The sequence below is a fragment of the Podarcis raffonei genome, chromosome W (assembly GCF_027172205.1).
Source record: "Podarcis raffonei isolate rPodRaf1 chromosome W, rPodRaf1.pri, whole genome shotgun sequence".
NCBI lineage: Eukaryota > Metazoa > Chordata > Lepidosauria > Squamata > Lacertidae > Podarcis > Podarcis raffonei.
In genome coordinates this window covers 29,684,808-29,973,165 of record NC_070620.1, presented here as the reverse complement: position 1 = coordinate 29,973,165, position 288,358 = coordinate 29,684,808, and the positions used below count along the sequence as shown (strand labels likewise).

At 45.3% G+C, this 288,358-nt stretch overlaps 2 protein-coding genes across 2 annotated transcripts in view; one reads left to right on the top strand and one right to left on the bottom strand.

The window, feature by feature from the left end:
* Nucleotides 1-34,948, bottom strand: part of LOC128406061 (tigger transposable element-derived protein 1-like) — a 63,538-nt gene extending 28,590 nt beyond the window's left edge. The window contains exon 1 of the mRNA XM_053373101.1: nucleotides 33,194-34,948. Within this exon, the coding sequence (XP_053229076.1) occupies nucleotides 33,194-34,874 (1,681 nt within the window). The 5' untranslated portion in view covers nucleotides 34,875-34,948. The remainder of the gene's footprint in view (nucleotides 1-33,193) is intronic.
* A 33,944-nt stretch (nucleotides 34,949-68,892) lies between these two features.
* On the top strand, nucleotides 68,893-251,982 carry LOC128406010 (probable helicase senataxin). Its single transcript, XM_053373059.1, is given in 25 exon segments — nucleotides 68,893-68,898; nucleotides 70,251-70,455; nucleotides 72,853-72,962; nucleotides 80,059-80,278; nucleotides 81,129-81,248; nucleotides 93,727-93,898; nucleotides 146,991-147,081; nucleotides 147,583-150,465; nucleotides 154,250-154,352; nucleotides 155,079-155,237; nucleotides 155,720-155,943; nucleotides 169,353-169,520; nucleotides 190,221-190,368; nucleotides 191,288-191,389; nucleotides 193,403-193,518; nucleotides 194,162-194,233; nucleotides 195,251-195,403; nucleotides 198,337-198,444; nucleotides 199,588-199,775; nucleotides 225,772-225,864; nucleotides 228,097-228,261; nucleotides 243,011-243,109; nucleotides 248,175-248,262; nucleotides 250,881-251,020; nucleotides 251,022-251,982. Coding segments are annotated over 25 exon segments (6,165 nt in total). The 3' UTR covers nucleotides 251,254-251,982.
* The last annotated feature ends 36,376 nt before the right edge of the window (nucleotides 251,983-288,358 follow it).

Genomic DNA, 288,358 nt, shown 5'->3' with positions numbered 1-288,358 from the left:
CCTCTCCTTTGCCCTCTACCATGACTCTCCACTCACGGCAACCTATGGTGCCTCCTCTCCCTTCACCCAGCTTCTTGGTCCCCCTCCTCTCCATCCTCTTCCTCCCCTCTCTCAGCGAACAGCCTGCCCGCTGCTCCAAACCTTGAGGGGAAAGGGCAGGCTGCTGGCAGAGCAGCACCCCCCACCCCCATTCAGCAGCCCAGGAGCTTGGGGCATGGGCGCACAGCCCTCCTGCTGCTCCAAAGCTTCCCGGGGCTGCAGGGGGAAGCCGAGGCTGCCGGCAGAGGAGCGCGGCTCCCCCCCCCCCCACCAAAGAGCAGCCCAAGAGAGTGCCGCACTCTGGCAATTTGGCTCCAGGGACCACACATTCGCTCCATAGGACGCACAGACATTTCCCCTTACTTTTTAAGAGTAAAAAAGTGTGTCTTATGGAGCGAAAAATACGGTACCTCCGCTCATGGTGACTGCATTGGGGATTTTCCAATATGTGCAGTGCTATGCACTCTGCGTCCCTGCCCCCCCCATTCCATCGGAGCGAGAGGCAGTTATTGGACGATCCGCGAGTGAAAGCTCTCCCCTCTCCAACGCGGGGGGGGGGGGCGGGGCGGGCTTGCAAGGATAATTACTCCCAGATTATCCTTAATTAACTGCGCTGCTGGCATCTGCTATCATGGGATCCACAGTTTGCCATGGCGGCAGCACCAGAAGTCCCACCAGTAAATGTGTAAATGGTGGGGGAACTGTAGCCAAGCTCCCTGGCTTCCTTCCTAGAGGAGGAAGAGGCGAGCAGCAATCCTCCAGCGCGATCGACCAAAATGCATCCCACGATCCATGAGTCGATCACGATTGATGTGTTGGGCATGCCTGATATATGGCATAGACGTTGTATATGTTGGGATACTGCCAGGGAGATAAAGTCCATCTGAGCCCCAAGCTCGGCGCCGGACGATCCATCGACCTCCCGTAGTCAGGCAATATCAGCAATTTAGCGGCACGAAGCCTCAAGAAAAGATAGTCACATTCTTGAACTTGTGCACACTCTTTCAGCAGAATTCACACAGCAAAAGTTGCACAGCAGGACAGCATATTTACAGTTTATTTTGCGTAGGTCAGAACAAAAGAAGACATGACCGTCTGCTCCGACTGCTCAGGCAAACAGCCGAAAACGAAAGGAACAGACAACATAAACATCCTGTGAGACAGGAAAATGCGCAGGCTGTGACACAAACATCCTGCTCCCTTTTAAGGTGGAACGGAAATATCCTAACATCCTCCCCCTTTCCGTGTAACCTGTAGTACCTGTGGTTCAACCCAATTGCAACCTTTGTGCGTAAACCTTAAGTTGTTCTCTGTTAACAACCTTAGACAACAGATCAGCAGGAATTTCATTTCCTGGCATGTAGGACACCTGAATGAGTCCTTTCTGAATACACTCTCTTGCACGATGTAGCTTAATCTGCAAGTACTTGGTTCTTTGCTTGCAACTCTCCGAGTTCAGCAAAGCCAAACAAGATCTATTGTCTTGATACACTTGTATAGGACATTTCACAGAAACCCCAATGTCCTTAAACAGTTGCATCAACCATTCACAATCCATGAGTGAAAATGACAGAGCATTGAGTTCTGCTTCACAGGAACTTAGGCTAACTGTCGTCTGCTTTTTGCACAACCAGTCAAACAGGCAGTGGTTGTACATGTAGCATACTCCAGAAGTGCTTGTACCATCCATGGTGTCACTTCCAAAACTCGCATCTGCAAAGATTTCAAGACCTCCAATCTTCTGACTGGTAAACCTCAGCCTGTAGTGCATAGTCCCTTTCAAATACCGGGCTATGCGCTTCAGAGCTTTCCAATCCTGAACAGTAGGATTGTTAGCATGTCTGCTAAGCAGGTTAGTGCTTACAGCTATGTCAGGTCTTGAACATCTAGCAATGAAATTCAACTTGCCTAGAATGCATCTGTACAGCGTCGTGTCAGAAAACGCTTCAGCAGTACTATCTACCTGGTAACCTGTCACCATCGGTGTGTCTGCTGGGTTTGCATCAACCAAATTCAACCTGGTTAATACATCAGCAATTTTCTGTGTTTGGTGTACCAGAAAATTACCTGCTTGGTCCCTCTCCACCTGCAGAGAAAGATAGTTGGATACCTCACCAAGATCCTTCATGTCAAAGTGCTCCTTCAGCTGAGCTAGGGTGCTTTGGTAAAAAGCCTGATTCTTCCAAAACATCAGAAGATCATCAACAAAACATAAACAATACAGTTTGTTTTGCCCCTCCTCCTTGACAAACACACACGGATCAGCTTTGCCCTGGTGAAAACCTAGAGAAAGCAACGTCTCAGTGAGTTTTGTGTTCCAACACCTGGCACTCTGCTTGAGATCATATAAGGATTTCCACAGTTTACAGACCATTCCCTTCTGTATCTGCATACCGTCAGGTGGAAGCATGTACAGCTGCTCATTCAAAATCCCGTACAAAAAAGCTGTATTAATGTCATGATGGGAAACATGCAGTTTCTCCTCCGCAGCGATCTTGAGCATCAGCTGAATGCTCTCATATTTGACCGTGGGTGAGTAGGTCTCGTGGTAATCCTGCCCCAGTACCTGTGAAAAACCTCTGGCAACCAATCTGGCTTTGTGTCTGACAACCTTGCCATTCTGGTCTGTCTTGGCCTTGAAGACCCATTTGCTGCCAACCAGTCTCATCCCTGGGACTACCGGTACCAGCTCCCAAGTTCGGTTCCTGTTCAAGGAATCAACTTCAGCCTTCATGGCATTAAGCCAAGGCTCAGCATCTTTAGAGGTTAACTCCTGAACCTCTTTGAAGCTTGAAGGTTCCCACACCTTCTCTGAGCTACTAAGAACAGCAGTTGCCGTCTTAGCAAACTCATCAGCAAATCTCTTCGGAGGTTTGCCTTTGGTCGCCCTTTCAGACCTGCGAACCAGACGCAAGTCTTCTGGACTCATCTCCTCTTTCTTAGGAGAAAAGTGACCAATGGTGAACAGTGGTTCTTCCAGTTCATTGTCAGACTCATCAGATGGTCTGACTGAGGCTTTTGCGCTCTTGTAGTCTGCTGTGTCATCACTGTCACTGACAGCAGCAGCAGCGCCGTCCACTGAACTGGAATCCGAACTCTGATCATCATCATCATCATCATCATCATCATCATCATCCTCAGTTTCCTCAGCTTTCTCAGCATGATCTGCTTTCTTCACATCACCTTCATCCTCCTCTGGGTAACTCTGGAAAATTCCCACATTTCCCCCCCCACTTAGGATTGTACTCAACACTCCTTGTGAACTTTATGGATTTAGAGTTAGTCATCCATACCCTGTATGCACCTTTTTCGTACCCCATGAACAAACCATGTGCCCCACGCTTCCCAAGCTTGTTGCTTTGTGGGGTGTGTACCCACATGTCAGAACCAAAGATTCTCATGTGCTTGGTGTTAGGTTTCTTACCAAACATTTTCTCATAGGGAGTGCAACCAATAGGTGATGACAGTCTCCTGTTAAAAGAATAAACAAAATTCGCCAAAGCCTCCCCCCAAAACTTCTCAGGGAGATTGGCATCATGCAACAAGGTTTTTATTCCTTGAAGCAACGTTTGATTTGCTCGCTCCGCAAGCCCATTCATCCATGGCGATCTAGGCGTTGACAAGTCATGCTGGATTCCCTTCTCAGTCAGGAAAGCTTCAAACTGCTGAGAAGTGAATTCCCCGCCTCGATCAGTAAACAGACAACCGATACGTTTACCGTGAGCATTTTCCAACCAAGCACAGAATGCCTTGAACCTAGGAAATGCTTGCGATTTCTGCTCGAGCATAAACACATGAATGTACCTGGAAAAAGAATCAATTAGAACCATGAAGTACCTTGCTCCTCCCAAAGAGGGCGCAAGAGGCCCTACCAGCTCTGCGTGCACTAGCTGGTAGGGTTTGGAAGCCTGCCTGCTAGACTCCTTGCCTTTTGGAGCAACCTTCACCTTGTTCTCTGCACAAGATACACATTTCATGTGAAACTTACAGGGTTTGATGTTCAAACCTTCAACCAACCCAGGCATCTTGGCTAGCGCTTGCCAAGAGAGGTGACAAAATCTGTGATGTGCATCATGAATGCATCCTGCATGAAGAACCTTGTTAGTTTGTGCAACACAACAAGAATCAGCATTAGACATAACAGCATTGTCATCATAAGTTAGACAGAACAAACCATCCATCAACTTTGCATGCAAAAAGTCCTCTTTGCCTTTTCTGATGACACAGACAGTCCTCTTGAAGGAAACCTCAAAACCACGCCCAGTCAGCTGTGGGACACTAATCAAATTGTCCGCAGCTCCTGGAACAAAAAGTACATCTCTGATGGTAGTATGCAGACTTGCAAGTTTCACAGTCCCAACTCCTGCAGCTTGCAAAGTCCTTCCATCAGCCAGGTGGATCTCTCCATCTTGAGGTGTGAAGGAGATAAACAGATGGCGGTCCTTTGAAAGATGGCGGGTGCACCCTGAATCCACAACAAACCTGGCCTTTTCCTTCGACGCAGATTTGCTGGCAAACAAAACCTTGTTTTCCACCAGCGTGGGCTTTTGCGGCTTGCCCCCCTGCTCCTGGCCATCAGACGTACCTTTAGCCTTTGGTGAAGCTGTGCCAGCGAACAAAGCCTTGTTTTTCCCTGGCTTTCCACTCCCCTTCTGCTTCGGGCCATCTGCAGGCTCTTTCCTTTGTTTACATCTGGCCTTCCGGCCTCTGCAAAGGCTCTGACCTTGGTTCTCACAAGAAACAGAGCTCTCAGCTGCCGACTCCTTGGCTCCCCCTGGAGGCTGGAATGCTGCCTGGGATGACGTGGCAGTCTGCTCCCCCTGCAGCTTGCAATCGGTGCCCTCAGCATCCCTGCATTCACTTGCATTCTGGGAAACAGCCAGGACCTCCGATGCATTCAAACCCTGGGCTGGGGTGATTGGCAGGTGGGCTTTTTTCAAAGCATCCCACATGTCACGTGCCGTGAGATTTCCAGCAAGCGTCTTTATTTCCTCCAGAGAGACGGATAAGACTATTACGTCAATGGCCTTCGAATTCTGGCCCTCCCATTTCTCTGTCCGAGGAACTGGAGTGGCTTCAGACACAGTATGCCAGACTCCAAACTGACGCAGCAAACTCTCACACCATTTTGCCCAGGTCTGATAATTGTGCCGATTTAACTTTGGGCACTCAGTGGCCTCCGAAGCTTGGAAAATCTCCATTCCAGCTTTTTACGTGAGCCTTGCGTCTTTTTGCCTTCAAAGACGTCTTATCTCGGCAGCCCATAAATCACGATGCCTCTGGCTCGGCTTCCAGGCCAATTAGTCTTGCCGGACATCAAAGACGTATTCCGCAGCAAACAGAAAAGCCTCTGCTTTCGCTTTTCCAACATACCTTTCAGCAGTCTGTTGCTGTCTTACTCTCCTGCAAGTGCCGTGAACCTGGGCCCAAAACCTGTTGTTGGGATACTGCCAGGGAGATAAAGTCCATCTGAGCCCCAAGCTCGGCGCCGGACGATCCATCGACCTCCCGTAGTCAGGCAATATCAGCAATTTAGCGGCACGAAGCCTCAAGAAAAGATAGCCACATTCTTGAACTTGTGCACACTCTTTCAGCAGAATTCACACAGCAAAAGTTGCACAGCAGGACAGCATATTTACAGTTTATTTTGCGTAGGTCAGAACATGGAAGACATGACCGTCTGCTCCGACTGCTCAGGCAAACAGCCGAAAACGAAAGGAACAGACAACATAAACATCCTGTGAGACAGGAAAATGCGCAGGCTGTGACACAAACATCCTGCTCCCTTTTAAGGTGGAACGGAAATATCCTAACAGTATAAGCCTCATTCTTCTGAGTCTTTGGTAAAGTAAATCATGTTTTCCTAGACTAGGGGTCAGCAACCTTATTCAGCTGTGGGCCGGTCTACCGTCCCTCAGACCATGTGGTGGGCCGGACATGGTCCCTCAGACCATGTGGTGGGCCGGAGGATGGCAGGGCGTTGCACCCAGCTTCGCCACTGCCTTGGGGTACCTTCCTACTATGATTCTATGACTACCTAGATTTATTCAAACTACAATGAAAGCTAGTTTTCATACTTGAGATTTTATAATTAAATATGAAAATGGGAATTATCTCAAATACTTGAAAGCCTTTCCTGCAATATAATAATAATAATAATAATAATAATAATAATAATAATAATAATAATAATAATAATTTATACCCCACCCATCTGGCTGGCTTTCCCCAGCCATTCTGGGTGGCTTCCAACAAAAGGGGAGGATTGCGGACCACCCTGGGTGTCATCCTGAAGCGGGGTGACATTTGGCGCCCCCCGCGCCAAGATCGGCCCCTGGGGAGGATTGTGCAGCCGCGCCGAGATTTCTTGGAAATTTATGATAACCATGATACAACAAATGGAATTTGGAGAACTTTTTTGTAATGGAATCCAGGCAATCTATACTAAACAAAAGGCAAGAATAATTATTAATGGTAACATAACTGAAGAGTGTGAGATAAATAAAGGGACCAGACAGGGATGTCCTCTCTTGCTGTTAATTTTCATCTTAGTGATGGAAGTGCTAAATAAGAAAATTAGAGAGGGGGAAAAAACATTAAGGGAATAACACTCAGAAATAAAACATACAAACTACGGGCATTTGCGGACAATCTCGTTATAACAATGGAAAATCCTAAAGAAAGCATCAACAAAATTTTAGAAATAATTAGCAACTATGGGTGGGTGGCAGGGTTTAAACTAAATAGTAAAAAGACCAAACTTATTGCTAAGAACCTCACGGTTCAAGAGAAAGAAGGAATTGAGAGGATAACACAATTGAGGTTCTGCCAAAAAATGAAATATCTCGGAATATGGCTAACATCAAAAAACATTAATCTTTATCAAGACAATTATATTAATACATGGTCCGAAGTAAAAAGGAATATGGAGATTTGGAGTAGACGAAATTTGTCTTTTTGGGGACGCGTATCGGCTATAAAAATGAATATCTTGCCAAAGCTACTCTTTCTGTTTCAAACCATTGCAATTATCGGGGGCAGAGGCTGTATAACAAAATGGCAGAAGGAAATCTCTTAAATTTATTTGGCAGGGGTGCAGACCGAGGATAAAACATACTCTACTTATTGATATCAAGGAGGGGGGATTCGGCCTTCCTGATTTAAAATTATATTATGAAGCCGCCTGTCTCTCTTGGATAAAAGATTGGTGTCAACTTAAGAATACAGATGTACTGGATCTCGAAGGGCATGATCTCCGTTTCTGTTGGCATGCCTATTTAAATTGCGACACGTCAAAAGTACATACATAAGAGCTTTACCAACCACATAATAAGAAATTTGTTGTTTAAAGTATGGGCAAAATATAAAGTCCTGTTGGAACCAGAACCCCACGTTGGATTTCCCCTAGCATGGAAGACGAAGAGCAGACTCCATTTGAGGATCTCTCCCTCATTACAGTCGATCAGGTATATGAAGACGAGCAGCAAAGGCAGTCTTCAGGGAATGTGCAGGCGACCTTGGAACGGACAGCTCACGGAAGAACCCCGACCAGACCTAAGAGGAGGCGTGTAGTGGTGATAGGGGATTCCCTACTGAGGGGAACAGAAGCAGTGATCTGTGGGCCTGACAAGATGTCTCGGGAAGTGTGCTGTCTCCCCGGGGCTAAGATCCAAGATGTAACTGAACGACTGCAAGGAATCATAAAACCCACTGACAAATACCCCTTCCTCTTGGTTCATGTGGGAACCAATGACACTGCAAGCAATAGCCTCCAGAAGATCAAAAGAGATTACGAGGCTCTGGGCAGGAAATTGAAGCAATTAAATGCACAAATTGTCATCTCATCTGTCCTCCCAGTTGAACGACGTGGCCCAGGGAGAGAGGGAAAAATAGTGGAAGTGAACAACTGGCTTCGCAAATGGTGTAAACAGGAACGGTTTGGATTCTTAGATCACGGAATGCAGTTTCTTGAAGATGGACTTCTGGCAAGCGATGGGCTGCACCTCACAACGGTTGGTAGGAATGTTTTTGCAAAAAATCTCAGAAACCTCATCAGGAGGGCTTTAAACTGACTAATGTGGGGGAGGGAGACAGTGCTCCTGAAGGTAGGAGTCTATCAATTGATGAAGATGATCATCCAAATGTCATAGACCGAATGGAGCAAACAGCACGCAAACCTAGTGGTGGGAGGAAAAAATCCTTAAATAAGAGACACGGGGGAATGATTAATGGACTTCAATGTCTGTACACTAATGCGCAAAGTATGGGAAATAAACAAGATGAGCTTGAGCTCTTGGTACAGCAAACTAAATACGACATAATAGGCATCACTGAAACCTGGTGGGATAAGTCCCACGATTGGAATGTAATAATGGAGGGATACAATCTATTTCAGAGAAACAGACCAGACAAGAAAGGAGGAGGAGTGGCGTTATATGTCAGGGATGTGTATACCTGTGAAGAGATCCAAGATTTAGAACCTCAAAGCCAAAGTGAGAGCATTTGGGTCAAAATTAAGGGAGAGAAGAATAACAGTGACCTCATTGTGGGAGTTTACTATAGATCCCCAAGCCAAACGGAGGACATAGATGATGCCTTCCTGGAACAGATGGCCAAGCATGCAAAAGGAAGGGAGATAGTAGTAATGGGGGACTTCAATTACCCGGATATTTGTTGGATGTCAAACTCAGCCAAGAGCATAAGGTCAAACAGATTCCTCACTGGCCTTGCAGACAACTTCATTGTCCAGAAAGTGGGAGAAGCTACAAGAGGAACAGCCATTTTAGATCTGGTCCTAACCAATGTTGATGACCTGGTTAGTGGGGTAGAAGTGGAAGGATCATTAGGCGCGAGTGATCATGCTCTTCTGAAGTTTACTATACAGCGGAAAGGAGCAGCCAAGCATACTAGGACTCAATTTCTCGACTTTAAGAAAGCCGACTTCATAAAACTTAGGGAAGTGCTGGGTGAGATCCCATGGACAGTAATACTAAAAGGAAAGGGAGTTCATGATGGCTGGGAGTTTGTTAAGAGGGAGATAGTAAAAGCACAACTTCAGGCAATACCAATGAGACGGAAACATGGAAGGTGCCTAAAGAAGCCAGGGTGGCTATCTAAAGAACTTTTAACTGAGTTAAGATTAAAAAAGGATGTGTACAAAAAATGGAAAAGGGGGGAAACCACCAAAGAGGAATTCAAACAAATAGCCAGCACGTGTAGACACAAAGTCAGAAAAGCTAAAGCACAGAATGAACTCAGGCTTGCTAGAGAGGTTAAAAGCAACAAAAAAGGCTTTTATGGGTATGTTCGTAGCAAAAGGAAGAACAAAGAAACAGTGGGGGCACTCAGAGGAGAAGATGGTGAAATGCAAACAGGGGACACAGAAAGGGCTGAACTCCTCAATGCCTTCTTTGCCTCAGTCTTCTCCGATAAAGAAAACAATGCCCGACCTGAAGAATTTGGAGCAAATGATTCAGCAGAGGAAACACAGCCCAGAATAACTAAGGAGATAGTACAAGAATACTTGGCTAGTCTAGATGTATTCAAGTCTCCAGGGCCAGATGAACTGCATCCAAGAGTATTAAAAGAACTGGCAGATGTGATTTCAGAACCACTGGCAGTCATCTTTGAGAATTCCTGGAGAACAGGCGAAGTCCCGGCAGACTGGAGGAGGGCAAATGTTGTCCCTATTTTCAAAAAGGGGAAAAGAGAGGACCCAAATAATTACCGCCCAGTCAGTCTGACATCAATACCAGGGAAGATTCTGGAGCAGATCATTAAGCAAACAGTCTGTGAGCACCTGGAAAGGAATGCTGTGATCACCAATAGTCAGCATGGATTTCTGAAAAATAAGTCATGTCAGACTAACCTGATCTCGTTTTTTGACAGAATTACAAGCCTGGTAGATGAAGGGAACGCAGTGGATGTAGCCTACCTTGATTTCAGCAAGGCATTTGACAAGGTGCCCCATGATATTCTTGTAAAGAAGCTGGTGAAATGCGGTCTTGACTATGCTACCACTCAGTGGATTTGTAACTGGCTGACTGACCGAACCCAAAGGGTGCTCATCAATGGTTCCTCTTCATCCTGGAGAAGAGTGACTAGTGGGGTGCCACAGGGTTCTGTCTTGGGCCCGGTCTTATTCAACATCTTTATCAACGACTTGGATGATGGACTCAAGGGCATCCTGATCAAATTTGCAGATGACACCAAACTGGGAGGGGTGGCTAACACCCCAGAGGACAGGAACACACTTCAAAACGACCTTGACAGATTAGAGAACTGGGCCAAAACAAACAAGATGAATTTTAACAGGGAGAAATGTAAAGTATTGCACTTGGGCAAAAAAAATGAGAGGCACAAATACAAGATGGGTGACACCTGGCTTGAGAGCACTACATGTGAAAAGGATCTAGGAGTCTTGGTTGACCACAAACTTGACATGAGCCAACAGTGTGACGCGGCAGCTAAAAAAGCCAATGCAATTCTGGGCTGCATCAATAGGAGTATAGCATCTAGATCAAGGGAAGTAATAGTGCCACTGTATTCTGCTCTAGTCAGACCTCACCTGGAGTACTGTGTCCAGTTCTGGGCACCACAGTTCAAGAAGGACATTGACAAACTGGAACGTGTCCAGAGGAGGGCAACCAAAATGGTCAAAGGCCTGGAAACGATGCCTTATGAGGAACGGCTAAGGGAGCTGGGCATGTTTAGCCTGGAGAAGAGGAGGTTAAGGGGTGATATGATAGCCATGTTCAAATATATAAAAGGATGTCATATAGAGGAGGGAGAAAGGTTGTTTTCTGCTGCTCCAGAGAAGCGGACACGGAGCAATGGATCCAAACTACAAGAAAGAAGATTCCACCTAAACATTAGGAAGAACTTCCTGACAGTAAGAGCTGTTCGACAGTGGAATTTGCTGCCAAGGAGTGTGGTGGAGTCTCCTTCTTTGGAGGTCTTTAAGCAGAGGCTTGACAACCATATGTCAGGAGTGCTCTGATGGTGTTTCCTGCTTGGCAGGGGGTTGGACTCGATGGCCCTTGTGGTCTCTTCCAACTCTATGATTCTATGATTCTATGATTCTATGATTCTCCCTTAGAGGCTAAGGCAGTTAAAAAGAAAAATATGAAAGGAAATTGGCTGACTTACAATTCGTTATTAATACAAGATGGTAATCAAATAAAATTAAAGAGATATGAAGAAATAAAAGATCAATTATCAGGATGGCTAGAATACCACCAGCTCTTTGAGACATTGAAGCAAGATAAAAAAAATGCATTTAACAACGAGCCCTCAAAATTAGAAAAAGAATTGTTAAAGAACAATGCCAAAATTATTTCCAGAATGTACCGACTCCTCCTTGACCGGGAAGTCAAGGAGGAGGAGGTGAAGGCGGTAATGATTAAATGGGCACAAGACATCGGATGCACCATTATGATGAGTGAATGGGAAACTCTTTGGAAAACTAACATGAATGACAATGCAGTTCAGGTGGTACCTTACACCATCCAAACTCTCCAAGATGTATAAAAATATTTCAGACAAATTTTGGCAGTGTGGAGAAACAAAAGGAGATATGTACCATATGTGGTGGACATGCCGAAAAATTAAAGAGTTCTGGAACCTCATCTATGATGAGATGAAAAAGATCTTTAAATTAATATTTGCAAAGAAACCAGAAGCATTTCTACTTGGAATTTTAGGCAATGATATCCCCAAAAATATAAGAAGCTTTCTTTAATATGCAATAGCCGCTGCCTGGTTATTAATTGCATCGAACTGGAAAGGGGGAAAATTACCAACAGTAAGGGAATGGGATGCGGGTGGCGCTGTGGGTTAAACCACAGAGCCTAGGACTTGCTGATAAGAAGGTCGGCGATTTGAATCCCCGCGACGGGGTGAGCTCCCGTTGCTCGGTCCCTGCTCCTGCCAACCTAGCAGTTCAAAAGCATGTCAAAGTGCAAGTAGATAAATAGGTACCGCTCCGGCGGGAAGGTAAACGGCGTTTCCGTGCGCTGCGCTGGTTCGCCAGAAGCGGCTTAGTCATGCTGGCCACATGACCCGGAAGCTGTACGCCGGCTCCCTCGGCCAGTAGAGCGACATGAGCGCCGCAACCCCAGAGTCGGTCACGACTGGACCTAATGGTCAGGGGTCCCTTTACCTTTACCTAAGGGAATGGCAGAATAAGTTATTAGACTATGCAGAATTGGCTCAGTTGACAGAGAGATTAAGGGGAAATACAAAACAATCATTCACTCAAAAATGGGATATGTTCAAGAAATACCTGCAAAAATATATAACAGCAACATAACATCTATGGCAGCGTTTGTGTAAATTAAATATTACTAAGCAAGGAAAAACGGTACTACCGTAGTTTTCGCTCCATAACCCGCATTTTTTTCCTCCTAGAAAGTAAGGGGAAATGTCTGTGCGTGTTACGGAGCGAATGCTTCCCTCCTCCGTGGCTCGCTTTGAAACAGCAAAGTGGGAGAAGAGCCGCTGAATGGGGAGGAGAGAGGGACAGAGAGCCTGCTTCTTTAAAGGAGCAAAGCGGGAGAGGAGAGGAGCCGCTTACACGAGTGTAAGCGGCTCCTGTCCGGTTGGCTCCTTTAAAGCAAGCAGGCTCTCTGTCCCTCCTCCCCACGCAGCTCGTTAAATAGCAGCAAAGTTTTTCAGCTCGCTAAGCCGGGGGGGGGGATGAGCCGGGGAGGAGGGAGAGAAGCAGAGCGTGCTTGCTTTAAAGGAGCAAAGCGGGAGAGGGGAGGAGCCTTCTCCCCTTATACCCCTCTTCTGCATTATTAGCAGCATCCTTCGCCACACACCCCATGCATGCTCCTTGTCCCTTGAGTGCTTTTCCTTCCCTCCCCACTTAAAACGTGGTTACAAAGCACAGATCCACATGGATCCTCAGGATTTTTGCACTGGGTCACCCCAAATTCACCATCAGATCACATAGCATGTCCATGGCTACAGTTTGCACCAAAAAAAATCACACACCCACTGTTGCCTGGGGCCGCAGTGGTGCAAAAACGTGGTTACAAACATGGATCCACATGGATCCTCAGGATTTTTGCATTGGGCTACCCCAAACTCACCGTCAGATCACATGTCTGTGGCCACAGCATGAACCACAAAAATCATACACCCACTGTTTCGTTTAGAATATTTTTTTTCTTGTTTTCCTACTCTAAAAACTACGTGCGTGTTATGGTCGGGTGCGTGTTATCGAGCGAAAAATACGGTATATGTTATAAGAAAGTACTAGAAACTATAGTAAGAGTAAGGTAAGAAGTATAAGTACATTCAGTGTCGTAAATGTAACTTACATCGGGAAATGACAGGAAGTCTGGGTTTTTTTTAATAACTTTTATTCAAAATTAAAACAAAACCTATTATCCAGAAACACATTGTCAGGGAACTGCCATCGGAAGAACAGGAGGTGAAAGGGCTCACAGAGGTTGAGAGAGACTTATCAGCTGAGGAGGGAACCAGCAGGGGGAGAGGAGGAGCTCCAAGGGAAAGTGAGTCGGAGGGATGGCTCAGAGACACTTCCAGCGAAAACAGTGGGGAGGTTTCAGGACCTCCTATAGGGACACCCACTCCTCGCCGGAAACTGTCGCGCCGAGAGTCCAGAAGACGCGTTTCCGTTAAGGAGCTTTTATGCTGGAAGAAGTTCCGTAAACGCCCACTGTCGGATTCTACCAGCGACTGACGGAGCCATGCTTAAGGAGCTCCGTTACAGACAGAGGTTTGTGGACTTAGCCAAACTCTGAGGGACTTGGAATTTCACGCACAAGCAGCTCATCATCCCATCACAGCAATCCGACAGTCCCTGAAGGCAGCTTGTGCAAAGAGGCATCATGAGCAACCCAGCCGGAACCGGAGAAGCAGGAGGAGCTGGAGCGGGTCCAAGCCTGGAAGAAAGGTACCGGGTGTTGGAGGTCCAGCTAGCGCTGCAAACGGCGAGGCTCGAGGAGAGGAGGGCGCAGGATGCAGAAAAGGCAAAAGGCTCCCCACTGGCAAGAAAGATGCCAGGATTGGTGCAGAAGTTTGGGGGTGATCCCAGGAACTATCAAGCCTTTAGGACAGAGATGCAGTATGCTCTCAATCTGCAGTTTGACGACTTTCCCGACGAGGAATCGCGAGTGGCGTTTGTGGTTGGCCATCTCGAAGGGGGGGCGAGAGACTGGGTTAGACCCCTGATGGCAGGGAATAATGACGTCCTGAAGGACACGAGGAAGTTTTTTCGCGCCATGGACCTGATGTTTTCCAGCGACATTGAGCAGGGAGTGGTGCGCAGACAGTTGATGGCTTGTAAACAGGGGAGCCGATCTGTCCGTGAGTACTGGACTGAGTTTACCATGTTGATACATAAATTGGGGTGGGATCTATCGGCGGAACCCATTCAAATGCTTTTCGAAGAGGGGCTTTCTTCGGCGGTGAAAGACGAACTTTCCCGGGCGCCCAGGGCGGAGTCTATGGACCAGCTGACCAAATCAGCGCTGACCATTGGAGCGCGCCAGGAGGCGAGAGCCTTGGAGAAGCGGGAAGGGAAAGGAGAGCGTTGGAGGGATTTCCGCATTCCAGAGATTCCAGAGCCAACTTTCCCGCCAGGAGAGCCGATGGAAATTGGAACAGCGCGCGCGCAGTTTCAAATCCCAGTGAAAGGCGGAAGAAGGAGGGGAAGAGCGCCAAGAAATGTTATCTCTGCCAGCAGCCAGGTCACTTTGCCAGAGTCTGCCCGCAAAGAAAGGAATGGCAAGGGATGGCGGGAGCTGTTGGGGGAAAGGAGGAGGAAGTCCAGGAGCAAGTAAAAGCCAACGCCTGGCTGACACCATCAGGGCACAGCAGCCAGGCCAAGGAGCAGTAAAAGTGCCCACGCTGGAACCTCCAAGACCAGCCCTAGTGATAGAGGTGTTGCTAGAGCTGGCAAACGGACACCCACTAAAGATAAAGGCGCTATTGGACTCAGGCAGCTCCTGTAATTTTATGAGTAAGGAGTTTGCAGCTGAACACCAGATACAGACAATCCCTTTAAGTAAACCCCTGCAGGTGACCACGATCGATGGGAGGGAGCTGTTGGGAGGAGAAGTTAGCCTACAGACCGTCCCAATGGTTATGAGGGTTGCCAGGCACACCGAAAGAATAGCGTTCAATGTGGCCACCTTGGGAGGGGCTCCCATTATTTTGGGAATGAGCTGGCTAGCGTTGCATGATCCGCTAGTGGGCTGGCATCAGAGAGTGGTCTCCTTTGGGTCAGCACATTGCCTGGAACACTGCAAAGAGGGGAAGGCTCCGGAAGGGGCAAAAGCCTTTCTAGCAGGGACGGAAGTAACGGACAAAGGGAAGGTGCCCAAACAATACACTGACCTGAGCAATGTCTTCAGCGAAAGGGAAGCAGACAAACTACCACCGCATAGAGCCTTTGACTGCCAAATCAATCTAGTCCCTGGGGCCCAGCTCCCAGTGGGCAAGCTGTACGCCATGTCAGACAGGGAAATGCAGGAGTTAAGGGAGTTTATTGATAAAAACCTGAAGAGAGGTTTCATCAGAGAGTCCAGAGCGGTGGGGGGCAGCCCAGTGTTTTTTGTGGACAAAAAAAACACGGATAAACCGAGACTTGTAGTGGACTACCGGGCCCTAAATGCAGTGTCGGAACCAGTGGCTTTCCCCATGCCCAGAATTGATGACATTTTGACCAGGGTGAGGAAGGGAAAGATTTTTACTAAACTGGACCTGAGGGGGGCATACAACCTGATACGGATAAGGAAGGGGGATGAATGGAAAACCACCATGTTCACCCCTTTGGGGGCTTTTGAATATCTCGTTATGCCCTTCGGATTACAAGGAGGCTCAGCATGTTTTCAATCGTTCATGAACCACGTCCTGGGACCTCTGCTCTACAAGAATTGCGTGGCCTTCCTAGATGATGTGTTTGTTAGGATATTTCCGTTCCACCTTAAAAGGGAGCAGGATGTTTGTATAACAGCCTGCGTAAGTTCCTGTCTCACAGGATGTTTATGTTGTATGTTTCCTTTCGTTTTCTGCTGTTTTGCCTGAGCAGTCGGAGCAGACGGTCATGTCTCCTTTGTTCTGACCAACGCCTAATAAACTGTAAATATGCATGTTCTGCTCTCATGCTTGTGCAACTTTTTGCTGTGTGAATTCTGCTGTCAGAGTGTGCACTAAGCCTGAGGCTTAGTGTCGCTGAATTGCTGATATTGCCTGACTACGGGAGGTCGATGGATCGTCCGGCACCGAGCTTGGGGGCTCAGATGGACTTTATCTCCCTGGCAGTATCCCAACAGTGTTAGTATATTCAGAGAATGAGGAGCAGCATGTAAAGGATGTCAGGGAAGTGTTGAGCCAACTGCAAGCAAACCAGCTGTGGGTGAAATTGGAGAAGTGTCAGTTTCACACCAAGGAGGTGGAATTCCTGGGGTACCGCTTGTCAGACAAGGGATTAGCCATGGATCCAGGCAAGGTCCAGGCGGTGCTGGAATGGAAGACACCGAAAACGAAAAAGGATGTGCAAAGATTCTTAGGGTTTGGGAACTTTTATCGTAAGTTCATCAAGAACTTTGCCCACTTAACGGCTCCCATTACGGACTGTCTCAGCAGCAAGAAGAAATTTGTTTGGACGGCGGAGGCGGAGCAAGCATTTGAGGAATTGAAAAAGGCATTCGCTTCGGAAGAACAGCTCCTGCATGTGGATTTACAAAAACCAATGAGAGTGGAAACTGATGCATCAGACCGGGCGGTGGGGGCAGTGCTTCTTCAGCCGGGGAAGAGTAAGTCGGAGTGGAGACCGTGTGCCTTCTTCTCGCGTAAGCTAAACAAATCCGAGAGGAACTACACGGTATATGACCGAGAACTACTCGCCATTCACGAAGCGTTCAGGAGATGGAGAAACTTACTAATTGGTGCACAACATAAGGTGCAAGTGTGCACGGACCACAAGAATTTAGAGTATTGGAGAACGGCACGAGTGCTCAACCAACGACAAGTGAGGTGGGCCCAGGAGTTCTCCAAATTCCATTTTGAAATTTGCTATGTGCCAGGTCCAGAAAACGTCAGGGCGGACGCTCTCTCACGCAAACCTGAATATTTGGAGGGGGAGGGAGCACCCGAAGAGAGACATATCATCCCAGAGGACCGCTGGGTGTGTGGGGCGGCATTGGTGGGGCAAAGGGAACTGGTAGAGGGAACGGAGAATGATGAATACGCCCAGAATAAGCTCAGATGTTTAAGGAGAGAGGGAGAAAACCCCGGAGGTTTTGAAGAAAGAAACGGGGCATTGTATTACAAAGGGGCACTATATATACCCGAAGGGGAATTGAGAGGGAGAGTACTCAAACAGCTGCACGACAGCCCCACAGCGGGGCATTTTGGGCAACACAAGACCATGTGGTTGGTTACCAGGGAATTTTGGTGGCCCAAGGTGAGGGAAGATGTACGGGAGTATGTAAGAGGGTGTGACCAATGCCAGAGAGCCAAAGGAGAAAGGCGGGCGCCGGCGGGGTTATTAGAACCGTTACCCACACCAGAACGACCGTGGGAGGCGGTATCGATAGATTTTATGACTGATCTGCCGAAATCCAAGGGGAAAACCGCCATCCTGGTCGTAGTAGACCTGTTAACTAAGATGTGCCACTTTGTAGCTTGCTCACATGTAGTCACGGCGGAAGAGACAGCGAAATTGTTTGTAGAACATATTTTTAGGCTGCATGGCGCCCCCTTGAGGGTGGTCTCAGACAGAGGCAAACAGTTCACGTCCAGGTTCTGGAGGAAGCTCATGAGCTTACTGCACGTAGAGGTCAATTTTTCGACTGCCAGGCACCCTGAAACCAACGGGCAGGCGGAGAGAGCAAACGGTATCCTCCAACAATACCTGAGGTGTTATGTCAATGACAGAGAGAACGATTGGGTCGAAAAGTTGGCGCTAGCGGAATTTGCCTACAATAATGCGGAGAATGTGTCCACCGGGATGAGCCCCTTTTTGGCTAATTATGGGTGCCACCCCAGGGCATTTCCAGGGGGAGGAGGGGAGAGATGGAGCGTCCCGGCCGCCGAACATTTTGTAGAAGAAATGGAAGCGATCCATCGTCAACTCCAACTCAACTTAGAAAGGGCCAAAGAAGAATATAAGAGGCAGGCAGACAAGAGCAGAAGGGTGTTGGGATACTGCCAGGGAGATAAAGTCCATCTGAGCCCCCAAGCTCCTTGCCGGACGATCCATCGACCTCCCTTAGTCACGCAGTATCTAGCAATTATAGCGACACGAAGCCTCAAGAAAAGATAGCCACATTCTTGGACTTGTGCACACTCTATCAGCAGAATTCACACAGCAAAAGTTGCACAAGCATGAGAGCATATTTACAGTTTATTTGGCGTTGGTCAGAACATGGAAGACATGACCGTCTGCTCCGACTGCTCAGGCAAAACAGCAGAAAACGAAAGGAACAGACAACATAAACATCCTGTGAGACAGGAAACGCGCAGGCTGTTATACAAACATCCTGCTCCCTTTTAAGGTGGAACGGAAATATCCTAACAAAGGGAAGGTGAAACCATAAGGGTGGGGAGTCAGGTGTGGCTGTCAACCCAAGGGTTGCCGTTCAAGGGGGGTTGCAAGAAATTGAGACCCAAAAGATTGGGACCATTTGAGGTCATTGAACAGGTCAACCCAGTGGCTTTCAGACTCCGGTTACCGAACCACATGAAACTGCACCCAGTATTCCACAGGTCATTACTGTCACCGTATAGGGGGGAAGGTGAAGGGGTTTCCACGCGGGGACCAGTCTTAGAAGAGAGGGAAAGCAGCAACCATGTGGCGGAAATCATCGACTCCAGGTGGAAGGGTAATCAGGTGGAGTATTTGGTAGCGTGGGAAGGGGAACCGGAGTCGGAAAACGCCTGGGTGACGGCAGAGGAGGTCAATGACGAGATCTTGATCGAAACGTTCCATCACAGGTTCCCCAGGAAACCTCAGTCAGTAGCGAGGTTCCGGAGGGAGTACTTTGGCACCACCGACGAGGAGGAGGAACTGGAAGGATTCAGGGAATCGGAGTTGGAAGAAGGAATAGACCCCGATGAGGAGGAGTACTTAGAAACCAGGAACAGCAACCGGTGGAGGGAAATGTTCGAGACTTCGGAAGATGAGGGAGGTTCTTTCAGGGGTTTTGCTTCCTCGCCGCCCGCAGAGGAGGGGAGGGGAGGGGGTGAAGGGGGCCCTGGAGGGGAGGTGGATGTCAGGGAACTGCCATCGGAAGAACAGGAGGTGAAAGGGCTCACAGAGGTTGAGAGAGACTTATCAGCTGAGGAGGGAACCAGCAGGGGGAGAGGAGGAGCTCCAAGGGAAAGTGAGTCGGAGGGATGGCTCAGAGACACTTCCAGCGAAAATAGTGGGGAGGTTTCAGGACCTCCTATAGGGACACCCACTCCTCGCCGGAAACTGTCGCGCCGAGAGTCCAGAAGACGCGTTTCCGTTAAGGAGCTTTTATGCTGGAAGAAGTTCCGTAAACGCCCACTGTCGGATTCTACCAGGGACTGACGGAGCCATGCTTAAGGAGCTCCGTTACAGACAGAGGTTTGTGGACTTAGCCAAACTCTGAGGGACTTGGAATTTCACGCACAAGCAGCTCATCATCCCATCATACACATCATCCTTATTCCCCCCATTTTTCTCCCTCCCCTACCTCCCCCCACAGAACTCACCCGCCCCCACCCCCCGACTTCCCTCAGTTCCAGTCTTTGATTTCTCTAAAAATGCTGCTTTCTGCATGTTACGCAGTTGTATAAATCCTCAAACTATTTAGCTGATTATTATCAATAAAAAGTTTGTGAATGTTTATTCAAAACCAGCCAAGGAGTCCAGTTTGCTTTGTTGTGTCTTCACATACTTTGTAGAGGGTTCCCATTCATCTTTAAAGTCACAGTTATCCTTGTCCCGTAGCTTGTATGTCAGTTTGGCCAGTTCTGCCTAGTCCGTCCATTTTTCTGGCCATGATTCTTTAGTTGGGGTTTCTTCAGTCTTCCATCCTTGTGCTATTAGAACTCTTCCTGCCGTTGTCGCATACATGAAGATGTTTTTCAACTTTTTTGGCAGGTCTTTCCCTACAATCCTCAACAAAAATGCCTCGGTTTTTTTAACAAATGTTAAATGGAACATTTTCTTCAATTCGTTGTATATCATTTCCCAAATTTTTTTAATTACCTTACAGTCCCACCACATATGATAAAATGTCCCCTCCTTTTCCTTACACTTCCAACATCTATTTGAACTAGTTTTGTACATTTCCCCTAACTGCACTGGTGTTGGGTACCATCTGTACATCATCTTCATGTAATTCTCCTTCAATAGGCAACAGACTGTAAATTTTAAGTCAGTTTTCCATAATTTTTCCCAATCTTCCATCATAATGTTGTGACCTACATCTTGTGCCCATTTTATCATAACTGGTTTTACCTCTTCATCTTTCGTCTCCCATTCTAATAATATGCTGTATGCGGCCTTCAGTAGTTTCATTTTCCTTCAATCACTTCTGTTTGAAACCTAGATCTAGTATAACTAAATCCTTTCTTGCTGTCTTCTTTATGTGTTTCATATAGTTGTCAATAATGCAACCAACTCTGAAAGTGGTCTTTGATCTCATCATAATCTCTTAATTTCCATTTTCCATCATGTTCCTTTAATAAATCAGCATATGTGACCCTTTTCCCTTTCTTTCCAAGTGGTTTGAGCAGTAATGCTTCATGTGGTGAAAGCCACCATGGGGTCTTTTGTTCCGATAAGTCTTTGTATCTCTCCCATACTCTCATTAGTGATTTCCTGATTATATGGTTGTAAAAACTTCTATGAACCTTCCCTTTCCCGTACCATAAGTATGCATGCCAGCCAAATCTGTTGTCATGTCCTTCTAGTTCTAATGCCTCTTGCTTATCCAATCTCATCCAGTCCCTGATCCATACCAAACAAGCAGATTCATAATACAATTTAAGGTCTGGGAGGGCAAACCCGCCTCTATCTTTTACATCTGTAAGTATTTTCTCTTGAAATCTCTTTCTGCCATTTTTTAAAACATTGATCTTTCAGGATGACTGGTATTGATTGAAAAGGAAATAGCATTTTTGGCAACACATTCATTTTAATCGCCAATATTTTTCCTAACATTGAGAGATTCATTCTGCTCCATATTTCTAAATTTCTTTTTACCTCAAGCCAAATTTTTTCATAGTTATTTTTAGACAGGTTTATATTTCTTGATGTTAACCAAATCCCTAAACATTTAACCTTTTTATGGACTTCAATCTCAATGTTTTGTTCTAATTCAGTTCTTTCTTCTTCTTTCATGTTTTTAACTAATACTTTAGTTTTATTCCTATTTAGCTTAAATTCTGCCACTTCCCCAAAATTCTGAATTTTTTCTATTACTTTAGGGAGTAAAGTTTTAGGTTCTTCCACTGTTATCACTAGGTCATCTGCATACGTGTGATGGGATGGTGAGCTGCTTGTGCGTAAAATCCTAGTCCCTCAGAGTTTGGCTAAGTCCACAAACCTCTGTCTGTGACAGAGCTGCTTAAGCATGGCTCCATCAGTCACTCGTTGAATCGGACAGTGGGCGTTTACGGAACTTCTTCCAGCATAAAAGCTCCTTAACGGAAACGCGTCTTCTGGACTCTCGGCGTGACAGTTTCCGGCGAGGAGTGGGTGTCCCTACAGGAGGTCCTGAAACCTTCCCACTGTTCTCGCTTGAAGTGTCTCTGAGCCCTCCCTCCGACTCACTTTCCCTTGGAACTCCACTTCTCCCCCTGCTGGTTCCCTCCCCAGCTGAATGGTCTCTCTCACCCTCCGTGAGCCCTTTCACCTCCTGCGTCTCAGATGGCAGTTCCCTGACATCCACCTCCCCTCCAGGGCCCCCTTCACCCCCTTCCCTCCCCTCCTCTGCGGGAGGCGAGGGAGCAAAACCCCTGAAGGAACCTCCCTCATCTTCCGAAGTTTCGAACACTTCCCTCCACCTGTTGCTGTTTCCGGTTTTCAAGTACTCCTCCTCATCGGAGTCTGTTCCTTCTTCCAACTCCGATTCCCTGAATCCTTCCAGTTCCTCCTCATCGTCGGTGGTGCCAAAGTACTCCCTCCGGAACCTCGCTACTGGCTGAGGTTTCCTGGGGAACCTTTGGTGGAACGTTTCGATCAAGATCTCGTCACGGACCTCCTCTGCCGTCACCCAGGTGTTTTCCGACTCCGGTTCCCCTTCCCACGCGACCAAATACTCCACCTGATTACCCTTCCACCTGGAGTTGATGATTTCCGCCACATGGTTGCTGCTTTCCCTTTCTTCTATGGCTGGCCCCCGTGTGGATACCCCTTCACCTTCCCCCCTATATGGTGACAGTAATGACCTGTGGAATACTGGGTGCAGTTTCATGTGGTTCGGTAACCGGAGTCTGAAAGCCACTGGGTTGACCTGTTGGATGACCTCAAATGGTCCCAATCTTTTGGGTCTCAATTTCTTGCAACCCCCCTTGAACGGCAACCCTTGGGTTGATAGCCAGACCTGACTCCCCACCCTAATGGTTTCACCTTCCCTTCTGCTCTTGTCTGCCTGCCTCTTATATTCTTCTTTGGCCCTTTCTAAGTTGAGTTGGAGTTGACGATGGATCGCTTCCATTTCTTCTACAAAATGTTCAGCGGCCGGGACACTCCATCTCTCCCCTCCTCCCCCTGGAAACGCCCTGGGGTGGCACCCATAATTAGCCAAAAAGCGGCTCATCCCGGTGGACACATTCTCTGCATTATTGTAAGCAAATTCCGCTAGCGCCAACTTTTCGACCCAATCTTTCTCTCTGTCATTGACATAACACCTCAGGTATTGTTGGAGGATACCGTTTGCCCTCTCCGCCTGCCCATTGGTTTCAGGGTGCCTGGCAGTCGAAAAGTTGACCTCTACGTGCAACAAGCTCATAGGTTTCCTCCAGAACCTGGACGTGAACTGTTTCCCTCTGTCGGAGACCACCCTCAAGGGGGCGCCATGCAGCCTAAAAATATGTTCTACAAACAATTTCGCTGTCTCTTCCGCCGTGACTGCATGTGAGCAAGCTACAAAGTGACCCATCTTAGTTAACAGGTCTACTACGACTAGTATGGCGGTTTTCCCCTGGGATTTAGGCAGATCAGTCATAAAATCTATCGATACCGCCTCCCACGGTCGTTCTGGTGTGGGTAACGGTTCTAATAACCCCGCTGGCGCCCGCCTTTCTCCTTTGGCTCTCTGGCATTGGTCACACCTTCTCACATACTCCCGTACATCCTCCCTCACCTTGGGCCACCAAAACTCCCTGGTCACCAACCACATAGTCTTGTGTTGCCCAAAATGCCCCGCTGTGGGGTTGTCGTGCAGCTGTTTGAGTACTCTCCCCCTCAATTCCCCTTCGGGTATATATAGTGCCCCTTTGTAATACAATGCCCCGTTTCTTTCTTCAAAACCTCCGGGGTCTTCTCCCTCTCTCCTTAAACCTCTGAGCTTATCCTGGGCGTATTCATCATTTACCGTTCCCTCTACCAGTTCTCTTTGCCCCACCCAGGCCGCCCCACACACCCAGTGGTCCTCTGGGATAATATGTCTCTCTTCAGGCGCTCCCTCCCCCTCCAAATATTCAGGTTTGCGTGAGAGAGCGTCCGCTCTGATGTTTTCTGGACCTGGCACATAGCAGATTTCAAAATGGAATTTGGAGAACTCCTGGGCCCACCTCACTTGTCGTTGGTTGAGCACTCGTGCCGTTCTCCAATACTCCAAATTCTTGTGGTCCGTACACACTTGCACCTTATGCTGTGCGCCAATTAGTAAATGTCTCCATCTCCGGAACGCTTCGTGAATGGCGAGTAGTTCTCGGTCATATACGGTGTAGTTCCTCTCGGATTTGTTCAGCTTACGCGAAAAGAAGGCACACGGTCTCCATTCCGACTTATTGCTCCCTGGCTGAAGCAGCACCGCCCCCACCGCCCGGTCTGAGGCATCAGTTTCCACTCTCATGGGTTTTTGTAAATCCACATGCAGGAGCTGTTCTTCCGAAGCGAATGCCCTTTTCAATTCCTCAAATGCTTGCTCCGCCTCCGCCGTCCAAACGAATTTCTTCTTGCTGCTTAGACAGTCCGTGATGGGAGCCGTTAAGTGGGCAAAGTTCTTGATGAATTTACGGTAAAAGTTCCCGAACCCTAAGAACCTTTGCACATCCTTTTTCGTTTTCGGTGTCTTCCATTCCAGCACCGCCTGGACCTTGCCTGGATCCATGGCTAATCCCTTGTCTGATAAGCGGTGCCCCAGGAATTCCACCTCCTTGGTGTGAAACTGACACTTCTCCAATTTCACCCACAGCTGGTTTGCTTGCAGCTGGCTCAGCACTTCCCTGACATCCTTTACATGCTGCTCCTCATTCTCTGAATATATCAGCACGTCATCGAGGAAGGCCACGCAATTCTTGTAGAGCAAAGGTCCCAGGACATGGTTCATGAGCGATTGAAAACAGGCGGAGCCTGATTGCAATCCGAATGGCATAACTAAATATTCAAAAGCCCCCAAAGGGGTGAACATGGTGGTTTTCCATTCATCCCCTTTCCTTATTCGTATCAGGTTGTATGCCCCTCTCAGGTCCAGCTTCGTGAATATCTTTCCTTTCCTCACCCTGGTCAAAATGTCATCAATCCTGGGCATGGGGAAAGTCACTGGTTCTGACACGGCATTTAGCCGCCGGTAGTCCACTACAAGCCTGGGTTTATCCGTGTTTTTTTTGTCCACAAAAAACACTGGGCTCCCCCCCACCGCTCTGGACTCTCTGATGAAGCCTCTCTTCAGGTTTTTATCAATAAACTCCCTTAACTCCTGCATTTCCCTGTCTGACATGGCGTACAGCTTGCCCACGGGGAGCTGGGCCCCAGGGACCAGGTTAATTTGGCAGTCAAAGTCTCTATGCGGTGGTAGTTTATCTGCTTCCCTTTCGCTGAAGACCTTGCTCAGGTCAGCGTATTGTTTGGGCACCTTCCCTTTGTCCGCCACTTCCGTCCCTGCTAGAAAGGCCTTTGCCCCTTCTGGCACCTTTCCTTCTCTGCAGTGTTCCAGGCAATGTGCTGACCCAAAGGAGACCACTCTCTGATGCCAGCCCACTAGCGGGTCATGCAACGCTAGCCAGCTCATTCCCAAAATGACGGGAGCCCCTCCCAGGGTGGCCACATTGAACGCTATCCTTTCAGTGTGCCTGGCCACCCTCATAACCATTGGGACGGTCTGTAGGCTAACTTCTCCTCCCAACAGCTCCCTCCCATCGATCGTGGTCACCTGCAGGGGGTTGCTTAAAGGGAGTATCTGTATCTGGTGTTCAGCTGCAAACTCCTTACTCATAAAATTACAGGAGCTGCCTGAGTCCAACAGCGCCTTTGTCTTTAGTGGGTATCCGTTTGCCAGCTCTAGCAACACCTCTATTACTAGGGCTGGTCTTGGAGGTTCCGGAGTGGGCACTTTTACTGCTCCTTGGCCTGGCTGCAGTGCCCTGACGGTGGCAGCCAGGCGTTGGCTTTTACTGGCTCCTGGACTCCCTCCTCCTTCCCCCCAACAGCTCCCGCCATCCCTTGCCATTCCTTTCTTTGCGGGCAGACTCTGGCAAAGTGACCTGGCTGCTGGCAGAGATAACATTTCTTGGCGCTCTTTCCCTCCTTCTTCCTCCCTTCACTGGGATTTGAAACTGCGCGCGCGCTGTTCCAACTTCCATCGGCTCTCCTGGCGGGAAACTTGGCTCTGGAATCTCTGGAATGCGGAAATCCCTCCAACGCTCTCCTTTCCCCTCCCGCTTCTCCAAGGCTCTTGCCTCCTGGCGCGCTCCAATGGTCAGCGCTGATTTGGTCAGCTGGTCCATAGACTCCGCCCTGGGCGCCCGGGAAAGTTCGTCTTTCACCTCCGAAGAAAGCCCCTCTTCAAAGAGCATGTGAATGGGTTCCGCCGATAGGTCCCACCCCAATTTATGTATCAACATTGTAAACTCAGTCCAGTACTCACGAACCGATCGGCTACCCTGTTTGCAAGCCATCAATTGTCTGCGCACCAGTCCCTTTTCAATCTCGCTGGAAAACATCAAATCCATGGCGCGAAAAAACTTCCTCGTGTCCTTCAGCATTTCACTATTCCCTGCCATCAGGGGTCTAACCCAGTCTCTCGCCCCCCCTTCGAGATGGCCAATCACAAACGCCACTCGCGATGCCTCGTCGGGAAAGTCGTTAAACTGCAGTTCGAGAGCATACTGCATCTCTGTCCTAAAGGCTTGGTAGTTCCTGGGGTCCCCCCCAAACTTCTGCACCAATCCTGGCATCTTTCTTGCTAGTGTAGCTCCTTTTGCCTTTTCTGCATCCTGCGCCCTCCTTTCCTCTAGCCTCGCCGTTTGCAGTGCTAGCTGGACTTCCAACACCCTGTACCTTTCTTCCAGGCTTGGACCCTCTCCAGCTCCTCCTGCTCCCACGGCTCCGGCTGGGTTGCTCATGATGCCTCTCTGCACAAGCTGCTTTCAGGGACTGTCCGATTGCTGTGATGGGATGGTGAGCTGCTTGTGCGTAAAATCCTAGTCCCTCAGAGTTTGGCTAAGTCCACAAACCTCTGTCTGTGACGGAGCTGCTTAAGCATGGCTCCATCAGTCACTCGTTGAATCGGACAGTGGGCGTTTACGGAACTTCTTCCAGCATAAAAGCTCCTTAACGGAAACGCGTCTTCTGGACTCTCGGCGTGACAGTTTCCGGCGAGGAGTGGGTGTCCCTACAGGAGGTCCTGAAACCTTCCCACTGTTCTCGCTTGAAGTGTCTCTGAGCCCTCCCTCCGACTCACTTTCCCTTGGAACTCCACTTCTCCCCCTGCTGGTTCCCTCCCCACCTGAATGGTCTCTCTCACCCTCCGTGAGCCCTTTCACCTCCTGCGTCTCAGATGGCAGTTCCCTGACAATACGCTTTTAACTTGAATTCACTTTTCCCAGTTTTTACACCTGTAATCTCTTCATTTGCTCTTACGTTTTTTGCAAGATCTTCCAAAACCAGAATAAACAATAATAGTGACAATGGGCATCCTTGTCTTGTTCCTTTTTGGATCTTACAATCATCCGTTATCACCTGATTTATAATTAGTTTGGCTTTTTGTTCTGAATAGATTGCTGCTATTGCTTTTAAAAACTTAGGACCGCTTCTGATTTCTTCTAACAGCTTTATCATGAACTTCCAAGAAACATTATCGAAGGCTTTTTCAGCGTCTATATACATCATTGCCACTTTCTTTTCATTTTTAGCCTCCAAATATTCTATTATATTCAAAATATTCCTTATATTCTCCTTCATTTGTTTTCCTGCTAAGAAAACAAATAAAGCAATTGGAGCAATGGATCCAAACTACAAGAAAGAAGATTCCACCTAAACATTAGGAAGAACTTCCTGACAGTAAGAGCTGTTCGACAGTGGAATTTGCTGCCAAGGAGTGTGGTGGAGTCTCCTTCTTTGGAGGTCTTTAAGCAGAGGCTTGACAACCATATGTCAGGAGTGCTCTGATGGTGTTTCCTGCTTGGCAAGGGGTTGGACTCGATGGCCCTTGTGGTCTATTCCAACTCTATGATTCTATGTTAATTTTATTTATGGAGTTCCTTTGTTCATTTTTATTCACTTCCAGGCTAACAACTTCCCCGGTTTATTTGCACGCTCAAAATATTTTTGTTCTACTTTTTTTATTTTCCAGCTGATTTCCTCGTTTATAATCATTGAATATTGGGTTTGTAATGTTTGGATTGCCTGTTTTACTGCCTCTTTATTTGCTTTCTTTGGCAGCTGTTTCTCCTTTTTCATAATTTCCTCTAATATTTCTTTTTTCTTTTTCTCTCTCAATTTCCTTTTAAATGAGTTTTGTTGTATAAAGAGTCTTCTCATTACAGCCTTGCTTGCATCCCAGACCGTCTGTAACTTTGTTTGCCCTTGACTATTTATTTCAAAATAATCCATCAAGGTCTTTTTTGCTTTTTCAACAAATTTGTGATCATCTAATAAATCATCATTTAATCTCCATCTAAAAGAGATTTGGCTTTCTTTTTGTAATTCCATAGTCAGGGAATTATGGTCTGTAAAGGTTCTGGTATTGATTTCAATTTTTTTGACTCTTGTTTCCAATTCTTTGGAAATCCATACAGAGTCTATTCTGCTGTCATGTACATGGCTGTAAAAAGTATACTCTCTATCAAACATGTGTCTCATTCTCCAGATATCTATCAGCTTTAGATTTTGAGTCATGTCAAAAAAAGGTTTTGGCAGTTTACCATCTTTGGTCTCTTTTTTCCTGGCTGATCTGTCTTTGTCTAAAGTTGGAACTCCATTTAAGTCTCCCATTAATATAATCTTTTGATCTGCAAATTCAAGTAGTTCTGTTTCTAGTTTTCTGAAAAAATTTGCTTTTTTATCATTAGGGGCGTAAATACCAACCAATATCACTTTCTCTCCCTGGATTTTAATTTGTATTATTAAAATTCTGCCTTTTTCGTCCTGAATCAATTTGGGTTCAAGTGCAGGATTAATATAAAAAACAACTCCTCTCTTTTTTGTTTTATCTGATGAGATGAAATCCATACCTAATTTTATGTTAATTAAGACCCTTTTATGCTTTTTTGCAATATGTGTCATAGAATCATAGAATCATAGAGTTGGAAGAGACCACAAGGGCCATCGAGTCCAACCCCCTGCCAAGCAGGAAACACCATCAGAGCACTCCTGACATATGGTTGTCAAGCCTCTGCTTAAAGACCTCCAAAGAAGGAGACTCCACCACACTCCTTGGCAGCAAATTCCACTGTCGAACAGCTCTTACTGTCAGGAAGTTCTTCCTAATGTTTAGGTGGAATCTTCTTTCTTGTAGTTTGGATCCATTGCTCCGTGTCCACTTCTCTGGAGCAGCAGAAAACAACCTTTCTCCCTCCTCTATGTGACATCCTTTTATATATTTGAACATGGCTATCATATCACCCCTTAACCTCCTCTTCTCCAGGCTAAACATGCCCAGCTCCCTTAGCCATTCCTCATAAGGCATCGTTTCCAGGCCTTTGACCATTTTGGTTGCCCTCCTCTGGACACGTTCCAGTTTGTCAGTGTCCTTCCTGAACTGTGGTGCCCAGAACTGGACACAGTACTCCAGGTGAGGTCTGACCAGAGCAGAATACAGTGGCACTATTACTTCCCTTGATCTAGATGCTATACTCCTATTGATGCAGCCCAGAATTGTATTGGCTTTCTTAGCTGCCGCGTCACACTGTTGGCTCATGTCAAGTTTGTGGTCAACCAAGACTCCTAGATCCTTTTCACATGTACTGCTCTCAAGCCAGGTGTCACCCATCTTGTATTTGTGCCTCTCATTTTTTTTGCCCAAGTGCAATACTTTACATTTCTCCCTGTTAAAATTCATCTTGTTTGTTTTGGCCCAGTTCTCTAATCTGTCAAGGTCGTTTTGAAGTGTGATCCTGTCCTCTGGGGTGTTAGCCACCCCTCCCAGTTTGGTGTCATCTGCAAATTTGATCAGGATGCCCTTGAGTCCATCATCCAAGTCGTTGATAAAGATGTTGAATAAGACCGGGCCCAAGACAGAACCCTGTGGCACCCCACTAGTCACTCTTCTCCAGGATGAAGAGGAACCATTGATGAGCACCCTTTGGGTCCGGTCAGTCAGCCAGTTACAAATCCACTGAGTGGTAGCATAGTCAAGACCGCATTTTACCAGCTTCTTTACAAGAATATCATGGGGCACCTTGCCAAATGCCTTGCTGAAATCAAGGTAGGCTACATCCACTGTGTTCCCTTCATCTACCAGGCTTGTAATTCTGTCAAAAAACGAGATCAGGTTAGTCTGACATGACTTATTTTTCAGAAATCCATGCTGACTATTGGTGATCACAGCATTCCTTTCTAGGTGCTCACAGACTGTTTGCTTAATGATCTGCTCCAGAATCTTCCCTGGTATTGATGTCAGACTGACTGGGTGGTAATTATTTGGGTCCTCTCTTTTCCCCTTTTTGAAAATAGGGACGACATTTGCCCTCCTCCAGTCTGCCGGGACTTCGCCTGTTCTCCAGGAATTCTCAAAGATGATTGCCAGTGGTTCTGAGATCACATCTGCCAGTTCTTTTAATACTCTTGGATGCAGTTCATCTGGCCCTGGAGACTTGAATGCATCTAGACTAGCCAAGTATTCTTGTACTATCTCCTTAGTTATTCTGGGCTGTGTTTCCTCTGCTGAATCATTTGCTCCAAATTCTTCAGGTCGGGCATTGTTTTCTTTATCGGAGAAGACTGAGGCAAAGAAGGCATTGAGGAGTTCAGCCCTTTCTGTGTCCCCTGTTTGCATTTCACCATCTTCTCCTCTGAGTGACCCTACTGTTTCTTTGTTCTTCCTTTTGCTACGAACATACCCATAAAAGCCTTTTTTGTTGCTTTTAACCTCTCTAGGAAGCCTGAGTTCATTCTGTGCTTTAGCTTTTCTGACTTTGCGTCTACACGTGCTGGCTATTTGTTTGAATTCCTCTTTGGTGGTTTCCCCCCTTTTTCATTTTTTGTACACATCCTTTTTTAATCTTAACTCAGTTAAAAGTTCTTTAGATAGCCACCCTGGCTTCTTTAGGCACCTTCCATGTTTCCGTCTCATTGGTATTGCCTGAAGTTGTGCTTTTACTATCTCCTTCTTAACAAACTCCCAGCCATCATGAACTCCCTTTCCTTTTAGTATTACTGTCCATGGGATCTCACCCAGCACTTCCCTAAGTTTTATGAAGTCAGCTTTCTTAAAGTCAAGAAATTGAGTCCTAGTATGCTTGGCTGCTCCTTTCTGCTGTATAGTAAACTTCAGAAGAGCATAATCACTCACGCCTAATGATCCTTCCACTTCTACCCCACTAACCAGGTCATCAGCATTGGTTAGGACCAGATCTAAAATGGCTGTTCCTCTTGTTGCTTCTCCCACTTTCTGGACAATGAAGTTGTCTGCAAGGCCAGTGAGGAATCTGTTTGACCTTATGCTCTTGGCTGAGTTTGACATCCAACAAATATCCGGGTAATTGAAGTCCCCCATTACTACTATCTCCCTTCCTTTTGCATGCTTGGCCATCTGTTCCAGGAAGGCATCATCTATGTCCTCCGTTTGACTTGGGGATCTATAGTAAACTCCCACAATGAGGTCACTGTTATTCTTCTCTCCCTTAATTTTGACCCAAATGCTCTCACTTTGGCTTTGAGGTTCTAAATCTTGGATCTCTTCACAGGTATACACATCCCTGACATATAACGCCACTCCTCCTCCTTTCTTGTCTGGTCTGTTTCTCTGAAATAGATTGTATCCTTCCATTATTACATTCCAATCATGGGACTTATCCCACCAGGTTTCAGTGATGCCTATTATGTCATATTTAGTTTGCTGTACCAAGAGCTCAAGCTCATCTTGTTTATTTCCCATGCTTTGCGCATTAGTGTACAGACATTGAAATCCATTAATCATTCCCCCGTGTCTCTTATTTAAGGATTTTTTCCTCCCACCACTAGGTCTGCGTGCTGTTTGCTCCATTTGGTCTATGACATTTGGATGATCATCTTCATCAATTGATAGACTCCTACCTTCAGGAGCACTGTCTCCCTCCCCCACATTAGTCAGTTTAAAGCCCTCCTGATGAGGTTTCTGAGATTTTTGGCAAAAACATTCCTCCCAACCGTTGTGAGGTGCAGCCCATCGCTTGCCAGAAGTCCATCTTCAAGAAACTGCAGTCCGTGATCTAAGAATCCAAACCGTTCCTGTTTACACCATTTGCGAAGCCAGCTGTTCACTTCCACTATTTTTTGCTCTCTCCCTGGGCCACGTCGTTCAACTGGGAGGACAGATGAGATGACAATTTGTGCATTTAATTGCTTCAATTTCCTGCCCAGAGCCTCGTAGTGTCTTTTGATCTTCTGGAGGCTATTGCTTGTAGTGTCATTGGTTCCCACATGAACCAAGAGGAAGGGGTATTTGTCAGTGGGTTTTATGATTCCTTGCAGTCGTTCAGTTGCATCTTGGATCTTAGCCCCGGGGAGACAGCACACTTCCCGAGACATCTTGTCAGGCCCACAGATCACTGCTTCTGTTCCCCTCAGCAGGGAAATCTCTTGGGAACACATTATATCCAATTTCTGTTTTGCTATTACATGTTCAATCCAATGTCATTTGGCTTCATAATTTAAACCGTTAACATTTCAACTCAGTAATTTAAGATTGGGCATTTCCAGAGTCAGTTACAATATCTGTTTTCCCTGAAAGCCTGTTCCAAGGCTTTCTTTTGCTCAGATTGGGAGTCTCCCCTGTCTTGTTTGGGGTCTAAGTCTCTCCTATTTTTATCCAGGAATTCTCTCGCCTGAAATTCTGATGTCAGTTTATTTCTCCTCTTCATGTATGTAAAGGAGATACCCTCAGGAAATTCCCATTTGTATCTGATGTCAGCTCGCCTAAGAGCCGTTGTCCAAAACCGGTATGTGCTGGTCCCGGGGGGAAGGTTACCGTTGACGTAGTCCAAGTCCGGTCCTGGGTCACTAGCCTGGAAACAGTTCGCAAGGAGCGGGGCGAGGTCCGAAGCAGGAAGCTGATCTTCTAAATCACTCTGTTTCTCTTGAACCCCTTGTACCAATCCTGACATCCCTTTTTGTTCCTCCCTTACTTCTGTGACTTCCTCTCTTAATTTTTCTACTTTTGTCTCCAAATTGCTAACCTTATCTCCCAATATCCCAAACTGTTCTTTTAGAACTTTGTTTGAGTTCTCAATATCTCTATGTACAGTGGTGCCTCGCAAGACGAAATTAATTCGTTCCGCGAGTTTTTTCGTCTAGCGCATTTTTCGTCTTGCGAAGCACGGTTTCCCATAGGAATGCATTGAAAATCAATTAATGCGTTCCTATGGTCAAAAAAAGTCAAAACAAAGCCAAATTTGGTACAACAAGAGTTTATTAACTGCTCTTTAAAGTCACACATACTGTAAAGAGCATTTCAAAAATTGAAGGAACAATAAATTAAGTTTCTAAACATGACAGAAAAACATTTAAAAATCAACAAAGTGTACTGTACATACATTTTCTAAGACTCTGGGGGACCACTCGAAGAAGGTTCCTCTTCCACTCTTTGCTTCTTGCTGAGGAACCTGTCCATGGTCTGCTGCTTCATCCGCCTTTTCAGCAGCTCCCTGAAAGGCGATATGACCGTCGTATCAAAAGTGTTCGCCTGGTCATGTGCCACGTGCTTGTTAGGGTGGTGCCGCTGTGCAAAAGCCTGCACCTCCTTCCACTTCTGGCAAATGTCCCTCAGTTCTTTGGAGGACAGCCATTCCTCAGTTGCTTCCTCCTCTTCCAGCGAGGCCTGCTCCTGCGCAACCTCTGCCTGCAGTTCGACCAGCTCCTGGGTGGTCAGCTCGTGGTCGTGCTCCTCCACCAGCTCGCTGACGTCCTCCTCTGTGACCTCCAGGCCCATGGTCCTCCCCAAGGCAACAATGTCCTGCACCACTGTTGACTCTGGTGCATCAGAGTCACTTGGTGCCACACAGTCCGGCCACAGGCTGCGCCAAGCACAATTCAAATTTCTCTGGCTGATCCCGTTCCAGGCCGTGGTGATCATCTTCAAGCAGGTGACGATGTCGAAGTGGTCCTTCCAGAATTCCCGCAGGGTGATGGTGGTGCAATCAGTCACCTCGAAGCATCGCCTGAAAAGCTCCTTGGTGTAGAGTTTTTTGAAATTGGCGATGACCTGCTGATCCATCGGCTGGAGCAGTGACGTGGTGTTAGGCGGCAGGAACATGATTCTGATGAAGCTGAACTCCTCCAACAAGTCCACCTCAAGGCCTTTAGGATGAGCAGGAGCATTGTCCATCAGAAGCAAAGCCTTCAGCAGCAGGTCGTTGTCCAGCAGGTACTGTTTGACAGCAGGGCCAAAAGCAAGATTGACCCAGTCCACAAACAGCACACGTGTGACCCAAGCCTTACTGTTGGATCGCCACATGACACTCGGCTGCTCCTTGTCGACCTTGTGTTTCTTGAAGGCCCGTGGGTTCTCCGAGTGGTACACCAGCAGGGGCTTGATCTTCAGGTCGCCGCTTGCGTTGGCACAGAAGAGCAGGGTCAGACGGTCCTTCATGGGCTTGTGGCCAGGCAACTTGGCCTCCTCCTGTGTGATGAAAGTCCTTTTGGGCATCCTCTTCCAAAACAGCCCGGTCTCGTCGCAGTTGAAGACCTGCTGTGGAACGTAGCCCTCCGCCTTCACAGCCTCCAGGAACTCCGCTGCAAAGTCTTCAGCCGCAGGAACATCAGAACTGGCAGCCTCTCCATGCCTGACCACGCTGTGGATTCCAGATCTTGCCTTGAACCGGTCAAACCAGCCTCTGCTTGCCTTGAAGACTTCTGGCTCGCCTGAGGTTCCTGGATGTTGCTGGACGAGGTCTGCGTGCAAGGCCTTGGCCTTCTCACAAATGACGGCCTCAGTCACTGTGTCCCCTGCACGCTGCTTCTCTTCTAACCAGATGAGCAGCAACTTCTCGACCTCCTCCAGAACAGCTGGGCGGTTCTTCACGATCCTGGTGACTCCCTTGGCTGCATCAGTCGCAACGATCTTCTCCCTCATCTTCAGGATGGTGCCGATGGTCGATGGGTTCCTGCCGTACTCCCTGGCGAGGTCTGTCACACGCATTCCACCGTCGTGCTTCCAGATGATCTCCTTCTTCATTTCCAGCGTCACCTTCTCCTTCCTCTCGCCGGCCTCCGCAGCAGCAGTCTTCTTGGGTCCCATGGCAGCACAGCTCTTACCTTCATAAACTCAGAAAAAAAAAAAAAATCAGCAATTCAAACCCAGAACCAAGTCCTTGAATTCCAAACACCCAACCCAAAATCCAACCCCCCCAAAAAAGTTTTAAAAGTTTAACTTACGAAATGGCTGCAAATCACCAAAGTCTTCAAAATCCTCAAATGGCTGCAAAAGAAGTTTTGGAAAAGCTTTAAAAATCACCAAAGTCTTCAAAAACATCAACTGTTCCCCCAGCCACCCACCCACCACACAGAAATTGCAAATCCCTCCCCAACTGTTCCCCCAGCCCCTCCCCAACTGTTGCAAACCCCTCCCCAACTGTTGCAAACCCCTCCCCAACTGTTCCCCCAGCCACCCAGCACACAGAAATTCAAACCCAGATTTTTTTTAAAAAAAAAACAACATGGCCCAATGGTCACAGAAAACCATAAAAATGCAGAAAAAAACCACACAAGCTCCCAGATTCTTGCAAACCCCTCCTCAACTGTTCCCCCAGCCACCCAGCACACAGAAATTCAAAACCAGAATTTTTTTTTAAAAAAACAACATGGCCCAATGGTCACAGAAAACCATAAAAATTCAAAAAAAAAAAACCACACAAGCTTCCAGATTCTTGCAAACCCCTCCCCAACTGTTCCCCCAGCCACCCACCACACAGAAATTCAAATCCAGATTTTTTTTTAAAAAAAAAACAGCAGAGTTGCCCAATGGTCACAGAAAACCATAAAAATTCAAAAAAACCCACACAAGCTCCCAGATTCTTGCAAACCCCTCCCCAACTGTTCCCCCAGCCACCCAGCACACAGAAATTCAAAACCCAGAATTTTTTTTTAAAAAACCCATGGCCCAATGGTCACAGAAAACCATAAAAATTCAAAAAAAACCCACACAAGCTTCCAGATTCTTGCAAACCCCTCCCCAACTGTTCCCCCAGCCACCCACCACACAGAAATTCAAATCCAGATTTTTTTTAAAAAAACAGCAGTGGCCCAATGGTCACAGAAAACCATACAAATTCAAAAAAAAAACCACACAAGCTTCCAGATTCTTGCAAACCCCTCCTCAACTGTTCCCCCAGCCACCCAGCACACAGAAATTCAAACCCAGAATTTTTTAAAAAAAAAACAGCAGAGTGCCCCAATGGTCACAAAAAATCATAAAAATGCAGAAAAAAACCACACAAGCTCCCAGATTCTTGCAAACCTCTCCCCAACACCAAGTCCTTGAATTCTAAACACCCCAACCCAAAATCCAAAACCCCCCAAAAAAGTTTTAAAAGTTTAACTTACCAAATGGCTGCAAAAGAAGTTTTGGAAAAGCTTCAAAAATTCAGCAAAGTCTTTAAAAAGCTCAAAAAGGCTACCACACCGCGTGCTATGTGTTGCTCCTCAAAGTCAAGTCGCAACTTCACCTCTTCAAGCAGTGCACCCTGGGTATTAACGGTTTTACGAAAAAGGAAACAAACTTGCAAGACGTTTTCGTCTTGCGAAGCAAGCCCATAGGGAAATTCGTCTTGCGCAGCAACTCAAAAACGGAAAACTCTTTCGTTTAGCGAGTTTTTCATCTTGCGAGGCGTTCGTCTTGCGGGGCACCACTGTACTTGTTCCTTCAATGATAAATTAGATTTTTCCATGTCACTACGGACTTGTTGTGTAAATTCTTGCATTGATTTCATCATCTCTTTCCTAAATTCTAAAAGCTGCAGTGCAAAAGGGTCTGTCTGTTCTTTGTCGCCTTTTTCCCCATTATCGCCCTGTGCACTGGCCCATCTTGCAGCTGCAGCAGCAACCGAAGCTGCTGTTCTACGTGTTGTTATTCTGCCTGGCCCCGACATTTCTTATCTGTTGGTTCCAAGTATTGTATGAGTTGTTCAAGGTCACACCTGCCAGCTCTGAATCTGTTCGGCTGTACAGCTATCACCCCCTCCCAGCTTTCTCCCGGTTTCCCTTTCCCTTTTGTCAGCTATCTCTCTCCCCGTCACACTTTCACATTCACTTTTATCCCCTAAGCAAAGGAAGATATAAAAAGAAGAAAAAAAAGGGGGAAACTGTCAATAAAACATGTAACATAGAATATGTAAATACAATATTTAACAATAAGGGGGGGGACCAGTTAATATTCCAAGAACAAGGGAGGTAAATTAAAAAATATATTAGGCCAGTCCAATTTCCAATATTGTCTTGGAACAAAAGGCATGCACAAAACAAATAAAAAACCAGCAGAGAAGAAATTATTCTTTAAATTATACTTATCTACTTATAGTCTCTCAAATGGTGGTGGTTTGCAATATTTCCATAACTTGTAGGTCCTTTTAGTTAGTTCTTATTTTTAATCCCGTGGCCGTAGTCTTGTTTTCCAAATCGCAAATTCACCTGCAACTAAAGTTCCAATTATCAAGCAGCTGAGGCTTTGATTAACAAATCTTATTTGGAGAACTCTCCCATTTCTTTTTTCTTTTTAAAGGGACGCGGGTGGTGCTGTGGGTAAAATCTCAGTGCCTAGGACTTGCCGATCGCATGGTCGGCGGTTCGAATTGTGGAGTTTGGAACTGACAGGGTTAAAACTCCGTGGTGTCCTGTATCTGGGAGGAGCTTGACGCAGAGAAGTGCGTCACAGTGTGTGTCTGCATTCAGTCTTGCTTTCGATTCTGACTGAGACACAGCTCAAGCCTGAGAGGCTGCGTGTGTGCTTTTGGAAAAAGCACGGAGAGATGTTGGAAGTTTCTGACGGATTTATTGCTTTGTAAATAAACGCTTCTAGAGATAAGAACCGAACTGTCTCTGGACTTGATTTATCCCTCATCTCACACGGACGCAGGACCGCTGCTACTCTGCTCTCCTGCCAGGTCAGCTCCCAAGCAGAGCCCACGCAGGGAAGCCTGACTGGACGCAGGTTTTATTTCCGCAAAGGTTATGGAAGTTATGTGTTTCCTGACAAGTGTGAGAAGGGAGGAAGGCTGCCAGCGTTGAGTTGCTGTGATCTCCTGCCAGGAAGGGCAGTGGGAGATGCTGGAGAGAGGAGCCAAAAGCCAAGAGGCACGGCTGCTGCGAAGGTCCAGCTTGCTGGCAAACTTGTAAGTACACTGAAGCCCCAGGGGGGAGGAGAATGGCTGCTGCACAGGCACAGCAGAGCCAAGAGAGCTACCCCGGTGAGAGGCTGAATGGGGCCAACTGGGAGGCCTGGTCAAGAAGAGCAAGGGGGTGGTTTGTGGCCACAGGGCTCTGGAGTCCAGTCCAGAAGGAGCCGGCCCCACCCATGCATGCTACTGCTCTGCTGAGTGAGAGAGAGCAGAGAGAGCTCAGCATGTTGCAAGCAAGTGTGGACGCTTTGCTGTTGCCCCACCTGGAGGGCGTTAAATCGGCTCAGGCCGCCTGGCAGGTGCTGAGGAGTCTGTGCGAAAGCTCAGCAGGAGCCAAGGGCCGGGAGGAAGCCGAGGGCCAAGGGAGCAAGCCTCAGGCCGAAGTGAGAGCCAGACCAGAGGGGGCTGGAAGCCCAGAAGGGGCTGAGGGACGCCCAGAAAGCCCAGAAGGGGCTGGGACTGTGTTGGGAAGCTTTTGCAATGCTTCAACACGCCTGTGTGCTGGAGAGCGGCTGAGAGCTGTGAAAGAGGGCACAGGCTGCACCCCTAGAAGGAGTGGGGGTGCAGGCCAGGTAGGCCATTCCAAGAGCTCTGAGAAAGCCAAAGGCTTCGAAAGTTGTTTGTGCTTTGAGACGCCGTCCAACAGCGCTGGGAAGCATCCGCTAGAGGCCCAGGCTGCCAAGGACACCGGCTGGCGTGGAATGTCAACAAAGCAGGTTCCCGAGGCCAGTTCCCAGCAAAGACGTGGGAAAGCAGCAGGCCAGGAGAAAAACAAGGCGTCTTATCACCTCACAGCTGCGATGGTGTCTCTGAGAAAAGGCAAAAGCCTCAGTCGGGGGGAGGCTGTGGCCATGGCAACCGATGGGAGTGTGAGCAACGCCATGGCATCTTTGGAAAACAGCCAGAGACACTCTTTATCTCTTATTATTGATTCGGGAGCGTCGCATTGCCTAGTGACCTCTAGAGGGCTCCTGAGGAACTGCAAGACAGTTAAAACTGAACGTGATGTCACCTTAGCAGATGGGTCTCAAAGACCACTGACTGAATCTGGGTTTCTATATTGTTCTTTTATAGATCATTGGGTGCAAGCTTATGTGGTTCCAGAGCTTGCCCACTCTCTTTTAAGTGTGCCAGCTCTCATGGCTGCTGGGTTCGATGTTCTGTTCTCTAACAATGTGTGTTCCTTCTACAGGGATGGGAAGAAGATCTACAGTGTTGAGAGAAAAGACAGGCTCTTTCTGGTGGAGATGCCCATTGAAAATGGGACTGGTGGGAAAATGGGGCTGGTGGAAAATGGGGCTAGTGGAGAGTCCATTGAAGACGCCCAAGTGCAGTGTGCTAATGTCCCACCACACCATGATTGTATACACTTATGGCACAGGAGATTTGGGCACGTAGGGTGGTCATATGTGAGGAAAGCCACAGGCAACACAATTGGATGTAGGTTCAAGGCATGTGACAAATACCTAGATTGTCAAGCCTGTAAGCAATCGAAGGTCACAACATGCACATACCCCAGGTCACAGAGGAGAACCAGCAAACCCTTTGAACTTGTGCATGTAGATTTGTCAGGCCCCATGCTGACACCTTCTTTAGCTGGATCTAAATGGGTTCTGGTTCTGGTTGACGATTTTTCGAAACATGCTTGGATCTTTTCGCTTAGACAGAAATCAGAGGCAGCTGCACTGATCAGGGATTGGATCACAGCGATAGAGCTTCGGTTCTCTACCAGGGTGATTTCCTTTCAATCTGATCGGGGGGCGGAGTTCACAGGTTCTGCGCTGCAATCGTTTTTCAGGCAGAAGGGTATCAGTCATCGACTGACGGCCCCCCACTCTCCGCAACAGAATGGGGTTGCAGAGAGAAAATTTCGCACACTACAGGAATCAGCGAATGCTATGTTGGCAGACTCGGGTTTGCCACAGCGCTTTTGGGCTGAGAGTTATAAGACAGCATGTTTTCTGCAGAACAGGGTGTTCAATTCAAGTGTAGGAGACACACCGTACTTTCTGCTTCATGGGAAGCAACCGAAAGTGGGTTTTCTGCGCACTTTTGGGTCTACGGCTTGGGTTCTCATTCCCAAGGCCATGCGCAGAAAGGGTGAGCCAAGGTCTAGGAAGATGATCTTTGTAGGCTATGAGCCGGGTTCAAAGGCGTGGCGTTTCGCATACCCTACTGGCAACCAGTCCAAGCTGCTTATTAGCGGCAGTGCTGAGTTTTGCGAGCAGAGTGGGTGGAAGCGTCTTCACGGGAATCCGGATGTTCTGTTAGACTCAGATGAGGAAGAGGAGGAGGACGAGGCTGAACCTGTTGCTGAGGTGCACAGTCCACAGCCACAGAGTCCAGAGCCGGGATCTCCAAGGGAGAGGCTCTGTATCTCTCCAAAAGGGAGTCCCAGGACCCCTCCACAGGTCTCTGTCAAGTCTGAGCTAAGGAGTGAACCATCCTCGCCAGCAGAACCAGCTGTTCGCCCTAAACGGCGCAGCAGGTCAGAGGGGGATGTTTCTGACACAGGGGATAGTAGGGTTGATCCAGGTGAATCAGGCGCAGTTCCAGAATTCACGCTGAGGAGGTCAGCAAGATCAACCAAAGGGAAGCCACCTGAAAGGTATGAAGCCACGAGTGTCTGGGTTGGTGTGGCTAGATGTGAACCTGAATCCTTTGAGGATGTTCAGAAGTTGCCTCGGGAAGAAGCCAGCAAATGGCATGAGGCGATGCAGAAGGAGATGAACTCAATGGAGTCTCTTGGAGTGTTTTCACTCACACAGCTGCCGGCCAATAAGCAAGCTGTTAGTTGCAGGTGGGTTTACCGACTTAAACCCACAGAAGCAGGAGAACCACAGTATAAAGCGAGGTTAGTGGCCCGAGGATTCACACAGAGGAAGGGTGTCCACTTCACAGAGGTCTATGCGCCGACCTCGAGAGCGGAGACTTTGAGAACGCTTTTGGCGATAGCAGCACAGAGAGGTTGGAAGGTGAACCATTTTGATGTAGATGTCGCCTACCTGAACTCAGATCTCCAGGAGGAGTTGTACATGCTTCCTCCTCCAGGGTTTGAAGTCAGTGAGCCAGGCGTCGTGTGGCGATTGCACAAATCCATCTATGGATTACGCCAATCTGCCAGGAATTGGAATATGTGCCTACATGAAGCCTTAGAAGAGCTAGGTTTTAAGAGATCTCTTGCAGACAGTTGTCTTTACATTAGAGATTCAGGCTTGCAACAGCAAGTGGTTCAGGTGTTTGTTGATGATATCTTGATCATGGCACAGACAGGTGAACAGGTGGAGAAGTTTGCTAAGGAGCTTGGAAAGCGGTTCAAGCTGAAGCAGCTTGGAGATGTCAAATCCTATCTAGGCGTAGAGATCTCAAGAGCAAGTGATGGAAGCTTTTTGCTTCGCCAGAAAGGTAAGATTGAACAGTTGCTTGAGAAGTTCAGGATGTCTGATTGTGCAGGTGCCAGATCACCCATGGAGGCTGGATACGTGAAGGAGTGTCAGCAAGTAGAACGTGTGGTGTTCGAAAATACTGAACTCTTTCAGTCAGCTCTGGGTAGTCTGTTGTATCTGTCACAGTGGAGCAGACCAGACATAGCGTTTGCTGTCAATCTGCTCAGTAGAGAGGCTTCAAGTCCTAGTGTGCAGGCCTGGAATGGTATTAAGCGGGTGCTACGTTACCTGCAAGATACCAAAGACTTTTGCCTCAAGATGTCAGCTGAGGGCGATGTCAAGCTGACCGCCTGGGTGGATTCGGATTGGGCTAACCTTGAGGACCACAAATCAGTGTCAGGCCTAGTGGTGAAGTTTGGGGACTCAGTGATTGGGTGGAGGTCCCGGAAGCAAAGTCTCATAGCGCTTTCATCTACTGAAGCTGAGTTCAGTGCGCTATCAGAGGTTTGCAGAGAGCTGGAGTTCTACGTGTGTTTGGTCGAGGAAATCTGTGGAGAGAATTGTCTGCCCGTTGTGGTGCATGAAGACAATCAACCATGCCTCAAATTGGCTGAGACGGGGCAATTCAAGGCGAGGACCAAACATTTGGACATACGGTTCCGGAATGTATGTCAGAGCGTTCATGAGGGGCTAGTTGCTCTGAAATACTGTCCCTCAACCAAGAACCTCGCTGATGGTTTCACAAAACCATTAACCTTCCAGAAGCACGAGGAGTTCTGTGAGGGTTTGTGTATGGGGAAAGCATTGTTGGCTATTGTCCCCAGATGCAGGACAAGAGGGGGTGTGGAGTTTGGAACTGACAGGGTTAAAACTCCGTGGTGTCCTGTATCTGGGAGGAGCTTGACGCAGAGAAGTGCGTCACAGTGTGTGTCTGCATTCAGTCTTGCTTTCGATTCTGACTGAGACACAGCTCAAGCCTGAGAGGCTGCGTGTGTGCTTTTGGAAAAAGCACGGAGAGATGTTGGAAGTTTCTGACGGATTTATTGCTTTGTAAATAAACGCTTCTAGAGATAAGAACCGAACTGTCTCTGGACTTGATTTATCCCTCATCTCACACGGACGCAGGACCGCTGCTACTCTGCTCTCCTGCCAGGTCAGCTCCCAAGCAGAGCCCACACAGGGAAGCCTGACTGGACGCGGCGGGGTGAGCTCCCGTCTTTCGGTCCCAGCTCCTGCCCACCTAGCAGTTCGAAAGCACCCCTAAAAAGTGCAAGTAGATAAATAGGTACCGCTATATAGCGGGAAGGTAAACGGCGTTTCCGTGTGCTGTGCTGGTGCTGGCTCGCCAGCTGCAGCTTCGTCACGCTGGCCACGTGACCCGGAAGTGTCTCCGGACAGTGCTGGCCCCTGGCATCTTAAGTGAGATGGGCGCACAACCCTAGATTCGGACACGAATGGCCCGTACGGGCAGGGGTACCTTTACCCATTTCTTTTTGGGGTACTTTAGAGTACTTGGGAAGCTGTTCCAGGCTCTTTTCTACTTTTATTTTGGAGGTTGCCCTCCAAATGTGCAAGAGTTCCCTGCAGGCTTCCTGTCTTTACTTCCCCCTTTCTTCTTTAGCTCTTCCAAATTTTTTTATAAAGTTGCTTAAACCTCCAGCTGTGTAGATTTTCACTTATATCTCACTGGGTAACTGGATACAGTTAAAGTTGCAAGCCATTAGAATGTAACCATCCTTCCAGTCAAAGTTAGCTGTAGCAATTCTCCATAGCAATAAACAAGGTCTGAGTCCCATTCACAAAAAAGTTCCCTTGCAGAGCCTGTCCGCAAAGATCGGAAACGCTTCCTATTTTGTTTCCGTTTCGCCAAATTGAAGTTTTATGGTCTAACTGTGCCTTTAAATTGTTTTATTGGCTTTTACCTCTAATTAGGAAGGTCTGCTGCTTCTGGTGACGGATCGTAGCTTCAGCAGGAGGTTGCGTTGTTGCCTGGAGCGTTCTCAAGCCTCTTCCCCTTTCCTCCCATGTGCTAAACAGCAGCCGGGGGGTGCTCGGGGGGGGAGAATTCTTGCTCTGCAGGAACCCTTGGGTCCCCACACTCCTGTGGGGTTTTTTGGGGGGTGCGCTGAGCTCTGGCGCTGCCCTCAAAGCCTCTCCGCCGGTTCCGTGTCACAGACGACACTCAGCACACCAACATTTTTCTCTGCAGCAGCCGGAACTGAAGTCTGTTTTCATATAATTTAGTTTATTGGATTTTTTACTTTGGCTTATTTTTGTTTAGTTAGAAATTATAAGAAAAGAGTATGTACAAATACAAGTTTAAATCAATATTTAATGGTATAACTATTTCAGGCTGTACATGTACCTAAGATCGTGTATGGATGTAAATTAATTAAAAAAAGAGAGAGATCGGCCCTTGGGGAGGATTGCGGCACCAGCAAACTATTAAAATACAATAGTCTTTCAGATATTAAAAGCTTCCCTAAACAGGGCTGCCTTCAGATGTCTTCTAAAAGTCTGGTAGTTGTTTTTCTCTTTGACATCTGCTGGGAGGGCATTCCACAGGGCGGGCGCCACTACCGAGAAGGCCCTCTGCCTGGTTCCCTGTAACTTGGCTTCTTGCAGTGAGGGAACCACCAGAAGGCCCTCTGGGCTGGACCTCAGTGTCTGGGCTGAACAATGGCTTTGACAGGGGCGCCAGTCATATCAGCTGAAAAATTGTTAGGATATTTCCGTTCCACCTTAAAAGGGAGCAGGCTTTGTGAGTCACAGAGCCTGCGTATTTATTTCCTGTCTCACAGGATGTTTATGTTGTGTCGTTGCTTTCGTTTTCTTCTGTTTGCCTGAGCAGCCGGAGCAGGAGGTCATGTCTTCCTTTGTTCTGACCAATGCTGAATAAACTGTAAATATGCACTCCTGCTGTGCATCTTTTGCTGTGTGAATTCTGCTGATAGAGTGTGCACAAGCTCAAGAATGTGGCTATCTATTCTTGAGGCTTCGTGTCGCTATTGCTGATACTGCGTGACTACGGGAGATCGATGGAACGTCCGGCAGCCGCCTTGGGGGCTCAGATGGACTTTGTCTCCCTGGCAGTATCCCAACAACAGGTTTCGGGCCCAGATTCACGGCACTTACAGGAGAGTAAGACTGTGACAGACTGCTGAAAGGTATGTGTTGGAAAAGCGAAAGCAGAGGCTTTTCTGAATGCCGCGGAAGAGCACTTTGATGTCCGGCAAGACTAATTGGCCTGGGAGCCGAGCCAGAGGCATCGTGATTAATGGGCTGCGAAGATAAGACGTCTTTGAAGGCATAAAGGCTTACGGCTCAAGTAAAAAGCTGGAATGGAGTATTTCCAAGCTTCTGAGGCCACTGAGTGCCCAAAGTTAAATCGGCACAATTATCAGACCTGGGCGAAATGGTGTGAGAGTTTGCTGCGTCAGTTTGGAGTGTGGCACACTGTGTCTCAAACCCCTCCAGTTCCTCTGACAGAGAAATGGGAGGCCCAGAATTCGAGGGCCATAGACGTAATAGTCTTGTCCGTCTCTCTGGAGGAATTAAAAATGCTAGCTCGAAATACGACTGCACGTGAGATGTGGAATGCTTTGAAAGCTGCCCATCTGCCAATCATCCCAGCCCAGAGTTTGACTGCATCGGAGGTCCTGGCTGTTTCCCAGAATGCGAGTGAATGCAGGGATGCTGGGGGCACCGGTTGCAAGCTGCAGGGGGAGCAGACTGTCACGTCATCCCAGGCAGCATTCCAGCCTCCAGGGGGAGCCAAGGAGTCGGCAGCTGAGAGCTCTGTTTCTCGTGAGAACCAAGGTCAAAGCCTTTGCAGAGGCCGGAAGGCCAGATGTAAACCGAGCAAGATGCTTGCAGATGGCCAGAGGCAGAGGGAGGGTGAAAAGCCCACGCCAGTGGAAAACAAGGTTTTGTTTGCTGGCACAGCTTCACCAAAGGCTAAAGGCAAGTCAGATGGCCAGGAGCAGGGGGGCAAGCTCCAAAAGCCCACGCCAGTGGAAAACAAGGTTTTGTTTGCTGGCACAGCTTCACCAAAGGCTAAAGGCACGTCTGATGGCCAGGAGCAGGGGGGCAAGCTGCAAAAGCCCACACCAGTGGAAAACAAGGTTTTGTTTGCCAGCAAACCTGCTCTAAAAGCTAAGGCCAGGTTTGTTGTGCACCCGCCATCTTGCGAAGGACCCCGATCTGTTTATCTCCTTCACACCTCAAGATGGTGAGATCCACCTGGCTGATGGAAGGACTTTGCAAGCTGCAGGAGTTGGGACTGTGAAACTTGCAAGTCTGCATACTACCATCAGAGATGTACTTTTTGTTCCAGGAGCTGCAGACAATTTGCTTAGTGTCCCACAGCTGACTGGGCGTGGTTTTGAGGTTTCCTTCAAGAGGACCGTCTGTGTCATCAGAAAAGGCAAAGAGGACATTTTGCATGCAAAATTTATGGATGGCTTATTCTGTATAACTCATGATGACAGTGCTGTTGCTGTTATATCTGATGTTGATTCTTGTTGTGTTGCACAAACTAACAAGGTTCTTCATGCAGGATGTATTCACGATGCACATCGAAGATTTTGTCACATGTCTTGGCAAGCGCTGGCCAAGATGCCTGGGTTGGTTGAAGGTTTGAACATCAAACCCTGTAAATTTCACATGAAATGTGTATCTTGTGCAGAGAACGAGGTGAAGGTTGCTCCAAAAGGCAAGGAGTCTAGCAGGCAGGCTTCCAAACCCTACCAGCTAGTGTACGCAGACCTGGTTGGTCCTCTTGCGCCCTCTTTGGGAGGAGCAAGATACTTCATGGTTCTAATTGATTCTTTTTCAAGGTACATCCATGTGTTTATGCTCCAGCAGAAATCGCAAGCATTTCCTAGGTTCAAGGCATTCTGTGCTTGGTTGGAGAATGCTCACGGTAAACGTATCGGCTGTCTGTTTACTGATCGAGGCGGAGAGTTCACTTCTCAGCAGTTTGAAGCTTTCCTGACTGAGAAGGGAATCCAGCATGACTTGTCAACGCCTAGATCGCCATGGATGAATGGGCTTGCGGAGCGAGCAAATCAAACGTTGCTGCAAGGACTAAAAACCTTGTTGCATGATGCCAACCTCCCTGAGAAGTTCTGGGGGGAGGCTCTCTCGAATTTTGTTTATTCTTTTAACAGGAGACTGTCATCACCTATTGGTTGTACTCCCTATGAGAAGATGTTTGGGAGGAAACCTAACGTCAAGCACATGAGAACCTTTGGTTCTGACATGTGGGTACACACCCCACAAAGCAACAAGCTTGGGAAGCATGGGGCACATGGTTTGTTCATGGGGTACGAAAAAGGTGCATACAGGGTATGGATGACTAACTCTAAGTCCATTAAGTTCACAAGGAGTGTTGAGTACAATCCTAAGTGGGGGGGAAATGTGGGAATTTTCCAGAGTTACCCAGAGGAAGATGTAGGTGATGTGAAGAAAGCAGATCATGCTGAGAAAGCTGAGGAAACTGAGGATGATGATGATAATGATGATCAGAGTTCGGATTCCAGTTCAGTGGGCGGCGCTGCTGCTGGTGTCAATGACAGTGATGACACAGCAGACTACAAGAGCGCAAAGGCCTCAGTCAGACCATCTGATGCGTCTGACGATGAACTGGAAGAACCACTGTTCACCATTGGTCACTTTTCTCCTAAGAAAGAGGAGATGACTCAAGAAGACTTGCGTCTGGTTCGCAGGTCTGAAAGGGCGACCAAAGGCAAACCTCCGAAGAGATTTGCTGATGAGTTTGCTAAGACGGCAACTGCTGTTCTTAGTAGCTCAGAAAAGGCGTGGGAACCTTCAAGCTTCAAAGAGGTTCAGGAGTTAACCTCTAAAGATGCTGAGCCTTGGCTAAATGCCATGAAGGCTGAAGTTGATTCCTTGAACAGGAACCAAACTTGGGAACTGGTACCGGCAGTCCCAGGGATGAGACTGGTTGGCAGCAAATGGGTCTTCAAGGCCAAGACAGACCAGAATGGCAAGGTTGTCAGACACAAAGCCAGATTGGTTGCCAGAGGTTTTTCACAGGTACCAGGGCAGGATTACCACGAGACCTACTCGCCCACCGTCAAATATGAGAGCGTTCGGCTGATGCTCAAGATCGCTGCGGAGGAGAAACTGCATGTTTCCCATCATGACATTAATACAGCTTTTTTGTACGGGATTTTGGGGGAGGAGCTGTACATGCTTCCACCTGATGGAATGCAGATACAGAAGGGAAAGGTCTGTAAACTGCGGAAATCCTTATATGATCTCAAGCAGAGTGCCAGGTGTTGGAACACAAAACTCACTGAGACGTTGCTTTCTCTAGGTTTTCACCAGGGCAAAGCTGATCCGTGTGTGTTTGTCAAGGAGGAGGGGCAAAACAAACTGTATTGTTTATGTTTTGTTGATGATCTTCTGATGTTTTGGAAGAGTCAGGCTTTTTACCAAAGCACCCTAGCTCAGCTGAAGGAGCACTTTGACATGAAGGATCTTGGTGAGGTATCCAACTATCTTTCTCTGCAGGTGGAGAGGGACCAAGCAGGTAATTTTCTGGTACACCAAACACAGAAAATTGCTGATGTATTAACCAGGTTGAATTTGGTTGATGCAAACCCAGCAGACACACCGACGGTGACAGGTTACCAGGTAGATAGTACTGCTGTTTTCTGACATTACGCTGTACAGATGCATTCTAGGCAAGTTGAATTTCATTGCTAGATGCTCAAGACCTGATATAGCTGTAAGCACTAACCTGCTTAGCAGACATGCTAACAATCCTACTGTTCAGGATTGGAAAGCTCTGAAGCGCATAGCCCGGTATTTGAAAGGGACTATGAACTACAGGCTGAGGTTTACCAGTCAGAAGACTGGAGGTCTTGAAATCTTTGCAGGTGCTAGTTTTGGAAGTGACACCACGGATGGTACAAGCACTTCTGGAGTATGCTACATGTACAACCACTGCCTGTTTGACTGGTTGTGCAAAAAGCAGACGACAGTGAGCCTAAGTTCCTGTGAAGCAGAACTCAATGCTCTGTCATTTTCACTCATGGATTGTGAATGGTTGATGCAACTGTTTAAGGACATTGGGGTTTCTGTGAAATGTCCTATACAAGTGTATCAAGACAATAGATCTTGTTTGGCTTTGCTGAACTCGGAGAGTTGCAAGCAAAGAACCAAGTACTTGCAGATTAAGCTACATCGTGCAAGAGAGTGTATTCAGAAAGGACTCATTCAGGTGTCCTACATGCCAGGAAATGAAATTCCTGCTGATCTGTTGTCTAAGGTTGTTAACAGAGAACAACTTAAGGTTTACGTACAAAGGTTGCAATTGGGTTGAACCACAGGTACTACAGGTTACACGGAAAGGGGGAGGATGTTAGGATATTTCCGTTCCACCTTAAAAGGGAGCAGGCTTTGTGAGTCACAGAGCCTGCGTATTTCCTGTCTCACAGGATGTTTATGTTGTGTCGTTGCTTTCGTTTTCTTCTGTTTGCCTGAGCAGCCGGAGCAGGCGGTCATGTCTTCCTTTGTTCTGACCAACGCTGAATAAACTGTAAATATGCACTCCTGCTGTGCATCTTTTGCTGTGTGAATTCTGCTGATAGAGTGTGCACATGCTCAAGAATGTGGCTATCTATTCTTGAGGCTTCGTGTCGCTATTGCTGATACTGCATGACTACGGGAGATCGATGGAACGTCCGGCAGCCGCCTTGGGGGCTCAGATGGACTTTGTCTCCCTGGCAGTATCCCAACAAAAATCCCCCAGACCTGTTTGGAATCCCACTGGATCCATCATCCTCCGAGGGCGGACCTTCCTAATAGATCCCCCTCTGTGGAGGGGGAAAGGTGCTGACATCCTAAATCTCAACAGGAAGTGATCTGACCACGACAAGGGACTGATGTCCATGTCCCCCACCTTCACCCTCTTCCTGTCCAGTCCAGAAAACAAGGTCCAGAGTGTGGCCTGCCTTGTGTGTTGGGCCGGTGACATGTTGGAACAGCCCCATGGTTGTCATGGCAGCCATGAAGTCCTGAGACGCCCCAGAGCCAGCTGTCTCAACATGGATGTTGAAGTCTCCCAGAACCAGTAGTCTGGGAGTCCCCAACACTGCCTCCAAGACCAACTCTGTCATCTCAGGCAGGGAGCCTGCTGGGCAGTGAGGCGGGTGGTAAACTAGCAGAATCCCTAATCTGTCCTGATTGCCCAACACCAGGAACAAACACTCTAGGTCCCCCCCAAAAAAACTGGACACAGAGCCTGGAGATAGAGAATCTCTATGTTGTTGTTGCTTAGTCGTTTAGTCGTGTCCGACTCTTCGTGACCCCATGGACCAGAGCACGCCAGGCACTCCTGTCTTCCACTGCCTCCCACAGTTTGGTCAGACTCATGTTTGTAGCTTCGAGAACACTGTCCAACCATCTCGTCCTCTGTCGTCCCCTTCTCCTTGTGCCCTCCATCTTTCCCAACATCAGGGTCTTTTCCAGGGAGTCTTCTCTTCTCATGAGGTGGCCAAAGTCTTGGAGCCTCAGCTTCACGATCTGTCCTTCCAGTGAGCACTCAGGGCTGATTTCCTTCAGAATGAAGAATAGGTTTGATCTTCTTGCAGTCCATGGGACTCTCAAGAGTCTCCTCCAGCACCATAATTCAAAAGCATCAATTCTTCGGCAATCAGCCTTCTTTATGGTCCAGCTCTCACTTCCATACATCACTAGTGGGAAAACCATGGCTTTAACTATACGGACCTTTGTTGGCAAGGTGATGTCTCTGCTTTTTAAGATGCTGTCTAGGTTTGCCATCGCCTTTCTCCCAAGGAGCAGGCGTCTTTTAATTTCGTGACTGCTGTCACCATCTGCAGTGATCATGGAGCCCAAGAAAGTGAAATCTCTCACTGCCTCCATTTCTTCCCCTTCTATTTGCCAGGAGGTGATGGGCCCAGTGGCCATGATCTTCGTTTTTTGATGTTGAGCTTCAGACCATATTTTGCGCTCTCCTCTTTCACCCTCATTAAAAGGTTCTTTAATTCCTCCTCACTTTCTGCCATCAAGGTTGTGTCATCTGCATATCTGAGGTTGTTGAAAAAAAAACAATTTAAAAGGCTATCGAAACAGTTTAAAAACAGTTTTTTTAAAAAAAGTGGTCCTCTCTGCTGAGCAGCAGTCCTCATGGGCCTGTCAGGCCCCGCTCTAGGCCAGGTGGAGAGAGGCAGGAATGGGGCCCTCAGGCACTCAGCAGAGGAGTCCTCTGGTTGAAACCCACATATCGCCCAGCCCTACTATTGCATACCTCTGTCCAGGTGCTAAGTACTTTTATGCTGCTTTACAAATGTGTCCACCACCTAGTTGATTTGTGCAGTATATTTGCCTGTAAAATAAATATAAAGAAAGTAGTGGGGGTTATTGGGAATGTTTGATGTTTTATTGTGTTCTTTATCTGCAGGAAGCTGCCTAGAGTGGCTGGGGAAACCGAGTCAGATGGGCAGAGTACAAATAATAAAATTATGATTACTATTATTTGGTTACAAAGAACAGGAAGCAAGTGACACAGGGTGGTGTCACTAGAAAGTTATCTGTGATTAAGCCAAGAGTAAATGCAAACATGGGAAAAGTGAAAGTGAAAATTGCACTAGCCTTTATCTGCTTTAATGTGTATTTGAGGTAAATATTTATATTTTATTAGAGAGAAATTTTGAATGGTCTTAAAACAAGCCTATCCAAGAAGCAGAGAACAGTTTGCGTATTAAGGATCCATAGCTAAAGCTGAAGTTTGCGCATCCCATTTCTTGTGATCTTGTGGAATTTATTTATCACTTCAAATTTCTAAACTGCTTCTCCTCTCCAAAAGGAAACTGGGGAGCTAACAACCATCAAACTGCTACATGTAAAAACCTGGAAGACATCAACTGAACCACAGGAAGCTATAGCTGTTAATGCATTCACTCTAAAACTTCCCTAAACTGCATTTCAAAGGCCTTGAGAAATAATAATAAAAAGTGTTAACAATCTTCCTGGGTGCAACTATAGTATGAGACTGCCCAATTTCCCCTGGGAACATAGGAGGGTTGTGCGTATATTATCTTCAAGCATTGGCAGATTCCTTGTTCACTTTCTCGGTAGTGGTACCCGCCCTGTGGAACGCCCTCCCACAAGATGTTAACGAAAAAAACAACTACCAGACTTTTAGAAGACATCTGAAGGCAGCCCTCTTTAGGGAAGCTTTTGATGTTTAACAGACCACTGTATTTTAATACTTTGTTGGAAGCCGCCCAGAGTGGCTGGGGAAACCCAGCCAGATGGGCGGGGTATAAATAATAAATTATTATTATTATTATTATTATTATTATTATTATTATTATTATTATTATTGCAACCGCTTTGGATTACAACCATTTTGGATTACAACCACGTCAAACCCGGAACCTGTTTTGGTTTACAACCAGACCTCCAGAACGGATTATGGTTGTAAACCAAGGTACCACTGTATTGGTAGTTCTTGTATGTACAAGTATGGGTTTGTGTGTGGGAGCTTCTCCCTGAGATAACTTGGGAAGGGCTGTAGCTCAGTGGTGGACCATCTGCTTTGAATTTAAACAGTCCCAGAGTCAGTTCTCAGTATCTCCAGGTAGGGCTGGGTGTTGTCCTCTGTAGGAAACGCTGGAGAGCTGGTGCCAGTCAGTGCAGACAATATTGTCTTAGATGGAACACAACGATCCAACAGGAGGCAATGATGGCCACCAAATCAGATGGCTTTAAAAGAGGTTTGGGCAAATTCAAGGAGCATAATGCGGTCAATGACTACTAGCTATGACAGCTATGCTCTGCCTCCATGGTTGGAGGCAATAATACTTCTGAATGCCAGTTTCGGGAAACAGCAGGAGGGGAGAGTGCAGTTGTGCTTGGGTGTTGCTTGCCAGTCTCCCACAGGCATCTGGTTGGCAACTGAAAACAGGGTGCTGGACTAGATGGGTGATTGGCCTGATATGTCAGGCTCATCTGTGTTCTTTTGTGTGGCTCGATATAAAGCAGCTTTCTATGTTGTTGAACTTTACTCAGAACATTTCTGTGTTCGTGTTTTCAAATAATTACAAATAATTATTTCTCTTTCTCTTTTTTATTTTTGTGTTTATCTGCAGAATGGGTGCATGTCGTTGGTGCACCTCTGATGATTCAGTCGTCAACCTGCTAAAAAGTTATGCTTCCTCTACATTGCCTGCAAATGAATTTGCTTCAGCCAATAATGACCTCTGTTACTGCATAGAGTGTGTGGATGAGTACCACAAAGCAAAGGATGAGTTGCCATCCTTCCATGAGGTAATTTGCTTTGATTGATAGCCCACTATATCCTGGCTGTGTTGGGGCTGGCTGATGACAGAGACAGTCATAGCAGATTTGGGCAGGCAGAAGGCCAGTAGTTATTTGATAGCTTCAGGGGTGGGTAGCTTGATTCAGCTGGTGGTAGAGGTTGGTGGGGTTGCTCACCTGAAGTCGCAGTGATGTCATCAGGTGACTCATTCCCCCCTCCCCTATGTGATGTGCAGCACTTTGAAGCCGCAACAACCACAAAATATTGGGGGTGCCAAACAAATCTCTTCCTTACCTTCCTCCCGCCTGCTGAAATCTGCTTTGGGCTGTAAAGTGGGTGGTAGCCACCCACCCTGGTGTATGATCCTAAGAACTGGCTTAAAATAAGATCTCCAATTAAAAAAAGACAGCCCACATGACTGCCCCCTGGAGAGCTGATGGTCAAGCAGAGCAGGCAATACTTGGATAAATGGGCCAGTGATACAAAGCTGGTTTATATGTAAGAAATAGGATCTGTAAAGGTGCCCTTAGGAATGTAAGCACTGCGCAGTTCCAGCTCACTTAGAATAATAATAATAATAATTTATTATTTATACCCCGCCCATCTGGCTGGGTTTCCCCAGCCACTCGGGGCAGCTCCCAATCGGATATTAAAAACACAATACAGCATTAAACATTAAAAACTTCCCTAAACAGGGCTGCCTTCAGATGTCTTTTCCTTGACCTCTGATGGGAGGGCGTTCCACAGGGCAGGCACCTCTACTGAGAAGGCCCTCTGCCTGGTTCCCTGTAACCTCACTTCTTGCAGTGAGGGAACTGCCAGAAGGCCCTTGGTGTTGGATCTCAGTGTCCGGGCTGAACGATGGGGGTGGAGACGCTCCTTCTGGACACAGAATTGACCTGCGCCTCCATGGACAGCTGTGAGTCCAAAATGACTCCCAGGCTGCACACCTGGAGCTTCAGGGGCACAGTTAACCCATTCAGGACCAGGGAGTCCCCCACACCTGCCCACCCCCTGTCCCCCCAAAACAGTATTTCTGTCTTGTCAGGATTCAACCTTAATCTGTTAGACGCCATCCATCCTCCAACCGCCTCCAGGCACTCTCACAGGACCTTCACCGCCTTCACTGGTTCTGATTTAAGAGAGAGGTAGAGCTGGGTATCATCTGCATACTGCATACGCCCAGCCCAAACCCCCTGATGATATCCCAGCCGCTTCATATAGATATAAAAAAGCATGGGGGAGAGGACGTATGGAGCCCAATGGCGTCCGGCACCCTTCTTAGCTGCGTCACTGCTGTCCGTGCCGGTAATAATCTCTTCCCAGCCTCTTTGGCCTTTGTAGCAGAGTTTACACAACGGGAGAAACTGCTGCTTGTGTGGGCAATAAATCAGACTGCGCACAGGCTTTCCTCTTATCTCCAACAGTCTTTAATGAGTAGAATAACATCGTATGTCATCCCGGAGAAAAATCAGACATCCTCTCCGCTTCTCGGTCAAAACCGAAAGAGGAAAACACACAGAGAAACACTCCCCTCTGTAAACATAGCCACGCCTCAGAATGTGAGACGTCACTCAGAACCTCTTAACCCTGTAAGTTCTGGTTCTCCTAACACCCCCTCTCGTCTCGCATCCTGAGGGACAGTGTGAGGACACATCTACAGACCTCTTTGAGTTCAACTCCTTTCCCATTGCCTCTTGCCCCTTCCTGGCTTCTGTCTCAGGCAACTGCTGAACCTCCTCAAAACTCCCAGGTTCACACTGTGCGAAACCAACCCACGCATTGGTGACCTGAAACCTCTCAGGTGGAATTCCCTTTGTTGCCCGAGATGATCGCCTGGGCACAAACTGGGGTGCTCCTTCTGACCCACTGGGGCCAGCAAGTGCGTCTTCTTCATCAGACGACTCCCCCTCTGACTTGACTCGTCTGTGAGCTTTCTCCATTATGCGAACAGGAGATGAGGGCTCACTCTTGGACACTCTTTTAACAACCTGTGGAGACGCCCTACTCTGTTCAGGGACCTGGTCTCCACCAGCAGGTTCAGGCTCTGGCTCTCCCTCCTCCTCAGAGTCAGACAGACAATCTGAGTGAGCGTCAGGGCTCGCTTTGCGCCTTGCCCAACCATCCTGCTCATAGAACTCAGCCTGTTTACTGACCAGAAGCTTGGTCTGATCACCTTCTGGATATGCAAACCTCCATCCCTTTGTCGCAGGTTCATACCCACAGAAGATCATTTCCTGGTACCTTGGGCCACCCTCCTGCTGCTGAAACTTTGGTACAGGCACCATGGCTCTGCAACCGAATGTACGAAAGAAATGCAGCTGCGGCTTCCTTCGGTGAAGCAAGAAATACGGGGTGTCACCAACCACTGAATTGTAGCACCTGTTCATCGTGAAATTGGCCGTCTTTACCGCCTCCCCCAAAAAACTTTGAGGCAAACCAGAGTCACACAGTAGAATCTCTGATGCTTGAACCAGAGCTTTACTCCTAAGCTCTGCCACGCCACTCTCCTGAGGAGAAGTCACCTTGTGACGTATCCCTCTCTGGCGAAAGAAACTCTTTAGAGCAGACCCAGTGACCTCTGAACCTCGGTCACACTTAAACCCCTGCACCTTGGTGGAGAACCGTAGTTCCACCTCTGCAACCGAATCTTTGATCAGTTGCGTTGCGTCCTCCTTCGTTCTCAGCGTGAACGCCCATGAGTTCTGCGTAAAATCATCTGTCAGCGTCAGCAGAAACCTGCCCTTGCCCAGACTTGGCTTTGGCATACCCAAAAGGTCTGCATGTACAAGCTCAAAAAGCTTTGTGGTTACTCTCTCCACCCTGGGATAATTATATCCCTTGTTCTTGGCTTTTCTGCAAGCCCTGCAATTCAAAGGTTCACCACATTCTCGTACCTTGCACCCTTTGGTGCACTCTGATAACATCTGAATGTCTTCACAGGAACCATGTGACATTCTCTTGTGCCACACGCAAGCACACGAAACATGAGTGTGATCAGTGGCTTTCCCAGCATTCCCCTCACCCTCCAGAGGTGTTTCCAGAACAAAGAGGTTGTTCTGATTTCTCTCAACACGTGCTAGCTGCTTCCCCCCTCTGGAAATTGTACAGACATTCTTCTCAAAACAAACCATATATCCCTCCTGTAAGAGGCACGGTACAGATAAAAGACAATGTTTTATCCCCGGCGACACGTAGACTTCCAGCTGCGCCTGCAAGAAAGAAACAAACACGTTTCCCACATTAGTTACACGTCTCTGTGATCCATCAGCAAAACACGCTGTTTTCCCAGCTGAAACAGCTCTGCAGTTCCTTATCTTGACACCAGGTGTCTCTGCAACCAAATGTGCATTAGTAGCAGAGTCCACAATCCAACGCAGCACTCTCTCCTCACTGGAGTTGTCCTTCTTTGTTGCCTTAGCAACAGACTTCCCGCTGCCCCCGACCTTGGGGCCTTTGCTGCAGGTGTTTTCCAAGACTGCCATCGAAGCAGTCAGCTGATAAGCGTCTCCTTCCCCCTCTGAAGCACGCTGCGTTCTTTGCGCTTTCCCACGCCTGCCTCCTCTGCTGGACTGGTTGCCATAGAAACCCGGCTGGTTCCCATGGGAAGCGACCTTGGACACATCCTGCCCTGTCTCCCTTGCTCTCTGTGGGCAGTTGCGACGCAGATGTTCAGGGGAATTGCAAACAAAGCAACGCCGAGTGGAAAACTTTGCAAACTTGCCTTTGGTCTTCTCTGCCCCCCCAACCTTGCCAGCAGCGCTCCTTGAGGCTTTGCTGCTTCTGGGGACGTGGCTTTTGGCTTCTGCTGTGGTTACTCTGCAAACCCTCTCCAGCTTCTCCTCAGCTGGCTTCTCCCACAGACACGTTGCAGCATCCAAACAGCCCCCAGGCTCAGCATTGCCAGCAACAGCAACAGCAACAGCTTCCAAAGCTTGGCTGACTTCCATAACCTATGGAGCCCAATGGCGTCCGGCACCCTTCTTAGCTGCGTCACTGCTGTCCGTGCCGGTAATAATCTCTTCCCAGCCTCTTTGGCCTTTGTAGCAGAGTTTACACAGCGGGGGAAACTGCTGCTTGTGTGGGCAATAAATCAGACTGCACGCAGGCTCTCCTCTTATCTCCAACAGTCTTTAATGAGTAGAATAACATCGTACATCAGCCCGGAGAAAAACCAGACATCATCTCCGCTTCTCGGTCAAAACCGAAAGAGGAAAACACACAGAGAAACACTCCCCTCTGTGTACATAGCCACACCTCAGAATGTGAGACGTCACTCAGAACCTCTTAACCCTGTAAGTTCTGGTTCTCCTAACAGGACGGAACCCTGAGGCACCCCACAAGTGACAGCCCAAGGGTCTGAACATTCATGTTCATCACCACTTTCTGGACACAGCCCAGGAGAAAGGAGCAGAACCACTGTATGACAGTGCCCCCAGCCCCTCTAGACGGTCCAGAAGGATGTTATGGTCGATGGTAACAAAGGCGGCTGAGAGATCCAGCAGAACTAGGAAACAGCTCTCACCTTTGTCCCTAGCCTGCCGGAGATCATCAACCAGCGCAACCAAGGCAGTTTCAGTCCCATGATGAGGCCTGAATCCCAATTGGAAGGGATCCAAATGGTTCGCATCCTCCAGGCGTGCTTGGAGTTGTTCAGCAACCACTCGCTCAATCACCTTGCCCAAGGATGGAAGATTTGAGACTGAGCGATAGTTGGCCATCGTGGCCGCATCTAAAGATGGTTTTTTAAGAAGCGATTCAATAACTGCCTCTTTCAGCGGGTCTGGGAAGGCTCCCTCACGGAGGAAAGCATTCACCACCCCATGAAGCCCATCGCCCAGTCCTTCCCGGCTAGCTTTTATAAGCCAGGATGGGCAAGGATCCAGGAGACAGGTGGTTGGTTTCACTTGTCCAAGCAGCCTGTCCACATTCTCGGAGGTAACAGATTGGAATTGATCCCATATAACATGACTGGACAGGACTCCAGCACTCTCCCGCCCTGGCCCTGCTCCCACGGTGGAGTCTACCTCCTTCCGAATCTGAGCGACTTCATCTGCAAAAAACTTAGCAAAAGCATTGCAGGAGACCTTGGGGTCCCTACCACGCCCCGGTGACGAAGGTGGTTTCAATAGATTGCCAACCACCTGAAAGAGTCTCCTGCTGCTGTTTTCTGCAGATGCAGTAGAGGTAGTGAAGAAGGTCCTTTTCGCCGCCGCCACTTGGTAGGCTTGACGTTGAGCTCTAACCTGTGTCCGATCCGATTCAGAATGAGTTTTCCGCCACCGGCGCTCTAGCCATCTCAACGATTGTTTCACTGCCCTCAGATCCGGGGAAAACCACAGGGCTGTCTGGGCTCCATGCAATCGGAGAGGGCGCTTTGGAGCCAGGCAGTCAATAGCCCTGGTTAACTCTGCATTCCAACGGGCCACCAGGGAATCAGCTGAAAGGCCATCAACATGGGATAAAGCATCCCCTACCACTCACTGGAAGCCATTTGGATCCATTAAGTGGTGGGGGCGGACCATCCAAATTGGTCCCAGCTCCCTGCAGAGGGGAAGGGTCGCAGAGAAGTCCAGTTGCACCAGGAAGTGATCTGACCATTGGCACAGAATAAAAGTGTGGTGTAGCTTTTTCTGGGGGTGATGCACTTGCTCACTTAAACTTAATGGAGGGGAAAACACAGGGATTTGGACCAGGGAACAGCAATGTGAAAGGAGGGCAGGGATCTGTGAGTGGACAGAAATCTGTTAATGTTAATACATAACATAGCATACATTTAATATTGTTTCAGTTGTGTGTCAGAAGCACATTAGCTATATAGCTTGCTGGGTTCTAGCCAACAATGTTTTCCAGGTAGACCCATTGAAATATATATCTGCCTAAATTAGTCATGCCCATTAATCTAAATTGGACTTCAGTTCAGAGAACACTAGATACAATCAACTGCATTTTTTAAAAGTTGCACTCATAAGCTGACTGCAGCAATTATGCAAGTAAATTTTCTGCATTTAACTCACTTTGTAAATAAGTCTTTCCTTGTGTGAAAAATAAAATTGCCTGCAAGTCCTTTTCTTCCCCTTGCAACCCTAATGTTTCTCTGTCTCTGTTTGTTTGTCTGTCTCTCTTCCTCTCTCCCTCTCCTTAAAAAGAAACACCTGAGTTCCTCTTTGCTTTGAAAACAGAGCTCAAATTAACTGTTGCTGTTTAGACTTTCAAGTGGGAGCAGCTGCTTAGTTTTGTTTTGTCCCAGTCACCCTTGGTGTAACTCAAAATCTGAATTGCACGAAGCATGATCTAACTAATTAAGTCTGCTTAAGTGTACTATACAAAAAGCTATTACCAGCTGCAAACTTTGGAGGAGTTTTTTCACCATGCCCAGCTTTTTCCTCTCCTCTGTCTCATTCTTCTGGCATACACATTTTAATACTTATCTAACTCTGAAAAAGAGTTCCGGGGAGTGCCAAGACTTGCTGCCTACATTCTGACATTTCAGCTTCTTCTAACAACAAGAAAAAAACTAATTAAAGTTGTAATTAATATAAGAAGAGCCTGATGAATCAAGCCAAAGGGGGCCCACCTAGTCCAACATCCTGTTCTCACAGTTAGTTGTGTGAAAGCCATCAGCAGGGCCCGAGCACAAGAACCCCCTACCAGTGGCGGAGCGGAGAGCAGGCGGGGGTGGGGCTGGCATGCGCCACTCGCAGTGGTGTGGTATGCCCAGTGCAGGCGGGGGGGCAGGTGCGATGGCACCCTGCCGGGATCGCGCTGCCGGGGGCGGTGCGCTCCCCCCCCACTCCTCTTCCTCCACCAGTGCCCCCTACCCTCCTGTAGTTTCCAGCAACTGGTATTCAGAAGCATTACTTCCTCCCAACTGTGGAGACAGATCATAGTCATCATGGCTAGGAGCCATTGATATCCTTCTCCATGAATTTATCTAATCCTTCTTTTAAAGTCATCCAGGTTGGTGGCAACCACTGCCTCCTGTGAGAGCAAGTTCAATAGTTTAACTATGTGCTGCATGAAGAAGACCTTTCTTTTATTTGTCCTAAATCTTCAAGCGTTCAGCTTCATTGGAAGTCCATGAATTCTAGTGTTATCAGAGAGGTAGGAAAACCTTTTTCCATGTCATGCAAACATTTATAAACTCCTACCATGTCACCCCTTACTCACCTTTTCTTTAAACCAAGAAGTCCCAAACATTGCAGCCTTTCTTCATAGGGGAGTCACTCTATTCTTTTCATCATTTTGGTGGCCCTTTTCTGAAGGTTTCCAAACTTTACAATATCCTTTTTGAGGTGAAGCAACCAGAGCTGTGCACAGTACAGTGGTACCTTGGTTTAAGAACAGCTTAATTGGACTTCCGGGGTGGCGCCATCGGCAATGGCGGACTCCCTCTGAACTGGAGGGACAAGCTCCACGCGAAACAGGTCCTTTCCGCTACGACGACGCGGGGACCCCTTAAAAAATCACAGGCGGATGAAGCCTGTGACCATGAGACTCGGCGGGCACCCTTAGCGCCCCCCCCAACCCGCAAAGGAACCCACTAACGGGCTCTGATGCGGAGGGGGAAGCGGCGCGGTGCTGTGAGTCAACTGCCCTTTCCGTGGAGCGAAGCCGCATAGCCGTTGCCAGAGAGCGCTGCCTTCTTTTTGGGACAATTTGGATTCTAAAAATAATCACCGTGAGTACCTAAACCTTGAAAAATTGGACTATAGATAAGGAATTGGGAACAGAAAGGAATCGGACTTAAAAATTTACTACAATTTGGTACTGAAACGGGAAGGTCTAAACAGGAAGTCAGCCTTCCGTTTCCCTGTAGACTGAACAAAGCAAAGAAAAAGTAAACTAGAGCTTTGAAAATCACCATTAAAGGAGTGGATTTCATCATCTAAAATAGTTGAACCCCCCCTTCGGCAGCAGGAGGAGAAGGGGGAGCTTTCTTTGGACTGTTTTAACCTGCAGAAGTAAGTTTAAAGTAAAGTAATTTTCCACCGTCCTGACCCGGGAGCGGGGTGTCAGGACTGACGTTTGAAGCTCATTGACCAGAGACAGAAGTCTTTTGACAGATAGTTAAAAGAAGAGAAACATTGTGATTCCACTGTTTCCTTTCGCATTTTAAAATAACAACGATTGACAAAGTATCTAAAAGAAAAAAAGGGGGGGGGAAAGAAACTTTGGGATTGGATTTGCAACAGAAGTTTTCCCCCTAGAGGGAGACTGTGAAATTGTAACTAATTCTAGGGAGTTTCCAGCCGCTACAGTATAACCCATGGGAATTGACTGGTGACCTTGAAGGACAATACATTCAGAAATGTTGTTGTGCGTTTTTTACAAAACAAATGCTCTATTGGAAGAATTACATGAGGGAATGAATTTGATGACTGACTTGGTTGGAAATCTTAAGCAGACAGCGGGAAATTTTGGACAGGCAGTAGGAAAAGGTATGGAGCCTACCCAGGAATCAAACCAGGAGTGTGCCTTGACAGAACAGATGAAAGAAGAGGATTCTGCTGAATTTTGGGAGTCAGAAATGGAGCCAGAGATGGAGGTTGCGGCCCTGCAGGAACACGAGCCTTTGGATCTGGCAACTGATCTTCGAAAAAATCAGACTCGGAAAGATAAAGTTTGGACTGGATTGGAAATGGGGGGTTGGATTGACCCCCCTGAGCAGGGATATATGGACTTTCCGAGTCTGGCAATGGGCCGTGAGAGGTTTGGAGATATGGGGGCTCTAAAGTTTGGAGGGATTTTGAAATATGCTTTTAAGTACTACATGGAGCTCAGTCTGGACTGTGGAAAAGGGACTGATTGGTTGAAAAGGGGCAAAAGCATTATTAAATTGGAGTTCACACGAGTGGAAGGAGAATATGAAGAAAAATCGTTGAAGGGACATGGAAGAGACTTAAGAGCCTCGGATATAAGATTACCAGGTTAATGTGCTAGTTTAATGGGATAAATGGACTGACAAACCCGGGACCAGGAGGAAGGGACGCTGGATGAAGACTGGATTGCTTTATTTTTTCTTCTTTATTTTGTTACTAGGACTGTCTTACATAACTGATGAATGTTAGAAGGATGTTTGAAGCGAAATTGCCTGGCTTTAGTATAAATGTTTAAAGGATTAGGAAAGAACATAATGGTTATGAGAAGTTATTAAAAATAAGATTTAGGTTCTGAATTATAAGGTTTTTTATAAGATAATGAGGAAAATAGAGTAAGGTAATGTAATGAAAGATTAGAATAAATAAAGTGGGGAAGGATTTGCTGAATTAACAAATTGAATTGGAATACAGGAAAGGGAGGGGTGAGGAAGTCCGGGAAATAAGCAAATGAAAGTTAAGTAAAGGAAGATGGAATTGTTTTTAACTATTTTTAATTTGTATTTTTCTTTTTTTTCTTTTTTGCATTTTGTAATATTTTGAAAATTTCAATAAATATCTATTAAAAAAAAATAAGAACAGCTTAATTTATGAACAGCTTGATTAAGAACGCTGCAAACCCAGAAGTAGGTGTTTTGGTTTGTGAACTTTGCTTTGGAAGCAGAACATGTTCCGCTTCCTGTTGAGTGTAAATTGAGTCCCCTGCTGCTATGGGAAAGCACGCCTTGGTTTAAGAACGGACTTCCAGAACGGATTAAGTTCGTAAACCAGGGTAACACTGTATTCGGAATGTGGTTGCTCCATAGATTTGTGTTGGTGTGCTTGGAATTTTTTTTCTCTTAATGGACTAACACTATGCCCTCGTTATTTTAACAATTTTCAAAGAGGTAGCCATGTTACTCTGTTGCAGCCTAAGCAACTAATTTCTTGGTCTTTAGGTGCCACTGGGCTTTCTGGGTTACTGCAGTTTTCTGTTTTTCTTTTGTCTGCCACCTCTTTGCCTTTCTGTTGTATTGCTTCCTTTCCTGTTTGGTTTAATGCTTAAGCGTCTTTTCAGTATTTTGTCTGGCCAGTTAGCCTGACTCATAAAACAGTTTGTTCTTCCTTGCCTGGATCTTCCAGGATCTTGGCTATATATCTTTTCTAAAACCTTGCACAGTTATTGAGAGTCCAAACGTGTGTTTGAAGACTGTGATTGAATTACAAGATGGCCAGGGATATGTTTGTGTGGCTGCTGAATAGACTCCATGTAAATAAAGTACACAGCACCATTTGCCAGTGCTGAGCTCCATTCTGTCTTGACCCTTCCATTTGCAGCATTTTTGTTTTTTTTCCCCAAGTGAATTTTTATTGTTTTCCTTACATATTTTTTTCCAACAAGTTGTAATAGCACCATACATTCCCTTTGACTCTGCCGAGTCGCGACCCCCCTCCCTCCCCACAACTGGTATATTTATCCTCTTTCCATCACGCACATCATTCTCATATTAGTACTATTATTCATTGGAGGTATTATGTCAATCCTGCTAGTGTCTTGACCTCTTTACAATTCTTCTTTAAATATTCAATAAATTTACTCCAGTTATTTTGGTATCTTTGATCTCCCTGGTCCCGGATCCTCCCTGACAGTTTGGCAAGTTCTGCATATTCTGTCAACTTCGCCTGCCACTCCTGAATCGTTGGTATATCTTGTACTTTCCATCTTTGGGCCAGAAGGGTCCTCGCGGCAGCTGTAGCATACATGAACAAATTTTGATCTTCTATTTTAATTTCTGTTCCTATTAAGCCTAATAGACATGCTTCCGGTCTTTTGGGGAAAGTATATCTAAATATTTTTTTGAGTTCATTATAAATTGATTCCCAAAATTTTTTTACCTTATCGCAGGTCCACCACATATGGAAATAGTCCCCATCTGCCTTTTTACATTTCCAACATTTTCTTTCTTTTTTCCTATACATTTTAGCTAATTTTACTGGCGTCAAATGCCACCTATACATCATTTTTAGCAAGTTTTCCTTTAAAGCCATGCATCCTGTAAATCTCAAACCCTCCTTCCATAACCTTTTCCACGCATCCAATTCAATGTTATGCCCAATATCAATTGCCCATTTTATCATTGATTCCTTTACTTCTTCGTCTTTTGTATACCATTCTAGCAATAAACTATACATTCTTGATAAAATTTTATCTTTACAGTCTATTAACTCGATTTGGAATTTCGATTTTTTATCTTCGAACCCATTTCTCTTTTTGTCTTCCTTTAATAAGTCACTGATCTGGTGGTATTGCAGCCACCCTGTTAACATCTTTTCAATTTGGTCATATGGTTTGAGCTTTATCCCTTGGTCTGTTTTCCTAGTAATATCCTCATATGTTACTCTTTCCCCTTCCATGTTTACTTTTTTTGTTGTCAACACCTCGATTGGTGATATCCACCACGGTGTCTTTCTTTCCAGGAGGTTTTTATTCCGATCCCATACTTCATATAAAGATTTCCTAATCACATGGTTTAGAAAACCTTTATGTACCTTTACTTTGTTGTACCATAGGTACGAATGCCAACCGTATCTATTGTCGTGGCCCTCTAGATCTAATAGGTCAGTGTTTTCTAAAGTCAGCCAATCTTTTAACCATACCAAGCATGAAGCTTCATAATATAAAGTCAGGTCTGGTAAATCAAAACCTCTCTTTCTTATCTACTAGTATCTTCATTTTTATCCTTGGCCTTTTCCCCTGCCAGACAAATTTTGCTAAATTTTTTTGCCAATCCTTAAATTGTCTTATCCCTTTTACCACTGGTATTGCTTGAAATAGAAATAACAGTCTAGGTAGTATATTCATTTTTATCATAGAGATTCTGCCTAATAATGACCATTTTAGTCTGCTCCATATATCCATATCTTTCTTAATTTCTTTCCATACCACCTCATAGTTGTCCTTGTACAGGTTTATATTTTTTGTTGTCATCCAAATTCCTAAATATTTTATTTTTTTAGCTATTGCAATTCCTGAGTCTACTTGTAATTCTTCCATCTCTTCTTTCTTCAGATTTTTTGCTAGCATTTTCGTCTTGTTTTTGTTGAGTTTAAACCCTGATACCTTCCCAAACTCTTCCATTCTTTTTATTGCCTCTTTCACACTTTGTCTTGGTTCTTCCAATGTTAAGACTAGATCATCTGCGAAGGCTCTTAATTTAAATTCTTAATTTAAATTTAAATAATTTGCAGCATTTTTGTGTTGGCACAGCTTTTAAATTTCATTTCTTATTTAAAAATGTCTTCTCTGCCTTTGAAATTGTTACAAAGGAAGCTGTCTTGTAGATAATTAGACCACTGGTCAATATAGCTCAGTATTGAGAGTCTCTCCCAGCCCTGCCTGGAGATGCCTGGGATTGAACCTGGGACCTTGTGCATGCAAATCAGGTGCTCTGAGCTGCAGCCCTTCCCCTTACAGCCCCTGCTGGGAATCTGAGGTGAGAGACCCACATAGCCCATAGTTGCCCCCAGTTCCAGTCACCACCACACAGAGGCAGCTGAAGGTCCAAAAAGTTTACTGATGCAGACGATATTACAGTTCTGGACAGTGCTATATACATACAGCTTGTAGGCTTTCCAGATACTATTGATGTCTGGCAACTTTAACCTGTTGCAGGATCTTAGCCAGACCCAGTTGAATATAGCAGAGCATATGCAGACTTCCAGAAGCAATCAGTTGCAGGCAGGTAGGATCCTCTTCATGGATCACTGCCTTGCCGTGGCGAAGGGGCTTGAATAACTCAGAGAAGCTATGAGCTATGCCGTGTAAGGCCACCCAAGATGGACAGGTCATAGTGGAGAGGTTTGACCAAACGTGATCCACCTGGAGCAGGAACCGGCAAGCCACTCCAGTATCCCTGCCAAGAAAACTTCATGGACAAAGACAACAGGCATATAAAAGCTATGATGCTGGAAGATGAGCCCCTCAGGTCGGAAGGCGTCCAACATGCTACTGAGGAAGAGCGGAGGGCAAGTACAAGTAGATCCAGAGCTGATGAAGCGGCTGGGCCAAAGCCGAAAGGACGCTCAGTTGCGGATATGCCTGGAAGCGAAAGGAAAGTCCAATGCTGTAAAGAAAATATTGCATAGGAACCTGGAAGGTAAGAACCATGAACCTGGGTAAGTTGGAGGTGGTCAAAAATGAGATGGCAAGAATAAATATTGACATCCTGGGCATCAGTGAACTAAAATGGACGGGAATGGGCGAATTCAGTTCGGATGACCATCATATCTACTACTGTGGGCAAGAATCCCGTAAAAGAAATGGAGTGGCCCTCATAGTCAACAAAAGAGTGGCAAAAGCTGTACTGGGATGCAATCTCAAAAATGATAGAATGATCTCGATACGAATCCAAGGCAGACCTTTTAACATCACAGTAATCCAAGTTTATGCACCAACTACTGGTGCTGAAGAAACTGAAATTGAGCAATTCCATGAAGACTTACAACACCTTATAGAAGTGACACCAAAGAAGGATGTTCTTCTCATTATAGGGGATTGGAATGCTAAAGTAGGGAATCAAGAGATAAAAGGAACAACTGGCAAGTTTGGCCTTGGAGATCAAAACGAAGCAGGGCAAAGGCTAATAGAGTTCTGTCAAGAGAACAAGCTGGTCATCACAAACACGCTTTTCCAACAACACAAGAGACGACTCTACACATGGACATCACCAGATGGGCAGCATCGAAATCAGATTGATTATATTCTCTGCAGCCAAAGATGGAGAAGCTCTATACAGTCAGCAAAAACAACAACAAAAAGACTCACTCATTCCTGTGATTCAATGCAAGACTGTTAAGTAAGTAAACACTATATTTTAAGTTTACTTTATAAGATTATAAGTTGTTCCCCTATTCTTTTTTTAAGAGGGAAACCAAAGGGAAGACAGATTTGGTGGACAGAGTGCCTGAAGAACTATGGATGGAGGCTCGTAACATTATACAGGAGGCAGCAACGAAAACCATCCCAATGAAAAGGAAATGCAAGAAAGCAAAGTGGCTGTCCAACGAGGCCTTACAAATAGCGGGGGAGAGAAGGCAATCAAAATGCGAGGGAGATAGTGAAAGATACAGGAAATTGAATGCAGATTTCCAAAAAATAGCAAGGAGAGACAAGAACGCCTTCTTAAACGAGCAATGCAAAGAAATAGAGGAAAGCAATAGAATGGGAAAAACCAGAGATCTGTTCAAGAAAATTGGAGATATGAAAGGAACATTTCGTACAAAGATTACCATAATAAAGGACAAAAATGGAAAGGACCTAACAGAAGCAGAAGACATCAAGAAGAGGTGGCAAGAATACACAGAGGAATTATACCAGAAAGATATGGATGTATCGTACACCCCAGGTAGTGTGGTTGCTGACCTTGAGCCAGACAGCCTATGGCAAGTTCTTAAAGAACTGGGAGTGCCTCATCTGTCTCCTGTGAAATCTCTATGTGGGACAAGCAGCTACAGTTAGAACTGGATATGGAACAACTGATTGGTTCAAAATTGGGAAAGGAGTACGACAAGGCTGTATATTGTCTCCCTGCTTATTTAACTTATATGCAGAATTCCTCATGCGAAAGGCTGGGCTGGATGAGATTGCCGGAAGAAATATCAACAACCTCAGATATGCAGATGACACAAGCTTGATGGCAGAAAGTGAGGAGGAATTAAAGAACCTTTTACTGAGGGTAAAAGAGGAGAGCGCAAAATATGGTCTGAAACTCAACATCAAAAAAACGAAGATCATGGCCACTGGTCCCATCACCTCCTGGCAAATAGAAGGGGAAGAAATGGAGGTAGTGAGAGATTTTACTTTCTTGGGCTCCATCACTGCAGATGGTGACAGCAGCCACAAAATTAAAAGACGCCTGGATACAACCTAATTATGCATAATGTACTTTTGCTTTCTTTTATCCTATATAATTCCTTGTGAGTTATACTTCTATAGCCAAGAAGGTTGAATGCAGTCATTTTTTGACTTCCGGGTCAGCGCCATCGACTAATGGCGGATTCCCTCCGAGTTCCGAAGGGATCGGCTCCGCGGGATCGGGTCTTGCCGATGCGGCAAAGCGGGGACCCTTAAAAATCACAGGCGGTGAAGCCTGTGAACGTGGGGACTCGGCGGGCACCTTTTGCGCCCCCCCGAGCTGCGAAGGAGCCTTTTTAAAGGCTCCGGAACGGTACGGGGTGAGCGGCGTGGTGCTGAGAGTCGACTGCTTCTTCCGTGGAGTGAAGCCGCACAGCCGTTGTCGGAGAGCGCTGACTTCTTCTTGTGAACAATTGGACTCTAAAGTAACAACCCGTGAGTAGTACGGAAATTGGGACTTAAAGAATTTTTTTTAATGAATTGGGCACAATCGGGGAAGGCGTAAACAGGAAGTCCGTCTTCCCTCTATGTAAACATCTTAAAGCAAAGGACCTGTTAACTAAGGTCGAGAGAATCTTTCTTTCTTTCTTTCTTTTTTTTTTGCAAAAGATCTTAATTTCACGGTTTGGCATTATATGAAATTTTACTGGAAGCAGGGGAGCCTGCGGACAAAGAATTACATTTGGGAGCTGAAGCGCCACCCCCCCGGACCCGGGAGTGCTCCGCGAGAGAGCCTGTCGAGGTATTGAAGAATCTGACAGCTGTCAAGTTAGCTGTCAAGACGGGAAAAGAAAATTTTGTTTCTGTTGCTTTTGCTGGTTACATTTGTTGCAATTTGCTGAAAATAAGGAAAGGCTGATACAAACTAATCAGATTTTTTGTTTTGAGCTGAAAGGAACATTAAGGAACTAAAATCCCTCTAGAGGGGGTTTTGGGACATTACAAGAATGGCTGGAGGAGGGAAAATTCAGGCTAGGCTGAACTGAACAGAACATTTGTTCTCTTGGGAAAGTTACAAGGCCAAATTGATGTTTTGGCTACAAGTGTTTCAACTCTGGACTTAACAGTAAATACCATCATTGAATTTGATAAGGATTTGGAACAGGAAGCCTATCCAACTGGACAAACAGAGAAGCTTGAGAGCTTTGAGAATTTGGAGAAGGAGATATATGGTGCCCCTAAAGAAAAGGAAGGAGGAACTGTAATTCTGCAGAAGCCAAAGGAGAGCTGTATTTTGAGGCCTGACATGATGGCAACAAAGGAAAATAAAAATTGGATGTGGAAAGTCTGGCCTGAATTGGAGAGTGAAAAACGGAGAGATCTCCTCGTGTGGAGATCTGAAGACCTAAGGATTACAAATTTGATTAAGGTGGAGGTTGGAGCTGTGGGGATAAACGGACTTGAACATGAAACAAGATTTGGAACACGCCATAGGCTTCACCTTTAAGTATGGAGGTTTGGACGGAAGAAATATGGATCGTGTTGGGCCGGAGCTTCTCCGAGATTTGGTGTTTAACATTAAGGACTATCAAAAAAACCGGCAGAGAGGAAGTGAGAGAGAATTAAGAGCCTCGGATGTTAGATCTCCAGGCTGACTGTATATTGAGATTGATAGACATTTGTTGGGGACTGAAACCGGGAAGGGGGTATGGGTGGAATAGAAATTGGGAATTTAAAGGGTATATAATTATAATTTGTTTTCTTTTTTTTGCATTATTATTTGTATGAAAATTGGGAAATTCGTGGAAGGGAATTATGGTCGATCTTAGAAAATGTTTTAAGAATAAGTATCGATGAACAAGTTTGGATGAGAGCAAAGATTAGATAAAGTAAAATTGGTTTCTAAGGTGAATTAAATCAGGTGAGGACTTGCTGAGCTAATAATTTGAATTGGAATACAGAGAGGGGAGATGTGAGGAGGTATGAGAAACAAGTTAAAAGAAAAGTAAGTAATGGAAATTCTATGTGTTTTTAATTTTGGGGGGTTTTTTTGGTTTTTTTTGTTTTTGTTTTTGTACTTTGTATTACTTTGGAAATGCTAATAAATATTCATTAAAAAAAATGAATGCAGTCATTTTTTATCTGTTGTGGTGTCTTTTTATATATATATAAAATAAATGATTCTGATTTATTCCTTCTTAAAACTGACGTGTTCTCTCTGGTTGTTGCCACTTGACCATTTAAGGCTTTTAAACAGAGATCTTCCTCAGTCTGCATCTCTATTGGAATAGCTTTTAGATCTTTTAATTATTTTATCACTTGTGTGTTTGGTGCCCTGCGTTCCTTTTGGGAGGAAGAGGGGGATATAAATTTAACAAATAGTAATCTACAGATTGTGGGACGCGGGTGGCGCTGTGGGTAAAAGCCTCAGTGCCTAGGGCTTGCCGATCGAAAGGTCGGCGGTTCAAATCCCCGCGGCGGGGTGCGCTCCCGTTGCTCGGTCCCAGCGCCTGCCAACCTAGCAGTTCGAAAGCACCCCCAGGTGCAAGTAGATAAATAGGGACCGCTTACTGGCGGGAAGGTAAACGGCGTTTCCGTGTGCTGCGCTGGCTCGCCAGATGCAGCTTTGTCACGCTGGCCACGTGACCCGGAAGTGTCTCCGGACAGCACTGGCCCCTGGCCTCTTGAGTGAGATGGGCGCACAACCCCAGAGTCTGTCAAGACTGGCCCGTACGGGCAGGGGTACCTTTACCTTTACCTTTAATCTACAGATTCTGTTGTTTTCAGCTGGTGTCTTCTTAGGACAGCAGAGTCAGTTGCTCTCTCTGTTCTAGAATTTTATACGGTCCCCCCCCCCCCAATTGCAGATCCTGTGCAAGCTTGAAATCACTCGCCTTATTACCCACTTTGAGAAATCAATGCAGGAGGAAGATGACAGTGACCTCTTCATTGTAGACAAAGATGGGGAAACGCAACTGTGCCATTATACGGATTCCAACTTTGAGGAGAACCTCAGAGTGCCATTGTTGGAAATGCTGAAGTACCCCTACCTGTTACTTCATGAACGTCTCAGTGAGTATCTGGTGGCACCTGAACATGATCCAGTTCTCCCCCTGCATTAGTAGTTCAATAAAAGCAGCTATGGAAAGTCTTCTCAGAATACAGCTGGAGGTGATATGTTGACTGGGATTTGTTTTTTTTTTGTTTTACTATCCCCCCCCCAAAAAAACCTATTACAAAAGGAGTATTATTTTTATTTATAGAATATATATTCTGCTGCTCATCTAGGGTTGTCACCTTTGGTTGGGCAAAATATGGGACTGGGGGGGGGGGGGCTAAAATTACTTTACCTGATGCAGAATGAAATGACTTCAAAGCAATCAATCAATGTTATTACGGCAAACAGCCAGCATACTAAACCAGAATTTCTGCATAATTCTCTACATAAGCAATAAAAATGATAAATATGGGGTTTAACAATCAATATACTAATTGAATGTACTTAAAATGTGTGTTTAGAGGAATAAAATACCATAAAAGTTTAAAAGAATAGGAGTTTTAACTAAGAACTGTAGCAGTTTATAACATTTTATGCAGCTGTGTAATCTTTTGCTTTCTTTGACTTATGGCTATTGCATAAAATCTAGCTACATTTCCAATGCTGGTCATACTCATAGGGAAGACCCAATGAAATTTATAGATCTAAGTTAGCAATGCACATTAATTTCAATGACTCATATCCTCCACACATGCTGAATTTCTGCCTGTCAGATGAATGGTAAATGTAGAACCCCAGCCAAAGAAAGAAAGAGAGCAACAAATTCTGTTTCTCTTCCTAACAGAGCTTTGCCTCCAATGTCCCTTTCTATATAGCTGCTAATGTCAATTCATTCACACACACACACACACACACACACACACACACACACACATGCCTCATAGTCAGACAAGTTCATCCAACCACTAGGGTTACATCTTTTCTTGTCACATATTTGTTAAAAAGCCCTCGGCGCTGGACCTCAGTGTCCGGGCTGAACGATGGGGGTGGAGACACTCCTTCAGGTATACTGGACCAAGGCCGTTTAGGGCTTTAAAGGTCAGCAACAACTCTTTGAATTGTGCTCGGAAACGTACTGGGAGCCAATGCAGATCTCTCAGGACCGGTGTTATGTGGTCCCGGCGGCCACTCCCAGTCACCAGTCTAGCTGCTGCATTCTGGATTAATTGCAGTTTCCGGGTCACCTTCAAAGGTAGCCCCACGTAGAGCGCATTGCAGTAGTCCAAGCGGGAGATAACTAGAGTATGCACCACTCTCGCGAGACAGTCTGCGGGCAGGGAGGGTCTCAGCCTGCGTACCAGGTGGAGCTGGTAGACAGCCGCCCTGGACACAGAATTAACCTGCGCCTCCATGGACAGCTGTGAGTCCAAAATGACTCCCAGGCTGCGCCCCTGGTCCTTCAGGGGCACAGTTACCCCATTCAGGACCAGGGAGTCCCCCACACCCACCCGCCCCCCCAAACAGTACTTCTGTCTTGTCAGGATTCAACCTCAATCTGTTAGCCGCCATCCATCCTCCAACCGCCTCCAGGCACTCACACAGGACCTTCACCGCCTTCACTGGTTCTGATTTAAAAGAGAGGTAGAGCTCGGTATCAGTAGAGCTGGGTACTATTTCTGGGTTAGCGGAGTCTGTAACCTGAAGCGTCTGTAACCTGAAGCTTCTGTAACCCGAGGTACCACTGTATTGGGCAAACCAAGTCCTGCCTATTTAAACAGACAGGAATAGCTTCCCTAAGCAGGTCACCATTTGGAGTTTCACCATTTGTCTAGAGGAAAGTAACTCAGTTCTAGCGATTCTGCCAGTCTCTGCTTCCTCTTCCTCCATTTGTAATCTAAGGGGTAGCAAGGTTGGTCTGCAATACAGGGGTATAAGAAGTGCTGAAAAAAATGATGACTTTTTTAAAACCCCACAACCAGTTCTAACAATTGTAGGCGACATGTGCCATCATAAAATATGCATTTAGTTCTGTGTGTGAGAAGGGCGGGGGGAAGCATCTTTCAAAAACAATTAATTGGCAGGATTAATAGAGGACACCAGGATTAACAGAAGACATCAGTGATCACTTGTATTCACACAGACCAGAGCTGCTGCTTTTGGGACAAAACACTAATAATAAAAAGGTAGTGGATCAAAACAAAGAAAGCCCCCTTCCCCAAATGCCTGACCATGTGATTCATTTTGCAAACAAAACAAAGCTAAGCTAAACACACTCCTTTCTGAACTTCATGAAAAGGCGAGTCAGGTATCTCCCTTAAGACGCTTTATAGGATAAAACCATCTGCATAGTGACTGTTCCTGTTCTATGATTCTTTGAGGATGACTTTCATCTTATGCAGGGATCATTTGCCTTCATATTATGGTGGTTCCAACAGCCCTAACATTTGGCGTTCTCTTTTTTAAATTGTTAGGTGAGCTGTGTGTGGAGGCTCTTTGTAAAATGGAGGAAATCAACTGCTCCTACCAGGTGGCTGGGAAACACCCTGGGATCTATCTGCTCATGGTACATCCTAATGAAGTGGTGAGCTGCTTTAATTTCCTTTTTCCGGTTATTCTTTTCTTCCTTTTCAGTTTTGCTACGTAGGATTAAGCTGTCCTAAACAGATGACAGATGAAATAGATCCTCCTTGACACAGTGCACAGTTAAACTATGGAACTTGCTCCCACACAGTGGCATGTGGTCAGTGGACATGGGGGACTAGGCTAGTCCCCTAAATCAGAGGTTTTCAACATGTGTGCCTTCATAGTCTGAAGCAATAATGCTTCTGATTGCCAGTTGCTGGAAACCACAGGAACGTGGATGTTCTTGTGCTTGGGTCCTGCTTGTGGGTTTCCCACTGGGGCATCTGGCTGGACACTCTGAGAAGAGGTTATAACAACAACAACAATTTATTATTATTACTATTATTATTATTATTATTATTATTATTATTATTATTATTATTAATACCCCGCCCATCTGGCTGGGTTTCCCCAGCCACTCGGGACGGGTCCCAACAGAATATTGAAAACACGATTGTCAGCGCTGCCCAAGGTCCCAGCTCACACAAGACCAACGCTGCTTCTTCCTCAAGTAAAAAAGTCTTTATTGAAGTTCAGTTTCATTTCCAGACGCGCAGCGCGCAACGCCACGTCTATGCATCAGACCGTAGAAGTCCCATCTGAATCTCCTCCCCCCTGACACCAGCTTAAGATTCTAGCCTTACTCCACCTCTTCCTCTGTTCCTTCTTTCTCTGGGTCCTCCTGCTAGTCGGAGTCTCAGCCCTCCTCGATTCTTCTGACGCTGAGTCCGCCGACTCTCCTCCCCCCCTCCTTCGGGCCTTAGGACCTGGCTCCCAATCCGGGTTTTCTGCTGTCCCGCGCTCCTCCACATTTGAACTTGGCGCGCGCGCGCAGCCTCCCACTTTCCTTCTGACCGTTACACTTGTGTCACTGCTCCCTCTTTCGGGGAGGCTAGCTGGACCTGGCCTTCCCTCCGTTTCCCCACTCCCCGATGGAGGAGAAGCTGGTCCTGACTCATGTGACTCTTCCCCCCCACTGTGCTCTGGTGGGGGAACTGGTCCTAATCCTCCGCTACTCCTTTGGGACTCCCCTCTGGTTCCTTGTTTATGGATCATCCCCCCTGGGACTCGTCTCGCCCTTACCATAGGTGCCCCCTCCTGGGAATCTTCTGATTCGCTGGAGAAGCTCATGGAATCTCTCGGGCCACTGTCATATTCCCCTACGCTCCCCTCTGATTCCTCTCCTCCGCTCTCTATTTGCTCTCTCCCCTGCTCTTCTGCTCCTGAGCCTCTGACAACGATGAAACATCAAACATTAAAAACTTCCCTAAACAGGGGTGCCTTCAGATGTCTTCTAAAAGTCAGATAGTTGTTTATTTCCTTGACATTTGATGGGAGGGCATTCCACAGGGTGGGCACCACCACTGAGAAGGCCCTCTGCCTGGTTCCCTGTAACCTCACTTCTCGCAAGGAGGGAACCGCCAGAAGGCCCTCGGAGCTGAAAGATGGGGGTGGAGACACTCCTTGAGGTATACTGGGCCAAAGCCGAAAGGACGCTCAGTTGCGGATATGCCTGGAAGCGAAAGGAAAGTCCAATGCTGTAAAGAAAAATATTGCATAGGAACCTGGAAGGTAAGAACCATGAACCTGGGTAAGTTGGAGGTGGTCAAAAATGAGATGGCAAGAATAAATATTGACATCCTGGGCATCAGTGAACTAAAATGGACGGGAATGGGCGAATTCAGTTCGGATGACCATCATATCTACTACTGTGGGCAAGAATCCCGTAAAAGAAATGGAGTGGCCCTCATAGTCAACAAAAGAGTGGCAAAAGCTGTACTGGGATGCAATCTCAAAAATGATAGAATGATCTCGATACGAATCCAAGGCAGACCTTTTAACATCACAGTAATCCAAGTTTATGCACCAACTACTGGTGCTGAAGAAACTGAAATTGAGCAATTCTATGAAGACTTACAACACCTTATAGAAGTGACACCAAAGAAGGATGTTCTTCTCATTATAGGGGATTGGAATGCTAAAGTAGGGAATCAAGATAAAAGGAACAACTGGCAAGTTTGGCCTTGGAGTTCAAAACGAAGCAGGGCAAAGGCTAATAGAGTTCTGTCAAGAGAACAAGCTGGTCATCACAAACACACTTTTCCAATAACACAAGAGACGACTCTACACATGGACATCACCAGATGGGCAGCATCGAAATCAGATTGATTATATTTTCTGCAGCCAAAGATGGAGAAGCTCTATACAGTCAGCAAAAACAAGACCTGGAGCTGACTGTGGCTCAGATCATCAGCTTCTTATAGCAAAATTCAAGCTTAAACTGAAGAAAGTAGGAAAAACCACTGGGCCGGTAAGATACAATCTAAGTCAAATCCCTTATGAATACACAGTGGAAGTGAACAGGTTTAAGGATTTAGATTTGGTGGACAGAGTGCCTGAAGAACTATGGATGGAGGCTCGTAACATTATACAGGAGGCAGCAACGAAAACCATCCCAATGAAAAGGAAATGCAAGAAAGCAAAGTGGCTGTCCAACGAGGCCTTACAAATAGCGGGGGAGAGAAGGCAAGCAAAATGCGAGGGAGATAGTGAAAGATACAGGAAATTGAATGCAGATTTCCAAAAAATAGCAAGGAGAGACAAGAAGGCCTTCTTAAACGAGCGATGCAAAGAAATAGAGGAAAACAACAGAATGGGAAGAACCAGAGATCTGTTCAAGAAAATTGGAGATATGAAAGGAACATTTCGTACAAAGATTACCATAATAAAGGACAAAAATGGAAAGGACCTAACAGAAGCAGAAGACATCAAGAAGAGGTGGCAAGAATACACAGAGGAATTATACCAGAAAGATATGGATGTCTCGTACACCCCAGGTAGTGTGGTTGCTGACCTTGAGCCAGACATCCTGGAGAGTGAAGTCAAATGGGCCTTAGAAAGCACTGCAAATAACAAGGCCAGTGGAAGTGATGGTATTCCAGCTGAACTATTAAAAATTTTAAGAGATGATGCTGTTAAGGTGCTACACCCAATATGCCAGCAAATTTGGAAAACTCAGCAGTGGCCAGAGGATTGGAGAAGATCAGTCTACATCCCAATCCCAAAGAAGGGCAGTGTCAAAGAATGCTCTAACTACCGCACAATTGCACTCATTTCACACGCTAGCAAGGTTATGCTTAAAATTCTACAAGGCAGGCTTAAGCAGTATGTGGACCGAGAACTCCCAGAAGTGCAAGCTGGATTTCGAAGGGGCAGAGGAACCAGAGACCAAATTGCAAACATGCGCTGGATAATGGAGAAAGCTAGAGAGTTCCAGAAAGACATCTACTTCTGCTTCATTGACTATGCAAAAGCCTTTGACTGTGTCGACCACAGCAAACTATGGCAAGTTCTTAAAGAAATGGGAGTGCCTGATCACCTCATCTGTCTCCTGAGAAATCTCTATGTGGGACAAGAAGCTACAGTTAGAACTGGATATGGAACAACTGATTGGTTCAAAATTGGGAAAGGAGTACGACAAGGCTGTATATTGTCTCCCTGGGCCACTGGGCCCATCACCTCCTGGCAAATAGAAGGGGAAGAAATGGAGGCAGTGAGAGATTTTACTTTCTTGGGCTCCATGATCACTGCAGATGGTGACAGCAGTCACGAAATTAAAAGACGCCTGCTCCTTGGGAGAAAGGCGATGGCAAACCTAGACAGCATCTTCAAAAGCAGAGACATCACCTTGCCAACAAAGGTCCATATAGTTAAAGCCATGGTTTTCCCAGTAGTGATGTATGGAAGCGAGAGCTGGACCATAAAGAAGGCTGATCGCCGAAGAATTGATGCTTTTGAATTATGGTGCTGGAGGAGACTCTTGAGAGTCCCATGGACTGCAAGAAGATCAAACGCATCCATTCTTAAGGAAATTAGCTCTGAGTGCTCACTGGAAGGACAGATCGTGAAGCTGAGGCTCCAATACTTTGGCCACCTCATGAGAAGAGAAGACTCAATGGAAAAGACCCTGATGTTGGGAAAGATGGAGGCACAAGGAGAAGGGGACGACAGAGGACGAGATGGTTGGACAGTGTTCTTGAAGCTACTAACATGAGTTTGACCAAACTGCGGGAGGCAGTGGAAGACAGGAGTGCCTGGCGTGCTCTGGTCCATGGGGTCACGAAGAGTCGGACATGACTAAACGACTAAGCAACAACAACATATATTTTTTCAACTGTCTATTTGCTAGCACAGCTTTCCCTGACTCCGTTCCAATCTTCCAATCCGGGCTGTTGTCCAAGCTTTTCGTTTGAGATTTAATAACATAGTAGTTTCCACATTGTTATGTTATTACTGTAAATTGTTAAGCATACTGTTTGCAATAATGCAATGTAAATGAGCTGTATTCCACAGATATAAGTCATTTGGCGATTGATCAGCCTCTCAGAGACCACACAATCCCCCCCTCCGGGCCCTAGAAGGGGGGCTGCTAGACATCCATCAGCCTTCTCTCTCGCTCATAATGAAAAACTTCTGCAAACAGCTGCACTATATGTAGTCCCAAATTGTTATCTCCAGTCATTACAAAGCCAGCCAGCAAGTATCTCCCGCTTCTCTCAAAAAGGGGGGAATTCTCATTTTTCCGTTCTGCGTCATATTAACAAGCGCTGTCTTGTTTCTTCTTTCATCTTTATCAAGTCTTTCAAGTCTAAGTAAAGCTGTGCAATTGAATACTTAATTATAAATAGAAGTCCATCTGTACTTTTTTTTTTTTAAAGTTTCTTAATGAGGCTTGGCATTGAAAACCAACTGTAGATGTTAAGAAGAGAAAAAAGACACACCAAACACCTCCGTAATCCACACGCCATGATGAGAATCTCTTTGAAGAATCTCTTAAACACCAGGAACTGTACAGTTCTGCAGATTTTTCTTTAGTCTTCTTCGGTGCAGGCTATGTCTGTTTATTGTCCAATTCCAATCATTTTATCGAACAGATATTTCCGGCTATGAGAATGACATCGGAGAGTGCCAGCTGTGTCGTGCTCTGGGACCCAGTGTCCTGCCGCTTGCACCTTGATGCAAGCTGACAATCTCAGATGCGGCAGTTTTGGTGGCCGTGGGTGCCTGAGGACGTCAAGGAGTAGGTTCACGCCTGCAAAACCTGTCAGCGTGCCAAGTGGCCACAAGAAGCCCTGATGGGGCTACTGCAACCCCTGCCTACATCGCAGGGGCCCTGGGAGACCATAGCCATGGACTTCATTACTGAACTGCTGTCCTCGTGACAGCAGACTGTGATCTGGGTGGTGGTGGACCTGTTTACCAAGATGGCACATTTTGTATCTTGCAAGGGGCTTCCAACAGCCTAAGAGACAGCCCAGTTCTTCGTAGATCATGTCTTCAAGCTGCACAGTCTGCCACAGCGAATTGTGTCTGAAAGAGGAACCCAGTTCACCTCCCAGTTCTGTAAGAAGGTCATGCAACTTCTGGACATGGAACTGTGCCTCTCTTCAGCTCATCATCCGGAGACCAACAGAGAGGCAGAGAGAACCAACAACACACTGCAGCAGTACCTGTGTTGTTACGGCAGTTACCAGCAGGATGACTGGGTGGCCTTGCTCCTCTTGGCCGAGTTTGCATATAAAGAAGTCTGACCCATCTTCTTTAACTTTCCATATGCTGGTGGAATCCCACCACTCCAAATGGTTGGCTCGCATTGAAAGCAGAATCAGAACCTGTGGCCTATCACTCGAGTCGCTGCTTATGCTCCCATAATTGGAAGCATTCCAGACAATCAAGTGCAGAATCCTAGAGATTGAATTCCAAGCCCTTAGCAGTACAGCCAATAAAACCTGTTCCCCATTGGGGTTGGGAATTCTACCCTCATTTGGCCAGGGCCCTCCATATTTACATTGCCTTTATGCTCCCCACCTAAGCAGAGCTATTTCCCTCTCAAGATTTCACATCTTGCCATCTAGTAAGATGTTAGATTCTTGAAAATCCCTTATTCTGAAAGGTACTGCCCTTGTGGCACAAAACAGGCTGTATCTATCACACACGTTTTATTTCATTGCCCAGTTTATGCAAAAATAAATGATTAGTATTTGGCCCCCTTATTGAAGGAGGGGATCTTCCAGGGTGACCTATCTGTTGAATAACTGTAGGAATGACTTGGAGAATGCGGCAAGATTTTGGAGTGACGCCATGAAATTACGTCACCATAGGTCCTAAGAGCCACCTTTGTATCTCACAACGTCTGGACAGTTTTATCCTAAAGTGCCTCCTACTATGTTTTGTTACCTGTGTTGTTTTCCAATCCATGTATACGACATACTCTTACTATGCCAATAAAGGAGATTGATTGAGAACTAACTTATACTTAAGAGTACACCCATTGAAGTTAACAAACCTAAGTTGATCGTGCCTGTCAGGGGACTGCCATCAAAAGGGGGGAGGGAGGCAGGAACGATAGGGAAACAGACATGCAGCTTCCGTCGCCTAGTTTTCACAAGGGAATCAAACATAAGGACAAGAGGAGGAGATTGGGGGTGTCCAGGTTCTTATGGGGGGGGGGAGAACCCACTCTTGGAATCTGCTACTGACTGAGGCAGACATGAACTTTGGACTTCTGCACTGTACATAGTTTGCACCAAATAAAACCTATAAAAAGGCAGGTCGGAGTCCTGGCTGTTTACTCGTGAGCAACCATACGCATCCTTGACAGCGCCCATCAATTTCAGTGGGCCTGCTCTGCATAGGACTGACACAGGATACAACCCAAAGTAACATCCAAACTGTTCTACATTGTTATTAACACAGTTCTATTTTTAGTAATTCTGCCCAGAATCTTTTTTTTAAAAGGTTGTTGTTAAAAGGTGGTCTCTTGTCCCTCAGTGTCTAGGGTGGTTGGGAAGTGAGGAGGCTAGGAAGTTCACAACCTTCAAATAAGCATTACCAGAAATAGATATCTAGGCTGTCTGGTTTGGAATTTGAACCTTTATCTTATGCTTTATAATAGTTGCTTTTCATGCCAACTTGCTTCCTGCCCCAATTTGTCTTAACAATTACTGTTGTGATTCCTTACTGTAGTAATTCCTAGTGTCCCTCCAAACCCACAGATTCGCCAGTGGGCCATCCTGAAAGCCAGGAGCCTGGGGAAGGTGGACAGGGACGACTATTACAACATCCAGGAAGTGTTGACGTGCTTGTTCAGAGTCATAGAGCTGGACCACTTTGAAAACTCTGATACTTATAACCTTGCAATAGTCGAGAAGGGGAATCTTATCTTGTTGCCTCGCCATCTGTATGATACCACCAGTTACAAAAACTACTGGCTAGGTGAGTAGAAGCAAGCTGAGATGTTAGGCATGAACCATTCTATAGAGAGCGGTAGCATTGTAGTACAGCAGAGATGGCTAAACCTTTTTGTCTTTTGGCGCATGGGCAACGTTGGCTCATAACAAAACCTCTGAGGGCTTCATGCCAGCACTGTGTGTGCCCCCCAAATGGGCATGGGGTGAGCATGGGTACAACCACCCCACACTCAGTCTGTGTGTCTTCCCCTCCAGTGCGTGCACGCACGCACACACACACACACACGGAAAGCTACCTTACACTGAATTTGACCATTGGTCCATATAGCTAAAAGCTTACTAACCTGTGGTCTTAGATGTTGCTGGAATATGTTTCTCATAATCTTGGACTATTAGCTTGCCAGTTGGGGCTGATGGGAATTGTAGTCTAATAGAATTTAGAGGGCTGCAGGCTTGCGCCCTGAGGCTCCTTTTCTCCTGTTCCTTGTAGAATGAAAACTTTCCTTCCTTTACCTGTATCACACATTTTTTGTGTGGCATTTAACTGTTGCATATATCATTTTTAAAAATCACACCATCTCAACTATGTTTCTGCAACCTGTTCAAAGAAATGTGTAATGAAAAACAGGGGAAGCTAACATGATGCCCTCCAGATGTTGTTGGACTCCCAACTCCCATCAGTCAATATGGTCTGCTGCCAGGGATGATGGGAGTTGTATTCCCAAGCTCTAGAGGGCTCCAGAGATTAGAAGTTTGAGTGGCATGCTAGCAGGTGCAATTACAAAAGTAGGTTTTGTTTTGGTTGTGGATTAAGATCGGGAGTTAAGCCAACACCCAGTGATAGCTTCTGAACTTTCTCATTTTCATTGTTGTAGGTATCTGTATGTTGTTGATGGTGCTGGAAGAACAAGCCATGGATTTGTTGTTGTTTGGCCCAGACAAGCAGATTGACTTCATGCCGTGCATAATGAAGGCCATGAAGAAACCAACGGAGGGTAAGTAACTAATAATCATTGGGGGCAAGTGATACAAGCAAATTAAAAACAGTCTGAGTGTCCACTCTCTTAAGGTAAAATCATTCCTTTCACAGAACTTGTACGCCAAGTAACTTACTTAATGTGGAAATGTTATGGTATAGTATATGATGGCTGACAGCTAGTTTCTTTTTTAAAAAAACTTTTTTATTTATTCAAAATGAAAAAGTAAAAGAAAAATCATTATTCCATTTTGCATATCATACTTTGGAAAAAAATAAAACAAAACCCATATACACAAAAATAAAGAAATACTAAAACTTTCACCTGTGTAGCTTCCCTCCACCACAACTTGACATCCTTTATACTATAAATAGTTTAACATTGTGTCTTGTATTGTCCAATATATATCCATTATTAATTTTACCTTAGTTTGATTCATCTTTACATACTTATTCTACGCATAGCAATATATTATTCTTAGAGCAGTGTTTTTTCATATAGTCCTCAAAACATTGCCATTCCTTCCTTAGAATTTGGTTGGACTGATTTCTTATGGCTGCCGTTAATTTGGCCAATCTTATAAATTCACATAATTTAATTATCCAGTCTTCTTTAGTGGGAATGATGTCTCCTTTCCAATTTCTAGCAGGTAGCAATCTGGCTGTGACTGTGGCATATAAAAACATCCTTTTCTTATCCTGTGGGATGTCATTTCCTAAAATACCCAATAGGAACACCTCCAGTTTCTTCTCTCTAGAAATTTCAAACTTTTTTTTCTTTAATTCTTCATGGATACATCCCCAGAAGTTCTTAACTTTCTCATATCCCCACCATACATGGAACATTGTCCCCTCAATTTTATTACATTTCCAACACAGGTTGGATTTTAGTTTATATACCTTGACTAATTTAGAGGGTGTCATATACCACCTATACAACATTTTTACCAGATTTTCCATAATGGTGTAACAGGCGGTAAATCTGATGTCTGGTCTCCAAAGTTTTTCCCACTGCTCCATCTGCATTGTGTGGCTGATGTCCTGAGCCCATTTTACCATAACATCTTTTACTTGCTCATCTTTCAGGTCCCATTCAAGTAATAGATCTTAAATTTTAGATAATAATTTCTTATTGTTCTTTAATAATATAATTTGTAATTTGGATTCTTCTTTTCTGAAACCTATTTTTTAATCTGAATTAAATACATTATTTAACTGGTGGTATTGTAGCCAATCGGTGAGATAATGCCTTATCTCTTCAAATGATTTCAATTTCATTTGCCCTTGATCTTCTTTTAGTAGTTGGCTGTAAGTTCCCCAATTGCTATTCATATTTATATTTTTAACTGCGAAGGCCTCTAATGGGGACAGCCGCCATGGCGTTTGAGGTTCAAGTAATGGTTGGTATCAGTCCACACCTTATAGAGGGCATTCCTAACTATATGATTAGTAAACCCACTGTGGACTTTGACTTTATTGTAGCCAAGGTAGGCATGCACACTGACAACTGGGAAATACTGGCCTGTGAGCGCTCCAGTTGGAGAACAGCCTTTACCAAAGGTGTCCTGGGCTTTGAAGACACTCAAACTCAGGATGCAAGGGAGAAACGTGCTAAGAGGAAGGCACGCTTGGCAAATCCACACCGTGATCAACTCCTGCCCGGAAATCAATGTCCCCACTGTGGAAGGACGTGTGGGTCCAGAATTGGCCTCCACAGTCACTTACGGACTCATTGTTAAAACCGTGTCTATGGAAGACAATCTTACTCTGCTACGAGTGATCGCCAAAGAAGAAAAAGAAGAAGCCACCCATATCTGTTGTTGTAACTCTCCAAGTCCAGTAAATCTGTCTTCTCTAACAAGATCCAATCCTTAATCCACGTCAGGAACGCTGCCTCGTAATACTTTCTTAAATTTAGAAGTGCAAAGCCCCCTCTCTCTTTCTTACCCATCAGTAATTTGTTATTTATACGGGATTTCTTACTCAGCCAGATAAACATTGTCAAATCTTTTCTCCACCTATCTAAACATTCAATTTTCCCTATAATCGGGATCATTTGAAAAAAGGAAGATCATTTTGGGGAGCACATTCATTTTTATTACCAAGATTTTCCCCCAAAATGAAAGTTTTAGTCTGGTCCAAATTTCCAATTTTTTTAAAAATTCTTTCCCAAATTTATTATAATTATCATCAAAAAAGGTTATGTCAGGGAACTGCCATCGGAGAAACAGGAGGTGAAAGGGCTCACAGAGGCTGAGAGAGACTTATCAGCTGAGGAGGGAACCAGCAGGGGGAGAGGAGGAGCTCCAAGGGAAAGTGAGTCGGAGGGAGGGCTCAGAGACACTTCCAGCGAAAATAGTGGGGAGGTTTCAGGACCTCCCATAGGGACACCCACTCCTCGCCGGAAACTGTCACGCCGAGAGTCCAGAAGACGCGTTTCCGTTAAGGAACTTTTATGCTGGAAGAAGTTCCGTAAACGCCCACTGTCCGATTCTACAAGCGACTGACGGAGCCATGCTTAAGGAGCTCCGTCACAGACAGAGGTTTGTGGACTTAGCCAAACTCTGAGGGACTAGGACTTTATGCACAAGCAGCTCATCATCCCATCACAGGTTAATATTTTACATTGTTATTTCAATTCTGAGATATTTTGCTTCTTTCACTATCATCAAACCCGTTTTATCCTGTAGCTCCTTTTTCTCCTAACCCCTTAAATTTTTAATCATTAGTTTTCATAGAATCATAGAATCACAGAATCATAGAGTTGGAAGAGACCACAAGGGCCATCGAGTCCAACCCCCTGCCAAGCAGGAAACACCATCAGAGCACTCCTGACATATGGTTGTCAAGCCTCTGCTTAAAGACCTCCAAAGAAGGAGACTCCACCACACTCCTTGGCAGCAAATTCCACTGTCGAACAGCTCTTACTGTCAGGAAGTTCTTCCTAATGTTTAGGTGGAATCTTCTTTCTTGTAGTTTGGATCCATTGCTCCGTGTCCTCTTCTCTGGAGCAGCAGAAAACAACCTTTCTCCCTCCTCTATGTGACATCCTTTTATATATTTGAACATGGCTATCATATCACCCCTTAACCTCCTCTTCTCCAGGCTAAACATGCCCAGCTCCCTTAGCCGTTCCTCATAAGGCATCGTTTCCAGGCCTTTGACCATTTTGGTTGCCCTCCTCTGGACACGTTCCAGTTTGTCAATGTCCTTCTTGAACTGTGGTGCCCAGAACTGGACACAGTACTCCAGGTGAGGTCTGACCAGAGCAGAATACAGTGGCACTATTACTTCCCTTGATCTAGATGCTATACTCCTATTGATGCAGCCCAGAATTGCATTGGCTTTTTTAGCTGCCGCGTCACACTGTTGGCTCATGTCAAGGTTGTGGTCAACCAAGACTCCTAGATCCTTTTCACATGTAGTGCTCTCAAGCCAGGTGTCACCCATCTTGTATTTGTGCCTCTCATTTTTTTTGCCCAAGTGCAATACTTTACATTTCTCCCTGTTAAAATTCATCTTGTTTGTTTTGGCCCAGTTCTCTAATCTGTCAAGGTCGTTTTGAAGTGTGATCCTGTCCTCTGGGGTGTTAGCCACCCCTCCCAGTTTGGTGTCATCTGCAAATTTGATCAGGATGCCCTTGAGTCCATCATCCAAGTCGTTGATAAAGATGTTGAATAAGACCGGGCCCAAGACAGAACCCTGTGGCACCCCACTAGTCACTCTTCTCCAGGATGAAGAGGAACCATTGATGAGCACCCTTTGGGTTCGGTCAGTCAGCCAGTTACAAATCCACTGAGTGGTAGCATAGTCAAGACCGCATTTTACCAGCTTCTTTACAAGAATATCATGGGGCACCTTGTCAAATGCCTTGCTGAAATCAAGGTAGGCTACATCCACTGCGTTCCCTTCATCTACCAGGCTTGTAATTCTGTCAAAAAACGAGATCAGGTTAGTCTGACATGACTTATTTTTCTGAAATCCATGCTGACTATTGGTGATCACAGCATTCCTTTCTAGGTGCTCACAGACTGTTTGCTTAATGATCTGCTCCAGAATCTTCCCTGGTATTGATGTCAGACTGACTGGGCGGTAATTATTTGGGTCCTCTCTTTTCCCCTTTTTGAAAATAGGGACAACATTTGCCCTCCTCCAGTCTGCCGGGACTTCACCTGTTCTCCAGGAATTCTCAAAGATGACTGCCAGTGGTTCTGAAATCACATCTGCCAGTTCTTTTAATACTCTTGGATGCAGTTCATCTGGCCCTGGAGACTTGAATACATCTAGACTAGCCAAGTATTCTTGTACTATCTCCTTAGTTATTCTGGGCTGTGTTTCCTCTGCTGAATCATTTGCTCCAAATTCTTCAGGTCGGGCATTGTTTTCTTTATCGGAGAAGACTGAGGCAAAGAAGGCATTGAGGAGTTCAGCCCTTTCTGTGTCCCCTGTTTGCATTTCACCATCTTCTCCTCTGAGTGACCCTACTGTTTCTTTGTTCTTCCTTTTGCTACGAACATACCCATAAAAGCCTTTTTTGTTGCTTTTAACCTCTCTAGCAAGCCTGAGTTCATTCTGTGCTTTAGCTTTTCTGACTTTGTGTCTACACGTGCTGGCTATTTGTTTGAATTCCTCTTTGGTGGTTTCCCCCCTTTTCCATTTTTTGTACACATCCTTTTTTAATCTTAACTCAGTTAAAAGTTCTTTAGATAGCCACCCTGGCTTCTTTAGGCACCTTCCATGTTTCCGTCTCATTGGTATTGCCTGAAGTTGTGCTTTTACTATCTCCCTCTTAACAAACTCCCAGCCATCATGAACTCCCTTTCCTTTTAGTATTACTGTCCATGGGATCTCACCAAGCACTTCCCTAAGTTTTATGAAGTCGGCTTTCTTAAAGTCGAGAAATTGAGTCCTAGTATGCTTGGCTGCTCCTTTCCGCTGTATAGTAAACTTCAGAAGAGCATGATCACTCGCGCCTAATGATCCTTCCACTACTACCCCACTAACCAGGTCATCAACATTGGTTAGGACCAGATCTAAAATGGCTGTTCCTCTTGTTGCTTCTCCCACTTTCTGGACAATGAAGTTGTCTGCAAGGCCAGTGAGGAATCTGTTTGACCTTATGCTCTTGGCTGAGTTTGACATCCAACAAATATCCGGGTAATTGAAGTCCCCCATTACTACTATCTCCCTTCCTTTTGCATGCTTGGCCATCTGTTCCAGGAAGGCATCATCTATGTCCTCCGTTTGGCTTGGGGATCTATAGTAAACTCCCACAATGAGGTCACTGTTATTCTTCTCTCCCTTAATTTTGACCCAAATGCTCTCAGTTTGGCTTTGAGGTTCTAAATCTTGGATCTCTTCACAGGTATACACATCCCTGACATATAACGCCACTCCTCCTCCTTTCTTGTCTGGTCTGTTTCTCTGAAATAGATTGTATCCCTCCATTATTACATTCCAATCGTGGGACTTATCCCACCAGGTTTCAGTGATTCCTATTATGTCATATTTAGTTTGCTGTACCAAGAGCTCAAGCTCATCTTGTTTATTTCCCATACTTTGCGCATTAGTGTACAGACATTGAAGTCCATTAATCATTCCCCCGTGTCTCTTATTTAAGGATTTTTTCCTCCCACCACTAGGTCTGCATGCTGTTTGCTCCATTCGGTCTATGACATTTGGATGATCATCTTCATCAATTGATAGACTCCTACCTTCAGGAGCACTGTCTCCCTCCCCCACATTAGTCAGTTTAAAGCCCTCCTGATGAGGTTTCTGAGATTTTTTGCAAAAACATTCCTCCCAACCGTTGTGAGGTGCAGCCCATCGCTTGCCAGAAGTCCATCTTCAAGAAACTGCATTCCGTGATCTAAGAATCCAAACCGTTCCTGTTTACACCATTTGCGAAGCCAGTTGTTCACTTCCACTATTTTTCCCTCTCTCCCTGGGCCACGTCGTTCAACTGGGAGGACAGATGAGATGACAATTTGTGCATTTAATTGCTTCAATTTCCTGCCCAGAGCCTCGTAATCTCTTTTGATCTTCTGGAGGCTATTGCTTGCAGTGTCATTGGTTCCCACGTGAACCAAGAGGAAGGGGTATTTGTCAGTGGGTTTTATGATTCCTTGCAGTCGTTCAGTTACATCTTGGATCTTAGCCCCGGGGAGACAGCACACTTCCCGAGACATCTTGTCAGGCCCACAGATCACTGCTTCTGTTCCCCTCAGTAGGGAATCCCCTATCACCACTACACGCCTCCTCTTAGGTCTGGTCGGGGTTCTTCCGTGAGCTGTCCGTTCCAAGGTCGCCTGCACATTCCCTGAGGACTGCCTTTGCTGCTCGTCTTCATATACCTGATCGACTGTAATGAGGGAGAGGTCCTCAAATGGAGTCTGCTCTTCGTCTTCCATGCTAGGGGAAAGGACCTCAAAGCGATTGCGTATTTCTAAACAATCAGAGCGAACCCTGGGCCTCCTACTTCTTTGAGTCACGTTTCTCCATATATCTGGCTCCTGTGTTGGTGAACTAGCCTCCTCAGGGGAGTCCCCTGTCTCCTCCTTGGTGGAGACGGTGTGCTCTGTTGCTTCCAAGAAGAGCTCCAGCTCTCTAATTCTTTGGAGCGTAGCTACACGTTCCTCCAGTTGCTGGACTTTGTCTTTTAAGAGGGCAATCAACAGGCAATTGCTGCAGGTAAAGCTGCCTGCAACCTTTGGCAAGATGGCAAACATTGCGCAGGAACCACAGGCGACTGCAGCTGTTCCCTCACCCTCCATCTTGAGAAGGTGTCGTTGGGGGTGACTACAGCGGTCCTCCATCATAAAAAGTGTGAAGACAGGACAAATAAATCCCCCCAAATAAACCTATATCTCCCCCAACAAACGTTTGAGACTAGCTCCCCTAAATCTAAAAGATGGATCAAACTGCGCGCGCCGCTAGAGAAAGCAGCTAATCAGCCACAAGAAACTCACTCAAGAAAACCCTTTTTGTTCCTTCTTCAGCTGCTGCCCTACAAGCTCAGTAGGGAATCCCCTATCAAAAAGTTTTGATAAAAGTTTTGTTTTTGATCTGTTGAGTTTAAATCCAGTACAATCCAGAAACCTCACCAAATGCTGATATTTTTTCCAACGCTTTAGGTATACTCGATTCTGGGTCTTCTACTGTAATGATTAAATCATCTGCAAAGGCTTTCACTTTGAAAGCCTTTTGGCCCAGGGTAATTCCTTTAATTTCTTCTTCATTCCTCAATACCGAGTTTAGTATTTCCAAAGTCAATATGAATAATAAAGGAGAGAGTGGCATAGCTGTCAACTTTTCCCTTTTCTTGCAAGGAATCCTATTCGGAATAAGGGAATTTCCCTTAAAAAAAGGGAAATGTTGACAGCTATGGAGAGTGGGCAGCCCGGTCTTGTGCCTTTTTCTATTGATATATATTCTGTTTCTGCATTATTGATTATTAGGTTGGCTTTTTGTTTTTCATAAATAGCTTTTATGCCTTTGGTAAATTGTTCTCCCATTATAGCTAGGTCAATAGCTTTCTTTTAAAATTTCCATGATAAATTATCGAAAGCCTTCTTGGCATCCACTAACATGAAAGCAGCTTTCTTATTCAGCTTTAGGTCTAAATACTCAATTAAATCTATCACTACTCTCACGTTAGTTTTCATGTGATGGTCTGGGAGGAATCCGGCCTGATCTTGATTAATTACATCCTTTAGTACCGATTTCAGTCTGTTGGCCAGAATTCCTGCGTACAGTTTGTAATCGTCATTTAAAAGTGAGATAGGCCGATAATTGGTAACAGATTCACAAGGCGATCCTTGTTTATGGATTAGAATTATGTTCGCTTCTTGCCATGAATCTGGGATTTTACCATCTTAGATTATTTTGTTCATAAGTGATTTCATTGGTATGGCTGATGTCTCTTCCGATTTCTTATAATGGATTGCTGGTAGCCCCTCTGGATCAGGTGATTTGCCCAACTTTGAAAGCGAAATAATCTGGTGTATCTCCATCATGGTAATTGGCGAATTTAGTTGGTCAATCTTCTCTTCTGGTATTTTGGGAATTTCTTTCCCTTGGAAATACTTTATTATGTCCTGTTCTTCCGCTATTCCTGCCTTATATAAATTTCAAAAGTATCCTAAAAAAGAATTGGTTATTCCTTCTTGGTTGTCAAGGTAAGTGTGGATAAGCCCCAAGGAGCAGAAATCAATTTGGTTGCACCTTCTTCAGATTGCTATTCTATGAATTAATTTCTGCAACTCACATTCATTTATCCATAGTACATTTGTTGTAGCTGCTCCATGAGAAAAGCATCTAGTTCAGCAACATTAACCCCCCCCCCCATTATAACATTGCCTCATATATATTTACTTCTGCTTAAAATCTTCTGTCAGCACAGTTAATTCTTAAAATCATTAGGTTTTCAGACTTTCTTCATTTCTTACTGTTTGTTAAGCAGTGCTGTTGTATTGCATTCACCACTTGGGAGCACCATAACCATTCAAATGCAGTCATAACAGTGAAAAATTTCCTATTATCTGTTTACTTTGTCAGTTTGCCAGCTCTGTGGGAGGAGGCCGTTACATATTAAAACACAGAGATAAGGAAGCCAGCCAAGCAAAGGCAAGACATATAGCAACATCCGGTTAAGGAGAGTGTTAAAATTGATTGATTGATTATATTTCTATCCTGCTTTTCACTCAAATGAATCCCAAAGCGGCTTACAAACAATAAATAATAACAACATGATAGAACATAAAAGAACAGGATAAATCATACAGAATAATTAACAAATTGTCAGTGAAACATCACAATTAAAGCAAAAGTCATATTATATGCTTAACAAATCAATGCAGCATTTATAATAAAAAACACTATTAACAATAAAAATATCGCAATCAAAAGATAAACTAAGCACTGTTAAATTCATACAAACACTCTCCCCACCTCCATGACTCATAATCATGACTCGATGCAGCTCACTAAAATACAAGTGCCTTGCACCACCCTCCACCCAAATTCTGACAGTGAAAAGTTAAAGTGTGGCTTATATTCACGACTTTACATCGTCAACAAAGCAGCGTGGCTCCCCCCCCCCCCCAGGAAGCAGCCCGGGTATTGTCTTTTTTTCTCTCCCCCCACCCTTCAATTTTAAAGGTGCAGCTTATTTGCGGGTGCGGCTTATATTCGGGCCAATACGGTACAGCTCTGAATCTCAAGTGAGTTCTTTTCAAGCTTTCTACCTTCAACTTTCCCCATTGACCTGGCGCCAGATTCACCCTTCATGTCCTGTTAAATAGTGTATGGTCCATTATGGAAAATTCTGTGGCATCTTCTAGAATCCATGTGTGTATGTGTACACACACACACACACACACACACACACACACACACACATGGCTACCACCCCTTTGCCTTTCCCATACACCTGACCACCACACCTCCCTTCACCCCTCCCTCCCTTATCCCCCTCACAGAGCAGTTTGCTAAACCGCTGTGTGAAATAAATATGGATACTGTTCGGCAGAAATTTGCTGGTGATTAGAAATCCTATCAAGTCAAAAGTTGGATGTGTTTTGGCAGCCTTCACCTTTTCAAAATTAATTAAACCAAAGTTCAGTTCTCCCCAATTTCCAAAACAAGACGGGCATTGTTCTGGAATGAAAACGGCTAACATGAAAAGTAAAGTTGAAAACCACTTAAGAGTGGCATTGCGGCAAAACAATCACTGTAAAAGCATAAGACAAATGGGAAAAAAGCAGAAAGTTGGCGCTGTAAAACATCATCCGGTAATACATGGTTAATACTCCTGCTCTACACACCCGGACACTTCTCCTCCACAGGCAGCAAATTTTTGCAGTCAGGCAACAGCTTGATCACCTGCAGTAGGCAGCATGGAAGACTTGCAGGGGTTACAAGTTGCCCATGAATTCAGCATCAAGTCAGTTCTCCACCCCATTATATGTATTATATTTATTACAATTTATCCATCCAATCTCCTGTGTGGGGGTTAAGCAGAGTATTAAAACCCCGTATTTGGCAGCAAAATGTAGAAGCTTTGGAACTAGGCTGCAAAACCTTATCTCTTCTGAGCAATTCCAGCTTATAAACTGTCTTCCCTTTGGTTTCCCTCTTAAAAAAAGAATAGGGGAACAACTTATAATCTTATAAAGTAAACTTAAAATATAGTGTTTACTTACTTAACAGTCTTGCATTGAATCACAGGAATGAGTGAGTCTTTTTGTTGTTGTTTTTGCTGACTGTATAGAGCTTCTCCATCTTTGGCTGCAGAGAATATAATCAATCTGATTTCGATGCTGCCCATCTGGTGATGTCCATGTGTAGAGTCGTCTCTTGTGTTGTTGGAAAAGCGTGTTTGTGATGACCAGCTTGTTCTCTTGACAGAACTCTATTAGCCTTTGCCCTGCTTCGTTTTGATCTCCAAGGCCAAACTTGCCAGTTGTTCCTTTTATCTCTTGATTCCCTACTTTAGCATTCCAATCCCCTATAATGAGAAGAACATCCTTCTTTGGTGTCACTTCTATAAGGTGTTGTAAGTCTTCATAGAATTGCTCAATTTCAGTTTCTTCAGCACCAGTAGTTGGTGCATAAACTTGGATTACTGTGATGTTAAAAGGTCTGCCTTGGATTCGTATCGAGATCATTCTATCATTTTTGAGATTGCATCCCAGTACAGCTTTTGCCACTCTTTTGTTGACTATGAGGGCCACTCCATTTCTTTTACGGGATTCTTGCCCACAGTAGTAGATATGATGGTCATCCGAACTGAATTCGCCCATTCCCGTCCATTTTAGTTCACTGATGCCCAGGATGTCAATATTTATTCTTGCCATTTCATTTTTGACCACATCCAACTTACCCAGGTTCATGGTTCTTACCTTCCAGGTTTCTATGCAATATTTTTCTTTACAGCATTGGACTTTCCTTTCGCTTCCAGGCATATCCGCAACTGAGCGTCCTTTCGGCTTTGGCCCAGCCGCTTCATCAGCTCTGGATCTACTTGTACTTGCCCTCCGCTCTTCCTCAGTAGCATGTTGGACACCTTCCGACATGAGGGGCTCATCTTCCAGCATCATAGCTTTTATATGCCTGTTGTCTTTGTCCATGGAGTTTTCTTGGCAGGGATACTGGAGTGGCTTGCCGGTTCCTGCTCCAGGTGGATCACGTTTGGTCAAACCTGTCCACTATGACCTGTTCATCTTGGGTGCCCTGCTCGGCATAGTTCATAGCTTCTCTGAGTTATTGTGTTATTTGGTTGAATATAAAATTGTAAAATCCAATAAAATTTATTTTAAAAAAACAGCATCATTGACCATATTACATGTATGGGAAACAAAACAGCTTTGACCATATCATTGCAAAAGTGTTTTACACAATAAAATGAACAAGGGCTCTGAGACATATTTTGTTTTTATTAAATAATCAATAAAACTTATTTTTTTAAATACATCAGATGACATTGTAACATCAGAGGGTACAATTTTAACTATTCTCACGAATGTGTGAGTTATTTCAGGCTCAAAGAGACCTTAAACCTGTCCAAAAAAGTAATATATTTTTTTGTAAAAAAAAAACCCTTCAAAATCAATTTATTTTATAACCACAAAAAACACCCTCCTTATTTTTACAGCATAATAAGTACATGGTTAGCCCATTCTACAACAAAAGTATGATACACGTGTTAGTTGTGGTTTGTACGCTATGGCTTATTGAACATACCGGGAATAAAATGACAAAAATTCACTTTGAATGGTTGGTGACCTTTTTCTGTGGCACCTAATACCATTTTTATACCTTATTTTGAAAGAGACCACAATTAGCTTTATTTTGATACCAAAATAAGCCCAATCGGTTGAAAAATAAGCGAAACAGGAGGTTTTTTCTAAACTGACACAGAAATTGCATTAGCCTAAATTGCACAAAAATTGAAATTTTCAAAAAATTCTCCTGTGCCCAATTTTGGACCAAAAAATCTTTAAATTTTTTTTTTGAGGTTATCTCATAGTGGTGATGGCTTGTGAATGCTCTTCACAATAAATACCTCTGATCACTCAGAGATCAGATCACTCTGATCACTCAATCGCCACTTCCTGCCCACCTCCCTCTGCCTGTTCCTGCTCCTCCCTGGCATTCTCCGGCAGTACCATGACACATTAAAAAAACTGAAGAAAACTGAAGTTTTGAGTCGTGAGAGCACGGTCAAATATTAAAATCAGGTGATTTGTGATTTGGCGTGGAATGATCCTCGCTTGAAATTCAACCTGATGGAGCCTTCCAAAGAACTTGTTCACTTATTTTTTGGAAGTTTTGGTTGGTCTGGATAAAAGGTGTTGCCTGATACTGGATTTTTACATTTTTTCTCTTGTACCCAACAAGTTTTTCTTTACTGTTTTTAAATTTACATGTTTTTATTGTCCTCAAAGTGCTATTTCCCATCTAAGCATGTTTTGATTTGTTTGTTGCTGTTTTTTTAGATGAAAGCATCAATCCTTTCTGGCCTGCGCTCCACTGTTTCATGGTGATCCTGGATAAGCTTGGGTCTAAAGTATGGGGACAGGTCATTGATCCAATCCAGGCATTTCAAACTATTGTCAACAATGCGAGCTATCAGAAAGCAAGAGAGACTGTTCGCCAAAGTTGCATCAGGTTGGTCCTTTATCCTTTTATTATTATTTTTAAAATACAGCAGTTTGCACATTCTCTTTTCACAGAGGTTAATAACTCAGGTAAAATCCCAGTTAGCTGGAAGTATACAATTGTGGTCCCAGTTTACAAGAAAGGACAACCTATAGATCTTGGCAACTATAGGCCAATTAGTTTGCTTTCCATAATGGGGAAATTATATGCCCATTTCCTTTGCTTTAAATTGGCAACATTTCTTGAGGATAATAACATAACCTCTGAAGCCAAGGCTGCTTTCCGTACGAAGTACTCAACATCTGACCACTGTCTTGTGCTGTCACACCTAGCAGAGAAATATACTAGGACCACTCCAAGGCCATTTATATATGGCCTTTATGGACCTAAAATCTGCCTTTGACTCCATCCCTAGATCCAAATTATGGTCAAAGTTGTATTCAGTGATGGAGGACAAGAGACTCCTATACCTTATAAAAGCCTTATATAGTGATAGGAACATGTAGGTTGCTGGGGCAACTCTCTAACAAAACCACAATGTTAAGAGGGGTCAGATAGGATTGTATTCTGCCCCCCCCCCCGTTGTTTAATCTTTTTAGAAATGACTTAGAGGAAGTCTTAATGGGGCCAGAAGGACACTGTCCAAAGATGGGGGCAAGAAGCACCCAGATTTGTATCTGAATAGAATGTGAAGTCTTTTTCAGTTGGATTTTTCACTCTCCATATGTCTGACAGGTCAAATTTGTCCACCATTTCAACAAAAACCTTTGGTAATCTGCCAGCATTCATTACTTTCTGTGTCTGTGTTTTATCCATAAGCGTTGATGCAACTCCATTCAGGTCCCCCATCAAAATCAATTGATAATCCAAATAGTCCAGAAGTCTTGTTTCCAAGTTCTTAAAAAAATCTGCTTTGCCATCATTTGGTGCATAAATTCCCAACAGCAAATATTTTTTGCCTTGTGCATTGATTTCTACTGCAATATATCTTCCCTCATCTTTGAACATCATTTTGGGATTCCATTTTTCTTTCACGTAAACGACCACTCCTCTTTTCTTCACTTTGTCAGATGAAATGAATTCTTGACCAAGTCTCTTATTCTGAAGGACTTTTCTGTGTAATCTAGTAACATGAGTTTCTTGCAAACAAATTATGTCCAAATTCTGTTTTGCTAACACATGGTATACTTGGTTCCTTTTTGGTCGTGAGTTCAAACCATTAACATTCCATGAATATATTCTCAATACCATCTTAAACTATTCAGGAGCTCCTGCGCCTGCCCCTGGCGTCTGCTCACTTTCCAATCCCAGATCCTTGGCATTTTTTTCCAGGAACCCTGTTTTTTCTTCGACGGTCCTAATTCTTTGTTTCCTTCCTTGAAATTTAAAGGAGAGGCCTTCTGGAAATTCCCACCTAAAAAAGATGTTCTTCCTTCTCAGAGTTCCAGCCAAGTCTGCGTAGTTATTCCTTAGGTTCAAAAAATGCTTTGGAATCTCCTTAAACAAAACAATTGGCTTATCTTTAATCTTCAAGCTTTTTTTGTAATGTAGACCCAATGTCAATCCTTAAGATTATCTTGTTCCAATTGGGGTGCGCCTCTTACTCTCAGTTGATTCTCCCGTTCCTTCATCTGTAAAAAAGCAATTGCATTGAGCGCATCCTGCTGAATCTTCTCCACGTCAAGCACTCTCACTGTTTCCAATTCCCTCAGTCTTGTTTCGTGGGCAGCAACTTCCTCCCTGACCTCTTGAATGCCTTTTTCCACATCTACAAATTCTTGTTTCAACTCCTGTACAGTCTGCTGAGTTCCTCTCACACCTGCTCTTATGTCTGTTAACATTTGCATCACCGACTCTTCAAAAGTTGGTGCTTTAGAAGGTCTTCTATCTTTACTTTTACTTTTCTCAGACTTATCTACCCCATTAGCCATAGCTATTCCAAAGTTCCAAGGTCAGCTCACCCAGTCAGAGTCCACCAGATTTTTAGTGCGCAGGCAGCAGCAGGCAGCCCAACAGCTTCCCTCTTTCAAAGTCTTATTCTCTTTCCATTTTATTTTATTTTATTTTATTTTATTTTATTTTATTTTATTTTATTTTATTTTATTTTATTGGAACCACAAAATTAGTTCAAACACTTATATCCAGTTCAAGGAGGGTAAAAGAAACTCTGTGTGCTATTTTAACAATCTCAGATAGCAGCAGTTACTTTGTAATCCCCAAAGAGGAAAACGAAAGTTGAATGTAACTGCTCCCTTTGTGACATAATAATGGAGTCTAGCCTTCCCCTGCCGGGAGAACTGCTTCTAAAAAGAAAGAGTCTAATCCACTGTCAAGTCTATCTCAAGCAGGGTCTCAAATCAATCAAATTCTCCCCCCTTCCCCCTGCAGAAAGAGGGGTTTGACATATTTCCTTGGAAGTTTTGACAGGTCTTTTAAAGTTACGGCTTTGGTCAGCGGTAACTGCTTTCACTTTTACTTCAGCGGAAAGGGATCGACCTCCGTAATTTAAATCCCTTTCGTTCCAATTAACTGTCCAAATTAAAATCTTTTTTACTCACAATTGTCCAATCCTTGATAATTTGGTCGGAGAAATTGGTCGCTCACAATTGCCGGACTTGGAGCTTTGCGCTATGAAGAAAGTGAGTAAATTCCACAGTACCCGCGTCTCCAACCCCGCTCGCTCTCGGGGCTCTTATTAGAGCTTACCGGGGAGCAGAGGAGTCACTAAGGGTACCTGCCAGAACACCAGGTCCTCAGAAAGCCCGATCTGAGGTTTTTTGGGGGCTCCGCAACACTCTCGCGGTCGCCCCAATCTTCAAAACGCTGGGGCTCTTTCTTCCGAAAGAGCTCCCGTCCGCCATTAATCGCGCGGCCAACCAGAAGCCTTTTCTTTCTTTTTTTCCTTATTATTTACTGAAATTTTATTGATGTTAGCTGCCCTGAGCCCGACTCTGGCCAGGGAGGGCAGGGTATAAATAAAATTTATTACTATTATTATATCATTTGCTATCTGTACTCCTAGCTCTTTACTCCATTTTTGTCTTTCATATTCTAAATCGTATTTCTTCCTGTTAAGTAAAGTTTTATATAGGGCAAGTGTAGGATTTTTTGTTTTTGTTGCAGAGATTAAATCTTGTAACAGCGTGGGTGTTTCCGATGCTGCTATAGCATCAGGGCCAAACTGCTTTTCCAACATATGTTTCAATTGGATATATTGCCAGTGTATTTCACTGGTTAATCCATACTTTACCTGCAAAGTCTTATATTCCACAAATTTGTAGTTCTCATCAATTAATTGATTCAGTGTCAAAATACCTTTTTCATCCAGTTTTGCCAAATTATTACAGTGGTACCTTGGGTTAGGAACTTAATTTGTTCTGGGGGTCCGTTCTTAACCTGAAACTGTTCTTAACCTGTGGTACCACTTTAGCTAATGGGGCCTCTCGCTGCCGCCACATGATTTCTGTTCTCATCCTGAAGCAAAGTTCTTAACCTGAAGTACTATTTCTGGGTTAGCGGAGCCTGTAACCTGAAGCGTCTGTAACCCGAGGTACCACTGTACTTGATTTCCAATTTTTAGTTTTGCGTTGGCCGATATTGTTAATTTCTCATGCTGGTAAGGGTCATCCTTATTATTTTTATATATGTTCATCCAAATTTTTATGGGTGCTTTAATAGTCTCCAGATTAATGGGATATTTCTTATAGTTGTAGCTGAGATTGGTCCACCCCACAAGAGATTCAATGAAACTATATTTGAGAGTAGCCCAACTGGGATTCCTGCTTGCTCTCCAAAATCAAATTTTATTAAACGGTCACAGACCAGATTAACTCGTTGTCAGCGCTGCCCAAGGTCCCAGCTCACACAAGACCAACGCTGCTCCTTGCTCAAGTTTAAAAGTCTTTATTGAAGTTCAGTCTCATTTCTAGACGCGCAGCGCGCAACGCTACATCTATCCGTCAGACCGTAGAAGTCCCATCTGAGTCTCCTCCCCCCTGACACCAGCTTAAGATTCTAGCCTTACTCCACCTCTTCCTCTGTTCCTTCTTTCTCTGGGTCTTTCTGCTAGTCGGAGTCTCAGCCCTCCGAGATTCTTCTGACGCTGATTCTCCCGACTCCTCCCCCCCCCTCTTTCGGGCTTTAGGACCTGGCTCCCAATCCGGGTTTTCTGCTGTCCCGCGCTCCTCCACATTTGAACTTGGCGCGCGCGCGCAGCCTCCCACTTTCCTTCTTACCGTTACACTTGTGTCACTGCTCCCCCTTTCGGGGAGGCTAGCTGGACCTGGCCTTCCCTCCGTCTCCCCACTCCCCGATGGAGGAGAAGCTGGCCCTGACTCACGTGACTCTTCCCCCCCACTGTGCTCTGGTGGGGGAACTGGCCCTACTGCTCCGCTACTCCCTTGGGACTCCCCTCTGGTTCCTTGTTTATGGATCGTCCCCTCTGGGATTCGCCTCGCCCTTACCATAGGCGCCCCCTCCTGGGAATCTTCAGATTCGCTGGAGAAGCTCATGGAATCTCTCGGTCCACTGTCATATTCCCCTACGCTCCCCTCCGATTCCTCTCCTCCGCCCTCTATTTGCTCTCTCCCCTGCTCTTCTGCTCCTGAACCTCTGACACTCGTACAGCTAGTCAGCAAAGCATAACACCGGAAAAAACAAAGGACAATTTCAATACAGATTAGGCCATAACAGCAATTTAAAATTAGACAGCATAAATAAAATTAAGTATTTGCCTTCGCCTGCATATTGGCATTGGAAAGCTCTTGTTTCCTGCGCCTAATAGCGGCTACACAGAATTTGGCAACATTGATCGTAATTTCAGGAACCTTATCTTCTACCAAGGCTCTCATACGTTGGAGTTCTGGTTCATTTTTAAGCTTTTGTAGAACTGGGGCAATAAGGGTCAGGCGTAGATCCTCGTAGTAACTACAGTGCAGCAATACATGCAGACTTGTTTCCACTTCCGATGAGCCACATGGGCAAACACGTGACTCATATGGTTTGCCCTCATATCTGCCTAGCAGCAGGGCAGAGGGCAAAATGTTAAATCTGGCCAGGGTAAAGGAGTGTCTGTACTTAGGTATTTGTAAATCAGCCAGATAATTTGCGGGTGAGAACCCTCTCCCAAAGTCTCTAATTGTGGCATATTTATCCATTTTGCCCATATGACATTGCAGCTCTATGTCCCTAATGCGTTGAAGCACTTGACTTCTGGCTCTCTCATATCCTGCCGCTATCAAGATCTGCGGGGAGAAGCCCAAGCTTCTTATCTTTTCAAACAGGGAAGCTTTCCAGGTAGAATGAAAGGTGTCTAAGAGTGTTAAAGGAGCCAAACCGGCCGGGGAAAAAATAAGTTTTAACCAGTAGTGTATCTTTAGAATCCACAACCGCGCGTTGACGGGTGGTTGTCCAACTTCTAAGCGGACAGCTATATTAGATACACAGGGGGGGATCCCCAATAAACACCGATAGAATTTTGTTTGAAATGCCTCCATAGGCGCAAAATTTTTAAAACTGCAAACCTGGGATCCATAAGTGAGTTGTGGGAGTATTTTTGCAGCAAAAACCTGGGAGGCCACCGGAACGTATTTACCCCCTTTCCCGTGAAAAAATCTTGTAAGGGCTTTATTGGCCCTTCCTGCGTTGGCAATGGCGTTTTTCATCTGTTGGTGCCACGAGACCCTTTCCTGAAAAGTTATTCCAAGATATTTGAAAGATGCTACCTGGTCAATAGGTTGACCATTAATTCTCCATTTGTGTTTCCTTCTTTTTTTTGAAAACACCGTAATTTTAGATTTGCTGTAATTTATTGATAGTTGTTCCGCTTGACAATAGTCAGCAAGTGATCTCAAAAGCTTCCTCAAGCCAACGCAGGAAAAGGAGAGTAGGACTGCGTCGTCCGCATACAGAAGCACCGGGAGGGGCATACCTGCCAGATTGGGAGGGTGGGCATTTTCTTTCGCCATATTTACTGCTAGAGAGTTGATATAAAAATTAAATAGCATTGGTGCGAGGACACATCCTTGTTTAACCCCATAGTGCGTTTGAATTTCTTTAGTCAGATGGCCTCACCGATCGCATCTTACCCTCACCCTGGTGTTTTCGTATAGACCACGGATAAGGCGTAATAAGCGTTTATCTATGTTTGTAGCGTATTTGTCTGCCAGGTGTTGAAGGATAAGGGCCTGGTCTATAGTTGAACGCTTTGCTCTAAAACCAGCTTGAGCTTCTGATAGAATATGCTCTCTTTCCATCCACTCCACTAATTTATCACATAAATGAGCAGCATACAGTTTGCTAATAATACTTAATAGACTGATTGGTCTGTAGTTAGCTGGCTCAGTTCTGCTTCCTTTCTTGAATATTGGAATGATGATGGCTAAACCCCAGTCCTCGGGGATAATAGCCGCTTGATTTATACTAGTGAACAAGGCGGCTAGCACAGGGGCCCACCATTCAACATTTGCCTTAAGAATTTCTGGTGGGATATTGTCAGCACCCGGGGCTTTCCCTGATTTAAGGGATTGGATAAGGCCAGTAATTTCTTCTGTAGTTACAGGGGGCCATTCCTTGCCAAATTCACTTGAAGCAGGAGGCAGAACTGGGACCAGTTGATTTGATGAATATAATGAGAGGAAATAGGCCTCCCATGCTCCAGCGGGTATAGAGTATTCGATTTCGATCGGGGAGTCTCTCCAGCTTTTTGCAATTGTTTTCCAAAACGTGGCAGAATCTTTCCTTCGGGAGGCCTCCACTAGGCACTGCCATTCCTCCCTTTGTGCCTGGAGCTTTTTCTTGTTAATCAGAGCTTTATAACTGCGTTTTAACTCAAACCAGTCTAATGGAAGCGAAGGTAAGTTCGCTAATCTATAGTTCCTGTACTTATCCAGCAGGAGGCGTTTCATAGCCATGCATTCTTGGTCGAACCAAGGTTTGGATTTATTAAAGTGTAGAGATTGCCGTGGCGTTTTTTTGTTGGTCAGATAAGGTTGTAGAGACGAAATCAGTTCCCGGAACATATCTAATCTAGCCTCAGGAGTTGGGGAATTAACGAGGTTCTCCTTTCTAGCAAGAAAAGTATCTGAGTGAAGTCTTTCCGATATTTCATCACTCAATTTGCTGGACCATTTAATACGTGAATATCTTAGCTCCATGTTTTCGAAACATGGGGCTACAAGTTTATCAGAGCAGAATAGATCTTTTCTTACATTCAGTATTAAACAGAGCGGTAGATGGTCGCTGTCAACCCTCTCCACCACTTTACATTCCCGTGCTCTGCTCAAAAGGTTAGATGACACCAGGACGTAATCGATAGTGGAGGCTCCCATGTTGGATATAAATGTAAATTCCCCACTGGGTTCTCTGTCGACACGACCATTTAATACAGTCAGATCCAGATTGTTGGAAAAACGTAGAAGGCATAGGCCTGCGTAGTTGCAGCCCTTGTCTTTTGAGAGCCTTGGGGGAATAGAAAGGGCTTCTTCAGAAATGGGAGGTACATCATGGAAATGAGCATATAACGCTTCATCTGACTGGCCAATTCTGGCATTTAAATCCCCAGCCAGCAGCACTGCCGCTGCAGGAGTTTGATTCATTAGCTCATCGACATATGATTCTAGCCTATGCCAGATATTTTTGATAAGCTGCTTGCCTCTTTGGGGAGGGGCATATATATTAATCAATAGAAGTGTGCAATATCTGCATTTCATTAATAATGCCATGGCCACACTGCTCAGAGGCTCTAGCTCGACGAAAGATGCTCTCAGCCTTGTGGATATTAGAATGCCTAACCCACCCTTAACTCATCCCCCTTTGTTGCTTGGTGAACCTGCGAGCGAAAATGAGGCAAAACCATTTACATCTAAATCCCCTGTTAGCCATGTCTCTTGCAGGAAGACTATATCATGATCTTGAATAAAATTGACAAATGATTGGTCAGTCGCCTTGTTGAGCCAACCAGCAATGTTCCATGATAAAAATTTAAGATTGGCTTTATCACGGTCGAGTCTTTGTCAATTATTAGCTAACGTACTTTTAGGGTTTATCGCTTTATGTATCGGTCGCCTATCGTCTTTGTATGGCGGGCTATCCAGCCGCTCTATGATTTCAATAGGTGAATGCAAAGTGCTCACATTTGTGAACACCGGATCTTTATTATGCATAAATTCCTTCTGTGGATATTCTGTTGCGGCCTGATTTTGGCCCAATTCTGTTTCATCTAGGTATCTCATTTTGTCCCATACGTCTGGTAGGGTCACCTTAGGGATATTTCTCCTTCGAGGGGGTGATGGAGTGCTCTCCTTGAAGGGTGGCACGTTCTCTCTTGATGGAAAGTTGATCTCCGCTTTGATCTGAAGGTTACGTGTTGTGGTCTTTTTTTGGTCCCCCTTAATAACCTCGATGCCTGAAGCTCTCTCGGCCAGCTTATCTCTTAGCTTGTCTAGTCTTCCCAAGATGTCAGTTTGTATTAATGGTGGGAACATCCAGAATTGGTCAATTAGGATATTTTCTTCCATAGTAAAGAAATCCTCACCTTTGCTCACAAGGCATTGCGGATTCTGTTTGTCAGGCCAGAATTTTGAGATTTGTTTCCCCTTTCTAAAATTTGCCTGCTTAGTTTTCAAAAGGGGGCTCAAAGGAGCCTTATTTTCAAAGAGCCTAAGTATTGTTATCCGTGCTTTTAAAAAGGCAGGTCTTGACCTAAAAATAAACTTGGCCAGGTTCTGATCCCTAAAAGTGGTCAGTGCTCTCACTGAGTGACCATCATAATGTAGATATTCCACCGAGATGATATCATTAGAATTAACCATTCCTGGCAATATGTCGTTTAGGCTAGATACAAAGTTCATTATTCGCTGTTTCCCTGTAAGGAAGCCCTTAGGCTTCGGGAAGTTTGTGAATACCAATTTTTGGGGATTTAGGATCAGATTCCAATCTCTTTCCTGGCTGGAGGCTTGCCAGGCCTGAAGGGGGGTATCATCTCTACTGAACGCTTCCTCTTCCCCGCTGTTCGATTTGCTAAGTGTTTTATTGCCTTCATAGGTAGAGGCCTCTACTTCCACAGCATCAGGTTTGTTAAATAGTTGGTTATCCAGGGACTGAACTGTTACTTCTACCTTCTCACTTGCTACTGGAGTCAGCCTTGGCGAGTCCTCCTTAGCCGGTTGCTGTGTAACTATCTTTGTTCCTCTCTTTTTACCCTTCTTTTTGCTGCCGCATGTGGTCGATTTATTTGGGGCCGAGGGAAGAAGTTTAAACAATTTCTGCCAATGTATGCTTCGATTACTACAGGTATACTTGGCTTTCCTTGTTGTTTTGATATTTTTACTTTTCTTCACTTTTACCCTTGAGTTATGTCTTTGCAGATTCTTATTTATTACTGGTTTGTTCGTCCCCACTAGCTCAACTGTTTTATGTTCTTGGGGCATATCATTTAATTTTATCTCTTTTAATTGAGGTATGAAATTTTCTACTAACGTCAGCAGTAGCCCATTTGTTATTGTTAGATAATTTTTTATGTTGGCTAGATCAGTACTTATTGCTAAGGAATAATCCAAAGGGCCGTCGTCACTCAATTCTGTTTGAGAGTATTTTGGAATAGATATCTGGTTTTGATGGGTTGATGTAATTTCTTCCGTGGGCAGCTGTTCCTTAGTAATAGAGGTATTTCCCTCCTGAAGTTCCTCGGCTAAAGCTAGTTCTTGCGCTAGGCTGCATGGGGAGTTAATATTTCCAGTACCTTGATATGTCTCTTTAAAATGAGACGTCCAATCAAGAACAGTAAGAGAGGGGGGTATTACTTCATCAAGAATTAACTCTTTTTGTGGACTCTTACCCTCCTCCATCTTAGGAAAGTAATTTGTAATTTTGCTTTGTCTTTTACCAGGGCCCGGGGGGCTGATTGCCGAGTCAGGCAGTATACCCAACTCCTTATATGTTCTTCTAGTAAAAACCATGGTAAAAGTTGTCTTGATATAGAGAGAGGGCAGTTTACCCCAGGTGCGACTGCCTTAAATTGGGGGGCAAGTGGGGATATCAATCTATATTCCCACCTGCTCTCTGCAGCAGCTTCCTGATGTGCTCATCAACAGCCTCCGTATATTTCTCTATTTTGAGTTCTCTGCTTTTAGATCTTGGCGATTGTCCTAAGCCTGTAGTTTTCACCTCAATCATGCGACCAGCGCTGTTTCACAGATGCTGCAACCTAGTCAGAATATAATAATAAAACAATGCTGCCAAAGGGACAGCAGTAATAAAACGGCTACATTAAAGTTAAAATTGCCTTATTTAGGCAATTTATGTGCAGTTGGAAAAGGATAATAGTGGAGTTTGGCTATAGCGCATGTACAGCTATGATAACCTTGTATTTCGGGCCCTAGCTTAGTCTTTAGAGGCCATCTCCCACCGCCCTATACTGAACGAAGGATATCCAAGAGCCCCAGAAGGGAAACTTTCTGTGGGCTGGTTCACTGATTCCTTCTAAGCAGTCTTTCAGAGGCCTACCACATAAGGCAGGGCACAGAGCGATATCTTGCTGAAGCCGGTTTTCCAAACCTCCAGAGGGACCTATCCGATACATTGTTGTAGAGTTATTGTGTAGATTAAAAACTTCCTGTAAAAAAAAAACTCAGGATGCCTTCACCAGGAGTCTCTGAGAGTATAAATGCTGGTCTCCTCAGAACAGTTTGTTAAAATGAAGAGTCTTTCCAGCTACTGCACTTCCTCTTCCCGGTCCCCAGCTAGTTCACACAGCCCCCCAGCTGGGCGGGGGTCAGTCAGTTCAGTTAACCCCCGAATCTCCAAGCTTTATCTTTCTCTGTGTTCAGCAGAGCTGGGTGTCTATGGGCAGTCTCAAAGCAGGGCTCACAGTCGTGTCTCTCCTTACCCTCCTTCTCCAGACACCGTTCACAGTCCTGTCTTTAGACCTCTTCTCTCTCTGCTCTCAGTTCAGACAGCAGCGTTCTCTCCTCTCTGGCAACCTTGACCGGGCAGCTGATAAGGAGGGAGGGAGCAGGCTGGGACAAGCTGAAGCTCGCAGAGCCAACAGGAGTTATAAAAGTGCTCAGAGTCTTTAAAATGTTTTCCGTTTGTTAGAAATTGGCATCCGGAGGGCAATTAAGATAAGGTTTTAAAAGAATAAAAGTGAGCGCCGGAGAGCGTGACTTACCTCGGCGCCATCTTGCCGGCCTTGCTCTCCAACAATTTGTCTTGCTCAGCAGGTAGGCCTGGTGATATAATTCCAGATTTGGGAGCCCAAAACCACCTTCCTTAGTTGGAAGTTGCATTTTATGTAATGATATTTTGGTGGCTTTGTACCCCACAGGCACAATCTAAATATTTGATTTATTTTTTGAAAATATAAGTTGGGAATATATATTGGTAATCCTCTAAGAATGTATAAAAGCTTTGGAACAATAGTCCTTAAAGGACATTAATTAAAGGACATTAACCTTTCCCCAAAGGGAAAGGTTTGGAGGTCCCCACCTTTCAATATCAAAATAAATTTCTTTTATAATTTGATTCAAATGTAATTTTACGATTTGGTTAACATCTGATGAAATCATTATGCCCAAATATTTAATAAAGTCTTTGCACATCCAAAATTGATGGTTTTTATACAATGTAGCCTATTTGTATACAATGCCCTATTGGCAAAATCTCTGATTTTGTCCAATTTATGGAATAGCCCAATATTCAGCCAAAGGTTTTTATTTTCTCCATAATTATTGGAATTGTATCTTCTGGTTTTGTAATAAATAGAAGGATGTCATCTGCAAATAATACAATTTTGTAATTTTCTTTGTTGTGTTTTACCTCCTTGATATGCTCATCTTGAATTATTACTCTTGTTAGTGGTTCCAGGCATAGATTAAATAGTAACGGAGACAGAGGGCATCCTTGTCTTGTTCCTCGTTTTAGATTAATCACATTAGATATTCTACCATTTGTAACAGTCCGAGATGTTGGATTTTTGTAAATCATTTTAATCCAGTTACAGTATTCTGTAGGGAAGCCAAATTTACATAACACGATCCCTATGAATTCTTTATAGATTCTATCAAAAGCCTTTTCTGCATCTAGTGACATTATCATAAACTCCTCTTGCTCTTTAAATTTATCAAATCTATTGTTAATCTTACATTATCTGTGGCTTGTCTTGTTTTTATAAAACCTGTTTGATTATTAAGTACCAAGTCTTGGATGACTTTTTGTAATTTTTCAGCCAGTATTGCATTCAGAATCTTTGCATCAACATTCATTAATGAAATTGGTCTGTAATTTGCACATTCAGTGGGGTCTTTGTTAGGTTTTGGTATAATTATTATTATAGGTTAGGTTTTGGTAATAATTATTATTAAAGCTTCATTAAATGTTGCAGCATAGACACCTTTATACCTCATAAACTCATATTGTTTCCTCATAAACTTCTAGAAGTCTGGGGACTAATAATTTTTTGAATATTTTATACTATTCTATAGGAAAACCATCTGGTCCAGGTGATTTTCCATTACCCATTGTTTCTATTTCATTCTCAATATCAGGGGGGCTGATAGCATATCTTTGTGATATTCTTCAATGGTTGGTAGTTTAATATCCTGAAAAAAGTTTTCCACCTCATCCTCTGGTATATTTTCTGGCCCTTCATATAGCTTTTTGTAGAATTTAAAAAAATCGTTATTTATATCTGTTGATGAGGTCGCTGTGATCCCCCCCCCTTTCTTATTAAAGGTATTATTTGGTTCGTTTTCTTCTGCTTTAGATGATTAGCTAGAATTTTTGTCGGTCTTTCTCCCTGTTCCCAATATGTTTGTCTTAGACATAATAAGCTGAACTCAATTTTTTGAGCTAGTATATTATCCAGTTCTAGTTGTATTCTTTCATATGTAACCCTAGATGGGTTATTTGCCATATTGCCCCATAATGTTTTAAAAGTTTTTTTTAGGTTATTTTCTTTTAATTTTTGCATCTTGACCTTGTTGGCAGAGAAATATATTTTCTTCCCTCTGATATAAGCTTTGTAGCCTTCCCATTCCTTCAGTCTTGGCGTTATTTTATTTATTTATTTATTTATTTATTTATTTATTTATTTACGGCTATTAGCCCATAAAGTATGTACAAACATAAAAACACAGAGACATAAAGACCGATATATCCGACAACAGAAGGTGAACACCACGATGCAAGGGTGGGTCCTTGAGCAGAGCCAAATGACAGCTTGGGGCCAGGAGAGCTCCAAGGGACGGTTCACAGAAAAAGAAAAACTGAAGACGAGATCTGACATGCACTCTCATCATAACAGTCCGATTAGTTTTGGTGTTTTTGTTGTTTTTTGGTGGTTTTTGTGTGTGAGATAACCACATTCAGGAATCTCGCCACCTGCAGAGTTACAGAAGGATCTGTATCCAGCAAAAGCAGTGCGGCGTGTAACTCAACAGGCCTGCCAACCAAGCGCAGTAAAGCAGGACCCAGGAATTTAGTCCTGGCTATGCTATGTAGGGGACAGTTGAACATTATATCTGGAAGAGATTCAACAGTTTTCCCGTCACACACGCATAGCGGAGACACCAAACCCTTGGAAAATCTGTGGCTCAGCAGGTTCGATGGAAAGACATTGAACCTTGCACGAATAAATGCGAGTCGGTGTGGTGCTGATGAAAGAGATGACATGTATGATGGAAGGCCAAGTGGTGGGGTTATTCCGTGATACCTGGGGGAGCAGACACCCCCACCACTGGCGAGGTTGTGTTGATTTTCAATGTCTGCTAATCTTTGCTCAATAAGGCTTTTGGCTGAGCCTAAGTTCATCTTTAAGGAGTCCGCTGGGGAAATTCCGATGCTCAGAAGTTTGGCTTGGATTTTTCCTACCCACAGATTGACAAACACGTCCTGCCAGAGGCACTGAAAAAGATAATGGTCGGGAAGCCTATGCCAGCTGGACAGCCAATAGCCAAAGACTCGCTTCCAGATGACAGTCTCCAATGATGCAATCCTTAACTCCAGACGTATGGCTGCGTTGCTCACACACATGGGGAGTTTCAGAAGGCGACGGAGAAACTGATTCTGCAATGTCCCCAGCAATGTTAAATTGGACCCTGGGGCCCAAAGCGGGGCAGCATAACAGAGGGTGGAGACCACTTTTGCGTGGTATACCTTCAATGCAGAAGGGATGTGAGAGGCTCCGTCGGCCGCAAAAAATTGGAGTAGAGTATAAAGTATTGTTTTCCCTTTGTTTAGTAAATACTGTATCTGTGGCTTCCAGCTTAAATTGTAGTGAAAAAAGACTCCCAGGTATTTAAATTTGAAAACCTGTTCTAATTGGACTCCATCTAACTTCCAGCTGTAAGTTTTCCGAGACCTGGTGAAGACCAGGACTTTAGATTTCCCATAATTAATTGTCAAATGGTTGAGTTTGCAATAAGCCGCAAAAATCTTTAGAGCTCTGCATAAACCGACTCTAGAGTAGGAAAGGATCGCTGCATCGTCGGCATATAGGAGCAAAGGGCAGCGAAAATCAGCTAGGCGGGGGGCATGAATGTTGGCTTGAGACTCATTCAGAAAGAGCTTCATATCGCTAATAAACAAGTTGAAGAGGAGTGGGGCCAAAATGCAGCCTTGGCGCACACCTCTATTTATTGGGACCTCGTTGGATAGGTTTCCCGCCGGTGTGAGTCTCACTCTAGCCGACGACCCGTGGTGTAATTGGGTTATAAGCCATAACAGCCTTCTATCTATGCCCCATCTCTCTAATTTCTTCCATAGGCAGTTTCTTGGGATACTGTCGAAGGCAGCCTTTAGGTCTATGAAAGCGACACATAGGCCCCCCCGACTCGGGGCAGAATATTTTCTGGCAAGATGATACATGATTACCATATGGTCCGAGGTCGAATAATTGTTCCTAAAGCCCGCTTGCTCATGGCCAATCAAATTTGAGTCGTTTGCCCAATGGGATAGCTTAGACAGCAAAAATTTTGCATAGATTTTCCCGATGATAGACAAAAGGCTAATGTTCCGATAGTTCTCCGGGTCAGCAGGGGGACCCTTTTTATGGACTGGCACGATCACGGCCTCCTTCCATGACCTGGGGATACGCCCCGTAGAATTAATTGCATCAAAGACTTTGACCAGAATTTCAGCCCACCACCTCGGTTGCGCAAAAATAGCCTCAGCAGGGACTAGATCCGGCCCGGGGGCTTTGCCCGTTTTCAGATCAAATATCAAGTCCATTATCAGGTCTGGGTCGGTGGAGGGCCACAAAGGTAAATGGTCGGCTCGGAATTCCGTGGATGAGTTGGATTCCTCTGCCAAGGAGAAATATTTACTCAAGAATTGTTCCCATGTGGGCGCAGGGATAATCGTCAGTGGGTACTTCCTTCCTCTTTTGTTTATCAGAGCCCAAAATTCCTGTGGTCTGCAGGATCTCGAGGCCGCAATCAAGGCTCGCCAACGCTTTTGATACCACTCGCGTTTGGCCAGCTTTAAAGTCTGTTTGTATGCTCTTTTAGCTTGTAAATAAGAGGATGGTAGAGCCTGGGCATTAGAGTTTTTGTATTCATTATAGATGGAACGAAGAAGGGATCTTGCTTGTTTGCAAGAGGTGTTAAACCAAGGGGCCCCAGCACTGCAATGCGCCACTTTCACCTTTTGAGGAGGTGATGTAAAAAAAGTGGTAAGGTTTGTTATAAGAAGGTTAAAAAGTTTCAAAACCGAATTGGAATCTTGTAAATCAGTAGTTATTTGAGGTAAATAGGCAGTAATTTCCCTATGGAAAAAAACCTGGTATTTTTGGGCCACAGCCTCCGACCATTTGATCCCTCTTATTTTGATCGATGGTGAGGTTTCCAGAAGGACTGAGTGTTTATAGTCGTTCTGGCACCGGAACAATGGCAAAGTGGTCACTATTGGGAGGTGATCACTGAAATGTTGGTTTTCAACTTGGAAGGAAAGTACATTAACGGCCAAGTTTGCGGAGATCAAGAAGTAATCGATAACACTGTTAGATGCTAGTCCCAGGTGAGTGAACTCCCCCGGTATATCGGGGGGGAAGGTGCCGTTCAAAAATACTAGATTCAGATGCAACCCAGTGGAAATTAGGAACTGTTTTCAGAGCTACTTTAGACAACTGTATACACAAGGGCCGCAGAAAGAAACAGATATACAACAATTCCTCGAGAAAAATGGGCTGAAAAAGATCTCGCAGGAAAGTAAGACAATTTTGAATCAGGAGATATCAGCACAGGAAATAGAAGATGCCATTCAAAACACGACGTTGGGCAAATCACCTGGACCGGATGGATTGACTTCCAAATATTACAAAGTTTTGAAGGAAGGGCTTATACAACCTTTGAAGGAAGTCTGCAATGAAATCATTGAGGGGAGAAGGGCACCAGACACGTGGAGGGAGGCCTACATTACACTTATACCAAAGACAGAGACTGAAAAGACCCAACTTAAGAACTACCGACCCATCTCGTTACTAAATGTGGATTACAAAATCTTTGCTGATGTTTTAGCAAAGAGACTGAAAAGAGTTTTGATGGAGGAGATTCATGGGGACCAAGCGGGCTTTCTCCCGAAAAGGCATTTGTCGGATAATGTAAGGAATATAATTGACATTTTGGAGAAGCTGGAAGTGAATATAAATACTAAGGCTGTTTTGATATTTGTGGACGCTGAGAAAGCCTTTGACAATATATCTTGGAGTTTCATGTTGAAGAACCTCCGGGGGATGGGGGTAGGCCAAGGGTTTGAAAATGGTATAGGTGCAATATACTCTGAACAGAAAGCAAAATTAATTGTAAATAATGTGGTAACAGAAGAGTTCAAGATTGAAAAAGGGACACGTCAGGGGTGCCCTATCTCCCCATTACTTTTTATATCGGTCCTGGAGGTTTTGCTTAATATGATTAGGAAGGACCAGTTGGTCAAAGGGGTTCAGGTCGGAGCTAAACAATACAAATTGAGAGCATTTGCAGATGACCTAGTACTTACTTTACAAGAGCCAGAAGCTAGTACGAAAAGAGTTTTGGAAATAATTCAAGAGTTTGGTCAAATGGCAGGATTTAAATTGAATAAGTTAAAAACTAAGGTATTGGAGAAAAATTTAACACAGATTGAAAAAGAAAGGTTTCAGAATGAGACGGGGTTGACAGTGGTTAAAAAAGTGAAATACCTGGGTGTGAATATGACAGCTAAGAATGTGAATTTATTTAAAGACAATTATGAAAAAACTTGGACAGAAGTGAAGAAAGATCTGGAGACTTGGTCAAACTTGAAGCTTTCCTTGTTGGGCCGAATCGCAGTTATAAAAATGAATGTATTGCCTAGAATGTTGTTTTTGTTTCAAGCATTACAAATAATGGATAAAATGGACTGTTTCAAGAAGTGGCAGAAAGATATATCTAAATTTGTCTGGCAGGGCAAGAAGCCCAGAATAAAATTTAAGATATTAACGGATTCAAAGGAAAGAGGGGGGTTTGCCCTGCCAGACTTTAAATTGTACTATGAAGCGGCAGCTTTCTGCTGGCTAAAAGATTGGCTGCTTCTTGAAAACACAGACATTTTGGATTTGGAAGGTTTCAACAATATTTTTGGGTGGCATGCATATCTGTGGTATGACAAGGTTAAAGCGCACAAAAGTTTTAAAAACCATATTGTCAGAAAAGCACTATTAAATGTCTGGGTCAGATATAAAGACTTGCTGGAAAATAAAACTCCAAGGTGGTTGTCGCCAATGGAAGCTAAGGCAGTTAAAAAGTTAAATATGGAGTCGAAATGGCCAAGATATTGGGAAATTCTGGAAAAGGAAGGGGACAAATTGAGATTGCAGAGTTTTGAAAAATTAAAAGGGAAGGTGAGAGATTGGTTGCACTATCATCAAATAAATGAAGTGTTTAAATTGGACAGTAAAATTGGCTTCCAGGTGGAAAAATCAAAATTAGAGACTGAACTGTTAGAATCCAGTACTAAGAATTTGTCAAAAATGTATAACTTGCTGCTGAAATGGAATACACAAGATGAAACGGTTAAATCAACTATGATTAAATGGGCTCAGGACATTGGTCATAATATTTTGTTCGCTGACTGGGAAAAGTTGTGGACCACCGGGATGAAATTTACGGCATGTAATGCCTTAAGAGAAAATATAATGAAAATGATTTATAGGTGGTACATAACCCCAGTCAAGCTTGCAAAGATCTACCACCTGCCTGACAATAAATGTTGGAAATGTAAGGAAAAGGAAGGTACATTTTTTCACCTCTGGTGGACGTGCCCGAAGATTAAGGCATTCTGGGAAATGATTTATAATGAACTGAAAAAGGTATTTAAATATACCTTTCCTAAGAAACCAGAGGCCTTTCTCTTGGGCATTGTCGGCCAAGGGGTGTTAAAGACAGATATAACTTTTTTTATGTATGCTACAACAGCAGCTAGAATACTTATTGCAAAGTACTGGAAGACACAGGATCTACCCACACTGGAAGAATGGCAGATGAAGGTGATGGACTACATGGGCTTGGCAGAAATGACGAGCAGAATCCGAAACCAGGGAAAAGAAGCGGCGGAAGAAGAATGGAAAAAGTTTAAGGACTATTTAAAGAAATATTACAAAATTAATGACAGTTAGAATGATGTTGGACTAAAGTAAATGGTTACTATTAGTAATGGTTAAGACAAGGAGAATAAGGATGATTAGCTTAAATTTATAGCAAAATAAGGGAAGATTTGCTGAACAATTGATTAGAATTTGGAATACAGAAACGGGAGGCATGAGGAAGTCGAAGAAGAAAGGTTTAAGAAATTAGGATATGAAATGGTACTTGTTTCTTGTTTTGTTTTTTGTCTTCTGTTTGTTTATGTATGTTTTGTTTGTATGAATATAAAAATTGTTTAATAAAAATATTATAAAAAAAAACAAAAATACTAGATTCAGGCGAATGGCCATTTGGTAAAGGGTCACTCCTGCTTTGTTTACTCTGTTGTCCTTTGAAGTTCTAATTCTGGCATGTTCCAAGTCAAAGTTGTCCAAACATGGGGGAGTCCACCATTTGGACTTGGTTAGTAGGTCCCAATTTGTGGCAATACGAGCATTAAAGTCTCCCCCAATTAAGGAGTACGAGTTAGGGCATTTGGTATGACATGACAGTAGGTGATTTTCAAATGATTCCCATCTCCAATCAAGATCAGGCGCTGAGCCTTCGGGGGGGAGATAAACATTAGTAATTAGTAATGAGGACTTCCCTTCTGCGATCAGTCCAGATAAAGCAAAAGGCGGGGAAGCCCGTACCAGAGTGAATTTGGCGCGAAGTTGGAGTGAGATCCCAATCAAAAGGCCCCCTTTGGGGCACTTCCGTTCGGCGCCAGCGATTAATGGCGGGTTCCCTCTGAGCTCCGGAGGGAACCGGCCCCGTGAAGTGTGGGTCTGGCCGCTGCGGCGAAGCGGAGACCCGAAGAAATCGCAGGTGGTGAAGCCTGCGAACGCGGAGACTCGGCGGGCTCCATTTGCGCCCCCCCCGACTGCAAGGGAGCCTTTTTAAAGGCTTCTGAATGGAGTGGGGGTGAGCGGCGCGGAGCTGAGAGTCGTTTACCATCTTATACCATCTTCGCGGGGCGAAGCCGCAAGCCATTGTCGGAGAGCGTCGATTCCTTTCTGGAAATTTGGATTGAAAATAACTACCCATGAGTAGGGGTAAGAAGAGAAAACCTTTTATAAAAAAAAAAAAATTAAGGCAATTTGGCACCGAAACGGGAGAAGTATAAACAGGAAGTCTGCTTCTCCCGACTTGTAGACAGAACAAAGCAAAGAGAATATAAAGCAGAAACTTTGAAAGACGTTACTTAAAAATTCTGAATCCACCACCAAAAAAGAAGGATCCCCCTCCGCTTAGCAGGGGTGGAGGGGTGAAATTTGAGCGTTATTTTCCCTGCAAAGACAGCGAGAGGCATTTTGATCGGCTGCCTCTAAAACCTGGAATGGACTGCTTTTGACAGCTGTCAAAGCGCTAAGTGTTAAGAACATTGATACTCTGTGAAAGAAATAACTACTTATAAAGGGATTTTGGATAGAAAAGTAACTTTTGATTGAAAGTGTGTACAGTTAAAGAACAAAGGGGAGCTATTAGGACTATATTTGTTGGTATTGAAATTGGAACTGTGTCCCCCTAGAGGAGACTTGATGTAGCAAGTTTTGTGCTACAAAACAACTGAGCCTGGAAAATTCCTTTTCAAAACAAAGTGACTAAGCGTGAGACTGACCTTGGACTGTGTATGGGAGTGATATGGCAGATGAGAAGGGCAAGATAGAACAGACGGAAGAAAAGAAACTCAGGTCTGGGAAACAATATAAAATTGACATTGCTCAGCAGAGAAGGGCCTCAACATCTGGAGTAGCTGGCTCGTCAGGAGTTACAGTTTCACAACAAAGACCAAAAGCTATGTCATCTCAAGACCCACTCGCTCAGGCATTAAGTAAAATCAATACATCATTGGAATATTTAGCTAAACAGGTTGCAGAGACAAATAAGCAAGTAGCGGAGGCCTCAGCAAAAATTGATTTGAACACCACAAGCATAAATTTGAATACTACAAGTATAAATGAATTGGGGAAGAAGGTGAATTCCAACACGCAATCTATTGAGAAGTTATTAGAGGAATCGGCTTCTACCAGGAAATTAGCTGAGGAAGCAAAGGAAATTGCAACTGCTGCTCAGGAGAGGATACCACCGGTATATAAGAAACTTGAGGACCATGACCTGACCTTGTCTATGTTGGAACTCCAAGGGAAAGAGAGGAACTTAAGACTTCGGGCAGTACCAGAAAAGGAACAGGACAATTTGGTGGACTTTCTTACGAAGGAATTTACAGAATATTGGCAAAAGGACTTGGGGAAGGAAGAAATTAAGATAGTGAGTGCTTTCAGGATTGGTAGGAAACAAAGAAAGAACAAAGCAAGGGACTGCCTGATTTCTTTAAGATCAAAAGAAGAAAGAGATAAAATTCTGAATTTACAGTACCAAAGAACTTTGGAAATTGAAGACTCTTTCGTGGAAATTTTCAGGGATATCCCTAAACTTATCTTGGATGTCAGGGCCCACTACAGAGATCTGGTGGACCTATTGAAAAAAAAAAATTCCTTTCAGATGGGAATTCCCTCAAGGTTTATCCTTTAAATTCAAAGGAAGGAAAATAAGAATAAGGACTGTGGAGGATAAAGACAAATTTCTGAATGAACAAGAGGAGAATCTACAGAAGGGAGTGACTGGAGAGGAACCAATCGTCTCAGAAGGAATTGTGGACATAGCTAATTTATCATTTGGACTTGCCGAACCAGGGAAAGACACACCACCGACAGAAGAAGAACAACAACTCGGGGCAGTAGGAGGGAAGAACAAGTAATTTACCATGGCTCTGCAACTTCTAAGTTGGAATTGTAATGGGATCAATTCCCCTCGAAAGAGGAAAAGTGTTTTTCATATATTAAGAAAAGAACAATTGGACTTGATTTGTTTACAGGAAACACATGTAATGAGGGCACACAGGAAGTTGCTTATTAATAAGAGATTGGGACAAGAATTTATTTCATCTGACAAGGTTAAAAAAAGAGGAGTTGTGATATATGCAAAGGAGAAACTTTTACCGAAACAAATTTTTAAAGATGAACAAGGAAGATATTTGGCTATTGAAATTCAACTTCAAGGAGAAAAATTTTTGATTGTAGGGGTGTATGCGCCGAACGAGGGGAAATCTGAATTCTTTAAGAAGTTGCATGAGGTTCTCTTGGACTATATGGATTATAACATAATCTTAATGGGAGATATGAATGGAGTTGTTTCTACAAATATGGACAAGGCACAAAGACAGGTAATCACCAAAGATGGGAGATTACCAAAGACTTTTTTTGAACTGACTGACAATATGGACCTGATTGACATTTGGAGAACTAAGAACCCCCTAGGGAGAGAGGGAACTTTTTTCTCTGAAGCTAAAATGACCTGGACTAGAATCGACCAAATTTGGATTACTAGAGGAATGGCACCAAAGATAAAGAAGGTAGAAATCTGCCCTAAAACTTGCTCCGACCATAATGCTGTAAAGATGGAGATGAAGCAAATAACACCCGGTTCCTTTAGATGGAGGATGAATGACACCCTATTTAGAGATGAAGAAGTATACAAAAAGGCCCAAAAAACTTTGAGAGACTACTTTGAAATAAATTTGACTACTAATGTTGAAAAAAGAGTAATCTGGGATGCCAGTAAAGCCGTGATGAGAGGGTTTCTGATTCAACAGAATGCAATAAAGAAGAGAAGTCGAAATCAGAAAAAGGATAAAATTCTGGAGAAAATAAAAGGAGGAGAGAAAAAACTGAGAGCAAAGCCAAAGTCACAGGAGATTCTGAAAGAAATAAAGCTATTTCAGGTACAATACATGGAATTGATGAACCAGGAAATAGAATGGAAAATTAAACAAATGAGACAGAAGACATTTGAATCAGCAAACAAATGTGGGAAACTATTAGCATGGCAACTGAAAAAAAGACAAAAACTAAATACAATTACAAATCTGGAAGTGGAAGGAAAAGATATACATAACCCAATTGAGATTAGAAACTGCTTCCAGAAGTATTTTAAACAACTATATGCACAAGGGCCACAGAACGAAATGGACATAGACCGATTTTTGAAGACAAATGGATTACAAAAAAATTCACAAGAAAGTAAACTTATGTTGAACTGTAAAATAACTGACCAGGAGATAGAAGGTGCCATTCTAAATATGCAAGTGGGCAAGTCTCCAGGACCGGATGGGTTGTCTTCCTGCTACTACAGACTTTTGAAAGAGTGGCTATTGCAACCGTTGAAGGAAGTTTGTAATGAAATTTTGGAGGGGAAAAGGGCACCAGAATCGTGGAAAGAGGCCTACATTACACTAATACCAAAAACAGAGACTGAAAAGACTCAACTTAGGAACTACCGTCCCATATCCCTATTAAATGTGGATTACAAAATCTTTGCTGACATTTTAGCTAAGAGACTGAAAAAAGTACTGATTGAGGAGATTCATAAGGACCAGGCGGGCTTTCTTCCGGGTAGACATCTTTCGGATAATCTAAGGAATATAATTGACATTTTGGAGAAGCTAGAAGTGAACATAAACACTAAGGCAGTTTTGATATTTGTGGACACGGAGAAAGCCTTTGACAACATTTCTTGGAGCTTTATGAAAAAGAACCTACAGGGTATGGGGGTAGGCCATGGTTTTGAGAATGGTATTGGTGCAATATATTCAGAACAAACGGCTAAACTAATTGTAAATAATGTGGTTACAGAACAGTTCAAGATAGAAAAAGGGACACGACAGGGATGCCCAATTTCCCCCCTGCTTTTTATCTCGGTCCTGGAGGTTTTGCTGAACATGATTAGAAGGGACCGGATGGTTAAAGGTATACAGGTCGGAGCCAAACAATTTAAATTAAGAGCGTTTGCAGATGATCTAGTTTTGACACTACAGGAGCCAGAATCTAGTACTAAAAGAGTTTTAGAATTAATTCAAGAATTTGGTCAGGTTGCAGGATTCAAATTGAATAAGTTAAAAACCAAAGTTCTTGAGAAAAACTTAACACCGATAGAGAGAGAAAAGTTCCAGAATGAAACAGGCTTGACTGTGGTTAAGAAAGTGAAATATTTGGGGATTAATATGACAGCTAAAAATGGGAATTTGTTTAAAGACAATTATGAAAAATGTTGGGCTGAAGTGAAAAAAGATTTAGAAATTTGGTCGAATTTGAAGTTTTCCTTGTTGGGTCGAATTGCAGCTATAAAGATGAATGTATTGCCTAAAATGTTGTTTTTGTTTCAAACTTTGCAAATTTTGGACAAAATGGATTGTTTCAAGAAGTGGCAGAAAGACATTTCTAAATTTGTCTGGCAGGGCAAGAAGCCTAGAATAAAATTTAAGATATTAACTGGTGTAAAGGAAAGAGGTGGATTTGCCCTGCCAGACTTCAAACTTTACTATGAATCAGCAGCATTTTGCTGGTTGAAAGACTGGCTGCTTCTTGAGAACACAGACATTTTGGATCTTGAAGGTTTTAACAATGTTTTTGGGTGGCATGCATATTTGTGGTACGACAAGGTGAAAGCACACAAAGCTTTTAAAAATCATATTGTCAGGGGAGCACTGTTTAATGTTTGGACTAGATATAAAGATCTATTGGAAAATAAAACTCCAAGGTGGTTGTCACCAATGGAGGCTAAGGCTCAGAGAAAACTTAATATGGAGGCCAAATGGCCAAAATACTGGGAAATTTTGGAACAAGAAGGGGACAGACTGAAATTGCAGAGTTTTGAGAAATTGAAAGATAAAGTGCGAGATTGGCTTCATTATTACCAGATAATGGAGGTTTATAATTTGGACAAGAAAGTTGGTTTCCAGGTGGAAAAATCTAAATTGGAAACAGAATTGCTAGAATCCAAAACTAAGACTTTGTCAAAAATGTATAACTTGCTGCTGAAATGGAATACTCAGGATGAGACGGTTAAATCTGTAATGATTAAATGGGCACAAGACGTTGGACATAATTGTCGAATGGTTTATTTAAATGTAAAGGTTCATCATTGTTCCACCCGATGTGTATGTCTTTAAGGGGCCAGAGCAAGGGCCAGAGCAAGATAACGAGACCCAGCTTTACAGCTGTGAAACGTAGCAGGTGCTGCTGAGTTGTATTTGATTAAGGTGTGTCAGCATTTGGGTGTAGTATATAAGGAGCAGCACCTAGCTCTCCCATTACCCTGGGGGATGGGTTGGTGGTTGGGTCTGGTTTGGTTGTTAATGTGTTTAGTGTAAAAGGAGTTTTTGTTTTTCTTATTAAAACCTTGTTTAAGTTATTTTTTGAGTCCTTTCTTTTTAATGCATGGTCTCCCCAGCAAGCTCTCTGCAGCGTTACCATACTGCAAACAGCCAACATCTTTGGTTATGGGCCCAGCTGCTGAGTGGATGACTGCATATTTTTGGACTCTGAGAAAGGTTTGAAAACTCCTTCTCCTGTTAGTGTAGTTCTGTGGGTCTGGAAGAGTTCCAGAATGGTTGACCGGGTTCCTGAAGCTGAGAAGGCTCTGGTCTTCCCACAGCTAACAGATGAGAACTATAGTTTATGGTCTTTTCGGGTGGAGGCGCTTTTGACCTCTAGAGAAGTATGGACCTATGTAACTGATGACCCTCCTGACCCTGTGACTAATGCTTGGTCGAAAGGAGATGCAAAAGCCAGGGCGATAATTAATTTGGCAGTCAGCGACCAGCAAGTAGTCTATATAAGAAATAAGAAAACTGCCAAAGAAATGTGGGACAGTCTTGCAGCAGTGCATGTTAGAAAAGAGTCAGCATCTGCATTGACGTTTTTCAAGCAGTTGTACCAGACGAAGTTGCAGCCTGGTGGTGATTTGGCAGCACACTTGAGACGTCTGGAGGCAATACGTGGCGAATTAATTCGAAGGGACATGGACATACCTGATATTCAGTATGTTTTTATCATTCTTTGTTCCCTTAATGAGGACTTTGATGGCATAGCTAGCCAGATATCTGCTGTTCCACCAGCACAATTAACTGTGGAAGGGGTAACGGCAAGATTAATGGGCGAGTTGGACAGAAGGGAGGCTTGTGCCATAAGCACTCCTATTTCCAGAAGTAATGAGGAACGCCATATGCAAACCTGTGGTGATACAACTGCATTTAAAAATGCAAAGCGTTGTTGGTTCTGCAATAAGCAAGGACATTTTGCAAAGGACTGCAGATCCAAAAGAAAGCAAAGTACTCCCAAGCCTGTTTCTGTTCGTCAGTCACGGTCGTCAGCCCAGCAGCCGACATCGTATAGTAGAGACAGAAACGAGCCGCGAGTTTTCCATGCTAGGACAACAGATCGTAAAAGACTTAAACGTGCCAAGTGGAAGTCTTTTGTTGTGGACTCAGGAGCATCTCAGCATATTTGCAACGATCGAAGCTTGTTTATTTCTTTCGAAGAGGAAATTGGTAATGTACATTTAGCCAATTCACAAGTCTTGCAGTCGCTTGGCAGGGGTACTGTTAAACTTGACTCTTTAAACATTACAATAGCGAACTGCATTTACTGCCCGTCAGTGGACAATTTATTGTCAGTAAGGTGCTTTGCTCGTCAAGGCATAACTGTGCGTTTCTTAAAGTCAATGTGTGAGTTTTTCGATGGGAACAAACGTCTATTATACGCCCGGGAATCTGATGGTTTATATAGACTGTATTTTCGCACCTACTCCCAATCGCCTATAAATTGCAGAGCAGCACAGTCAAGCCAGGGGTTGAGGAATGTAAGGCCACATTCCGGGTGTGTCCATGAGGCGCACAGAATTCTGGGACACCTGAATTTTGCTGATGTAATTAAGACAAAGAATATTGTTAATGGCCTCAACTTAAAACCATGTAAATTCTTTATGCAATGTCTATCCTGTTGCAAGAATAAGATTAAGGTTGCACGCAAGGGTAGGTGCTCAGATAGGAAAGTAACTGAGCCATTTGAGCGTGTACATTGTGATTTAGTTGGGCCACTCCCACCATCATTAGGAGGTTCTAAGTACTGGCTTACTCTGATAGACCAGTATAGTAGATATTGTTGGACTTATGCAATAGCTGAGAAGTCCCAAGCATTTGAGAAGTACAAAGTTTTTTGCAACTGGGTAAAAACGCACTTTAGCAGAGAGCTTGCTGGGGAGACCATGCATTTGAGAAGTACAAAGTTTTTTGCAACTGGGTAAAAACGCACTTTAACAAACCAATTAAGAACCTGTTTTCTGACCGGGGTGGGGAATTTGTTTCTGAGGATTTTGAGAAATTCCTGGAAGCGCAGGGGACTACTCATGAGTTATCTTGCCCCCGAAGTCCCTGGCAAAATGGGCTTGTTGAAGTTGTGCAGCGTGACCTACAGGCAGGGGTTAAAACGTATCTGCACGATGCTAATCTGCCCAAAGACTTTTGGGCTGAAGCGCTTAATGCGTTTTGTTATGTTAGAAATCGCAGTTATCATTCTGGTTTAGATGTCACCCCCTATGAGAAGCTGTTTAAAAAACGCCCTAATCTGAAATACCTACGCATTTGGGGTTCAGATGTAATTATGCATTATCCCGCTAAGCAGAAATTGGGTGAACGTAGTGTCCAGGGAAAATTAATAGGCTACCAGCAGGGGGTGTACAGAATTTACATACCAGCAACTGGCAAATTTCATATTACCAGAAGCATGATACAAACTGTAAATTGGAATGGAGTTGCTGTCTTCCAAGATACTGATGGTATAGATAATACTGAGGAAGAAGAGGAAGAAGCAGCAGCAGCAGGAAATGGTGCTTCTGAATTAATGGAAAAAGACAAAAAGTCTGTTGAATCTGATTTGTTTGATGATTTAAAGTCACAGGCACCCAAGGGGAGGTTAGATTCTCTTGAGTTTTCTGATCGTGAGCTTAGCCTACAGGCATCTCTTCAATCTGACAATGATTTACAACCTGAAACTAGTGGTTCACTTAGTCCCATTAAGTCTGAGGAGTCTGACTCTCCTTCCGGACTGAGACGTTCAGATAGAGACGTTTTGCAGATGAACATTTTAATACTGTGTATGCCAATAAGGCAGTTTTTGAGCCAAAAAGCTACAATGATGTTCAGAAATTACCTAAGCAACAAGCTGCAAATTGGTATAAAGCTATGAACTCTGAGATAGCTTCTTTAAAAGAGCATAACACTTGGTCTCTTGTACCACAAACCCCAGATATGAGACTTATTGATTCAAAATGGGTTTATAGAGTTAAAATGAATGACAAAAATGAAGTTGTAAGGTACAAAGCAAGATTAGTTGCTAGGGGTTTTCAACAAATTCCAGGCGAAGATTATGATTTGTGTTATTCACCAAGTGTAAAATACGAAACAGTTAAGCTTTTGTTAAAAGATGCATCACAATGTGGAAGAGTCCACTATGCAATGTTTCTCTGCTATTATGAGAGTGGTAATGTACCTTAAACACACCAAACATTATAGGTTGCAGTTTACAACATGTATTGACAAAGGTTTTGAAATTTTCTGCGATGCATCTCTTGCAGTGGAACCAAATAATTGCAGGGGTGTGTCTGGTACGGTGTTTTGTTATAACTGTTGTCCATTTGAATGGAAGTCCCAGACACAAACCATTATTTGTCTCTCCACAACAGAGAGTGAATTATGTGCATGCGTTCAGGCCACTCGTGATGTAGAATGGTATCTGCAAGTATTTGCAGACCTACAGATGCAAGTAACACTACCAGTAAAAGTTTACCTTGATTCCCAGAGCGGACTTGCTATCCTGTGTTCAGAGACCAATACGCAGCGCACTAGAGTCTTAAGGTTACGTTTACAGTTTGTAAAGAAACTAATTGCTGACGAAATGATTGTATTTGAATATGTTCCAGGTGACAATCAAATTGCGGACATTTTTACTAAAGCACTTCCAAAGGTTACACATGAAAGACATGTACAAAATATGCTTTATGTTTTTGTTCCACAATGATGAACCGCAGGGGAAATGTTGAATGGTTTATTTAAATGTAAAGGTTCATCATTGTTCCACCCGATGTGTATGTCTTTAAGGGGCCAGAGCAAGGGCCAGAGCAAGATAACGAGACCCAGCTTTACAGCTGTGAAACGTAGCAGGTGCTGCTGAGTTGTATTTGATTAAGGTGTGTCAGCATTTGGGTGTAGTATATAAGGAGCAGCACCTAGCTCTCCCATTACCCTGGGGGATGGGTTGGTGGTTGGGTCTGGTTTGGTTGTTAATGTATTTAGTGTAAAAGGAGTTTTTGTTTTTCTTATTAAAACCTTGTTTAAGTTATTTTTGAGTCCTTTCTTTTTAATGCATGGTCTCCCCAGCAAGCTCTCTGCAGCGTTACCATACTGCAAACAGCCAACAATAATATCATGTTTGCTGACTGGGAACAGTTGTGGACCACCGGGATTAAATTTACGGCATGTAATGCCTTAAGAGAGAATATTATGAAAATGATATACAGGTGGTACATGACCCCAGTCAAGCTTGCAAAAATCTATCATTTGCCCGACAACAAATGTTGGAAATGTAAGGAAAATGAAGGCACATTCTTTCACCTTTGGTGGACGTGTCCCAGGATTAAGGCTTTCTGGGAAATGATATATAATGAATTGAAAAAGGTATTTAAATATACTTTCTTGAAGAAACCAGAGGCCTTTCTCTTGGGTATGTCTGGCCAAGTGGTGCCAAAGAAGGACAGAACTTTTTTTATGTATGCCACAACAGCAGCAAGAATACTTATTGCAAAGTATTGGAAGACGCAAGATCTACCCACTCTGGAAGAATGGCAGATGAAACTAATTGACTGTATGGGACTGGCAGAAATGACGAGCAGAATCCGTGACCAGGGAGAAGAGTCGGCAGAAGAAGATTGGAAAAAATTTAAGGATTATTTACAGAAATATTGCAAAATTAAGGAAAGTTAAATGGTGTTGGATTGAAACTGAGTGGTTTCTAGCTGTAATGATATAAAGGAATATAGATGGGGAAAAAGGGTTTGAAAAATAAGGTAATGTTATAAGCTGTAATGCTTTAAATGAAGGATTTGCTGAACAAATAACCTTAATTGGGATACAAGGAGGAGAAGTATGAGGAGGTCTGAGAAATTTGTTATTTAAAAGTATGATTTATGAACTTTATGTTTTTTTAATGTTTTTGTTTGTTCTGTTTTTTGTTTGTTTGTTTAAAAAATGGGAAAATTTAATAAATATCCTTAAAAAAAAAAGACCCCCTTTGGGGCGTCCACCTTTCAAAGAAGGGGAGGCCGGAAGTGTTAGAAGATCAAAGCCATCTATGGTAATCTCTTCCTCATCCCATGTTTCTTGGAATAGAATGATATTAAATGAATTTATGTACTTCCTGAATTCGGGGTCTGATTTTTTGGTTCTCCAACCAGCAATGTTCCAGCTAAGTATTGATAATGTCGGGTCCTTGTGCTGTCCCGGTAATTGTCACTTTGAGTTGTTTAATGGGTTCTTGGAGGTAGAACGAGGGCCCATAAAGAAATCGGTAATTTTAGTTTGTGCGGATAAGGTCTTCTTCTGTGTTAATTGAATAGATGATTTGGTAACATTAACAGGCAGGAAAGGCTTTGCCGGGGAGGAAGAATTAGGCAAAGTTGGTGAGGACGGATGCTGTTCATTGAGGTGAGTAGTAACAAGTCTTTGATGGGCTATACTAGTAGATCCGTCAGAGTTGTCAGTCTTAACCAGGGTAGCGCTAAGAGGTGATCCGGCCATCACTTGTAGTTGCTGCGCAGATGGAGAAGAATTATCACGCAGATGTATAGAAGGACGTGAACGTGGGGATGGTGCATGCATAGTCATTTCCTGGTGATCTTCAGGCAGGGTAGATTCTAGCTCAGGCATTGAGGCAAAGGAGTCATCAACTTCCATATTTTGATTGGGCATAAGGTCTGAGACAGGAGTATTGAATTTATCGACTTCCTCCACGGTAGAATGGTGCTGTTGGTCAACAGGTGACTGCTGATTCAGATCAGTAGGGGGTAACAAGGTAGCAGGTTGAGAAATTATCAAGGCATTTGATGGAGACGCCATGTGGGACGTGGAGCGCCTGCTCTCCTTTCTCATCGGTATAGAGGGGTCCCCTTGCGATAGGAGTCTTTGTTTGAGTAGATCCAATCTATCGAGAATAGCCTGCTGTTCTTCTGAAGGGAGTTTTCCATAGGAGGAGATAAGATTTCTCTCTTCAGGGATATTCCAATCTCCGCTTGCAATTGGATCATTCCTCAACGTAACTAGATGGACACTTGGGGTCGCAGGTGGAACAGGGGGTACCCGGCTAGGTGTTTTTCCCGTTATTATAGGAACAGAAGAGGGAAACGAGCGTTCATTGCCGGTTAAGATGTTGGCAAAAAGAGGTTTAACGCTCGTGTCTTTAAAGACTCTTGTTGTTACAATCTCCCAGGGTGCCAGCCGGTCTTTTTGTCTTGCAAGAAGATGTGGGATCCTTGCAGACTGGAAGGAGAGCATAAATTTCCTTGGCCAGGGCGTGGCATTTAGGGGTGCTACAGATATAAGATCTATCTGGAAAAATGGAATATTTAACAAATCACGTAGGTACCCTTTAGCCATCCTCAGGTTATTCCACCTAAGACTGGGGGCATCACGGGGAAAAATGGATAAACATATTTTATTAGGTTGAAAAATCAAGGATTGCTTATTCCTTTGGAGCAGTGGCAGCCTGCATCTTGGGCCCTTAAGGAGAGATTTCTGGTCAAGTTGTCTCTTTAAGGCACTTACAAGCTGCACAGGAGATTGATGCAAATTAGATAGCTCAGTTGAGGAAGGTAGATGAGCCAGAAGGGCCCGTGAAAGTTTATTCAATGACAAAGAAATTCCCTCCAATTCCTTGAAAATGAAGCTTAAAGTCCTGATTACCAGTTGTATTTGATCAGATACTAATTCATGGGCAGTTTGCCCTAATGCTTCCCGTTTCAGTGACGGAGGGGTAATTAAGGTGTCAGGGAGGAGGGCTTCCCTATGGCTTCCATCCCCCGCTGGATCAGCTAGCTTTTCCAACTCTCCTTGATCATACAGAGGCCAGAAGCGGTTGTATGTTTCGACCGCAGAAACACTTACTTGCTCCGTTTTGCTGTTATTGTTAGTAGATGGTGGGGGAGATTCAAGCTTTGACTGCTTTACTCTTGGAGGTGAGCAACCTTTCTCAGCAGATCTTGGTTGCTTGCCATGACCCATTTGTCGCTGTCTCACTAACTACGGAGGTTCAAAGTAGAGGTAAACGGAGATAAAAGAGAACTTATCTTTTATGGACGTAACTCCTCTGCTACTCCTCCTCCACAGCTCAACATAACCCAGTCTTCAAGGCGGCGTTACTAATCAGCAGTAGGCTTTCTCAGCAGAAGGTTTGAATATCCTTGTTGATACGTATATTGGCCAACCATAGAAGTAAAACAATTAAAACTTCTAACAGAGGTAAAATAATTTAAAAGTCTAATAAAAACAGCTATAAAGACGGCTGTAAAAAGCTATAAAAGGCTATAAAGGTTTGTAAACCGGAGGGTTCACAAAGGAGAAGTTGTTACAGCCGCCATCTTGGGAAACGATCTCTTGGCGTTAATGTTTTGGAGTTATTTTTAAAATATATTTGCGTATCTTGCGTTATATATTGAATGAAGTTTTTATCATTTAATAATGATATATTAAGATACCATCTCCTCATACCTTCCTGGGTATTGGATAGATTACATTCCAATATTACTGCTGAGTGATCAGCTATAATGGGAATATCAATGTCACATCGGCTAGTAAAGAAGTGTAGTGATGCTGATGTTAAAAAAAAATCAATTCTGTGCTGGGTATTGTGAATTCCTGCAAAATATGTATAGGATTTTTCCTTAGGATGGTGTAGTCTCCATGAATCCACTAAATTCCAGTATATCATATAATAATTAATTGTCTCTCTCTAACCTTCGTCATTTTTTTCCTAGCTGTAGAAGTGGCGTCCATCTGCGGGTCTAAAATTTCATTAAAGTCTCCACCAATTATCAGATACTGATACAATAAAGAGCTTAATCTCTTAAAACAGTTGTGAATAAACTTAATGGACATCAGTATTAGGGGCATAGACATCGACTATTGCTATTTCTATCCCTTCTGTTTTAATTACAGTTATTAAACACTGACCATCTTCCTCTCTTCTTATATCTTGCGTTTCATAAGACCAGCCTTTCCTAAATAGAATCGTGACTCCCTTTGCATTTTCATCTAGATTTGTTGAAAAAACTTCTTTTACCCATTGACTTTTCAAAGTTTGTGCCCCTTGTTCTGTCAAATGTGTTTCTTGTAATAGTCCTATATCAGCCTTTAATGACTGAAAATAGTTAAGTGTTAGGATCTGTTTTTTCCCTTTCCTTTAATCCCTTGGCATCCATACCTATAATTCTCATATTATAAATTGCAGCTTTTATCTATAGGGTCTCTTGTCCTCTATTTTTATCTTTGGCAAAGTCTTGGGAAGGCTTAGTATGAACCAAATATATTGCAAATTATTATCACTCTAATTAGAGACATCTATTAACCGTGCTTGTATTTAACATATGGATTGTGAAACAAAGTTAATTCACCTTCTTACATATCTAAATATATATAGAGCAGATACTACCCAATCAATTTAATACACCTTGTAATTAAATTTTAAGTATTTCCAATCAAATAATTAGTATTTGAAAATATTCAAAGAGGGATAGAGAGAGAAAAGAGAGGAAACTAGGAAATAGCTCTAGCTACAAATAGGAAGAGTTCTGAAAAGGTAGGCACAAATGACCAACAATTTATAATAATAGTAACAGTACTAACGATAAAAAAGGACAAAGAAAACTACTTAGTGTGAAATATTGCTCAGGGTAAAGGTCCTGCAGGCTTCCGTGGTTCATATCTGCTTTCCCTGGACCTCTGAACACAGCAGAGTAAACACAGCATATTTAGCCTTTTAGCCTTCTGCCCTCTGTGCTTGCCTTTAGTGTGCATAAATCAAAAGTCCAGTCAGCTTCTCTAATCTAGAAGCGTTTATTTACAGCAGTATAAATCATCATCCAGTGTCTGGTAAAAAGTACATCTCTGTTCCGTACAAAAACGAAACCAGAATAACAGAACAAAGAAACAGATCCCGGATGTGTGACGTAGGATCTCTCCGCCCCCTCAGAAGGCAGGACATACGAACTGAGCTGTTTAACCCTGTAAGCTCAGGTTCTCCTCACACTTAGTACACTTAACAATAAAACACAACTAGATAACAAAAGAAAAAAAGAAAAAATGCAAACATTCACCCCTTTGAGCTCCTAATTTCACCAATATAATGGTTGGGAGCTTTTGACTTAGCACATAAGGATTTAAAGGAATTGTCGATTTGCTTCATTTCCCCCTTTTGATTATCAACTTATCGTATTTTTCGCTCTATAGGACGCACATTTTCCCCTCCAAAGATGAAGGGGAAATGTGTGTGCGTCCTATGGAGCGAATGCAGGCTCCTTGGCTTCGCGGCCGACGCACCTGACCTGGAAGCCGGAGGAGGAACAGAAGGGCTTCCTTCTGTTCCTTCTCCAGCTTCGCTGAAGGGGCGCTGCGCCTTCTCCCTCTCTGCGCAGCGCCCCTTGAGCGACGCGCCTGTCATGCGAAGCCGGAGGAGGAAGAGAAGGGACTCCTTCTGTTCCTTCTCCAGCTTCGCTGAAGGGGCAGTGCCCCTTCAGTGACACGCCTGTCCTGGCTTCTGTCTTAGCCCTGCACAGCCTCTTCAGGCAGGGGAAGCCTTCATCCCGCTGCCCTGAAGAGGCTTGGCGCGGTTATCCCAGAAGCCAGAACAGCCACACGGTATCCCCGAAGCCGGATCCCTCTTGCTGTTCTGGCTTCTGGGATTCAGAATAATTTTTTCTTGTTTTCCTCCTCCCAAAACTAGGTGCGACCTATGATCCGGTGCACCCTATGGAGCGAAAAATACGGTATATACATAAGTAAACAACATATAATTACACGGTTTGAGACTTATTGAATGACAAATCAATATTTCCACGGCATTTCGACTTTAATAGTGGTATAAAACCAGTTGACTATTAACCCGAGGGTATATAGAATTCCACCATTATTAAATTACTAATATATCTAGAGTTTCATGGCTCTATGCCAAAGATACTTTGTTCAGATGGTGAGTCAACATGAGTTGGAGGTTCTTCAAGCAGAAAGGTCAAAGAAGAGCTTCAAAATGGAGGACATTACCCCACACCATTTTCAATTAGAGTAGGAGAAAAAGGAAAAGCCCCCCTACCCTTCACCATGGCTCTTTATCCACAATTTATTGCTTGGAGGTAGGATATCGCATTATCATGGTTTTTAAAACGGCGCAGTTCATCATTTATCTTTAAGCAGAAAGTAGCTGGGTATATTGTAAAGTGTTGTATTTTTAATTCCCTGGCTAGCTTGTGAGCAGGAGCAAATAATCGTCTCTTTTCTGCCACCATTGGAGCATAGTCCGGGAAAATAGAAATGATATGTCCCCTCCATTCAAGGGGTTTAGCATTCGACTTTTCCCGGAAAGTTTTAAGGATATAATCTCGCACCCTTGTGCACGCAAATTGAATTATTGTTATATATGTTTCCCCTCTTGCTTTCTTGGTTTTCAGTGGAAAACTTTTAACACCATTTTTCTCCACCTTTAAATCCAGCTGTAGCTCCAGCATTTCCATTAAACAGCTCTCTATATATTCAATTACCTGAATTCCTTCAGGAGGAAGGTTTTTAAGACCTAAAATTTTAAGGTTTTTCCTTCGATATCAGATTCCAACTGGAGTAAGCATTTGTCCATCAGGCTTTGTGTTGCAAATGATATTTTCTCCAAGACATTAACACGCTGTTCAAGTGTGTTCATATGAGATGTTAAAACTTGTAGATCTATTCTCATTTGTGATGTATCCTGTTTAATCGCTGACATTTCTGTCTTAAGCTCCCCAATGTCTTCTTTAATAGACCGTAATAAGTGAATCATCTCATGTGACTCTGACATTATTTGGCCTTCCTGCATTTCCGTTGCTCTTTTGTCAAAGCTTTTCTTTCTTTCTGTGGCTTTTGGGGGAGTTAGAGCTGAAGCGTCTCGCTTCGTTTGTTTTGAGACTGTATTATTTTTTTGACATGCTCTTCTAGCCCTCAGCAAGCCCTCCGCGTCTTTTTGACGTTTGATATTGCCCAGCTGCTAAAATGCTGATAAGCTCAGATATAATTGTTCTTAAGTTCCCTCCAAAACCTTCCTCCAGTCCATAAATCCTTAAATAGGTTTTAATCACCTTTAATTTATACTTCTCCTTGCATTCACGCTGCGGAGCTTCTCAGCGTGCCTGCTCACGCCTCCTTCCCAAGACCAGAAGTCCTCAGGACCCCAGCTATGTCACCCCTTGTCTGCAGTGCCGGCAGCCTCTCACCCTTTTTCAAACACCCTCCCTTGTGGAGTGTTCCCTCAGCCTCCTTTCCCCTCTCCTTGGGAGTTCTCCAGGCAGCTGCTGCTGCCGCCCCGGTCTTTGAGCTGCCCCCCTGCCCCAAAGAGAGATGCCTTCTCACACTGCCCCACAGAGGCCTGGGAAGTACCCCCCCGGCTAGCTCCAGAGGCACCATTTGCCTGGGGAGCTTGTAGCCAGGGCTGCTGCAACAAACAGCTCTGCAAGCCTATGGGAGGCAGAGATGCGAGGGAGTGAAGGAAAGAGGGATAGAGGCCCATGTTGCTCTCTGCACCCCTGACCATCATCCAAGGCACCCCAGGGTGTCACAGCACATTGTTTGAAATCACTGCAGTAGACCAACATTGTTGTTGTTGTTTTGTCGTTTAGTCATGTCCGACTCTTCGTGACCCCATGAACCAGAGCACGCCAGGCACTCCTGTCTTCCACTGCCTCCCACAGTTTGGTCAAACTCATGTTAGTAGCTTCGAGAACACTGTCCAACCATCTCGTCCTCTGTCGCCCCCTTCTCCTTGTGCCCTCCATCTTTCCCAACATCAGGGTCTTTTCCAGGGAGTCTTCTCTTCTCATGAGGTGGCCAAAGTATTGGAGTCTCAGCTTCAGAATCTGTCCTTCCAGTGAGCACTCAGGGCTGATTTCCTGAAGAATGGATAGGTTTGATCTTCTTGCAGTCCATGGGACTCTCAAGAGTCTCCTCCAGCACCATAACTCAAAAGCATCAATTCTTTGGCGATCAGCCTTCTTTATGGTCCAGCTCTCACTTCCATACATCACTACTGGGAAAACCATGGCTTTAACTATACAGTGGTACCTCGCAAGACGAATGCCTCGCAAGACAAAAAACTCGCTAGACGAAAGGGTTTTTTGTTTTTTGAGCTGCTTCGCAAGACGATTTTCCCTATGGGCTTGCTTCGCAAGACGGAAACGTCTTGCAAGTTTGTTTCCTTTTTCTTAACACCATTAATACAGTTGCGACTTGACTTCGAGGAGCAACTCATAGAACGCGGTGTGGTAGCCTTTTTTGAGGTTTTTAAAGCTTTTCCCAAACTTTCCCAACACCGTGCTTCGCAAGACGAAAAAAATTGCAAGACGACAAAACTCGCGGAACGAATTTCATCTTGCGAGGCATCACTGTACGGACCTTTGTTGGCAAGGTGATGTCTCTGCTTTTTAAGATGCTGTCTAGGTTTGTCATTGCTTTTCTCCCAAGAAGCAGGCGTCTTTTAATTTCGTGGCTGCTGTCACCATCTGCAGTGATCATGAAGCCCAAGAAAGTAAAATCTCTCACTGCCTCCATTTCTTCCCCTTCTATTTGCCAGGAGGTGATGGGCCCAGTGGCCATGATCTTCGTTTTTTTGATGTTGAGCTTCAAACCATGTTTTGCGCTCTCCTCTTTCACCCTCAATAAAAGGTTCTTTAATTCCTCCTCACTTTCTGCCATCAAGGTTGTGTCATCTGCATATCAGAGGTTGTTGATATTTCTTCCGGCAATCTTAATTCCGGCTAGGGATTCATCCAGCCCAGCCTTTCGCATGATGAATTCTGCATATAAGTTAAATAAGCAGGGAGACAATATACAGCCTTGTCGTACTCCTTTCCCAATTTTGAACCAATCAGTTGTTCCATATCCAGTTCTAACTGTAGCTTCTTGTCCCACATAGAGATTTCTCAGGAGACAGATGAGGTGATCAGGCACTCCCATTTCTTTAAGAACTTGCCATAGTTTGCTGTGGTCGACACAGTCAAAGGCTTTTGCATAGTCAATGAAGCAGAAGTAGATGTCTTTCTGGTACTCTCTAGCTTTCTCCATTATCCAGCGCATGTTTGCAATTTGGTCTCTGGTTCCTCTGCCCCTTCGAAATCCAGCTTGCACTTCTGGGAGTTCTCGGTCCACATACTGCTTAAGCCTGCCTTGTAGAATTTTAAGCATAACCTTGCTAGCGTGTGAAATGAGTGCAATTGTGCGGTAGTTGGAGCATTCTTTGGCACTGCCCTTCTTTGGGATTGGGATGTAGACTGATCTTCTCCAATCCTCTGGCCACTGCTGAGTTTTCCAAACTTGCTGGCATATTGAGTGTAGCATCTTAACACCCCTTCATGGATCACAGACCAACATAGAAGCAGATAAAAACAGTAGATAAAAACACATAAAACATGTAAATCAAGCCCTTTGTTTTAGACCTGTGGGGCACATACCATCCTCTGACGTATGTAAGGAGCAGTAAGGAGATATTGAACTGCCTTGTGTGTCCTGGGAATTTGTGTATGATCGGCAGAATAAAACTAACACGTATGTTTGTGTAATGCTGGCAGTGGAGGAAAACATGGTCAATTGTTTCTCTGTGTCCAGAACTGCAGGGGCATTTTCTCTCCTCATAAGGTGTCAGAGTGAAAGCTCTTCGCTGTTTTGGTATTTCAAGATTGGTTAAATATGCTATTGGATGAGGCGTTCCCAAAGCAAAGGAAGGATTAGACTCTGATAATAAAATACACACAGAGGCTTGAACCAGCAAGACTCTGGGAGGAGTGTGTATCTCACCGTTTTTTATGTATTTAAAATTTATTTATTTTTTAATTTTAATTTTTTTTTGTAAGAAGAGTTTAAGATAGTAGAGGTTAAGGTAGCAGGGGTACTGTGTTCTCTTCATGTTCATGTATGTGTTCTTGTATCACATAACGATGTCTAGCAGATATTCCTAAAGGAGAGCGTAACATCCTCTGCCTATTCTTTTCTAAAATTGAGCAACGAGGCAGGACCCATGTCAGTCTGCTGAGGCAGCACTGAGTATCAGATAAATTTGCAGGAATGTAATTATAACTTCTTTGATTACACGTGAAAAACCAGCTATCTGGTAAGCGCACATGAGCATAATTAAAAGTAATCTGTTGAACACGTGAGCAAGTCCAAGTTGGCCTTCCTGTGTCCAGACAGCGAGTTGCTTTCTCACTGCAATTCACAATCTGAGCACAAGAGGTGTCTGGTGGTGCTGCAACTCTAGGTGTGTATAATGAGATTGCATTGAGGGGTAACTTTTGTGTCACTGTTCCCCAATCATGGAGATTAGTATAACCAATGATACCTTTAGAAAGCCAGCCGGAAAACCACTTTCCCATGTTTGTGGCATGTGCCATATGGAAAGGCGGTGTACAAACAGGGAGTATACAATTTCCTAAGGTAGTGTGCATATCATATGTTTCACTCAGACAAAAATGAGAGACGTTAGCCACTTTAGCTAAACGCATCCACCAGTTATAGCTATGACTAGAAGAAGTTTCAGGGGGAAGATAGATACATTGAGTACTAAGGTATCAAGAAAACAAATAATATAAAATCAGCATAGAGTTCATATTTAGCATATTTAGCATACTCTTCTGAAGTTTACTATACAGCAGAAAGGAGCAGCCAAGCATACTAGGACTCAATTTCTTGACTTTAAGAAAGCCGACTTCATAAAACTTAGGGAAGTGCTGGGTGAGATCCCATGGACAGTAGAACTAAAAGGAAAGGGAGTTCATGATGGCTGGGAGTTTGTTAAGAGGGAGATAGTAAAAGCACAACTTCAGGCAATACCAATGAGACGGAAACATGGAAGGTGCCTAAAGAAGCCAGGGTGGCTATCTAAAGAACTTTTAACTGAGTTAAGATTAAAAAAGGATGTGTACAAAAAATGGAAAAGGGGGGAAACCACCAAAGAGGAATTCAAACAAATAGCCAGCACGTGTAGACACAAAGTCAGAAAAGCTAAAGCACAGAATGAACTCAGGCTTGCTAGAGAGGTTAAAAGCAACAAAAAAGGCTTTTATGGGTATGTTCGTAGCAAAAGGAAGAACAAAGAAACAGTGGGGTCACTCAGAGGAGAAGATGGTGAAATGCAAACAGGGGACACAGAAAGGGCTGAACTCCTCAATGCCTTCTTTGCCTCAGTCTTCTCCGATAAAGAAAACAATGCCCGACCTGAAGAATTTGGAGCAAAGGATTCAGCAGAGGAAACACAGCCCAGAATAACTAAGGAGATAGTACAAGAATACTTGGCTAGTTTAGATGTATTCAAGTCTCCAGGGCCAGACGAACTGCATCCAAGAGTATTAAAAGAACTGGCAGATGTGATCTCAGAACCACTGGCAGTCATCTTTGAGAATTCCTGGAGAACAGGCGAAGTCCCGGCAGACTGGAGGAGGGCAAATGTTGTCCCTATTTTCAAAAAGGGGGAAAGAGAGGACCCAAATAATTATCGCCCAGTCAGTCTGACATCAATACCAGGGAAGATTCTGGAGCAGATCATTAAGCAAACAGTCTGTGAGCACCTAGAAAGGAATGCTGTGATCACCCATAGTCAGCATGGATTTCTGAAAAATAAGTCATGTCAGACTAACCTGATCTCGTTTTTTGACAGCATTACAAGCCTGGTAGATGAAGGGAACGCAGTGGATGTAGCCTACCTTGATTTCAGCAAGGCATTTGACAAGGTGCCCCATGATATTCTTGTAAAGAAGCTGGTAAAATGCGGTCTTGACTATGCTACCACTCAGTGGATTTGTAACTGGCTGGCTGACCGAACCCAAAGGGTGCTCATCAATGGTTCCTCTTCATCCTGGAGAAGAGTGACTAGTGGGGTGCCACAGGGTTCTGTCTTGGGCCCGGTCTTATTCAACATCTTTATCAATGACTTGGATGATGGACTCAAGGGCATTCTGATCAAATTTGCAGATGACACCAAACTGGGAGGGGTGGCTAACACCCCAGAGGACAGGGTCACACTTCAAAACGACCTTGACAGATTAGAGAACTGGGCCAAAACAAACAAGATGAATTTTAACAGGGAGAAATGTAAAGTATTGCACTTGGGCAAAAAAAATGAGAGGCACAAATACAAGATGGGTGACACCTGGCTTGAGAGCAGTACATGTGAAAAGGATCTAGGAGTCTTGGTTGACCACAAACTTGACATGAGCCAACAGTGTGACGCGGCAGCTAAGAAAGCCAATACAATTCTGGGCTGCATCAATAGGAGTATAGCATCTAGATCAAGGGAAGTAATAGTGCCACTGTATTCTGCTCTGGTCAGACCTCACCTGGAGTACTGTGTCCAGTTCTGGGCACCACAGTTCAAGAAGGACACTGACAAACTGGAACGTGTCCAGAGGAGGGCAACCAAAATGGTCAAAGGCCTGGAAACGATGCCTTATGAGGAACGGCTAAGGGAGCTGGGCATGTTTAGCCTGGAGAAGAGGAGGTTAAGGGGTGATATGATAGCCATGTTCAAATATATAAAAGGATGTCATATAGAGGAGGGAGAAAGGTTGTTTTCTGCTGCTCCAGAGAAGGGGACACGGAGCAATGGATCCAAACTACAAGAAAGAAGATTCCACCTAAACATTAGGAAGAACTTCCTGACAGTAAGAGCTGTTCAGCAGTGGAATTTGCTGCCAAGGAGTGTGGTGGAGTCTCCTTCTTTGGAGGTCTTTAAGCAGAGGCTTGACAACCATATGTCAGGAGTGCTCTGATGCTGTTTCCTTCTTGGCAGGGGGTTGGACTCGATGGCCCTTGTGGTCTCTTCCAACTCTATGATTCTATGATCTTAAAAAGCAGAGACATCACCTTGCCGACAAAGGTCCGTGTCAGGGAACTGCCATCAGTACTGGAGGGGGAGCGCAAAAGCCAGAGGCATCCAGGGATCGGGAGGAGGAGCCCATCTTCTGGGGAAGAGAATCAGCGTAGCACCAGTGGAGAAGGGGGGCAGGTGGGGGAAGTGGCGAGGCGGTCCCATGACTCCTTGCCTGGGACCAGCGGGGAGAGTAGGGGTCCTCCGTTGCCCACGCCCTCCCTGCGTAAAAGGCTTTCGCGCAGAGAGGGTAGGCGGAGACTAGGCGTCAAAGAACTTATTTGCTGGAAGAAGTTTAAGAAACACCCACTCACGGATTCTGCCAGCGATTGAGTCAGCCACGGGTGAGTGGCTGCCCGGACAGAAGAGGTTAACTTTGGCAGCCCAGCCAGGTGTTTGCACCCAGCCAGGGAGATAGGCACCTGCTTACGCACGAGCAGCCCCTAGAACCATTACAGCAATCCGTGAGTCCGTGACGTTGCTTGTGCGCAGCCCGGGGGAGGCAGCACAATGAGCCAGACAGGACCAGCTGGAGAGACAGAGCAAGAAGCCATGGTGCGAGGTCTGGCCGAGAGGAATCGAGACCTGGAGGCACATGTCGCTACCCTGTCAGCGCGGCTGGAGGAGAGGCGGGCTCAGGATGCGCAGGTCAGAGCCACCCTGATAGGGAGGAAGGTCCCCGGGCTGGTAAATAAGTTTGGAGGAAAGCCCCAAGACTACAATGCTTTCCAAACAGAAATTCAATACGCTTTGGAATTCCAGAAAAATGACTTTGCTGATGACGGGGAGGGGGTGGCATACATTATTGGACATCTGCAGGATGGGGCGCGCGAATGGATCAGGCCCTTGATGGCAACGGGGAATGATGCATTAAAAGATCTTAAAAAATTCTACCAGGCAATGGACGCAATGTTCTCTAGCGAGGTGGAGCAAAGTGTGACACGGAGGGAGCTGCTGGGGTGCAAGTAGGGGAGCCTGTCCGTCAGAAGCTACTGGTCGCGTTTTGCGATGTTAGTGCACAAGCTAGGGTGGAACCTGGACTTGGAACCAGTACAAACGGTGTTTGAGGCAGGTTTGGATCCCGAAGTGAAAGACGAGTTGTCCAGAGCGCCCCGCCCGCAGTCGATGGATGAGCTCACAAAGACTGTGCTTGCGATTGGTGTACGCCAGGAAGCGCGGGCTCAGGAAAAGCGGGAAATAAGGGGGGATCGTTTCCATGGCAACCACATTCCTGAGATACCGAAGGAGCCTTCCCAGGCGGCAGAGACAATGGAAATTGATGGAGCACGCGAGCGCGAAGTTTCAAACGCTAATGAAGGCCGGAAAAAGGAGGGGAAGGAGTGGAAAACTACCAAGAAGTGTTTCCTCTGTCAGCGGCCAGGACATTTTGCAAAGGTCTGTCCCCAACGAAAGGCCTGGCAAGGCATGATGGGGACAGCAGGCCACGACGAGAAGGGGGAGGAGGGGCCGGTGCAGGGAAATGAGAAAGCCTGGCTGCCGACCAGCAGGGGCAGCAGCCAGGCCAGCGACCAATAGAAGTGCCCCGGCCTGACCCTCCCAAGGCAGCTATAGCCATTGAAGTGGTGCTAGAACTCCCAAATGGGCACCCAGTCAAGGTGAATGGGCTGCTGGATTCTGGCAGCTCGTGTAATTCCTTCAGCAGAGACTTCGCTCTGGAGCACCAACTCCACCTGTTGCCACTAGATTTCCCCTTGCAGGTGAACACCATAGATGGCAGGGAACTACTGGGAGGGGAAGTGACACACCAGACACCGCCAATGCGGATGAGTGTTTCCAGGCACACGGAAACCATGGCCTTTCACGTGGCCACGCTGGCGGGACCCCCAATAATACTAGGAATGAGCTGGTTGGCACTACATGACCCAGTGGTGTCATGGCATCAGCGGTCACTCACCTTTGGGTCAGCTTACTGTTTAGAACACTGCCTGGGAGGAAAGGAATCAAGAATGACTGTGGCCAGGGTGGCTGGGGTGGCCCTGGAGGAAAAGGGACGGGTGCCACCGCAATATGCAGATTTGAAGGAGGTCTTCAGTGAGAGAGAGGCGGATAGACTGCCCCCCCCCAGACCATATGACTGCCAAATCAACCTGCTTCCAGGGGCCCAGTTACCGGTGGGTAAGCTGTACGCCATGTCCGACCGGGAGTTGGAGGAGTTGAGGCAGTTTATTGACAAGAACTTGAAAAGGGGCTTCATAAGGGAATCAAAGGCGGTTTGGGGGGGGGAGTCCAGTGTTCTTTGTGGACAAAAAAATCAACCAATCAGCCCAGACTTGTGGTGGACTACCGCCGTTTGAATTTGGTGTCAGAACCCGTGACTTTCCCAATGCCCAGAATCGACGATATTCTGACACGTGTGAGGCAGCCGCCCTGAGCCCGGCTTCGGCTGGGGAGGGCGGGATATAAATAAAATTTATTATTATTATTATTATTATTATTATTATTTTTACCAAGCTGGACCTAAGGGGGGCATACAATCTGATTAGAATATGGGAGGGGGACGAATGGAAAACGACCATGTTCACCCACCTGGGGGCTTTTGAGTATTTAGTTATGCCTTTTGGATTACAATCGGGATCCGCCTGCTTTCAATCCTTCATGCACCATGTGTTGGGGCCACTGCTGTACAAGAATTGCATGGCCTTTTTGGATGACATCTTAATCTATTTGGAGAATGAAGCGCAACACGTCAAGAATGTCAGGGAGGTGCTACAGAGATTGAAGAAGCATCAGTTGTGGGTCAAGCTGGAAAAATGCCAATTCCACGCCCGGGAGGTCGAGTTCCTAGGATACAGGTTGTCAGACAAGGGACTGGCCATGGACCCAGGCAAGGTGAAGGCAGTGCTGGAATGGAAGGCCCCCAAAAACCGAAAGGATGTGCAGAGGTTCCTAGGTTTCAGCAACTTCTACAGGAAGTTCATAAGGAACTTCGCCCACTTGACAGCACCCATTACGGATTGTCTTGGTAGCAAAAAGAAGTTCGCATGGACAGAGGATGCGCAGCAATCCTTTGAGAAATTGAAGAAGGCGTTCGCCTCAGAAGAGCAGCTCCTGCACGTGGATCCGGAGAAGCCCATGAGACTGGAGACGGACGCGTCCGACCGTGCGATTGGAGCAGTATTGTTGCAACCCGGGTCCAAGGGGAACTGGAGACCGTGTGCCTTTTTCTCCCGGAAGCTGAGCACGTCGGAGCAAAACTACACGGTGTATGACCGGGAACTGCTTGCGATTTACTCGGCATTTCGTCAATGGAGACACCTCTTGATAGGGGCGCGGCACAAGATCCAGGTCCGAACTGACCACAAGAACCTGGAATATTGGCGGACCGCGCGAGTGCTTAACCAGAGACAGATCAGATGGTCCCAGGAGTTCGCCAAGTTTTTCTTAGAGATACAATACGTGCCGGGAGGGGAAAACGTTAGGGCGGATGCACTCTCCAGGAAACCGGAATACATGGAGGGGGAAGGGCCTCAGGAGGCCAGGCACGTGTTCCCCGAGGACCGGTGTGTATGGGGGGGAGCGTTGGTAGGTAAACGAGAGCTAGCAGGGCTCACCCGAGACGATGAGTTTGCTCAGACTAAAATCAGGGAGCTCAGAGGTGGAAAGGAAGACAATGGGGGGGGGTTTGAGGAAAAGGAAGGGCTACTGTACTACAAGGGGGCGCTGTATGTACCAGGTGAGACGTTGAGGGGCAAAATACTGAGGCAGCTCCATGACAATCCAACAGCTGGGCACTTTGGACAGCACAAGACCATGCTACTAGTTACCAGGCAATTCTGGTGGCCAAAGGTGAGGGAGGACGTACGACAATATGTACGAGGGTGCAACCAGTGCCAGAGGGCAAAGGGGGAGAGGACTGCCCCCGCAGGGTTACTGGAACCCTTACCAACACCGGAAAGGCCCTGGGAGGTGGTGTCCATTGATTTTATGACAGATCTGCCCAAGGGGAAAGACAGCGGTTCTGGTAGTGGTCGATCTGATGACTAAAATGTGCCATTTTGTAGCGTGTTCGCATGCAGTGTCGGCAGAGGAGACAGCCAGGCTGTTTGTGGACCACATTTTCAGGCTGCATGGCACCCCATTGAGGGTAATCTCAGATCGCGGAAAACAATTTACTTCCCGGTTCTGGCGGAGGCTCATGAGCTTGCTGCAGGTCGAGGTGAGCTTCTCGACGGCACGGCACCCAGAAACCAACGGGCAGGCCGAAAGAGTGAACGGTATACTCCAGCAGTACCTACGCTGCTATGTCAGCGAGAGGCAGAACGACTGGGTAGAGAAATTGGCATTGGCTGAATTTGCGTACAACAACGCTGAATTGAGCCCTTTCATGGCCAATTACGGGTGTCACCCCAGGGCCTTCCCAGGGAGGGGGGAGGAAGGATGGAGTGTACCTGCGGCCGAGCAATTTGCCGAAGAAATGGAGGCCTTACACCAGCAACTCAGGCTGAACTTGGAGAGGGCCAAGGAAGTTTACAAGAGGCAGGCAGACAGGCACCGTCGGGAGGGGGAGGCCATATGGGTGGGAGACCGGGTGTGGTTGTCGTCCCAAGGGTTGCCCCTAAAGGGAGGGTGTAAGAAGTCGCAGTCTAGGCGACTGGGGCCCTTTGAGGTAATACAGCAGGTCAACCCAGTGGCATTCAAACTCAAGTTGCCCGACAGCATGAAGATACGTCCGGTGTTCCATAGGTCCCTACTTTCACAGTACAGGGAGGGGCGGGAATTCCCAGGAAGGGAGGGAGGGGTTACCACCCACCCGCGGGTAGAGGAGAGGGAACTCTGTAACGAAGCTACGGAAATACTCGATTCGAGGTGGCGAGGTCACCAGGTAGAGTACTTGGTAGCCTGGGAGGGGGAACCCAGGTCGGAAAACACTTGGGTCCCTGCTGAATCAATCACGGATGGGTATCTGGTGGAAGAGTTTCATGGTTTGTTCCCGGATAGACCTAAACCATTAGCTAGATTCTGGGAGGAAGAATTCGGAAGCACAGACGACGAAGGGGACTTTGTGGGGTTTCCTGCCTCCGAGGAGGAGGAAGGGGAGGTGTCCGAGGGAGAAGAATCAAACTGGGAGGTTCGACCAGCTGGAAGAGATACGAGGGGATGGGAGGCCGGTTTTGTATCCTCAGAAGATGATGACAGTTCTTTCAGGGGGTTCCCCGCATCGTCGGTCGAAGAGAGAGAGGAGGAGGTATCGGAAGATCGTGCCGGGGGTGAGGGGGGTCCTGAGCAGGGGGTGGATGTCAGGGAACTGCCATCAGTACTGGAGGGGGAGCGCAAAAGCCAGAGGGATTCCAGAGAGCGTCCAGGGATCGGGAGGAGCAGCCCATCTTCTGGGGAAGAGAATCAGCGTAGCACCAGGGAAGAAGGGGGGCAGCTGGGGGAAGTGGCGAGGCGGTCCCATGACTCCTTGCCTGGGACCAGCGGGGAGAGTAGGGGTCCTCCGTTGCCCACGCCCTCCCTGCGCAGAAGGCTTTCGCGCAGAGAGGGTAGGCGGAGACTAGGCTTCAAAGAACTTATTTGCTGGAAGAAGTTTAAGAAACGCCCACTCACGGATTCTGCCAGCGATTGAGTCAGCCACGGGTGAGTGGCTGTCCGGACAGAAGAGGTTCACTTTGGCAGCCCAGCCAGGTGTTTGCACCCAGCCAGGGAGATAGGCACCTGCTTACGCACGAGCAACCCCTAGAACCATTACAGTCCGTATAGTTAAAGCCATGGTTTTCCCAGTAGTGATGTATGGAAGTGAGAGCTGGACCATAAAGAAGGCTGATCACCGAAGAATTGATGCTTTTGAATTCTGGTGCTGGAGGAGACTCTTGAGAGTCCCATGGACTGCAAGAAGATCAAACCTATCTATTCTGAAGGAAATCAGGCCTGAGTGCTCACTGGAAGGACAGATTCTGAAGCTGAGGCTCCAATACTTTGGCCACCTCATGAGAAGAGAAGACTCCCTGGAAATGACCCCCTTTCTCAGGCTGTGGAAACTTCGAGCAGTGAGAAAGAGTGGGTTGACCGAGCAGTGAGAAAAAGTGGGTTGTTGGAAACAGTTGTCTGGAAACATCAAGTAAGATGGGAGCACCATGGGAAGGAGCTAATGAGAACTTTCAAGAATCTCTGAGAATACATCTCCACCCCAGCTACACTGGGAGACAACAGCAACCGTGGAAGAAATTCAAGGATGGGACAGCAGATAAAGGCCAAGGAATCCATAACTGGACCTAATTAGACTGACACATGTAGTGAAAAAGAAAATAATTAGAGCTTCTCATTTGAAAGCCTATGAAAAGTTAAATAATGACACGCAGAGAAATTACGAAGAATACAGCTGTTATTTAAATCTTTAATATAAGTTATAAGAACACGAATCACAGTAATATAAGAACTGGATAAACACATTGATCACAGAGCACGGGAAAGCACTAATTAAAATTTCTAAATCTGGAAATAATTGGAATTAATTTGATATTAATTGGTATTTGTATAATTGGGGGAAACTAATAAAAAATTGTTGTTGCTTAAAAAAAAAATTAAAACAGAACTCCACTCTGGACTTGTGTAGGCCTTTTCGTCTCCTGAAGATGTTCTGCAAGGCAGCAGAGGTTTAGGATCAGAGTTTTCCTTCTCCTAGATGGGCTACCTTCCCAGGTTGACAAGCCCCATCTGACCCTCACTTCCCTCTACAGCACATGCAGAAATTGCCTTCTTGACCATTGGACCTACTATTTGTCTTGTCCGCGCAATCTGTTGCAGCCTGTCTTTGCATGCAAGGGAAGTCCCTTACTCACTCTGGGTTTGAGACCCATCAGCTACCCTTACCTCATTCAGCTGGCCAGTGAAAGCCAGCTCCGTATTGCTCTCCTTTACTTTGGATCACATCAGCACTTTACATTCTTGGCACAATTTGAATTCCAACAGATATTGGGGAAGTTGAAGTCTCCCATGACTACTATACCTCTCTACCTCTCTTTTAAATTGGAACCAGTGAAGGCAGTGAATGTCCTGTGTGAGTGTCTGGAGGCGGCTGGAGGATGGATGGCGGCTAACAGATTAAGGTTGAATCCTGACAAGACAGAAGTACTGTTTTGGGGAGGCAAGGAGCAGGCGGGTGTGGAGGACTTTCTGGTCTTGAACAGGGTAACCGTGCCCCTGAAGGACTAGGTGCGCAGCCTGGGAGTCTTTTACTTTTTCATCCTTAACCTCCCATGCCAATAATGTTCCATACATTCTTGAGATCACCTTGTTCTTATTTTGTAATAACTCTGTCTACTAATGAGATTTCATTTTTAAAACCGTTTTTCTTGTCTGCCTTAAACACTTCATTAAGTTGGTGATACTGAATCCACCCCTTTAGGTGATGTCTTATTTCCTCGTACTCTTTTAATATCAAATTACTATCTTTTTCTTTTAGTAAATCCTTATATGTAGCCCAATTTAATTCCATGTTTTTCTTTTTTACCGTTATCGCTCCTAAGGGTGAAATCCACCAGGGTGTCTTAATGAAGTTAAAGGGAACCAGTCAGAAGGCCTTCTCAGTAGGTGATGCCTTCCTGTAGAATGTCCTCCCTTCAGATGTCAAGGAGATAAAGATCTACACAACTTCTAGAAGACATCTGAAGGCAGCCCTGTATCAGGAAGCTTTTAGTGTTTTATTATGTTTTTATATATGCTGTAAGCCACCCAGAGTGACTGGGCAGGGTATAAATAATAAAATTATTATTATTATTATTATTATTATTATTATTATTATTATTATTATTTGTTTGGTAATCTGCTCTAGTCATCCAAGTCTTCAGTCTGGCATGGTGGTCTATAGCAGACACCCAAAATAAGGTCACTGTAGTTTCTCTCTCCTACAAGTTTTACCCATATACTCTCCTGATCAGGTTTGTGAGAGTCTTAGCAAACACATTTTTGCAAACCACTGTGAGATGCAGCTCAATCTCTTGCCAGAAGTCCTTGCTTAAGAAAGTGGAGACCATGATCCAAGAAGCCAAACCCTTCCTGATGACACCACCTGTGCAGCCAGTGGTTTACCTCCAGTATTTCCCTCTCTCTTCCTGGGCCACAACCTTCAACAGGAAGGAGTGATGAAAAGACCACCTGTGCCCCAAGGCTCTTCAGCTTCCTGCCCAGAGTCTCATAGTCCTATGCTATACATTGAAGGCTTTGTGTGGCATTATTTATTTGTACCCACATGAACCAGAAGGAAGGGGTAGTGGTCAGTGGGCTGTATAAGACTTGGCAACTTCTCTATCACATCATGAATCACTACACCTGGAAAACAGCACCCCCCCCCAGGACATACCTCCACACACTGCTGACTCTGTCCCCCTCAGTACCACCATCACACATCTCAGTGGCAGGAAGCATTCTGTACACTGTACCATCCACAGCCAACTTGGTGCGTTTTGAATTCTGCAACTGCTGTACTTGATCCACTGGCTCAGAATCAGAAAATAGACTTCTAGCAGGGTAGGAGTTTAATGCCTCTAATCTGGGTTATCAGCATACTCATCCATGATCACCAGCCTTAGATCTGAAGGGGTTAGTTCAAGAATGGAAAAAGACTCCTCCAAGTCACTTTGGTGCTGCTAACACAGTGGTTTGGCTTAATCCCCAGAGGCGCACACCCTTGTCTCTCCAGACCAGGGCTTTTTTTCAGCCAGAACTGAGTTCCACCACCTCTTCATAGCATACTGGCAGCTGTATAGCGTCACGGCACCCAGAGCTGTGTGTCAGAGGCTTTGGGCTGCATCCTGCCACTCGTGGCTTTGTGTCGGAGGCTGTGGGGCAGCACGTCAGAGGCGACTTTGTAATGTGGCAGTGGGGCAGAGAAGTGTGCCCCCCAAAAAGTGTTTTCTCCCTAAAAAAAGGCTTAGCAACTTTGGCTCCCCCCTAAAATAAGCTCAACAATTTAGTATTGTCCATCAAAAAAAGTGGGAGTTCCTGCACCTCTTTTTCTAGAAAAAAAGCACTGTTCAAGACAGACTGATGCCAACAACAACATCATAGGGTCAGTCTCCTAAAAAATTCCTGTGTTTTGGTGCTCTCAAACATAATCTCTTATACACTTCTAAACTAACATGTGATTTCTACTTCACCAATCACAGGATTATAGAAAACTTTCCCACAACTATTGCAACCCACTGACATCAATCTCGACCAGTGGTTTCAAAAACTGTGTGTCGTGACACCCTGGGGTGCCTTGGATGATGGTCAGGGGTGCAGCGAGCAACATGGGCCTCTGTCCCTCTTTCCTTCACTCCCTCGCATCTCTGCCTCCCAATGGCTTGCACAGCTGTTTGTTGCAGCAGCCCTGGCTACAAGCTCCCCAGGCGAGTGGTGCCTTTGGGGCTGGTCAGGGGGTGCTGGTTGCCAGGAGCTGAGGCAGCCTCGGAGTAAGCAAGCAGACTCAAGGGGCCCAGCCAGTCAGTCCACCAGCTCTTGCTGTTGGGAATGGACAGTGTGAGGAGACACTTCTCTTTGGGGCAGGGGGCACAGCTCAGACCAGGGACTGCAGCAGCTACCTGGAGGACTCCCAATGAGAGGGAAGAGGAGAGGAGGCTGAGGGAACACTCCATGAGGGAGGGTGTTTGAAAAAGGGTGAGAGGCTGCCAGTTCTGCAGGTAAGGGGAAATGTAACTGGGCTCCTGAGCCCCACAGGGGTGCCACAGAAAGAATGTAGTTGGTCAAGGGATCCATGGACTCAAAAAGGTTGAAAACCTGTTCTAGACCAGTGAGAGAGCCCACCCCAAACTCCTCCTTTTAACAATGTCTTCATTAATCATTTATCAATGTCTTTTGGTTAATCACTCTGTTTATCATTTGTCTATCAACATCTGCTTTCCATTATCTGTGATTAATACATCAGTCCTATTGACCTAAGGTTAAATGCAAGTTCTGTTATGCCTAGCATTCTTTTATCCATTGTCACAGTGATTATATGCTTACATGTGATGGTTTGTGTATGCTATTCGCAATAAGCACCCTCTGCTCACTCAGAGAGGTATTTACAGTTCTTTATTTTGCATATGTAAAAGCAGCACAGTACAATCATGCATCCGAATCGTCTGGTTCAGATTCGGGGAGTGGTCTTGTCCTGCTTCTCCTCCAACAGAAGAGGCGGCTGTCTCTGATCCCTGAGCTCCCTGTGCGGTGCTGGGGCTCTGCTTCAGCACCGGAGAGCCTTGCCTCCTCCTGGCTCTCCCCCTCTTCCCCTTCACCATTTCCTTCTGACTGTTCCCCCTCTGACTCTTTTCTTCCCCCTGACTCCAAGGCGTCCCTTGGCAGTCCCGTGACATTACATTCCGTCAGAGTTTGTTCTCTCAGTGTACCAGGACACTGGGCACACATAACTTCTTGGTTAAAAATAATGCTTTTTCTCTGTTAGAATAGGTTAGTCAAAGTTCATACACAGATGATAAAACTAATACAGCATATGGAGTCCTAAAGGCTCAAAATGGATCCTGACAAGATGAAGGAAAATGGAAATTTCTCCTTCATGTAAACTATATCTTAGTGTTACATTTGAAGCAGGCATTTGAGCAGAACCTGGGTCTCAATTTAAGTTTGAGAATAATTTAAGTGTTCTTTGTGACAAATTACGTTGTAAGACCATAATCATTCCCATAGCCTTGGGACTCCAAGTCAGTGAGGAAATAACACTGAGCTTAATTACATTTTATTCTGTTCTTTTCTGCCCGCCCCGCCCCCCCCCCCCATCTTGAGCTTTCAGAATAGTGTGTACTACACATTTAAATAAGTAGCTAATGGTTTAAACCTGTCATGGACTGTCTGGATGCGGGGGAGTGGTGGGAGGTGCCAGCTGGAGAACCCCCAAGGGATCCTCCAGGGGAAGAAGGCTCAGAGCCAGGGGACTGATGGTGGGATGCTGAAGAGTGGTCAGAGGAAGAAGAGGGAGCGGACTGGGAGTAGGTGGTGTTGGAAGCTGAAGAGGTAACAGGGTTTAGTGAACAGGAAGAAGCTGGGGCAGAAAGTCATAATTCAGAGGCTGGAGAGGAAGGGGGCCAGTAGACCAAGAAGAGGCAGGCTGCTGAAGGACTAAGGAGTGTCTCCCTTCTATGACCAGCTCCGCTCCCCCCGGCCTCCCAGAACATGCAGAGAAATGAAAAGAGCAGAGGAGAGATTGGTTGCGTGCAGACGTAGTCTCCGACTGCTTGGAAAAACCCCTGGAGAGGAGAGACCATAGGCAGCTGTGGGAGGGCAGGGACCTTCAGTCCTTGCAACTTCTGCATTGGGCCAAGACCTACTGGGAAGAGTTGCTGGGATCACTAGGCCTGCACTGTTTTTGTTTCTTTGAATAAAGAGTTAACTTCACTGACACCAGTGTTTTTTTATTGCTGACCTTCACATGACTGGCTCCTGACAAAACCCTTGGCTTTCTTAATATTTTTGAAGGACTAAATCTGAGCCCATGTCGGACTATGGAGATGAATTTGTCACTTGCAGCCAACTGGCGTATGACTACCACATTGAAAAGCCCCACAAGGTAACTTGCTTGTTGATCTATCTTACTGTCTTCTTCCATGCTTGAAACATGGCTATGTGGACGGTTCTGGATTATAGTTATAGAGAAGTATCAAATCACATCTGTCCTCTAGAACAGAAGCAGTTTTCCTCCTCCATGTTTGTTTGAAGGGTGGTTTTTTATTGGCGACAGAATTCACCCCCTTGAAAACCTTGTCTTTTTTCATTTTTTAAAAAAATGTTTCTAGCCTTGTTGGCTGGCAATACCCCCCCCCCCAAAAGATCACTGTATAGTGACTAGTATAGGGACAGGGGACCTGTGGCTACAACTCCCATATCTCTGATTGTTGGCCATGCTAGCTGGGGCTGGTGGAATTTGAAGTCCAGCAACACTTGAAGGGTGACAAATCCCCCTTTCCCATCCTAGTGAAATCCTTGAAGTGAGGCGGGTTGTTGTTGGATATGCAGAGCAGGAAAGTTGAGAACATGCTGCTAAACATTGACTTCCTGTTTCCTGTTTCAGGATACCATTTGTCCTGATTACTGCCTCTACTTGTACAAAGATATGCAGACTCTGACCGACCTGTTACATTCTGACATCGGCCAAGACATGCAGTTGCACAACAGCACTTTTTTATGGTTCATCCCTTTTATCCACTCCCTTATGGACCTGAAGGACCTGGGGATTGCCTACAGCATAGTGGTCATTCATCACCTGTGTTTGGAAATCCAAAATGTCCTCAGTGGCACTGTTGAGACTTGTGACAAAGTGTCTGAGTTCTTCATCTGGATCTTGGTGACTGTTGTTGAGTGCAGCCTTAAGAAAAATTGCCTTCATTTTCTGTGGATCAGCTCAGAAATGTGGGTGTGGATAGTGGTGAAATGTGTCATGCTTCCAAGTACGGTGTTCATGCCTGGCATTGAGAGAAGAGTAGTCAGGAATAGCTTAAGAAGCACAGTGACATCACCATCTTGGGAACCTGAGCCCATACAGTTTGCCTGCATGAAACTGATCCGTAACATCCTGAAGGAAGGGTATCAGGTTGTGCAGTCACCCACTTGTAAGCAGTTCCTTGATGAACTCAACTTGCTTCGCCGTAGCCACAAGCACTGGGAGCTGAGTTCCCCGCAGGCTCTAGAATTACAGAACACTCTGAAGGAGATCATATGGAGCATCATGAGCAAATCGTTAAATCCTTCCTCCCTTGTGAAGAGCCCTCCTGTTTGTGTAACTTCACCTACTTTCCTGATGAACCACAAAAGGCAGGAAGACAGGTGTCCAATGAATATGGACAATGAGCACCTACCCTGCTTGTCTGTGTTAGCAAACAGACACATGGATGCCCAGAAAAATGTGGTGTCTCATCAATGGCCAGGGGTCCAAAACAAGCAAGATCCCTTCTACAAAAGCGTTGGCCTCGGTTTTCAAGACCTGGAGACCAAAGACTTCAGCACAAAGGAGAAGCCCAGTTCTTCCAGATCTCTTACAGAAAAGAATGGTAACAGCAGCAGTGCTTTGGAGAGAAAGGTTGGTCTAAATGACCTTACAAGCAAAATCAGATCTCTGAAACCAGACAGCACCCTGCAATTAAAACTGTTACCTGAAAGCAGTAGGAGAGGAAATACCAATCTGGAGCCAGGAACAGAAAAGCTGCAGTTGGTCAGAGACAGAACAAAGAGCCAGGAAGGGCAGAGGAGTGAAATCATTGTAGCCAGAGGCAGCACATCAGACACATTGCCTTGCAAATCAGAGGCAAGCTCAGGCAAGGCCTCTGTTGTGTGTGCTAAAGGAACCAGTTTACCCATTGACTCTAGCCAGGAAAGCATCATCCGTCACCAAAAATGCATTAAGAGGAAAGCTAAAGGCGCTGTTCAAACTTTGTCTGCCCGAGAGAGCAACAAGTTGTCTGCTGGTGCAGATGATTCCCCAAACCAAGTCATTATTTCTGACGCTTCTTCAGATGAGGATGAAAACAAAATGAAAGCTGGTAGAGAGAGCAGGAAAGGGCAAGTGGACGTGTGCCTTGAGAAGAAATTCAGTGCCCCAGAGCAAGAGCCATTGACTACTCCAGACCTCATACATCATACAGCAGCTCGTGAAGGCCACATCGGCAAGGGAAATGCAGTGGTATGCTCAAATTTCACAGGGATATGTGCTGGCAATGGAAGCTGTTCCAGGTGCACAGATCCAGTTCTGCCCAGTACATCAGCATCTGCCAGTCCTTCAGGGTCAGCACCTGCTGTCAAAGAATCCACTATTCAGCCAGGGAAGAGCTCTGCAGAATATGGGCAGGTTAAAACAGCTAGAGAAAGTCCCAAGGGAAGCATCAAGCCAAGCATGCACAGTAAAAAACCACTGCTGGCAAAACTGGCAAGATCTACTCCTGCTCTGGTCCCACCCAACGAAATCCAACATATGCCAGCCCCAACCTTAGTGACAGAGAAACATGGCCTATCAGAGAAAGTCCAAAGAGCAGCTGAACTTGCTCAGTGCACACAGGACAGTCTTGCTGAGTCGCGCAGTTACAGGGAAATTGTTGGCGAGGTGGATGTTCCCCAGGAAAGGACATCACAATTAGTAAATGCTCAGCAACTAACTACTAGAAATAAGAACAATTTTGCCTGCCAAAAACGTCAGCTCTATAGGCAGACAAACCCCAAAGAGAGAGAGAATTGTCAGTGTACTCACGGAGAAACTCAGGAGGCTCAGCCAGCCAAAAAACCCAAGGCGGCAGAGCTAAGACCTGTGCAGTCTGCCAGTATGGTGGGGGTGGAAAATCAGAAGGAAAGTTCTGCTGGAGCTAGTAAAACCAGTCATTTGACCTTTCCAGATCCCTCCTCTAGCCCATGTGACGAGGATGTGGCTTTGAAAAAGAGAGAGCCCCAATTGAATGAGAACAAAGATGGTGACGGCTTCTTTCTTACACAGTTGGATCCAGTGGACATGGAACTGTGTTCACAAATAGAAGATGGCAGTTACCTCTCAAACATGGAAGTCAATATATCTGCAAGCCCACTGCAGGGTAGTAATGATGACTTGCAGTTCAAGACCCCGATGCTGAGCAGCATTCTCCAGCCTCGGATTTCAAACAACACCCCTCAGTTGCTGAATGTGCAAAATAACCATATTGTCATGGCGCTGCCCACCCCCAGAGCTGGTTCTTGGAACAAAGTGCACCAACCCTTTGCACAAGCAAACATTGTGAATGCCCAGCAGAGACACCATGGGATTTTCACCAGAGAGGTGCTGAAGTGGAACTATGACATGTTTGCAAACTTTAAACTGTTTGGGCCACCAAGCCATCTCCTTCAGTCTATTGTTGCCCCTGTCACAGCCAAGTTTGAGGATTACAATGACTACTTCAATACTTTCTTCCCCTTAATGATGCTAAATGCATTTGAAACGGTAAGCTGGCAACAGACCATCTCATTTTTCTCTTTCCTCCTCAAAGGAAATCCTCCCACTAGCTGCAATTAAACTCTCTCTCTCTCTCTCTCTTTCAAAAGTTGACACATGTTTCCAAATACACATCCATTTTGTGTTCAACTTCCCCGCCCCCCTCCATGGTTTCCCCCGTAATTTTTAAATTTGCTGCATATTATCAATATTCTATACCTTGTCTTTTCCACACTGTACTCAACAACAAGTATTCAGTTGCTGTTCTTCATTCAAATCCTACCTACGTTTTAACATGTTTACAATAATTCTTTAAATATTCAACCAAAGGTTTCCACTCCTCCTTAAAACCTACCTCTTCTTGATCTCTAATTTCCATAGTTAAGTTTGCCAATTCGGCATATTCTGTCAGTTTAAACTGCCACTCTTCTTTAGTAGGTGTCTCCTGATTTCGCCATTTTTGTGCATAGAGTACTCTTGCTGCTGTTGTAGCATACAATTGGGTCGTCTGTCTTCTTGAAACATCTGACCCAGTTATCCCTAAGAGAAATGCCTTGGAGTTTTTTGGGAGCATCACCTTATGTAATTTTTTAACCTCATTATAAACCAGCTCCCAAAAACTCTTAGCCACTTTACATGTCCACCACATATGGTAAAAAGTGTCTTCTGCTTCTTTACATTTCCAACATAAGCCTGACTCTGATTTGTACATTTTTGCTAGCTTACTCGGTGCCAAGTACCATCTGTGAGTCATTTTCATAAAGTTTTCTTTCAAAACATAACACATTGAGAATTTTATATTCAATTTCTACAGTTTTTCCTATGCCTTCATCTCTATATTGTGCCCACATCGCTAGTGGATCATAGCAGATTTATCTATTTCAATCTTTAGTTTCTCATCCTAAAAGCCTCTTATACATCTTTGAAATTAGTTTTTCTCTGTTCTCTAATAACTCTTTTTCAAACTGAGAGCTTTGATTAATAAACCCATGCTTCTTACCTTGTTTAAATACTTCAATCAGTTGATAGTATTGCAACTAATTGATCAACCAATCCTTTTTATCCTCTAACTTCTTAAGCAGCCATAGGCAAACTCGGCCCTCCAGATGTTTTGGGACTACAATTCCCATCATCCCTAGCTAACAGGACCAGTGGTCAGGGATGATGGGAGTTGTAGTCCCAAAACAGCTGGAGGGCCGAGTTTGCCTATGCCTGTTCTTAAGCATCACACCCTCTTCTGTGAGGTCCAGTAGGTCCCTATAGGTCACCCATTTCTTTTCCATGTTTTGTTTTTTTCTGTGAAATTGCTTTTTTAATTACATTTTTCAAAAATATTTTGACAAAAATACAGATCCAATATTTTCAAACAAATACCGTATTTTTCGCCCCATAGGACGCACCGCCCTATAGGACGCACCGCCCTATAGGACGCACCGCCCTATAGGACGCACCTAGGTTTTTTTTGGGGGGGGGAAATAAAGGGGAAAAAAATTCCCCCCCAGGCACAGGGCTGGCGCGGGGGAAACCCGAGCTTCCCCCGACCCCAGCCCCCAGAACAGCCTGCTATCCGCAAGCCTAGGGAGCCGCGCCAGTCTGTTTGGTTTAAGTTAATCCTGCTAATGAACTTACATGTGTACAATAACATTTCCAGTAAGTCTTTATACTTCTCTCAGACTCTATATAAGTTCTTCCTGAGTACACGATTTGAGAACTTTTTATATATCGTCGCTTTACCATACTGTAAACATACGTCCCAGCTAAATTTATTACCGTATCCTTCTAGATCTAGCAATTGTGTATTATCAATACAATCAAAAGTCTGGCATTGCAAAGCCACCTCTATCTTTAGTATCCATCAAAATGTTATGCTTTATTCTTGGCTTTCTCCCCGCCAGACAAATATTGAAATATCTCTTTGCCATTCCTTAAAGCAGCTTGTGTTATTTATTATTGGTATTGTTTGGAATAAGAATAACATCTTAGGTAAAATATTCATCTTTATGGCTGAATCCTTCCTAAAAATGAAAGTTTCGTCCTCCCCAATTAAACTTAAGCCACACCTGCACATACATTTAAATCAGTATTGTACCACTTTAAACAGTCTTGGCTTCCCCCAAAGCATCTTGGGAACTGTAGTTCATTAACGGTGTCAAGAAGAGGCTCCTATTGCTTGATTGTTAAACCACTCTAGAAATTGTAGCTCTGTGTGAGAGGAAAAGGGCTCTCCTAACAACTCTCAGCATCCTTGACAAACTCCATTTCCCAGGATGCCTATGTCAGGGACATGGCTGAATTGAATGCCGGGGAAGAGTCCGACTCTGGAGACCAAAGATCGCAGACAGAGCAGGAGGAGGTGGGCTTGACCCCCTTTCATCAAGAGTTCCCTGACTCAGCTAGAGAAAGGGGAGGGGGAGAGATAGACGGCAGTGGGAGGGTTGCTAAGCAACCAGCAGAAAGGCAGCGGACAGGGAGTTCTTCTTTTGAGAGCTGAAAAGGTTAGAATGCAACGGAAGTGCAAAAGGGGAAAGGCTGGACTTTGGCATCCTTCTTGGTGTGACAAGGGCGGAGACTTAGAGTGACTAACTTGTTTCAAGAGTGTCAGGCTGGGAGCTGCACTCTGGATGTAATTTATTATAAATGTACCATAAAACTGACAGGGAGTCATTAAATCTTATCAAGGCTTGCTTGCCTGTCTGAGACCATTACAGCCTATGCGGGAAGGAGCCATGGCTGTTTAAAGTGGTATAGCAGTGCTTTAAAATGTAGGGTGTGGATGTTGTCTTAGGACAGGAGGTGGGGGAACATCTGTGACCCTCCAGATGTTACTCAACTACAACTCCCATCAGCCCTAGTATATGGCCAGTGGCACCAGGGATGGATGGATGGATGGGCATTGTAGTCCAGCAATAATTGGAAGGCCAAAAGTTAAATTAATAATAATAATAATAATAATAATAATAATAATAATAATAATAATAATAATAAAAATTACCACCCCACCACTCTGGGCGGCTTCCAACAAAATATTAAAAATACAATACAACATCAGACATTAAAAACTTCCCTAAACAGATTCCCCACACCAGCCTTTGAAAGGCGTGTCTCGTTCATGCAAAAGGGATTTTTGTAAGCCTAACTGTTGCACTAGTGTAGTAGTGGACTCTAGGGTTTTTTGGCAAGGGGGAGCGGGGTTAAAAGTGTCCCATTTGGGTTTTTTTTGGATGGGGCAGGTGTTGAATGTTTTTATTTAGTTTTACAAATGTACGCGTCAAAATTATGCTAATACATCAATAGACATTTTTTTAAGCAATACAGTCCTCCCTCCCAATCCCACTGAGCAAGAGCATGTGTATTTAACAAAATACATTGCATCACAATTGTCCATGAGTAGATGGAGGCTGCTAATTCGATGGATTCCCAAACAGGAAAGTAATAACAGAACATCATATGTCCATAAAATGGTTGGAGTCTTATGTTCAATATAGAGCTTTCATATATTTGGTAAGTTTCTTCATTAATATCACTGTCCATATCTTTTGTCCTCATAAGAAAAGTTGCAAGTTTGCTAAGTTTTGTGCCACCAGTTGTTGGGCTGCTGCAAGCAGGGATTTTATTATTTCCTTAGACTGTAACTCCTTTTGCTCTCTGTGAAAATCAGTCAATAAAGTTAACTGTGGTGAGCCACAGACTCTCTGGGCCCCATTTATGAGCAGGGAATCCTGCCCAATGGTTGTAGCAGCCCACATGTGGTGGAAGAGCAGTCTCTTAAGCCTATGCTTCCATTTCCCTGCAGATGGCACAGGAGTGGCTAGAGAACCAGAAATCAAAAGAGCAAAGGCCTTTTGAGTTGAATTTGCTGAACTTCAATGCAGACACAAATGAAGCAGATTTTACAAGTGAGTGAGTGAGTGAGTGAGTGAGAATTTCACTGCATATAAACAAATGGGAAGTAGAAATGCACTCCTGTTTTTAATGGTGGTTGTAGTAGATAACAGAAGTGCTTGTGTTAACACTAGACTGTTGGGGTGAGCAGTCAAGGGCTATTATACTTTATTCTGCCTGTATCTTTTTTGCTTTTCTGCCCAACACAGAATGTTGATGTGTATTTTAGCCTGTTTTCAGTTTCTCGTTGATTTGATTTTTAAAAAATGTTTTAATCTTTTGGTAAACTGCTTTGAAGTTGTGAAAAACCAAACAAGCGGTGTATAAATTTTATGAAATAAAATAAACCAATATCTGTGACAAACAAACTGATATCCAGGTGCTGCAAATGATTAAATGAATAATGAATAAAAATCAATTTTATTTGATTAAAAAGAAAAAAAACGAGGATTGAGGCAAGGTGAGCCTGCTTTATCTCATTACCCAGAATGCTTTCTCTCTCCAAAATGGACCTCAGCAGGTCTCACCAATGAAAAAGCTCATACAACTAAATTGAGTGAATTATTTATTAGAATGTGTGACTGGGTAACCAAAAACATCTGGAATTCAAAGTTCAGCTGTAGCAACTTGTGCTCGACATGCCTACTGTTTAATTAAGAGCTTTTGGTAACAACCTAGTTGTATCTGTATGTGGCTAAATGCTTGCATATTTTTGTTCTGCGTTCAAATTACTTCTCCAGTTAACATCTCAAGAAGCAATTTAGAGAAACAGCTGCACCCAAAGGAATGTGACTTGGTGTTCTTAATATTGTCTGAAAAGCAAAGCTTCTATAGCAAAGAAGGCAAGGCAGAGAGCTGTCCATTACGCCATGTGGGCTATGTGACTCGGTTTTATACTGGTAGGTGTTTTTTTTTTTTTTTAAACTAATAAGTAAGTGTACAAAACAATTATGTTAGCCAACCCTTGGTGTCAGTAAGTTATTTGATTTGGGATGGGGGACCCATTTCTGCTATTTCAGCATGAAATTCTGGCTCAGTCCAGGTATTGCACCAAGCTTTGTGGTTAAGAAAGCTTAACTATAGTTTGGCATGAAGTTTTGAGTTGACAAACCATGGTTTATCATCCACTGGCAAGCCAAGAAGCCATGGATTGAGATCAGAAGCCATTGTTTGAAGTGGGGTTACAAGCCACGGTTTTGGGAAATGGAAGCAGGCAAAGAACTCTAAACAATGTACAGTCTGTTAATATGTATGCTAGAAAAGCTCTCAAATCATGATTTGAATGCCACACTGTGGTTTCTGAATTGTACCCCTGTGTATCTCTCTCTCTCTCTCTCTCTCTCTCTCTCTCTCTCTCTCTCTCTCTCTCTCTCTCTCTCAGAGATGAAAGAGCAGGATGCCTGTCTCCTGTCTGTCAAGACACAAGGAAATTTGTCCGGTGTTGATAAGAATGTCAGGTGTGTGGTGGTCAGTTCTTTAGTGACAACGGAGCAAATGTTCAAGGCCCTCCTTCTTCTGAACCGAAGCCCTCTAGCCAAAGCCATAATCAGCCCACAAAACTCTGACTTCTGTCTGACAGGCTCAACTGTGGACTTGGAGACTTCTGTAAGTGTTTGTTTTACAAGGCAATATAACCCAGTTCTGACTTGGGGAGGTATAAGATATTTTGCTACCCATTACACAAATCGTATGCCAATGAGCCAGGTGTTAAGCTGAAACTCCCTCAGAGATGGGCAGAGAAGACCAGAGAGAGGCAAGAGAATATTTCTACTCCAGCAGCCAACTTTCCGGAGGTGGAGGCGGGGGATAGGAGGAGAGACAGTTAGCTGTTAAGATTAGCAGCAGATGGAAGCTTTCTCCTGCCATCTCCAGGGAAGCCTTCGGAATTATGGTTCACACACTGCCGCTTTTCAAGTGTTGCCCGTAACATGTGGCCACAAATCTGCATCTCTTGGGAACATGGTCTTTTAGATGTGAGACAAGGGTGGGGACCTCAGTCCCAGGGGCCAATTGCCACCCTCCAGGCCTCTCTGTTGTTGTTTTTTAATAATTTTTATTAATTTTCCAACACAAATAAACAATCATATCAGAATTTCCACAAATTTAACTCTATTTGGACTTCCTTCAGCTTCTCTGACAATCATCCATATTTGCCTCCCAGTTACGCATTTCTTCTGTTTATATTGCCATTAACCTTCCCTCCCACTTCTATTTCTTTCAAACAATATATCTCAACTTTCACAGTGCTTCTTGGAACCCCACTAGCATTGTTTGCACATCACACGTTCTTTTCAGATATTCGACAAATTTCCCCCAGTCCTCGATGAACTTTTGGTCTCGAAGATATCTAATTTTCCCAGTTAATCTGTCCAGTTCTGCATAGTCTGTCAGCTTCAGTCTCCATTCTTCTACCGTCGGTATTTCCTCTTGTTTCCATTTCTGGGCCAGTAGAATTCTTGCTGCTGTAACTGCATATTGGAAAAGTTTACAGTCCTTTCTTCTTATTTCATTTCCTGTAATCCCTAAAAGAAATATCTCTGGTTTCTTTGCAGATGTACATTTTAACATCTTTTTCATTTCATTGTATATCATCTTCCAAAATCCCTTCACTTTCTTACACTCCCACCACATGTGATAAAACGTTCCTTCTGTTTCCTTACATTTCCAACACTTATTACAAATCTTATACATTTTTGCTAATTTTACCGGTGTGATATACCATCTGTAAAACATTTTCATAACATTTTCTTTTAGTGCCATACAAGCAGTGAATCTTAAGTTCTCCTTCCACAGTTTTTCCCAATCCTCAAACTGTATATTGTAACCAAAATCTTTGGCCCATTGTACCATTCCCGATTTAACTTCCTCATCTTTCATATTCCATTCCAACAATATTTTGTACATTTTTGACAGAATTTTAGAATCATTATTTATCACTTCTGTCCGGAACTTTGAGTCTTTTTCTACATAACCCTTTTCTTTGATATCTTTTTTAAACATTTCATTAACCTGAAAATAATGCAACCAGTCATAAACATGTTCTCTAACTTGTTCGTATGGCTTTAGTTTCCATTTTCCTCCTTCTTTGATTATCAATTGACCATATGTAATCCAGTTACCTCTCATATTTATTTTCTTTACACTCATAACCTCTAATGGAGACAACCAGTGTGGAACTCTGGGTTCTAATATGTTTTTGTACCTATCCCATATTTCTATTAGTGAGCTCCGAAATATGTGGTTCCCGAAACCTTTATGAATTTTATTCTTTTCACACCATAAATACGCGTGCCATCCAAATCTGTTGTCAAATCCTTCTAAATCTAATAACTCCCTATTCTCTAATTTTATCCATTCTTTCAACCAGCAAAGACATGCTGCTTCGTAGTATAGTTTCAAGTCCGGCAGGGCGAAGCCTCCTCTTTCCTTTGCATCTGTTAAGAACTTAAATTTAATTCTCGGCTTCTTACCCTGCCAGATATACCTTGAGAGCACTCTTTGCCACTCTTTAAAAATTACTACCCCCTTTATTATGGGGATAGTCTGAAACAAAAATAACATCTTTGGAAGAACACTCATTTTAACCATAGAGGTTCTACCCCAAAAAGATAACTTCAATCTTCCCCACATCTCCAAATCTTTCCTTATTCCATTCCAGACCGGTGTATAATTATTCTGAAACAAATCAATATTTTTAGGAGTTAACCAAATTCCTAAATATTTTACCTTTTTCACCACCTCTATCTCTATTCTTTGTTGCATTATTTCTATCATACTTTGATCCACATTTTTAGCAATTATTTTAGTTCTTGTTTAGTCTGAACCCTGCCACATTTCCAAATTTCTCAATCTCTTCCAATACTTCTTTTACACTTTCTAATGGTTCTTCAATCGTAATTACTAGATCATCTGCAAAGGCTTTCACTTTGTATTCATTCTGACCAACTGTTACCCCTTTTATTAATTCATTTTGTCTCATCGACCTCAAAAAAACCTCTAGGACCATTATAAATAGCAGTGGTGAGAGTGGACATCCCTGTCTAGTTCCTTTTGTTATTTTGATATCTTCTGTAATCACATTATTAACAATTAATTTTGCTTTCTGCTCTGTATAAATTGCTTTTATCCCATTAAAAAACTCTATCCCCACATCCATATATTCCAAGTTCTTCAACATAAAATCCCAAGCAATATTGTCAAAGGCCTTTTCCGCATCTACAAACATTAATATAGCTTGTTTCTCATTCCTGGCAGTTAGATATTCCAAAATATTAATTACATTTCTTATATTATCTTTCATCTGCCTGCCTGGAAGGAAACCCGCTTGATCTTTGTGAATAATTTCTTGCAATATCTTTTTCAATCTGTTCGCTAAAATCCATGCAAATATCTTATAGTCTGTATTAAGCAGTGAAATAGGCCTGTAATTTTTAACTTGTGTTAAATCTGAGTCCTGTTTAGGGATAAGTGTAATAAATGCTTCTTTCCACATTTCAGGGATGTCTCTTTCTTTTAAAATATTGTTCATGACTTCTTTCAATGGTGTCATTAAAGCATCTCTCAGTTCTTTATAGTAGCCTGGTGTGAATCCATCTGGTCCAGGGGCTTTCCCCCTTTTCCTTTATGGCCTCTTTTATCTCCTCGTTTCCTATTGGGGCATTCAGTTGGTCTTTCTTTTCTGCCGGGATCTTCTGCACCTTTTTTTCTTTCAAAAATCGTTCTATTTTCCTCATATTATTTCTTTCTCTGTTTTTATATAGTTGTCTATAAAAGTCCAAAAATCCTTTTCTAATTCCTTTCGGATTGTCAACCTCTTCTCCGTTTACAATAATTTTATTAATTGTATTTTGCTCTTTTCTCTTTTTGGTTTGCCACGCAAGCCATTTACCAGATTTGTTCGCAAATTCAAAGTTTTTTTGTCTTAACCTTTTAATATTCAGTTCTATTTCTTTATTTATGATCATTGCAAATTGTGTTTGTAAAGTCTTAATCTCTTGTTTTATTTTTAAATTATTTGGTTTTTTAATTACCGTATTTTTCGTCCCATAGGATGCATCTAGTTTTTTGGGGGGGAAATAAAGGAAATTTTTTCCCCTTTATTTCCCTCCCCAAAAGCAGGTCGGGGAAACTGAACCAGGTCGAGGAACAGCGGGATGGCGGCGCTGCGCCTCCCTGCTGTCCCCCGAGCTTGTGGGGCTGGCCGATGTCTGCCCGGCGCGAGGGACGCCCTGCTTCAGGGCGCCCCGCCCGCCGGGTGGCAGGCTGCTATCCGCAGCGTGGGGAGCCCTGTGGGGAACTCCTGCAGGGCTCCCCACGCTGCGGATGTCTGCCCGGCGTGAGGGGCGCTCTGCTAGGCTGCGGATGTGTTCCCGAAGTGCCGGGCGCTCTGCTTTCAGGGCGCCCGACGCTCCGGGAAGCAGGCTGCTATCCGCAGCCTAGACAGCCCTGCGGGACCTCCCGCAGGGCTGCCTAGGCTGCGGATGTCTTCCTGAAGCCTGGAGAGCGAGAGGGATCGGTGCGCACCGACCCCTCTCGCTCTCCAAGCTTCAGCGAAAGCCTGCATTCGCCCCATAGGACGCACCCAGATTTCCCCTTCATTTTTGGAGGGGAAAAAGTGCGTCCTATAGGGCGAAAAATACAGTAATTTTTGTTCATTGTCCATAATCTGCTTTAGGATTTCTTTTTCCCCTTTTTCTCTATTCTTATTCTTCAAAGAATTCTGTTGGATAAAGAAACCTCTCATCACTGCCTTGCTTGCATCCCATACTACACTCATCTTCGTTCCTTTATTGCTGTTGTCCACAAAATACTCAGTTAATTTCTTTTGTGCTTTTTCAATGATTTTTTGATCGTCGAAGAGGTAATCATTGATTCTCCATCTAAAGGTTCTTTTTTCGAATCATTTCAATTCCATTTTTATTGGATTATGGTCTGAAATTATTCTTGTTTGGATCTCAATTTGAAGAATTCTTGGAGTTAAATCGTTCGACACCCATATTTGATCTATTCTTGACATTGACTGATTCGGTTCAGAGAAATAAGTGAATTGTTTTTCCAATGGATATCTGAGTCTCCAAATATCGATCAAATTATAATTCTTTACCATTGCGAAAAACGTCTTAGGCAATTTTCCTTCTTTGCTTGATCCATCTCTTATTCTGTCCATTTCCAATGAGACCACTCCATTCATGTCTCCCATTACTATGATTTTCTGGTCCATATATTCAAATAGTTTTTCTTCTAAAGATTTATAAAAATCTGTCTTGTTTCCATTAGGTGCATAGATCCCGACAATTATCAAATTTTCGCCCTGCCATTTGATCCGTACTGCAATCATCCTTCCTTCTTCATCTTTGAAGATTTGTTGTGATTCAATTTTACTTTTGATATATAGAACTACCCCTCTTTTTTCTCTTTATCTGAAGATACAAATTCGTTTCCTAATCTTTTGTTAATCAAAATTTTCCTATGTTTCCTTGCGACGTCCAGATTTTTCTTTTTTAAAAATTTTATCCCGTTTTTTCCCCTCATTCATCCCATTAATATTCCAATTCCATAATTTTAGTGCCATGGTGATTTCCAATTAAATAAATTTAGTTTGCTTTTTACGCTTTTATAATTTATCTGACTCTTCTTCTTCCTCTTCTTTTTCTTCTTCTACCTTTTCCCCATTCTCTTCTTCTTCTTCCCCCAATTCTAATTCATCCTTGGCACCTGCTCCTTTTTCTGCTCCTTTGACTTCTCCAATTTCTCCATCTTCTACTTTTAGTTCCTGTTTCTTCCCTGTTTCTTCTGGACTCGTCAATCTGCGCTTTTTGGTTTTGTAGAAAAATGAAATTCCCTCCGGAACGCTTCTCCCCGCTGCCTGCCCCTCAAGCTCCGGGGACAGCTGGGAGACGCAGCGCGTCTTCCCGCTGTCCCCGGACCTGATCTGAAGGCGGGCGGCGGGGAGAAGAGCGCTTCTCCCCGCTGCCTGCCCCGCAAGCTCCGGGGACAGCTGGGAGACGCAGCGCGTCTTCCTGCTGTCCCCGAACCTGAACTGAAGGCGGGCGGCGGAGAGAAGAGCGCTTCTCCCCGCTGCCTGCCCCGCAAGCTCCGAGGACAGCTGGGAGACGCAGCGCATCTTCCCGCTGTCCCCGGACGTGATCTGAAGGCGGGCGGCGGGGAGAAGAGCGCTTCTCCCCGCTGCCTGCCCTGCAAGCTCCGGGGACAGCAGGGAGACGCAGCGCGTCTTCCCGCTGTCCCCAGACGTGATCTGAAGGCGGGCGGCGGGGAGAAGAGCGCTTCTCCCCACTGCCTGCCCTGCAAGCTCCGGGGACAGCAGGGAGACGCAGCGCGTCTTCCCGCTGTCCCCGGACCTGGTCAGAAGGCGGACTGCGGGGAGAAGAGCGCTTCTCCCCGCTGCCGGCCCCACAAGCGCCTGGGGGGGGAATAATTTTTTTTTCTTTATTTCCCCCCCCCCCAAATAACTTGATGCGTCCTATGGGCCGGTGCGTCCTATGGGGCGAAAAATACGGTATATCCAATTAATCACGTTCGAAAAATTTATATCCAAATGACAAAGGTCCAAAATTATATCTAAGTGACAAAATCTCAGAGGCAAAATTCCCAAAAAGATGAAGAAAAAAACAATAAAAACAAACGCAGAACCCTTCACTGGACTAAAAAGGCACAAGTCACTTCTCAGTATTATATCCCTCAGTATTATATTCCTTCGCCAGGAAAAAAATCAGAGAAAAACAAATTGTAGTATCTCGTTCCTTCCACTAGGGTAACAGACAGTTCCTTTAATATACGCAGTTTTAGACTTAAAAGTTCCCAATACATAAAAAAAGGAAAGGAAAAAAAGGGGTTTCCCAATTGTAATTAATATGCTTAAGTGACAGAGGCAGCTATAATCCTATTTAGCATTAAGGATTCCCATAATAAAGTCTAAAAAGACCTTTATCCGCTGTTTCCACCTAACCGTCGTTCCAATAGAGTTTTAATAATGGAGTCGGAAGCTCCTTTTCCATTTCAATGTTCTTTGTTCTTTTAAAAGTGAAAGTAACAAAGCACTTCTATGTTTCCCTCCGTTGCATCAAAGACCACAAACTTCTTCAATCTTAACTTTCTGCTCTCCCTTTCTAACTTTAGCAGTCTTAAAACTTTGTAGCTTCTTAAAGAGTTACTTTTAAATAAAGTTCTAGGAGAGAAAGAAATCAGTAACCGCCAGTGGCAACTCACTTTCCCTTTCCAGCTCTGCGCGCCGCATTACGTCTATCCTGATTCCAGATGACAGCTGAACTCCAAATTTTTCTCTTTATATTTCGAATCTTTCCTTGATTTGTTACCATGAAATTATAATCCAATTAGGTCCAAATTTCTTCTATTTGAGAATGGAGCGCTTCTCTTGCAAGCTCAGGGCTTCGCTTTTCGGGTGTAGAAAATGGCTTCCTGTAGCCCGCAACCCCGCTCCACCGTTCTCTTCGCTCCTTTTGGAGTTACCTGACGGCCGAACGGGCTGCTCCTGGCTTCGCTGGGAACCTGTCACTCCGGGTGACCCCCCAGAGATTAAATTTGGGGGCTACTGCGCCCTGTAGCACCCCTTTTCGCCCGAAATAGCACAGGATCCCCTGTGAGTGTCTGAGGGTCCTGCTCCTTCCTGCCACTTACCATCTGGCCTGGGGTGGGGCCTGAAGCCTCAAAAGGACTGCTCTGCTGCCCAGGAGGACTCCCCTGTGAGTGTCTGAGGGCCCTGCTCTTGCCACTTACCATCTGGCCTGGGGCGGGGCCTGAAGCCTCAAAGGACTGCTCTGCTGCCCAGGAGGACTCCCCTGTGAGTGTCTGAGGGCCCTGCTCTTGCCACTCACCATCTGGCCTGGTGCAGGGCCTGAAGCCTCAAAAGGACTGCCCTGCTGCCCAGGAGGACTCCCCTGTGAGTGTCTGAGGGTCCTGCTCCTTCCTGCCACTTACCATCTGGCCTGGGGTGGGGCCTGAAGCCTCAAAAGGACTGCTCTGCTGCCCAGGAGGACTCCCCTGTGAGTGTCTGAGGGCCCTGCTCTTGCCACTTACCATCTGGCCTGGGGCGGGGTCTGAAGCCTCAAAAGGACTGCCCTGCTGCCCAGGAGGACTCCCCTGTGAGTGTCTGAGGGTCCTGCTCCTTCCTGCCACTTACCATCTGGCCTGGGGCGGGGCCTGAAGCCTCAAAGGACTGCTCTGCTGCCCAGGAGGACTCCCCTGTGAGTGTCTGAGGGCCCTGCTCTTGCCACTTACCATCTGGCCTGGGGCGGGGTCTGAAGCCTCAAAAGGACTGCCCTGCTGCCCAGGAGGACTCCCCTGTGAGTGTCTGAGGGTCCTGCTCCTTCCTGCCACTTACCATCTGGCCTGGGGTGGGGCCTGAAGCCTCAAAAGGACTGCTCTGCTGCCCAGGAGGACTCCCCTGTGAGTGTCTGAGGGCCCTGCTCTTGCCACTTACCATCTGGCCTGGGGTGGGGCCTGAAGCCTCAAAGGACTGCTCTGCTGCCCAGGAGGACTCCCCTGTGAGTGTCTGAGGGCCCTGCTCTTGCCACTTACCATCTGGCCTGGGGCGGGGCCTGAAGCCTCAAAAGGACTGCTCGGCTGCCCAGGAGGACTCCCCTGTGAGTGTCTGAGGGTCCTGTTCCTTCCTGCCACTTACCATCTGGCCTGGGGCGGGGCCTGAAGCCTCAAAAGGACTGCTCTGCTGCCCAGGAGGACTCCCCTGTGAGTGTCTGAGGGCCCTGCTCTTGCCACTTACCATCTGGCCTGGGGTGGGGCCTGAAGCCTCAAAAGGAATGCTCTGCTGCCCAGGAGGACTCCCCTGTGAATGTCTGAGGGCCCTGCTCTTGCCACTTACCATCTGGCCTGGGGCGGGGCCTGAAGCCTCACAAGGACTGCTCCTGCCACTATCTGGCCCAGGTGGGGCCTCACAGGGACGGTTGTTGCCACTGATGCTGCTACTGCCCAGGAGGACCCAGAGGGGTGCAGAGTTCTTTTTAACATGTTTTAAAATGTTCCTTTCCCTTTAGATTTTATATATGGGGGTGGGATGGATGTTTGGGTGGGCTTGGGAATTCGTTAGATTTTGATGAATTTGTAATTTTTGCAGTTTTTATTTGTATTGTTTTATTGTTTTCTGGGTTGTTTTGTTTTTTGTTTTTATTGTTTTAAGGTTTTATTGTTTTAGGCTGCGAAAGAATAACATTAATTGCCATCAATGGAGGCTACTATGAGGCTTGGGATTGCTACCGTGGAGGGGCGAGGGAGGTATGGCGGTGGGGGCAGATGTTATAGGCGAAGGGGATCGAGATATGGATATGCTCGTACCCCTTCCAATCTGCGCCTCATCCCGAGGTACGAGGGTAGGGCGAGCAAGGATTACTCACCTCCGTCACTGGTGCTGTGCAATGCCAGGTCTATAGGCAACAAAACCGCCACCCTGCGAGATTTCTTTATCTCGCAGGGGGTCGACCTGGCTTGTGTGACGGAGACCTGGGTGCGCGAAGGGGCAACAGTTACCTTACGAGAGATGGCGCCTCCGGGTTTCTCCGTCCTCCACCAGTCACGGACCGTGGGCCGGGGGGGAGGGGTGGCATTATTAATCCGGGAAGATTGTCCTTTCAGGGCTCTACCATCACCATCGATCCCCGGCATTGAATGTGTTGGCCTAGTGTGGGGCACCGAGGAGAGCTTGGCTGTCTGGCTGGTGTACCGGCCACCTAGCGCACCAGCAGCCACCCTGTCAGGCCTATTGGAGGCGGTGGCCGGCTGGGCCTTGGAGTTCCCTAACATATTGGTATTGGGGGACTTCAACATCCATGCTGATGCCACTCCCTCCTCACAGGCTCTGGACCTGGTGTCTTCCATGGCGACACTAGGGCTCTCCCAGTTTGTTTCGGGCCCCACACATCAAGCAGGCCACACGCTGGATTTGATCTTTGGTGTAGGTATAGATGTGATCATGTCTCCTTCGATGAAGGTGCCACGGTCTGATCACTACGCTCTGAAAGCCAGGATTGACTTTCCACCCCCACCCTGCTTAGGTGCCGAGCCGATTTGGGCTCGCCCGCAGAGGCTGATGGACCCTGATAGATTCCGCCAAGCCTTGCGGGACCTTGCTCCCCCTGGCGACTCATTGACTGAGCTTGTTGAGGGCTGGAATATCCAGCTCCTGGCAGCCATCGATGAGATCGCACCGAAGCGCCCTCTGCGACCCCGCAGAAACCGGGCTCCCTGGTTTACCGAGGAGCTCCGGAAAATGAAGCGGGACCTCAGACGGCTAGAGCGAGTATGGCGGGGTGCCCGTGATGGAGCCTCAAGAACAGCTTATAGGGCTTTTATGAAAACCTACGAGATGGCGGTGAAGGCTGCTAAGAAGTCTTACTTCTCGGCCTCCATTGCATCCGCTAGCTCTCGCCCGGCGCAATTATTTAGTATAATCAGGTCTTTAACGTCCCTTGAAGGACAGCCAAATTTAAATAACAATTTGACACACGGCTGTGAGGCATTTGCGAGCTTTTTTGCGGAGAAGGTCTTGTTGCTCCGCCATGACCTCCCTGCCAATTTGGATACAATAAAGGAACTGGAGGCCCCTCGACTGTCCTCGGGTCCAGTATTGGACCACTTTGACTGGATATCCCCAGCCGATGTGGACAGACTCCTCCGAGCTGGAAAGCCCACCACCTGTCCTCTTGACCCGTGCCCGTCTTGGCTGATTAGAGCGTGTCCAGACGAGGTGCGGGCCCTCCTGGGGGATATCATCAATTTGTCCCTTGGCACGGGGACATTCCCAGGGGAACTGAAGGAGGCAGTGGTGCGCCCGCTCTTAAAGAAAACATCATTAGATCCTTTAGATCTATCCAATTACCGCCCGGTTTCAAATCTTCCGTTCCTGGGTAAGGTGATTGAGAGAGGGGTTGCTGAACAGCTTGGTGGGTTTCTGGATGAAACATCGGCTCTGGATCCATTCCAGTCTGGCTTCCGCGCTGGTCATGGGACCGAGACAGCTCTGGTTGCCCTAACAGATGATCTTCGCAGACAGCTGGATCGAGGCGGGTCGGGGCTGCTGATTCTTCTAGATCTGTCAGCAGCTTTTGACATGGTCGATCATGAACTTCTGGACCACCGCCTTGCCGACGTGGGGATCCAGGGCACAGTCCTTCAATGGCTGCGCTCGTTTCTCTCTGGTCGGGGACAGAGGGTGGCGCTTGGGGGGGAATTGTCATCGCGCCACTCCTTGGTGTGTGGAGTACCTCAGGGTGCGATACTCTCCCCAATGCTTTTCAACATCTTTATGCGCCCCCTCGCCCAGCTTGTCCGGAGTTTTGGGCTGGGTTGCCATCAGTATGCCGATGACACCCAACTCTATCTGTTGATGGATGGCCATCCTGACTCGGCCCCAGACACACTGACCAGATGTCTGGAAGCTGTGGCTGGATGGTTACGTGGGAGCCGGTTGAAGCTAAATCCTTCGAAGACAGAGGTCCTGTGGCTGGGACGGGACGATATGGGATTGGGGGGGCAACTCCCATCTCTTGCGGGGGCGCAGTTAGTGCCAGCACCGTCCGTTAAGAGTTTGGGTGTAATCTTCGACACCTCCCTTTCCATGGAGGCGCAGATTGCAGCTATAACAAAGGCGGCATTTTTCCATCTCCGCCAAGCTAAGCAGTTGGCTCCTTACCTCTCTCACCCTGACCTAGCCACTGTGATCCACGCGACGGTCACCTCCAGACTGGATTATTGTAACTCGCTCTACGTGGGGCTGCCCTTAAGACTGACCCAGAAACTCCAGCGGGTGCAGAATGCTGCAGCGAGACTCCTTACGGGGTCTTCGCTGCGAGATCACATTCATCCGGTGCTATATCAACTGCACTGGCTCCCGGTGGAGTACAGGATCAGGTTTAAGGTGCTGGTTTTAACCTTTAAAGCCCTATACGGCCTAGGACCCTCGTACCTACGGGACCGCCTCTCCTGGTATGCCCCACAGAGAAACTTACGGTCTTCAAATAAAAACATCTTGAAGGTCCCAGGCCACAGAGAAGTTAGGCTGGCCTCAACTAGAGCCAGGGCTTTTTCGGCTGTGGCTCCAACCTGGTGGAACACTCTGTCACAAGAGACTAGGGCCCTGCGGGACTTGACATCTTTCCGCAGGGCCTGCAAGACAGAGCTATTCCGCCAGGCCTTTGGCCAGGGCACAGCCTGACTGCCTCCCTCGGCAATCTTCGCGGAGCTCTGGCCCAATGGTGGCCAGTGGCTTGAATTTAATTAATTTATAATGAATGATTTTAGAGTGTTGCTTGTGTTGTACTTTTGTATTGTTTTATTGTTGTTAGCCGCCCTGAGCCCAGCTTCGGCTGGGGAGGGCGGGATATAAATAAAATTTATTATTATTATTATTAGGATTCTCCTCACGGAAAAATCCTTGCTTGCGGCAGGATCGCGCTCCACCGGAAGTCCCTCCAGGCCTCTCTGACTGGCACTTGCAAGTCTGCCTAGGCCACACACACTGTCCCCAGTGTGCGTACATTCCTCTGTACGCAGGAGAACTGCGACATACATCCAGTGGAGCTGTATGCATGCTTAGCAGAGTTCTGCAAGAAGCGAGGCTGTGTAGGCGTGTGGCATCACGAAATTTATTAATTTACAGCAAATCAAAACAACAAAACATGACTGGTGTGAGCAGTGTCTCTCACACACGTCTTCTCTGTCCGAAAGCAGAGAACAAAGAGCAGAAAAATAAAAACACAGAGAACGGAAGTTCTCTTGTCTGAGTTTCTGTTCCCACACTTCCAGCAGTGTGGAATGTAAATAAGGATCACATGATCCAGCAATGCGAGAATGAATTAGAGACACCCAGGCCTTGCCCTTCACTGGCCTTGCTTTGCACCCTCCTTGAGTGGTGGTGGTGTTATCTGCCTGGTTGGGATGTGTCCTTGAGCTCTGATCAAGCCTCTTGCTTGCCTGAATTTGGGAGGAGAGTGGTGTCTTGAATGTGAAGAAAGGTAAAAGCCACCATGTTTGCGTTGCTCACTTTTGTCCCTGCCATGTGGCCCTCAGAATGTTGTTCTGGAAGGAATGTGGCCCTTGGACTGAAAAGGTCCCCCTGCCACTACCCAGTGCATAATTCCATCTACACCTTTTTTGTCTCCTGTTTGGCTGTATCTCACATGGATGTGAAATTTAGCTGCTTGGGAAATTCACTGAGTCCCACCTGTCTTTCCATAGCCAAAATTAAGCTTGAGCGCACATTACCTGTCTTAAGCCAACCTTCCCCCAGCCTGACACTCCCCAGGTGTTTGGGGCTACAACTCCCATCACCTCCAACCATTGGCCGTGCTGGCCAGGGCTGATGGGACTGGTAGTCCAAAACATCTGGTTGGCACAAAGCTGATGAACATCAGCAGCAGTCTTCCACAGTCTCCTCCTTCATCTTCATTTATTTATTCAATTTATATCCCACTCTTCCTCCTGAAAGTTGAACTTGGGCCTTAGGAGAGAATGACATTGTGATAACATTCCTGTGGCAATTTTCTGCAAAATGAGAGGTCCATTGAAGAGAGACTTCCAAATCCTTGGGGCTTTTGTACCTCTGAAGTGAGGACAGATAACGCAGGGTCAGTTTGCACAAAATGCTAAACCAAACCATGGCTTAGTGCAAACTTGCAGGTGCTCAAAGAGGAGATGGTGGCTAGTTTGATTCGCCTTGAGGTCCTGCTACTGTGAGCTAAACCATGGTTTGGCTTGCATGTGTCTTCTGGACTTGGACATGTGGTTCAAACTTTAAGAGAGGCAAACCACAGGCTTAAGTTTGGAAAACTTGCTGTAGCCCAAACCAAGACCTAGCTCACAGCAGTAGAATACTGTAAGCAAAGCCATCACAGTCTCCTGTTCTGCGAACCCACATGCTCACACTAAGCCATGTTTTGGCATTGTATTAGTGTGAACTAGGTCACAGAAATCTTGGAACGGTCCGTTCTGGTGAGAGATGCACCTTTGTCCTCTCCTTTGCCCCACAGTCTTCGTACATGAAGGAGCTTAATGAAGATCAAAGGACAGCTATTGAAACTGCTTACACCTTTGTGATGAAGCTGCCTTCATTGCCCAAAGTTTGCTTGATCCATGGGCCACCTGGGACTGGGAAATCTAAGACTATCCTTGGGCTCCTTTACCGAATCCTCAGCAAGGTAGGTCAGGTTGGTAACACCCTGCATGTGCTGGTCCTTGTAAGATGTGTGAGAATATCGAGAAGGCTGGACAACAAATGGCATTCCAGTAATAATAATAATAATAATAATAATAATAATAATAATAATAATTAATAATAATAATATAATTTATTTGTACCCTGCCTTCCATATGCAGCTTCCAGCGTATATAAAGACGTAGTAAAACATTAAGCCTTAAAAAGCTTCCCTATACAGGGCTGCCTTCAGATATCTACTGAAGGTAATATAGTTACTCATCTCCTTGACATCTGATGGGAGGGCGTTCCACGGGGCGCCACTACTGAGAAGGCTCTCTGTCTGGTTCCCTGTCACTTCACTTCTCGCAGTGGGAACCGCCAGAAGGCCCTCCGTGCTGCTTCTCTGTGTTCATGCTGGATGATGGGGGTGGAGACGCTCCTTCAGGTATACTGGGCCAAGGGTGTTTAGGGATTTAAAGGTCAGCACCAACACTTTGAATTGTATTGGGAAACATACTGAGAGCCAAGGTACATCTTTCAGGACCAGTGTTATATGGTCTCGGCAGCCACTCCCAGTCACCAGTCTAGCTGCTGCATTCTGGATTAGTTGTAGTTTCCAAGTCACCTTCAAAGGTAGTCCTACATAGAGCGCATTGCAGTAGTCCAAGCAGGAGATAACCAGACCATGTATAACTGGTGGGACAGTGCGCAGGCAGGTAGGGTCTCAGCCTGCGTACCAGGTGGAGCTGGTAGACAGCCGCCCTGGACATAGAATTAACCTGGGACTCCATGGACAGCTGTGAGTCCAAAATGACTCCCAGGCTGCGCACCTGGTCCTTCAGGGGCACAGTTGCCCCATTCAGGAACAGGCTGTTGTGTGTCACATGCCTGTTTACTTTTAGCACTCGCTGGGAACTTCCGTTTGCATATAGCTTTTGCTTTGCTGTTTTGCTGGACACGAAGGGATGCAGACATGTTTTCCTTTGTTCCTGAACTATGCTGAATAAATGCTGTACATTATGCTTGCACATCTCTCTGTCTGCCTCTTCTGCTGTGAGGTGATTTACACACTCTGCTGACAGAGCGTGCATGGGTCTCTAAACGTATCTGAGGCTTGTGTCACTGTTTGATGCTGTTCCAAGGGAGACCGGCTGCCAGCTGGTGGCTGGAGTCAGCTGGGGGCCTGTCTGATGCCTGCCTGATGCCCCCGACTCCTGGCAGTATCCCAACAAAAGGGTTTCGGGCCTAGATCCATGGTGCTTACAGGAGAGTAAGACTGCTGATGGCTCCCAGCAGAGACAGAGGTATGTGAAGCTGATTGTCCCGGCCACAGCTAGAAGGCTTTTGAAGTCTGTGCCAAGAACCAATTAGGCCGGAGAGAGAAGCACGCTATGTCTGATTTACGACGTGCTTAAGATAAGGCTGATTGTAAATTGTATCCAGTTCCAAGGCTTGCATGAAGAGCAGGAATGGATCTTTTACAAGCCTCAGATGGGGTTCCGTGCCCAAAGCTTAATGGCCACAGTTATCAGACCTGGGCAAGGTACTGCAAGGGCCAGTTGAGAAGGCTTGGTGTGTGGCACACTGTTTCTGAGGACCCCCAAGCACCTCTGATTGATGTACAAGATTGTACAAGATTCAAGAGCCATGGGGGTAATTCTGCTCTCAGTAGCTCCAGAAGAGTTAAAACAAATTTTTTTTTCCTTCCAGTAGCACCTTAAAGACCAACTAAGTTAGTTCTTGGTATGAGCTTTCGTGTGCATGCACACTTCTTCAGATACACTGAAACAGAAGTTGCCAGAAGTTGCACACGAAAGCTCATACCAAGAACTAACTTAGTTGGTCTTTAAGGTGCTACTGGAAGGGAAAAAAAATTTTGTTTTGACTATGGCAGACCAACACGGCTACCTATCTGTATCCAGAAGAGTTAATTACCCTGGCTGGCAAGACCAGCTCGCGTGAGATGTGGGAGGGGCTTCAGGCCTCACATCTCCAACAAGAAGCTAGGTCTGTGTTGCTTTACTTCAAAAAGCTGCACAAGAAGTGCTTGGAGCCGGGGGGGGGGGGAACCTCAGAAGTCATGTCCTAGAGTTACAGAAACTCAGACAGGAATTGACTCAAAGAGGTTTCAACATGCCAGAATCTCTGTTTGCAATCCTTATCCTGGATTCTTTAGATGTGAGCTGCCGCGCTGTGGCGAGCCAGCTGGCAACTCTTCCTGTGCAGGAGCTCACTGCTTCAAAAGTTTTGGTGACCTTGCAAAACGAATATGATTGGAGGAATGCAGCTGAACCAGCTTGTGTGCTTCAGGGGGAGCAGTGTGGCACAGCATTCCAGCCTCCAGGGGGAGCCAAGGCGTTGGCAGCTGTGAAGTGCTGCAACTGTGGAAATCAAGGTCACATTCAGTGTCATTGCCCAAAGGCTGGAGGGAAACAAAAGAAGAAGCCTGCAGATGGCCAGAAGCAGGGGGGCAAGAAACCCAAGCTGGTGAAAAACAAGGCTTTGTTTGCTGGAACTGCTTCTCCAAAGGCCAAAGGCAGATTGGTTGTGGATTCAGGAGCGTTGACGCACGTAGCGAAGGATCGGCATCTGTTTATTTCCTTCACACCTCAGGATGGGGAAATTCAGCAGGCTGATGGTAAGACTCTGAGAGTTGCAGGAGTCGGGAGAGTGAAACTGGCAAGTCTGCATACAATCATCAGCAAAGTACTTTTTGTTCCAGATTCTGCAGACAATTTGCTCAGCATCCCACAGCTGACTGAGCAAGACTTTGAGATTTCTTTCAAGAAGGGCATCTGTGTCATCAGGAAGGGCAAAGAGGACATTTTGCATGCAAAGTTTGTTGATGGCTTGTTCTTGATAACTTATGATGACAAAGCTGTTGGTGTGTCTAATGTTGAATCTTGTTGTGTTGCACAAACTAACAAAGTTCTTCATGCAGGATGATAACTTATGATGACGAGGCGCACCGAAGATTTGGTCAAATGTCTTGGCAGGCACTGGCCAAAATGCCTGGGTTGGTTCAGGGTGTGAACATCAAGCCCTGTAAGTTTCACATGAAATGTGTATCTTGTGCAGAGAACAAGGTGAAGGTTGCTCCAAAAGGCAAGGTGTCTAGCAGACAGGCTTCCAAACCCTACCAGCTAGTCCACACAGACCCGGTTGGTCCACTTGCTCCCTCTTTGGGTGGAGCAAGGTACTTCATGGTTTTAATTGATTCTTTTTCTAGGTACATTCATGTGTTTATGCTCCAGCAGAAGTCAGAAGTGTTTCCTAGGTTCAAGGCGTTCTGTGCTTGGTTGGAGAATGCTCACAGTAAACGCATTGGCTGTTTGTTTACTGATCGAGGCGGTGAATTCACTTCTCAGCAGTTTGAAGCTTTCCTGACTGAGAAGGGACTCCAGCACGACCTCTCAAGTCCCAGATCTCCATGGGAGAATGGACTTTGCGAGTGGGCAAACCAAACTTTGCTGCAAGGCCTAAAAACCTTGTTGCATGATGCCAATCTCCCTGAGAAATATTGGGCGGAGTCTTTGAATAGTTTTGTTTATACGTATAATAGGAGACTGTCATCGCCTATTGGTTGTGCTCCCTATGAGAAGATGTTTGGTAAGAAACCTTACGTCAAGCACATGAGAATCTTTGGTTCTGACGTGTGGGTCCGCACCCCACAGAGCAGCAAGCTTGGGAAGCGTGGGGCACATAGTTTGTTCATGGGGTACGAAAAAGGTGCATACAGGGTATTCATGACTGACTCCAAGACCATTAGGGTCACAAAGAGTGTTGAGTACAATCCCAAATGGGGGGGAGGAATGTGGGAATTTTTCAGAGTCACTCAGAGGAGGATGAAGATGATGAGGTAGAAGAGGAAGCTGAGGATGATGATCAGAATTCGGATTCCGGCTCAGTGAGCAGCGCTGGTGCTGCTGTCAGCGACAGTGATGACGCAGCAGACTACAAGAGCGCAAAGGCCTCAGTCAGACCATCTGATGCGTCTGACATTGGACTGGAAGAACCACTGTTCACCATTGGCCACTTTTCTCCTAAGAAGGAGGAGATGAGTGCAGAAGACTTGCGTCTAGCACGCAGATCTGAAAGGGCCACAAAAGGCAAACCTCCAAAGAGATTTGCTGATGAGTTTGCTAAGACAGCAACTGCTGTTCTTGGTAGCTCAGAAAAGGTGTGGGAACCTTCAAGCTTCAAAGAGGTCCAGGAGTTAACCTCGAAGGATGCTGAACCATGGCTTAATGCCATGAAGGCTGAAGTTGATTCCTTGAATAGGAACCAAACCTGGGAGCTGGTGCCAACAGTCCCAGGAATGAGGCTGGTTGGCAGCAAATGGGTCTTCAAGGCCAAGACAGACCAGAATGGCAAGGTTGTCAGGCACAAAGCCAGACTGGTCGCCAGAGGTTTTTCACAGATACCAGGACAGGAATACCACGAGACCTACTCACCCACCGTCAAGTATGAGAGCATTAGACTACAGTGGTACCTCGCAAGACGAATGCCTCGCAAGACAGAAAAGTCGCAAGACGAAAGGGTTTTCCGTTTTTGAGTTGCTTCGCAAGACGATTTTCCCTATGGGCTTGCTTCGCAAGACGGAAACGTCTTGCAAGTTTGTTTCCTTTTTCGTAAAACCGTTAATACAGTTGCGACTTGACTTCGAGGAGCAACTCATAGCACGCAGTGTGCATCTCCGTAGGGGCAAGAATGCGTGAAGGCGGGTTCTGAGGAAGAGGGAGCTTTGTTTCGGCGAAAAATAGCAAGGCGCTCACACTTCCCTCCCCACAACTCCCAGTTAGGGAGGCCAGGCTCCGGGGCTCTTCAGACGGGGCTCCTTCCTTCTCCCCCCCCAGCGCCCCGGCAGTGACAAGAGCGCCTGCCCAGGCCCTCCGGCACTCGCCCTGCGAGGGGCGCCCCCTACCTGCATCTCTGCGCTTTCCAACCCCGCGACGTCGACGGCTGTGGCAAGTTTGCCTCTCGGTGTGTGTGCGCGCGAGTGTGTGTTCTCCTCGCCCCGCTCGAGTTAGTCCCGGCGCAGCGCAGGCAGCAGGTGAGTCACCCTTTGGCAGCGCGGAAGGCGCCGGGCCAGGCAAGGTCAGCTTCGGAGCCACCGGGGACGTGCCCCCGCGCTCCTCTCCAACGGGCTGGATGCGCCCCTCTCCGCTCGCGCGCTTTTGGCTGGCTGGCCGGCTGCAGCAGCAACAGGAGCAATAGGCATCCACCATCGCTGACGCTCCCTCCCTCCCTCCTGCCCGCGGCGGGCAGCTGGCTGGCTGGGGCTGGATGCGCCCCTCTCCGCTCGCGCGCTTCTGGCTGGCCGGCTGCAGCAGCAACAGGGGCAATAGGCATCCACCGTCGCTGACGCTCCCTCCCTCCCTCCTTCCCGCGGCGGGCGGCTGGCTGGCTGGGGCTGGATGCGCCCCTCTCCCCTCGCGTGCTTCTGGCTGGCTGGCCGGCTGCAGCAGCAACAGGGGCAATAGGTATCCACCGTCGCTGACGCTCCCTCCCTCCCTCCTGCCCGCAGCGGGCAAACAACTTTTAGACCGGTAGGAGTTTTGACTACCATGGCGACAGCAGCAGCAGCAGCAAGACGGCGCCGACTGTAGTGCAAAGGGTCGGAGCAAGGCGAGCCGAACCGATCCCGGGGGCTCAGGCAGCAACCTCCACCCCACCTCCCCCCACGCCCCACGCCCGCCTCTCTCCCTCCCTCCCAAGCACGCCCCTTTTTTGAGGTTTTTGAAGACTTTGGTGATTTTTGAAGCTTTTCCAAAACTTTCCTGACACCGTGCTTCGCAAGACGAAAAAACTCGCAAGACGGAAAAACTCGCGGAACGAATTACCGTATTTTTCGCACTATAGGACGCACCTTTCCCCCTCCAAAAATGAAGGGGAAATGTGTGTGCATCCTATGGTGCGAATGCAGGCTTTCGCTGAAGCCTGGAGAGCGAGAGGGGTCGGTGCGCACCGACCCCTCTCGCTCTCCAGGCTTCAGGAGAGCCCCACCGCCAGCCCCACAAGCTCGGGGGACAGCGGGGAGGCGGAACGCCGCCATCCCGCTGTCCCCCGACTTGGTTAGAAGGCTGGCGGGGGGAGAAGTCTGCTCCTCCCCGTCGCCAGCCCCGCAAACTCGGGGGACAGCGGGAGAGGCGCAGCGCGCCCTTCCTGCTGTCCCCCGACTTGGCTAGAAGGCTGGCGACGGGGAGAAGCCTGCTCCTCCCCGTCGCCAGCCGCGTAAACTCGGGAGACAGCGGGAGAGGCGCAGCGCGCCCTTCCCGCTGTCCCCCGACTTGGCTAGAAGGCTGGCGGGGGGGAGAAGCCTGCTCCTCCCCGTCGCCAGCCCCGCAAACTCGGGGGACAGCGGGAGAGGCGCAGTGCGCCCTTCCCGCTGTCCCCCGACTTGGCTAGAAGGCTGGCGGGGGGGAGAAGCCTGCTCCTCCCCGTCGCCAGCCCCGCAAACTCGGGAGACAGCGGGAGAGGCGCAGTGCGCCCTTCCTGCTGTCCCCCGACTTGGCTAGAAGGCTGGCGACGGGGAGAAGCCTGCTCCTCCCCATCGCCAGCCCCGCAAACTCGGGAGATAGCTGGAGAGGCGCAGCGCACCCTTCCTGCTGTCCCCCGACTTGGCTAGAAGGCTGGCGATGGGGAGAAGCCTGCTCCTCCCCGTCGCCAGCCCCGCAAACTCGGGGGACAGCGGGAGAGGCGCAGCGCGCCATCCCGCTGTCTCCCGACATGGTTTGGAGGCTGGCGGAGGGCTTCCTCCTCCCCCAGCCCCGCAAGCTCCCAGAGCGATGCCAAAGCTGCGCGCAGCTTCGGCATGGCTCTGGGTCCCGTTCTGGGGGAGGGGGAAGCTCGGGCTTCCCCCACCCCAGCCCCGCACCTGGCGGGGGGGGATAATTTTTTTCCCCTTTATTTCCCCCCCCCAAATCTAGGTGCGTCCTATGGACCGGTGCGTCCTATAGTGCGAAAAATACGGTAATTTCGTCTTGCAAGGCACCACTGTAATGCTCAAGATTGTTGCAGAGGAGAAACTGCACGTTTCTCATCACGATGTGAACACAGCTTTTTTTGTACGGGATTTTGGGGGAGGAGCTGTATATGCTTCTACCTGATAGAGTGCAGGTACAGAAGGGAATGGTCTGTAAACTACGGAAGTCCCTATATGGCCTCAAGCAGAGTGCCAGGTGTTGTGACACAAAACTCACTGAGACATTGCTTTCTCTAGGTTTTCACCAAGGCATGTGTGTTTGTCAAAGAGGAGGGGCAAAACAAACGGTATTGTTTATGTTTTTTTGATGATCTTCTTTTGTTTTGGAAGAATCAGGCTTTGTACCAAAGCACCCTAGCTCAGCTGAAGGAGCACTTTGACATGAAGGATCTTGGTGAGGTATCCAACTATCTTTCTCTGCAGGTGGAGAAGGACCAAGCAGGTAATTTTCTGGTACACCAAACACAGAAAATTGCTGGTGTATTAACCAGGCTGAATTTGGTTGATGCAAACCCAGCAGAAACACTGGTGGTGACAGTCCCCCAGCCCCCCTGAAACGGTACTTCTGTCTTGTCAGGATTCAATCTCAATCTGTTAGCCAACATCCATCCTCCAACCGCCTCCAGACACTCACACAAGACATTCACCCCCTTCACTGGTTCTGGTTCTCTAGCTGTCTCAGTGATTGTTTCATCGCCCTCAGCTCTGGAGAACATCACGGGGCTGTCTGGGCTCCATTCAGTTGGAGCGCTTTGGAGCCAGACAGTCGATAGCCCTGGTTAACTCTGCAGTCCACAAGGGAATCCGCTGAAAGGCCATCAACATGGGATAAAACATTCCCTACCACTCTCTGGAAACCATTTTGTGAGGAGTGTGTGTGGTTGCTCACGAAGATAACAGCCAGGACTCCCACCTGTCTTTTACAGGTTTTATTGAGTGCAAAACTATGTACAGTCCAGAGGTCCAAAATCAATGTCTGCCTCAATCACTAGCAGATTCCGGAAGTGCCTTTTTCCTGTTTGCCCTCCAGCATAAAAGCCCTCTCCCCCTCTTTTCCTTACGTGTAATTCCCTTGCAAAAACTATGCGACAGAAGAGGCACTTCCAACTCCCTGGGAGCGGTGTCGTGGCTCATCTCAGCCTGACTGAGCCTTTGCATCCTCCCCCCCCCCTTTCTCTTGCCATCCGTTTCTCCTAAAGGCTCGCTTTCACCAGACTCTGACAAGGTGCAGCTGCTCAACAAAGGAGGAGGCTGTCTGTACGTTCCTGTCTCTCTTCCCTCCCTTGAAGGCAGACCCCTGACACATTTGGATCCATTAAGTGGCGGGGGCGGACCATCCGAATCGGTCCCACCTCCCTGCAGAGGGGAAGGGTCGCGGAAAAGTGATGGATTGCAGACTTCCGGGGTGGTGCCATCGGCAATGGCGGACTCCCTCTGAACTGGAGGGACTAGCTCCGCGCAAAACGGGTCTTTCCCGCTACGGCGAAGCGGGGACCCTTTAAAAATCACAGGCGGATGAAGCCTGTGACCATGGGACTCGGCGGGCACCTTTAGCGCCCCCCCCAACCTGCAAAGGAACCCACTAACGGGCTCCGAAGCGAAGAGGGGGAAGTGGCGCGGTGCTGTGAGTCAACTGCTATTTCCGTGGAGCGAAGCTGCATAGCCGTTGCCGGAGAGCGCTGCCTTCTTCTTGGGACAATTTGGCTTCTAAAATAATCACCCGTGAGTACTTGAACTTGGAACAATTGGACTTTAAATAAGGACTCGCGAGCAGAAAGGAATCGGTCTTAAAATTTATTTCAATTTGGTACTGAGACGGGAAGGTCTAAACAGGAAGTCAGCCTTCCGTTTCTTTGTAGATTGAATAAAGCAAAGACAACGTAAACTAGAGCTCAGAAAATCATCTCTAAAGGATTGGCTTTTATCATCTAAAATTGTTGAACCCCCCTTCGGTAGCCGGAGAACCTGCAGAAGTGAGTTTAAAGTAAAGTAACTTTCCATCGTCCTGATCCTGGAGCGGGGTGTCAGGACTGACGTTTGAAGCTCATTGACCAGAGACAAAAAAAATTTGACAGATAGCCAAAAGAAGAGAAACATAGTGATTCCATTGTTTCCTTCCGCATTTTAAAGGAACAAATATCGACAAAATATCTCAAAAAAAAGAAACTTTGTTGCTAGATTTGTCCTCAAAAGAAAGAACAAATAGAAGTTTCCCCCCTAGAGGGAGACTGTGAAACTGTAACTAATTCCAGGGAGCTTACAGCTGTCATAGATTACAATCGTGGGAATAGACTTGTGACCTTGTAGGACAATGTATTCAGAAGCTCTGTTGTGCGCTTTTTATAAAACAAATGCCCTACTGGAACAATTACATGAGAAGACGAATTTGATGTCTGACTCGATCAGAAATTTTAAACAGGTAGTGGGAAATTTTAAACAGGCAGTGGGAAATTTGGATCAGGCAGTGGGGAAATATATGGAGCCCACCCAGGAATTAAATCAGGAGTGTGTCCTGACAGAACAGCTGAGAGAAGAGGATGCTGCTGAATCCTGGGCGCCAGAGATGGAGGGAGCTGCGGACCTGCAGGAACATGAGCCTTTGGACTTGACAAATGAACTTGGAAAAAAACAGACTTGGGAAGATAAAGCTTGGACTGGCTTGGAAATGGGGGGATGTTTGGACTTCCCGAGTCTGGCAATGGGCCGTGAGAGGTTTGGAGCTGTGGGGGCTCTCAATTTTGGAAGGATTTTGAAACACGTTTTTAAATACCACACGGAGTTTAGTTTGGACTATAGAAAAGGGGCTGATTTGTTGAAAAGGGTCAAAAACATCACTGAGTTGGAGTTCCCACGAGTGAAAGGAGAATATGAAGAAGAGCCGCGGAAGGGACATGGAAGAGACTTAAGGGCCTCGGATATAAGGTTACCAGGTTAATGCGCCAGATCAATGAGATAAAAAGGACTGACAAAACCCGGGACCAGGAGGAAGGGACGCTGGATGAAGATTGGATTGTCTTTATTTCTTTTTTTTTGTTACTAGGATTGTTTTATAAAATTGATGAATGTTAGAAGGATGTTGAAATGAAATGGCTTGGCCCTAGCAAAAATGTTTAAAGAATTAGGAAAGAATATTATGGTTATCAGAAGTTGGTAAAAATAAGACTTAAGCTTTAAGTTTGAAGGTTTTCTACAAGATAAGATGATAATAGATTAAGGTAATGTAATGAAAGATTAGGATAAATAAAGAGGGAAAGGATTTGCTGAATTAATAAATTGAATTGGAATACAAAGGAGGGAGGTGTGAGGAGGTCCGGGAAATAAGCAAAGGAAAGATAAGCAAAGGAAAGATGGAATTGTTTTTAACTATTTTTATTTTTTTATTTTTATTTTTTCCTTTTTTCATTTTGTAACACTTTAAAAACCTTAATAAATATCTTTTTTTAAAAAAAAAGGAAAAGTGATGGATCGCAGAAAAGTGAAGGATCGCAGGAAGTGATCCGACCATGGCACTTCTTTTGTTTTTGCTTTTACTTAGTGTTGGGATTCAACTGCTGGAAGTTGCCCTGGGGCCGCCTGCAAGCCCCTGAAACTCCGAGCGTCCTCCAATGTGTGCAGCACTGAAAAAGGCATCTCCCTTCTTCTCCAGGGTGCTCCAGCAACATAAATCAGCTTGATTTATGCACACTATACTTCTAGCGTTACGCAGCAACAAGCGTGGGACTTTGTAGATCTAAGCTACTATTTATTTACACTCTATATACAGACTGTTAGGATCGTCCTACTCACGTGTAGGACACTGGCAGAGACACATGCCTGACTGGCATGTTCTCTCCCTCCTGGTCAGTCGTTCGGGAGCTTCAAAAGCTTTCTTCAGCCCAAACATCACAGTGGCTGATACCAAGAAGCATCAGCACACTTAGGGATCCTACAGAGTATTTGCAGTTTGCGTAACGGAACTCAGTAGCACAGCATTTTGGCTAATCTACTTTTATTTACATATAATACTTCCTCTTTCTCATCAGACAGCAAAAAGAAAAAGAACAAAGGACAATAGTCCCACTTCACGGAACACAGTAACCTAAACATCCTGTCTCCGTCACTTCCCATACTGTGGAATGAAAACATACACCATCATGTGATAGACAACAATCCCATGACTGCAGACACGGAGCAAGAATCCTAACATCCTCCCCCGATGCATGAGCAGTGTTGTAGTCATCAGTGTAACTGCAACAACCATACAGATGTCATACACACAGTATACCCCTGTACCATCCGTTCCACCCTTGGAACTACATGCAACTGGATTGGCCTTGGGCCTTACCATCTTGCACTTCTGACTAGTCTTGGCATCATAGTTCTCCTGACTATCAAGAAGTTTCTGTGCCGGCCCCCGGGGGGTCCACACGCTTCCTCTGGGCGACTCTGTTTTCCCGGGGCTCCTCCGATTTCAGCAGAGTGTAAACACAGCGGAACAGAAGCAGGGTTGCCGTGTGTGTGCAATAAATCAGGCTTAACGCACGGTGTCTTCTTATCTTACTTTAAGTCTTTATTCCCATAGCAAAAACAACAGTCATAACTCTCCTGGTGACAATGCACTCATCTTCGCTCCTCTCACGCAACGGAGCAAACACACACTGAGAGAAATACAGTAAAACACTCCCCTCAGTATTCTAAACCACGCCTCAGAATGTGAGACGTCACTCAGAACTCCTTAACCCTGTGAGTTCTGATCCTCTCTCCACACCCCCTCTCGAATCACGTGCTGAGAGGAGTTGTGAACACACATTTACAGACCTCTGAGTGTTCAACACTTTCCCCACTGCCTTCCGCCCCTTTCTGGCATCATTGTCAGGCACCTGTTGAACCTCCTCACAAATCTCAGGTTCGCACTGTGCGAAACCAACCCACGCATTAGTGACCTGAAACCTCTCAGGTGGAATTCCCTTTGTTGCCCGAGATGACCGCCTGGGCACAAACTGGTGTGCTCCTTCTGACCCACTGGGGTCAGCAAGTGCGTCTTCTTCATCAGATGATTCCCCCTCTGACTTGACACGTCTGTGAGCTTTCTCCATTATGCGAACAGGAGATGAGGGCTCACTCTTGGACACTCTTTTAACAACCTGTGGAGACGCCCTACTCTGTTCAGGGACCTGGTCTCCACCAGCAGGTTCAGGCTCTGGCTCTCCCTCCTCCTCAGAGTCAGACAGACAATCTGAGTGAACGTCAGGGCTCGCTTTGCGCCTTGCCCAACCATCCTGCTCATAGAACTCAGCCTGTTTACTGACCAGAAGCTTGGTCTGATCACCTTCTGGATATGCAAATCTCCACCCCTTTGTCGCAGGTTCATACCCACAGAAGATCATTTCCTGGTACCTTGGGCCACCCTCCTGCTGCTGAAACTTTGGTACAGGCACCATGGCTCTGCTACCAAAAGTGCGAAAGAAATGCACTTGCGGCCGTTCTCCGTGAAGCAGGAAATACGGGGTGTCACCTACCACTGAATTGTAGCACCTGTTCATCGTGAAATTGGCCGTCTTTACCGCCTCCCCCAAAAAACTTTGAGGCAAACCAGAGTCATACAGTAGAATCTCTGATGCTCGAACCAGAGCTTTACTCCTAAGCTCTGCCACGCCACTCTCCTGAGGAGAAGTCACCTTGTGACGTATCCCTCTCTGGCGAAAGAAACCCTTTAGAGCAGACCCAGTGACCTCTGAACCTCGGTCACACTTGAACCCCTGCACCTTGGTGGAGAACCTTAGTTCCACCTCTGCAACCCAATCTTTGATCAGTTGTGTTGCCTGCTCCTTCGTTCTCAGCGTGTATGCCCATGAGTTCTGCGTAAAATCATCTGTCAGCACCATCAGAAACCTGGCCTTGCCCAGACTTGGCTGTGGCATACCAAAAAGGTCTGCATGTACAAGCTCAAAAGGCTTTGTGGTTACTCTCTCCACCCTGGGATAATTATATCCCTTGTTCTTGGCTTTCCTGCAAGCTCTGCAATTCAAAGGTTGACCACATTCTCTTACCTGGCACCCTTTGGTGCACTCTGATAACATCTGAATGTCTTCACAGGAACCATGTGACATTCTCTTGTGCCACACGCAAGCACACGGAACATGAGTGTGATCAGTGGCTTTCCCAGCATTCCCCTCACCCTCCAGAGGTGTTTCCAGAACAAAGAGGTTGTTCTGATTTCTTTCGACACGTGCTAGCTGCTTTCCCCCTCTGGAAATTGTACAGACATTTTTCTCAAAACAAACCACATATCCCTCCTGTAAAAGGCACGGTACAGATAAAAGACAATGTTTTATCCCCGGCGACACGTAGACTTCCAGCTGTGCCTGTAAGAAAGAGACAAACAAGTTTCCCACGTTAGTCACACGTCTCTGTGAATCATCAGCAAAACACAGTGTTTTCCCAGCTGAAACAGCTCTGCAGTTCCTTATCTTGACACCAGGTGTCTCTGTCACCAAATGAGCATTAGTAGCAGAGTCCACAATCCAACGCAGCACTCTCTCCTCACTGGAGTTGTCCTTCTTTGTTGCCTTAGCAACGGACTTCCCGCTGCCCCCGACCTTGGGGCCTTTGCTGCAGGTGTTCTCCAAGACTGCCATCGAAGCAGTCAGCTGATAAGCGTCTCCTTCCCCCTCTGGAGCACGCTGCGTTCTTTGCGCTTTCCCACGCCTGCCTCCTCTGCTGGACTGGTTGCCATAGAAACCCGGCTGGTTCCCATGGGAAGCGACCTTGGACACATCCTGCCCTGTCTCCCTTGCTCTCTGTGGGCAGCCGCGACGCAGATGGTCCGGGGAATTGCAGACAAAGCAACGCCGAGTGGAAAACTTTGCAAACTTGCCTTTGGTCTTCTCTGCCCCCCCAACCTTGCTAACAGCGCTTCTGGGGACGTGGCTTTTGGCTTCTGCTGTGCTTACTCTGCAAACCCTCTCCAGCTCCTGCCAAACAGCCTGGGCACTCTCAAGACCCTTGGAATGGCCTGCACCCCCACTCCCAGGTGCAAAATTCCCAGTGGAACAGACTGCCACTGCATCTCTCTTCTCTTCTCTCAGCCGCTCTCCAGCACACAGCCCATCAGACAGACGTGTTGAAGCATTGCACCAGCCTTCCAACACAGTCCCAGCCCCCTCTGGGCTTCCTGGGCGTCCCTCAGCCCCTGCTGGGCTTGGTGCTTCCTCTGAGCAGTTCTCAGCCCCCTCTGGCCTGGCTCCCACTGCCGTCTTCAGTGCCTGCCACGTGACCCAGGGCTTGCTCCCGTCCACCTTATCAAAAGGGACTGACGATTCATGGCTGTCTGCCATCTTCTCCCCGGGGCCCAGCCTACTTACGTACAGTAGTAGCTTCTCCTCGCACCCGGTTCGGCAGACCAGATCTTCCCAGCGAGCCCTCTGCCTCAAGATAGGCACAGCTCCAGCTGGCTTTTACTGCAGTCTTCTTTCCCAGCGTCTCATTAGCTGGCCGCACCACACACACGAACGTTGCTTATCTCTGCTTCAGGCGTTTGCTGATGACCTATAACCTGTGCCGGCCCCCAGGGGGTCCACACGCTTCCTCTGGGCGACTCTGTTTTCCCGGGGCTCCTCCGATTTCAGCAGAGTGTAAACACAGCGGAACAGAAGCAGGGTTGCCGTGTGTGTGCAATAAATCAGGCTTAACGCACGGTGTCTTCTTATCTTACTTTAAGTCTTTATTCCCATAGCAAAAACAACAGTCATAACTCTCCTGGTGACAATGCACTCATCTTCGCTCCTCTCACGCAACGGAGCAAACACACACTGAGAGAAATACAGGAAACCACTCCCCTCAGTATTCTAAACCACGCCTCAGAATGTGAGACGTCACTCAGAACTCCTTAACCCTGTGAGTTCTGATCCTCTCTCCACAGTTTCACACCTGGCTTTGTTGGGACTCGAACCCTAGCCTCGTTCCTCTCTGAGGAATCGGTGTTGGCACACATGGCCTTTGGACATGGTTCAGCTTTCTTCTCCAAGGAAACAGTGTCTACCCTTACAGCCTTTGGGTGTGGTTTCCCGTCCTTTGAGGACAAACCCTGTATCCCTTTCAAGACTTCGGATTCCAAGACCTGTGTCGAGCCACTAGCCACAGCTAAAACTGCAATAGCTGTGTTAGCAAACTCCTGAGCATACCTGGTGGTAGCTGTCTCAGATCTGTACACCAGGCGCATGTCTTTCACTGTATCAGTGGAACTCGCCTCACTTTCAGCATCAGCAGTAGACTCAGTATCTGAGTCTGAAGCAATGGGGTTGCCTTGGAAAACACACACATTTCCTCCCCATTTTTCACTGCACTCAACATCCCTCGTGAGTAAAATCATCTTGGCATGAGGTCTCAGTACTTTGTACAAGCCACCATACCCGAGGAAGAATCTATGCTTCCTGCCTTGTGACGTCTGCACCCACATGTCAGACCCATCTGTTGGTCCCTTTGCACATCTTGGGTTTACCTTGTCGCAGTCCCTAGCAGAACTTTTGTCTGAATCCAGGGAAAGGCCTTGCAAACTATGTTTGCTGAGCGTGTCACTCTGTTGCCTCTGAATCCATACATCAGAATCTCCATTACCAATAGGGTGCCTTTGTAAGATACCCATATCGCCTCCTTCCTTTGCTTTGTCCTGAGCACATTTGGTACACCTGACCATCTTTGTGTCAGACACCAGCAACCTGGAAGACCCATGCACACATCCTGCATGAAAAAGATGGTTATCAGACATGGCATCACTTGTCTCTCCAACTTTCCCACCATCCCCCATGTTAACATCACAACATAGTAAGAACAAGCCATTTATAATGTCGCTTTCGTTCTTCTGGATGGTTGCACGCTGTTTGTTGACATAAACAGAACATCCAGGCTGCATCAGCTGGGCTTCTCAACCTGGAATGAAAAACACATTAGACATCACAACTTTACAGCTTTTCGGTTCCACGATCCCGGTGCTATGTACCTCCAAGAAGTCTCCACCCGACTGGTGGATCAGACCCTTCTGTGGTGTACACGCGGTGAACCAGTTCCATCTTCCACAAAGGTGTTTCTTTGCCTCAGAATCTAGCACAAAAGATTCTTGCATCTCTGTACTGGAACAGCTAGTCACCATATCTGCGCTGCATCTTTGCATCTCTGGCCTTGCTTCATGTCCCCTGTTGGAAACGCTGCAAATGTTCCTGACTTTTGAACTCTGTCCAAACTTCTCACAGGAAAAACTTTCCACTGCTTCAAACACAGCAGTGCCACCTGCTGGTTGCAGTGAAGATTGGGATGACATGGCAGTCAACTCCCCTTGCTACTCCTGCTTTGGAGATTTCTCGCCCTTAACAGGAACAGGAAACACCCCCCTTGTGCATTCTTCCTTCAAAAGCCTCTCTTCTGTGAAGCTTTCAGTGTCAGGAACGCAACCCTCTCTGGGATACTGTATCAGCTTTCCCTGGGGTATTACTTCTGGCAGTCCGCTCAGCAATTGCCTCCCACTGCGTGTGGGCGTCGGAGACAGCAAATCTAGCCCTCTGAACCTCTCTGGCATCCCGTTTAGCAGCCCCCGCCATCTTGAAGTGTCCATCGTGTGACGCAGCTTCAATTCCTGCTGAACATACACACTGTCTGGCATAAGACACAGCCTTTGTCTCAAACTGCCTTTTCAGTTCTGGGAACAAAACAACCCGCCCGCCCCGCCCCCCCCCAATTCTTCCCAGGCCTTTTGCCTTGTCTGCTATTATGCAGCTTCATCGGGGGACTTACTCCCCCATAGCTTCACAAGTCTTGCCGCAGCACTCCTCCAGCTTTCACTTTCTGCCACTACCCATTCTCTGCTCAGGGAATGATTCAGAAGCATCGGGAAATGTCCTCCCTTTGTAGCACATAAATCAGGGCTACATTCTTGGCAAAGGCTTGCAGCACCAAGCAGCTTTTCTCTCTCTGTCGAAAAGCAGCTTTTCCCATTTCCTCTACGTAACTTAGGGAGTGGGATAAAAATATCTGGCAGGGAAGCCAAAGGGAAGCTGGAACCTGAAACCTAGAATCTGATTCTTCCTTTTTAACATATAAATCCATGCATATTCAGAATAGGAATCAACCACAATCAGGTAGTACTTGGCATTGCCTCTAGAGGGTGATAGAGGACCAATTACATCAGCATGCACCTGCTGAAAAGCTCTTTTGACTATTTTACTAGGCTTTCTGCCCTTTTGAGCCACAGTGACCTTTGTTTCTACACATCACACGTGTCACATCATTATTATCAACATCATCATTACATTTATTACCGTCAAATGAAAGTAAATACAGCCCATCTTCATTGTAGGCAAACAGAAGATCATCTCCATCCTTTGCGATGATGCACTTCTCCCTGTCAAAAGAAACACAGAAATCTTGTGCAGTTAGCTGAGAAACACTGAGCAAATTATAAGTCAGTCCCGGAACATATAGTACATTTTGTACTGAGGTCTGGATGCTTTCAAGGTATATTTTCCTAATGCCTTCACTTCGCAGACAACGTCCATCTGCCTGTTTGATGGTGTCATTCTGCTCCTTAAAGGTAACAAACAAACCTTTCTGACTACAGAGATGAAATGTCGCCCCCCCTATCTACCACAAAAGCATTATGAGTAGGTGAGGTGGTGCATTGCATGATCAAAGCAAGTGCCTGGGTAGAGCTGGGCTTGGCACAATTCTTGCCTCCGACCCCTCCGCTCCTTGTAGCTTCCTTGGGCTTCTGGCGCTTCCTGCAGTCACGTTGCAGGTGGCCTTTCTCCCTACACTTGAAACACGACAGGGCTTTCAAAGCAACGGCCCCCTCTGCACCTTGCACCGCCGACAGGGGTGCTTTTGAGGCTTCGGCCTCCCCCTCATCAGCTACAAGCGCCATTTGGCGGTCAGACTCATTCAGAAGCATTGAACAGACTCTCTGGACTGTTAAATCAGCAGCTGGCAGAGCTCCAAGCTGCGATGCAACAACCGCATATGACGTATCCATGCTGTTGATTATCATAAAACAGAAAAGGGACTCCGGAAGCAGGACCTCCCTCTGCTCCAACTGGTCACACCGAAACTTCATCTGTGTAAGATGTTTTTGCAAATCTCCCCCAGTTCTCAGCTTCATATTGGAAAGCTTCTGGAAATATAATAGGGCGGATCCTGCGGCGATGCGAAGATGCGCTTCTCTTAGAGCAAGCCAGACTGCCTGTGCTGTCACCAAACCCTGGATATGGATCAGTTGGTTATCTGATACATGCAACATGATCACAGCCCTCACCTGTTTATTGGCATCACACCACCGTCTGGTTGGTACCTGTGGCATTGGGTCATCTATAACAAACCACAGTCTTTGTCGAAGCAAAAGCGCTTCCATTTTTACACACCATCCTGAATAATTATTGCCCATCAGAAGCAGACAGGACATCGTTCCGATTCCGTGCTTGGAATCCATCTTGGCTTTTACTTTATAGCCAAAAGCCTTTGCAGCATCAAACAGCAGCTAGCAGTCAGCAGCCATAAATTTCAACAAGCAGCTCGCTAATTCCAGTGGCAGCGCTCACTTCCCGAGGTTTTAATTGCCTCGTAAATCACAGTACTCGCAGCTCCCCACTCCTGGCTGGAATGCAGGTCTCTTTCTCATGGCTCATTGCAGCTTCACACCGTGCTTCTGTGCCGATCGGCAGGCTCCCCCCGGACGCAAAACCGGCGTCGCTGCTCCAGAGTGCGATGACCCTTTCCCAGCACTGGAAAAGGCATCTCCCTTCTTCTCCAGGGTGCTCCAGCGACATAAATCAGCTTGATTTATGCACGCTATACTTCTAGCGTTACACAGCAACAAGCGTGGGACATTGTAGATCTAAGCTACTATTTATTTACACTCTATATACAGACTACAGCATAATGGTGTCCGTTCTCTTCCGAGAGAACAGAAGAAGTGAAAGTACAGTCCAAAGTACATACAATGAAAGAGAGATAAGGCTGTCTTCCGTTCCCATAGTCTTCTCAGACAGGCATGTGATTTACAACAATCTCAAATGCAGCGACGGTGGAGTGAAATGCTGATTTTTATCTCTTTCTTTTATTGCTTTATTATTTTACTATTTTTAAAGTCTGATTTTTTTGCTATTTTGTATGAATGTTTTATTTCACTCTATGTATATATTTTTAATTAAGCAGTATATAAAACATGTTAAATAAAAAAACAGAAAATGTGCAGGCACTGTTTTTCTTTGGACAGAAATGCAGTGGTTTGCATTACATACGCTTCAGGTTACATACGCTTCAGGTTACAGACTCCGCTAACCCAGAAATATTGCTTCAGGTTAAGAACTTTGCTTCAGGATAAGAACAGAAATTGTGCTCCGGCAGCGCAACGGCAGCAGGAGGCCCCATTAGCTAAAGTGGTGCTTCAGGTTAAGAACAGTTTCAGGTTAAGAAAGGACCTCCGGAACAAATTAAGTACGTAACCAGAGGTAGCACTGTAAAATGCTGGAGAATACTAAGCCTTCTAAATTGCTATGTATTGGGTCACACAAGGACACAAAAGATGCAAGGGGGGGGGGAAGTGACAACTCTAAATGGTTAAGGACTCCTTTTTTGTGTCATTTTCCTTTAAAAATAAATTTCAGAGTGCACATCTGGGGTGTATCTATAGGAGGCAGTGATGTTAAAAGAGGATTGGATAAATTCATGGAAGGGCAATCAATGGCTTCTTGCCATGATGGCTAGGCTATGCTCTGTTTCCATTGTCAGAGGCAGTAATCCTTCTGAATACTAGTTTCTTGAAACCACAGGAGGGGAAGGTGCTCGTATGCTCATGTTTTGCTCTCTGGTTTCCCACAGGCATCTGGGTGGCCCCCATGGGAACAGGATGCTGGACTAGATGGGTCATTGGAGTAGTCCAGCAGGCTCTTTTTAGTCCTACTTGGAATAGACCCTTTGAAATTACTGTGCATGAGTAACATACCGTAGGCCCCATAATTTTAATGTGTGCACTTTGAATAAAACTTAGTTGGTGCTATGTACTGAGTTGAATAGGATCCAAAATGCAGCAGTCTGATTGGTCCGCAGGAGCCACCCAATCCAGCTCCAGGTGGAAGTGAATCCGCAACCTGATTGGCCTACAGGAGAATCCCGGAATTAGCCAATCACGTGCGACCCATTGTTGAAATAATGTATATAAAGCAGACAGTTTGGGGAAACTTCCATTCCTCCTCACCACTATGAGCTGAATAAAGAGCATGAAATCCACACTCGACTCCGAGTATATTTCAGTTGGATATGACCCTTGGGCTTTAAAAAGGGACTTTGATCTGAAAAGGTGGAAGACGACTGCCCTGCATTATTGCACTTAACTTTTTCTCAGTCTTCTTTATGCCCAGAGTGCAGAACTAGAACTAATGGCTAAATATTAGAGGGTACTTCACAGGGGCAGGAGCTTTTCAAAAGTGCACAGGACTGCCTCTGGAGGTGGGCAGGCTTTCCATTACAGTGGGTCTTTTACCCAGCTATTTTTTCAGGGATGTTGTGGTTGCAGCCTGCATTTTAGACCCTTTGTCCGGCAGGGGATTGGACTAGATGACCTCTGAAAGACCCAACTTCAATTACCGTATGCACTCCTAGTCTGGGCATGACTATATGGTTGATTTGTTTCAATGGGTATATTCTAGGTATATTTTACAACCCTATGACTTTCCCTCCCCTTTAAATCTCCAGAGATCTGGGAAAGAGAATCCTGTAGAAAGCAAGACCAAGAGGAACCGTGTGCTGGTCTGTGCTCCGTCCAACGCTGCTCTAGATCACCTCATGAAAATAATGATTGTTGAGTTCAAGGAAAAATGTCAGGACAAGGAAAAGCCTTTGGGTATGATGAGTTCTTGGCCAGTTCTCATCTGTGGAATTCATAGCTGGAGGGAGCAATTGGCTTGGTCATAACTGAAGAATAAGACATTATTCCGCGTTTAAGTCACTTAGCCCCCCCCCCCCACTGCCAGTATAGGTAGTGGGTGCTTTGCTTTTCCTAAGGCATTTGTCCTTGCAGAGAATCCATCTGAAATCCTTTGGGACAGGGTTGGATCTTGGTGGTGGACCATGTGTTTGGAACGCTGAAGGCCCCCAATCTAATCTCCCTGATGCCCTCTGTTTATCCTGTAGACTCCAAGCAAAGCCTTTCTTGTACATCCTTACACTTTTTAAAGGTTCTTTGGGATCCTTTTAGTGCTGCACTTACCTACTAAAAGCTTTGCTGCACTTATTTTTACTGGTTTTAGTGTTGTATTTTTATTTTGTTGTTTTGTCTTGTTTTCTGTAAGCTGCCCTAAGGGTGTCTGCAGCCAAAGAACCTTGACGAGGAACGAGTTTCCTAGTTAACTGTGCACTGTGTGAATAAGTAATTTTTAAAATCTGTCCTAAGACTTCCAGCATTTAGCATTTTAAGATACCCACGAGTTCCAGTGTTATGAGACAGAGGGAGAAACTTTTCTGTAGCCACTCTCTCCATGCCTTGCATAATTCTATAAACATCTGGCTTGTTGCCTCTTGCCTTTTCTCTAAACCAAAAAGTCCCAAATGTTACAACCTTTCCTTGTAGGGGAGTTGCTGTATCCCCTTGGTCATTTTGGTTGCCATTTCTTGAACTTTTTCTAACTGTTATTGAGGATGTGCAAGATACAGATTTCAGGATTTGCTAAGCAGATCAAAAGTATTTATTTGCCAAATGTCTTTCTAGTTTAAAAAAGCTAGCTGTACTTCAGCAGGGCTCTAAGTGTCTGCTTCACACCCAGGAAACTGTGGTGACATCAACCTGGTGAGGCTGGGGGAAGAAAAATGGATCAGCAAGGACGTACAGAAATTCAGTCTGGATGCCCAGGCCAATCGCAGAATGAGTGAGTAGTTTGTAAAGGGTTCCTCCCTCACACCATTTGCTCTCTCCTAATTAGTCTGCTTAACAGTGGGGTTCAAAAGTTGGTTCTTCATAGCCCCCAGTCTCTGTTCTATCTGGGACAGACCTTTCCCAGATTGTGAGCAGGGATGAAATCCCGTAACACCATCCTATCCCTCCCATCCTATCCTGGTCTGCAGCCAAAGATGTTTATTTTATCAAATATATACTCTGGCTTTTACTCTGGCTTTATCTAAGCATAATTCAACAAGAAAGCATCACACACAAAACAAAAAATATAACTGAAATCACTTCAGCTATAAAGTCTTCTTAAAAGTCATTCCCAGCAGTTTTAAATCAGTTTCGTAATTGGGGTATAACAGGAACCTCTGGGTTGTAATGTTAGTAGACCCATTGAAATCAATGGAGCTGACTGACACTGGATATTCTTATAAAGATTGGGTGTCACCCCCCACTCTGCTAAGCAGTAGCAAAATTCTAGGCGGTGTTCCAGGTGCTCACCCAGGATCTGTGTTCTTTTGAGAATCAAGGTGTGGCAGAGGCTTGTGTAGCTTTAAGAAATATGATTTATTCACATATTTACACCTGAGTTTAGATAAAGGGAGTCCAGATCTTACAGCATGGTTATCTCAAGAAGGGCTTGTTCCCTGTTCTCCCAGCCTGCCTGCTCAAGATGGAACTTTCTCTCTCCGCCTCCCTTTCTTCTTCCCAGCACACCTTGCTAAAGGCACTCTCTTCATGTTACCTCAAATACAGTCACCCAGGGAAGCCTTCTAAATCCCTGGTTACTGTTCACACCTCAGGACAGTGGGGAAGGACAGCTCTCTTGCATTGCCAATGGCCCTTAATGGCCCTGTATTGTTCATCATGCGAAAGGCGGGGCTGGATGAATCCATAGCCGGAATTAAGATTGCCGGAAGAAACATCAACAACCTCAGATATGCAGATGACACAACCTTGATGGCAGAAAGTGAGGAGGAATTAAAGAACCTGTTAATGAGGGTGAAAGAGGAGAGCGCAAAATATGGTCTGAAGCTCAACATCAAAAAAACGAAGATCATGGCCACTGGTCCCATCACCTCCTGGCAGGTAGAAGGGGAAGAAATGGAGGCAGTGAGAGATTTTACTTTCTTGGGCTCCATGATCGCTGCAGATGGTGACAGCAGCCACGAAATTAAAAGACGCTTGCTTCTTGGGAGAAAGGCGATGGCAAACCTAGACAGCATCTTCAAAAGCAGAGACATTACCTTGCCAACAAAGGTCCGTATAGTTAAAGCTATGGTTTTCCCAGTAGTGATGTATGGAAGTGAGAGCTGGACCATAAAGAAGGCTGATTGCCGAAGAATTGATGCTTTTGAGTTATGGTGCTGGAGGAGACTCTTGAGAGTCCCATGGACTGCAAGAAGATCAAACCTATCCATTCTTCAGGAAATCAGCCCTGAGTGCTCACTGGAAGGACAGATCCTGAAGCTGAGACTCCAATACTTTGGCCACCGCATGAGAAGAGAAGACTCCCTGGAAAAGACCCTGATGTTGGGAAAGATGGAGGGCACAAGGAGAAGGGGACGACAGAGGACGAGATGGCTGGACAGTGTTCTTGAAGCTACGAACATGAGTTTGACCAAACTGCGGGAGGCAGTGGAAGACAGGAGTGCCTGGCGTGCTCTGGTCCATGGGGTCACGAAGAGTCGGACACGACTAAATGACTAAACAACAACAATTGTTTCTTAATGGCCATAGCTTGGCTTTGCATAGGCTAGCCCAGGAATTCCTCTGCAGCTTGTATATTCCCTTCATATCCCAAATAATCAAAACCTTACCATTTATTAATTTCTAGGGATCCCCCCTACCATATAACAATATAACAGTATAAACCCACAGTTTAATGAATGTCAGAAGCATTGAATTTCAGTGTGAGAATGGTAAGCAACCAAAGTTCCATTTTGAAAGTGGGATATCAATTTCTAAATTAAAAGCATTTGGTTGGATTCCTTAGGCCGAGCAGCCCTTGGGAAAGATCAAGACATCCACAAGCGGAAGAAAGAGATAGATCAACGACTGGATGCTCTTTCTTGCCAGTGTGCTATAGACGAAAGTCAAAGCAAAGAGAAGGTACTTGTTAGTTGCCATGTGTAATTTGACCAGGATTATTATATCCTACTCAGTCTGTCCGGTAGGCTGTGGTCTGAAACTGTAGTTCAGACATGCTCTTCAGTTAAAAGTATGAAGGCTTGGAGGCACAGCGGATGGGCCGAAACCTGCTGTGGGGTAGTGGGGAGACACATGTTTTACTTGCTCAAATGCTCAGTCTTCAGTTAAAGTGGGGATCAAGTAGCAGGGAGGCTGTTCAGAACTTTTTTCTTTCTTTCCGTATTGAGTCAGAAAATAGATCCATCTAGCTCAGGCTTCCTCAAGCTCGGCCCTCCAGATGTTTTGAGACTACAATTCCCATCATCCCTGACCACTGGTTCTGCTAGCTAGGGATCATGGGAGTTGTAGGCCAAAAACATCGGGAGTGCTGAGGTTCAGGAAGCCTGATCTAGCTCATTATTGTCAACATTGACAGGCAGCAACTCTCCAGGGTTTCAGACAGGGTTACCTGGCAGCCCTACCTAGAGATACCATTGGGGATTGAATCTGGGACCTTTTGCATCCAAAGTAGATGCTCTACCACTGAGCTATGCCCTTCCCCATGATTGGTTGAGTATTCATGTCAAAAACGAGTAAATTCCCACCCACCTCATCTTTCTTTCAGAAACAACAGTTAGAGCAGGAAACTCGCAGGCTTGCAGAAGAGAGCAAGAGGCTCACTGTTCAACTGAAGGAGGTATGAGTTTCATCACTAAGATGCTCTTAAAAACAACCTTGGTGAACTGCTTCATCTCATCATGCAAAAAAGTGCTTGTGTCTTGGATTAGCTCCAGCTAGGAAATCAGAATATCTCTCCTGTTAGTACAGATCACTGATTGTGCTGCTACTCTGTTGCACATCAGCCACGTGCCATTATCTCAGCCAAATCATAGACTAGGGTTGCCATAGGTCTGGGAAATCCTGGACATGTCATCTTTTGTTGGGCCAACATGCCCACCCCGGGGGATTTTTACATTTTAAAGGAAATGTCTGGGTTGGGGGGGGGCTGGTTTGCTTGTTTGTTTGTTTGTGTTTGGCTTGGGCATGGGAGGCTTGGGCGCTGGTGGCTTTCTCCCACTTCCTCTTTCAGCTCTATGGACTGTATACAATTAATTTTTACCCACTTAGATTAATGAGCCTAATGGGCTCGTCATGTTCATTCACTGGATTGGATACAACCCTATGTGCTTTCCAAGCTGGGTTAGGGTAACTTTCCTCACCACCTCATGCCATAGAAGGTGAGGCTGTGGCTTGGTGGGCACCGAGAGAAATTCTAAGGGGCACTGTTGCATTCCTGAGCACCACATGGGTGAACACATACACCTTCATACGGACTCTAAGCAGGTATTTGGCTGTGTTTATCCTGAGTCATAGGAGCATTGGGAAGCTGCTTTATACTGAGTCAGGCCATTGATCTAACTTGGTCAGTATTGTTTGCCCTATCTGGAGATATTGGCGATTGAAGCTGACACCTCCTGCATGCAAAATGGGCACCCCTTCACAGAACTATGGCCTGTCATTTTAGCATCCAATCCAGTTCTTCTTCTAAAAGCAGCTGACTTCATCTTCAACCACACACTGAGCATGGACTTGTTTTGCCTGCCTGACCATGGCTGCTGTTGCAAAAACAAAACAGGCAGCTGAAAGAAAACTGGTCTCTGTCTAAAAATTAGGTGCTCTTAAAAAGGAAGTTCCTGGCTCTTGTCTTTCCCAGGTTTGTGGGCGATTGCAAAGCGACATGAAAACGAACATCATCCTGGAGTCTCACATCATCTGCTGCACACTGAGCACCAGTGGGAGCAGCCTGCTGGGTGCAGTATTCCAGCGGCTGGACTGTGATCCTCTGAGCTGCGTCATCGTGGACATGGTTAGTGGGGGATATAGGCGCTACAGTAGCAAGGGCATATTTGGGGCAGGAGGATGGAGGGTGTCTTTAGTACCTTTTACAGATTGCAGAAACAGCCCTGTTCACTTTGGCTGCCTTGTTTTGTATTTATACAAATGTTTCCCCACCACCAGACCCTCTTCTGACATTAAAAGCCCTCAAGGCAGCTTTTTTGTTTGATGTGTTTTGACTGTTTTTTGTGGTGTTGCCTGCTTTTTTCCTCTTTTTTATTTCAAGGCATGCATAGGTGGTTTGCCAAAGGGGGGTGGGTGGGCAGACGGGGGAGTCAGATCATTGCCAGTTTTTCTTTTGTGAAATAAGTATTTTCTTGTGTCCTTAACTGTTACTTACCGTATTTTTCGCTCCATGGGGCGCACCAGACCATAGGGTGCACCTAGGTTTTTTTGGGGGGGGGGATAAAGAAAAAATAAAATTATTTCCCCCCCCCAGCTCCAAAGAGCAAAGAAGCCAAGACAGCGAGTGGGATCCATCCTGCTGGCTGTCTTGGCTTCCTCTTTAGCCACGTGCAACCTCTCCAGCCGGGAGAGGCTGTGCGCGGCTTCGTTTTTAGCCGTGGGGCTGGGGCAGGGGAACCCCCAAAACAGGTCCAGGAGCGGCGGCAAGATTGTGCGCAACCTCGCCGCCACTCCTGGAGCTTGCTGGGCTGGGGGCAGGGGAAGATCGAGCTTCCCCCGACCCCAGCCCCCAGAACAGACAGCTATCCGCAAGCCTTCTGAGCGCAGCGGGAGTTCCCGCCGGGCTCCGAAGGCTTGCGGATAGCTGCCTGAAGCCGGGGGAGCACAGCGGGAGTTGGCACTGCGCTCCCTGGGTTTCAGGCTGCAGGCTGCTATCCGGCTTCAGGCAGCTATCCGCAAGCCTTTGGAGCCCGGCGGGAACACCCGCTGCGCTCCGAAGGCTTGCGGATAGCTGCCTGAAGCCTGCATTCGCTCCATAGGACGCAGACACATTTCCCCTTCATTTTTGGAGGGGGGAAAGTGCATCCTATAGAGCGAAAAATACAGTAGATTTCCAAATCTGCCCTTGAGCCCAAAAAGGTTGGGGACTCCTTAGGAACATAGGAATGTGCCTTATACTAAATCAGACCGTTGGTCCATCTTGCTCAGTATTGTCCACACTGACTTACAGCAGCTCTCCGAGGTTTTAGGCAGGAATCTCTCCCAGCCTTACCTGGAGATGCCAAGGACTGAACCTGGGACCTTCTGCACACAAGACAGCTGCCTTCTGGAGGACATCATGTCAGCTACCCATGAGTAGCCTTAGGCAAGCCCCTCTCTGCAAGAACCTTTTACAAAATTACAGAAAGCACTTTGCATGCTTATGGAAAATTGCTACATAAGTACTAAATAACATTTATGTCAGCGAAGCAGCTCCAGTCAAGCTCTAAGCCTGGGAGGCCATGAACCACTTGATCCAACCAGATGATCACCCGCTAATTCACCTGACCAGCCTAACCCTAATAGCATGTCACAGTGGGGAAAGCATCTCACCTAAATCCCTGATTGGCACTTGTTCTGTAGTGGTTGGTACCGTGGGCCTGGTGTGTGCATGAAGACAAAAAGAGAGAAAGAGGAGGCAAGCTGCTGTGCTTACTGATTAAATGTATTTTTACTGTTGCTGCTCTATACGTTTCAGAGTACATAACTCCCTTCAGGAGCTTTAAATGCTTACAAATTCCTTAGACCCAGAAACACTCTCTTCTGTAAACCTGAGCTCAGAAAACGGCTCTGAATAATCTATGAAGCAACCTTTTTTTCTTTCTGCACCTCTACAATGAATCAGGTTTACAGTTTGTTGTTGGGGTTTTTTTGGTTTTGTTTTTTTAAACTTTAATCAGTAAGCACAGTAGCTTGCCTCCTCTTTCTCTGACCCTGGGCCTAATCACTACATTGAAAGCCTTCCTTTTGCTGTTCATCCAGCCCAAGCATGTTGGTGCTGAGCAGCATGCCCCTCATTGAAAATTCTTCCAGAGGAGTCATACCCAAAGATACCTGGGGCAGGAAGGGGTGAGCATGGAATTTTATAGAACTATATTAACAGCTTTATAGAATTATATGAACAGCTGTAGGCTGCCAAGACACGCTTCTCACCTGACAGCCTGATGCCTAAATTAAGTGTCCGCATTATAAATGTAGGCCATCAGTTGAAAGCACTCGGTCTTCAACCATGCAGGTTCCCAGTTGTACCATTTAGCAAAAGTTGACACCATCCCTAGCCCTGGTCATGAGTGCTTTGCACATTTTGAGGGTGGAAATTTTGACTTCCATGCCTAGGTAACTTAAATCTCAAGTTGAAGACGCTGCTGCCACCCTTTAAAAACAAAAAACAGAAACAGAACCCCCCCCCCCACACACACACTTCAGAATTCAGTTGCTGTAGTCCAGGGGTGGCCAACTCCCAAGAGACTGCGATCTACTCACAGAGCTAAAAACTGGCAGTGATCTACCCCATTGGGGGGGGGGTTCAGCCAGTGTTCTACTAGTCTTTTTTGCACGCTAACATTAAGATGTGTGGTTTAGCATTATGTGATACATTTTTGGAAGGCACCAGCTGGGGTGGGAAAGCTGAACTATATCAAAGTAATCATACAGGGAAAGCAAATTGTATTGAAGTTGGAGGCAACCAAATAAATGTTGGAGAGCTAGGAATTTATTTTTTTTAAGCAAGATCCTTGAGTAGCTCCCTGCTATGGATTGGATCGAAAGATCCTGGCCTCTTCCCTTCCACCCCAGACTCCTGAAAACTGGATCCAGAGGGTCAGGGGAGGCTATTATGTCAGAATGGATGAGTTGCAGATGTGGTATAGCAGGATTTGATACAAGGCGACTTGTGCGGCGAGATCTTAAGATCTCTCTCGATCTCTCTCATTTAAACTGGTCCCTTTGTCTTTTTAAAAGGCCATGCAGGCTTGTGAGGTTGAAACTATCATCCCACTCATTCATGGCTGCAAAAAGCTGGTCCTGGTTGGAGACCCAAAGCAGCTCCCTCCTACAGTTAAATCTATGGTGAGTATGTCAACAATTAAGGTGTTTTGACTATCCCAGAAAAAAGTTGTAGAGCTGAAAACTGACAGGCTGTTTATAAGCATCTAATGACCCTGCTTTTGGCATAAATAAAGTAAAACATCTATCAGGTCCTTAATGGTGTATGAGCTGCCTACGGTGAAAAAGGTTCAATTAGTTTATCTGATCAAATTATTTACACAATTCTGTGAGTTTCTGTGAAATCAGCCTGTGTGATTACCATGTTAGTAGACAACATCCCTTTTGGTTAAAAAGAAGTGTATATACCAAGTACTGTTTTTCTGGGAGACACTCCAATGGCTGGTAGGGCAGAGGCAAGAGTAGATAGGGCCAATGCTTTAAGAATGTATTTTTTTATATGTATATCAAGGGATATTCCCACAGCAGTAGTCTTTGAGAGACTTTTATTTTTCTCAAGCACCACCATTTCTCTTAGTTCTGATATGCTGCAAAGAGCATAAGGAGAGGGGAGAAGTTCCTGCACCCTCTTACGCTGCCATCTTTCCCACTTTCAAATAAATAAAAGATTGGGTTATTTTGTGGGACTGTTTCCCAAGCCTCTTGGGTAGCCCAGAATAGTTCACTCATTCCTAATCTCTAGTTCAAATACAGGTGAAACTTGGAAAATTAGAATATCGTGGAAAAGTTCATTTATTTCAGTAATTCAGCTTAAAAGGTGAAACTAATATATGAGATAGACTCATGACATGCAAAGCGAGATATGTCAAGCCTTTATTTGTTATAATTGTGATGATCATGGCGTACAGCTGACGAAAACCCCAAATTAACAATCTCAGAAAATTAGAATATTAAATGAAATCAGCAAAACAAGGATTGCAAATAGAGCAATATTGGACCTTTGAGACATGAGACCGAGCAATGCAGAAGAGCTGAAGGCTGCTATTGAAGCATCCTGGTCTTCCATAACACCTCAACAGTGCCACAGGCTGATAGCATCCATGCCATGCCGCATTGAGGCAGTAATTGATGCAAAAGGGGCCCAGACCAAGTACTGAGTACATATGCATGCTTCTACTTCTCATCTCTTGTTCTTTAATTGTTGCTGCCTGTGCTTAACCCATTCCCTGAAAGTTTTACTCCTCCTCCCCTCCCTTGCTTTGGCAGAAAGCTGAGGATTACGGCTACAGGCAGTCTCTGATGGGCCGACTCTGCAGACACCTGAATGGGCAAATCCAAGAAAAACACAGTGACAGGCTTCCAGTCCTGTGCTTGAGGACTCAGTACAGGATGCACCCAGAGATCTGCCTCTTCCCTTCCAATTACATCTACGACCATGCCCTGAAAACTGACCGGTGTGTAGACATCTTACTAATTTTTTTACCTTGCCTCAAGGCAACAGGCATTTCATGAAAAGGTGACCTAAGTGTGGACATAGGTTCCATATTACCCTGGAATTTTGGCTGGTGGTCAGGGATGGTGGGGGTTGTATTCCAGCAACACCTGGAGGGCCCTGCTTTAGCTCATCATACCTGGTGTGTTTGTGTGAATGAATGTACTTGCTCTGACACTACTGGTGAGTACTTAGTTGAATGAAAATTCTGTGCATGATCATAGGCCTCAAACCTGACTCTTTCCAGCAACCTAATTTGATACTTTAATTTTTTTCTTCCATTCTAACCACTTTCTTGTTCTTTCTTTTTTAATATACTGTATATTAAAAATGATGGTGTTAAGTTCCATCCATGTACAATTTTTAGTGAACGTTCCCTAATACAGTGGTGCCCCGCAAGACGAATGCCTCGCAAGACAAAAATCTCGCTAGACGAAAGGGTTTTCCGTTTTTTGAGTCGTTCCGCAAGATGAATTTCCCTATGGGCTTGCTTCGCAAGACGAAATGTCTTGCGAGTTCTTGCGAGTTTATTTCCTTTTTCTTAAAGCCGCTAAGCCGCTAAACTGTTAATAGCCGCTAAGCCGCTAATAGCCGCTAAGCCGTTAATAGCCGCTAAGCCGCTAATAGCCGTGCTTCGCAAGACGAAAAAACCGCAAGACGAAGAGACTCGCGGAACGGATTAATTTCGTCTTGCGAGGCACCACTGTAGTTGCTGACAGAAATTTATATGGTGCTTTTGTCCATAAATTGTTCTGTTTAACCTCTTCAGTGTTTATATCCCAATTTAATTCCCACCAGCTTTTTAGATTTTGTTGGGGGCAAAATTGGTTCTCAATAAGTGTTTTGTATAAAAGGGAAATGCTATCTCTTATTACTATATTTTCATATTCTGTTAGTTTACTTGTAGCTTCATTTTTAATCTGTGTATTTGTAAGAAATGATCTCGGCTGATATCCTAACAGCCATGAAATTTGATTATTTTCTAAACGTACTTGTATTTCTGCTATTGTAAGAGGTTGTTGGCTAGTAAAGCAAGATGAACGCTGCAACCCCAGAGTCATTCGCAACTGGACTTAACTGTCAGGGGTCCTTTACCTTTTACCTTTTTAAGAGGTTGTCCTATCCTATAGTAATCTTTCAAGTGACATCAATGGCGTTCTTTCCATAGCTTCACATTAGATAAACTGTTTTTATTTTGATATAAAGGATGATGTTGGATCGAAATTATAGGTGACAGTCCTGGAGCTAAAACTTGGGGCCATTTTTTCCATATTCTAAATGACATGAGTACATAGGGCTTAGTAAGCCAACTCAACAAGCAAAGCTTATTTTTCATTCATGCTAATACCTCTGTAGGAACACCATCAACTTCTATATCCGCCAGTGTTGATCACTGGGTTTGCTTACTGGATGACATCAATTCCACCATATGGCTAAGTTGGGTTGTTTCATAATAGCTACTTAAATTCAGAATGCCTCAACCATTAACCAACCAGTAGTGGTATAATACAGTGAACCACTCTGAGACCTGTGGGTATAGAGCAGTATGCTAATATCTGGTTGGTCCAATTGTAATATAAACTTATTAATTTTTTCTGTCATTTGTTCAGATGAGCTATTTGTAGCCAAACTAGCAGTGTCTGGAACAAAAAAAGTAATTTAGATACAATCATATTTTAGATGTGGCCATAAGTCTGTTGTCTAAGGGATGGTGTATGAAAAAACATTACTTCTGGTTTCTGAAAATTAACTTGCAATCCTGAGTCCCTGGAGAATCGCTCCAATTCTGTACATAATATTTTACGTGCTGTGATAGAGTCAGAGGTGCACAAAATTATATCATTGGCATAGAGGCTTAAATTTTGTTCTTTTTTCTTTATAACCACTCCCGTACCAGAGAGGGGACTGCATAATTTGATTGCTAATGGTTCTACAATTAAGACAAATAACAGGGGTGACAGAGGACATCCCTGTTTTGTTTCACAACTGAGAACAACTGAGAACATATTCGCCTTCCAAAGCTTTTACCAATTTTGGACCAGGTTGAAATTTCTTAACTGCCTCCATTAAATTTGGTTCTGCGCAATCAAATGCTTAAACAATGTCAAGTGAGAGACTTGCTAAAGGTGGTGATATTTTTTTTTACTGAAATGAAGATTTTTTAATAATTTCCTATCTGATTCCTACTTCTTGTAATCTAGATGTTATTGGGTAAAATTCTCTCCTTTTTACAATGTGCCCTGAGATAGGTCCCAGAGAACCATAATTAGCTGAATTTTAAAAGTTATCTTTTCCACATTCTTAAGCGCTCTCCAGAGCTCATCTTTTTTTCATAAATCTATGGAAACATATAATAATGTATCTTGGAGGAGCTGAAACATGCAGATGAATTGATGGGCTCTGTGGGCTCTTTCAGTATCCTCGGGAGATAGTTCCAAGGCAGGTATTAGCAATTTAAACCATATAAAGTCCACAGTAGTGTCATTTTCTTTTTTTAAAAAAGATATTTATTAAGATTTTCAAAGTATTACAAAAAGAAAAAAGAAAAATACAAAATAAAAATAGTTAAAAACAATTCAATCTTTCCATTACTTATCTTTCATTTGCATGTTTCCCGGATGTCAGGGAACTGACATCGGAGCTAGAGGCGGAGGGAAGGCTCTCAAATGATGCTGGAGAAGGGCCCAGCAGGGAGAGAGGCAGCTCAGCAGAGGGGGAAGCAAATCAGCGCATCACCAGGGATAAAGGGGGGCAGATGGGGGAATCGGCTTCCGCGCAGGGAGAGTAGGAGGAGACTGGGCGTCAAACAACTTTTATGTTGGAAGAGGTTTAAGAAACGCCCACTGACGGATTCTGCTAGCGACTGAGGCAGCCACGAAGAGAAGGGCTGTCCAGACAGAAAGGTTTAACAAGGCAATTTGGCCTGGAGAGGCGGCAGCTTACGCACGAGCAACCCCATACTCATTACAGCAATCCGTCAGTCCCTGACGTTGCTTGTGCACAGCAGCAGGCAGGCAGCATCATGAGCAAAACCGGAGAAGCGGGCGCCACGGAGGGAGCAGCTGGAGTGCAAAATCTGGTGGAGAGGAACCGAGATTTGGAACAGCATGTGGCTCTTCTGACGGCGCGGCTGGACGAAAGGCGGGCTCAAGATGCACAGGTCAGACCCACCCCCGTAGCAAGGAAGGTACCGGGACCGGTACACAAATTTGGAGGGAAGCCCCAGGACTATAGTGCGTTCCGAACGGAAATAGAGTACGCGTTGGAACTGCAGCAGAATGATTTTGCAGACGATGGAGAGAGGGTTGCCTATATTGTCGGACATCTGCAGGATGGGGCCAGAGAATGGATCAGGCCCTTAATGGCGACGCAGAATGCCGCCTTGAAGGACCTGAGGAAATTCTTTCAGGCAATGGATGCAATGTACTCCAGTGATGTACAGCAAAGTGTGACTCGGCGGGAACTGATGAACTGTAAACAGGGGCACCAGTCAGTTAGAGACTACTGGTCACGCTTTGCCATGTTAGTTCACCGGCTCGGGTGGGAACTGGACTCTGAACCCATTCAAATGTTGTTCGAGGAGGGGTTGTCCCCAACGGTGAAGGATGAGCTTTCCCGTGCACCCCACCCGCAGTCGATGGATCAGCTGACCAAGGCTGTGCTTGCGATTGGTGTAAGGCAGGAAGCGCGGGCCCAGGAGAAGCGGGAAGGGAGAGAGCAACGTTACCATGACTACCGCATTCCTGAAATACCAAGGCAGCCTTCCCCGCCGGCGGAGCCAATGGAAATAGATGGGGCGCGCGCGGGGGAAGTTTCAAATTCCAGCGAAGGTCGCAAGAAGGAGGGAAAGGATTGGAAAACCACCAAGAAGTGTTTCCTCTGCCAGCGGCCAGGACATTTTGCCAGAGTCTGCCCTCAAAGAAAGGCCTGGCAAGGAATGGTGGGAGCTGCAGGGGGTGAGGAGGAGGTGGAAAAGGGGCAGGAACAGGGAAACGCGAACGCTTGGCTGCCACTCAGCGGGCACAGCAGCCAGGCCAGCAACCAGTAGAAGTGCCCCAACCAGACCCCCCCAGTGCAGCTATAGCCATAGAAGTGGTGCTAGAACTCCCGAATGGGCACCCAGTCAAGGTGAAAGGGCTGTTGGATTCAGGCAGTTCCTGCAATTTCTTCAGCAAGGACTTTGCACTAGAGCACCAGCTCCACCTGCTGCCCTTGGATTTCCCCTTGCAAGTAACCACCATTGATGGCAGGGAGCTTCTGGGAGGGGAAGTGACACACCAGACCCCACCAATGAGAATGAGGGTTTCATGGCACTCGGAGACCATCGCCTTTCACGTCGCCTCACTGGCAGGGCCCCCAATAATATTAGGGATGAGCTGGCTAGCACAACATGATCCAGTGGTGGCATGGCATCAGAGGACAGTCACCTTTGGGTCCGCTTACTGCTTGGAACACTGTCTAGGGGGGGAAACCCCAAGGATGACCGTGGCCAGGGTGGCTGGGATAGCTGTGGAGCGGAAAGGGGAGGTGCCACCACAATATGCTGACCTGCAGGAGGTCTTCAGCGAGAAGGAGGCGGATAGACTACCCCCCATAGGCCCTTTGACTGCCAAATCAATTTGCTCCCGGGGGCGCAGCTGCCGGTGGGTAACCTGTATGCCATGTCGGACAGGGAGATGAAGGAGTTGCGGGAATTTATTGACAAGAACCTGAAAAGAGGCTTCATAAGAGAATCAAAAGCGGTGGGAGGCAGTCCGGTGTTCTTTGTGGACAAAAAGGACACTAATAAACCCAGGCTCGTTGTGGACTATCGGGCCGTCAATTTGGTGTCGGAACCCGTGACCTTCCCAATGCCCAGGATTGACGACATTTTAATGCGGGTGAGGCAGGGGAAAATTTTTACCAAGCTGGACCTCAGGGGAGCATACAATTTGATTAGGATGAGGGAGGGGGATGAATGGAAGACCACAATCTTCACACCCCTAGGGGCCTTTGAGTACCTAGTTATGCCTTTTGGATTACAGTCGGGCTCCACCTGTTTTCAAGCTTTCATGCACCACGTGTTGGGGTCTCTGCTGTACAAGAACTGCGTAGCCTTCTTGGACGACGTCTTAATCTATTCGGACAATGAGGAGCAACATGTCAGAGACGTCAGGGAAGTGCTAAAACGACTGCAGAAGCACCAGTTGTGGGTCAAGCTGGAAAAATGTCAGTTTCACGCCAGAGAAGTCGAATTTCTGGGGTACAAGTTGTCAGACAAAGGCCTAGCGATGGACCCAAGCAAGGTGCAGGCAGTGCTGGAGTGGAAGGCTCCCAAAACCCGGAAGGACGTGCAGAGATTCCTAGGGTTCAGCAACTTCTACAGGAAGTTCATCAAGAACTTCGCCCACTTGACAGCGCCCATCACAGATTGTCTCAGTAGCAAAAGGAAGTTCGTCTGGACAGAGGGGGCCCAGCAATCCTTTGAAAGACTGAAGAAGGCGTTCGCATCGGAAGAGCAGCTCCTGCACGTAGATCTGGAGAAACCCATGAGGCTAGAGACCGACGCGTCCGACAGAGCCATTGGGGCAGTCCTTTTGCAGCCCGGGAGGAGTAAGCAGGAATGGAAACCGTGTGCCTTTTTCTCGAGAAAGCTGAGCAAGTCGGAGCAAAACTATACTGTGTATGACCGCGAACTGCTTGCGATCTATGCGGCGTTTCGTCGATGGCGCCATCTACTAATAGGGGCGCAACACAAGATCCAGGTTTGTACAGATCACAAGAACTTGGAATACTGGAGGACCGCACGAGTACTCAACCAGAGACAGATTCGATGGACACAGGAGTTCTCCAAGTTTTCCTTCGAAATCTGATACGTGCCAGGAGAGGAAAACGTAAGGGCAGATGCTCTCTCCCGGAAGCCGGAGTACATGGAAGGAGAGGGGCCGCCGGAGATACGACACGTGATCCCCGAGGACCGATGGGCGTGGGGGGGAACCTTGGTGGGGAAGCGAGAACTGGCCGAGCTTAGTAGAAACGACCTGTTCGCACAAACTAAAATCCGGGAACTCTGAGACGGAAGAGAAACCCAAGGAGGGTTTGAGTAGAAGGAAGGGGTGCTGTACTATAAGGGGGCGCTGTATGTACCGGGGGAGACCCTAAGGGGGAAGGTACTCAAACAACTCCACGACAACCCCACAGCTGGGCACTTTGGACAGCACAAAACCATGATGCTCGTCACCAGGCAGTTCTGGTGGCCCAGGGTGAGGGAGGATGTACGGGAATATGTACGGGGATGCGACCGCTGCCAAAGGGCAAAGGGGGAGCAGGCTGCCCCCACAGGATTACTTGGAACCCTTACCCACGCCGGGAAAACCCTGGGAGGTGGTGTCCATTGATTTTATGACCGATTTGCCCAAGTCCTGGGGAAAGACAGCGGTCATGGTAGTGGTCGATCTACTGACAAAAATGTGCCATTTTATAGCTTGCTCACATGCGGTTACGGCAGAGGAAACAGCCAGGTTGTTTGTGGAGCACATCTTCAGGTTGCATGGGGCTCCCTCGAGGGTTATCTCCGACCGCGGGAAACAATTTACTTCCCGGTTCTGGAGGAAGCTCATGAGCTTGCTGCAGGTCGAAGTGGGCTTCTCGACGGCGAGACACCCGGACACCAACGGGCAAGCAGAAAGAGCGAACAGTATGTTGGGATACTGCCAGGGAGATAAAGTCCATCTGAGCCCCGAAGCTCGGCGCCGGACGATCCATCGACCTCCCGTAGTCACGCAGTATCAGCAATTTGGCGACACGAAGCCTCAGGCTTGTGCACACTCTATCAGCAGAGTTCACACAGCAAAAGTTGCACAGCAGGACAGCATATTTACAGTTTATTCAGCGTAGGTCAGAACAAAAGAAGACATGACCGTCTGCTCCGACTGCTCAGGCAAACAGCAGAAAACGAAAGGAACAGACAACATAAACATCCTGTGAGACAGGAAATACGCAGGCTGTTATACAAACATCCTGCCCCCTTTTAAGGTGGAACGGAAATATCCTAACATCCTCCCCCTTTCTGTGTAACCTGTAGTACCTGTGATTCAACCCAATTGCAACCTTTGTACGTAAACCTTAAGTTGTTCTCTGTTAACAACCTTAGACAACAGATCAGCAGGAATTTCATTTCCTGGCATGTAGGACACCTGAATGAGTCCTTTCTGAATACACTCTCTTGCACGATGTAGCTTAATCTGCAAGTACTTGGTTCTTTGCTTGCAACTCTCCGAGTTCAGCAAAGCCAAACAAGATCTATTGTCTTGATACACTTGTATAGGACATTTCACAGAAACCCCAATGTCCTTAAACAGTTGCATCAACCATTCACAATCCATGAGTGAAAATGACAGAGCATTGAGTTCTGCTTCACAGGAACTTAGGCTAACTGTGTTGGCTGTTTGCAGTTTAGTAGCGCAGAGAGCTTGCTGGGGAGACCATGCATTAAAAAAATAAAGGACTCAAAAATAACTTAAACTAGGTTTTAATAAGAAAAACAAAAACTCCTTTTACTCTAAGTACATTAACAACCAAACCAGACCCAACCACCAACCCATCCCCCAGGGTAATGGGAGAGCTAGGTGCTGCTCCTTATATACTACACCCAAATGCTGACACACCTTAATCAAATACAACTCAGCAGCACCTGCTACATTTCACAGCTGTAAAGCTGGGTCTCGTTATCTTACTCTGGCCCTTGCTCTGGCCCCTTAAAGACATACACATTGGGTGGAACAATGATGAACCTTTACATTTAAATAAACCATTCAACATTTCCCCTGCGGTTCATCATTGTGGAACAAAAACATAAAGCATATTTTGTACATGTCTTTCATGTGTAACCTTTGGAAGTGCTTTAGTAAAAATGTCCGCAATTTGATTGTCACCTGGAACATATTCAAATACAATCATTTCGTCAGCAATTAGTTTCTTTACAAACTGTAAACGTAACCTTAAGACTCTAGTGCGCTGCGTATTGGTCTCTGAACACAGGATAGCAAGTCCGCTCTGGGAATCAAGGTAAACTTTTACTGGTAATGTTACTTGCATCTGTAGGTCTGCAAATACTTGCAGATACCATTCTACATCACGAGTGGCCTGAACGCATGCACATAATTCACTCTCTGTTGTGGAGAGACAAATAATGGTTTGTGTCTGGGACTTCCATTCAAATGGACAACCGTTATAACAAAACACCATACCAGACACACCCCTGCAATTATTTTGTTCCACTGCATGAGATGCATCGCAGAAAATTTCAAAACCTTTGTCAATACATGTTGTAAACTGCAACCTATAATGTTTGGTATGTTTAAGATACATTACCACTCTCTTAAGAGCAGAGAAACATTGTGTAGTAGGCTTTTCCACAAATTTTGCCAGAAAGTGAAAAGCATAAGTTATATCTGGTCTTGAGATTCTTTGAATGAAATTTAGCTTGCCTATAGCAGAACGATACAAAGTTTTGTTAGGAAATGGCTTATCTTCACCTGTAAAGGTGAAACCACACACCATAGGCGTTTCCTTGCCATTTGCATTTTCTAAACATAGCATTTCAACAAGATCATCAATTTTTGCAGTTTGATGAACCAGAAAAGATCCATTTTTGCCTTTCTCAATTTGCATGGATAAGTAATTTTTAGCTATGCCTAAATCCACCACATCAAATTTCTTCTGTAACTGTGATACTACCAGTTCATATTCCTGTTTAGTTTTTGTAGAAATTAACACATCATCTACATACACACATATTTTTGTCACAGAGTTTGCCCTTTCCTTTATAAATACACAATTGTCTGCCTTTCCTTGTGAAAAACCAATATCCAGCAATTCTTTTGCTAAAGTTTGGTGCCAATTCCTTCCACTTTGGTGCAGACCATAAAGGGATTTATTTAATTTGCATACCAAACCTTCAGCAGCGTCTATGCCTTCAGGAACACGCATAAAAATTTGTTCTTTTAAATCTGCAAACAAATATGCAGTTTTTATATCTAGGTGATAAACAGAATGTCCACGTTGTGATGCATCTTTTAACAAAAGCTTAACTGTTTCATATTTTACGCTTGGTGAATAACACAAATCATAATCTTCGCCTGGAATTTGTTGAAAACCCCTAGCAACTAGTCTTGCTTTGTACCTTACAACTTCATTTTTGTCATTCATTTTAACTCTATAAACCCATTTTGAATCAATAAGTCTCATATCTGGGGTTTGTGGTACAAGAGACCAAGTGTTATGCTCTTTTAAAGAAGCTATCTCAGAGTTCATAGCTTTATACCAATTTGCAGCTTGTTGCTTAGGTAATTTCTGAACATCATTGTAGCTTTTTGGCTCAAAAACTGCCTTACTGGCATACACAGTATTAAAATGTTCATCTGCAAAACGTTGTGGCTTCTGCCTCTTTCTATCTGAACGTCTTAGTCCAGAAGGAGAGTCAGACTCCTCAGACTTAATGGGACTAAGTGAACCACTAGTTTCAGGTTGTAAATCATTGTCAGATTGAAGAGATGCCTGTAGGCTAAGCTCACGGTCAGAAAACTCAAGAAAATCTAACCTCCCCTCGGGTGCCTGTGACTTTAAATCATCAAACAAATCAGATTCAACAGACTTTTTGTCTTTTTCCATTAATTCAGAAGCACCATTTCCTGCTGCTGCTGCTGCTTCTTCCTCTTCTTCCTCAGTATTATCTATACCATCAGTATCTTGGAAGACAGCAACTCCATTCCAATTTACAGTTTGTATCATGTTTCTGGTAATATGAAATTTGCCAGTTGCTGGTATGTAAATTCTGTACGCCCCCTGCTGGTAGCCCATTAATTTTCCCTGGACACTACGTTCACCCAATTTCTGCTTAGCGGGATAATGCATAATTACATCTGAACCCCAAATGCGTAGGTATTTCAGATTAGGGCGTTTTTTAAACAGCTTCTCATAGGGGGTGACATCTAAACCAGAATGATAACTGCGATTTCTAACATAACAAAACGCATTAAGCGCTTCAGCCCAAAAGTCTTTGGGCAGATTAGCATCGTGCAGATACGTTTTAACCCCTGCCTGTAGGTCACGCTGCACAACTTCAACAAGCCCATTTTGCCAGGGACTTCGGGGGCAAGATAACTCATGAGTAGTCCCCTGCGCTTCCAGGAATTTCTCAAAATCCTCAGAAACAAATTCCCCACCCCGGTCAGAAAACAGGTTCTTAATTGATTTGTTAAAGTGCATTTTTACCCAGTTGCAAAAAACTTTGTACTTCTCAAATGCTTGGGACTTCTCAGCTATTGCATAAGTCCAACAATATCTACTATACTGGTCTATCAGAGTAAGCCAGTACTTAGAACCTCCTAATGATGGTGGGAGTGGCCCAACTAAATCACAATGTACACGCTCAAATGGCTCAGTTACTTTCCTATCTGAGCACCTACCCTTGCGTGCAACCTTAATCTTATTCTTGCAACAAGATAGACATTGCATAAAGAATTTACATGGTTTTAAGTTGAGGCCATTAACAATATTCTTTGTCTTAATTACATCAGCAAAATTCAGGTGTCCTAGAATTCTGTGCGCCTCATGGACACACCCGGAATGTGGCCTTACATTCCTCAACCCCTGGCTTGACTGTGCTGCTCTGCAATTTATAGGCGATTGGGAGTAGGTGCGAAAATACAGTCTATATAAACCATCAGATTCCCGGGCATATAATAGACGTTTGTTCCCATCAAAAAAACTCACACATTGACTTTAAGAAACGCACAGTTATGCCTTGACGAGCAAAGCACCTTACTGACAATAAATTGTCCACTGACGGGCAGTAAATGCAGTTCGCTATTGTAATGTTTAAAGAGTCAAGTTTAACGGTACCCCTGCCAAGCGACTGCAAGACTTGTGAATTGGCTAAATGTACATTACCAATTTCCTCTTCGAAAGAAATAAACAAGCTTCGATCATTGCAAATATGCTGAGATGCTCCTGAGTCCACAACAAAAGACTTCCACTTGGCACGTTTAAGTCTTTTACGATCTGTTGTCCTAGCATGGAAAACTCGCGGCTCGTTTCTGTCTCTACTATACGATGTCGGCTGCTGGGCTGACAACCGTGACTGACGAACAGAAACAGGCTTGGGAGTACTTTGCTTTCTTTTGGATTTGCAGTCCTTTGCAAAATGTCCTTGCTTATTGCAGAACCAACAACGCTTTGCAGCTTTAAATGCAGTTGTATCACCACAGGTTTGCATATGGCGTGCCTCATTACTTCTGGAAATAGGAGTGCTTATGGCACAAGCCTCCCTTCTGTCCAACTCGCCCATTAATCTTGCCGTCACCCCTTCCACAGTTAATTGTGCTGGTGGAACAGCAGATATCTGGCTAGCTATACCATCAAAGTCCTCATTAAGGGAACATAGAATGATAAAAACATACTGAATATCAGGTATCTCCATGTCCCTTCGAATTAATTCGCAGCGTATTGCCTCCAGACGTCTCAAGTGTGCTGCCAAATCACCACCAGGCTGCAACTTCCTCTGGTACAACTGCTTGAAAAACGTCAATGCAGATGCTGACTCTTTTCTAACATGCACTGCTGCAAGACTGTCCCACATTTCTTTGGCAGTTTTCTTATTTCTTATATAGACTACTTGCTGGTCGCTGACTGCCAAATTAATTATCGCCCTGGCTTTTGCATCTCCTTTCGACCAAGCATTAGTCACAGGGTCAGGAGGGTCATCAGTTACATAGGTCCATACTTCTCTAGAGGTCAAAAGCGCCTCCACCCGAAAAGACCATAAACTATAGTTCTCATCTGTTAGCTGTGGGAAGACCAGAGCCTTCTCAGCTTCAGGAACCCGGTCAACCATTCTGGAACTCTTCCAGACCCACAGAACTACGCTAACAGGAGAAGGAGTTTTCAAACCTTTCTCAGAGTCCAAAAATATGCAGTCATCCACTCAGCAGCTGGGCCCATAACCAAAGATGTTGGCTGTTTGCAGTTTAGTAGCGCAGAGAGCTTGCTGGGGAGACCATGCATTAAAAAAATAAAGGACTCAAAAATAACTTAAACTAGGTTTTAATAAGAAAAACAAAAACTCCTTTTACTCTAAGTACATTAACAACCAAACCAGACCCAACCACCAACCCATCCCCCAGGGTAATGGGAGAGCTAGGTGCTGCTCCTTATATACTACACCCAAATGCTGACACACCTTAATCAAATACAACTCAGCAGCACCTGCTACATTTCACAGCTGTAAAGCTGGGTCTCGTTATCTTACTCTGGCCCTTGCTCTGGCCCCTTAAAGACATACACATTGGGTGGAACAATGATGAACCTTTACATTTAAATAAACCATTCAACAAACTGTCGTCTGCTTTTTGCACAACCAGTCAAACAGGCAGTGGTTGTACATGTAGCATACTCCAGAAGTGCTTGTACCATCCGTGGTGTCACTTCCAAAACTAGCATCTGCAAAGATTTCAAGACCTCCAGTCTTCTGACTGGTGAACCTCAGTCTGTAGTGCATAGTCCCTTTCAAATACCGGGCTATGTGCTTCAGAGCTTTCCAATCCTGAACAGTAGGATTGTTAGCATGTCTGCTAAGCAGGTTAGTGCTTACAGCAATGTCAGGTCTTGAACATCTAGCAATGAAATTCAACTTGCCTAGAATGCATCTGTACAGTGTTGTGTCAGAAAACGCTTCAGCAGTACTATCTACCTGGTAACCTGTCACCGTCGGTGTGTCTGCTGGGTTTGCATCAACCAAATTCAACCTGGTTAATACATCAGCAATTTTCTGTGTTTGATGTACCAGAAAATTACCTGCTTGGTCCCTCTCCACCTGCAGAGAAAGATAGTTGGATACCTCACCAAGATCCTTCATGTCAAAGTGCTCCTTCAGCTGAGCTAGGGTGCTTTGGTAAAAAGCCTGATTCTTCCAAAACATCAGAAGATCATCAACAAAACATAAACAATACAGTTTGTTTTGCCCCTCCTCCTTGACAAACACACACGGATCAGCTTTGCCCTGGTGAAAACCTAGAGAAAGCAACGTCTCAGTGAGTTTTGTGTTCCAACACCTGGCACTCTGCTTGAGACCATATAAGGATTTCCGCAGTTTACAGACCATTCCCTTCTGTATCTGCATCCCGTCAGGTGGAAGCATAAACAGCTCCTCGTTCAAAATCCCGTACAAAAAAGCTGTATTAATGTCATGATGGGAAACATGCAGTTTCTCCTCCGCAGCGATCTTGAGCATCAGCCGAACGCTCTCATATTTGACCGTGGGTGAGTAGGTCTCGTGGTAATCCTGCCCTGGTACCTGTGAAAAACCTCTGGCAACCAATCTGGCTTTGTGTCTGACAACCTTGCCATTCTGGTCTGTCTTGGCCTTGAAGACCCATTTGCTGCCAACCAGTCTCATCCCTGGGACTACCGGTATCAGCTCCCAAGTTTGGTTCCTGTTCAAGGAATCAACTTCAGCCTTCATGGCATTAAGCCAAGGCTCAGCATCTTTAGAGGTTAACTCCTGAACCTCTTTGAAGCTTGAAGGTTCCCACACCTTCTCTGAGCTGCTAAGAACAGCAGTTGCCGTCTTAGCAAACTCATCAGCAAATCTCTTCGGAGGTTTGCCTTTGGTCGCCCTTTCAGACCTGCGAACCAGACGCAAGTCTTCTGGACTCATCTCCTCCTTCTTTGGAGAAAAGTGACCAATGGTGAACAGTGGTTCTTCCAGTTCATTGTCAGACTCATCAGATGGTCTGACTGAGGCCTTTGCGCTCTTGTAGTCTGCTGTGTCATCACTGTCACTGACAGCAGCAGCAGCGCCGCCCACTGAACTGGAATCCGAACTCTGATCATCATCATCATCATCATCCTCAGTTTCCTCAGCTTTCTCAGCATGATCTGCTTTCTTCACATCACCTTCATCCTCCTCTGGGTAACTCTGGAAAATTCCCACATTTCCCCCCCACTTAGGATTGTACTCAACACTCCTTGTGAACTTTATGGATTTAGAGTTAGTCATCCATACCCTGTATGCACCTTTTTCGTACCCCATGAACAAACCATGTGCCCCACGCTTCCCAAGCTTGTTGCTTTGTGGGGTGTGCACCCACATGTCAGAACCAAAGATTCTCAAGTGCTTGACATTTGGTTTGTTACCAAACATCTTCTCGTAGGGAGTGCAGCCAATAGGTGATGACAGTCTGCGGTTAAAAGTGTAAACAAAATTCGAGAGAGCCTCCCCCCAGAACTTCTCAGGGAGGTTTGCATCATGCAACAAGGTTTTTATTCCTTGCAGCAACGTTTGATTTGCTCTCTCAGCAAGCCCATTCATCCATGGCGATCTAGGCGTTGACAAGTCATGCTGGATTCCCTTCTCAGTCAGGAAAGCTTCAAACTGCTGAGAAGTGAATTCCCCGCCTCGATCAGTAAACAGACAGCCGATACGTTTACCATGAGCATTCTCCAACCAAGCACAGAATGCCTTGAACCTAGGAAATGCTTGTGATTTCTGCTCGAGCATAAACACATGAATGTACCTGGAAAAAGAATCAATTAGAACCATGAAGTACCTTGCTCCTCCCAAAGAGGGCGCAAGAGGCCCAACCAGGTCTGCGTGCACTAGCTGGTAGGGTTTGGAAGCCTGCCTGCTAGACTCCTTGCCTTTTGGAGCAACCTTCACCTTGTTCTCTGCACAAGATACACATTTCATGTGAAATTTACAGGGTTTGATGTTCAAACTTTTAACCAAGCCAGGCATCTTGGCTAGCGCTTGCCAAGATAAGTGAGCAAATCTTCTATGTGCATCATGAATGCATCCTGCATGAAGAACCTTGTTAGTTTGTGCAACACAACAAGAATCAACATCAGATATAACAGCATTGTCATCATAAGTTAGACAGAACAAACCATCCATCAACTTTGCATGCCACATGTCCTCTTTGCCTTTTCTGATGACACAGACAGTCCTCTTGAAGGAAACCTCAAAACCACGCCCAGTCAGACACTAATCAAATTGTCCGCAGCTCCTGGAACAAAAAGTACATTTCTGATGGTAGTGTGCAGACTTGCAAGTTTCACAGTCCCAACTCCTGCTATTTGCAAAGTCCTTCCATCAGCCAGGTGGATCTCTCCATCTTGAGGTGTGAAGGAGATAAACAGATGGCGGTCCTTCGAAAGATGGCGACTCGCCCCAGAGTCAATAACAAACCTGGCCTTAGCTTTTAGAACAAGTGTGCTGGCAAACATAACCTTGTTTTCCACCAGCGTGGGCTTTTGCAGCTTGCCCCCCTGCTCCTGGCCATCAGACGTGCCTTTAGCCTTTGGTGGAGCTGTGCCAGCAAACATAGCCTTGTTTTTCCCTGGCTTTCCACTCCCCTTCTGCTTCGGGCCATCTGCAGGCTTTTTCCTTTGTTTATATCTGGCCTTCCGGCCTCTGCAAAGGCTCTGACCTTGGTTCTCACGAGAAACAGAGCTCTCAGCTGCCGACTCCTTGGCTCCCCCTGGAGGCTGGAATGCTGCCTGGGATGACGTGACAGTCTGCTCCCCCTGCAGTTTGCAACCGGTGCCCTCAGCATCCCTGCATTCACTAGCATTCTGGGAAACAGCCAGGACCTCCGATGCATTCAAACCCTGGGCTGGGATTATTGGCAGGTGGGCTTTTTTCAAAGCATCCCACATGTCACGTGCCGTGAGATTTCCAGCAAGCGTTTTTATTTCCTCCAGAGAGACGGATAAGACTATTACGTCAATGGCCTTCGAATTCTGGCCCTCCCATTTCTCTGTCCGAGGAACTGGAGTGGCTTCAGACGCAGTATGCCAGACTCCAAACTGATGCAGCAAACTCTCACACCATTTTGCCCAGGTCTGATAATTGTGCCGATTTAACTTAGGGCACTCAGTGGCCTCCGAAGCATGGAAATCCTCCATTCCAGCTTTTTGCTTGAGCCGTGCGTCTTTATGCCTTCAAAGACGGCTTATCTCGGCAGCTCATAAATCACGATGCCTCTGGCTCGGCTCCCAGGCCAATTAGACCAGCCGGACTTCAAAGACTTATGCCGGCATGCAGAAAAGCCTCTGCTTTCACTTTTCCAGCACATACCTCAGCAGTCTGTCGCTGTCTTACTCTCCTGCAAGTGCCGTGAATCTGGGCCCAAAACCTGTTGTTGGGATACTGCCAGGGAGATAAAGTCCATCTGAGCCCCGAAGCTCGGCGCCGGACGATCCATCGACCTCCCGTAGTCACGCAGTATCAGCAATTTGGCGACACGAAGCCTCAGGCTTGTGCACACTCTATCAGCAGAGTTCACACAGCAAAAGTTGCACAGCAGGACAGCATATTTACAGTTTATTCAGCGTAGGTCAGAACAAAAGAAGACATGACCGTCTGCTCTGACTGCTCAGGCAAACAGCAGAAAACGAAAGGAACAGACAACATAAACATCCTGTGAGACAGGAAATACGCAGGCTGTTATACAAACATCCTGCTCCCTTTTAAGGTGGAACGGAAATATCCTAACGCAGTATACTACAGCAATACCTACGCTGCTACGTCAGCAAGAGGCAGAACGATTGGGTAGAGAAACTAGCGCTGGCTGAATTTGCGTACAACAACGCTGAACACGTGTCCACGGGAATGAGCCCATTCATGGCCAATTATGGGTGTCATCCCAGGGCCTTCCCGGGGAGTGGGGAGGAAAGTTGGAGCGTACCTGCGGCAGAGCAGTTTGTGGAAGAAATGGAGGCCCTGCACCAGCAACTTAAGATGAACTTGGAGCGGGCCAAGGAAATTTACAAGAGGCAGGCAGACAAGCGCCGCAGGGAAGGGGAGACCATACGGGTGGGGGTCCGGGTGTGGTTGTCAACCCAAGGGTTACCCTTTAAGGGGGGGTGCAAGAAGTTGCAGCCCAGGCGGCTGGGACCGTTTGAGGTAACACAGCAGGTGAACCCCGTGGCATTTAAGCTCAAGTTGCCTGACAGCATGAAAATACACCCGGTGTTCCATAGGTCCCTACTCTCACCGCACAGGGAGGGGCGGGAATTCCCGGGGCGAGAGGGAGAAGTCACCACACACCCGCAGGTAGAAGAGAGGGAGCACCACCACTTGGCCACGGAAATACTTGACTCAAGGTGGCGAGGACGCCAGGTGGAGTACTTGGTAGCTTGGGAGGGAGAATCCGGGTCAATCAATCAATTTCCTTTATTCGACCGATAGTCAGAAATAAAACATTACACAATAATTATAAACTATAACATCATAGGGGTACATAAATAAGATAGGGCCACAGTACTAGACCTCTCACAGATAACCCACATCAAAGCATTCAGTTATACATTTCCGACACTTGAGTGCCAGGAAAAGGAATTTAGCCACTGACAAAGTTGTTTTCCCAGAAGTCTTATTTAGCAGATATGCTGTCTGCTTTCCTCTTTGTCGGGAACTGAGCTGGGGTAAGTATGGAGTTATAAGGTACTGTCTTAAATCGTTGTAGAAGGGACAGCTCAGTAAAATGTGCTCTGTGGATTCTACCTCACCCAATGCACAGTGGCATAATCTCTGGTCATATGGGACTCCTCCATATCTTCCCTTCAGAACCGCCGAGTCAAGAACATTCAGCCTAGCCGCAGTAAATAGTCTGCGGTATTCCACGTAGTGGATATCCGCCAGGTAGCGAGCTGGAGCAGCCCGATACAACTGCTTCCCCAGAAAGAACCCAGGTTTCACACGGGCTATGTCCTCCTGCCTGGCAATATCCCTTAATCTTTGAGCGATCACCGCCTTTGCGTGGCTATACGTCATGGACTCTATATAAAGGGAGGACAACCCGCACTTCTGCACTTCCTCCACTATCTCCCCTTCCCATGGAGATTTAAAGTTATCCCTCAGAATCAAGGGGGCCAAACCCACCGGTCTGAAACAGAGCTTAAGCCATAGCCATAACTTCGCTTTCAGGGCCACATACCTAAAGGCTTGACAACCGGTTTCCAATCTCATGATCGCACCTGCCACAGAGGGGGGGATCCTGAGTATGGCCCTGAGGAATTGGGTTTGGATAGATTCCAATTTTTCAAAGTCCCTACGTGAGCCCAAGGCAATGCCCACCAGCAGAAGAGGGAGGACTTTCATTTTAAAGAGTTGCAAGGCAACTTTGACAGGTTGTGCCTGTTTCTTGGAGTACAGGGTTCTAATCACCAAGGCTGCTTTGGATGCGTTCGAGGCTATGTATTCTCTGTGCGCCAAGAAGGACATATTTGATCTTACAACCTGACCCAGGTATTTGAAGCAACTGACCTGCTCTAAAGGGATACCATTAATTGACCATAAATTAGGTTTCAGTCGAGCAGCAAAGACCATTATTTTGGTCTTGGCATAATTTAGTTGGAGCTCGTGTTGGGTCTTATATTCATGAAGAGCTCGAAGCATCCTCCTTAATCCGATGGGGGAGGTAGCTAATAGGGCGGCATCGTCCGCATACAGTAGGACATTCAAGGCTCGTCCTGCCAGTTTTGGTGGATGGAAATCAGCATTTGCCATATGCACCACTAGCGAATTATTATAGAAATTAAACAAAGCAGGGGCAAGCAAACAGCCCTGTCTTACCCCCCTAGTGGTGGCAACCGGATTGGAGACTAGCCCCTTACTATCTTGCCTAATCCTCAGGAGAGTATTTGTATGCAAATTAATAATCAGCAGGAGAAGGTGGCGGTCGATAGATGTTGCTGCCAATTTTGTCCATAGCTGGTTCCTGGGAATTAGATCAAAGGCCTGCTTAAAGTCTATAAAGGCGACGTGGAGGGCTTTTAGGCCATTGCCAGCGTACTTGGTGGCCAAGTGATTTAGGATTAAGATTTGGTCTGTTGTTGATCTTCCGGGGCGGAAACCCGCCTGTTCCTCTGCGATGATATTGTTGCTTTCCATCCAGGTCGTTAATTTGTTAAGTAGAAATCTTGAATAGATCTTCCCGATAACATTTAGCAGGCTAATTGGTCTAAAATTGGCCGGGTCTGTGCGCGGCCCTTTCTTGTGAATTAACACAATCAGTGCAGAGTTCCAGCTTGGAGGAAATTGTGCTGTTTTGTTTATATAAGTAAAAAGAGCTGCTAGGGGTGGACACCACCAGTCCTTATTGGCTTTAATAACATCTATGGAAATAAGATTGTCTCCGGGTGCCTTGCCCGCCTCAAATTGGCCTACAAGTGTTTCCACTTCAGAGCAGGTAACAGGATCCCACTCAGGCAAGGGGGCCAAATCTAACCTTCCTCCGCTGGCAGCATGAGCTGCATATAAATCGGAGAAGAAGCTTTCCCAGGTGTCAGCTGAAATTTGGGGTTCTAGCCTTGACAACGGTCTACCCAGGTATTGAGAAATTTGGTGCCAAAAGGAGGAGGGATTTCTATTTTCTGCAGCTTTTAGAAGGTTCTTCCAATCATTTCTTTCTGCCGCAAGCTTCTTTTCCTTTAATAGTGCTTTATACCTTCTCTTGAGGTTCATAAGGTGACTGCTAGGTGTGGGGTCATTTGATGCCCTATATGCCAAGAATTCATTATATAGGTTGTTCTTGAAGTGTCTACATTCCTCGTCAAACCACTTTTTATGAGAGAAATGGTTACTATTCATTACCGGGGCCTTAGCCAACGAAGGTTTTAGCAGTTCTACTAAATTGTCATATATTGGCAGTGGCTCAACTGCCTGGATAAGGGAGTCCCTTGTCTCTTGCAGTTGGTCAGACCACAGGAGTTCATTTATCCGTTGAGCCATATTGTCGGTCCATTTTAAGGCAGTGGGCCTCATCTGAAGCTGGTTATTTGTAATAGGCACACAGGAATAGGTAGCCAATTCTCCATCCAGGGTCAGAGAGAGTTCTAATGGAAAACGGTCACTTTCCAGCCTCGTTACCACCCTAAAGTTGGAAATTTTGGGAATTAGGTCTAATGATGTCCAAATAAAGTCTATGGTAGAGGCTCGGGAGCCTGACCAGAAAGTAAATTCGGCAGGGTAATGAGAACTGAGAGCTCCGTTTAGAAGGTGAAAATTAAGAGCCATCAAAGTTTGTCTACATTTAAAACCTGCGTATGTAGCAACACTGTCTTTAAAATTCCTGGGTAAAAGGTCTGAGGTTAAAATGGGTAGTGAGGGATATTTATTATATTTAGCAAATAATAATTTATCAGAGTGAGACAATCGGCCGTTGAAATCTCCTGCAACTAGGAAGGTGGCTTCAGGATATTTCTCTAGGAGAGTTTCAAGAGTCAGTTGAATTCCCCTCCATCTTTGGTCCACCAGGTTTTTCTTATAGGTTGGGTGCAAATAAACATTAATCACCACGAACACTTCCTCCGCTGTTTGTAGCTTTACACCCAGCATGGATGACGACTGGATATCGATTTGTTCCACCTGCAGATTTAAGGCCAAAGAAACTAAGGTAGCCAACCCACCTTGTCGTCTACCAGGTGATAGTGAATTCTGTTGTGCATTCAGGTAGAAGCCCTTATACCCTGATAAGGAGAAGCCCTCACAAGCCCATGTCTCTTGCAGCAAAAGAATACGACTGCCTTTTATGTAGGTGACAAAGGATGGATCCATCAGCTTAGGTTTAATGCCAGCTACATTCCAGGATAAGAAAGTAAGTAATCTCCTGGTCACCCCTTCGAGTCATGCTGGGCCTTGCGGAACCAGCACGGCAGAATCCACCTGGGAATGCATGCGGCGAGGGGGGGCAATAGGCTGGAAGAAGGAAGTAATTGTAGCTTGCTTACCAGGCAATTTCCGAGCACCACTTACCGCAGCAGCAGCCATGGATTGAGGCTTAATTATTGGTAGCTGCAGGGATGGATTCTGGTGAACGGGAGTATCACTTAACGACAGGTCCATAGACTCTGCATTTAAAGTATGCTCTAAGATTGAGGGGGGTGGGCCTTTTGGATCTGCGGTTGCTGTAGGGAACATGCAGTGTAAGGCAGGTGGGAGGCATCCTTTTCGGTTTGCCTCCAAAAGAGCATTCAGTCTTGCCACAGCTTCCGAGTTTGGCCAGAGGCTTGTCGAATCTTCCACTGTATCCTGCCCGGGCTTGACATCCCAAGGCCGTGTACAGCCAGGTTGCAGATCAGAGGTCGTTAAAACAGGTACCACTTGGGCTTGTGTAGACTGATCTACAATTGGTGAGGAATTAATCTTATTTGCATGAGCATGATCTTCTGCGTTACGGAGACAGAGTAGCAACTCGTCCAATCTGTCCGTTATCTCTGTTCGCTCCAGTTTTGGCAATTGGGAGAAGGATAGAAGTAACTCACGCTCCGTAGAATTCTCCAGATGTATAGCCTTTGTCAGTGGAGGCAGGGGGGCGTCAATCCAGCTGATTAGATCTGCGGCCAGGGGAGTTGGGGTCGTGGCAATTGGCGGACCCTCAGACTTGTCTGCTTTCTTTTTGAACAAGCAGTTTGGTAAGAGGGGGCAGATCTTGGTATTGGTAAAGACTCTTGTAGCAAGGATTCCATAGTTAATTAGAAGATTTCTTGAGGACATAATAAGTGCAGGGAGCTTTTTGGTTTTAAAGGAGAGCAGCACTCTCTGCCTCTGAGGTCTGCTGCTAATATGCTCAGTATGCTTCAGGTCAATAGAGCTAGGGATTACCCTCAGAAGCTCCGCTAGGTGTCTCCTTATATCACTCTTATAACGCCAGTTTATCACCTTGCCTCTAAAGGGGCAAACCGTTAGGCAGATTTTGGTAGCTTGCAGCAGCAGTTTGTGAGGAGGTGCAAAGTGTTCTTCCTTCTTATTTTGCTCACTTGGCTCACTTTTCTGATTGTCAGCAACTTGAGGAATTATACAGGAGGTATGAGGTAAAACGGGTGCTCTGGGCATTTGTATGGGCTTCATCTCAGGTGGTACATCAGGGGAACTGTTTTTACCTGTTAGGGATACAAGCGAGATAATCTTCTCCAAGGAACCTCGGATGTCTTTTATGTATTTAAAGATACAGTCCACTGTTTTAGCAACTAGGTCTAGAGTAGTCGAGTGTTCAAATAGTATCTCATCAATGCAGCTTTCACGGGCTCTAGTGCAGTCATTCGAGTGGATACCAGTATTATTATTGCTTGAAGGTTTAGTAGGCAGGTTATCAAAAGGTTCTTTCACAATGGTTTCCTCGTCATTCATCTCTGCTAGCAGTGTGAAAGAGTTTGAAACCGGAATATTAAAAATATCCTTTGTACTTTCAGATTCACTAATTTTTGTTTGTTTAGCAAGAGGCAGGCATCTCAGTTCCTCTGTGTCGTCTAAGTCTCTAGAATCTCTGGTACACTTCCCAGTTCCTCTCCCACAGGCAGGGCTGTATAATTGCTTAGTCATTTTTCTCTTCATGCAGCCGCCCCAGTTTCAAGGTCAATGGTTATCTCCCCAATAGAAAGAGGCGTCCTCCTACTTATTAGTTTAAAACTAAAACTAAAAACTAAAAACTAAAAGTTAAAAAACTAAAAGTTAAAAGTTAATAGGTTTCTATACTCATTAAAACAATCTTAAAAGATAAATCAGGGAGCTCACACTCATGCTGACTAAGTGCCGTTCGGAGAATCCGGGTCGGAAAACACGTGGGTTCCCGCGGAGGCAATCGATGACGGGTATCTGGTGGAGGAATTCCACCGCCTGTTCCCAGACAAACACAAACCCCTAGCGAGATTCTGGGAGGAGCAATTTGGAACCACAGACGATGAAGAGGATTTTGAGGGTTTTTCTGCCTCCGAGGGGGAGGGAGGAGAGGTTTCGGAGGAAGAAGAAGAATCTGACTGGGAGGCCCACCCCGCGGGAAGGAATCAGAGCGGGTGGGAAGCGGGTTTCGAATCCTCCGAGGATGGCGACAGCTCCTTCCGGGGGTTCCCCGCCTCGTCGGCCGAAGAAAGGGACGAAGTTGGATCTACAGGTCGGGCCGGGGGTGGAGGGGGTCCTGGGGGGGAGGTGGATGTCAGGGAACTGACATCGGAGCTAGAGGCGGAGGGAAGGCTCTCAAATGATGCTGGAGAAGGGCCCAGCAGGGAGAGAGGCAGCTCAGCAGAGGGGGAAGCAAATCAGCGCAACACCAGGGATAAAGGGGGGCAGATGGGGGAATCGGCGAGAGGGCTCCAGGACTCTTCACTGGACACCAGCGGGGAGAGCACAGGTCCTCCGCTACCCACGCCCTCCCTGCGCAGAAGATTTCCGCGCAGGGAGAGTAGGAGGAGACTGGGCGTCAAACAACTTTTATGTTGGAAGAGGTTTAAGAAACGCCCACTGACGGATTCTGCTAGCGACTGAGGCAGCCACGAAGAAGAGAAGGGCTGTCCAGACAGAAAGGTTTAACAAGGCAATTTGGCCTGGAGAGGCGGCAGCTTACGCACGAGCAACCCCATACTCATTACACCGGACCTCCTCACACCTCCCTTTTTTGTATTCCAGTTCAATTTGTTAGTTCAGCAAATCCTTTCACTCTTTGTTTATCCTAGTCTTTAATCTTAAAATATAGTAACATTAAATTTTTACCTGTTAATAATCCATTTTTTCATATTCCTTATAGAATTATAGCTAAAAACCACTTAACTTCTTATCCAACATCATTCTAACATTCATTAATTTTGCAGTATTTTTGTAAATAGTCTTTAAATTTCTTCCAATCTTCTTCCACCGACTCTTCTCCCTGGCACAGTAGTGTCATTTTCTGTCCCTTCTGAAAAGCCTCTGAAATGAAAATTAACCTGTTCTAAGTATTTTTTTGATAATCATCCAGCTTTGATTTCATATCCATATTTTCTTGAAGCAATTTTTAAAGCTTTTTCTTCATGTTGAGCTGCAAATTCCTTTCTCAGTAGTGCATTTGTATCTTTTCCTGCCATGCTTGGGCCAGTCTTAGTTGGGCCAGGTGCCATGTTATCTTTCTGCTGACTCATTGCCCTGGCTTCTCCCTAACCCTGCAGCTTGAGAAAATTCAGTATATTCCCTTGTTTTTGTCTCGGCATATTTGTTGACATTCCCCTTCCGAGTGGGAGTAAAAGCTTTCCAGTCTTCCTAATTTATCGACTGTTTTGAACATAAATTGTGTGCTCTCGGGCAGGAGCTCAGAGTTATGCAGCCATCTTGATTACTGGCTGAGCACACCTCCTCCCCCATTTCTGAAATGTTAATGTTGAATTATTTGCTGTTTTGATACATGGCTGATCTTTTATAATGGCAATGACCGCTCCCCGCTTAAAAACGGGGGGCGCCCTTTGCGTGGACGCGTGCAGCCCCTGGATCTCGAGCGGCTCCAATAGCTTAGGCTTGGCCTTGCCTTCCCTCAGGTGGGGTACCTGGAGGTCTCCGCCTACCTCAGTCATTTGCCCAATCCCACCTGGGGGAAGCGTTGCCAAGGAGACCAGTCCAGGTAGGGGAGGGATTACCTGCCCACACAATAGAGGGAGGATCTTACCTGGGAATCCTCACTTGGCTCCAGAGCTTCTCCCACCCTACCCACCCTCAGTTAATGTCTTATTTTGAAGGTTAACTTTTCTTCACAGGTTTCGCAGGTTAACTTTTCTTCACAGGTATGCGGGCGCTGCTACGTAAGGTCGCTGTTAAAGGGCCGGAAAGGAATTTCCCTGCATTGGCAGGTTTCGCCTTTCCCGTAGCAAAACGTCACAACTTTGGCAGTATCAGGCCTTGGGCGGAATCCTTTAGTCCATCTTCCTCTTTGCGGCGGCGATACCAGGGTTCCCCGTTAAAGGGGTTTCTGAAGGGAGGCTTTGGCCGTGCGCCGAAAGGTTGTCATTGCTCTCCCCTGCGGCGGCGGCGTAACGGGGGCGGCTGTCTCTGCTTGAACATATGTTCTCCAGAGCCGGCCCATCCCCCCCACACACACTGGATAACCCTGATGCTCCCTAGATCCCCGGCTGGGGACTGGGGAGGGAGAACGCCCAATGCCTGAGCCAAGGTCTACCCACATTTGAAATTCAATAAAGTTGTGGCCAATTTAATCCCATAGCACGTTGTCTCGAGTCGTTATTCCGCATGACGGGGGGACCGCGGGGGATCTGGGGACTCCGCCTGTCCACGCAAATAGCTGTAGTACGCCAAGCTGATAATGATGAGCTTTTTAAAAAAAAATGTGCCAAGAAAAGCTGGTTTCTGTAACGTGTATTAATTATGCATACAGCTTGTGAATTATTTTTGTAATTTATCTTACTTGACATAATTTCTTAGGTAGGGTTTTCTGTTAGCCCAGGAAAAATCAAGGACACTGGCACCTGCCTCCCACACTTCTAAAATATAAAACACACAACACACCCTGCTTTTTTCCTTTGATGGGACTCAAGGCAGCTTACAGATAAAAACAAGAAATTCTAAAAACATAGAAACAATAATTTAAAACAATTAAACATTAATATAATTAAAACTATATACATATATAAAAACTGTTTAAAACATGCACATAATTACAATAACAACAGCATGACACCGGCCCTTTCATTAAAAGCAATCAGTTCTCAAAAGCCTGTTGGAACAAGCCTGTTGCAATTCAAAGGGCAGGAAGCCCAGATATATTAGGAACACGGAATGAGAATCTTTGGAAAGAACAAGGTGTTAAGGTCTCAATCCCTGACTGCTGAAAGAGCCTCCCAGGGTCCCCAAAACTTATTGAGCCATCGCCAGGGAAAATCTGTATAAGCCTCTGGATTTTTTGCCCTTCCACTGCTATTCACTGAATATGTTTGTCATGCTGTTTGAATATTCCCCTTCATGTAGAAAACGATGACATCAGGGAGAACAGTTTCTGTCATCCCTCACACCACCTCCCTGACATGCTAGTTTTCTCTATGTGGGGAACATCATGTGAATGATTATGTGACGGATAGTGTTTCCTCCTGCAGTGAAGAATTGAGCAAATAGACCTCAGCACACTGCTTTTTAAAAGCTATCATGATTTCTCATTGCATTATAGATGGACAGAAGAGAGACGATTCTCTTTGGAATGGCCCTTCCTACCGTACCTCCTCTTTGATGTTTTGGATGGCCAGGAAGAACAGGAGAGCAAGTAAGTTTTTCATTTATTTGCTTTGTGAATTTGTAGTCGCACTTTTCAAAGTGGCTAGCAGGAGTAAAATAAAGAAACAAAATTTAAAATCCCACATAAAGCCAACACCGTTTTTTATTAATTACATTTGTTAGCTGCTTTTTACACAAACAAATCTCAAAGCAACTAAACAGATAAAAACAATGAAAACTTAAAACACAATGTGTAATTTCATACACTTCTATCATGTCGCCTGTTTTCTAAAGTAAAAAGTCCCAAATGCTGCCACCTTTCCTCATAGGGGAGTCACTCCATCCCCCTCATCATTTGGGCTGCCCTTTTCCTGAACCTTTTCCTTTTTGAGGAGGCGACCAAAGCTCTACATAGTATTCCAAATGCAGTCTCACTGTAGATTTGTGTAACTGCATTGTGATGTTGGCAGTTTTATTTTTCATTCCTTTCCTAATGTTCCCTAGCATAGCATTTTCACAGCTGCCACACACTGGCCATCTAATCCAGCCCTCAGAAAAAGCTAAAGAGCCCTGCTTAGCCCCCCACCCCAAGGGTCCCTCTCTCATCCTAGAGTAAGGAGCTCATGGCTGGTCTGCAATCTCTTACCATCTCCACCCTGAGCTATGTGAGTTGGGAGTCCCAACAAAAGGTGCACCACCCCTGATTTAGTCCTGAACTCTATTGTAGGACAGGAATGGGGGAACCTGTTTCCCTCCCAGAGGTGCTGTTATAAACCCAGATTGTTGCTGGACTACAGGTATATGGTGTCATCCCTGCTACATTTGAAAGGTCTGCTGTGTGGTGTGGAACTCTGGCTTGGTGGACAATTTGGGTAACTTGTTGTTGTTGTTGTTTAGTCGTGTCCGACTCTTCGTGACCCCATGGACCAGAGCACGCCAGGCACTCCTGTCTTCCACTGCCTCCCGCAGTTTGGTCAAACTCATGTTCGTAGCTTCAAGAACACTGTCCAGCCATCTCGTCCTCTGTCGTCCCCTTCTCCTTGTGTCCTCCATCTTTCCCAACATCAGGGTCTTTTCCAGGGAGTCTTCTCTTCTCATGAGGTGGCCAAAGTCTTGGAGCCTCAGCTTCACGATCTGATCTTTGGGTAACTTACCTGCCACAGATTGATTTGATCAAGAACATAAGAAGAGCTTGCTTGCTGGATCAGGCCAGAATCCCATCAAATCCCACATCCTGTCCTCACAGTGAGCAACCAGATGTCCCAATGGGAAGGCTGCAGCAATCATGATCTGGTGTTTTCCCACTTTCCACCACAATAAGAGCATGTGGCAGCTTTTGTGGCCATGTTCTCCTTAGCTGTTGGTGGGTGGGCACACTTAAAAGTTTTTTAAAAAGCTAAGATTGAAGCAATCTTTGAGGTCATCTAGCACTGTTCAGGGCACAAATATAAGATGGGGGACACCATCTTATATTACTAACAAGGCATTGTTAGTAGTATGTGTCTTAGTAGATCACAAGCTTAACATGAGTCAGCAGTGTGATGCAGCAGCAAAAAAATATAATGATCTTCTAAACTGCATCAACAGAAGTCTAGTGTCCAGATCAAGGAAAGTAATAGTACCACTCTATTCTGCCTTGGTCAGACCACACCTGGAATACAATGTCTCGTACTGGGCACCACAATTTAAGAAGGGTGATGACAAGCTGGAACATGTGCAGAGCAGGGTGACCAAGATGATCAAGGGTCTGGAAACCAAGTTTTATGAGGAACCATTGAGGGAATTTGGTATGTTTAGCCTGGTAAAGAGGAGACTGAGAGGAGATATGACCGTCATCTTCAAATATTTCAAGGGCTGTCACGTGGAGGATGGAGCAAGCTTGTTTTCTCCTTCTCTGGAGGGTAGGACTCAAACCAATGGCTTCAGGTTACAATAAAGGAGACTCCAACTATATACCTGGCAGAACTTTATGACAGTAAGAGCTGCTTGACAGTGAAATGGACTCCCTCAGGTGACTGTGGACTCTCCTTCCTTGCAGGATTTTAAGCAGAGGTTGGATGGCCATCTGTCATGAGTGCTTTAGTTGGAATTCCTGCATTGCAGGGGGGTTGGACTAGATTACCCTTGGGGTCCCTTCCAACTCTACAGTTCTTTGAGTGTATGTCCCAAAAGAACCCTAAGAGAGAGAATCTGTGATAACTTTTAAAATGAGGCACACATCCAAATACAAGGCCTTCAGCTCATCCCTTTCTCCCTCCCCTTCTATTTCTTTCTTGTTCAGTTCCTTCATTAATCTCCAGGAAGTTAAGCTGGTAATAGAATTAATGAAGTTAATTAAGAGCAAAAAGAGAGACATCAGCTTTCGCAACATTGGGATCATCACCCCATGCAGTGCTCAGAAAAGAAGGATCCTGAGCCAGCTGGAGAAAGAATTTGGAGAAAATAGGTAAGAATTTCACAAGCCTTGAATGGCATTAAAATCCCTTTAACTGGGCCTCTTGATTCAGCAGAGTGTCAGTCAAGTTACTGGAGGTGAAGTTTACTCTCAATTGAATCATGATTAAGCTGTTGAAATACTGCATTCAGTGTGCAATAGGCCCTCCAGATGCTGCTGGACTTCAGCTCCCATCAGTCCCAGGCAGTATGGCCTGTTGGCAGCGATGATGCGGGATACTGTCCAGCATCATCTGGAGGACCATGGGTTTCTCATTCCTGGTGTACAAAAGCACTGTAAGTATACCCCCTGTCTTCCTCCAAAAGTGATGTCGCTTGTGAGGCCTTGCATGCTGCTGAAGTACATCCCAAGCAAATGAGACTACGCTTGTGCGTAGTCATCCCTCGTTAGCCTTATCTCTCACTTCCCTGAACTTATTATTTAATAAAATAAAAACTTCCCTCTGTTGTTTCCCTGTTGCTAAAATGTACGGTACATTGTTGGTTCCCTGGGGCAGGGATCTTCCTTATTTGTTGATGGTAGTCGGTAAAGCGTCTGTATACTGATAGCTCAGCACAGTATCCCTGTGGGATGTAATCCATTGGTGCAGTCAAATGCAACATTCCTTATTTCCCTAGCGTGGGCACAGTCAGGGGGACATCCAGTCAGGGTAACGTCCTCTTCCACTGGTGTGGAGCATCCCTCCCCTGCATGTGACCTAGGAGATGGGCATCGCTCTGGCTGACTCCATAAAAGTGCCGGGTCATGCAGCCATTTTCTCAGTCTTGTTTGTCTTGCTTCACTTGCTTTCTATTCTCTTGTTTATCTTTTGCTGCCATGCTGCTCTCCTCCATCCATTTTGTTGTCTTAATGTAATTTTGCTGTCTGCTGGCTCTCAGCCAGCAGCACATGAGTTCAGTCTCCATATGAGATGAACTCAGACTCTTGATTGTGTAACTACCAAGTAAAGCCTGCCTTTCAGGGATCAAATGAACTGAAATGTGAGTAAACATTTTGTTACTTTACTCAGAAAGACTCTTGTGTCTTTATTCTTTGAAGAGGGATTAAAGGGGACACCAGGAAAGATAAAGTCACTCAGATTCGGGAAGAGGTAGACTCCACCGTGGCAGCAGGGCCGGGGCGGGAGAGTGCTAGAGTCCTGTCTAGTCAAGTTGCGTGGGATCAAGTCCAATCTGTTACCTCCGAGGATGTGGACAGGCTGCTTAGACAAGTGAAACCAACCACCTGTCTCCTTGACAGCCCATCCTGGCTCATAAAAGCAAGCCGGGAAGTGCTGGGCTGGGAGATGGGTGGTGAATGCTTTCCTCTGTGAGGGAGCCTTCCCAGACCCACTGAAAGAGGCAATTATTAAACCGCTTCTTAAAAAAGCATCTTTGGACCCAGCCCATATGGCCAACTATTGCCCAGTCTCAAAACTTCCATTCTTGGGCAAGGTGATTGAGCAGGTGGCTGCGTTAGCATTTCACTCCACCGTCGCTGCATTTGAGATTGTTGTAAATCACATGCCTGTCTGAGAAGACTATGGGAACGGAAGACATCCTTATCTCTCTTTCGTTGTATGTACTTTGGACTGTACTTTCACTTCTTCTGTTCTCTCGGAAGAGAACGGACACCATTATGCTGTAGTCTGTATATAGTGTGTAAATAAATAGTAGATTAGATCTCTGTTGTTTCACGCTTCTTGCTGTGTTATGCCAGAAGATTAGTGTGCATATGCCAGCTGGTATATGTCGCTGAGTTCCCTGGAGATGAAGGGAGATGCCTTTTCCAGTGCTGCACACATCGGAGGATACGGGGGCTTGCAGGCATCCCCAGGGCGTTTTCCTTCCCCCCCCCAATTTTTTTTTATTGGTTTTCACAATATTATAAACAAACAAACATAAATCATAGCCTTATTGAAAATTGCACTTATTAACTTTGTTAAGTGACTTCCTCGCTTCCCCTTGGTTGAATTTCATTGCATGTCCTTTTAACGGTTTTCCAAATCCCAATTCTTATGAAATTTAACTTCAACATTAACATCCTTAAATCCTCACCTTATGGAATTAAACATATTAATTCATCACTTAACATAAATAAAATCCTAAGCCAATCAAGTATCTGCAAGCTGTTTTCAGTTAATTTAACTTAACAAATTTAACTAGATAATCATTAAATTTAATCCACTCTTCCTGATACTCCTCCTCCTTCTGGTCGCAGACTCTTCCGGTTAGGTTGGCTAGCTCCGAAAAATCCATCATCTTCATCTGCCATTCTTCTATCATTGGTAATTCTTGAGTTTTCCACTTTTTAGCTAACAAAATACGAGCAGCAGTTGTGGCATACAAAAATAATTTAACATCTTTCTTGGGCAATTCCAAACCTGTTATTCCAAGAAGAAAGGCCTCTGGTTTCTTTATAAATGTATATTTCAACATTTTTTTCAATTCATTATAAATCTTTTCCCAGAAGTCTTTCACCTTGGGACAGGTCCACCACATATGATAAAAGGTTCCTTTCTTTTCTTTACATTTCCAACATATATTGTCACAATTATGATATATCTTTGCTAATTTTACAGGAGTTGTAATGGGAATTGGGGGGTTGCTCGTGCGTAAGTTGCCGCCACTCTCGGCGAGGTTGCCTGGATAAACCTTTCCCTGGCTGGACAGTCCTGATTCCGCGTCTGTCTCAGTCACTGGCAGAATCCGTCAGTGGGCGTTTCCTGAACTTCTTCCAACATAAAAGTTCCTTGACGGATAGTCTCCGCCTAGCCTCCCTGCGCGGAAGTCTTCTGCGCAGGGTGGGTGTGGGCAGTGGGGGACCTGTGCTCTCCCCGCTGGTCTCTGGCGAAGAGTCCTGGAGCCATCTCTCCGAAGCCCGCCTCTGCCCGCCTTTCTCCCTGGTGTAACGCTGATTTCCTTCCCCGGCCGCTGAGTCCCCTCGTTCCCTGCTGGGCCCTTCTCCGGCATCGCTTGGGAGCCCTTCCTCCACTCCTGGCTGCGATGGCAGTTCCCTGACAGGAGTCAAATACCATCTATACATCATTTTCATTATATTTTCCTTTACATGCGGTGAACTTGACCCCTTTCTTCCACAATCTTTCCCAGTCCTCAAACATATTATTTTCTTCATCTCTTGCCCAATCTATCACCACAGATTTAACTTGTTCATCTTTTGTGTGCCACTCCAACAATAGCTTGTACATTTTAGATAAATTTTTATCTTTAGTATCCAACAACTCGGTCTCCAACTTAGATTTTTCATAAGCAAAACCATTTTTCTTATCCAATTTATACAATTCATTGATCTGGTGGTAATGTAACCAGTTTAGCTTATCTTTAACTTGATCAAATGGTTTTAATTTGTAACCTCCTTCTTCTTTTATTAATAAATCATAATATCTCAACCATTTGGTGTCCATATTTAGTTTTTTCTGGGCCTTTGCCTTCATTGGTGAAAGCCATCTGGGCGTCTTTCTTTCTAAGAGTTCTTTATATTTTATACAAACATTATACAACGATTTCCTAATTGCATGGTTTTTAAATGCATTATGGGCCTTTACCTTGTCATACCATAAATATGCATGCCAACCGAACACATTGTTGAATCCCTCCAAATCTAATAGATCTGTGTCTTCTAGTTGCATCCATTCTTTAATCCAGCAAAGTGCAGCAGCTTCAAAATAGATTTTTAAATCTGGCGGGGGAAATCCCCCTCTTTCTTTAGAATCCGTAACTAATTTATATTTAATTCTGGGTTTCCTCCCCTGCCAGATAAATCTAGAGAGTGCTTTCTGCCATTCTTTAAAGCATTTCGCATTATCTATAATTGGGAGGGCTTGAAACAGGAAGAGCATCTTTGGCAGCACATTCATCTTAATCACAGAAATCCGGCCCATTAATGACAATTTTAAATGTGACCATATCTCCAAATCTCTCTTAATTTCATTCCATAATTTCTCATAATTATCTTTGTACAAGTTCAGATTTTTCCCAGACAGGTTCACGCCCAAATATTTAACTTTTTTCACAAAATCTAGGCCCGTATTTTCTTGTAATAGTTTTCTTTCTTCATTATCCAGATTTTTCTCAATTACTTTGGTCTTGCTCTTGTTTAATTTAAATCCTGCTACCTGACCAAACTCTTGTATCAGCTCCAGTGCTTTGACTGAACTGGAATCTGGATCTTGTAATGTCAGAACTAGATCATCAGCAAAGGCTTTTAATTTATATTGTTTCGAACCTACTGTAATACCTTTGACTTGTTCATCTTTTCTAATCATAGACCTCCAGGACTGAAATAAACAGCAGAGGGGAAAGTGGGCACCCTTGCCTGGTTCCTTTCTCAATTCTAATTTCCTCTGAAACCACATTATTTACAATAATTTTGGCTTTTTGTTCTAGATAGATCGTTTTAATACCATTTAAAAAATCATGACCTATTCCCATACTCTCTAAATTATGTAACATAAAACTCCAAGAAACATTGTCAAAGGCTTTCTCTGCATCAGTGAACATTAACATTGTTTTACAACTCTTTCTTGCTTCTAACTTTTCCAAAATATCTACAACATTTCTAATGTTGTCTTTCATATGTCTTCCAGGCAGAAATCCTGCCTGGTCTTTATGAATATACTCAGATAAAACCTTCTTTAGCCTGTTGGCCAGTATGTTTGCAAAATTTTTATAATCCACATTGAGTAGGGAGATTGGTCTGTAGTTTTTAACATTGGATCTATCTTGACCCTGTTTAGGAATCAGAGTAATATAAGCTTGCTTCCAGGTTTCAGGTGCTTTGCCCCCTCCCAAAATCGAATTAGATACTTCTACCAGAGGTTGAATGAGCCAGTCTTTCAATGTCTTATAATATTTCGCTGATAGACCATCAGGTCCTGGTGTCTTACCAAGTTGCATTGAATTTATTGCCTGTTCCACTTCCTGGTTTGTAATTAAACCTTTTAGTAGATTCTTTTTATCCTCCGGAATCTGTTGCAACCCATTAGTCTTTATAAATTGCTCGATTTTCCCTATATCTTCTTTATCCTTTTTATACAGTTGTTTATAATATTTGTAAAAGCATATTCTAATGTCTGCAGGGTTCTCTACAGATTTTCCTTCTGCATCAATGTTTGTAATAGTACTTTGTTTTTGTCTCTTCTTTAGTTGCCAGGGTAATAATTTCCCACATTTATTTGCAGATTCAAAATTTCTTTGTCTCATCCTTCTTATCTTTCATTCAATTTCTTGATTTACTAACTGTGAATATTGAACCTGTAGGGCTTTAATTTCTTTTTGGATCTGCAAATTCTTTGGGTTTCCTCTAAGCTTCTTCTCTTTATCGTTTAGTTGTTCCATAATTTTATCTTTTGTCTCATTCTGTGACTTTCTTCTAATTGTGTTTTGTTGTATCAGAAACCCTCTCATTACCGCTTTGCTGGCCTCCCAAATAACCCTTATTTCCGTTCCTTGATTCATATTAAGTTCAAAATAATCCTTTAGGGTTTTTTGGGCCTTATTAACAATTAATGAACTTCTCAACAGATCATCATTCAGTTGCCATCTGAAGGAGCCTCCCCAGGGCGTTTTCCAACAGGTTGCGGAACAACTCCAGGCACGCCTGGAGGATGCGGACCATTTGGATCCCTTCCATTTGCGATTCAGGCCTCACCATGGGACTGAAACTGCCTTGGTCGTGCTGGTCGATGATCTCCGGCGGGCTAGGGACAGAGGTGAAAGCTGTTTCCTAGTTCAGCTGGATCTCTCAGCGGCCTTTGACACCATCGACCACGACATCCTTCTGGACCGTCTAGAGGGGGTGGGAGCTGGGGGCACTGTTAGACAGTGATTCCTCTCCTTCCTCCTGGGCCGTGTTCAGAAAGTGGAGTTAGGGGATGGATGTTCGGACCCCTGGGCTCTCACTTGTGGGGTGCCTCAGGGCTCTGTCCTCTCCCCCATGTTTTCTAACATCTATCTGAAGCCTCTGGGAGAGATCATCAGGGGGCTTGGGCTATGTGTTCATCAGTATGCGAATGTTACCCAGCTCTACCTCTCTTCCAAATCAGAACCAGTGAAGGCAGTGAAGGTCTTGTGTGAGTGTCTGGACGTGGTTGCAGGATGGGTGGCGGCTAACAGATTGAGGCTGAATCCTGACAAGACAGAAGTACTGTTTTGGGGGGACAGGGGGCGGGCAGGTGTGGAGGACTCCCTGGTCTTGAATGGGGTAACTGTGCCCCTGAAGGACCAGGTGCGCAGCCTGGGAGTCATTGTGGACTCACAGCTGTCCATGGAGGCACAGGTCAATTCTCTATCCAGGGCAGCTGTCTACCAGCTCCACCTGGTACGCAGGCTGAGACCCTACCTGCCCGCGGACTGTCTCACCAGAGTGGTGCATGCTCTAGTTATCTCCCGCTTGAACTATTGCAATGCGCTCTACGTGGGGCTACCTTTGAAGGTGACCCGGAAACTGCAATTAATCCAGAATGCGGCAGCTAGACTGGTGACTGGGAGTGGCCGCCAGGAGCATATAACACCAGTCTTTTTTCTTTCTTTCTTTTTTGAATTTTTTTTATTAACAATTTCAACATAGCAAATTATCAAAACAAACCATCTTCCTTATCCCCCCCATTTTTTCCATCCCACCTCCCCAACAAACCCTCCCTCCCTCCCCCCTACGACTTCCCTCAGCTCCTCTCTGATTTCTCATCCAGTGTTAACTTTCGCATATTATAAAACTATATACATCCTTATATTATCTATCTTCTATGTTATCCCTCAATAAATTTGTGTATGTTTATTCAAAACCTGCCAGGGAGTCCAATTCATTTTGTTGTTTTTTTAGGTAATTTGTAAAAGGTTCCCATTCTTCTTTGAAGTCACAGTTGTCCTTGTCTCGTAGTTTGCATGTCAATTTCGCCAGTTCTGCATAGTTCATCAGTTTCTCTTGCCACTGTTCTTTTGTCAGGATTTCCTCATTCTTCCATCCTTGTGCAATCAAGACTCTTGCCGCTGTTGTCACATACATAAATAAGTTATTTCTTTTCCTTGGCAGGTCTTTCCCTACAATCCTTAACAAAAGTGCTTCTGGTTTTTTTACAAATGTTAATTTAAACATTTTCTTCAACTCATTATATATCATTTCCCCAAAATTTTTAATTTCTCTACATTCCCACCGCATTTGGTAAAAAGTCCCTTCTATTTCTTTACACTTCCAGCATACATTTGACCCGGTTTTATACATTCCTGCAATCTGTACTGGTGCTATATACCATCTATACATCACTTTCATATAATTTTCTTTCAAAAGAGAACAGTCTGTAAATTTTAAATCTATTCTCCACAATTTAACCCAATCTTCAAATTGTATATTATGTCCTATATCTTGTGCCCATTTGATCATGACCGATTTCACCTCATCTTTTGTTTCCCATTCTAGCAGAATACTATATGCACCGTTCAGCAACTTCACTTTTCCTTCTATCACTTCCTTTTGAAATCTAGAAGTAGTATAACTAAATCCTTTCTTGTTGTCTTCTTTGTATATCTTGTGTAATTGCCTGTAATGTAACCAACTCTGAAAATGATCTTTTATTTCCTCATACTCTTTTAGCTTCCATTTTCCTTCTCGGTCCTTTAGTAAATCACTGTATGTAAGCCATTTTCCTTTTTTACCAAGTGGCTTGAGCAGCAAAGCTTCAAGTGGTGAGAGCCACCAAGGTGTCTTCTGTTCTATTAAATCTTTATATCTCTCCCAAACCCTCATTAATGATTTCCTAATTATATGATTATAAAATCCTTTATGTACTTTTCCTTTCCCATACCATAGATATGCATGCCATCCGAATCTATTATCATGACCTTCCAAATCCAATGCTTCTTGCTTTTCCAGCTTTATCCAGTCCCTAATCCATACCAAACATGCAGCCTCATAATACAATTTAAGGTATGGGAGGGCAGGCCAAACCGCCCCTTTCTTTTGTATCTGTAAGTAACTTATACTTTATCCTTGGCCTTTGCCCCCCCCCCCAGATAAACTTTGAAATTTCCTTCTGCCATTTTTTAAGGCAATCATCTTTTACCATTATTGGGACTGACTGGAACAGAAATAGCATTTTTGGCAAAACATTCATTTTTACCGCTACTATTTTTCCTAGCAGGGAGAGGTTCATTCTGCTCCATAATTCTAAATTTCTTTTTATCTCGAGCCACACTTCTTCATAATTATCTTTGTAAATATTTATGTTTCTTCATGTTAACCATATCCCTAAATATTTGATCTTTTTATGGACTTCTATCTCGATATTTTGCTCCAACTCTTTTTTTCTCTTCTTCCTTCAAACTTTTGACTAATAATTTAGTTTTATTTCTATTTACTTTAAATCCTGCCACTTCCCCAAATTTTGAATCTTTTCTATAACTCCAGGGAGAGAATTTTTTTGACATATAACACCAGTCTTGAAAGACCTACATTGGCTCCCAGTATGTTTCCAATCACAATTCAAAGTGTTGGTGTTGACCTTTAAAGCCCTAAACGGCCTCGGCCCAGTATACCTGAAGGAGCATCTCCACCCCCATCGTTCAGCCCAGACACTGAGGTTCAGCTGCGAGGGCCTTCTGCCGGTTCCCTCACTGCAAGATGTGAGGTTACAGGGAACCAGGCAGAGGGCCTTCTCAGTGGTGGCACCTGCCCTGTGGAATGCCCTCCCATCAGATGTCAAGGAAATAAACAACTATCTGACTTTTAGAAGACATTTGAAGGCAGCCCTCTTTAGGGAAGTTTTTAATGTTTGATGTTTTATTCTGTTTTTAATCTGTTGGGAGCTGCCCAGAGTGGTGCCCATAATAATCTAATGTGACCCCACAGAAACCAGGCTCCCTGGTTTACTGAGGAGCTCCGGAAAATGAAGCGGGACTTCAGACGGCTAGAGCGAGTATGGCAGGGTGCCCGCGACGGAGCCTCAAGAACATCTTATAGGGTTTTTATGAAAACCTACGAGATGGCAGTGAAGGCGGCTAAGAAGTCTTACTTCTCGGCCTCCGTTGCATCCGCTAGCTCTCGCCCAGCGCAATTATTTAGTATAATTAGGTCTTTAACGTCCCTCGAGGGACAGCCAAATTTAAATAACAATTTGACACACAGCTGTGAGGCATTCGCGAGCTTTTTTGCGGAGAAGGTCCTGCTGCTCCACTGTGACCTCCCTGCCAATTTGGATACAATAACGGAACTGGAGGCCCCTCGACTGTCCTCGGGTCCAGTATTGGACCACTTCAACCGGATATCCCCAGCCGATGTGGACAGACTCCTCCGAGCTGGAAAGCCCACCACCTGTCCTCTCGACCCGTGCCCGTCTTGGCTGATTAGAGCGTGTCCAGACGAGGTGCGGGCCCCCCTGGGGGGGTATCATCAATTTGTCCCTTGGCACGGAGACATTCCCAGGGGAACTGAAGGAGGCAGTGGTGCGTCCGCTCTTAAAGAAAACTTCATTAGATCCCTTAGATCTATCCAATTACCGCCCGGTTTCGAATCTTCCATTCCTGGGTAAGGTGATTGAGAGAGCGGTTGCTGAACAGCTTGGTGGGTTTCTGGATGAAACATCGGCTTTGGATCCATTCCAGTCCGGCTTCCGCGCTGGTCATGGGACCGAGACTGCTCTGGTCGCCCTAACAGATGTCGGAATTCAAGCCAGCAGAGCCTCCAGTCCCAGCTCTTAGTCCAGAGGAATTTGGCCACCCTCCAGGTGCCCGGCTTGAATCCTTATTGACCTCCCCTGCCAGCGACCCCCGGCAGGATCAAGGGAGGTCTCCCTCGGCGATTCTTCCCAACGTGAAAGAAGAACACACCACTCCTCCCCCTCCTCCATTCCCAGGGAGGGGGAAAGAGACAGACAGAAATATATCTACATGTCTTTATTTCTGTCTTTCAGCAGTACAGAGAAACACGTCTGTACAGTCTGATTCCAACTGCAGAGAGGAGAATAAACTCCACCCATGTACTTCCAGTACAGGGTCATGTGTCACTCTGAGCTAACATCCGGCGCTCAGAGCTCTGAACAGACTGTCCCTGGTTCCCACGGTACAATCCAATAACATCCACATCCTGTTTACCATTCCAGCCACCTGGTGCTTGCTTCTGCATTGCTCCTTTTTCGTAACATCCTCCCCCAAAAGAATCAATGCGTGTTGCAGCAAGCAAAGCGTGATCCAGAGAAGAAAACAAACAGTTGTTATACACATAACACTCCCCTGTTGTTTCAGTTCCACCCTTGGAACTCCCCGCCACTGGTTTCCCCAGTGTACCTCTCTGGTTGTCTGGTTTCCAAGGAATGAGTGCATCTGCATTACCTTGGCTAGTAACTCTCTGTTGTGTCTTTGTCTCTGACTTAGACACAGCTCCAACCTGTCCTCGGTTGTTTACAACAGCAACACATGCAACAGCTAAGTTAGCAAACTCTTTTGAGTACCTCTTGGGTGGTTGACCCTTTGTAACTCTCTCAGACCTACGTATGAGGTGCTGATCCTCTCTGCTCACTGGTCCAGTCTCAGGACTCTTTGGAGAACTAGTTCCAATGGTAAACAGTGGTTCATCCTTCAGTTGTGAAGGCCTATCTATTGTGTGAGACTTCCTCTCAATGACTGTGACAACTGAGCTCTCCGAGCTATCAGTGTCATCACTTTCAGTACAGCTGTAATCAGTAAAATCATCATCATCTGAATCGTCCTCAGTGGGAAATGTGTGTACTATCACTCTCTCCTGTTCAGGAGCACTCTCTAGAAATTTTGTGAGAATCACTTGACCAGATTCAGACAAAATTACTCTGTAGAGACCCTTTTCATACCCCACAAAAATGCCTCTGGCATTCTTTACTCCACCTGGAGCTTCTGTTCTCACATGAGACCCAAAAACCTTGAAATGGGCAACAGAAGGTTTTCTGTGGAACAGTTTCTCAAAAGGAGAACTTCCCAACTCTTTTGAAACCTTTCTCACTTTCGTATAACAGAACGACATTAGAGACTCGGCCCAGTACTCATGTGGCAGATGTGAACTAAGCAATTGCGCTTCCATCCCCTTTTGCAATTCTCTGTTCACCCGTACACAGACACCCCTGTTCCACGCTTCCGCTGAAACAGCAATCTTGTGTCTGATCCCCTTCTTCTGCAGGAACCTCTGGAAATCCTGTAAAAGAAAAATCTGCTTCTCATCTGTGAATAGACAATCAATGTTAGCATCATGCATACTCTTAACTTTGTCACAAAACTCCTGAAACCTCTCCAAGGCTTCCTGTGGCTTTCTCAACACATAAACCCAGACATAGTTAGAGAAATGATCCACACACACAAGATAATATCTTGCATTGCCTCTAGATGGTTCTAGAGGACCAATCACATCAGCATACACCCGCTGAAATGCTCTGTTGACTCCGGTCTTCTTCTTGCTCACACCTGCAAGAGAAACTAGGTTAGACACAGATGAATTACATTCCATGTAATCACTTTGTGCAAAAGTCAACAAATATAGTCCATTCTTCTCTCTGGCCGAAAGAAATAACTCTCCATCTTTGTAGATTTCGCAGCTCTCAGCATCGTAGGACAGTCTCAGTCCTCTCTTTGCAATCTGCGAAACACTCAGCAGATTGAACTTCAGTTCAGGAACCAAGTAAACATTGTTTATTGTCAAGTTCAGACTCTTAAGATAGACAGTCCCTTTTCCGGTCGCTTCCAGCTCCTGACCGTTGGCCTGTGTCACAGTGAAGCTTTGCTTCTTAAACGTTGAAAAGAGTCCTCTGTGTGGGGACATATGAACCGTCGCTGCAGTGTCGATAATAAACGCGTTCCCAACATCTGGCGTGGTTCCCTTCGCCATCAAAGCCTTTGCAGGTTCCACCATAGGCTTGGTATGACCTTTGCCTGACGCCTCAGGCTTTGCTGAGCGGCCCTTCGCTCCTTTTGGCTGACGTGGCTTCTTACAGTTCCGCTGAAGATGCCCAGCCTGTCCACAATTGTTACATCGGACAGCGTTCAAAGCTAGAGCTTTCTCTCCAGTAGCTTCATCTGCGGGGGAATTAGAACTCCGTTCCTCCCTCCCCCTGTCCTTTTCTTCCAGTGCAGCATGCCGGCTGTGTTCATCCTGAACCACGGCACTCAGGGGCACTCCCCCCTTCTTGGCATCCATGCTGAATCCAAGGGTCAGCTTTACACTCAATCCCAAGCCAGCTTTCACTTTCACGCCAGTAAACTCCAAAAGTCACTCGGCTGTTTACTGCTTTTTACAGGCAGGCAAACTTTTTGCTGTTTTTCTGCTTTCTCAGGCAGGCAATCTGCACACTGTTTTCCACAGCTGCAAAAGGTAGTCAAAACATTCTTTGACGTCTCACTCTCTTTCTGAGCCAATCCCATTTGTCAGTAACTTTCTAAGTACTTGCGGTAGTTGCCTAGCAACCTGCTCAGGACGGGATTCCTTATCTCACCACAGGAATTCCTGGTATGCAAGCCTTTCTTTCAGAGCTTGTTTTTTTTCAAACGCAGCTCTTTCTTGTGAACCAGAGAATTAAACCATTCTGCGTTCACTTTTCTCTAGCCCGAAATGCAGCATACCTTTTTGGGGCTCCGTTGCCTTGAAACACACTCCTCTCGGTGTCCAGCTGTCTGTTCTGTTCAGCTTCTGGCTGCAGGCAGACGCATGTCTTTATCTTCTTAGGTGCAGAGGATGGCAACGATTCATCGACCTCTCACCTCTCATGCAGATTCTGATGGATCGTAACCATCCTCTGCTACCAGATGTCGGAATTCAAGCCAGCAGAGCCTCCAGTCCCAGCTCTTAGTCCAGAGGAATTTGGCCACCCTCCAGGTGCCCGGCTTGAATCCTTATTGACCTCCCCTGCCAGCGACCCCCGGCAGGATCAAGGGAGGTCTCCCTCGGCGATTCTTCCCAACGTGAAAGAAGAACACACCACTCCTCCCCCTCCTCCATTCCCAGGGAGGGGGAAAGAGACAGACAGAAATATATCTACATGTCTTTATTTCTGTCTTTCAGCAGTACAGAGAAACACGTCTGTACAGTCTGATTCCAACTGCAGAGAGGAGAATAAACTCCACCCATGTACTTCCAGTACAGGGTCATGTGTCACTCTGAGCTAACATCCGGCGCTCAGAGCTCTGAACAGACTGTCCCTGGTTCCCACGGTACAATCCAATAACATCCACATCCTGTTTACCATTCCAGCCACCTGGTGCTTGCTTCTGCATTGCTCCTTTTTCGTAACAACAGATGCTCTCCGCAGGCAGCTGGATCGAGGCGGGTTGGGGCTGCTGATTCTTCTAGACCTGTCAGCAGCCTTCGACATGGTCGATCACAAACTCCTGGACCACCGCCTCGCCGACGTGGGGATCCAGGGCACAGTCCTTCAGTGGCTGTGCTCGTTTCTCTCTGGTCGGGGACAGAAGTTGGCGCTTGGGGTGGGAATTGTCATCGCGCCACTCCTTGGTGTGTGGAGTGCCTCAGGGTGCGATACTCTCCCCGATGCTTTTCAACATCTTTATGCGCCCCCTCGCCCAGCTTGTCCGGAGTTTTGGGCTGGGCTGCCATCAGTATGCTGATGACACCCAACTCTATCTGTTGATGGATGGCCATCCTGACTCGGCCCCAGACACACTGATCAGATGTTTGGAAGCTGTGGCTGGATGGTTATGTGGGAGTCGGTTGAAGTTAAATCTTTCGAAGACAGAGGTCCTGTGGCTGGGTCGGGACGATATGGGATTGGGGGGGCAACTCCCATCTCTTACGGGGGTGCAATTAGTGCCAGCACCGTCCGTTAAGAGTTTGGGTGTAATCTTCGACACCTCCCTTTCCATGGAGGCGCAGATTGCAGCTATAACAAAGGCGGCATTTTTTCATCTCCGCCAAGCTAAGCAGTTGGCTCCTTACCTCTCTCGCCCTGACCTAGCCACTGTGATCCACGCGACGGTCACCTCCAGACTGGATTATTGTAACTCACTCTACGTGGGGCTGCCCTTGAGACTGACCCAGAAACTCCAGTGGGTGCAGAATGCCGCGGCGAGACTCCTTACGGGGTCTTCGCTGTGAGATCACATTCACCCGGTGCTATACCAGCTGCACTGGCTCCCGGTGGAGTACAGGATCAGGTTTAAGGTGCTGGCTTTAACCTTTAAAGCCCTAGGACCCTCATACCTACGGGACCACCTCTCCTGGTATGTCCCACAGAGGAACTTACGGTCTTCAAACAAAAACATCTTGGAGGTCCCAGGCCACAGAGAGGTTAGGCTGGCCTCAACTAGAGCCAGGGCTTTTTCAGCTGTGGCTCCGATCTGGTGGAACACTCTGTCACAAGAGACTAGGGCCCTGCGGGACTTGACATCTTTCCGCAGGGCCTGCAAGACAGAGCTGTTCCACCAGGCCTTTGGCCAGGGCACAGCCTGACTCCCTCCTTTGGCAATCTTCACAGAACTCTAGCCCAATGGTTGCCAATACAGGTTATATTCCCATTTTACATATGAGAAAAGTGAGGCGCAACAGCCCACCTACTGACTCAAGTAATCTCTCCAATCTACCATGTGCTCCCTCGCTTGCTCTCTCACTGTTTACAGTTTTCTATTTCAGACAAGAAGTGTGGAGTTTTCTTTAACTTCATAAAAGTGTGGTTTGTTTCCTTCTCAATCAGTTTCACCTCTCTTTTGGGGATGAGTGGTGGTGGTAAAGAGAGAAGTGTATTTAGGATGGCACCATACGACATTCCTTTTCTCTACAGAGTCGGGGAAGTTGACCTCGTGGATGGGTTCCAGGGCCGTGAGAAGGACTGTATCATTGTGTCCTGTGTTCGAGTGAACAGCATGCAAGGATCAGTTGGGTAAGACTTTGCTGTCATAGTGCGAGGTGACAACTGAGGTGCCTCAACTTGGCAATTCTGACACTTAAGATGTGATCCTTGGGGTGGTCAAGTATGTGGGCCACTGTCCACAATTCAAGGTTGGAACAAGGGGTGTTGGAGCACCTATGGTGGTCTTGTACTCCACTCTTGACCACCTGTGATGCCCATAAGGGATCTTATGAGAGGAGTTCCCAAAGTGTGGCACTCTGGCAGGGCCAAGGCTGTGTTAGCTTCCTCATTTCACCTCCCTTATCCCAATGAATTTACAATTCCTTATGTTGGCGAATCTGGGAGGGGGCTTCCACTGTGTCTAGCTGGGGGGGGGGAGAAGAGGGGGCCTCTAACCAGTGGTAGCAACTCTTCTGGCTCTTCCAGAAAAAAATAGCAGGATATGAAAGTGCCTGCCTGTCCCACAACCCAAAAACTGTGTGTATGTGCCCTTCTGTCAGACTGCCTGGAAGGAACCTAATGGCAGTCTAGGGTAGCACACAATAAAAGCCAGATCTTGAAGCCAGAAGTTCATATTGTAAGTGGAGGTGCAGTGTGTGTTGAAGGTGAGGGGCACTTTGTCAGCTTACAACTGAACTATATATCTGGGAGGTGGGCGAACAGGGAAGTTGAGGGGTTGGCAAGGCCAGAAGGAAGCATTGGGCTTTGGGGCAGAATGGAGGGCAGAGTGCAGACACCCTCTTGCCTCTCCTCTTCTGTAGCTTCAGATGGGTCACAAAATGGGGAGCCCCTATCAGAGGGCTCCTGGCTTCGATGGGTCCAGTGCTTTTAGATGCGCCCCAGAAGAACTGCTGTTCAAGTGTCAAGGTGGGAGTCGAGAGCAGGTCAGGAATAACTCACAAGGGGCTGAAATCAGGCAAGCAGGGTTGGACTTCTTTTTATTATTTTATTTAAAAGTTTGGGGGAGGGGGTTAGAAGGAGAAAAAAAATTCACTGTTGTGCTAACGATGCATTTCTGTTTTTCAAGTCACCTGAATCACAACAAATAGTATTACTCCACCAACAGGTTGTGCTGGATAGGCAGCTGAAGGTCCTGACATGGAATGAAGCTGGTTTCCACCACCAGCCCACTTCCTTTCCACATGTGGGTTTTTTTATGGTGGTGGGGGTGTCTGCGCTCGGAAGCCACATGGTGGCGGGTAGGGAGCAGCTGAAATTGCAAAAGCAGAGCATGGACTGATTTTAAGATTTATTCCTCCTTGGTGGGAATGCCTGAAACTTTTTTAATGCCTTTGAAATTTAAACAGGGATTTAGTTGAACCCCACAGTGGTAGCTAGTAGGGCACTGTGGACATAGCTGCCCATCCTGAGCCAGCCTTACATACAGGGTTTTTCCCCGTCTCTAGGTGTCAGAGGCTCATCTCCAAATAAAGGCTCATCTCCAAATAAAGAGAATGAATGACACCTTATTTGGAGATGAGGAGATTTGCAAGAAGGCCCAAAAAACTTTGAAAGACTATTTTGAAATCAACTTGAGGACTAAAGTAGAAAAAAGAATAATATGGGACGCAAGTAAAGCCGTGATGAGAGGATTTTTGATACAACAAAATGCACTAAAGAAAAGAAGTCAAAATGAGAAGAGAAAATTTTGGAAAAGATAAAAGAAGGGGAAAGGAAATTAAGATTGAAACCAAAATCGCAAGAGATTCTAAGAGAAATTAAATTATATCAAACACAGTTTATGGAACTGATGAATCAAGAAATAGAATGGAAAATTAAACAAATGAGACAAAAGACTTTTGAATCCGCAGATAAATGTGGCAAGCTATTGGCTTGGCAAATAAAGAAGAGACAAAAACTCAACACGGTAACAAATTTAGAAGTGGAAGGAAAGAATATATTTAACCCAGCGGAGATTAGGAATTGTTTTCAGAGCTACTTTAGACAACTGTATACACAAGGGCCGCAGAAAGAAATGGACATAGAACAATTCCTCGAGAAAAATGGGCTGAAAAAGATTTCTCAGGAAAGTAAGAGAATTTTGAATCAGGAAATATCAGAACAAGAAATAGAAGGTGCCATCCAAAGTATGACGTTGGGCAAATCTCCCGGACCGGACGGACTGACTTCCAAATACTACAAAGTTTTGAAGGAAGGGTTATTACAACCTTTGAAGGAAGTCTGTAATGAAATTATGGAGGGGAGAAGGGCACCAGATACGTGGAGGGAGGCCTACATCACACTTATACCAAAGACAGAGACTGAAAAGACCCAACTTAAGAACTACCGACCCATCTCGCTACTAAATGTGGATTATAAAATCTTTGCTGACATTTTAGCAAAGAGATTGAAAAGAGTTTTGATGGAGGAGATTCATGGGGACCAAGCGGGCTTTCTCCCGAAAAGGCACTTGTCGGATAATGTAAGGAATATAATTGACATTTTGGAAAAGTTGGAAGTGAATATAAACACTAAGGCAGTTTTGATATTTGTGGATGCCGAGAAAGCCTTTGACAATATATCTTGGAGTTTTATGCTGAAGAACCTCCGGGGGATGGGGGTAGGTCAAGGGTTTGAAAATGGTATAGGTGCAATATATTCTGAACAGAAAGCAAAATTAATTGTAAATAATGTGGTTACAGAAGAGTTCAAGATTGAAAAAGGGACACGTCAGGGGTGCCCTATCTCCCCACTACTTTTTATATCGGTCCTGGAGGTTTTGCTAAATATGATTAGGAAGGACCAGTTGGTTAAAGGGGTTCAGGTCGGAGCTAAACAATATAAATTGAGAGCATTTGCAGATGACCTGGTACTTACATTACAAGAGCCAGAAGCTAGCACAAAAAGAGTTTTGGAAATAATTCAAGAGTTTGGTCAAGTGGCAGGATTCAAATTGAATAAGTCAAAGACTAAGGTATTGGAGAAAAATCTAACACTGTTTGAAAAAGAAAGGTTTCAGAATGTGACAGGGTTGACTGTGGTTAAAAAAGTGAAATATTTGGGGATAAATATGACAGCTAAAAATGTGAATTTATTTAAAGATAACTATGAAAAAACTTGGATAGAAGTGAAAAAAAGATTTGGAGATTTGGTCAAATTTGAAGCTTTCCTTGTTAGGTCGAATTGCGGTTATAAAAATGAATGTATTGCCAAGAATGTTGTTTCTGTTCCAAGCATTGCAAATAATGGATAAGACGGATTGTTTCAAGAAGTGGCAAAAAGATATATCTAAATTTGTCTGGCAGGGCAAGAAGCCCAGAATAAAATTTAAGATACTAACGGATGCAAAGGAAAGGGGGGGATTTGCCCTGCCAGACTTTAAACTTTATTATGAAGCGGCAGCTTTCTGCTGGCTAAGAGATTGGCTACTTCTTGAAAATACAGATATCTTGGATTTAGAAGGTTTTAATAATATCTTTGGGTGGCATGCATATTTGTGGTATGACAAGGTTAAAGCACACAAAGGTTTTAAAAACCATATTGTCAGAAAAGCACTACTAAATGTCTGGACTAGATATAAAGATCTGTTGGAAAACAAAACCCCAAGGTGGTTGTCGCCAATGGAAGCTAAGGTAGTTAAAAAGTTAAATATGGAGTCTAAATGGCCAAGATATTGGGAAATTCTGGAAAAGGAAGGGGACAGACTGAGATTGCAGAGTTTTGAGAAATTAAAAGGGAAAGTGAGAGATTGGCTGCACTATCATCAAATAAATGAAGTGTTTAAAATGGACAGTAAAATTGGCTTCCAGGTGGAAAAATCAAAATTGGAGACTGAACCGTTAGAATCCAGCACTAGAAATTTGTCAAAAATGTATAATTTGCTGCTGAAATGGAATACACAGGATGAAACGGTTAAATCAAGTATGATTAAATGGGCTCAGGACATTGGTCATAACATTATGTTTGCTGACTGGGAGAAGTTGTGGACCACCGGGATGAAATTTACGGCATGTAATGCCTTAAGAGAAAATATTATGAAGATGATCTATAGGTGGTACATAACCCCAGTCAAGCTTGCAAAGATTTACCATTTGCCTGACAATAAATGTTGGAAATGTAAGGAAAAGGAAGGCACATTCTTTCACCTCTGGTGGACGTGCCCGAAGATTAAGGCATTCTGGGAAATGATCTATAATGAACTGAAAAAGGTATTAAAATATACCTTCCCTAAGAAACCAGAGGCCTTTCTCTTGGGTATTGTCAGCCAAGGGGTGTTAAAGACGGATATAACCTTTTTTATGTATGCTACAACAGCAGCAAGAATACTCATTGCAAAGTACTGGAAGACACAAGATCTACCCACTCTGGAAGAATGGCAGATGAAGGTGATTGACTACATGGGCTTGGCGGAGATGACGAGCAGAATCCGAAACCAGGGAAGAGAAGCAGCGGAAGAAGAATGGAAAAAATTTAAGGACTATTTAAAGAAATATTATAAAATTAATGAAAGTTAAAATGATGTTGGATTAGAAAATAAATGGTTACTATTAGTAATGGATAAGATAAGGAGAATAAGTAAGATTAAACTAAATTAAAATAAGGGAAGATTTGCTGAATAAATGATTAGAAATTGGAATACAGAAAAGGGAGGCATGAGGAAGTCGGAGAAGTAAGGTACAAGAAAATAAGATTTGAAATTATACTTGTTTTTCTATTTGTTTGTTTGTTGTGTTTATTGTATTGTATTGTTATGTTTTTGTTGTTAAAAAAAATCCTTTAATAAAAAAAAAAATAGGTGTCAGAGGCTTTATGCTGTCGAGCCGGCATAGATAAAACGGCTCACGGCCAGTTCCAATCTATTTGATTTAATGACAAAGTTCAAAAGTACATCTCCAGTGTTTCAATTAACGTCCGACCCCTTTGGCACAGTTGCCGCGTCTGCTCCCCCCCTTCTTTTTTACCCAGCATGCAAGTCTGCGGAAACCCCGCCCCTGACTTCCTCTGTGGACAGAATGACTTGTTCCAGGCTCATCCTCCTCCCCCCCTGCCTCTGACTCGCTGTCAGACGACAGGCTGCTAATGATCTCTTTAGGCTCTCTATAAGTGCTGGTTTCTGTTCTTAACTCTTCTCCCGTCTTCCTCTCCCTGACACTAGGTTTCTGAAGAGTCTGCAGCAATTGAATATCACCATCACCCGAGCCAAGTACAGTCTCTTCATCCTTGGACACCTGCAAACGCTCATGGTACGTGGAAGAAGAAATAAACACCTTTGTGGAGGGTTAATGGTGATGTCCTGGGCTTGGCCCAAAGACACCTGGATTTATACACACACACAAACTCCCCATATCACCTCCAAAAGCTATAAATCAAGCCTACTTCATAGGGTTGTTTGGAAGGAGAGCATAACAGGATTCAGGGGTGCCCACAGGATTTTCTGAGCACAGTACCCTGTATAGATTGGGCCCTCTGCCCACACTTGCAAAAGAGGGCACACGTTGGCTCTGCTGGCTGTGGCAAGTGGGAGTGGTAGTTCAAAACATCTGGAAAGCATCAGGCTGGCCAAAAGGTGTCGTAAGTAATTATGTATTTTGAATCAGCAGTGTTAGGGAAAATATTGGGCAGCATTTGCTTATTTATTGAATTTATGTTCTGCCCAAATGAGCCCAGTGTGGTAAACATGCCACACACAGAATAAATGTTAAAGCATTCTAAAAACAGCTACGATTAAAAATCGGGGGGGGGGGACCTTTCTCTCATCCAGTGATCTCAGCATTGCTAGGAACAGTGTTCTTCAACCACCAAAAGTGCCTGGCTAAACAAACATGTTTTCAAATGCCTCCTGAAAGGCAATGATGAGGGAGAAAGGCATAGCTCCCCAGGGAGGGCATTCCACAAAGAGGGAGCCACCACTGAGAAGGCCCTGTCGCTTGTGGGTGCCCAGAGGAACCTGAAACTCAGGTTTCATAAATTATAAAACAATTAGGTTACTTTAGGTCTTTCCACAATTGAGCTTAAACTGGCAATACTATTGTAATGGTTCTAGGGGTTGCTCGTGCGTAAGCCGGTGCCCACACCTGGCTGGGTTGCCTGAGTGAACCTTTCCTGTCCGGACAGCCACTCACCCGTGGCTGTCTCAATCGCTGGGAGAATCCGTCAGTGGGCGTTTCTTAAACTTCTTCCAACATAGAAGTTCTTTCACACCCAGTCTCCTCCTACTCTCCCTGCGCGGAAGCCTTCTGCGCAAGGAGGGCGTAGGCAGCAGAGGACCCTTCCTCCCCCCGCTGGTTCCCGGCAAGGAGTCATGTGACTCCCTCTCAGATTCCCCCATCTGCCCCCCTTCTCCACTGGAGCTGAGCTGATTCCCTTCCCCAGAAGATGGGCTGCCTCTCCCAATCCCGGGACGCTCTCTGGGATCCCTCTGGAGCTCTCTCTCCCCCTCCGGCACTGATGGCAGTTCCCTGACAACTATATTCCAGAGCTAAGGAAGCTCTGCTGCCTCCCAGTGTTGCTGGACTACAACTCCCGTCTTCTGACCTTTAGCTATGCTGGCTGGGGCTGGTGGGAATTGGAACCCAACAACACAGCTTCCCCACCACTGCTATTTTTCATGCAAGACCAAGCATGGCACTTCAGGGGGTGGACCATTTGATCTGATCCACCAAGGTTGTTCGTGAGAGGCTGTAAGGGCAGGGACTGGGAATCCTACAGCCCTACAGATGTTGTACAACTCCCATCAGCCACAGCCAGCATAGCCAATGGTCAAGGGATGGTGGGAGATGTAGTTAAGCAGCATATAGAGGGCCACAGAAGTTCTCCACTCGTCTCAGTGTTTTAAAATGCCAAACTGTGTGGTGGGGAGGGTTTATTTCAAGCAGAGAAAGGGATCAGGTTCTCTACCATGCCAGTTGCTTCTGCGCCATCAGACTCTTCTCTATCCTGACACTTTTCTCCCAGTCAGGCTCTTGGACTGGGAGTGAGCCCTGTCGGGAGAAAAGTAGGTGGAGTGGGGGAGACTTCAGCACCCTCTTTCCCATCCTGCCACTTTTCTGTGTGAAATCACAATCACTCACATACGTATGCACTCAGTCTTATTATGGTCACTTTTGTCAGTCTTGTACTGCAATGACCTTGCCACTAGAGGGCCTCCAATCCAGATTTCTCCATTTGGAAGTCCTGGTGATGATGGTTTGCTGTTGCTCCTGTAAAGTGGCAGAGTTGTTAGTGGACTTGCATTAAACAATACTTGTTTCTCTGTCACTGGTGGTTCTATAGCTGCAGTGGGGAGGGAAGGATAATTGTAGCCTATGTACAAATGAATTGGAGGGATTCTCTGTTGTGTGTTCAGAAGCCACTGTTTACCAGTGAGTGCAATCCAAAGGAAGTTCTGTGTCCTAATTTCGACAGACACCCATTATTAGTGGTCTTTAGTATTTCAGATTAATTTAGCCAGTCTTTTTCAAGCTAAGGTCTCCTCCATTTTTCCTTGTGGAATGCTGTTGAGAGGCATACTCCAAAAGCAGATGGAGCCAGAGACCCACACAATCACACTCGCCCTCTCCTGCAGTGCAACAGAAGTTAGAAGAATCTCCTTAGAGGGAGCAGGTGGGATTGACAAGTTGAAGGGTGGTGGGCTGACTGGGAATGCTGGGGGGGACTGATTTGGTCACCAGGTTCCTGTCCCTGCCTTTGAAGAAAAGAGAACTGGGAGCAAGCTACAACAGCCTCTACTTTGAGGCAGCAGGATTAACTTTGAATCCATGAATTTTCCCAACTCTTGTTTATAAACCGTCACTACCGCACCTGCCCAGTCTCCTGACCTAATAATTTATTGTTTCTTAAAATAAAATAAAAACCATTGTAGGAAAATGAAGATTGGAATGCTTTGATTCAAGATGCTCAGAAAAGAGGTGCCATCATCAAGACCTCCAGTGCCAAATACAATGTTCCTTGCTATGCAAGTGATGCTAAGAAGATCTTGAAGCCCATGGCAGTCCAGCAGAGCCAAACAAGGACAGGTGAGTGCAGCATCTGAGTTGCATGGAGCTCCTGGACGACATACCTCAGCTGGTGGACGACAATACTCAGCTGGTGCTCCTGCTCCAGGAAACAGTGAGGCATGGCCCTTGCCAGTATCTCAGGATTCCTCTTCCCTAAAGCCATTCTTTCCTACACAGGCTAAACCTGTCCAAGAGCTGGCCAAAAGATCCAGCAATGAAAGTGAAGGCCTCAGATGAATTGCTGGAAATCTAGGCCCCCCTTAATGCCAAGCGACAGAGGACAATGCAGTAGCCCCACAGTCCCTCCCGTATACTCAGAACCTTTTATTGTGGCTGCTGGTGTACTTTGCTCCACAGCCTTTTCCTGGATTGCAAGGTCATCTGCCTGAAAGATAATGCATTTTGAGTGATTGTTTTCTATATCATGGAGAGTTAGGCAGCCTGCTTCCTGTGCTGTAAACTTCAAGAAATCACACACTGTAAATGTTGGGTGTAGTGTATATTTGTACGGCATGTAGAGAAACTTATCTTTTAGAGGTGAAACAGGCCTGGCTGTGGCCACAGTTAAATCACATGCCCCTGGGGTGAGTGTCCTGACATGTGCCTCGTCACATGCAGACAGCTCACCATGAGAGTTTGGCTTGCTGGTGTCTCAGGTTAGCATGTCCAGCCCTCATTGGGCCAGCACGCCTGGGTGAGTGCTGAAGTTGTTCCTGCTGCCATATTTCTTTCTGGCCCTAAAATTTAATTTGGCGAGAGCGACACCACTTATTTCTTAGTTCACATTTTTATTCTTTTGTATACATGATAAAAATATTTATAGATAATAATTTAAAAAGAAGGCGCTGTGTACATAATGTTGCAACAGGGAACATAGCAGGCATTTCATAGAAGTGATTTGTGCAGATTTCTGCAAGTGTAAAAGATGAAGATTTCCTTTTGCATTGGATCTGCTGCCACTTATGGGCCAAGTGCATCCTCACATTGCAGCCTCCCCGACAAATTGACATCCAGCAGTCTGGCAAGATGAGCTTTGGCAGGAGAGACTGTAATCTAACCTGGTGCAATATGTTCTGCTTTTTCTGAATTGTATGTGTGTTGGCCTCAGAGATGATTTTTAACAGAGAGGAGTTCCCTTCAGCTATTTCCCTCATGCTCTCTCTTGTGTCCAACTTGTGAAGTAACCTCAGTGGCCTTACAGCTGTTTAGTGTGCTGTACCCAAGGCGGTAAGGTCAAAGGAAAGGAGCTAGACAAAGAATGATCCAATAAGTCCTCAACGGCAGAACAGGCGGATGATAATGGTATGCTACAATGGCTGTGAGGGCGGATGAAGGCTGCAGCAGATAAGAATCTACTGGTTGTCGTGATTACTCAGGCCATCAGAATAGAGGCTTACTGCGAAGACTGCACGTTGGTCAGCGTGCACTGATCTACACACACAAAACAAATTCACAAACAGGCACCTTCCAAAAGCCAGTCCCAAACCTGTTATGACCAATTAGGTCCTTTTAATCTGTTTACATGTTTAGCATAGATGAGACCCAGTACACTCTAGGAAGGCACAAGTAAACCCCAGACAACCAATACTGGATTTTCTCTATAACATTGCTTTATTGATCAACAAACATGACAAGACAGGGAACATGCACTCAGTCATATACGCATCCATACATCTCCCATACTCACCACTCTTCACTGAATGGGCCAGATTCAGTAAGAGTCACGGGTGACCAGACGACAGCGCTGTCAAATGTCTGGCACGCAACTGAGGCTGGAGAGCTTTGTCATTTATACACCTTGTTCATTTGATGTGTGGCATTACACAACTCCTTGCTCCTTGTTTTTAGCGTGTTTTTGGCATCTCATATCCTTGTCCTTGGCATCATCTCACAACTCTTATCTGAATGTTGTGTAAAGTTTTGCAGCCCACCTCCAAGCCTCCTTGCTGTACTGTTCCCGGCACACACTGTTTTTGCCAAAACAATGTGACGTTTTCCACATTCCATTAGCGCTTATACATTTTTGTCTACTTGAAGAAGCCATGGTCCGATCTGAAAAATACAAATATTTAGGTTACAAAACTATAAAAAATAAAGAAAAATTAAGTTTGCAAATCAATAATTACCATGTGCTTAGGGTAGATCAACGTGTCAGTGTCCACTTATCCCCAGTGTAAATATGACATATTGGCAAAAGTTGGAAATTGAAAGATAACTATAGCACGTGCACAAAAATCGATTTCAAATTTGAAATCAGCATTGAAAGAACATAAAAGAACAGTTGAAAAATCTCATGCAACAGAAAATGGAAAAAAAAATTGTTCCCCAGTATACTGTGTATCCCAAGGGAATACATTTTTTTGCATACCTCCAACTGTACATAGATATACATATTCAATGCTATATAATTCACTTACATTTATACTCATATTGTACTACTTTGGCTATGTGTTTAATAAAATATTGAATTCTTGCATTGTGAAAAACAAAGCTTATGGTGAAAAGTGAAAAACATGAATTAAACTAGAGCTTACAGAACAAAACCAACTTCAGATATGAAAACAGCACGTCAAAATTAGGTTAGAACAACTGCAGGTGTCAATGCAAAAAAAAAAAAGTTTCCCAGTGACACTCCATGATGGCTATCAAGATTATACCTCAACGCAGGCTTCAAGGAAGGAAACCAAGGCGTAAAATAAACACTCAGGCCCTTCAAGATCCTATTAAGCAGGATTGCTTCCAAACAACTCTTAAGGACCATCTGTTTTCAGAATTCCCCGATAACATTGAGGAACACTGGGCCAAGCTAAAACATCCATTAGTGCAGCCTGTGAACAAATTATTGGATACCAAACCAAGAAACACCAGGACTGGTTTGATGAGAATAACAGTGAGACTGAACGTCTTATGAACAAGAAAAGGAAAGCCTTTCAGATCTGGCAAAGAGATAGAAACTATGCCACTAAGTAAAAACGTGCCAACACTAAGGCCGAGGTTCAAAGAAGAACCAGAGAACTAAAGAACACCTGTTGGATAAAAAAAAGCTCAAGAGCTCCAACACTTAGCCGACACTCATGATGCACAGAGTTTCTTTAAGCCACAAAGACCATCTATGAACCAATAAATCATGGCATATGCCCCCTATGCTCAACAGACGGTACCACACTTCTAAAAGATAAAAGAAGCTATTGCACTGCGCTGGAAAGAACATTACCAACATCTCCTTAACCGCAACTCCCCCGTAGCTGCTGAGCTCCTCTCGCAAATTCCGCAAAACCAAGTTAGAGATGAGCTTGTACACACATCAACACTACCAGCTTTCTCTAACCAACCCACAACACAACACAACACTAACCTTGACCACTCTATATATACAGGTAGAATTAGGTGAAAGGTTGCATGAGTCATTGTAGGCCGTTGACTCATGCTGACTTAGTTCTTTTAGCATTAAAGAAACAGCGGCCAATTTTTAGCCGTGACACCCCTTCTGTTTCTTAAATGCAAAAAACCCCAACAGAAAACAAAACATACATACACTATATACATAAACCCAGTTTTGTCATCAATTCATTATGACATGTTGCTGGAAAAGGCTTGGTAAACAAATCAGCAATATTATCTTGTGATTGACAATACTCCAGTTTGATTACCCCATTCTGTACGCAATCTCTAACATTTGCATGACGGATAGAAATATGCTTTGATGCAGACTTCGTTATTTCTGAGCCCACTAATTCAATGCACAATTGACTATCTTCATACGCTTGGATAGGCAAATCTACTTTACAATCTAGCTCTTTTAGTATCTGTATAAACCACATGATTTCATTGCATGCTAGCGACAGGCTCCCATATTCTGCCTCACAGGATGAGGTTGCAACAAATCCTTGTTTCTTTGACCTCCATCCAATTATGGAATTGGCAAACATCGTAACCATTCCACTTGTAGGTTTTCTGGTAGCTACACAGCTTTCCCAGTTCGCATCAACAAATACTTCTAGTTTTTCATCTTTTGTACTAGATATCTTCAAACATACATTTAATGTCCCCTTTAGATATCTGATAAGCCTTTTCAAAGCACACCAATCGGCAGTACTGGGTTTAGATACACGTTGGCTCAGAACATTTGCAGCACACACAATGTCTGGCCTTGACCACTGGCTCAAATATAACAGTGATCCTATTTTTGAGTGATACAACTCAGGCTGATCAAATTCATCATCACACACTGTCTTTGGGAAATGTGGTGTCATGGGAGTCTGAACTGGCTTGCAGTTTTCCATGCCAAACTGCTCTATCAAATGAAGAATTTTCTCCTTCTGGCTCAATAGGAAGCTTCCTTTGGCTTCCCACCTTACTTCTACTCCCAAGTAATTGCTTACAGGCCCTAAGGCTTTAAGCTTAAACCTCTTTTCCAGCTGACTTGTTAGCTTCTGGATCTCATCTGTGGAACTCCTTGCTACAAGCAAATAATCGACGAAGACTAAGAGCATTAGATATTTGTTGCCTGTCCCCTTGGTGTAGAGGCATGGATCACCCACACTCCTTTTAAAACCAAGTTTTACAAGGGCTTCATTTAAACACTGGTTCCAACACCTTCCACTTTGTTTGAGACCATAGACAGCCTTTTTCAAATGCCAAACTGCACCATTCCCCTCTTCAAACCCAGGGGGTTGTCTCATTAACACTTCATGGTCTAAATCTGCATGCAGATATGCAGCATCAACATCAAAATGGTGCACTGCTAATTGTCTTACAGCAGCAATGGAAAGCATTAAATGAAAGGTTTCACTCTTTACAGTGGGATAAAACACTTCATCATAACTCTCCCCTTTAATCTGAGTGAACCCTTTGGCTACTAATCTGGCTTGAAAACATGGTTCCCCAGATGCAAGGGTTTTCCTTTTATAAACCCACTTGAATGACACCACTCTGCCACCAGGTGGCGGCATTATGACCTCAAAGACTTGCATTTAAAAGAGTCCATTTCTTCTTTCATAGCTTGTTCCCACAAAGCACGTTCCCCAGGGGGTAAGTCTAAGACTTCATTATAACTTTGTGGTTCCACACAACTCACATTGCATACTTTCACTCCTCCTAGGGTCAAACATTGAGGAGGTACACCCTTGTTTGAACACTGAGAGTGTCTAGCCACAACTACTTCCTGCTCCCTTATCTCTGGCTCTTCTTCCTCTACCTCTAGAGAAATATTATCTATTGCCACATCTTTTGGGAAAATCTGCCTTCTCCTGCTCCTGTGTTGCCAATGGCTGAGAAGAAACCTCTTCTCTTACTTGCAGGAGCAGTAGGTAATCTGGGTTGGCATGGAGCGAAGTCTGCACTTCGTGACAAAACCAAGCATCCTGGGAGTAAATTGAAACACCACCCTTTGCCATAGGACTGATACCCCACAAACCGCAGTCTCTGCAATCTAGCACCCCCTTTTTGGTGCTGAGCTTTGGGGATATTTACATGTGCCCAAGAACCCCAGTTATGATCATCAACCACTCTGGTTCTTTCCCAAACAACACACGATAAGGAAAATCCTTTATAGAGCTTGACCAGGTTCTATTAATCAGAAAGTTTGCTGTGAGGAAAGCCTCACCCCGCAGCCTATGGTTGTGACTTGATCCTGCATCCACTAGCAGGCAATCCTTTACTGACTTTATTACAGCCCCACGTCTTTCACACAGACCATTTTCAGCAGGGCTATAAGGGTTAGTCAAATGATGAGTGATACCCTTACGTCGCAACCATGCCCCAAATTGTTTGTTCAGAAATTCTCCGCCCCTATCTGTTTGCAACTGCACAACAGGGTGAGCGAAGAGCTTTTCAGCTTGGGCAACCCATTCTCTGAATGTGGGGAAACACTCCGATTTCTGCTTTAACAACAGCAACCAACTAAAACGTGATTTATCATCTATTACCAGAAAAGCATATCTGGTGCCCCCTTCAGTCTTCTGTGGGAAAGGACCTATCATGTCACAATGGACAAGTTCTAAAACTTCTTTAGATACTCTGTCACTTTTAGAAGCCACAGGCTTCCTCTTAGATTTGGCCATTTTACATACATTGCAATCTAGGAAACAGTTACAGCTATTTACTTTTAGGTTCTTGCACACCTTTTGCATCTTTGAAAGCACACGAAAATTTGCATGACCCACTTTCCTATGTAATTCACGTACACACCCCTTATGAACTGGCAAATTATCCTGAACCACCTAGGCTGCTTTAACAGGCTTGTCCTGCATTACATATAACCCATTTTCCATCTTTGCATGGCCACATACCTGTGTTCCATTCTTTATCAGACAACCATCCTGCGTGAACTTAACACTATTTGTTGTTGTTGTTGTTTAGTCTAGTCGTGTCCGACTCTTCGTGACCCCATGGACCAGAGCACGCCAGGCACGCCTGTCTTCCACTGCCCCCCGCAGTTTGGTCAAACACATGCTGGTAGCTTCGAGAACACTGTCCAACCATCTCGTCCTCTGTCGTCCCCTTCTCCTTGTGCCCTCCATCTTTCCCAACATCAGGGTCTTTTCCAGGGAGTCTTCTCTTCTCATGAGGTGGCCAAAGTATTGCAGTCTCAGCTTCAGGATCTGTCCTGCATATATACCCTGCATTAATCAAACAGCTTACAGAGAGTAAACAATCGTCCAAACTGCTGACAAACAGAGTCTCTGGTAGAGTAGTGTTCAAGCACTGCAGGAAACATATTCCCTGGCCATCAATCTTGCTCCTACGACCATCAGCAAGATAGATCGAGTCTTTTCTGTCGACTGGCTTCTCGAGGGTCCTAAAGTCCTCCTTATTGTTGCAGATAACCCTGCTGCTGCCAGAGTGCAGCAACCACATTCCTTGAGGTATCCTCTCCTCTCGAGAAAATGCAGACCCAAACTGAGCAGAACGCGTGTTCTTCTTCCCTGAAGAGAACCCCTTCTGCTTACATTTCTGTGTTGATTGCTGTCTCTGCTCCATTTTGTCTCCTGGAAGTCTTGCCCTGCATTGACGCTGGAGATGCCCAGGTTGGTTGCATCTATAGCACCTCCTCAATGCCATGGCCAAGTCCAAACCTTGGCGTTGCTCCATTGGCAGATTCTGCTGCTGGCCCCCTTGGCTGTAACTCCTTTGCTCTTGGAGTTCAGCCTGTCTATCTGGCCTCCTTTCTGCTTCTTTGGTCAATCTTCCAACCACATACTCAAGGGTCAGATCTCAGATACTCTCCATGCTGTTAATCACGGGCAACCAGCTTTCAGGCAAACTTGAAAGGATAATGTACATTTGGTCAGTCTCATCATAACGCTTACCTCTTTGCTGCAGTTGAAGAAACAGATTTCAGCATTTGAAGAGTTACAATCCACACAGATCTCTTGTACCAGGCATCTATAGAACTCCAGTTCCCGGCACAAATCCGACAGTGCGCTGTCCTCAGTAGAGGACAGCGCAATGAGACTTTGCTTCCAGGACTTCCACCCAATAAGAGATTCCCCAACCTTTATTACCATCCCAGATACGGACTTCCCGTCATCCAGATTCGCCCAGTTGCTGTCTGTCCAGCACGTGAGCTTCGTCTCACCAGCAGCTGACAGTTTGAGACTGAAGTCCTTGGTATCCTGCAGGTACCACAGTACCCGCTTGATACCATTCCAGGGACTTACACTGGGCTTCGTAGCTTCCCTACTGAGCAGATTGGTAGCAAACGCAATGTCTGGTCTGCTCCATTGGGACAGATACAACAGACTACCCAGGGCTGACTGAAAGAGCTCAGCGTGTTCTGTTAGCTGACTGTCTTTCACGTAGCTTGTCTCCATGGGTGTCCTGAGTCCTGCACAATGAGACATTCTGAACTTCTCAAGCAACTGCTCAATCTTGCCTTTCTGACTGAGCAAGAAGCTACCATTTTCAGTTCTAACTATTTGCACACCTAGGTAGATCTTTACTGCACCTAGGTTCTTGAGCTGAAAACGTTTACCAAGCTCTTTGGCAAATTTCTGCACCCGTTTGTTTGCCCCTGAGAAGTGAATGATGTCATCAACAAAGACCAAAACCATTTCCTGTGACTCTCCTGACCCTTTAAGGTACAGGCAGCTGTCAGCAAGACTCTTCCTGAAACCTAGCTTCTCTAAGGCTTCATTCAGACACAAGTTCCAATTCCAGGCTGATTGTCTTAGCCCATAAATCGATTTGTGCAATCTCCACACAATGCCTTGCCCCTTGCCCTCAAACCCTGTAGGAGGGAGCATGTACAACTGCTCCTGGAGGTCTGAGTTCAAATAGGCTACATCCACATCAAAGTGATGCACCTGCAAACCTCTTTGTGCAGCAATGGCTAAGAGCATGTGCAGAGTTTCACTTCTGGAAGTAGGAACATATACTTCAGTATAATGCAGCCCCTTCCGCTGCGTGAACCCTCTGGCTACTAGCCTAGCCTTGTACTGCGGTTCTCCAGTTGCTGTGGATTTAAGACAGTAAACCCAGCGGCTACTCACAGCCTGTTTGCCAGCCGGCAACGTTGTGAGGGAGAACAGACCTAGAGACTCCATTGAGCTCATCTCCTTCTGCATTGTCTCATGCCATTTCCTGGCTTCTTCCTGAGGCAGTTTCTGAACATCCTCAAAACACTCAGGTTCACACTGTGCCATACCAACCCACACACTTGTGACTGTAAACCTGTCAGGAGGTTTACCTTTTGTTGTCTGAGTTGAAAGTCTCAATTCAACTTCAGGTACCCCCTCTGACTCACTAGGGCCAGCTAGAACGTCCTTGGCATCAGAGAGCTCCCCCTCTGACTTACGGCACCGTCTAGACTTCTCAGCTGAACCTGTGGGAGAGGAAGGAGCACTCCTCTGTTCAAGCTTCACCGCTTTAGGAGAAGTTCTTCCCTCTACCTGTTGTGGGTCAGGACTCTGTGTCTCAGCAGCAGGTTCAACCTCTTCCTCTTCTTTATCAGCAGAGTCATAGAATCATAGAGTTGGAATAGACCACAAGGGCCATCGAGTCCAACCCCCTGCCAAGCAGGAAACACCATCAGAGCACTCCTGACATATGGTTGTCAAGCCTCTACTTAAAGACCTCCAAAGAAGGAGACTCCACCACACTCCTTGGCAGCAAATTCCACTGTCGAACAGCTCTTACTGTCAGGAAGTTCTTCCTAATGTTTAGGTGGAATCTTCTTTCTTGTAGTTTGGATCCATTGCTCCGTGTCTGCTTCTCTGGAGCAGACTCTCTGAAAGAACATCAGGGTTCCCATGTATGCGTGTCCACCCACTCTGCTCACAGAATTCAGCACTGTTGCTGAGCAGAATCCTGGACTGGTTGCCTGTTGGATAGGCAAATCTCCACCCCTTGGTCCCTGGCTCATACCCACAGAAAATCATCTTTTGAGACCTAGGGCCACCCTTTCTGCGTTTGGCCTTTGGTATAAGGACCCAAGCCTCGCAGCCAAAAACACGGAAGAAATGCACCTTGGGCTTCTTGCCGTGCAGCAGAAAATAGGGTGTGTCCCCCTACAACAGAGTTAAAACAACCTGTTCAAAGTGAAGATGGCCGTCTTCCAAAATTCCCCTCAAAAGCGCTGGGGAAGCCCGGCAGCAAACAGCAACGCTGCAAACATTTCCTGCAGTGTTCTGTTCCGGCATTCTGCAACGCCATTCTGTTGGGGACTGTATGGTACTGTCAACCTGTGTTGTATTCCCTTCTGCTGGAAGAAACTTTGCAGAGCAGACCTGGTGAATTCCCCACCACGGTCACTCTGAAAGTTCTACACATGCGTGGAGAACTGCAGTTCCACTGCCGCAATCCAGTTTCTGATCAGTGGCGCAGCCTCTTATGTTTAAGCATGAAAACCCAGGAATTTCTTGAGAAATCATCTATCAGCATGAGCACATATTTGGCCCCGCCCAGACTGGCTACTGACATAGGGCCACACAAATTTGCATGCACCAGCTGAAAAGATCTAGTGGTCACCCTTTCAGACCTTGGGTAGGTGCACATTTTCACCTTTGCGGGCTTACACACTCTGCACTCAAGAAAATTAGCATATGACTTCATTTTGCACCCCTCAGTGCACTCTGGGATCTTCTTCATGTAACCCCACGACACGTGAGCCATTCATCTGTGCCAAAGATGTGCACATGCATCATGGACTGGAACGTTGGCACATTGTGCTTGAGCTGTTTCCGTGGTACCTGGACCTGCAAGAGAAGCTTCTAGCAGAAACAGCCTGTCTTTACATTCCACACTGACTAGTTGTTGCTCATCCCTGGAAATAGAGCACATGTTATTCTCAAAGCAGACTCTATAATTATCAGCAATAAGAGCGGTGACGGATAGCAGCCCGCAGGACAGTCCAGGAACGACAAACGCCTGTATCGAGTCCTGTAAGAAAAAGCAAAACAGTGAGCCAGACTCTGTCAGAGCACGTTTAGTCCCATCTGCAAGACAGACGGATTTTCCAGAGACTACAGAGGTGCAGTTCTGCAAAAAACCACCAGAGGGCACAAGGTGGTGTGAAACTCCTGAGTCAATCACGAAGGTCAGCACAGTGTCCTGTTTACAGCTCTTGACTGTTGCCATGGAAGCTGCCAAGTGTTTATGTTCAGGGCCATCCCTGCCAGTTGCTTTTGGCTTCGGTTTCCCACGTCTCACAGCTGTGGAAGAGCCTCTAATCTGGTTGCCATGGGAGATGATCTTGGGCCCTTCCTGTGCCTCTACCAGGCAGTCTCTCACGAGATGGGAGGGGGAGCCACATTTGTTGCAGCGTCTCAAAGCAAATGCTCTGTTCGGGTCTGGTACGTTTCCACAGCTCCAGAATTCCCGGACTTGTAGCAGAGCAGCACAGCGAGTGCTTCTTGTGTGAGTGAAGGAAGAGTCCACACACTGTTGTTCTTCTAAACTAACAGCTTTATTTACATCAGACAGATAAAATAAACAGACCATCAGAGACAGCCGACATGGCTCCTCCGTCTCTCGGCAGAAAAGTGAAAGTAACTCACAGACAAAGAATTCAGCTTCCCGGATGTAGGGATAGCTCCTCCCCAGATGCAGGACACACAGAGATGTTAACCCTGTAAACTCCAAACCTCACACCCCCTCTTGCCCTGCACTGGGGAGTGTAAGTGTAACCACTTGCTCCTGACTCCACTTCATAAGGCTGGCATGGTCTGCACAGTAGTGACCTGAAAGTAGATCCCATTGAACTCAGTGGGGCTTATGGACAGAACTTGGTGCCAAAACCAGTCGCCGTCCTGTCCCCAAGCCTGAAAACTGCAACACCAGGCATGCTTATCTATGGTATCATAAGGCAAAAGTTCATAAAAGTTTTTATAATCATAATTATAATTGATTCTTAAAGTTTTGGAGAAATATAAAGCTTTATTAGAACAGAAAACACCATTGTGACTTTCCCCATTAGAAGCAATATCTTTGGATAAAGTAAATATGAGAATAAATTGGCTGACATATAGAGAGCTGTTAACAGAAATTGACAACCAATTAAAATTTACAGACTTTGAAGAAGTAAGAGAAAAGGTAATAGATGGGTTACAATATTTCCAACTAAAACGTTTAAAAATGACAAAAAGAATTTAGATATGAAGTGTAAGATTTCAGAGATAAATAATAACAACAACAACAATAATAATTTTTTATTTATATATATATTTTTTAAAATAATATTTATTGAGGTTTTAACAATAAACTCAACAACAATAACAATAACAACAAAAACCACTACACACTACACAAATACAAAAAAGAAAAAATACGAAACAAGAAAGAAAGATGAACAATCAAACACGTAAAAGAAAAAAAAACTGCACATAAAATTAAACTTTCCAAAATGTCCTTTCATTAACTTGTTCCTTTGACTTCCTCTCGCCTCCCTTTTTGCATTCTATTTTAATTTGTTATTTTAGCAAATCCTTCTGATTTAACTTTACCTGCTTTTTCATAATAATATATTACACACAATCTTAAAAACAACTTTTGCAAAAGTCAAATTGTTTAATACCAGTCTCTTTCCTGTTTTAATACCAGTCTCTTTCCAGTCTGTTTCCTGCTTGACAGGGGGTTGGACTCGATGGCCCTTGTGGTCTCTTCCAACTCTATGATTCTATGATTCTATGATTCTTTCTAAACTTCTTTAATTTTGCCGTATTTCTGTAAATAGTCTTTAAATTTCTTCCAATCTTCTTCCACCTTCTCTTCTCCCTGGTCTCGAATTCTGCTGGTCATTTCTGCCATTTCCATGTAGTCGATCATCTTCATCTGCCAATCTTCCCGGGTGGGTAAATCTTGTGTCTTCCAATGTTTTGCAATAAGTATTCTTGCTGCTGTCGTAGCATACATAAAGAAAGTTCTATCCTTCTTTGGCACCAATTGGCCGACCATACCCAAGAGAAAGGCCTCTGGTTTTTTCAGAAAGGTATACTTAAATACCCTTTTAATTTCATTATAGATCATTTCCCAAAAGGCCTTGATCTTTGGGCATGTCCACGAAAGGTGAAAGAATGTACCTTCAGCCTCTTTACATTTCCAACATTTATTATCAGACAAGTGGTAAATTTTTGCTAGCTTGACTGGTGTCATGTACCATCTGTAAACCATTTTCATAATGTTCTCTCTTAAGGCATTGCATGCCGTAAATTTAATACCAGTGGTCCATAACTGTTCCCAGTCAGCCGCCATAATATTATGTCCAACATCCGGAGCCCACTTAATCATAGCTGATTTCACCGTCTCATCTTGAGTATTCCATTTCAACAGCAAGTTATACATTTTTGACAAATTTTTACTTTTGGAATCTAATAGCTGTGTTTCCAATTTTGATTTTTCCATCTGAAAACCAATTTTTTTATCCAAATTATAAACCTCCATTATTTGATAATAATGGAGCCAATCACGCACCTTACTCTTTAACTTTTCAATACTCTGTAATTTCAATTTATCTCCTTCCTGTTCTAAAATTTCCCAATACTTCGGCCAATTGGCCTCCATATTGAGTTTTTTCAAAGCTTTTGCTTCCATTGGAGACAGCCACCTTGGGGTTTTGTTTTCCAGTAAGTCCTTATATCTTATCCAGACATTGAAGAGGGATTTTCTAACAATATGATTCTTGAATGCTCTGTGTACTTTGACCTTATCATACCACAGATATGCATGCCATCCGAATGCATTATTAAAACCTTCCAAATCCAAAACATCCGTATTTTCAAGAAGTAGCCATTCCCTCAGCCAGCAAAACGCAGCTGATTCACAGTACAATTTAAAGTCCGGCAGGGCAAACCCACCCCTTTCTTTAGCATCAGTTAAAATCTTAAATTTTATTCAGGGTTTCTTGCCCTGCCAGACAAATCTTGAAATATCTTTCTGCCACTTCTTGAAACACTCCATCTTATCTATAATCTGCAATGCTTGAAACAGAAATAGCATTCTAGGCAATACATTCAGGGGGCAGGGGGTTGGACTCGATGGCCCTTGTGGTCTCTTCCAACTCTATGATTCTATGATTCTATGATTCTATGTATTGCTGCGTCTAAGCTGATTCCAGATAGCAGCTGAACTCAAATAAATCCTTGTTATTTCGGAGCCTTCCTTAAATCCACATCTTCTAATTTGTAGTTTAATTGGGTCCAAATTTCTTAGTTTTGAGAGCGGAGCACTGTTCCTTGCAAGCTCGGGGCTTCGCTATTCGGATGCAGCAATGGCTTCCCGATAGCCCGCTATCCCGTTCCGCCGTACTCTTCACCCCTTTTTGGAGGCTACCTGACGGCCGGACGGGCAGCTTTTTTGGCACTGCCAGGAACCTGAGACCCTGGACACCCTCCAGAGGCTTAATAGGGGGCTACTGCGCCCTGTAGCACCCCCTTTTCCTTCCGAAATAGCCGGGATTCCTCTCACCGAAAAATCCCTCGCTTCCGACGGGATCGCGCTCCACCGGAAGTCCCCATGTCTGGACTTGTGTTGGTCCCACCATGCAGAATGGGGGCTGCCTCCCATGTTGTGTTTCTAGGGGTGATTCATATAGCACCCAGCAGCTGCTGTGTGTAACCCTGAAGGGAGGTGGTCGCCTGTAGCCTCTGACTATGCACTGAAGCACCCTTAAAACTTTTTCCCTTTTCCAAGAAGGTTTGCCTAGTGCCAACTATGCTGCGTTTTAAGCAAAGATGCTGATGCTGATGATTTGCCTTCCACAATGGAATGTGCAAAGTGGCTGGTTAGGTTTTACTTGTTCTGCGGAATTTCTATGCTCCTGGTCTGTTTTGTCTGTGTTTTTGTATTTCATTGTAAAAAAGAAAAGAAAAGGTTTTACTATTTCTTTGTATACTGCCCTGGTAGCTTTGCTGAAGGGTGGCGTAAAAACAGAGAAAAGCAAACAAATAAATGAAACATCAGCCTTATTTTCCAAGAAGCTCAGGGTGGCATCTCTCTTTCGCTCTCTCTCTTCCCAAACCCATAGCATCCTGACAACCAGCCTTGTGCAATAGGTAGGCTGGGAGATGGTGACTGGCCCAAGATCACCCATAAAGCTACATGTCTGAGTGGGGGTTTGAAGCTTGGTCTCCCAGGTCCTAGTCCAACACTCTAACCAGCACACCATTTATTTCCACTCCAGAGTTCCCATCTTATCTGCTAAGCTAAGGTTACCAGACTTTTTTCAACGAATCCGGGGACACATTTCAACTTCCTACTAAATAGATGGATTTTGTCAGGGGACTGATTTGTAAATCCAGGGACTGTCCCTGGGAAACGGGGACGTCTGGTAAACTTATGCTAAGCTCTCACCCTCTCTCAGTCTTACGGCTTGACCATTTTTTTCTCAATCATCTGTTAATTCTCACTTGTCTCTCGGGTAACAGACTAACTTACTGTGTTATTCTGCCTCTTAATGCTAGTCAGGGAATGGGCTGATACCTACCTCCCTGAAGCTATTCTATGATCTGGAGGAAGCTGGCATCACAGGTCAAAATTATTTACTTCTGGGTGAACACAGAATCCTGGCACCAAAAGTTTCAAGAGATATCTATACAGGAATTGTAGTGGAATGCCTCCAGGCCAGGCCCAAGCTCAAGAGTCTCCTGCTGGTATTTGTTTGACAAACTTGAGCAATGGCTTTTCGAAACTTTCAACTTTTAGTGAACTATTTTCCACATCTGTTGAAGAACTTCTCCATATGTGGCATTCTAGGATGTCACATAGGATGCTGGACAGGTCCTATTAGGCCCCTCAATGTCATTCCATGTGAACCAGGTTCCTTAGCAAGTGTATAACACTGTCAGCCATATATTGGAGGGAAAGATCGGTAATCTTCCTGATCTTCCTGTTTGGATATTCCGTACCACCTTAAGAACAGACGTGTGGATTGTTGCATGTCACATGTCTGTTTACAGTCCAGCACAGCTTGCTGGGAACTTCCGTTTGTGCATTGCTTTTGCTTTAGCTGTCTTGCTTTGGACACAAAGGAGATCAGACATGTTTCCTTTTGTCCTGATGTATGCTGAATAAACTGCTTGTAAATATGCTCACACAACCTCTCCTGCCACTTCTGTTTGCGCATTTACGCTGCTGAGTAGCATGCTCAGTCTTCAAAAGCCTGGGCTCGGGTCACAGATTCATGCTGATCCAAGGACTGGAGATTGCCCGGCACACCGGCCTGTGGGCTGGAGCCAGATGGGGACCTGCCAACTGCCCCCGTTTCCTTGCCAACACTTCCTACTGAGAAACCATCAATACACTCTGACGTATCACAAGGTTCTTCAGAACACTTTGTAAGCCACTGTACCAGAGGGGGGAAATGGGACAGGAAATTATGCAAAGTATATTGGACTTTTTAAGTTCCTTCAACTTCAGGTTTGGATCCCATAAAATGAGAATGGGTTTAGCTTAAACTTGGAATGTCAAGTCATCCCCTTGGGGTTGGGATTAAAGCAGTTGAGTCAAATCTGCTAGTGTCTACCATCTTTGACCTGGTCTCCTTATGGAAGTGATTTTTACTCCACACCCCAGACACCATTAGGCAAGTGGTTACTTACACCACATCATCAATAGGTCTTTTAATGCACCAAAAGTCTTGTAATTCTTAGGTCATTCATCAATCCCTAGAACTTGAAATAGGCATAGAAACCAACATTGTATAGGTTCATAGGGGAATGATTTAAGCATTTCTCTCCCTGCTGTGTCAAATCACATTTAAGATGGACACTTAAAATAATAATCTTTCTTATTTTGAAAGAAAAATAGTAAGTTTAAACATATACATGTAGATGCATGTGTGTGTCTGCCCACACCTGAAACTAGGACCTTCGTCACCAGCACTCTAACTTGCCAGGTAAGCCTGTCAAACAAAGCTCAATGGAATGTAGAACCAGACAGAGTGAATATTATTAGCTGCACAGGTCAAACAGGATCAACAAGGACCTATAAAGCCCCAGGCTCAAAACCAGCTTCTAGGGCCTAAGCAACTTGTCAAGAGTCTGAGTATTTTGCTTTGTCCTGAGCACTGTCTTCTTTACTGTTGTCCCAGTGCCGATGAGATCTCTGCCCTTCCTTGGGTTGACAACCTGTTTCTTGGACGTGGTAAACAACACCTGCTAAAGCCTAACATGTTGTACACACGTGGTAATCTTTACTCACCAACTGTGACCCTGCCAAGCAAGTGGCCATTTACAATACAATTACTACAGTTTCAATAGCTCTTATAATGGACCAAATGTCTTGTAATTTGTGTGTGTGTGTGTGTGTGTGTGTGTATTAGAGAGTATGTATCAATAGCTCAGCTTACATATGAAGTTTAAGAACAGCAACGACAAATCATGCCCCAAATTTACAGAAGCTTAAAATGAAAATTCACATGAAAACTGAACCATCCAACCAATCCTGGTTGTTACATGTTACATTCCTGCATTGCAGGGGGTTGGACTAGATGACCCTTGGAATCCCTTCCAACTCTACAATGTTTACAAACAAAGTTCAAGGCAAAAATGATAATATAGGCTACCTGCTAGGAACAGAATAACCAAAATTAATCTTGACATAAATGTAATATTTAAAAATACTGTAAATCCATGATTATTTTTTAAATATAATTTAAATGTGTTAATTACCCATTGAGACAAGTTCCTATATTTTATCACACCCTTCCTTAATAAATGGTGCTTTTGACAATCCCTATTTTCTGCATATAAAATTCTAGGTGCTGTTACCATTGAAAAACATTTCATACGATTCAACAAAAATAAACAAAAACCGAGTCATAAGGAGTCTCATATTCTAAAACCTTTAGTCGACTATTGTTTTCCAAAACCTTATTGCTTCCAGACATTCCCACCACATGCAGCAAACATCTAATTTATTTTTCTGACATGTGGGTGGATAAATACTTTTTACCAATCATATATAGTACATGCACACGTACATATGCTTTATAATTTGCTTGGGAATTTAGAAGAGTTGACTACTGGATCTATAGACTCAACATCCTAATACTTCACAGACGTAATACAGGAGACAGAATGAAATTGAGTGTTTTCTTTTAAACCAAATTGTGAGCTCTCTGCATATGCAGAGAATTACTGCAGCCTGTTCTTAAAATGGCCACCTTTGCCTTCTAGCACATCTGTGAAGCTCCAAGTGTGTTGAGGAAGGTGGAATCCAGAACAGTTGCCAGAACATTTAACTAAACAAGCATTCACTTACTTCAGAATGCATATGCAACCTAAGAGACAGTACAGTCAAACCTCGTCCTGCGTCTGCCTCCGCTTGCGTCCATTCCGGTGAACGTCCGCAGCAAACCCAGAAGTACAGGAACGGGTTACTTCCAGGTTTGCCGCTCGTGCATGCACTTTGGCCTGCATCATTTTTGGTTAGGGACCGGGGCTCCGGAACGGATCCCAGCCACAAAACGAGGTTCCACTGTATGTGCACATTTTGAAAACGGTGTATATACAAGGTCATATTCAAATATGAAATAAAATAACATAACATAAAGCAGACACCATTTAGAAACAAAGAAACTTGCCTTTTGAAACACTTGATAGTTGGACTTGGACCATATGTCAAGCTGCAGAAAAAGAAACAAGTCCCATATCATCATCATTAAATGTATATCTTCATCTTCATCTGAGGATTACAGGGAAGTTTACAATATAAAAACACAAAAATATGTAACATAGTAATAAGCAAAAACAGTACCCCCCCCCCAGTTTAAAAGGCCATAGGTTGTTTAATTAGGCCTGGAAGAAGAGGAATGTTTTTGTCTGGTGCCTAAAGGTATGCAACGATGGCGTCAGGCAAGCCTCTCTGGGGAAAGCCTTCCACAAGTGGGAAGCCACCACAGAAGAGCCCCATTCTCATTTTGCTGCCCTCCAGACCTCTCATGGTGGAGGCACACAAGCAAGAGCATCAGAGACGGCGCATATAGGGAGAGGTGGTCCTTGAGTTATTGCATTCCTGAGCTGGTTAAGGCTTTATAGGTCAAAACCAGTACTCTGAATTGGGCCCAGAAACTAACTTGCACGCAGTGCAGTTGGGTTAGGGTTGGCATTTTATGCTCAAAGTGTAATTGCCTTGGTGAGCAATCTGACTACCAAATTTTGCAGCAGCTTTCTTCAGAGGCAGTCCTATGTATAACACATTGCAGAAATCTAACCTAGATCTTGCCAAAGCACAGATGATAGAAGTTAGGTTAGCCCTGTCCAGATAGGGGTGCAGCTGGACCATCAGCCAAAGCTTATGGAAGGCACTCTGCCCCACCAAGGTCACCTGAGCCTCAAGTGACAGCAATGGACCCAGGAGTACTCCCAAGCTGTGTACCCATTCCCTCAGGGGGAGTGCAAACCCATCAAGAATGGGCAACCTCCACTCTATCCAGTCCAGAGAATGACCCACTAACAGTGCCTGAGCCTTATCCGGATTAAGCTTCACTTTACTGGCTCTCGTCCAGTCCATTACAGAGGCAAGACAATGGTCCAACACATCCACTGCCACACCTGCAGATGCAAAGGAGGAATAGAGATGTGTGTCATCAGCATATTGCTGACAACGTACTCCAAAACTCCAGTTGACCTCACTCAGAGGTTTCATGTAGATACATGTTCAACAACACAGGGGATAAAATTTGGGGTTCCAAATGGAGACGAAGAGCACTCACCAAGCATCACCCTCTGGACCATCCAAGTAGAAGGATACTATGGTTGATGGTATCAAAATACACTGAGAGGTTGGGGAGAATTAACAGGGACACATTTCCCTTGCCAAAGCGAAATGTGCAAAACTGGGCCTAAATCCTGACTGATATGGATCTAGAAAATCAATTTCCTCCAGTTGGCTGACGTACAGAGAATTATTAATAGGGGCTGAAAAAGGGTTAAAGCTGAAAGAATATGAGGAACTAAAGACTACATTGCAAAGTTGGTTACATCATAGACAACTGAACAAACAGTTTAAGGAAGACAATAAGAAAGGTTTGAGCTACTGTGTCAAACTTTCAAAAAGAGATAATTGAGAGTGATACGAAATTACTTTAAAAAAATGTATAATCTCCTGTTATATGGGGAAACGCTGAACAAAATGGTAAAGTCAGCACAAATAAAGTGGGCTCAGGATTTAGGTCATAATATACAACTGGAAGATTGGGAAAAGATGTGGGAGGTGAATTTAAAATTTACAGATTGTATCTTATTGAAAGAGAATTTTTTGAATATGATGGTATATTACATCAAAGAAAGTGGCAAAAATGTATAAAAAGGGATTTAAAACCTGTTGGAAACGTAAAGAAAAAGATGGTACATTTTATCATATGTGGTGGGAGTGCAAAAGGGCTAGAAATTATTAGGAAATGATATATAACGAATTGAAAAAAAATGCTTAAAAAGACTTTTGTTAAGAAACCAGAAGCATTCCTCCTAGGAATTTTAGCTCAATATTTAAAAAAAGAAAATTGGAAATTATTTATGTATGCAACAACAGCAGCAAGAATTATATTAGCACAAGTTTGGAAGACAGAAGAAATACCAACGAAAGAACAATGGCAAGGGAAACTTATGGAATGTGCAGAACTGGCAAAATTAACACAGGAATGACATGAAAAGGATAACAAAGATTTTAAAAGAGAATGGGAACCATTTACAACATATATGAAGAGGCAACATAAAGAATTGGACTCACTGGCAGGGTTTGAATAAACAAACACAATTGTATATAACAAAAAGTAAGATGTATGGGGAAAATTTTGGGAAACAACACGCAGGGTGAGTAATATGGAAATAAAACAAAATGGGAACATGAGGGAAGTCCAGGGGAGGAGGGGGGGGGGAATATGAAAAATTGTTAGAGAAATATTGTTAGAGGATGTATACATGGAAAAACCAGTATAGGGTATTTTTCGCTCTATAAGACGCACCTTGTTTTAGAGGGGGAGAACACGAAAAAAAATTCTCCCCCTCTCTGCTCAGCGCCCCTTCAGCGAAGTGGCAGGAGAAACGGAGCCCCTTCCATTTCTCCTCCCGCTTGGCTGAAGGGGCGCTGCACAGCTCTCCCTCTCTGCTGAAGCTGAGAGAGTCTTGCTCTCCTGGCTTCAGCGAAAGCAACGCGAAGCCTCCGAGGTGCGGAGGGAGCGCTCCCTCTGCGCTTCGGAGGCTTCGCGTTGCTATCGCTGAAGCCAAGGAGCCTGCATTCGTTCCATAGGACGCACACACATTTCCCCTTAATTTTTGGAGGGGAAAAAGTGCATCCTATAGAGTGAAAACTGTGGAGAGAATCAGAACTTACAGGGTTAAGAAGTTCTGAGTGACGTCTCACATTCTGAGGCGTGGTTTAGTATACTGAGGGGAGTGTTTTCCTGTGTCTCAGTGTTGTTCCGTTACTGGAGGAGAGACGGGCAAAATGAGTGCTCTGTCACCAGGAGAGTTCTGAGTTGTTTTTCTACACGAACAAAGACTTTGAGAAGATAAGGAAGGCACCGTGCGTTACGCCTGATTTATTACACGCACACACACAGCAACAGTTTCTACGCTGCGTGCACTCTGCTACAAGTAGCTGTGGGAAGTCCTGGGAGCAGAGCGCTGAGGCGGAAGCGTGTGGGCTCCAGAAAGAAAAGCTACAAATCAAACATTCCATAGGTTATGGGTGGTCAGCAAACGCTTTGAAGCAGAGACGTGCAAAGACGTGCCGGTGTGTGTTGCAGCCAGCTGAGAAGACGCTGGAGAAACGCTGAAGCCAGCTGGAGTCCTGCCAAGGGTTTGAGGGCGGAGGAACTCGCTGGAGAGGAGCTGCTCTGCTGAACCGGGAGCTGGAAAGCTACTGCTGTTACGTGAATACGCTGGGCCCCGGGGGAGAAGATGGCAGACAGCCATGAATCGTACGCAGTCCCATTTGAAAAATTGGACGGAAAGAACTGGGAGGAGTGGAGCAGGAAGCTGAAGGCCTGGCTGGTGGCCAAGGGTCTGTGGGAGGCAGTCCGAGGGCCTCCACAGCAAGCGGCGGCCGGAGCTTCGGCAGCAGATATTGCAGCTGCTCATGCCTCACAGAGGAGGAACCAGAAGGCCCTGGGAGCTATAGTGCTCAGTTTGGAGGGCTCACAGCTACCTTTGGTGGAGGGTCTTGACAGTGCCCAGGCTGTTTGGCAGGAGCTGGAGAGGGTTTGCCGAGAAACCACAGCGGAAGCCAAAAGCCACGTCCCCAGATGCAGTACAGCCTCAAGGAGAGCTGCTGGCAAGGTTGGGGGGGGGGCAGAGAAGACCAAAGGCAAGTTTGCAAAGTTTTCCACCGGTTGTTTGTGTGACAAGGAGGAACGCCGCCTAAGAGGGGGCCGAGCTGGCACAGTGAGTGTGGAGAGAATCAGAACTCATAAACCATACTTTTAAATAACAAATTTCTCAGACCTCCTCATACTTCTCCTTCTTGTATCCCAATTAAGATTATTTGTTCAGCAAATCCTTCATTTAAAGCATTACAGCTTATAACATTACCTTATTTTTCAAACCCTTTCTTTTCCCCATCTATGTTCTTATATATTATTGCAGCTAGAAACCTCTCAATTTCAATCCAACACCATCTAACTTTCTTAAATTTTACAATGTTTCTGTAAATAGTCCTTAAATTTTTTCCAATCTTCTTCAGCCGACTCTTCTCCCTGGTCACGGATTCAGCTCGTCAATTCTGCCAGTCCCATACAGTCGATCATTTTCATCTGCCATTCTTCCAGAGTGGGTAGATCTTGCGTCTTCCAATACTTTGCGATGAGTATCCTTGCTGCTGTTGTAGCATACATAAAAAAAGTTCTGTCCTTCTTTGGCACCACTTGGCCGACCATGCCCAAGAGAAAGGCCTCTGGTTTCTTCAAGAAGGTATATTTAAATACCTTTTTCAATTCATTATATATCATTTCCCAGAAAGCCTTAATCTTTGGGCACGTCCACCAAAGGTGAAAGAATGTACCTTCAGTCTCTTTACATTTCCAACATTTATTATCTTTTTTTTTTTTAAATATTTTTATTAAACAATTTTTATATTCATACAAACAAAACATACATAAACAAACAGAAGACAAAAACAGAACAAGAAACAAGTACCATTTCATGTCCTAATTTCTTAAACCTTTCTTCTTCGACTTCCTCATGCCTCCCGTTTCTGTATTCCAAATTCTAATCAATTGTTCAGCAAATCTTCCCTTATTTTACTATAAATTTAAGCTAATCATCCTTATTCTCCTTGTCTTAACCATTACTAATAGTAACCATTTACTTTAGTCCAACATCATTCTAGCTGTCATTAATTTTGTAATATTTCTTTAAATATTCCTTAAACTTTTTCCATTCTTCTTCCGCCGTTTCTTTTCCCTGGTTTCGGATTCTGCTCGTCATTTCTGCCAAGCCCATGTAGTCCATCACCTTCATCTGCCATTCTTCCAGTGTGGGTAGATCCTGTGTCTTCCAGTACTTTGCAATAAGTATTCTAGCTGCTGTTGTAGCGTACATAAAGAAAGTTATATCTGTCTTTAACACCCCCTGGCCGACAATACCCAAGAGAAAGGCCTCTGGTTTCTTGGTGAAAGTATATTTAAATACCTTTTTCAGTTCATTATAGATCATTTCCCAGAATGCCTTAATCTTCGGGCACGTCCACCAAAGGTGAAAGAATGTACCTTCCTTTTCCTTACATTTCCAACATTTATTGTCAGGCAAATGGTAAATCTTTGCAAGCTTGACTGGGGTTATGTACCACCTATAGATCATTTTCATAATATTCTCTCTTAAGGCATTACATGCCGTAAATTTCATCCCGGTGGTCCACAACTTTTCCCAGTCAGCGAACAAAATATTATGACCAATGTCCTGAGCCCATTTAATCATAGTTGATTTAACCGTTTCATCTTGTGTATTCCATTTCAGCAGCAAGTTGTACATTTTTGACAAATTCTTAGTACTGGATTCTAACAGTTCAGTCTCTAATTTTGATTTTTCCACCTGAAAGCCAATTTTACTGTCCAATTTGAACACTTCGTTTATTTGATGATAATGCAACCAATCTCTCACCTTCCCTTTTAATTTTTCAAAACTCTGCAATCTCAATTTGTCCCCTTCCTTTTCCAGAATTTCCCAATATCTTGGCCATTTCGACTCCATATTTAACTTTTTAACTGCCTTAGCTTCCATTGGCGACAACCACCTTGGAGTTTTATTTTCCAGCAAATCTTTATATCTTACCCAGACATTTAATAGTGCTTTTCTGACAATATGGTTTTTAAAACTTTTATACGCTTTAACCTTGTCATACCACAGATATGCATGCCACCCAAAAATATTGTTAAAACCTTCCAAATCCAAAATGTCTGTGTTTTCAAGAAGCAGCCAATCTTTTAGCCAGCAGAAAGCTGCCGCTTCATAGTACAGTTTAAAGTCTGGCAGGGCAAACCCCCCTCTTTCCTTTGAATCCGTTAATATCTTAAATTTTATTCTGGGCTTCTTGCCCTGCCAGACAAATTTAGATATATCTTTCTGCCACTTCTTGAAACAGTCCATTTTATCCATTATTTGTAATGCTTGAAACAAAAACAACATTCTTGGCAATACATTCATTTTTATAACTGCAATTCGGCCTAACAAGGAAAGCTTCAAGTTTGACCAAATCTCCAGATCTTTTTTCACTTCTGTCCAAGTTTTTTCATAATTGTCTTTAAATAAATTCACATTCTTAGCTGTCATATTCACACCCAAGTATTTCACTTTTTTAACCACAGTCAACCCCGTCTCATTCTGAAACCTTTCTTTTTCAATCTGTGTTAAATTTTTCTCTAATACCTTAGTTTTTAACTTATTCAATTTGAATCCTGCCATTTGACCAAACTCTTGAATTATTTCCAAAACTCTTTTCGTACTAGCTTCTGGCTCTTGTAAAGTAAGTACTAAGTCATCTGCAAATGCTCTCAATTTGTATTGTTTAGCTCCGACCTGAACCCCTTTGACCAACTGGTCCTTCCTAATCATATTAAGCAAAACCTCCAGGACCGATATAAAAAGTAGTGGGGAGATAGGGCACCCCTGACGTGTCCCTTTTTCAATCTTAAACTCTTCTGTTACCACATTATTTACAATTAATTTTGCTTTCTGTTCAGAGTATATTGCACCTATACCATTTTCAAACCCTTGGCCTACCCCCATCCCCCGGAGGTTCTTCAACATGAAACTCCAAGATATATTGTCAAAGGCTTTCTCGGCGTCCACAAATATCAAAACAGCTTTAGTGTTTATATTCACTTCCAACTTCTCCAAAATGTCAATTATATTCCTTACATTGTCCGACAAATGCCTTTTCGGGAGGAAGCCCGCTTGGTCCCCATGAATCTCCTCCATCAAAACTCTTTTCAGTCTCTTTGCTAAAACATCAGCAAAGATTTTGTAATCCACATTTAATAACGAGATGGGTCGGTAGTTCTTAAGTTGGGTCTTTTCAGTCTCTGTCTTTGGTATAAGTGTAATGTAGGCCTCTCTCCACGTATCGGGTGCCTTCCTCCCCTCCATGATCTCATTTCCAACATTTATTATCGGGCAAATGATAGATTTTTGCAAGCTTGACTGGGGTCATGTACCACCTGTATACCATTTTCATAATATTCTCTCTTAAGGCATTGCATGCCGTGAATTTAATCCCGGTGGTCCACAACTGTTCCCAGTCAGCAAACATAATATTATGTCCAACGTCTTGTGCCCATTTAATCATTACAGATTTAACCGTCTCATCCTGAGTATTCCATTTCAGCAGCAAGTTATACATTTTTGACAAGGTCTTAGTTTTGGATTCTAGCAATTCTGTTTCCAATTTTGATTTTTCCACCTGGAAACCAACTTTCTTATCCAAATTATAAGCCTCCATTATTTGGTAATAATGAAGCCAATCTCGCACTTTATCTTTCAATTTCTCAAAACTCTGCAATTTCAATCTGTCCCCTTCTAGTTCCAAGATTTCCCAGTATTTTGGCCATTTAGCCTCCATGTTAAGTTTTCTCTGAGCCTTAGCCTCCATTGGTGACAACCACCTTGGAGTTTTATTTTCCAGTAAATCTTTATATCTAGTCCAAACATTAAACAGTGCTCTCCTGACAATATGATTTTTAAAAGCTTTGTGTGCTTTCACCTTGTCGTACCACAAATATGCATGCCACCCAAAAACATTGTTGAAACCTTCAAAATCCAAAATGTCTGTGTTCTCAAGAAGCAGCCAGTCTTTCAACCAGCAAAATGCTGCTGATTCATAGTAAAGTTTCAGGTGCGAGGAGAAGCTACTACTGTAAGTAAGCTGGGCCCCGGGGGAGAAGATGGCAGACAGCCATGAATCGTACGCAGTCCCTTTTGATAAGGTGGACGGGAAGAAGCCCTGGGTCGCGTGGCAGACAGTGGGAGCCAGACCAGAGGGGGCTGAGAGCTGCTCAGAGGAAGCACCAAGCCCAGGAGGGGCTGAGGGACGCCCAGAAAGCCCAGAGGGGGCTGGGACTGTGTTGGAAGGCTGTTGCAATGCTTCAACACGTCTGTCTGATGGGCTGTGTGCTGGAGAGCGGCTGAGAGAAGAAAAGAGAGAAGCAGTGGCCAGCTGTTCCACTGGAAACTATGCACCTGGGAGTGGGGGTGCAGGCCAGGCAGGCCATTCCAAGGGTCTTGAGAGTGCCCAGGCTGTTTGGCAGGAGCTGGAGAGGGTTTGCAGAGTAACCACAGCAGAAGCCAAAAGCCACGTCCCCAGAAGCAGCAAAGCCTCAAGGAGCGCTGCTGGCAAGGTTGGGGGGGGCAGAGAAGACCAAAGGCAAGTTTGCAAAGTTTTCCACTCGGCGTTGCTTTGTTTGCAATTCCCCTGAACATCTGCGTCGCAACTGCCCACAGAGAGCAAGGGAGACAGGGCAGGATGTTTCCAAGGTCGCTTCCCATGGGAACCAGCCGGGTTTCTATGGCAACCAGTCCAGCAGAGGAGGCAGGCGTGGGAAAGCGCAAAGAACGCTACGTGCTTCAGAGGGGGAAGGAAACGCTTATCAGCTGACTGCTTCGATGGCAGTTTTGGAAAACACCTGCAGCAAAGGCCCCAAGGACAGGGGCAGCGGGAAGTCTGTTGCTAAGGCAACAAAGAAGGACAACTCCAGTGAGGAGAGAGTGCTGCGTTGGATTGTAGACTCTGCCGCTAATGCTCATTTGGTCGCAGAGACACCTGGTGTCAAGATAAGGAACTGCAGAGCTGTTTCAGCTGGGAAAACAGTGTGTTTTGCTGATGGATCACAGAGACGTGTAACTAATGTGGGAAACGTGTTTGTTTCTTTCTTGCAGGCGCAGCTGGAAGTCTACGTGTCGCCTGGGATAAAACATTGTCTTTTATCTGTACCGTGCCTCTTACAGGAGGGATATATGGTTTGTTTTGAGAAGAATGTCTGTACAATTTCCAGAGGGGGGAAGCAGCTAGTACGTGTTGAGAGAAATCAGAACAACCTCTTTGTTCTGGAAACACCTCTGGAGGGTGAGGGGAATTCTGGGAAAGCCACTGATCACACTCATGTTTCGTGTGCTTGCGTGTGGCACAAGAGAATGTCACATGGTTCCTGTGAAGACATTCAGATGTTATCAGAGTGCACCAAAGGGTGCAGGGTAAGAGAATGTGGTGAATCTTTGAATTGCAAGGCTTGCAGAAAAGCCAAGAACAAGGGATATAATTATCCCAGGGTGGAGAGAGTAACCACAAAGCCTTTTGAGCTTGTACATGCAGACCTTTTTGGTATGCCACAGCCAAGTCTGGGCAAGGCCAGGTGGGTGCTGGTGCTGACAGATGATTTTACGCACAACTCATGGGCGTTCACGCTGAGAACGAAGGATGAGGCAACGCAACTGATCAAAGATTGGGTTGCAGAGGTGGAACTAAGGTTCTCCACCAAGGTGCAGGGGTTCAAGTGTGACCGAGGTTCAGAGGTCACTGGGTCTGCTCTAAAGAGTTTCTTTCGCCAGAGAGGGATACGTCACAAGGTGACTTCTCCTCAGGAGAGTGGCGTGGCAGAGCTTAGGAGTAAAACTCTGGTTCAAGCACCAGAGATTCTACTGTGTGACTCTGGTTTGCCTCACAGTTTTTGGGGGGAGGCGGTAAAGACAGCCAATTTCACGATGAACAGGTGCTACAATTCAGTGGTAGGTGACACCCCGTATTTCCTGCTTCATCGACTGAAGCCGCTTGTGCATTTCTTTCGCACTTTTGGTAGCAGAGCCATGGTGCCTGTACCAAAGTTTCAGCAGCAGGAGGGTGGCCCAAGGTACCAGGAGATGATCTTCTGTGGGTATTAACCTGCGACAAAGTGGTGGAGGTTCGCATATCCAGAAGGTGATCAGACCAAGCTTCTGATCAGTAAACAGGCTGAGTTCTATGAGCAGGATGGTTGGGCAAGGCGCAAAGCGAGCCCTGACGTTCACTCAGATTGTCTGTCTGACTCTGAGGAGGAGGGAGAGCCAGAGCCTGAACCCGCTGGTGGAGACCAGGTCCCTGAACAGAGTAGGGCGTCTCCACAGGTTGTTAGAGTGTCCAAGAGTGAGCCCTCATCTCCTGTTCGCATAATGGAGAAAGCTCACAGACGTGTCAAGTCAGAGGGGGAATCATCTGATGAAGAAGACGCACTTGCTGACCCCAGTGGGTCAGAAGGAGCACCCCAGTTTGTGCCCAGGCGGTCATCTCGGGCAACAAAGGGAATTCCACCTGAGAGGTTTCAGGTCACCAATGCGTGGGTTGGTTTCGCACAGTGCGAACCTGAGATTTGTGAGGAGGTTCAACAGGTGCCTGACAATGATGCCAGGAAGGAACGAAAGGCAGTGGGGAAGGTGTTGAACACTCAGAGGTCTGTAAATGTGTGTTCACAACTCCTCTCAGAAAGTGATTCGAGAGGGGGTGTGGAGAGAATCAGAACTCACAGGGTTAAGAAGTTCTGAGTGACGTCTCACATTCTGAGGCGTGGTTTAGAATACTGAGGGGAGTGTTTTACTGTGTTTCTCTCAGTGTGTGTTTGCTCCGTTGCGTGAGAGGAGCAAGGATGTGTGCGTTGTCACCAGGAGAGTTAAGACTGTTTGTTTTGCTACGGGAATAAAGACTTAAAGTAAGATAAGAAGACACCGTGCGTTAAGATTTATTACGCACACACACGGAAACTGCTTCTGTTCCGCTGTGTTCACACTCTGCTGAAATCGGAGGAGCCCCGGGAAAACAGAGTCGCCCAGAGGAAGCACGTGGACCCCCCGGGGCCGGCAAAGCCACTAATAAATCACCGAACAGTGAGCCCATCCAGTTGCAGAGGGGGGGCCAGGCCAGCGGAAGGCATAGTTCAGGTTTTTTCCACTCGTCGTTGCTTTGTTTGCAATTCTCCTGACCATCTGCGTCGCTACTGCCCCCAGAGTGCAAGGGAGACAGGGCAGGATGTTTCCACGGTCGCTTCCCATGGGAACCAGTCGGGTTTCCATGGCAACCAGTCCAGCAAGGGAGGCAGGCGTGGGAAGACGCAGAGAGTACGTGGCTCAAAGGAGGAAGACGGCGCTTATCAGCTATCTGCATCCATGGCGGTTTTAGAGGACACCTGCCAAGGCCCCAAGGACGGGGGCAACGGGAAGTCTGTTGCTAAGGCAACAATGAAGGACAGCTCCAGTGAAGACAAAGTGATGCGTTGGGTTTTGGACTCTGCTGCCAATAGGCATCTCATAACTGAGACACCTGGTGTCAAGATGTGGAACTGTAAACCTGTTTCAGCTGGGAAATCAGTATGTTTTGCAGATGGTTTACAAAAGCCATTGTCTGATGTTGGAAATGTTTATGTTTCTGTTTTGCAGGCGCAGCTGGAAGTCTACGTGTTGCCAGGGATAAAACATTGTCTTTTATCTGTACCTTGTCTCTTACAGGAGGGGTATAAGGTTTGTTTTGAAGAGAATGTCTGTACAATTTCCAGAGGGGGGAAGCAACTAGTAAGTATTGAGAAAAATCAGAACAACCTCTTTGTTCTGGAAACACCTCTGGAGGGTGAAGGGAATGCTGGGAAAGCCACCGTTCACACTCATGTTTCATGTGCTTGCGTGTGGCACAAGAGAATGTCACATGGTTCTTGTGAAGACATCCAGATGTTACCGGAGTGCACTAAAGGGTGCAAAGTAAAGGAATGTGGTAAACCCCTAAATTGCAGGGCTTGCAGGAAAGCCAAGACCAAGGGATACAGTTATCCCAGGGTGGAGAGAGTAACCACAAAACCTTTTGAGCTTGTGCACGCAGACCTTTTTGGGCCCTTGCCAAAGCCAAGTCTGGGCGGGGCCAGGTTTCTGCTGACGCTGTCAGATGATTTTACTCAGAACGCATGGGCGTTCACGCTGAGAACGAAGGAGGACGCAACGCAACTGATCAAAGATTGGATTGCAGAGGTGGAACTACGGTTCTCCACCAAGGTGCAGGGGTTCAAGTGTGACCGAGGTTCAGAGGTCACTGGGTCTGCTCTAAAGAGTTTCTTTCACCAGAGAGGGATACGTCACAAGGTGACTTCTCCTCAGGAGAAGGGCGTGGCAGAGCTTAGGAGTAAAGCTCTGGTTCAAGCATCAGAGATTCAGCTGTGTGACTCTGGTTTGCCTCAGAGGTTTTGGGCTGAATCGATTAAATCTGCAAATTTCACGATGAACAAGTGCTACAATTCAGTGGTAGGTGAAACCCCGTATTTTGCACTCCACGGAGAGAAACCACAGGTGCATTTCCTCCGTGCGTTTGGTGCGAGAGCCTTGGTGCCTGTACCAAAGTTTCAGCAGAAGGAGGGTGGCCCAAGGTACCAGGAAATGATCTTCTGTGGGTATGAACCTGCGACAAAGGGGTGGAGGTTTGCATATCCAGAAGGTGATCAGACCAAGCTTCTGATCAGTAAACATGCTGAGTTCTGTGAGCAGGATGGTTGGTCAAGGCGCAAAGCGAGCCCTGACGTTCACTCAGATTGTCTGTCTGAATCTGAGGAAGAGGGAGAGCCAGAGGTTCTCCACAGGTTGTTAAAGGAGTGTCCAAGAGTGAGCCTTCATCTCCTGTTAGCATAATGGAGAAAGCTCACAGATGGGTCAAGTCAGAGGGGGAGTCATCTGATGAAGAAGACACACTTGCTGGCCCCAGTGGGTCAGAAGAAGCACCCCAGTTTGTGCCCAGGCGATCATCTCGGGCAACAAAGGGAATTCCACCTGAGAGGTTTCAGGTCACCAATGCGTGGGTTGGTTTCGCACAGTGCGAACCTGAGATTTGTGAGGAGGTTCAACAGTTGCCTGACAATGATGCCAGGAAGGAGCAAAAGGCAGTGGGGAAGGTGTTGAACTCTCAAAGGTCTGTAAATGTGTGTTCACAACTCCTCTCAGAATGCAATACGAGAGGGGGTGTGGAGAGAATCAGAACTTACAGGGTTAAGAAGTTCTGAGTGACGTCTCACATTCTGAGGCGTGGTTTAGTATACTGAGGGGAGTGTTTTCCTGTGTCTCAGTGTTGTTCCGTTACTGGAGGAGAGACGGGCAAAATGAGTGCTCTGTCACCAGGAGAGTTCTGAGTTGTTTTTCTACACGAATAAAGACTTTGAGAAGATAAGGAAGGCACCGTGCGTTACGCCTGATTTATTACACGCGCACACACAGCAACAGTTTCTACGCTGCGTACACTCTGCTACAAGTAGCTGTGGGAAGTTCTGGGAGCAGAGCGCTGAGGCGGAAGCGTGTGGGCTCCAGAAAGAAAAGCTACAAATCAAACATTCCATAAAAACTACGGTATATATGTTACAGGTATCAGGGGGTTGCTCGAGAGCAATCAGGCAAATGCCTCCCTAGTCTGTTGTAAAGCCTTGTTATTGGTGCAAAAAAACCCCTTCACCATGCAGAGCTCCTCTATTCTGTGGCTTGCTCATTCACTGGCAGAATCTGAGAGTGGGCGGTCCTTAAACCTTCCCCAGCAGAGTAGTTGCTTGATGCCCAGTCTGCGCCTCCCCTCTCTGCGCGGAAGCCTACTGCGCAAGGAAGGCGTGGGTAACGGAGGACCTCTCTCCTCCCCACTTTGCTCAGGCAAGGTGTCCTGGCACCGCCTCGCCTCCTCCGAGCCCTGAAGCTCCTCTCCACTAGAGGCATGGCTATTCCCCTCCGCTGAGGAGGTGCTGCTTCCCACAATCTTTGGGGGCTCTCTGTAATCCATCCGGCTTTTCCCCTCTCGCCCCTGAGCCGATGGCAGTTCCCTGACATCCACCCCCTCCTCAAGACCCCCCTCCCCGTTGGTGAGGTCTTTAACCATCTCCTCCTCTTGAGCATCGGCCGGCAATGGAGGAAAACCCCGGAAAGACCCGTCATCATCCTCCGTGGATTCAAAAGCTGCTTGCCATCTTCTTGGGTCCCTTCCCGCTGGTTGGACTTCCCAGTCTGGTTCTTCTCCCTCGGACACTTCCCCGACCTCATCCCTGCGGCCTTCCTCCTCCTCTGAGGCAGGGAAACCTACGAAGTCCCCTTGGTCGTCCGTGGGTCTGAACTCCTCCTTCAAGAACCTCGCTGGGGGTTTAGGCTTATGCAGGAACAAACCATGGAATTCTTCCACCAGATAATCCTCTGTGATGGATCCTGCGGGAACCCACGTGTTTTCGGAGCTGGGTTCTCCGTCCCAGGCCACCAAGTACTCTACCTGATGCCCTCTCCACCTGGAATCAAGTTTTTCCATTGCTTCATTACAGTGTTCCCTCTCCTTTGCCCATGGATGGGTAGGCACCCCTTCCTCCGTCCCTGGGAAGCCCCACCCCTCCCTGTAATGCGAAAGCAGGGACCTATGAAACACCGGATGTATCTTCATGCTGTCTGGCAATTTCAGCCTGAAGGTCACTGGGTTAACCTGCTGTATTATCTCAAAGGCCCCCAGCCATCACCTAACAACAAGTGTTGGAAATGTAAAGAAGCTGAGGGAACATTCTTTCATCTTTGGTGGACGTGCCCAAGGGTTAAGGCTTACTGGGAAATGATCTATAATGAACTGAAGAAGGTACTTAAATTTACCTTTGCAAAGAAACCAGAGGCCTTCCTTTTGGGCATAGTCGGCCAATTGGTGCCAAAGAAAGATAGAACATTTTTTATGTACGCAACAACAGCAGCAAGAATACTTCTCGCTAAATATTGGAAGACACAAGATTTACCCACCGTGGAAGAGTGGCAGATGCAAGTGATTGACTATATGGAGATGGCAGAAATGACCGGCAGAATTCGTGACCAGGGAGAAGAGTTGATGGAAGAGGATTGGAAAAAGTTCAAGGATTATCTACAGAAATATTGTAAAATGTTTGAATGTTAAAATGATGTGGGATGTGAAGGTAACATGGCATTTGGGATATGGTTAAAAGAGTTATGAAAAAAGAATCTTAAAAAAGAGAAGGGGGGTATGACCAGAATAATATTATGTTAAAGTATATAAGGTGGAGTAAAGGACCAAGATAAGGGAAATTAGAGACATAATAAGTGGGAACATATAAATTATAAATGAGGTTTGAAAGAGGGTTAGAATTTGCTGAATTTGACGGAATAAAGAGGAACACAAAAAAGGGAGATGCGAGGAGGTCAGGAAAGAGGGATATAGAACCTTGAAATTTAAAAGTGGATTTTTCTTTTTTCTTTTCTTTACTAAGTGTGTATTTTTTGTTTCTGTTTTCTGTTTTGATTTATGTGATTGTTGGATTTATGTGATTGTATGATTTTTATGTTTTGTAAAATCTTAATAAACATTTATTATAAAAAAAAAAAACCAAAGGCCCCCAGCCATCTAGGCTGCATTTTTTTGCAACCTCCCTTTAGGGGCAAACCCTGGGACGACAACCACACCCTGTCCCTCACCCGTATGACCTCCCCTGGCCTGCGGTGCCTGTCTGCCTGCCTTTTGTAGACTTCTTTAGCCCTTTCCAAATTTAGCCTGAGTTGTTGGTGCAAAGCCTTCATCTCTTCTGCAAATTGCTCCGCCGCTGGCACACTCCATTCCTCCTCTCCGCACCCTGGGAAGGCTCTGGGGTGACACCCGTAGTTGGCCATAAAGGGGCTCATTCCCGTGGACATGTGTTCAGCGTTGTTATACACAAACTCAACTAGCGCCAATTACTCTACCCAATCGTTCTGCCTCTCACTGACGTAACAGTGTAGGTACTGCTGCAATATTCCGTTCGCTCTTTCGGCCTGGCCGTTGGTTTCTGGGTGCCTTGCCGTCGAGAAGCTCACCTCTACCTGCAGCAGGCTCATGAGTTTACGCCAGAACCGCGAGGTAAACTGTCTTCCTCGATCGGATACAACCCTCAATGCAGCCTAAAAATGCAATATATATATTTTTAAGAAAATCAATTTCCTCCAACAGTGCCTGGATCTGTCCCGTGACCACTTGCTCAAGAACCTTGCCCAAGAAGGGGAAATTGGCAACTCGCTGGTAATTACTTAGATTTTCTGAATCCAGGGAGAGTTTCTTAATGAGTGATTTTGCCACTGCCTTCTTCAAGCAGACAGGGCCCTGTCCCTCTCACAAGGAAGCATTAATACTTCCCTGGGCCAGCCAGCTGTCCCTTCCCTGTTAAGTTTTTCTCAGCCAAGAGGGCCATGGGTCCAGAATGCAAACTGTCACCCTGACCAATCCAAGCACCTTGTTTGCATCCTTGAAACTTACTAACTGAAACTCTTCCAACATAACAGTACTCTGGACATCTCTTGAAATTCATCTGCTGTAACAGTGGAATCAAGGTCCTGGCGGATGCAAGCAATATCAACATACATGAAATATTAAGAAACACAGATTCAGTCCACCTTTTTATTAGACTGATTCCTCTTGGAATTATACCTGACAACCAAATTTAAACTGGAATCCTAAACCTTTCCACTAGACAGAGGATTCTTGCTCCGTGTTTGCAGTCATGGGATTGTTGTCTATCACATGATGGTGTATGTTTTCATTCCACAGTATGGGAAGTGACAGAGACAGGATGTTTTGTGTTACTGTGTTCCGTGAAGTGGGACTATTGTCCTTTGTTCTTTCTCTCTTTGCTGTCTGATGAGAAAGAGGAAGGAGCTAAGGTAGAATGCTCCAAGTGTATATGTAAATAAAGTAGATTAGCCAAAATGCTGTGATACTGAGTTTCGTTATGCAAACTGCAAATACTCTGCAGGTTCCTAAGTGTGCTGATGGCTTTTGGTATCAATCACTGTGATGTTCAGGCTGAAGAAAGCTTTTGAAGCTGCCAAACGACAGACCAGGAGGGAGAGAACTTGCCAGTTGGGCATGTGTCTCTGCCAGGGTCCTACACGAGAGTAGGACGATCCCAACACAGTGCACATGCAACGTAAGGCCTATTCAGGCATCCAGCCTCACATGAGGTAGGAGCAGGGTTGGCCTACTCATATAGCAAGGTGAGGCAACTGCCTCTGTCAGCAGGATCCACAGAAGTGGCAAATCAAGCCTCTGAGGAATGCATTGCCTCTGTTGCTGCTGCAGTGCCAGGGTTCCTTGGAGGCCCAATCTGCTGCCTCCTCAGCAGCTGCTCCAAATGTTGCCTCCACAATGGCCTCTTGGCAAATAGGAGGGACTGCTGGTCTTCCTCCTATGGAGACTGCCCTCTGGGGTCTCCTGGACTCTGCACCTGCCTTTGATTACCAGTCCAACCATCAGGTAAAGTTGCTTTGACCCTCACCCTTGTTTTCGATGTAGATCTTCACTCCTCCCTTCTTCCCTGGTGTGGGGGACACCATTTTATGGCTTGCCTCAGGTGCTACAATGTATTGGGCCAGCCCTGAGTGGGAGAGTGGGTCTGTGCATGTTGACCCTGCTTAGACACCCAAACCATTCCCTCACAAATGCTGCCTGCATGCTAGAGATAAGCCTATTGTGGAAAAACCTCCTGAACATGTATCAGCTGTCCCTGTGACCTGTAACTCTGAGCACCAGAATTTTAAAATGGGGACTGGAAATACACTGGCAAACAGCATAATTAATACACTATAAACATAATGTGAACTGACTGACTGGCACCGAACAGTACCTAGGTGGCCACAATTTTGCACCAGCTGAAATTTCCAAACCGTCTTCAAAATCAACCTCATGTTGTCTGGGCAGCCTCAGTGCATTACAATAGTCAGGATCCCACTAGTGCATAGATAACTGAGACAACTGGCATACCTTCCCTAGCTCCTATAAAGGATTCTTGGCTGCCATCATCTGGGCAAACTTGGTTGGTCCTTCAGGGGAGAGTGCAACCTCCATCTAAGACCAGCCAAAAACCTCTATCCCGTGCAGTCTGTTTCCCTACTTATAGTGCCTCCATTTTGTCTGGACTAAAGTCTCTGCTTGTTCTCCCTCATTTAGCCCAAAACAGCTTCCAGGCACTTCCAGGCACTTCCAGGCACCAGTTCAGGAGTTTAACTGATAATAATAAATATAATACTTTATTATTTAGACCCCACCCATCTGGCTGGGTTTTCCCAGCCACTCTGGGCGGCTTCCAACAGAATATTAAAATGCAATGATTCATCAAATATTAAAAGCTTCCCTAAACAAACAGGGCTGCCTTCAGATGTCTTCTAAAAGTCCGATAGTTGTTTATTTCATTGACATCTGATGGGAGGGTGTTCCACAGGGCGGGAGCCACTACCGAGAAGGCCCTCTGTCTTGTTCCCTGTAACTTTGCCTCTCACAGTGAGGGAACCGCCAGAAGGCCCTTGGTGCTGGATCTCAGTGTCTGGGCAGAACGATGGGGGTGGAGACGCTCCTTCAGGTCTACTGGGCTGAGGCCGTTTAGGGCTTTAAAGGTCAGCACCAACACTTTGAATTGTGCCCAGAAATGTACTGGGAGCCAATGTAGGTCTTTCAGGACCAGTGTTATGTGGTCTCGGCGGCCACTCCCCGTCACCAGTCTAGCTGCCGCATTCTGGATTAGTTGTAATTTCTGGGTCACCTTCAAAGTTAGCCCCACATAGAGCGCATTGTAGTAGTCCAAGCGGGAAATAACCAGAGCATGCACCACTCTGGCAAGAGAGTCCATGGGCAGAGAGGGTCTCAGCCTGCATACCAGATAGCAATAGAAAAAAGACAGTCACGGAACTGAGAAATTGCACAAAACAAATGAAATACCGTGAAAATCCCTGAAACGAGAAGTAATCGACTAGAAATATTATCTTGTGGAAATAAACTAAATAATAAAAATCAAAAAGGAAAAAATTAGAAAAACCTAAGATTGAACAGAGCCTTAACGGGATGCCGGCTACAAACCTCGTTTCACTGAACTATTCAGTTTCCTCGGAAGGAAATAGAAAAATCATAAACTTTAAATGAACAAAATTCAAAAAAAGGGGGTAGAACCCCCCAAAATTCTGAAGTATTATAATCCTAGCTTGACCTAGGTAAGGCAAAGCGCAGTAATAAAGGATTGAGGACTCAAAAGTACAGTTTCTAATACTGAATTTACAAAAAAAGTTTGAAAACCTAAATGGCAAGTTTTAAACAAAGCCCAACTTGAAGAAAGCAAAGCACAGTAATGAAGGGTTGAGGACTCAACTGTGAAAATTCTAGTGCTGCTTTTACAAAAAGGTTTAAAAAGTGAGTGAGATGTAAGAGGTGCTTCCAACACCTTGTTAAAAATACGATTCTTATGCTCTAGCATTCTAGTTTTAACCGTTCTTGTAGTGCTGCGCACGTACCAACGGTCGCAAATACATTGAATTGCATATACCACTCCACGGGAATTACAGTTGGCAAATGCTTCCAGTTTGATAATGCTGTTGGTTCCAGGTATAATAAAATCTTTCATCTCAACTGTTAAACTATACGCTGCACATCTTCTGCATTTAAAATGTCC